Source organism: Capra hircus, chromosome 16, assembly GCF_001704415.2.
Source record: "Capra hircus breed San Clemente chromosome 16, ASM170441v1, whole genome shotgun sequence".
NCBI lineage: Eukaryota > Metazoa > Chordata > Mammalia > Artiodactyla > Bovidae > Capra > Capra hircus.
This window is the reverse complement of record NC_030823.1, coordinates 1,961,930-2,203,091: the sequence shown is the minus strand read 5'-3', so window position 1 is coordinate 2,203,091 and position 241,162 is coordinate 1,961,930. Positions and strand designations below refer to the sequence as shown.

At 50.8% G+C, this 241,162-nt stretch overlaps 1 protein-coding gene across 15 annotated transcripts; it reads right to left on the bottom strand.

Annotated features, from left to right (window-relative positions):
• On the bottom strand, positions 6,237 to 208,509 carry NFASC (neurofascin). 15 transcript variants are annotated; one of them, XM_018060022.1, is made up of 33 exons: positions 208,388 to 208,509; positions 107,448 to 107,556; positions 81,356 to 81,533; positions 75,549 to 75,566; positions 74,799 to 74,904; positions 72,749 to 72,945; positions 72,168 to 72,290; positions 70,018 to 70,188; positions 65,885 to 65,935; positions 58,655 to 58,766; positions 58,048 to 58,232; positions 56,428 to 56,559; positions 53,491 to 53,634; positions 52,608 to 52,719; positions 52,141 to 52,307; positions 51,540 to 51,687; positions 50,292 to 50,416; positions 49,447 to 49,491; positions 48,231 to 48,332; positions 47,755 to 47,952; positions 46,903 to 46,973; positions 45,157 to 45,379; positions 43,493 to 43,608; positions 41,613 to 41,817; positions 40,257 to 40,379; positions 38,953 to 39,126; positions 36,484 to 36,498; positions 30,632 to 30,862; positions 27,117 to 27,233; positions 25,912 to 26,064; positions 18,047 to 18,178; positions 15,672 to 15,741; positions 6,237 to 12,226 (listed from the first exon to the last, which is right to left on the bottom strand). In XM_018060022.1, the coding sequence occupies exons 1-33, from the start codon at positions 208,492 to 208,494 to the stop codon at positions 11,995 to 11,997; spliced, it is 4,392 nt and encodes a 1,463-aa protein (XP_017915511.1). In that variant the 5' UTR covers positions 208,495 to 208,509; the 3' UTR covers positions 6,237 to 11,994. The 15 variants fall into 15 exon arrangements, with proteins under 15 accessions (XP_017915511.1, XP_017915516.1, XP_017915513.1 ...); XM_018060027.1 differs by lacking the exon at positions 208,388 to 208,509 and adding an exon at positions 168,299 to 168,513; XM_018060024.1 differs by lacking the exon at positions 49,447 to 49,491.

Here is a 241,162-nt window from a genome sequence, read left to right as displayed (position 1 = left end):
CACAGCTGGGATCTTACTGTCCACCGAGCCCTGGCTCTTTCTTGGTACTCGAGGCTGACTTGTGGAAGGAGGCATGCCTAGGGCTTCGCTGCCCCTCATCATGTGGCCAGGGGCTGTAGGCACCCACAGCCCTTCCCTGGGTTGTCTGGGCTTTCTTGGAGTGAGTTCAGGGGCCCACATGTGCTACAGAGCAGAGCAGAAAGGGACCAACTGCTGCTGGATCCCGTGAAGAGCTAGCAGGGGCCACTCCGGCATGAAGCCTTGAAAGCAAGATGCCAGGGCTAACTCTTCACAGAGACGCGCATTCACACCCGAGTATAGCCGTGAGAGCTGAGGGGTCAGGGTCAGAAAGCCCTGACGGCTGGTTCTGGCTTCGTCACCCACCTTGGGCCAGAGATTCAGCCGCATGGAGCTGCAGCTTCCTCATGCATAACAGGACATAAAGCTACCTCCTCAGAGGACGGCTGTGAGGTTAAGAGACCATTTGCGTAAAGCACACAGCCTCTGCTCGCACGGTCGGCCAGCCTCAACGTTATTAGTTACTCTTCTCCTGAATCACTTAATGTAGATGTACTGTGACCCAAATGCCAGCTGGTGCCTCTTGCCTCTTTGACATCTATGTATAAACGGCTTGCTGCTGCTGCTGCTAAGTTGCTTCAGTCGTGTCCGACTCTGTGCGACCCCATGGACTGCAGCCTTCCAGGCTCCTCCGTCCCTGGGATTCTCCAGGCAAGAACACTGGAGTGGGTTGCCATTTTCTTCTCCAATGCATGAAAGTGAAAAGTGAAAGGGAAGTCGCTCAGTCGTGTCCGACCCTCAGCAACCCCATGGACTGCAGCCTTCCAGGCTCCTCTGTCCATGGGATTTTCCAGGCAGGAGTACTGGAGTGGGATGCCACTGCCTTCTCCCATAAATGGCTTAGTTGCCTGCCAATTCCATGGTCTGTAGAAGTCAAAGTCTCCCATAATTCTTGCTAATTCCTGAGGCCTTGTGCTCTGACCTCTACATTCTCCTGTGGCCTCTGCTTCTCTTTGCATCAGTTTGGATGTAGCAGTCACCAACTTTGCTAGTTTTTATGAAACATTGACTCACACAAAGCTAATCCATCAATTGGGTAGACTTGACTGACAATTTGGGGGCAGTGGGTAGGGCTGCATCCCAGAGTTCCCAGGCTTTTCCTTGTGGATCCTCTAATCTAGGGGTCCTCAAGCATCAGTCTGCCTCGAGGGTTTGTTAAAACACATATTCCAGAGTTTCTGAAGCAGTATATGGGAGCGGGGCAAGAAATCTGCATTTCTGCAGGTGATCCTACTGCTCCCAGGTGATCCTATCACTGCTGGTCTAAGAACCACACTCTGAGACCAATGCTGGTTCAGGGACCACACTCTGAAACCACTGCTGGTCTAAGAACCACACTCTGAGACCACTGCTGGTCCAGGGACCACAATCTGAGACCACTGCTGGTCCGAGGACCACACTCTGAGACCACTGCTGGTCCGGGGACCACACTCTGGGACCGCTGCTGGTCCGGGGACCACACTCTGGGACCGCTGCTGGTCCGGGGACCACACCCTGGGACCGCTGCTGGTCTATGACCACACCCTGAGACCGCTGCTGGTCCGGGGACCACACTCTGAGATCACTGCTGGTCGGGGACCACACTCTGAGACCACTGCTGGTCGGGGACCACACTCTGAGATCACTGCTGGTCTGGGAACCACACTCTGAGACCACTGCTGGTCTGGGGACCACACCCTGGGACCACTGCTGGTCTAAGGACCATACCCTGAGACCACTGCTGGTCCAGGGACCACACTCTGAGACCACTGCTGGTCCGGGGACCACACTCTGAGACCACTGCTGGTCCGGGGACCACACTCTGAGACCACTACTGGTCTAAGGACCATACCCTGAGACCACTGCTGGTCCGGGGACCACACTCTGAGACCACTGCTGGTCCGGGGACCACACTCTGAGACCACTACTGGTCTAAGGACCATACCCTGAGACCACTGCTGGTGGGGGACCACACCCTGAGCCCGCTGCTCGTCGGGGACCATGCCCTGAGCCCACTGCTGGTCCGGGGCCCACCCTCTGGGACCGCGCCCTCATCTTCCTCCTGCCGTCACCGCCCTGCAGCTGTCTCCTGCCCTGGATTGCTCCGGAGTCCTCAGACCTGCCCCTCTGTCATGCAGGCTTCCCTCACTGCTCTCTGGGAACGCTCCACCCAGGTCAGCCCCAGACCCTCCACTAGTAGGAATCAGCCCTGTTAGAGGGCAGTTGTGATTTTAAATATCTCCTCAGTAATTTTGTTTTGTTTTGTTTTGTTTCATAGTGATCTACTCTCACCTGCCAGCCACAGCTCACCCTTCCCTAGTTCTCTTGAAGCTGAGTTCCTGTTGAGGATAAGATGAGCTCCTATGGAACCCTGGCCAGGACCCTACCAGACCCATCCCTGTCTACACAAAGCCGAGCTTCTCTGCTAAGGGTCTGAGGCTTAACAGCGGCAAGCTCTGGGAGGGGGTGGGGGTGGGGGTGGGGGTGGGGGGGTGGGGAGAGGGGGCTGGGACCTGGGGCTGCTGGGCCGCAGCTGTGGCTCCAAATTGCTCAGAGGCCCACTGCCTGGTCCGCAATTCGGCAGGAACCACATCAAACAAATGGGCTCTGATGCATTAAGTGGGGAGAGGGAGGCTGAAATAGGCCCTCCCCCACCCGCCCCCCACCTAATGCAGTGTTGAGCAGTAGAGGCTGCCTTGATGAGAGGGACCATAACGAATTCCCAGATTCCATCCCTTCGGGGGCAGCTGGGCAAGAGGGGGTATAGCCTTCACTCTTAATAAAGATTGGAGGATGACTCGCTCCCTCCCACTGGGTCAGTTAATCCAGCTCCACACTGGGGATTAGCATTTCTAATGGGCTGGGAGGCACAGCCTTCAGAAGACGGGGATGAGGGATGACAGATATTCTGGGGGTCCCTGGGGGCTCTGAAGGGAGGCTGGCCTCTCTTTGTTTGGACTCAGTTGAATCGGGGTCCGTGTTCTTCAAGTAAGACAGTTGCTTCATCTCTCTACTTCTGTGCTCTTGAGTGGGGGCTCCTGCTCTAAAAATGGGCCAGTGGACCCCCCAAATGTATCCAAGTCCAAAATCCAAATATCCAAAAGGATGACACAAAAGTTTCGAATTCACCTGGCTATTTCTTTTCTTCAAAGGCACAGCCGTGTCATTCACTCATCCATAGTCATTCTGTCCTTACTGTGTGTCAGGCTGGCCTGCGGATCCAGAGGTGAAAAAATGATATTAATTCAGGCTGTTCATCATTTAGTGAAAGAAGCAGAAAATAAGTGTTGTATGCTAAGCCCCCGGGACAGACGTGAAATAGGTGTTCTGGGGGCTTAGAGAGGGAATCTTAACCAGACTGCTGTGTGTGTGTGTGTGTGTGTGTGTGTGTGTGTGTGCGTGTGTCTGTAGGGGAAATGTGGTTAGAGAGATTTGGGAAAGACGAAAGAGCCTGGAATTAGGTGTTTCAAGGCCTGGTTGTGAGCATCAGATTATGAATTATCCGGTTGGACAGGTGTCTGTAAAGTTGAGAGGAGAGTATTTCAAGCCTGCCAACTTTTGATGATAATTCATTTCTTGAATCCGCAGTTACTTAGCCCGTTGTCCTGGGCATTGTCACATTGCTTTTGCTTACCTGGCCATTTCCCTTGATAGTCTGAGTTTCCTGAGGACTGGAAATCTATCCTACTTATTTTATGTCATTAACTGGTCCAGAAAAAGTTATTAATAGGTGCTTTTTGAGGGGAATTAAATTGCCAAAATTGAGAAGTCTGAGAAATTGCATGTCAAAGGCATTAGAAATAGCTTGAACTGGCTAGAATTTAGGGTATATGTGAAGAATAGTTCAGTTCAGTTCAGTTCAGTTCAGTCCAGTCGCTCAGTCATGTCCGACTCTTTGCAACCCCATGAATCACAGCATGCCAGGCCTCCCTGTCCATCACCATCTCCCGGAGTTCACTCAGACTCATGTCCATCGAGTCCGTGATGCCATCCAGCCATCTCATCCTCGATTGTCCCCTTCTCCTCCTGCCCCCAATCCCTCCCAGCATCAGAGTCTTTTCCAATGAGTCAACTCTTCGCATGAGGTGGCCAAAGTACTGGAGTTTCAGCTTCAGCATCATTCCCTCCAAAGAAATCCCATGGTTGATCTCCTTCAGAATGGACTGGTTGGATCTCCTTGCAGTCCAAGGGACTCTCAAAGAATAGTAAAAGTAATAAATAAGACTGCAGAGGTACGGGTCAGATCATGAAAGATCTAACATGTCAAATCAAGGAGTTTAGACTTTATCTTATTGTAGCAAACTTGAAGTTTTCAAGTAAAGGAGTGACATGGTCAGATTTGTGTTTTAGATCTTTTGGCTACAGTTTCAAGAGGGAGTAGGCAACACTCTGGGCAAGGACACTGTCAGTTCAGCATGAGGCCGCGGACTAGTGCTGGGGACAGTGCAAATGAACACAAGGAGCAAATTTCTGAGATAGTTTGTGAACCTGAGAATGATAAGATCTTTCTTGCATTAGAACAAGTGCACAGGGAAGTTCAGAAGTGGTGTGTGATAAACCCAATGAGTTATTCAGAAGGAGCTAGACCTGGAAATACGTTCTTATTTTAATCTAGTGAAGCAGTAACTCCTCAAGTCAATGATCTTTTCTGAGGAAAGAATAAATACCAGTGGCTTGGAACTTGGTGGTTCTTTGTCCCAGAGATTTGGGTCTGCATTTGCAGGGGAACCTTTTTGCCTATATTTCCCATTACTGCCTATAAACCACTAGTTACCTTTCTGCACAAGCAGAACCGCTGTATGCCCACACTGTCCTGAGGAAAGGGAGGGGGCTGACAAAGTCTGGGTGCATCGCTCACCATCCACCCTGCCTGGTGATGGTCTGCAGCCACTCCGCGGGGAAAACGCGCGCTGCCGTGGGCCAAAGCAAAGGAAAGGAGGCGCGGTGGGGCTGGGGCCGTGTTCCTCGCCAACAGGGGCCCCTCTGGCTCCTTCCCTTCTCTCTTTGCTCATTGGTTGATATTCCTTTGAGTCTATTTGTTTCAAATTTAATTTTATTTTTAATTGGAGGATAACTGCTTTACAATATTGTGATGGCTTCTGCCATACGCCAACGTGAATCAGCCCTAAGTATGCTTATGCCGCTTCCTCTTCAATCTCCCTCCCTCCTCCCACCCCGTCCACCCCTCTAGGTTGTCGCAGAACACTAGCCCTGGGCTCCCTGTGCCACAGACAGCCTCTGAGTCTATTAGGAGGGGCTTTTGGTGCATCGCAAGCAGTTTTATTCATTCTTTCAACAATATTTAATATTAAGTATTAAAATTCAACAATATTACATTGCAGCAGATACCAGGCCAGGCATGCAATGGAGCTCTTCCGTCTCAGGGCAGGGCTGCGCGGGCGGAGCGGCCAGCAGGCACTCCTCGCGGCCCCCCGCGCCCCACCCCCCACCCCTGGGCCTGGCGCTCCTCTAGAGGCGGGGGTGCAGCAGCAGGTGCGCAGCTGCAGGGAGTCAGCAGTGTCTCCACAACCGAGCACGCTTCCGTGCCTCTTTGTCTACGCTGAAAACACAGACTGTGCCAGTGAGTTTTCCAGGATATGACCAACTTCAACACGGGGGCTGGTGGGCCTGCCCTGGTGGTCCAGTGGCTAAGACTTTACATTCTGCATGCAGGTGGCCCGGGATCAATCCCTGGTCAGAGAACTAGATCCTGCATGCTGCTATGAAGATCAGAGATCCCACGTTCCGCCACTGACTCAGTGCAGCCAAATGAAGAAAAGAGAGGGGCTGCTATCACAGAATTCTGTGTGTATGCTGCCTAACGCCCATGAAAAACCCTATGATTCATTTCTTTTTATATATAATTTCATTTTTATTCTTTTAAAATGTATTTTGGCTGCACCGGGTCTTCGTGGTTGCGGGTCTCACTGGGTGGGGGTGGGCCTTCTCGTCGCGGAGTGCAGGCTCTGGGGTTTGGCCGGCAGAAGTGGCACACAGGCCCTGCAGCATGTGGGGTCTTCCTGGACCAGGCGTCAGATCTGTGTCCCCTGCATTGGTAGGTGGATTCGTAACCACTGGACCACCAGGGACGTCCCCTGTGACTCATTTCTGTCATTAACCCCCAAACATCCCTCTTCTAGCCACCAACTAAGGAAATTGAACAAATTACATAGCCAGAGTCCATTGTGAACGACTTTTATTATACGTTTAGTGTTCTCTATACAAAAGAAATCAGTTTTTTTTTACAGTGATTCAAAAAAAAATTCTGAATAATTTGGCCTTTCCATTGCTCATGCAGTCAGTTTATAAGTCCACATATTAGATGGTCCTCTACGGCCCAGAAGCCTTCCCTGCTGAAGGTCGAGTATGACACCCTCAGATACGCATCTGTCACTGACGTTGGTTAATGCAAAATAACTCGAAAAAAGGAAAGAACATGATGTGAGAGGGGTTAAAACAAGGTGTGCCTTGGTGAGTTAAAATATTTAACCAATGGGAAAAAAAAGATCAGGCCAACTTGTGGGTGTGTGGGTATGTGGGAAGGGATGGAGACATTTGGAAAAGATTTCCCTGCTGAATGGAACAAACTGGAAAATGTGTGTGCTGGGGAGGCTGCAGGGCCAGAGGTCCCTGGGGCCCAGCGTGGGGGAGGGAGGGGCAGGACAGACAGGTGCTCAGAGCAGGAGGGCGCGAGGCTGGCACAGGCTGGGAGCCGGGCGGGGACAGCTGATGAGGACACTGAATCTGGGAGTCAGAAAGGAGAGCAGGGCAGTCATCCGACCTGCATCCTCTTTGAAAGAGAAACAAGAGACGTGCACAAAACTCTGGATTTCTTCTCCCAGAGTTTTGTGTTTATTGCTTCACTGAAGTCTTTGCACGTGCTGCACTCCAGCCCGGCGGATCCAGGGGCAGAACTTCCACGGCCCTGCTTCCCCTCAGCGCCCTGCAGCCAGGGTGGAGGGGACAGAGCCCCCCAGGCCCCTCTCGCAGGGACGCAGTATGCTGGGGGCCCGATGCATCATGAGGCAAGAGATGCCACCCTAGGGGAGAGCTTCGTGGTGACGAACACCAATCAGCTGGTCCCTCTTCTCCTGAACAGCACAACCGGTTCACCATGGGCTGGCAGACTGACTGACCTGGGACTCAGAAAAATCCTGTGATTTCATTTGTGGAGGTATAAGGGCATGTGGGAGAAGCAGAAAAGAATGTGGGCCAGCTCTTAAGTAACATCACTATGTCCAAGGCGGGAACACCACTGTTTCCAGCTGTGCTGAGATGAAGGAACACTGGACAAGGAGTCAGAGGGCCCGAGTTCAAGGCTGGACCTCACCTCGATTCGCCAGCTGTGTGACCGCAGACAGTCCCTTCCCCTCTCTGGATTTTACCGTACAATGAGTCATTTCAATCAGATCAGCTCTGTGGTTCCCATGCATGCTGAAATCTGATCCTGTTTAAGCTAGACACCTTTGTACCTATTTCACTGCCATCCTTATTATGATGAAACCACCATTTAATACTAATAGACCAGCATGGGGCCCTGGTTTTGGCTTGAGACGCCGTGTAGTGGGGTCTGGCGGCTTCCCTGGATGGCTGTCCTCCCTTCCCCGTCCCCTCTCAGAACCCGTTCTCAGTAGTGGAGGGAGGGTAAGCTGGGCAGGCTGCGCACAGCCATAGTTCAGCGTGAACTCCCACAGGTTGCCCCTGCTTGTCCTAAAGAGGGGCTGCCCAGGAGTTGGGCTCTGCAAAGGCCACTGAGGGTCCTCCTGTAATTTCAAGCTCTTTGCTTTATTTGTTGACGCCTCTGATTTATTTTAATCAAGGATCTCCCTCTATGCACCTCTTAAGCCCCCCACCTAGTGATCAAACAGGATCTGCAGGGAGCTTTCTTTCCCAGGGACTGAATCACGGCACGGGCCGGGGTGTATGTGCTGCTGGCGGAGTGATCAAGGCATCACAGACGGGGTGTGTGCTGCGTCCTCCCACGGAGATGCCCTCCCGCCCCAGGGCTCAGAGGCCAGGAAGGAGCTCTTCAGCCCTTAGCGGAGCAGCCGCGCAGAGACCGAGACGAGGGTGGGAAACCCCCACGGGGAGGGTGGGAAACCCCCACCGCTCTCGTCACACGGCTTTTGGGGATGCTCTGTGACTTGGCCCTGGCCCTGCAGAGGGCTCCAGGAGCCTTGGAGAGCTGCAGCCCATGCTGTTCCCAGGGAGAGCTCCCTTTCCTTTGGATCAGACTCTGTCCTGGGTTTGCCCACAGGAATTGCCCAGACGGTGTCCGGCGTGGGCAGCCTCCTACCACTGCCCCGACACTTCCAACACACATCCCCACAGCCCTTCACACTTCATCTCCGCGTCTGCGAGTGGACTCAGCCTCTTCCAGACAAGGTCACGCTCTGTACTGCTCCTCCTGAAAGCGCTACCCGGTGACGGAGCCTTGGCCTGCTGCATGTGCACCTCCGTGCGGGTGCTGAGTGTGAGCAGGGGAGGCCCTCCCTTGGCTGGAAAAGCCGCAGACATCCACGGATCTGTTTCCAGCCCTCTTCTAAGGCTAATTGTGTTCAGAGAAACCACGAGGGTACTCTCTGGGCCCAGGCCACAGATATCCTCCTGGGGAGAGCAGTCCTGACCCCGGCAGCCTCTCGGACAGGTGAACGTTTCTCTAGGCCTCGGGACTTGCTGGGAAGGGGCCAAGGCGATGGCCAGGGGACAAGCGTAAGCTCAACCATTTCCTCAAAAGCAAGGCAAGGGGCAAAGGGGCCTGTTCACCACGACCCTGGCCATGGAGCAGGCACTGCCCCCGGTCCTGCAGGCGTGTGCTCCCTAGAGACTGGCACCCGGTCCTTTAGCTGGGCACATGCCCTTCTGTGGGGACAGGTTTTCAGAGGAGGGACTGACTAGGGGAGACAGAGGCACCGAAATACAGACCAGTCAAGCAGCTTGTCCCAAGCGCGGCACAGAGCGGCCCAGGAGGACCGCTCCCGTCCGGCCCAGCCTGGGTAAGCGAGCTGTGCCCGCAAGGACCCTCCCTTCAACCTGCAGCCACGGGGGCTCGAGCATGCAGAGCGCTCCCGTCACCACTGCCTGTCACAAGGCCTCGCGCTGAGGACAGGGGCCGCGGCTGCCCATCACGGCGGTCTCCAGGGCTCAGGCCAGCTGCTCCTAAGCATCTGCGGCGCAGAGGGACGGACGGACAGCTGAGAGCAGGAGGCGCCATGGCTGAGCCCCGTGGGTGGACGAGGGCTCAGGCTGGGGATTTCCAGAGCTGGAAACGGCCTACACTTCCACCCCTTCCCCTGCCCCCGGCCAGGCAGGCCGAAGCACCAGTGGTGGAGCTCTCCTGGCATTGCGGTGGGTATGTTCGGGGTGGCTCTTGAGCACCCTGCTTGGCAGGGAGCGCTGGACAATGCTGCTCTCCAGCTGAGCTGGGTGGGCTCTGGTGCGGGCTCCACAGAAGATGCACTCTCCTCGGCCTAACCCTGGGGCCCACACAGCCCTCTGGGCCCCTGCCGTCTTCGATCGGGGTCAACCTGGGCCCCACCTGCCAGGAGGGCGGCAGTCACGTGGTTTGTGGCTCTCAGCACAACAGTGCACAAGGGGGCTGGTGGCACTGCCTTCACACCCAAGGGGGCAAGCCTGGCAGGACATGGAGACAGGCTGAGGGGTCATCACCCCCCAAGCCCCCGGGAGCAGAACCCCTTCCCATCATCGGCCGTGTGAAGGGCTTTCCTGAGGCAGGGGGATGGTGTGAGGACAGCTCACCATCCACCCTGCACTCAGAGCTTGCCTCCCGCGCAGTGAGTGCGGGCAGTGAGATGTGGAGTGAAGGCCTGAGTAACGACTGCTCTGCTCACATCCAGAGTGTTCCCCAGAAATCCAGCTCACAGGCACACCTCCCTGCCATTCCCTGCCCAGGCTCTGGGAATGCCCAGCGGCATCCAGGCATGTGGGGGGTGAACGCCCGGGAAGGCGCCCCTGAGCTAGCTCCTCAGCCCCTGCCGGTCACCCTGTCCCTCTAACGAGAGCCCGCCCAGGCCTCCTGCCCGCACACCTCCCGCAGCCTGGGCCAGTGGAGAGCTGCCTGCCCTTCGGTTCAAACAGTACAGCTGGCACAGCTCAGGGCTACCTTTTCTTATCTGCAGAATACACGTGTCTAGGGGCTTGACCTTCAACTGACCAGTAAGTGACTCAAGCATTGCTAATAACTTTGTGGCTTAAACATGTGGCAAACGAGGTTTAAATAAGGTCTCTGAAGAACACAGTGCTGCTCCTGCCCAGGTGCCCTGGCAAGCAGCTGGAGGCTCCCGGCGGAGGCTGTGTCTGTGGCAGGCGGTCCACTCTGGGGGTCAGCTCCACTCTCCTAAAAGCAACTCTAGCTGCAGCAACAGCCGAAGGGCTATCCTTAGGCTCAAGATCTCTCTCTCTGAGGCTAGGTACCTTTGGTTTCAAAATGGAATAGGTGGGGAGGATGAAGGCAGAGCCCTGGGTCTCTGAGAACCGCAGGTCTTCGAGTGTCTCCATCTGGGGCACGTTTTGAGTGGCTGCTTCGGGCTCTGCTGGGACGCCTGCATAGGCCACCCTGCTCTCGAGACAGGTGTCACTGGAGGCTTCAAGGCTTGCAGGGAGGGGCTGCGGAGCTGGGGACTGTAGGGACAGGTCAGAGCTGCGTAAGGCATACGGAGAGCCCTGCCAGGCCCAGCTCTGCAGCACCAGGTCCCGCGGTCCTGCGGGGGCTCCTGATCGTGAACACCCTAAGGAATGGACACGCAGGCTCAGTCCTGGGGGTAGCTGCTCCCCATGCACACACCATAAAACACCAGATTCACCGTCACACAGAGCCGACCGAGGAGAGGCTACCTGCCAGACAGGCAAGGGGAGTGCAGATCCACCCCCAGGCACACCAGCACAGTCTTTGCATCGTGGGGTCCGTCTCCTGGGGGCAGCCCCCACCCTGGATGCGGGGGGCATGGTCCTCTGCCCCACAGCCTGAGTCTCACTGATGAGGAGGAAGGCAGTCCAAACCCAGCCCTTCCCTTCTCTCTCGAGGTGGGCACAGCTCCCCAGGGACCAGACGCCTGGCTTCCTTCTGCTTGAGGTACATGGTCACCGGAGCCGAAGTCCTTCGCCTTGGTGCCCACTCCTGTTCCTCAGAGGCCTTCAGTCAGCACAGCTTTTGTCTCGGACGCTCCAGAGCAAGGGGCAGGGTGAGAGTGAGGAGCAAGAGGTAAGCCCACCCCCAGAGCTGAACCAGAGCCAGGCGAGGAGGCCTGACCCCCCTCTCCCTCCCTGCGAAAAATACTGTCATTTCCCAGAAAGGCGCCAAGCCCAGCTCAGCAGCTGACAAGGTTGAGGCGGAGGGGTTGGGGGCCGGGGGAGGCGTGTGAAGAGAAAGGCATCCTTGGGAAATACATGGGCCCAGCAGCGGTTTGAATACTACAGCTCTTCTGTACGTTCGCTTAAAGATCAATCCTTTTTGCTTATCTTTGCAGTTTCCTGGGGGAGAATCCGCCTATCCTTTCTTTTTTCAGGGACATTTTTTCAAAAGGAAAAGAAAATGGACATATTGGGTCTGGAGGGGTAAGACTCACAGCAAAAACAGAGACAACGAGGACGACTGTAACCAGCGGAAACCTGGTGAGTGTGTGTGGAGGTCGGGGCGGGCAGTGGGCGGAGGCCTGGGGTGACCGCGGGGCTGAGCGAGAGACCGGGGCTCCCTCCGGCAGAGCTGAGCTGCAGCAGCAGCTTGCCCACGGTGGGCACCGGGGGGTCACCGGGAGGGGGCTTGCGGCCGGCTGGGCAGTCACCGGCCCTCACAGCTCGGCAGCCTCTCATGCTGTCCTCCGTCCCTGAAGGTGGTGGCGGCTCTGGGGCAGGTCTGCAGCGGCTCTCTCCCCTCTCCCCTCCTGCTTGCAGAGTAGCGGTCGTGCCTGCAAGGCTCCGTTAGGCCAGAGAATAGATGGCGTTGACCGGAGACGTGGCCTCCGAGCTCTCGTTGCCTTCCGTCTCCTCCTTGTCCTTCTTGACAGTGTACTGGCCGATGAAGGAGCCGTCTTCGTTGAACTGGCCCTCGCCGCCCTCGCCATAGTCCACCAGGCTGTCGTCGCTTTCCTGCTGCTTGATGGTGCCGTCCAGGGACGTCTGGCTGCCCTGCAGGGGCTTGTTGTCCTCGTCACTGGACGGGGAGAGACAGAGGATCAGAGCCGGCCTACTCAGTGCCACCCAAACCCCAGCCGGAAGGGAGACGGCCTCCAGCCTCTTGCTGCTCAGAGGACCGGACCCCAGGATGACCCAGACAGCCCTCACTTGCTGGCCTGTCTGGCCAGGTCTGCAGGGGAAGCTGAGGCCAAGAGAGGACACTTCTCTAAGGCAGAGGGGCAGGGTGGTGCTGGGCCAGGATGCCAGCATGCGCCCACACTCCTAGATGCCTGGGCGGGGGTCTTTTCTGTGAGGCCGGGCTGCTGGCTCTCTGGGATGGAAGCAGACAGAAGCAGCTAGCCCCCCACCCCAGGAGGCAGAGGGAACTGCTTGTGGACCAGCGGGGACAGGAAGGGTCAAAGAAAGGGGTCAAGGACTCTGAGTTCTGGTCCCGTGTCCCTGCGGCTTTGGGAAAGCCCTTCCTTTTCACTGGGCCTTAGTCCTGCCATCAAGAAGGTCCATCTAGCTCTGACTCCGTGATCTGTGACTCTCTCTGGAAAGACTGCCCTTGGCAAGGCGTGAGAGTCCGAGCCTGAGAAAGACAAACCCCTCCCTGCCTCTCCTCTCCTCTTTCTTGGCGGTGTTACCCTCAGCTCTGGTTTATCCACAGAAAGGTGATGGTTTCAGGGCAAGTGGAGGGAGGCGGGAGGGTGTGCGTATGAGACAGGAGGGCTGGCAATCAGAGACAAAACTAGCCAGGCGTGGAGGACTGTGCCCAGCTCCCTCGGAGGCCCTGCAGGCCCTGCCCTTAAGCTCCTTGCATGCAGAGAGAGCTGGTCATTACAGTGGCATCTGCCTGCTGGGATGCCTGCTGTGCCCCCAGGGAGGGAGACACCCAGAGGGGGTGGGCATCTGCTCTGGCACCGCATCCCGTCCCCTGAGGCGGGGACCAGATGCTGCACTTCAGAGGATAGCGAGGTCCCGGCAGGCAGGAACACAGCAGGCCTGGCAGGCTCAGCAGACACCCTGCAGCCCACTCCTCTGCCCCAGGCCACACCTAGCCATCCCTGGGCCTGTGGCAAACACTGGACTGTCACTAGAGTGGGAAGGGAGTTCTTGCCTCAGCACCGGGCACAGGCAGCTGCCAGGGGCGGGGAGGACTGCGAACCAGAGCAGAGGAGCTGGGCTCCAGCAAGTGGGAAGCTAGCAGCCCACCCCTGCCGCGCCGAGCAAGATACCCCCGCCATGCGCTGAGGGACAGTGGCCCTGTCTCCTGGCCTAACTGACGGCAGGGCTGCGGGAAGGGCAGCTGAGAGGGAAGTGGGCCTCCAGCATTACGTTATCTTTGTTCAGGGGGTGAAATTTCATGTTTTGAAAACCAGCAGATTCTAATGACCAAGCTCCTTAGCCCACTTGCCACTCTATTTCACAGGCACCCTCCCCTGGGGCTCTCCACCCCTGCTGCAGGGCCGTGATGACTGTGTCTGTGTGATTCCTCTGAACTCCAGGCCCCCAAGCTACATGCAGGCACTCTGGACAGGCTGGCCCAGCGGGCGTGGAAGCGGTGGGAGAGGTCTTCACCGTGTCAGATTCTTGTGGGGAAAGACCTACATCCGGGAAAGGACTGTGACCTCGTGGTCTAGGCACCCGTTCGCCTCCCTTCCAGAAGACCTTTGAGGACCAGGCGGACAGACCAGGGAGAGAGAAGCAGAGAGAGCCCCACCAGAGAGGTGCTGGGCAGGCGGGTTCCAGACGAGCAGGGCGAGCCGGCACCCCAGGCTGTCCTGCCTGGGAACCTGGCTTCTCCTCTAACATACTGATTTTCGCCCTTTCCAACTTCTGACTCTTGGACTCATCCAAGTGGGGCTCCAGGATGGATGCTGCAGGGGCCCCAGAGCCACAGCGAAGGGGTGTGCATGTGTGCGCATGTGTGCGCTGCCTAAGCCCATGCGTGTATGCACCAGTATTTGTGTCTCCGGCCTCAGAGTCAGTGGGGCCGGGGGTGGGAGTGGGGAGGAAGCAGACGCTTTCACCCAGCAACTGTGGTGTCTGGGAGGAGAGGTGCCCGAGGAAGCGGCTTCTCTGAGCACAGGTCCCTGGGCCCTCCCCTCACGCTGCCTCGGGGTGCACTGAGGGCCTGGGGAGAGAAGGCCCAGGCTCTCTGGGACTCATGGCCAGAGAAGGACCCTCAGCCCACGGGGAAGCTGGGCCCCACAAGGGGTGCTGAGGCCGTCAGAGAAGGGCCTCTCACACTTGCCCTTTGGGAGGCTTATGAGGATGCAGAGAGTGGACGGATAGACAGTCTATAAGGCGCAGACACTCCCCAGCCTGGGCCTTGATCCTCTCGTTTGGGACACAGGCACCAGACCAAATGCTGTCCAAGGCCCATTCCAGGCTGCAGCCCAGAGGTGTCATTCTAGGTCCTGAGGGGAAGGCCCAGAACACCGCTCCCTTCATCCCTAACCCCGCTGAGTCTCAAACACAATACAACTTCCCCGTGTCGTCACCATTTTCAGGGCCGGGGTGGGGTACAGGCAGAGGGGAAGCTGAGGCAGATGGCTCCTGTGTGGGCAGCGGCTCTGCTGCCCGTTGATCTGATCCTGTCTGAGAGGTTGCTGACGGGCAGCGTGGCGGAGGCCCAAGACAGGCTAAGGAGAGGTCACAGGACGATGGGGTGGCCTGGCCCAGAGAGACCGGGTTGGCGTGGGCTCTGATCTGAGCGCTTCCTCCCATCGCACCTGGCCAGGGAGTGGGACCTCCAGGACTCATTCTGCACTAGTCCTTTGCTCAAAGCACACTTGCCATTAAAATGGACAGATGGCAATTCTGTTAAGCCAGATACAAAGGCCCGTCCAGACCTGAGCGGGAGCATGGGCGCAGGACAAGGGCAGTAGCCGGACGCTGGGCCCCAGCCTCCCCAGTTCTACACTAGCTCACAGTGGGGACTGCATGAGGCTGGGCCAGGCCACTTCCTAGTCCAGGCCTTGGTCCTCTCACTGGGGACACGGGCGCTGGACCAAATGCTGTCCAAGGCCCATTCCAGGCTGCAGCCCAGAGACGTCATTCTAGGTCCTGAGGGGGAGGCCCAGAACATCGCTCCCTTCACCCTCCCGTAGTTGAGTCTCAAATATAACACTACTTCCCTGTGTCATCATCATTTTCAGGGCTGGGGCAGGGTACAGGCAGATGGGAAGCTGAGAGCAGAGCTCATTTTACAGCAAGAAGGAGCCTGGGGCGTGCTTTCAGAGCAAAAAGGCGGAAACATACATACACACAGTAAACCTGAGTTGTGCAGCCGGATGAATAGAACGCTGTTCATCAAATGAGTGTGAGTGTGTTGGCGGTGCCCCCGCCACAGGCAGAGGTGATGGGAGGACATCCACCTGGCGGCCTCTGAGCCCAGCTGTCAGCCCTGAGGGCAGGAAGGAAAACCCACCAGACAGGGGTGCTGAGCGTGAGCAGGAGTGAAGGGGACCGCGCACCTGTAATCAAAGGAGCCATCCTCTTCTTTGGGGTCTTCAGGGCCAAGGGGCACATCCTTCTTTTCTCGCACTTGGTCAGGAAGAGAAACAAAGACACAGAGGTGATGACTGGCCCCAAAGGAACAGCCAAAGACGCGGCCTCTGGGCTCAATACCTCTCCTTCTCAATACTGCACCACCCACGGCCTCTGGTTCTTGCCTCCCGAATTTAAGCAGGTTCCAAGCTAATTCCGCCGCCTCCTCGCCATCATCTCCACTGACCACTGAAATCTTCCCCAACCTGGCTCACCTCAGCCTCTCCATGAGGTCCTCCCCAAACACCTGGACGCTGTCCTTTCCTTGGCAACTTTCTTTTTGCCACACTGTGCGGCAGGCGAGATCTTAGTTCCCTGAACAGGGATCCAACCCATGCCTCCTGCACTCCTTAGCACGGAGTCCTAACCCCTGGGTTGTCAGGGAATTCGTTGGCACCTTTCTTAATCCTGCTCTGTGTTACAATTACTTGTGCACATTTATGACGCCCATAATAGAATGCCAGTTCTTTCCTTGAGGGTGGGGCCTGCGTGTCTCTTCAAAGCTCCTAGGAGAGTGCCCTGGGCAGAGAGGACACGCTGCACACGCCTCTGGAATGGAAGGTGCTGCCCTAACTGGGACCCCACTTGTCCGTGTGACTCCCCTTTCCCACTCCGCCCCGTGAAGGGCCAGCACTCCTCCCAGGCCCTGTCTGGTGCTGTGACCCTCCTACGGCACCAGCTGCCCTGTCCTTGACGGAGCGGTCACTTCTTCTAGAATCCTCTGCACTAAGCACCAGGACTGGTACACCGCAGACACTTAGGTGAATGACTGTGCTTCTTTTTGAGGACAAGGCGGGATAACCACCCCTATTTTAGCGGAGGGAAGCTGAGGCCCGGAAGATGTCACACGACAATTAGCAACTAAACAAAGTGTGGAATGGACACTGGAGCCCCCGTCTCACGGCTCCCAGTTCATTCATCCTCTGATGAAAGGAAAGGAGCTTAACTGTAAGAAGAACTTTCTGAAATGTGCAGAGGAAGGTACAGAGTTATCTGATCAGTTCTCAGGTGTCCCAGTTCCACCTGGAACAAGGAGTGAGATCAGAAAGGCCGCCCTTCCTCAGTCTTTGTTACAGAAGAAAAACAATCCCAACACAGCGCAACAAAGTGAAGGACTCGTTCACCAATGTGCATGCTAAGCGCTAAGTAGCTCAGTCGTGTCCGACTCTTTGCGACCCCGTGGACTGTAGCCCGCCAGGCTCCTCTGTCCATGGGGATTCTCCAGGCAAGAATACTGGAGTGGACTGCCATTTCCCTCTCCATCATTCACCAATAATGAAGTATAATTTCCTGCCTTTCCTGACTTGAAGGAGTCCGTCAAGGAGTCCTTTAGAATCCTAGGGTCTGAGAGCACGTGGGCCAGAGGACGGAAATAAAATAGAATCTCCTCTCTCTGAGCTGAGTTTTAGATCATGGAGAAGGACTTGTTCACAGAGACGGGGAGGAGCCAGCACTTGGAGAGCTCAGGGTGTGTCTGGTGATGGCTCTGGGGGCAGGGAACAAGTTCACCCTGCAGTCCAGCCGGACGTCTGCTCTCAGGGTCATCCATTATCCTGTCTCCTGGCACCCTCCCCACCCCACCGCAGACAGATGGCTTTCTTGTCCCTGTTTGAAAAACAATCAATATTCCCAGAAACAAAAAAGCCAGAGGTCCTTGTCCTTGACCTTGGTTTGTCTGGCTGGAGGATCTTGAGGCCACAGAAGTACCTCTCTGGGAATCAAATAAAAGCCCAAAGCCCTTTAAGGACTAGCGAGGGGTGGGGGTCCTCTCAGTGCAGCCTACCCCCCAGCCTCTGCCTGCTCCTCATATAGGGCCATCTGCCCTCTTGTTGAGGTATTGTGATTGCAACCCCGCCGCCGTGCTGAGCGCCCAGCTCCACGGCCTCTCTCATGTGTGTGCTTCTTCCGTCCAGACCTCTCCTCCCTCCAGCTTCTTTCTCTCATGGTTACAGAAAAGCATCTCTCCTTTCTCCTTCACTGGGATACAGGATCCTAATGAGATTCAGGCTGAAAAAAGCCAATTACTGAGCAGATGGGTGGTGAGTCCAGGGGAGGGAAGGTCACTCTTAATGGGAGCCAGGGTTCCTTCCATCCCCTCTCTGGCTGCTTGAACCGCTCCATCCCCCCATCTCAGGGGAGCTTAATTAACTCAAGTGCTTTCTGGCAACTCTACGGTGCACAGAACAGGCAAAAGGACCATTTGTCCCAGCCTGGGGAAGGGCTGTGCTTGCTGAGAGAATGGTGACTCACAGGACAGCCTGCTGGCCCTGTCCCCGAAGCCGGCTCCTTGGACACATCTTACCAGGGTATTTGCCGCCGCGACTCCTCTTGATGAAACAGACGATGAGCAGGATCAGCACCAGCAGGGCGATGGCACACATGAGCCCGATGAACCAGCCCTGGGTGGCAATGTCCGCCTGGTTGTTGGTGTAGGCTGTGGGGGAGGGCCAGAGGCAAACACATGAATGAACGGTTCGCAAGGTGGCAGGCAAGGAGAAGGGAGAATTTCAGCTATTTCATGGCCAGCTTCCTCCTGCAGCCTACTGCTACCACCCGGCGGCCCTCTGGCTCAAACCACCCCGCTACAGGGACGAAAAGGCGAGGGCCAAAGGTCAGGAAAGAGGCACCACCAAGGAAGGAGCAGAGGGAACAGAATAAGCAGAAGGCTGAGCAGGCCCTCTGGGAAGAGGACTGTCCTAAGCTTGAGGCACTGGCATTCTTGCAAGCACAGTGGCTGGGCACAGCCTGGTGGGGAAGGAGGGAAGGCCAGCGATGGACTGTGACTCCCTGTGGATGAGCCGGGCTGAGCTGGCGCGCTGCCCACCCAGGAACGGGGGCCGCGGTCACACGCACAACCCTGGAGGAACACCTTTGCAGGCTGGCAGAGACACTGTGACAGAGACCTGTCCTAGCAGCCAGTCGGCCGTCCCCGAAGCGGGACCTGGGCGCGGTGCAGTCCAGGGTGCCCTGCGCTCCCTCGTGTCTTTCCAACGGCACTGCGGCTAGCAGCAAAGACGTCCCAGCATGGGCACCTCAGATGGGCCCGTGGCGGGGCCGTGCCTTCAGCACACCCCACGCCACTCCACCACACGCAGAGACCCCTGTGACAGACGGCCCCTTGCCATCCCTGCCTAGACACGTGGAGGCCTGTCTCAAGGTGGGAGACCCCTTCATGACTCTAGGGGCAGGCTGCATGGGCCTGGAGACCGGAGGCAAGTCTGACGGTGTCCTGGAGGACCCAGGACTGAAGGTGGAGATGGGAAGGGGTGGGATGCATAGGAGTCACCTGCCCTCTTCCTGTCTACGGACTGAAGAAGAAAAGACGCAGCCTTCCATGGAAACCACGACTTGGAGGACAGGATCAGGGACAGAGGAGACTGCAGGGAACCCGGGGCAGGCAGAGCCAGTGGAGGAGCCTCTGGGAGACCCAGACTATGGTGGGAGCACTGGGAGCCACGCGGCCCGAGCTGAGGCTCCAGGCCTCCTAGGGAAGAAGCACAGCGGCAGAGACACGACCACAGGCTCTGCGTCACACCATCGTGCGGGGCAGGTATCCAGGTGTGGCCTACTCTTGGCTCTTCGTGGGTGGAGAAACTGTCTCTACCGTGTTCTCAGCGTCCAGCCAAGGGCCTTGCACCAAGCTGGGTCTCAATAAACAATGAAGATTGATGAGCAAGACCTTCCCCTCTCTCTGCAGCCTGGCTGCCCAGGCAGTCCGGGCTGGAAAGTTCCATAAGAACACGGCCATTACTACACTGATCCGGGTGCTGTGGGGGAAGTCCCAGCCCTGCGTCCACAGGCTACGTCCCACACAAGATCTGAGAGGTCTTCCCAGGCCCCACACAGCATCAGATTACCTCATTTCAACCTCTGGTGTTTCTCACTCCCATTAAGAAAAACTCCATTCCCTGCCCTGACCCGCTGGGCTCCATCAGTCGCGTCTCCCACCACCCGGGCCGCTCCGGGCCCCCTGGCCGCTCCCACTCCTGCCTCAGGGGCCTCTGCATCTGCTGCCCTGAGATCTGATGAGACGGCGGCCTCATCCAATGTCGTCTCTTCAGAGAGGCTTTCCTGGACCTTCCCAGCTAAGACAAAACTCTCTTTCCCACCCGGCCACTCTATCTGCAGGACTGCACTTGCCCTTTTCATAGCACGTAAAGCAACTGGCTAGACTACTACTGCTCACAGCTTATACTTGTTTAAGCACTTCCTATGGGCTGACACAGCTCAAAGCACTTTCCCACAATTATCTAGTTTAAGCCTCACAACAGTCCCATAGGGTGGATTTGTTGTTCGGTCACGAAGTCGTGTCTGACTCTTTGCGACCCCATGGACTGCAGCATGCCAGGCTTGTTCAAACTTGTATCCATTGAGACAGTGATGCTATCCAACCATCTTGTCCTCTGTCATCCCTTGTCCTCCTTAAGCAGCAGCAAGAACTGCAATCCCATGGCCTCCAGAATGAAAAGTACAGTCACAGAAAACTAACCAAAATGACCACATGGATCACAGCCCTGTGTAACTCAATGAAGCCGTGAGCCATGCTGTGCAGAGCCACCAGAGACGGATGTTTCATGGTGGAGAGTTCTGACAAAACCTGGTCCACTGGAGAAGGGAATGGCAAACCTCTTCAACAGTAGGAAAAGGCAAAAAGGTGCATTTGTACTATTACCCTATTTCATAGGTGAGGCAACCGATGTGCTGAGGTCAGTGATGGGCTCAGGGCCCTGGAACGGGTAAGTGGTAGAGTTGAGCTGTGGCCCCAGGCTATCTGGTTTGAGTCTGTGCTCTTCACCACTCCACTCAGAAGGTGAGCTCCTTGAAGGAGGGACTATCGTCCCCGGGGCTGGGCCAGAGCCCGGAACACAGGGCACTCAGTTCTCATCTGCTCCTTGGCTTCGTCCCCTGGCCCACCCCCTCACCCTCTGGGCCTGATGGGGCTCTGCCTCCCGCAGGCTCCATGCTGCCCTCCCTTCCGTGCCACCTGTGCCACACCTGACTCAATCGCCCGCTGCGGCTCCCCTTGGCAGTTACTGCATTCTCCTGCTCTTACAGTGAGCTTCGCTGGCGGAAGATGCAGACCAGGCCCGTCACAGTCTCACGGAGTCATACTTCAGCGGGCCCTCCACGGCAGTGGCCCCCCTTCCGCTCCTCCCTGCTCCCCCTCTCCCTCCCGCTGATCCGACGTGACCCTCCCTCCCAGTCTGCGTCTTGGGGTCATGCTCACCTGCTCCACACTGGAGCTTCACAGCCTCTGCAGCCGTCTCCTTCCATACCCGAGAGGGCTCTCCTCTCTCCCCTCTGCAGGGACCCAACACCTCATCTCCTTGGTGGCTCCGTCCTGTAAGGATCTCTGAAAACTCCAGCATTTCTCAGTTTCTCCCCCGGTGCTGTCTCTCCCCTTTCTCTGTTAAATGCACTGCAGCTCCCTGTTTTAAGGCATTTCTGAGGAGCATGCCAGGCTTTTTGGCTCTCGTGCGCACACTGTCCTCTTACAGGGAAATGCTCCAACCTTCCGCCATCATCGCCGATTCCTGCCAGCTCTTCTGTGCCCCACGTGCTGGCCTCCACACCCGCTGTACTCCGTGCTCACCCACCACCACCAAGGGCGCCTTTCCCAGACTCACCACAGCACCCTGGACTCACTCTCACCTGTCCTCTGGCCGTGCCTTTCCAAACTCCTTTCATCTCCCCTTGTCCTTCCACCCAGTTCCACACTGCAAGCCCGGGGCTTGCTCCTGACATCTCCCTGGATCACCCATCTGCCCCTGCTGACAGCACCTCACATCTCACCTCTAAGGGCTATCATTTGCTCCTTCCAAAGTGTTTCCCATAGTCACGTCACTACCCAGTTCTAAAGGGTTCCATTCAGTCTGTTTGTCAGATTCCAAGGATACAATGATACATCATGCTGTTATGTTTCCAGAACACTTCAGTCAAGCCAGGTGCCCTGGTTGTCCCCTTCCGCACCCTCCCCACCCTGCCCCAGAGAGCCTGGACAGCCACCCTTCCCGTCCTTCCCCTTTCCACGTTCAACCCCCTCCTTCCTGAATCTCCGATTCCTTCAGCTCACACAAGTCTCTTAACTCCAGTTTCAACCCCCTTTACTCCACATGATGCAATATTTAATTGCTGTGTTTCCTGGGTTCTGATGTCCAATGATATTACAAAGGCTGGAGACCTGGGGATCCTTTGAGCCCCCTTGTCCTTAGCATGAGGCTGGTCACCCAACTAGTTGTCACTGACTACTTACTGACTAATGGCCAATTTAATCTAATTTAACTATGGAGGAGGAAATGGCAACCCACTCTAGCATCCTTGCCTGGGAAATCCCATAGACAGAGGAGCCTGGCAGGCTGTAGTCCATGGGGTTGCAAGAGTTGGACATGACTTAGCAAATAAACCACCACCACCACTAAGGTTAACACGGGCTATCTCTTTCATTTTTTCTTCATACCAGCCAAAGGGTCCCAAGGATATTGGCTTCACCACATGCCACCTGGGCACTGGGATGAAGGAGCCACTTCAACTTATGTTTGAACAGTGGTTCCCATCTTTTGCAAAGAAGTTGGTCTGAATGTCTGCAGTGACCTGTTTGCTCCACTATCTTGCTGACAGCTGTCTCCCATGAGACTCCTTTCTCTTGGGAAAGAAAGGCGCAATTCCATGGAAGGTGGCCATATGAGAAATTTACAAATTAAATATAGCTTTCCATTCCTGACACCATCATGCAAAGTTCAAATGTTACTTTCAGTCCTTACTGAAAAGATCAAAGAATTTTCTGTGAAGTTCAGACATACAAGGCTCTTCAAAACCAAGCAGATTTTGTAACTATGTTTGGTGATAGATGTTAACTAAATTTGTCGTGATAATCATTTTGCACAGGTCGAATGATTATGTTGTATGCCTAAAACTAATCAATGTCAATGATACACAATAACAAAGACACACAAAACCCAGTGGGATCTGGGGTAAGGTGGGCTCAATCAGACTCCACCAAAATGATTTAGTTTCTCAAGAACCAAAAGAAAGTTAGGACATAATCTCACTCACATGACTCCAAAGACCCTGAGAGGAGGCGGCATTTTTGCAGGGCTTCAGGGCAATTACATTTGTCTGCCAAGACCATTCTTAATCGATCCATTCAACATGTTTCCAGATCCCTAATGGTCACAGTAATAGCAACATCCCAAGATCAGTGAATATCTACATTTTCAACCTTTGTTGGAGCTAAAAGAACCCAGGACAGCACCTGTTCACTGGGAACACACAGGTTCTAGTATCTCCTACTCTGGCCTAGAGGTCACAATCATTCTCTACAACCCTGCTCGGAAATGTGTAGTTTACTTGCAAAGCACAGGTCCCTTAGGCTCTTCACTCTAATCAAGAGGAAATTGGTTTGATCATTGGAGAGAGGCCAGTCACTCAAAGCAGGCAGAAAAACTATTTCAGAAATAGGGTGGATGAACAAATATGACAGGGACGGGCTTTCTTCAAATGCAGTTTGGTGTGGCTGCTCTCACTTACGCATCATTTTACACCTCTCCATCTTCAACTCACTCCATCCTGGGTTTCTCCCAGCTCAGCAAAAAGAGGCCGACCACAGGTCCCCTAATGTCCCTCCTCCCACGTCCCTGAGGCCTAAGGCAGCTTGCTGTCTGTCTCGCTGGGCCCGTCAGCACCCCATCCAGCCTGCTCCAGGATGTGAGAGCTGAAAGGTCTCTTGGAATCCAGGGTTATGTGTTGGGGCCCCTCAGGCCTCTTTGGTTTCAAAAGCTTCAAGAAAGTGATTAACTTCTCATGTGGGATCTTTCTGGTGAGAATCAGGGAGCCTGTGAGCATTCCTTGTGGTTTTTTTTTCCATTTCCTTCATGAACCATTATAACATGTTTGAGTCTATGGACAGAAGTGATAGCCTGTGGTTGTCTAAAGACTGGTGGTTGGGCCCCAGGATGGTCATAAACTTGATGAGACCCAGGGACCTGGGAGATGATTGTGTGAACTTGGCTCTGGAGTCCACCCACTCCTTCGTGTATTTTCAGAGGATCTGGACACACTCACAGGCATACACGAAGTTTAGAAAGTAAAAACAGTTTTCTTCTCTATGTGGTTTGCACATAGTCATTTCCAGCCAGCCCGTGAGGAAAGGGAGCAGTAAGTGCCCAGAGCGAGGGTCACGAGCCTGCCCTCTCCAGCTTGCGTGGGGAGGAGGTGGGGACACATGCGGGCGCTGCAGGCCTCACACCCTGAAAGCAAGCTATGGGGTCAGCCTCTCCATAGCAACCACAGGAAAGGGGAAATGAACTTCTAAGTCAGTGTTCAGAAGGGCATCGCCAATCACTCTCACTGCTTTCCTTTGCACGGAATGCTGGGACTTCAGAGCAGACTGGGGCGTCCCTGAGGGCAGGGACTGGCCCTTTCCCCTCTGGCTCTTTCTCCCCAGCCCACACCCACAGCCCCTGGGCTCAGCACTGGGCAAAGTTAAGCTCTGCAAGCAGGCTGAGCCGGCTTTTGCTGCATTCCCTAGGATGGAACTCTTTCATCAGATCTCATCCTTGCTTTCTGCCTCTGGGCTGGACTCAAGTTTGTAACAAAGCAAAAGCAAACGCATGCACACATGTGAGCAACAGCTTGGAGCCCTGACTGGGTCAGACAGAGTCCAGCCGCCTGCTTCAGTCAGTCAACTGCCCAGTCTCCGGGCCTGGCTCCCAGGATGGCCTGGCTACTTGCAGGCTTCCTGTCCTAGCTGGCCTGGTGAGCCTCAAGCAGGCAGCAGGACTCAGACTCCCCGAGTCTTGATGGCACGGATAGGCATGGACATGCATGTGCGCAGAACAGGCAGAGACACAGGGAGGAGGCGGGGACACCCGGACCATGAGGGACCAGGCTGGAAGGGGTGGCGGGAGGCATTACACACACGGGCTGAGACTCTCGAGACGCAAGCCACCAGGATCAGCCTCAAGCCAGGCACAGGAGGACACACAAGTCCACATTTGGAACTCCACATAAACCATGGTGTGTTCTTTCCCTTAGCCTTGTGTCTAGTAACCTGCACCTGAGCAGGACGTGCCTGAGGGCAGGGACTGGTCCTTTCTTCTCTGTCTCTTTCCCCAAACTCATCCTTTCCCCAGGGCTTAACAACCGGCCCCTTGGCCAGCTTGCCCAGCTGATTTTAAAGAGAGACACAAACAGACAAGCAAGTGCCCTCCAGACTGCCAGCCACCCTGACGAACAGAGAGATTTCTGAACCTTGTTAACTGAGCCCCAGTTTCCCTGTTGGTTTGGTACAAATGAAGAAGCTTCTCCATCCACAGCTGAAGCCCTGAAAGGTCCAGAGCTCTTCTAGGACTGGAAAGTTTCTCCTCCTCAGTGCAACAAAAGGTCAGCTACTTTTAAGCCATGACAAATCTGGGGCAAAGTTAAACTGAAACAAAGTGAAGTGAAGTTGCTCAGTTGTGTCCGACTCTGCGACCCGTGGACTGTAGCCCACCAAGCTCCTCCATCCATGGGATTCTCCAGGCAGGAATACTGGAGTGGGTTGCCATTTCCTTCTCCAGGGGATCTTCCTGACCCAGGGATCGAACCCAGGTCTCCCACATTGCAGGCAGACGCTTTAACCTCTGTGCCACCAGGGAAGCCCAAAAACAAAGCTCCAAACAATTCGGGTCACACCCTTTGGAGTTTTTAAACAACAGTTGACAGCGGCAAGGCAATGCCATACACACTGATCCTTGGTTTGGTTCCTGGGAAGATTCCTGGGGTAAAGACCTGGTCCTATCCCCTAACCCCACATGCAGGAAGCGAGCCTGTGTGAGGCCAGGTAGCACTGCCCCAAGACCCCCACACAAAGACCATGTTTATGCTCACACTGAGTCCTCGTTTCCAGCACAGTGGAGGTTGGAGGGCTCCATTGTCCTCAGGCTGCGTGATGCCCCCTCATCCCCACAGGGTCGGGCGCGCACTTTCCTCTCTGGCGGCATGCACTTTTGGCTCATTCTGTCTTTCCGGTAGCTGCAGACTGACACGTAAGAAGGGCAGAGCCACGCCATGCAAGGTGAGGAACGGGAGGGTGAGTCTTCCTTCCCGGGAGGAGAGACAAGCAGGAAGCTGAGGATGAGCACGACATGCCCATGCTTGCCGGGGACGGCCAGGCCAGACCCCTCTCACCTGCACTGGTCATAAAGGTGATGACGGCACTGCTGATGCCCTCGTTGTCCCGGGAATAAACGCGCAACGTGTATGTCATCCCGGGATAGAGGTCTGTCAGCTGTACGGGCTGAGCCTGGGCCTTAACAGGGACAGTTTTTTTCGTATGATTGCCTGGGGAACAGAAACCTCAGTCAGCCTAAGGCTGGGCACGGGGAGCTGGAGAGGCAATGCCTAGACGCCTGGGCGCCTGCCAAAGGTGGAGGCACGGTGGGGGCGGCGGGGGCCAGGCCGTCCCGCAGGACACTGCCCCTCGCGAGGCTTCCTGTGCTCGCCGCAGGCTGAGGCGCGGAGCACACTAGGACCCGCTTCCTCAGGCTCTCAGGGTGTCAGCCAGCGCTCCGCTACCCTGGAGAGGGTAACTCGGCACCCCGCAGGGTGGCTCTACTCCTCAGGCCTCACTCCCGGCTTCCCCTTGCATTTCTTGCTGCGTGAGCTCGCACTTCAGGAGAAGCGACAGCCTGGTTGTCTGGGGGGTGGGGTGAATGCTGGTCATGGGAAGTGCTGGAAAACTATGACAAACTAGCAGTTCTGGGTTCTCCAACCACAGAGAACCGAGTTGGTTTTGTTCTCTCTCAGAGCTCCGGGGGCCTTCCGGCACAAGTCTAACAGGCCAGCACGGCGGGTCTGAGCCCTCCGGAACGGGGCCTTCACCCAGCTACCCTGATCTCACTCCAGTCTCACAAATATCCAGTAAAGGAGCACCAGCTCAGCTCAAGCTAAGACGTGTGACCCTGGATGGCGTCTCTGACCTGCGGGCAGCTGGCGTCCCTCTGTGAGCAAAGTACAGTTGGGGGTCCAACTGTCCAGGGGAGACCCTAAGAGTAAGGATCCTAAATGAAGGAACCCACACAGCAGCGAGAGTGAGCTCACTGGGGTGCTGTCGAAACCCTTGTCCTGGGCAGGAAATGGACAGAGGGCCCTCAGCCAGGCCATGCCCCCGCTGCCGAGCAAGGCACCCCTGGACCGCCACTGATGGCGCAGAAACCCCTCTTCACCTTGAGCTTGCTCTGCCCACCCCTGCCGCCTGAGCACGCATCGACTTCACGAAGCCACAGTGGGGCGGCGGAAAGGCCTCCCCGAGCCCGGGGGCGCGCCCTGCGCCTCTCGAAGGGCATCCGTGCTACCCGCGGCAGCTGCTGCCGCACCCACACAGCAATGCTTACTGTCGATGTACTCAACCACAAAGTCAGTTCCCGGCCCGAAACTGTGCTTCCAGGTGATGTTGGCCCATTTACTGTTGGGGACCACAGTGACGTTCCAGATGGACTGCTCGTCGGGGGCTGGCGGGGGTTAGAAGAGGAGTTAGTGGTGAGGAGGGAGGAGGCGCTGGAGACAGACAGACAGACACACACACGGGCAGCTAGGACAGGGTACGTAGGAAGGGGCTGCACACAGGGCCTGACGGAGCTCCAAGCTGCAGCCTTGGCGGCCAGGCCAGAGGTCGCCATCCAGGCACGAGCAGGACAGTCCGGGGCCCTGCGTGTGAGGCAGAGCTGGAAACTGTGTGTCCACATAGGCGGGGGTGCGAATGAAAGAGTGGGTGTGGCCCAGGCCACCGGAGGCCCTAGCCAGGGTTCCTTCCCTTTTTAGGTCCCTTCTCACAGATTTCCACGGTGTAGTGAAAAGCCCTGTTAGCTAGGATGCAGACCGGGTGGGGTGGGGGGCGAGGGGCGGGGGGGAAATGTGCCTCTTTCCCATCAGCTACAGACGTTCTACAGAAAGGAAAAAGGCATCTTGCAAAGCCGGTCGAGAGAGAGATGAGATCTCCCCAAAGGACAGGACCAAAGGAAAACCTTATTGCGCTCCTGAAACTGGAGACGGAGCGCGGCAGCTTACACAGAGCCCTTGGGGTCATCCTTGGTCACCAAGACGCTGAACTCTGTGAAAAAGGGCCTCAGACAGTCTAACGGGACTTGGGCCTAAAACCCCAGGGCTCCGAGAAGAGACAGTACGAATCCGTCCTCTCCCTTTCATGGCACATAGAAGGTAACTCCTTCTTGACACCCAACATTCAGAGGCCCAGACACCAGCAGAATCCTGTTCTGTTGGTATCTTTGAGACCTGATCTCCATGCAACACAGAAGGCATTAATTACGTAGTTCCTATGAGCTGGGAGCTGCTTTATTAAAGCCATCACACAATCTGAAGCCATAGCCTGTGGACAGGAGAGTGGCAGGAATCTTCAAACGCAATCATTTTTCCACATCCCAGCAGTCTAGTCTCTGTATCCCATTTCTCAGCAAAGATTTCACAGTGGAGTACTAGCACGAAGCCTTGTATCTCAAAGACTTTACCAGCGTGGCTCCTGAATCTTTTATTAGCACGCAAGGGGGCACTGTCACCAACTCACTTGTCAAAAATAAATGAATAGAGTACATTGGTGATGCGTGCATTATCTATCTGACACGTGACCGAGTCTGCAGGGCTCGGGAAGTGATAAACGATCTCCTGGTCTTCACTCCTAAGCAGCGCCTTTTCTACTCCAACCTTGTTAGTTGCCGGTCGTCCCAAGTGAATGTGATTCGTTTTAGGTGAGGAGCAAGAAAGAGATTCCATTGATGGCGCCAGGCCTTCTCTGCGGGCAGGGCAGAAGGCAGGCTTCCTTACCGATCTGTCTACGGTTTCCACTGTATCGGCTGCTTTAAGTCAGCCCGAATCCCAGCTCCTTAGGAGCTCATGGCTCTTTCTAGTGGGAGTGAATTGTGATTGGTTATGGTCTGGGGACTTGACATTTTCCCTCCTCAGCTCTGGGCCCTGGAAATAAGCCCAAGGATTTGGGTTTAAACAGTTTGACTACCAACACAACCCTGGCCCAAGGCTGACTGTCTTAAAGGTAATGGAAATGGGGGCACTATTAGATAAGGTCAAGCAGTGGGAAACCAAATGATTTTTAGTGGAAGGTGGAGGAAGGCTCTGCCGTCTAGAAATACCAAGATGATGATCATTAAAAGATGAAAAGCTCAGAGAGAGGCAGCAATAAGGAAAGCTATCCTGGACTATAACAACAACAAGAACTGAAGGGAAGCAGGGATTGTTCTGTCGACTCCTGAGATGTGAGATGTAAGGGCTATCCCTTGAGATCAAAAAAGGAGAACCAAAGGACAAAATCCCATTTCACCCTGAAAAAAAAAGTAACCTTAGGAACAACCCTATCCTCAGTTGTAAGACATGATAAAGATGCACATTCCTTTTGGAAACCCTGGGCAGCCGAGCCGCTGCGCTGCGTGCAGGGACCAGGGATGTCGAGGGGGCCCCGTAAGGACGAACTCGGAGGGCGGCGTGGCCCCTGCGGCATCTCAGGTGCAGCTACAACTCTGCATGCACGTCCACAGGCTCGTCCTCTGTGGCATCAGGGCCAACCCTTCCAAGAGCAAGACCCACTCCCTGTCTTCATTCTCGGTACATCTCTTCTGTGAATTTGGAGCATCCACGTGGGACACAGAGGCCCACCTGAAGCCTCCCATGGCCCCAAAGAACACCCATCACCAAACTGCCAGGGGCAGGTCCTGATAGCCTAGCAGGTTTCTCCTTAGCCAACTTTTTCTTGCAGAGCAGGCTGTTTACATTTTCAATACTGCAGCTTTAAGCTAAATCAGTTTTCAAGGTCTGAGGAGCATCATGTCAGCTACACGTTGCGTGTCTCACTTACGGCTCACACGACTCCATGTAACTGGATTAAAGCAAAGACTCACACGTGCATTAAGCCTCCATTCTCACTCGGGTGCTGAGAGAACAGGGGAGGGGTGAGCGCAGCCCTGGCAGCTGGAGGGACGTGCCCAGGAGAGAGGGGGGCCTACGGCCCTGCAGCTGCTGGAGGAGCGTTCTGGGAGCTTCCTGCCAGCAGCCCTGCTGCCACATCACGCTGGCTTGACAGTTGGTCTCTGGGCTCTACAAGCTGGAGGCCCTCCCCTCCACGGTAATAGGAGTGTTTGATGTCAGTTCTCAGAAGCACTGCTGGGTCCCCAAGGGGTCTCCGCGGGCTGGAAGTACAGAGCTTCCCGGCCTGGCTGCCTGATGCAGGAAGAGCACATTGTCTGGGCTCAGCAGGCCAGCCCTGGGATCGATCCTTCCCAGGGGCCCCTAGAAAGCCTGTGGTTTTCCCTCCGTGTGTATAATCTGGGGGTGTGGGGAATAAGAGGGGAGAGAGCAACAAAGCACTCGCCAGCATTTCAGAACTCCTCGGCAGTGCCATTTCCTGGAAGCTCTGACCTTATAAAAAAAAGCCTATAAACCTGCTTTTCCAGGAGAGGCTCAAGGGAGGCGCGGGATTCTGGGAACAGAGCCGCCTGGCTCGGCCAGCTACGCCCCCCTCCCCAGGCTCTGCCGCAAGGCTGGGGCAACACGGCAAGGGCAGGAGGCCTTCGCAGTTGGCCAATGTCCGGCCCCTCTCCTTCCCCCCTCGCCCCCTCTGCAGTGCTCAGCCCTCAGCCGATCCCTCAGTATGTAGCTGGAGGCAGCCCTACTGTCTGGGCCCTGGAGTGCCTGCTTGCATGGTGTAGCCCTCTGTTAAAGAACAAGGATCTGAGGTTAGGACAGGGTCTGAGCGGTGGAGACCCCCCAGAGCGTCGGGGCAGGGTGCTCTGTGCCTCGAGGCCACCAGCCTGAGAATCCAGTCTCCCCCGTCCTGCCTGGGGAGGCCTGCGGATGGAGGGGCAGGGGCATGGACGGTGGGCAGTACCGGATTCCCGGATCTCAGTCCTGGTGGTGGCGGGACTCTCCGTGGTGGTGGTGGTGGTGGTGGCGGCGGCGGTGGCGGCGGCAGTGGCTGTGGCTTCGGTGGCGGCGGTGGTGGTAGGAGAGACGGGTGGGACGGTGGGGACTGCTGTGGCTTCGGCGGTGGCGGCAGTGGCATCAGTACTGCTCACCGTGCCGGGCGCGCCCACCGTGGTCGGGGGCGACGTGGGAGGCGCTAAGGGGAAATGTAAAATAGTCGCGTCTGGTCGGTCTGGCTGTCCCAAGGCTGGACGCAGGGCCCCGCGTGCAAGGCAGGCAGCCCACGGGACAGATGGAGCTCAGTGACCGGAAGGCTCTCCAAGCAGGACAGATGGGTCAGGCAGGCACAGGGCCGCGGGAAGGGAAGAGAATGAAGCCTGAGTGTTTCATTTTCTTCTCATGGCCTATGTGTCTCAAAGCGCCCAGCATGCACCCAGCCAAGGGCAGTGACGACGAAGGCACATGGACTGAGTCGCTCAGACCCCAAGGGTGACATGGAGTCCCAGGCCAAGCGCCACCCAGCAGAGGCCAAGCAGCATCACTCGGGTCCAGGCCTGGGGCCTGGGCCTTGAGATGGGCAGCTGGCAGGGCCCTGTCTGCAGGAGCACCAGGAAGCCTACCATTCCCAACCGTTCACTCCGAAATGACACTTCCTCCCACCTGCCTGAGGCCTAACACCACCCAAACCCAACGACAGAGAGAGAACCATCCCCACTCTGCAGGCAAGCCTTGTCCCGTGCTTGCTCTTCTCTGCCTCCACCGTCACCCCTTCCCCAGGCTCTCAGCTCGTATTTATTTCCTGCCTCTCTTCCCTTCTTCTCTGCCCAGGGATGGTCCTTCCTGCAATTACCCCAATCCATCCTGGGGGCGACAGAGGATAAGATGGTTGAATGGCATCACTGACTCAATGGACGTAAGTTGGAGCAAACTCAGGGAGATAGTGAAGGACAGGGAAGCCTGGCGTGCTGCAGTCCAGGGGGTCACAGAGTTGGACATAACTTAGCGATTAAACAACCACCACCACCCTGGCTTGTAGTAACTGCCTTTCTCTCTAGGACATTTGGGTCCTGGGCCCCACCTCCCCAGTCCACAGTAAATGCAGAAATCCCAAGATACGAGTGAGGCACATGCGGGCTGCTTTTTTGCATAAATCTTCAGAGGGCTTCATATCTGCTGTAATTCTTACTTTCTCATCTCCCATCCAAAGCTGCCCTTTGACAGGGGTGAGCCGTAGGGGGTTAGGTCTATCATGACAATGTTTCCATAGACCCTCTTCCTTTCTATAGAAGAGCTGTGGACGCTAACAAAGGGCTGACCTATTACTCTTTAGTTCCAGTACTGCTAATGCTGAGAAGAATGATGGGAAATCAAGAGAGCCAGGGATACCGCTCCTCCTTACCTTCTATCTCCTGTGATCTGACCAGCCTACTTTCTGCTAACAGGGAAGAAGGTAGGGCATCTCTCAGCTGTGTCTGACTCTTTGTGACCCCATGGACTGTAGTCTGCCAGGCTCCTCTGTACATGGAATTCTCCAGGCCAGAATACTGGAGTGGGTAGCCTGTCCCTTCTCCAGGGGATCTTCCTGACCCAGGAATCAAACCAGCCTCTCCTGCATTGCAGGTGGATTCTTTACCAACTAAGCTATCAGGGAAGCCCTTAAGACACAAATAGGTAACGCTAACTTCCAACGAAGAGAGATATCCTATCTTATCTCAAATCTCCAGAAGTTCAGGTAAATACTATCCACACTCCCCAGAAGAGGGCTGAAGCAAGAAAGAGACCAGAGAGAAAACTGCCAGAAAGCTTCTCTCAAGAATTAAGAGATCCTAAGCCTTCTCAACAAGAGCCTGACCAACGAAAGCCCTTTTCATTCCCGTGGGCCTCCACGTTACAAGTCCCCCACAGAAAAGGAGTGACTGTTCCTGGGATCCCAGTTGCTTCCCTGTTTATAAGATCAGAGGCGTTACTGGGCCTGAGGTTGCTGATCACAGAGGTCACAGTGGGCAACTGACCATGCCCCATGCATTCCAGAGATTCCTGGACAAAGTCAGGACCAGATAGCGCTACGTTCCCCAAACCCAGTCAACATGGACATCAGGAAGGTGGGCGTGAGGGGAACATGTAGTGGGAAAAACTCTCCCTCTCACAGTGAGTACTCAAGGATGCATTTCAGGTGGCACAGGCCTGCAATGCAAGCCTGGTGTTTCAAGGATCAGCCAGCAGGAATTTTCTTATCCCACTCACCAAGACAGGCAACGAGACAGACGGGCACACACACGAATCTGAGACCCACAGGGCAAAGGCGAGCTCCCACCTAGGCCTGGTACTGGCAGCTCTATGGCCATGGACACACACGGGCTTTTCCTGCTGTTCTGAGTTGCTGGAAGGAACCCTGAGAAGCTATTTTGTCCATCTGGACAGAACTACTCCGATTTGGCTCCTTATCAAGTGTGTTTTCTAATAATTTCAGAAAGCTCACCTTTGCTATGACTACTTAAAAGACATCATCAAAAAACTGACACTCGCTTTTAAGTTAAGTCACCCCCCTCTGTATAGTATGGAGATGCGGGCTTCCCCCCATGTGCACAGTGGTTCTGCACTCCAGCCCCTGGAGACTACACACAATCTCCTGTGGGCGCTGGGCCTCCCACGGGCAGGGACACACGCTCAAGCGGACACAGGGCCGACTGGAGGCCCACATGCGTCCCCGGACACTGCAGCGAGCAGCCCTAGAAACAGATGCAGAGAGGGCCAGAACAAGTCCGTCCTGGGCTCCACTGGGCAGAGACAAGAACGAGAAATGAAGATGCTGCCACAGTCTCAACCCCTCCCTCTCCGGTCCCTCCACCCAGTGTGGCTGGAGCAAGGGTTTTCTCTGATGATGGCTACTAGATGCTCTTCCTTCAGCTTGGCAGCAATAATCAGGCATTAGTGAGAGGGGCCCAAGAGGAGCGGGAGGAAAGGAATCGCTTCCCAGGCGCCCTCCCAGAGGATGCCCAGCATTGCAGGTGCAGTAGCGGCGGCACCTTAGCTGGCCGCGGTCACAGCTGGTGAATCGGCACTCTCCCTGGCCCACTGCTAACAGTGTCGGTTGTCCCAGGGATGGGCAGGGCCAGAGAGACTGGGAGGGCAGAGGCAAGAAGGCAAGGTTCTGAGGGAAGGGCTGGAAGTCAGTGGGTGAGCTGTCAAGAGCCGTGTGCAGGCAGGAGGGAAGGGCGGGCTTTCCAGGGGAAACTACCCAGTGTTCGGGTCTAAGGGGATTCAGATGACTTCAACCCCCGGGGCGGGGTTAGGGTAGCAGATAGATACCCTTATTTCCAGGCTACCCAGGGTAGCCTGGAAATAAGGCTCAGCAGTGGGGCTTATAGGCAGAATGGCCCATGGGCTGGACAGACCCATCGCTGGGCTGGGATGCCATCTCCAACCACAGCAGAACCAATATGCTCACTGCTCAGCAGAGACCACCAGGCTGGAAACTAACTGAGTGACGGAGGGCCAGGGTGATAACCGAGAGTGACAGAGGGCCAGGGCGGCGGCCGAGAGTGACAGAGGGCCAGGGTGGCGGCCAAGAGTGATGGAGGGCCAGGGTGGTGGCCGAGAGTGACGGAGGGCCAGGGTGGACCTGGAGGCACAGGACCCCTCCCCGAAGTACTCAACCCAGTGTGCTAACACACTCTGGAAGACGCCCCAGCCAAGGCCAAGGGTTTTCCACCAGAGTTGTGGGTGATACCATGCAAGAAATGGAGAAAATTAAGTGACAACATGTCTCTTATTCATCTTTTGTTGCCCAGAACCTACCACAGAGCTGCCCAGCAAACGCTGGCAGATAAGAGCTGAGCCAAACACAAGGGCAGCAGTTCCCAGACATTCCAAGGTGGATGGCTCGGTCCAAAAGTGTCCACCTGGTGGACAGACTACCTTGGCCAAATACAGATGGCCAGAACAGATGGGCAGCAACCCTAAGAGACTGCAGACACGGGCGCAGGAGAGGGATCATCTTTCCTGGGTGAGAGGAACACATCAGTTTTGGGGAAAAACACCCACAATTGGCGAGAAAGAGAGAAGGGAGCAGTGGGCTAGGGTCCAGACCACGCCAACGATGGAGACCCTGGGCGCCGTCACTGGGGCCTTCAAGGCTGGGAACAGCTGGTGCTACTGGCACAGCTCATTTACCAAGAAACGCCCTGTGCCCTGTGGAAGCAGAGCCCAGGAAACACGTGACAGACAGACAGAAGTCCCGGCTCCCTCTGCACACCAGGGTGAGCTCGGATCCTTCTTAAATGAGGAGGAAGTGGGGGTTTGGAACTACACCCATCCCTCTCACACCTGCCACGTGAGATGGGTATCACAGCCCGGCATGGATCCCACCGAGCAAAACAGGCTCCCTGCCACCAGGCCCAGCTGCCTCGGGTCCCGGGTGCCAGCATGGGGAGGGAACTGTGAGCTGTTTGACCAGAGAGCTTCCAGGTGATCTGTGTGGCTCCCTCACTGCCTCTCTCCTTCTGCCTGCACTGAGTGGTTTCGGGACCCTGGGCACCTGCTGGGCCAGCCCCATGGGCGCCCATGCAAACTCGGATCAGGAAGTCAGGGCCACCCCCAGGCTGCACGGATGGCCCTCCCCTGGTCTCCAGGCCCAGGACCCCCCTCTGCCTCCCGTCCCAGCAGAGGCAGGGAGGCACTGGCCGTTGGGCTGGGTTATCTGAGGGTATGATGGAGGAGAGGGGAGCATGATGACCGCGCACCTCCCAGAGGTCTGGCTGACGGGACAAACGCGAACAGAGGAAGCAGGGTGCGCAACATAATCAGAACCAACCTAAAGTGCAAGGGGCTGTGAGTGAGGGTGGAGGGGAACCAACCCGGGAAGGTGGGGTCCTCCACGCAAGCCAACCCTCCAGCTCCTCACCCGGCTCTCAGCCTCCCTGCTGCCTGCAGCCTGAGGCGGCCCCGGTGCACCCACCTCACGGCCTCTACTCTGCCTCGAAGGAGGGCAGGGGCGGCAGCCTGGGTCCCTGCCCAGCCCCTCCAGCTTGAGGGCCAGCCTTGCTGATGCTCCTCAGACCACAGCGTGAGGGGGCTTGGGAGGAGGGCCTCGGAGGGCAGGTCACCTCCTGCTCCAGACCTGCCCACAGCTCCTCACGGTGTATCTGCCTTCCAGACCCCAGAAGTGGGCACTGTCCTTAACACCCAAGACTGAGAAGCTGGGTTTCTGCAGGCTGATGGGACTCTCAGCCCATGGCGTCCTCTGAGACTCCAGGTCGTGGGTACCTGGCCCATCCAGGACACAGACTCACTGAGCGGAACCCACGGGAGATGGCAGAGCTGGTGCCCGGCCCCATGCAGCATGCAAGGCCAGCATGCACGGCACGCTCACCCTCGGGTCACCCTTTCAGGGGGTAGCAGCCTGACCCGGAGACAGGAGCCAACTGTCCCCACCCCCAGGGCACAGCAAGTCACCCAAGGGCTCTGCGCCTGCTGTGCTCTGAGATGGCAAGCCGGGCAAGAGACCAGGTGCTCAGAGGAGGTAACCACTCAGCTCCAGAGAAAGCTGCAGCTCCAGGGAGCAGGTCTGGAGCCGCTGAATGGGCTCCCTTCCAAGCCAGCTGCCTTCGTTAGCGAAGGGAGGGGAAGGTGCTGGCTCTCCTCTGGCCCTGCCCCCCACACACAGCCTCCTGCAGAATCCGGCTTCCCACCCGCTGAAAGGGTACGCGCCGAGAGCATGCTTTCACCCCAGGCCTCTCCCTCTGTCTGCCCCGCCAGGCTGGCCTCTGCCTGCGCTGCCCCATGCCATGCCCATTACCTCTGTGGTTGGTACAGTACCTGCGGTTGGTGTGGCTTCAGAACACGGCACCCAAGATAGCCAGAGAGGGAGAGGTGGAAAGAATGAGAGGAAAGAGAAAACAGCACAGGTGAGACCACAGGACAAGCAATCACAGGAGAGACGGTTCTGGCTCAAACTGACCCAGATGGCGTGGCTGGGTGCTGGCCACAGCCCTGCGGATACCACCTGGCCTTTAGGGATCGTGTTCAACCCCACGGGGGTCTGCCACGTTGCTACAGAAAACCTTCCTGGGTCTTGGAGACCTTTCTAACATCTTTGCTTCTATCTCAACTCAAGGACATCTAGGAGGTGGCAGCAGAAACAGCCCACCTAGAATGCCACGTTTCCATGGCTGTTTTGAAGGGTGTGTCCTTCTCTAGCGGGGCTGATCTTTACGAAGGAGCTTGGTGACCCTTGATGGTGCCAGGAATTGAGGGCATAAGACAGAGGTGTACAGGAGGATACCAATCCCAGGCAAAAGGAAGCCTCCTTTATCCCCAGGGGCAGGCGGTGGGTAGCTGACCCACGCTGGGGTGGAGGGAGAAGGAGAATGGGTTTGGTGGTCCTCCCTGCACCATCTCAGCCTGGAAAGCTGGGGCCTGTAATGAATGGGAGCGCGGGGCCCTGTCCCATGTCCTGCCGCCCACTGGACTGCATGAAAGACGAAATGCAGCTGCGGACTGAGAGCCTAAAAGGAACTCCTGAATCTGCTGCAAAGCCCTTGGCTGAGTGGGGCTGAGCACCCCTCTTTGTTCTCTTGCCCCCTGGCACTGAGATCCTTCCCTGTGGTGGTCACCGGAGCTGGGCAGTGGGGCTTTGTTTATCTGATGTTCAGTATTGGTGGGGGTGGGAAAAGGGAGGGAGAAGAGGCTCTCTTTATGTATCTCCTTGCAGAGTGAAGTAGTCAAGAAAGCGCACCATCCCTGGCCTGACCTTTGGTAACACGCATGTATCAACCACTTACCCAAAGTCACCCAGGCCTAATACACTGTCCAAGTACCCAAGAAACTGGAAGGGAGACTGGGCGAGAGGGGTGTGTTGTGTGGCTCACTCCTGGTTTACAGGAGCAGACAGGAACACACACAGCACTGCCAGCCTTCCCCAGCTTCCGCCTGGCCCCTCGCCCCTCTGCTTCAGTGCTGGCCTGTTGGTCAGGCGAGCAGGGCCAGGGGAGGGACGCGGGACTGCTTGTGGAGCTCAGCTGGGAGCATGGGGGGAGACAGCAGAGGCAGCAGGCCTGGAAGTACAACTGCTCTCCTGGGCTGGGGGTGGGGATGCCCAGGAGGCCCCCCAGGCCAGCAGGCCTCAGCCTCCTTGGGAGAGTGCTGGACGCGGTATCTGTGGTCAGCGTCAGAGGTCCACATGGCCCCTTCTTTGCAGCCTTCCCTTGTGGACTAACCCTATCCCCTGGCCATCCACTGCTCTTCCGTCACCTAAACACAGCGCTGCTTGTGGTGAATCACAGCTGGACCCTCTTGTGGGCGTCCCTCCTTCTAGACTGGGGGAGCGCATTAGTTTTATACCCCTGGTTTTTAGCACAGCTGTCTGGCACCTCGGGCAGTGGCTGTTGAACAGCCCACGGTGCCTCTGGGGAGGCAGAGCCCCCACCCTCTCTCACAGGGGGTCTGCGGATGGATGGCAGGGCTTTCAGAGTCTCTCCCACCCGAGAGCTCCCGGACGCCACGAGCAGGGCTGCCGGGCGCCCTCTAGTGGACCTCGCGAGCACGCGCAGCTCCGGGCCGGACGCCCTCTAGTGGACCTCGCGAGCACGCGCAGCTCCGGGCCGGACGCCCTCTAGAGGACCTCGCGAGCACGCGCTGCTCCGGGCCAGGCGCTCACGGTGGGAAGACGCCAGAGCCCAGGAAGGAGCTCACGCGCGCTCTCTGTGAAGCTGGTTGGGCCGACGGCTGTTTCCCAGCTCCCTGTCCTCTTCTCGGCCTGACAGCTCACTCCCTTCAGGCCGCCAGGAGGGCTACATCTGTCTCCTGCTCGACCCAGGACGCCAGCAGTCACCGCAGTCACGGCTGGTCCCTGTTCCCCTCAGTGCCAGGCACCCTCAGAGAAGGGGCAGCCCCAGGGCCCTCAGGGGCCACCTCCATCACAGCGCTGCCTCCCTCACCTGGCAAACACCTTCCTGCTCTGGGGAGTCCATGAGCACACTTCCAACGTGCATTCTCTCTCGTCCCCTCAGCTCAGCCACGAGTCACTCTCTCTTCCCTGTACCCCCAACAGGTAAACAGCTGAGCAAGTCGAGGCCACGTGGGGACCCAGGTCTGACTGGGACAGCATGAAGACATGTCTTCCAGGTCCATCGCCGGCACCTACCTCTCAGCACGCAGGCTGGCTTCTCCCTCTGCGGGCCTGCGGGCCATGGCCCCGCTATCCCAGGAGGCCAGGCCAGCTCAGGGTTTCTCTAGGCATCTGCACTTCCCGGGACCATCGCCCCGCGGCCGCCACAGTGCACCTACCTTCATTCGGGGGTGCTGGCGACTCCTCGGTGACTGCTTCCCCCGAGCCCACCTGCGTCCTGGCACTGAGGGAAAAGCGGTAGCGCGACACGGGGTCTGCTCTCTGCACCGTGAACTTGGTCTGATTGGGAGAGAAGTTTTCCACTATCTGCTTTCCTACTTTGGTTCCATTAACTGGAGAGAGACAGGTAAGTGGAATTGAGCTTTAGCAATGTTGACCATGATGGCTTATATATAAACTGCTGCTGGAAGGAGGAAGCCTTCTCGACTCTGCTGGGAAGGGAACCCATGAAGCCTGCTCGTGATCTTAAGGACTCGGCCTGGGAGACATTTCAAAGGCTGAGTGTTGGGCCACAACTCCTCTCTGGCTCTTCGATGACGCACCAGGGTTAACACTTTCCCACTGATCTCATTATTGCTAGCTCAACACAAGGTTATGTGGCTGATTCTGAAAGATTCAACTTTTAATCCTCGAGCTTTTTCAACAAGGACAAACTTGAGTTCCTTTTTTCCTTTCATCAGAACTAGGGCAAAACCACTAGAGCTTTTTTCATTGTTAGTGCCTCCTTTGTAAAAGGCCTATTCACTATATACCTCAGAGGGGGAAGGTCAGGTCCAGAGATGGATTCAGAATCACATACAAGCACACAGTTGACTATTAAAATCCTTAATAACACAATGCCTGCCCTTTGAGCCTCACAGTAAGGTATAACATCACCTACTTTAGACGACATTTGAAGTCTTCCAAATGAATGACACTCCTGTCCCTGCCTGGTGATGCTGAATTCTTTAGGTGAGGTCATCCCAACCCAGGCTCCTGAGTGAGCCAATATCCAATACTGAATATTTAATATTCCATGGCAACTCCACAAACAGCTGCTTTACCCAAAATGGCAACGTGTTAAGGTGGCCGCGAGGGTCAGTGTCGTGTGGATCCCTATGCATGTACTGTCTGCCCTAGCGGATGGAAGCTCTGTCAAGTAAGAAATGTTCTGTCCTAGACTTTTAGGAATTAGAGACTCTAAGATTCCTGAGCCTGGGAGTTGAATCCCTCATCAGACCAGATGCCCCCTATGCCTCACCAGGTGAGTGGAAGCCCCCTGAAGGAGAAGCTGTGACAAGAGAGCAGGGATTGGGTCTCACTTGCCTCCCATAATCCTATAGGAAGCTTTTTCCCTTCCCCTTGCATCCCTCCACAATGCCCTGTGTACCCAGAGGCTTTCTACCTTGATTCCTTAGGAAAAGTGGTGAGAATGGGGTTTCTGATTCTCAGATTATCCAAGAGAAAGAAGGGCAGAACGTACAGGCCACGTATTTCAGAGTATATCCAATCAGGATCCCATTGGGGTGTTCTGGATGATCCCATTCCAGGTTGATTGTCTCCAGGTTGGGCTGCCGGACTCGGAAACGCCTGGGGGCACTGGGTACTTGGGGAAGGAGGAGAGAGCGGGGGACGGGGGGGAGAGAAAGGGGCGGGCAGGATGAGGAAAACACAAGAAACAAAGCACAAGTATGAAGGCATTGACCTCTGGACAACCCCTGTGCTGGACTGCTGCTAAGCCAGAACCTGGAGGGCTGTGAGGTGGCTAGCAGCTACTGCCTCATCCAGGATGGCATTTCCCCACATCTAGGACAAGCACGGCTCAGACTTGGTTTATCTGGGGAAGGAGTCAGTCAAGTTCTCCTTTAAAAACTACCCTGAATACAGCACACATTAGACTCTGATCCTGCAAAAAAAACCTAAAACCTCCAGGTTGGGCAGAATCATCCTCAGGTAGGAAACCGACTTTAGCCTCTGTTTGGTAACAGAAGCCGCAGTTCTCAGTCTTTAGACAAGGATTCTTACCACAGGGTCAAAGTATCAAACCCTGGCCTCTGGGCTGAGAACGCCAGGTTCAGGGGTGAGGAGAAAGAAACCCACATTGGAACATGTGGATGGTGCCAGAAGCAGGAGCAATGGGGAGAGGCTGGTGATGAAAACCAGACAAGGAGGAAGGGATACAGGAATAAAGAAACAAGGGAGGGGAAACACAGGAGAGGAAAAAGGAAGAGGGGCAGAAGAATGGGGGAAAGTAACAGGTAAGAAGGCAGGAAGGAGAAACAGAAGAGGGCCTGGTCTGGGGGGCCTGGCAGGAACAGGAGATGTGTGGGGACCTGCCCAGGTGTCCAGCTCCCAGGACTGGGCGCCCCTGAAGGACAGCCTCTAGGTCACAGTGGTGACAGGAGGGAAGGTCCTTGGGGCTGAGGCTGGCGAACCAAGCAGATGCCTCCTGGGAGTCCAGGTGCCTTCTGGGAGTCCAGATGCCTTCTGGGAGTCCAGGTGCCTCCTGGGAGTCCAGGTGCCTCCTGGGAGTCCAGGTACCTGGGCTCCCTTAAGACGCAGTGGGCGGCTCCCACAGTGCCCTTAGGAGTCCATGTGCACAGCCTGTCCAGAGTCCTGTCAGCCGCCTCACAGTCTTGTTCTACATAGAACCGCCCGTCAGGGCAGCCGCCTCGGGGACAGCGCTCCACGGGTGCCATCAGCATGCCGGTCATCCCTCCACGAGGTTGTGCAGAGGTCAACTTGTGTCATCCGGGGAGAGGCGTGCTGGAGGCGCTTGGGGCCACTCGGCCATGCCACCCCCGTCCTGCCCTCCCTGGGGAGCAGCAGCCGGACCTACCTCCTTCCGGGGTGGTGAACTCCTTGGTTTCACTGCGAGGCCCATCGCCTCGCCCATTGACCACAACCATCTCCAGCTTGTAGTTGCTGTAGGGGAAGAGGCGGGACACCACACCACGCAGGCGGTCGCCGGGGAAGCCGGCTTGCTGCCTCTTCTGAGACACCCACAGGTTCTTCAGCAAGCTGCTCTCCCTCCAGTAGTAGGCCTTGGGACAGAGGCGGGCTGGTGAGGGCTTGGCCGGGCAGGGCAGGGTTAGTTGTTAGTGGTGGTGCTGGTGGTGACTGGTCTTCCCTTTCCTGGCCACGGGCTCCGAATCGCAGAGGCCCTCAGCAGCCCCGCAGAGGGCTGGGGGAGGCGACCTGACAGTCCCCGATCATGAGCCACTAGCGCGTGGGGACCGATGTCAAACCAAATAGAGTTTTTGTTTTCGATCATTTTCTGAGCTGTGTCGTCTCTCTGGGGAACAGGCATGCTGGCCAAACGTACAGCCGAGATGCTCCATCTTGAGACTTATTTCCAAGCAGGGGATAGGCTGCTCAGGGAGTCTGTACCAAAAGCACAAATTCGAGCCAAGGGCCCAGGCATGGAGAGCTCTTTTCTGTGCTCAGAGACCACATCACCTTGAGTTAGATTTAGTATGGTTTAGATTGGCAGCAGACAGGAGCTGAAAAGTAGCAGGTTAGCCCCAGAAGTCTGAATACACGAAAGGGTTGATTTAGTCCTTTAAAATCAAAAGCTTCCTCTTGATACTATTTAAAAACCATTAGGATAGTGACATGTCCAAGCCAATGGGAGACCAGGCTGTGGATGGCAAGAGCTGGGGTGGGATGGGACAGCCTGTGAAAGGTGGTAGTGCCACAGTCAGAAGGCTGTGGCATGGGGTGTGATAAGCAGTGGGAGGGAAGCCCCAGGTCAGGCCGTCACACCAGCATCACCCGGGGCCTCCAAGGACAAGGTATGGAGGAAGTCCAGACTTAAGAAGGGGACCCAAAGAGAGCTTTAGCCAAAAACATCTCCAGGCAAGTAGGTTAAAGGTGCAAGTTGGGGAAGAGCTCATTCAAGCATATATATCATCTCCCTTTCCCTCCTCGGTCTGCCGAATCCATTTCCCTAGAAGAGACTGACTCCCTCTGCGCCACCAACTGTCTAGCCAACCCCCGATGACCCCTAAGGCACAGAACCCATGTTACCCCAGGGCCACAGCCTCTGCAGGAGTTTTAAATAGAGCAGCTCATCAGGGAGAGCCTTGAATACCCATTCAAGGCTCATTCAAAGAGAGAAACATCAGGGAGAGAAGAGGCGGCTGGGGGAAGTCAAGGGCCATAATAACTGCAGTTGGCCGTGGCAACAGGGAAGGGTTTGTACCCTTGTAGTAGCTCTTCCGGTTAGCTGGGGCTTCATGAAATCAGATTGGGTGAGGCAAGCAGCCCAGAAGGGCCTGTAGGAGAGGGGAGGGTGTAGCTCAGCGGTGCCTCAACACTGCCTCTGAAGATACACGCGTGTCCTCACACGGAGGGCAAGCATAATGTGTTCTGTGTGGCCAACGCACACCCACCACACCTGGCGCAGGAGACACCTGGTGTATCTGTTTTTGCTGAGGATATTTTGAACAGCTCGCTCTAGACATCCTCTTTTTTGTTTTGGCTGTGCTCCATGACTTGCAGGATCTTAGTTTCCCAACCAGGCCAAGGAGCTGAAAGTGTGGAGTCCTGACCGCTGGACCACCAGGGAATTCCTCAGACATCATCTTCTTAAACCAACTCTGGATCCAACAACTATCCCAAGGACCCCTTCCAAACATCTCATGTACCGCGTCTGCTACCCCCTCGCCCTGTTAGGGAGCTGCGTGGTTAGACGGGGCCTGCAGCTGGCTTCCTCACTCGATATTCTCTGAGCTGGCCCTGGACCGTGTCGGAGTAGACGCGGTTCCACTGAAGGCTGATGGCGGTGCTGTTCAGGACTCGGATTTTAACATCTGTGGGTGCAGCCCTGGGATCTGCAATGTGTCGGGACAGAGAGCTGGTTATGCAGGTGGGGCTGCCCCTCCCTGACTCGAGAGTGCCCTCCAACCTGCTTGCCCTCTGCTGGCTTGCACCTTCAGCCCACTCTGGACGACGGGCACTCCCTCCAGGCTAAGTGGCGTGATGGCACTCCACTGCGGCTGGCCTCCTGGTGGCTTGCCAACCTTGTTGTTTCCCCTCTAACCCTGTCCTCACACTGGAAATAGTCCCCCTTGAGTGGCATTTGTTTCTTGCCAGCGCCCCGCACAAAACCCTGCCCGCAGACTAAAGACGCCCTAGCCTAGTTCAGGAAAAGACTCTGATCCTGTGACTACCTGCAGAGGGAGGGCCACTGCGCCCATAATTGGCTCTCTCCCGTTTTTCCTACTCTGCCGCAACAGTGGTTCTGCCCTATCCCCTCTAACATATCGGCCGCGGGGTACACAGATGCGATGGAAATGGTGGGCTGGTCCGTGAGTCCATGGCTAGATGCTGCTTTTTCCATACTTACCCTCCAGAAGTCCCCACCGCCTTCTGTCTGGAAATGTCTGCCACCATGGAAATGAGGAGCGGGATGGACAGAGGGCCTTCTGATCCCCACTCCTTATCTCCTGAGGGGGTCCGATCCACAATCACCTCCAGGGAAGCGGGGCATGGGACCTGACCCTCACTTCCTCCTAGCTCACTGTCGTGAACCCCACTGGCCCTGCTCATGACCCCAGCACTGGCCCCCTGAACCCACTCTTTCCCAAGACTCTCCTCCCTCCTTCCTTTGGGTCACCCCACCCACCTCCATGGTTTCTTCTCGGATCAGACCCACATCCACCAGGGTATGGATTACCCTGACCAGGAGGGGCATCACTAACCCTCCGGCCTTGCTCAGCAGCCTGCGGGACTGATGTACTGATGTACTGCCTCCACTGTCTGGAGAGGCAGGTACACACTTCTACACATATCCCACAATCACGTTGATTTATCCAGTGACAGCCTCCAGAGAACTCCTCTTTTTATGTCCAGTGTTGCAGTGGGTGGCCTGGAGTGTTCGGTCTGGGGAGCTGTGGACTTTAGGCCCTCCAGGATTCCCCTGGGGAGCCCAGGGAGGACTCTGGCCTGGCCCTGCTTCCTGTGGAGGCATTTAGTTATGGCCTTTGGGTCAGATGGTCCTTGAGGCTAGCAAGGCCTGCCAGTAAGATAGACCACAAACCTGGGTTCTGTTCTTAAGCCTGGAATTTGCTATTGTGCAATATGGGCAGGGGTTTCCCTTGCAGGACCCCAGTTTTCATGTTCATAACGTGAGAGTATTGGACTGTGTGACGATGTTCATTAATTCTAACTAGCATTCAGATGATACCATCTCTGCTCCTGGCACCGCTTGGGGCCTGTCTGCTCTAGGTCACTGCTGGAAACCCCTCTTTCCTGGTAACTCGCTGTCCTCCAGGATGCTCTTAGAAGACCCAGGGCCCAGGCCAAGGTTCCTGGTCTGCGGGGATGGCCTGGGCAGCCCAGCCGTGCGGGCCCCGGGTGGAGGGAGGGCGGGTACTCACAATCTTCTCCAGAGTAACCGATGACGGTGTCTGGCTCAGGGCCCTTCCCAAAGTCATTTTCAGCCTGGACTCGGATCTCGTAGGGCACATAGACGGGGGTCTGCCCTACCACGTAGCGGGAGCCCCACACGGTGACGTTGTTCCAGGCCTCGCGGGCCTCTCTCCGCCGCCACTTGACAATGTAGCGCAGGTTGGGGCCGAAGGCGGAAGTGGCATTCATGGGCTGAGTGGGGAGAGACGGCAGGAGTGGTGGGGCACTGGCGAGGAGCCCGGGCCACCCCGGCTCGCCCTCTTCCCACGGCAGGCCCCTGTTCCCAGCCTGCCCAACCATGGCCAGCCCCTTACAGAGCTGGAGAGAGCCTGCCCCAACTCTGAGTCCCCCGGGAGCCCAGAGTCCTGCAAAGCCAGCAGCGCGCAGATCCCCCACCCAGGCCCCAGTCCCTGTGACCTCACAGCCCCCCCTCGGCAGGTACACAGGCAGTTAAAGCATCACTGTCAACAGGACTCTGCAGTGATGGAGCAACCGGAAGCAGAATGCGCACGGTGAGTGACAAGCCTCCAGAGTCAGAGGAGCGGGTTCTGGTTTAGTCACGGCACGCCTGCCACCAATGAGTCAAAATTCCCGACTTCAGTCCTAGCGAATCCACGCCTATCTGCCCTACCCTTCTTATAAGGCTGGAGCTGGGAGTGGGCGTAACTCTGTCTTTGTTCCCCAAGGGCTGGTCCAGGAAGCCGTTCCCTGGGCGCCTGCAATATGGAGCTGAACCACTTCTTGCCAGGTCCTAAAGATGAGCCCTGGAGTCTCAAGTCTGGGCTCAGCCCAACTGCCAAGGCTGCTGTGAGACCAGGCCCTCGGCAGACAGTGATGGTCGTGATTCTAAACTCTGCATCTGTCTATTTCCATTATGCACAGCAACAGCACAAAATCGCTAAAATTTCAGTGGCTGGGACTCCCTAATTTCAGCCCCTAAGACTGTGGAGCGACCAAGCCTGTGCACCACAATGACTGAAGCCCATGTGCCCTGGAGCCTGTGCTCCATAACAAAAGAAGCCCCCACACCACAGCTAGAGAGCAGCCCCTTCTCTCCACAGCTGGAGAAAGCCCTCGTGCAGCAACAGAGACCCAGAGCAGCCAAAAATAAAAAGTGTTCAGTGGCTGAATTTGCATCTCAGACTTAGAAGCAGTTTGGGGAAAAAAAAAAAATGTCATTTGGAGGCCACATATCCCAGTTTTGGTTTGGAAAATGTGGTCAGGTGAGCCAAGACGGAAGATGAGTTTTTCAATCCTGGTCTGGCAGTCATCTTCGGAGTCCCTCTGTCCATCCTGGACTTACAGACGGCTGCCACTGGAGGCCCACCACTAGGCTGGTCTCTCTCCACACTCAACAATCTCCAGCGAGAGGAGTTTAGAACTCACTGAAGTGAGGTACCGGTGTTTAGGCTATATCGTTTCTGGGGACTAATCTAAACCTCTCCTTCTTCTAAAGAAGTGCTTTGGTTTTGTGGGACTCTCTCAGCTTTTGCCAGAAGGATAGCGTCTGTTTCCTAAGTCACCTCTGCTCCTGTCTTACAGCTTGCTCTTAGATACTCTCCTGCTTGATTTCTTGATGCTCGATGCAAAGAGTGGCCCTCACACCAGGCAGGACGCCTGGGCCATCCTGCAGCCTGGGGGCCCCAGGGGTGTACAGGGCGAGGGCCCCTAAGACTGCCAGGCAAGCCTCGCGGGCGGGCTGGAGGGGCTCTCACCGTCCACGTGATCTCCATGTTGTTCTTCCTGGTCCCTTCTCCCTTCACATCAGAGGGGTTGGACTCAGGGGCTGGAACCCAAATGGAGACAAAGTTCAAACCCAGGGCATGCATCACAGGGCACAGTAAACAGCCTCCCCTCCCCAGCTGACTGGCCCCTTCCGTGCTCGTCTCTGCACTTGTCAACACACTCCGTCCCCTACGCGGCTGAGCTTGCTCTGCCACTCTCGTACATGCGATGTGCCTTCCTAGCCGAGACTTAAACCCCCAAAGGAGTGATAGCTTCTTCTGAGTTTTAATCCCTGACAAGACAGCATTTATTATAAGGCTTTCCACACTTCAGATGCTCAATAGAGCCAACTCAATGTGGATTATCCACTAAGGGTGTTTAATACCAACTTGGTTTATCCTGGCATTCAACATTTTGGGGGAGCGGCTTTCACCCTCAGTGAGCCAGTGTGATTTCAGAAATCTAAGCATTTCATTACCCAAGTACGTCAAGAGACCTTATGCGACATGAGAGTATATGTTTCTACCGCCAATCTTCACAGCTCTTCCCTTTAAAGCAGATCAAGAATTATTCATAATTATTACTAATAAGTAATAATAAAAATGTCAGTTAACATTTATTGCATGCTTACTCTATGCGCATTACATTAGGGACCTGAATTATATTTTCAAACAACTGTATTTTCACAATAGCCCCCTAACGGAGACGGCATAATTATCCTGTTTCATAGATGAGGAGGCCTGGAGTAGCTTGCCTAAATTCATGTGGCTGGGGACCCGGGGAACTTAGTCTGTACTCGGGTGCCCGGCGTCAGCACCTGCCGTTAGCCCTCAAGCACTCACGTGCTCCGCTGGTTCGGTAGCGCTCAGATGGGAGGCTGGGGTGGCTGCTGCCCACCTCATTGATGGCGATGACCCGGAACTGGTAGTTGACGTAGGGCGATAGCCGGAGCACAGCTGAGTTGACACTGCCTGGGAACCTGGAATGGTCATGCCAGACCCCTGGCTGGAACTGGTCTTCTTCAAACTGGACGACGTAGTCTGAGGAGGCAAGGAAATCGGGACTGTCTGGGGAGGTGAGTCAGTGAGCTCTTTCCCAGGGTGTCCCTCGGGTTCCCAGCAGTGTTGACAGCCTCCCGTAGGGAGATAGAGGCACATGAACCCTTCCCAAACACAGAACGGGAGACAGACCACGGCCTCCATCCTGTCGACAGCCCAGGGCACACGCCCAGTGAGGAGGTGGTGGGGCCTGAAGCCAGGGCTGGGCCGGCCACCGGGCTGCATCCCTCTCTCCTGGTCGGTGCGAGCCCGTGGCTGACCTGTGATGGGGCTGTTGTTGTCGTCCCCTGGGATCCAGGTCAGCCTCACGCTTCTCTCGGCCAGGTCAGTGAGCTCCAGGTCCCGGGGTCGGTCCGGTCGTCCTGGCGGCAGAGGGAGGGGCCTCCAGAGTCAGAGCCGGCCTGGCCTGCACGGGCCCCAGCCCCGGCCACCGTCCCGCAGACAGGACTCGAGTGGGCTGAGCTCACCCCCAGCAGGGACCAACCCCAGCCTGTGCTGGAGGGTCAGCCCAGGGGCCACCCCTGCCCTCAGGGTTCAAGGAAGGACAAAGAGCAAAGATCCCCAAATTCCACCCCCCCAAAGAATATCAAGGGGTGCAGGGAGCAGTGAGAATTGGGGCCAACCCACCCCAATCTGTGGGTGTTCTCGGAGTGGAAACATTTGGGAAAGAATCACACCTTTAGGAAAGAAGTATGGGACTTCCGTCTATAATTATCTTCTACTCTGCGTGCTGAGGCTCTGAGGGGGCAGGAGCCCAGGAGGGTGTTTGGAGAGCTTGCAGGGCAGAGCAGTTAGGGGGATGGGGGGGGTGGCGGACAAACACAGAGGACCAGGCCAGGGAGGAGAGAGCAGCTCCGTCTAGAAGCTTCCATGATGGACAGCAGGACAGTGTCCCCCCCGCAAGGGTGGGGCAGTGCCTTTGGGGGCTCCAGTCTCACTGGGTTTCTGAAGTGGGTGTGAGTGCCCTCCTGGCCACCGACTGGGGAGAGCAGGTGCGTTTCTTTTCTCCCATCCTGGCCCCTTGAACTAGTTATTTCCACATTTTGGCTGGTAACTGGAAGGATCTGAAAGGTGGGTCCCAGCAGCCACATTTATGTGTTGCACGCACGTGCACATGGACTGTAAATGGGTGCGTAACAGCAGATCTGGAGAGGCTGCCAAAGAGATGAGCCTACGGATGACTGGAAGCAAGTGTTCCGAGACCGCGTGGAGAACAGGCCGCCCAGGGGAGTGGTGGCCGTGGCCAGAGGTAAGGGGTGGGAGGGGACCGCAATTCAGTCTGCCAAAGGGGTGGGACTAGAAGGGCTCAGGGAGGGGATGGGCCTCCTGAGAGGGGTCAGACTTGGTGGGGGTGGGGCGAGCTGGCCCCTCCCCTATGCACAGCACTCCTCTCCTGCAGGGCCTTCCTCCTCCTACGTGCCCCGCTCTGAGGCACCCGGAGTGCTTGGTGTGAGTCCCGGGGTTAGTACGAATTACCTTTGGGAAGGGCAGCCAAACGGTTAGTTGGAGTGGCCTGATCAGCTGCAAAGGTAAGACGGGTTATCCAGGTTAGCAGGTCATCTGGGGATAAAGGTGCTCTAAGGGCGGGATCAGGAGGCCAGGCTTGAACAGCAGCCCCTGCTTGGCCTCACCCCCCATCCCGTGGAGGGTGCCCCGGCCCTCACAAAGGCCTTCCCGTGCTCCCTCCGCAGCCAGGGCCAGGCACGCGGTCTGCTTGCTATCCTGGTGCCGGCACCGCGTCTGGGCCCACTGCTCCCCGGGACGGTGCAGGGACACACCTAGACGGCAGAGGTGAAAAGAGGATACACTCTGCTGGGCGGGAGACCACACCCCCGGGTTTGGGATGGCTTCGTATTTACAGGCTGGCTTGGGGGCGAGCCTCCAAGAGGGAGTCATCGGGAGTGCCCGGCACCCTGTGAAATCCCTCCAGGAGAGGTGGGCAGAGAATAAAGCAGCAGCGGGTGTTGGAAGGCCAAACAGAGCTGTCTTGTTGGATAGGCAGTTTTAATTGACTTAGTGGTTTAGAGTCAGCTGTAAAGTTGGTAAAGACGACCACAATAAGAACCCCGTCCATCCCTCTCTCCTCCGGCACCTTTCAGTTGAGGACTGAGGCGAGTCAGCAATTCCATTCAGGAGGTAAGGCATCCAGTACAGCCTGCTCTGAGAGGAGCAGCTTCCTAACCCTCAGGCCTTCAGACAAGAGGACCCCCACGCCTGGCTGGCTGGCTGACTGCGGGCGCTGCCCTCCGAGCCACCCCCACCTCTCTGGACACGAGGAAGCGGGGCGGGGGCAGCGGCAGGGCGGGGGCAGCGGTGGTTACCTAGCACGGTCAGGTAGGCTTTCGCCAGGTCTTGGTCCAGCTCAGTGCTGGCTACGCACGTGTAGCTGCCCTGGTCCCGCTCGGCCACGCCGAAGATGGTCAGGGAGTCCTCCTCCTTCTTCATTCTGCAAAGGAACAGGGAGGGGTTGGAGGAAGGTGGAGGGGAGGCAGTGAGGTAGGGAGGCGGGGCTGGCGGGCACTGCCTGTCCACCTTTTCCCTGGGGTGGGGACAGTGGGTCCGAGCGGGCAGCTGCAGCCCTTCCTAGGGGACGGGGGCTCATCGCAGTGCTGTGGGAGGGGCAGGGTCTTCCTGTCACGCTGAGCACTCATGGAGCTTCACGGAGGGGACAGAACACAGGCGGCACTAGAGCGGCCCCCTCTGTATTCACCGTGCTCAGATTCCCCCCCAACCCCAGGTCCTCTGCGCTCCCCTCCTGAATTAGGGCATAGCTTGGCACACCGCTGAAGGCAGGTCTTCTCAAGCTCCCAGCTCTGTCTCCAACCCAGAGCGATGCCTGCGCTCAGCCAAGTGCCCTGGGCTCCCCTGAACTGTCTCCACAGAGGGAGGAGGGCACCCAGGAGCTGGGTGCCAGCAAAACCCGTGCCCACTGGAGGATTATGCCCCTCCAGGAAACCAGATGATCAGCAGACCCAGCTGGTACCCATGTGCACCCTGCCCCAAGACAGAAGCTGGCACAGAAGAGAGCCCGGGAGGAGGCTCAGAGCAACGTTCTCAGCCCCAGCTGCATATTCCCAACAGCTGGGGGACTTTACACACCATCTACGCCTGGGCCCGCCCTCAACTCCAGTCAGATCCGAATCTGGCTGAGGGAGAGGACAGGCGTGGGCCCAGGGCACAGTAAGGGCGAGCCGACTAACCACAGGGTCAGAGCCTGCTCAGGCAGCCCCGCCCTCTGTCGGGGGATGCGGAACTGCTGGCTGGGCTGCAAGGAGGCGGGGGCGCGAACAGTCTGGACACCAAAGAGGAGCAAGGAGGGGCCGAAGGACAGAGAAGAGAGTGCAGATGGAGAGAGGAGGGAAAGGAGGGAAGGAGGGGAGAGGAGCAGGGCGCTGAGTGGAGAGAGGGCAGGCACTGGAGGGGGTCTCCCCTGAGGGGTCCAGAACCCTCTTCGGCGGTTCTGCAGCGAAACACCGACATAGGAGCCGCAGGTGCGTCCACACGTCACCAGGAGCAAGGGAGAAGGCAGGGCCCCAGAGAGCAGCAGGCAGGGAGGCAGGAGCAGAGACCTGTTGCTGATGTAGAGCGGCTCATCATCCTTCAGCCAGGAGACTGTGAGCTTCAGGGAGGGGTCGTGCTTCACGCGGCACTCCAGCTGCGCCGTGCTGCCCCTCTTGGCGACCTGGTCCTCGGGCATCCGGTAGATCCTCGTGGGGTCTGCGGAGAAGCGCCTGAGCTCGAGCTCCTCTCTGCCACCCCCACCCGCGAGCGGCCACAGGGTGACACGCAAGACTAGCTTGCATGGACCGCGGAGGGTGGCAGAAATGGGATTCAGTTAGGTGAACTGGTCGGGGAGGCCCGGAATAGGAGATCCCCAGTGGAAATAATGCCCGGGCCCTTTCTTGCTGGCTCAGGAACACAGGACGTGGTTTCTGGGGCGGTGGTGGGGAGCTGGTGTGGGGAGCAGGCTTCCCTGCCTAGGGAAGTATGTGCAGCACCCAGACCAGCTGGGGGCCCTGAGGGAGGTCCCACTAGGGATTAAACATTAAGGGCGGTGCGCTTTCAAAGTGACACACACGGATAGCTTTGAGGAGATGGCGTTCTCAAAGTTAGAAATGCCCCCCACTCCCCAACTCACTGCGCCCTCTACCTAGTGACCCTCTCCTTTACCTTTGACCTCAAGGCGGACCTGGTTCTCTGCTTTGCCCAGGATGTTGGTGGCAACACAGGTGTAGATGCCCTGGTCCTCTTTTCGGATCATCTTGATCTCCAGACTGCCGTTCTCATAGACGTGGTAGTTGCCACCGTCCAGGTTGCTTCCTTGTCCATTCTTAAACCTCACAACGGAGCAGCGGGACACACAGCATGCTGAGAAAGGGCCAGCCCGGGGGGAAGGGGCCCCGAGCCGTGCGTCCGCCCCCACCCAGGGCTGGCCTTGGCAAGCCTCTGGCCTCAGTTTCCTTCCTTGCACAATAAGAGGCCTGACCCAGATGCTCTGCCAGCCTCGTCTTAGCCTCCACCCTTTGCGGCTCCCAGGACTTGCTGAACCCCTCTCATGGGCCGAATGTGATGAGAGAGGTGAGACAGATGCCCCTACAGATGCCCCCGTGGGGGAAGCCGGGTCTCCTGGAACTTACCATCGGAGCGTGGGGATGGGAGACCCAAAGAACGGGCAGTCCAGCCGGGTCCGGTTGTACAGGATCACCCTGATGAGCTGGTTCCGGGGCGACAGCATCCGAGGCGGCACGTCTGCAACCCCAGAGACCTAACCCTGACCTTGGGTGGGGGTCTGCCTTCCTCTGCGACCCCAGAGACCTAACCCTGACCTTGGGCGGGCGTCTGCCTTCCTCTGTGACCCCAGAGACCTAACCCTGACCTTGGGTGGGTGTCTGCCTTCCTCCCCCTCCTTGGGGACCAGTATTATCTCTGTGTGCCTTCTCCTCGGGGCAGCTTTCTAAATACCAGCGTGACCTCCCCCATCAACCTCCCTCCCAGATTAGGTGAGGAAGGAGGAAGCTTACCCATCTGCACCTAGCCTACATCCAGTCCCACTTTTGCAGAGGACGCCCCCAGCCTTCCAGCAGCTTCTGTATCTGCCCCTCCACAGCCCCAAGGCTTCTCCTAGTGGCACCTGCCCACTGCCCTCTGTCTGCTCCAGGAGGGCCACAAACACACTCAGGGTAGTTCCTACCCTAAGGCCACGGAGAACCCATGGGAGACTCAACATGGACACACCAAGAAGGTGAGATGGTCCCTTCTCTTATTGGGGGAGGGAGGGGACTGAGACTGGCGTTTCAGCTCTCCGTTCGTCCTCTGAGTGGAATGAACAGTCTGCACACCCAGCTCTGCAGATTTTAAGTCCTCCATCACCCCTCCTCATTTCACCCTGGGTCTCCACACTTCCCCACTCCGCTGCCCTTCTCCCTGCAGCCTGACCGATCTCTCAAGCAGAGAGGGAGCCCACGCTCCGAGCAGGGCCCGGGAGGCCCCCGGAAGGCGAGCGGAGAGGGGCGCACTCACCTAGCACGCTGACGAAGGCGTTGGCCAGCAGGTAGCCGTGCTCGTTGGAGCTGTTGCACTGATACACGGCCCGGCTGCTGATCTGCGTGTCACGGAAGATGATGGTGTCCCCGGCCACCTCACGGTTGGGGTTGGGCGGCGCCGCTACGGACAGGAAGGTGCTCCTCGTAAGGTGGGGAGGGCGGGCAGAGGGCGTGTGGGACTCTGGTAGGACTGAGCCAGAGTCTATTTCTCAATCCGTCCACTGGGAACAGGAATCCCAGTCAAAGCTACATGGCAGCTGGGCAGCTGTGGTTTGAATTCTAACCACATTATGCACTGGCCCTACTGGCTCTAAACGCTTCGGTCTCCTGTCTGGGGATAACACCACCCCGTGGCATTTCTATGAGGATGACTGAAGAGTCTATGCATGTCCTTAGAAGAGGGCTGAGCACATGTGGTGGGAGGGCTGGCTGGTTGCTGTTAGCATCTTAACTCAACGTGCATATACTCAAAAGGGTTTTGAAAAGCATATGAAAAGTGTTTTGAAAAGCAATACACAACTAGGTGGGACCTGCCCGCTTCCCATCCTCTGAGCAGAGCACTCTGCAGACGTCCACAAAGTTAAACCTGGAGGCGCACGCCTGCTGAAAGTTGATGCACCCTTGCATTTGCCAAAGGGACCTAACCTTCCCAAGACACGTGCGCACTGAGAGGACACCCCTGCCGCAGTTCTCCTGTCCGTGGATGCTGAGAATGGAGGCTGGGGAGTCGCTTTAGGCACATCCGACTCTTTGCAATCCTATGGACCTTAGCCTGCCAGGCTCCTCTGTCCACGGGATTCTCCAGGCAAGAATACTGGAGTGGGTGCCACGCCCTCCGCCAGGGGATCTTCCCGACCCAGAGATCGAACCCGCATCTCTTATGTCTCCTGAACTGGCAGGGGGGTTCTTTACCACCAGCTCCCAGGGAAGCCCAAATCACTCTAAGAGTTGGGGCAAATCAGTAGCTCCTCCGGGCCTCACTTCCTTCACCTGTCAAGTAGGGAAGCATTTCTTCCATCTTCCCCTCCTCTGAGGAAGGGTAGGGTAAGAGAGCAAGAATGAGATAACAAGTGATACAAATAAAAGTTTTCCAGGAATGTAAAGAATCCACCCTTTTCTCATCTTTCACACCACGAGGTGCCTTTCCTCTGTAAGGTTCTGGGCCTGGGCCAGATGACTTGGCTTGTGTGATCTATGACCTCACCCAGGGTCACTCAGACCTTCCCCAGGAGTCAACAGAGGGGGACCCAGGGCCCGGCCCCACAGGCGCCACCCCACAGACAGCAGGTCTGAGCCTGGAGATGTGGAATCAGCCAGTGAGCAAAGCCAAGGTCAGCATTCTTACCCTTCTTCCGGCATCTCAGCAAAAAGGCACAAAGGAAGCAACGCCAGCAACTTTACGTCTCCTCGCCTGGCGAGGCGACCAGCGTTTCTCCCAGTCACTCCTTTGAATGATGGGGGACCTTGCCAGGGCCAGGGCTCAGCTGCAAATCCCGGGCTCTGCATTTCTTTAATGGTGCTGTGGAGTTTAGAGCCTTTGTCTGCCTTATCCCCAAAGTGCCATCAGGACAGGGAGAAGGGCAGAGGGCAGGCCAAGTCAGTAAGTGGCTTGCATGCAGGGGGAGGCTATCTCCCAGGACAACCAGAGGCTCAGCACCAAACCGGGCAGGTTGGGCGTTGTCACAGCAGCCTCCAGCTCCCTCAGTCCCGGGTCGTGTGACCTTGGGCAGCTGCTGCAAAGGCAGCACTTCATTTCCTCATCTTCAATGTCTGAGGTTAATGAGGTAAGAGGGATGCTCAGCGCCCGGCACCCAGTAAAAGTCTAGAAAGGTGCATTCACGCCTTCTCCTCTGCCTGTCTCCCTACCTCTCCACCTTTTATCAGCTGTTGCTCACGAGTTAGGCTCTGAGTTCTTGCCATCTAGTTTCTGTCCCATCTGGTTGATAATCCAGTTTGTATTTGCTCTGACCCTTCAGAGAAAGTAAGGACAGGACATTTAAAACGTAAAGCAGGGCTTCCCTGGTAGCGGAAAGTGGCAAGGGATCCACCTGCCAATGCAGAAGACACAGGTTCGCTCCCTGGCCCGGGAAGATCCCACATGCCACGGGGCAACCAAGCCCAAGCGGCAAACTACTGCGCCCTGGAGCCCGAGCTCCACGAGCAGAGAGGCCACTGCAGTGAGAAGCCCGCACACCGCGACCGGAGACGAGCCCCGCCCCCGCAGCCGGGGAGGGGCCCCGCTCCCCACAGTTGGAGAAAAGCCTGCGCGGCAATGAAGGCGCAGTGCAGCCAAACCAAAGTTGTTTTTTAACGAGTAAATGCAACTAGAGTGAATTCAGATGTGAAACTTCGACTGAGACTCTGGCTGGAAGGAGCCTGGAGCCACGCACCCCTGCATCTGGAGGGGACTAAACCTCCCTGGACGCCAGTGTGCACTCAGTAACTGCTCTGGGCAGCTCTGCTCTCAGAGGGGCTTCCCCTCATTTCCGATCGTATGGCCCATGTTGTCGCACAACCCTGCCTCTTATTATACCCTCAGCAGAGGGAGGGGTTTGGTGGGGGGGCAATGAAGATGAGCTACCAAGGTCTCCTCTACCTGCTGAGCCCCATGACCCAGAGCCCATAATCTCAGGGACACAGCTGAGGTCCCCAGCTCTTGAACTGGGTTTGCAGTTATTAGGGGCAGAAAGCAGACATTTATGAAAAAACCCTAGGGAGCAGAAATCCCCTAAACACGGGCACGGGCCTCCTGTTCTCTCTCGCACAAAGGAGGCAGGTTTCCTCCCCCTTGAAGGGTCCAAAGGGATGGGCCGCTCCCTCACTTCTGATGGCACAGAGCTGGTCCACAGGGGTGGGGAGCTGGATGCTCCCAGGAGGGAGAGCAGAGACAGGCAGGACAGCAGCGGTTACTCACATTGCAGAGGTTCCCCGTTCACCATCCACTGGACCGTGGGCTTGGGGTTTCCATTGGCTCGACACACCAGTCTCCCGTCCTCGCCAGGAGCCAGGATGAGGTTCTTGGGTTCATCCAGCCAGTATGGAGCAGCTGGAAGACAAGGACAGGCACAGGCAGGGGTGTCAGATGACACAAGCAGGCGGAAGAAGCCAAGTGGGCTCCCTCTCGGAAGGCAGGAGCCCCCGAGTGCCAGCCCCCGCCGCCCGTACCGGCCCAGGGCTCATCCTGATGGGATGACGGTCCAGACCTCTGGTTGACTCGGCACTGCAGATGCGGACTGGTTTATTTCAAGTTCACAGAACAAGAGTTCTAAACTGAGGCCTCCTGAAGAGCTTTTTAGAAACACAAATGCCAGGGCCCATCTTCAACCTAGTAAGTCAGAATCCCCGGGGGAAGCCCAGGCAGCCAATGATTTGAGAGCTACTCAGAAAAGGCAATGGCACCCCACCCCAGTACTCTTGCCTGGGAAATCCCATGGATGGAGGAGCCTGGTGGGCTGCAGTCCATGGGGTCGCTAAGAGTCAGACATGACTGAGCAACTTCACTTTCACTTTTCACTTTCATGCACTGGAGAAGGCAATGGCACCCCACTCCAGTGTTCTTGCCTGGAGAATCCCAGGGACGGCGGAGCCTGGTGGGCTGCCGTCTATGGGGTCACACAGAGTCAGACACGGCTGAAGCGACTTAGCAGCAGCAGCAGCAGCAGGCCCTCCTGATGTGCACCCAAGGGTTCGAGCCGGGGAGGGCAGTAAAGTAGAAGGGGATTTCCACGCTATTGCTGCAAGATCAGACCACTTAGGAAAGGCATGCTGTTCATTCTTTTACTGTTGACCTTTGGTCAGCAAAAGCTCTTAGCTGGCCACTCCTTCCAACTGTTTGAAAATTTTGTGACTATGTGGATTTCTCTGAGAAGAGGGTCCTTCAGATCAGAATTCAAAGATCTTGAAACCCCAATAAATGTTAAGCACCCCTATTCTGAGTGTGGTGCTGAAACCAAGGTCACAGGTCAATGAGCTTGTGCTAAGAAAGTTCTTGTCCTGTAGTATTTAACCTCATCACCCGATCATCCATTCAGCCCCGCCATTCAGACTGAGAAGTGATTGGCGGACCTCCCAGCCCCATGGCTGGGACCCACAAAGACACGTGCTCCATTGCTGACAACAGCTCAGGTGTTCTTAGGGGAGGGAAGTGATCTCCTAAAAAAAAATTCAGGCCATGATCCCTCCCCGTTTTTAAAAAGAACCACGTTCAAGTACACAGACAGCACAGGGCTAAGACAACACACCATGAACAGGAATGAGAAACGAAAGACAGGTTCCGGGTCATCCAAACGGGCCACAGAAGAGAGTGCGCCTGCTGAGAGAGCCCGAGGCGCTCAGGGGAGGAGGGCAATGGTGGGGGGATCTCCGCCCGTGACACCCCCCTTCCCCCCTGCCCTTACACACTCCTGCAGGTCGCTATTGCCACTCATCAGTGTGCTGGTGTTTTCCCCACTCACGCAACCGCCCCGAGAGGGAGGGATGGCCGTGGAGTTGAGGGCTGGCGAGACTGTCGTAATGAGAAATGCGCACAACGTACCCTTCACTCTCACCGAGATCGTGTGCCGGATACTGCCCATCTTGTTGGAGGCCAGGCAGAAATACTCCCCGGAGTCTTCCTCGGACACGTTGGTGATGCGCAGGGCCTTGTTGAAGTTCTCAAACTTGGCCTTGTCGGATGGCAGATCCCCGCCTTTCTTGTACCATGCAATGTCTGGTGTGGGGCTAAGAGAGACCAAGTGAAAAACAGGGACTTACCACCAAATGTGGCTCTGCCACGCCTGTGGAGCCCAGGATACCACGGTGTGCTTATGGTGTCCTCGGGCTCAGGAGGATGCGTGTCCTTCGAGGGCTGATCCCTCTTGTGCAAAGGGGATGCTCGGCCACAGGGCACACAAAGGACTCAGCTAAGATCACAAGGGGGTCTAACGCATACAGGAAGCCTAGCTCCCGCCTCTCCTCAGTATATGAGAAAGAAAGGCGGCCGGAATGGGATGACGGTGATTGGCAGCGTCCTCACTAGGAGCTGTCTGCTTCTCTCTCCCACCCCACCCCCGGAAAAATGCTGCAACAAGAGCATGCACAACCCCCCAACCCATCCTCCTCAAAGGCGGGCAGAAGTCGGGGTGCAAACACCCCGTACATACACCCCGGAGGCGATGCACTCCAGCAGGAGGTCCATGCCACGCAGCACCATCTGACTGCTCGCGGTGCCCTGGGGATACATGAAGCTGGGTGTTCTCTCTGCAACTCCTCGGGCTGAAACAGGATGGAACAAGCTCTGTGAGCTTACTGCCCAGAGGGCTGTCCCAGCTGGGCCGAGCTATTGGACTAGAGAGAAAGGTCGTCATGCCCTCCTGATGATGCCCTTAGCCGCAGAGGCACCAGCCCCAGACCCCCACCCCCTTCCGTGCCGCTGAAACCACCCCAGGGGCTGGGGCATTATTAAGAGAGGTGTGTTAGGAAGCGCGGGGCTCCTCGGCCCCACCGGCACATGTGTGTGAGCAGCTCTAAGCTCTGAAAGGCTCTGCCAAGAGAAGCCCAGCGTCCCCCCAGTTCAGTAAGCCTCTCTGTCCCTGGAAGGGGCAAGGGCTGCCTGAGCAGGACAGTCCACTCCCTGCGCATCCCATGCTGGGATCCAGAGGCCAGCACGGTGGCCCCAGGGAGGCCCTCTCAGCTTGGGGCCACAGGACAGACAACCTGCTCTTTGGGAGCCCAGAGACAAGGAGCCGGGATGAAGCCACAAAGACTCAGATGAACAGTCAGAGGTGCCAGGAGTATTATTAACGGCTTAGCAAAGACAGGGGGAGAATTAATGAACAGGGATGACAGGAAATCACTGTGGGGCTAGAAACCAGTCTGCTGCTTCACTAATGACTTTGGCACGGCAGGGAGGAGGGTGTTAATTGGATGTGAGAGACCGAGGGAGGGGTGAGAAGCAAGTGCAGCCGAGACGGAGGAGCCGCTCCACCACTCGACCTGGCTGGAGCAGCCCTGGGGCCTGCAATCGGTGAGGCACACACAGCTTTACAAGGACAGGGGCTCACAGAGGCGACACGCTCAGGGTGGCTCTTTCCCTGTTGAGGGGGTCATGCAAGTCTGGGGACACCCCAGCGCAGTGGACCCCACCTTACCTGAGCCTCACCTCTCCCTTAGAGCTCTCTGCACAGTTCTACGGGAATGAATGAGATGGGATGAGGAAGAACAAGGATTCTGTAACCAGGAACCCCAAAGCAAGGGCAAACTGGAGGGGTCACCTTTGCTCAAAAGGTGTATGACTGTCAACAAGAAGAGTTAAAAATATAAATACAAGCTGGGCCTACCCACAGGTTTAACGGGTCTCTGACTCAGCTGGAGGGGAGGCGGGGCTGCCAGGGGCTGGGAGCCCTCAGACGTGCCTGCAGTGAGAGCCGGGCATGCTTCCAGATGGGGCAGGTAGTGTTACTGGGTGCCTGGAGTGAGAGCGGGCATGCTTCCAGGCGGGGCAGGTACTGTTACTGGGTGCCTGGAGTGAGAGCGGGCATGCTTCCAGGTGGGCAGGTACTGTTACTGGGTGCCTGAGGTGAGAGCGAGCATGCTTCCAGGCGGGGCAGGTACTGTTACTGGGTGCCTGGAGTGAGAGCGGGCATGCTTCCAGGTGGGGCAGGTACTGTTACTGGGTGCCTGGAGTGAGAACGAGCATGCTTCCAGGCGGGGCAGGTACTGTTACTGGGTGCCTGGAGTGAGAGCGAGCATGCTTCCAGGCGGGGCAGGTACTGTTACTGGGTGCCTGGAGTGAGAGCGGGCATGCTTCCAGGCGGGGCAGGTACTGTTACTGGGTGCCTGGAGTGAGAGCGGGCATGCTTCCAGGCGGGGCAGGTAGTTACTGGGTGCCTGGAGTGAGAGCGGGCATGCTTCCAGGCGGGGCAGGTACTGTTACTGGGTGCCTGGAGTGAGAGCGGGCATGCTTCCGGGCGGGGCAGGTACTGTTACTGGGTGCCTGGAGTGAGAGCGGGCATGCTTCCGGGCGGGGCAGGTACTGTTACTGGGTGCCTGGAGTGAGAGCGGGCATGCTTCCGGGCGGGGCAGGTAGTTACTGGGTGCATGGAGTGAGAGCGAGCATGCTTCCAGGCGGGGCAGGTACTGTTACTGGGTGCCTGGAGTGAGAGCGGGCATGCTTCCGGGCGGGGCAGGTACTGTTGCTGGGTGCCTGGAGTGAGAGCGGGCATGCTTCCGGGCGGGGCAGGTACTGTTACTGGGTGCCTGGAGTGAGAGCGGGCATGCTTCCGGGCGGGGCAGGTACTGTTACTGGGTGCCTGGAGTGAGAGCGGGCATGCTTCCAGGCGGGGCAGGTACTGTTGCTGGGTGCCTGGAGTGAGAGCGGGCATGCTTCCGGGCGGGGCAGGTACCGTTGCTGGGTGCTAGTGGAACGAGGACAGAGTGGCAGGGACCCTGTCTCAGTGCCCCTGCTGGGCTCAGGGGCTAGCTGGGGTCTGGCTGGTGCAGCGGGGCTCCTGTCCTACAGGTGCCCAGCTTCTCTCTATCAGCCATCAGAGGAGGGTGTATCGCAGAACTGGCATGAATTTTATCCTCTCATCAAGGGGAAGCAATGATGAAACATACGTGGAGGTAATTAGTCTGCTGGCACAATACATGCAGTGTAGCAAGTGTTCGGTAAATGTTTGTGGAATGAATAAATTCAAGAGGAGGAAAGAAGAAAAAAGAAGGCAACGGTTTACCCCGTGTCATCTCTCTATGCAGATGCCTCATCCGTCCCACCAGCATACACACATACAACATGGGCTACTCAAGGGGTTAATCCATTATGTGGTTAATTCGTTACCATCTGTAACTCTAAGCGCATCCAGCTCTCAGTACCAAAGCAGCCTGATGCCAAGGCAGCAGCTTCCTCCCACCCGTCAGCCTGGAGTCGCCCAAATGGTCAGAGAGCACAAGGCCAGGGGCACCAGGAGGAGAAGGAGGTCTGCAGGCAGGAGGCTCTGGTGCCAGTTTGGTGGATCTGTTGAGAGCTGGGAACTGGGGGGGTTACACGGAAGTTCAGTCAGCATATTCCTTCCACGTGGGACCAAACCTGCGGCAACCAATGTGTGTCCCTGTGGACACTTAATTCACACCTTAGCATGCAGCCCTGTAAGCACACGTGACCAGCACGGCCAGTATGGGAGAGGGGGAAGGGAGCACAGCGGCCCCCTGTGGCTGCCTGGACACACTGCAGCTGGGCCTATAAAAAGGCCACAGCATCCCTCATTTACAGGATGCGGGCTAGCAACCAGAGTGGTCCCAAAGGAGGGGAAGCCACTGCAGCCAGGCCAAAGATCAGAAACACAGGGAAGAGTGTCTTAAGGGCAGAGGTCATAGTCAGGGCTGCCACTTGGCTGCTCACTGCAGGCCAAGCACCAGGCTCGGCTCCGTCTCTACCACCATCGTCACGTTTGGAAATCACAGCAAACCTGGGGTATGCCTCTCATTTTCCAGAGAGGACGCAGAGGCTCAGCAGAGTCAACAGACTTGGCAAAGTCACGAGCCAGTCATGTTTGGATTCTGGACCATTGGTGCCAAAGCTTCAGTTGCAGCATCTATGCTATACTGCCCCTCTCTTTAAAGACAGATACCCTACTTGTTCCTACGACCGACAGTCAGTTTTGGGAAGATCTTTCTTAACTCAAACCAAAGAATACCAAAATTCAAGGGCAAAAGAGATAAAGGAGAAAGATATTTTTGTTTTAATGGGCTTCTCTGGTGAAACTATTCCACGATGTTTCCCTCAAATATTGTTCTTGCCATCTCAGCTGAGAGTCCTTCTCGCCTCGATGTCTAGTCAGTAAAGTTGGGGAGATCCTTCTCTCCTAAACTGGAAAAACAGAAGCTGGGCTGGAAATTAAGAGGCTCCAAAGACATCTCAACTGGATTGTTAAGGCCACGGAAAGCTTAAGGAGGAGTCAGGGTGACATATGGGATCGTTAAGGGATGAAAAGGCTGGACTCAAAGGGGAGGCTGTGAAGAAGTGTCCTCTTACATGAAACGGATTTACAGGAAAGTTTACGAAGGATAAACCAGCTGGTACCTTTGGGAGCCACTGCTCCCAAGGGAGGGTAGCTCATTTCTTTCCTGGGGGACCCAGGAAGAGTGCTTGAGACAATGGTGATTGCTCTATGAGCTGTGTGTGCTGGAAGATGACAGAGTGTTTCACAGGATCCGTCTCAGAGCTGGGGATCCAGCCTCTCCAGAGTGATGCTGCTTCTCTTATTCTCATAAATCATCAAGGCTGGAGTCAGACCTGATATCTGAACAAACTCAGAATCCAGCCGCTAACGCTCACATCTCTGAAGACTCACAGCTCCCCACATGGGCTCATCTGACCTCGAGGTCACGGGCAGTCCATCCTCTGCTGCTCTTGCTGTGGGGCAAGAGTGGGCTCATGGGTTTCCAGGGGATCGGGTCAGCAGGGGCTCATCAGGAGACGCCTCTGCCTCAACCACCTTGGCTTTACAGAGACAATGAAAACTGCCTCAGCACAAACTCGCCTCCTGCAAGAGGACACGGCAAGACTAAGGGAAATCCGAGTTGCTTGCCTCTGTCGAGTGCTGCGTGTTAGCAGAAGAGAGTTCACTGAATCAGACGTGTCTGAAAACCTCTGCCACACAGCTTTTAGGGGTGGCTGGATCCTACCTTTGCTGCTTCTGGTTCTCGGAACTGAGAACTCACGGGGCTGGATTCCTGGCATCTCACCACCTCTCTGGCTCTAGAAACGGCTGACCAAGCAACCCCAGAAGGTGAGCAAAACTCTTTGCTAGTGACATTTAATATCTTCTACTGCCAAGAAATCTCTTCCATAAATCTACCCCCAGCCCCTCAAGCAGTAGCTGGAGCTTTGTTCTTACTGTGCTCTCAGCGTAGCTGAGAATCGGAAAAGCTTTCGTTTTTCTAGTTTGCCCTACAATTTCTCCCTCCATAGTACCTTCTTCCTGTGATTGTGCCTGTCTCTCTCCCCTTCAATTCCTCCACATCCCTCAATTTCAGAAGCAAAGAACAACCGTGCTTGATCCAGTCAACACTAAACCATCCTCTTTAATACCAACAATGGTAACATTTATTAACCATGAATGTGTTTCACATCTCACTAGGGACATATGCACATTATGCTATTTAATCTTCACAGCAATCTTTTGGAGCAGGTAATATACCCATTCTGCAGATAGGGAGAGTAAAGTCCCAACAGACTGAATGACTTGCCCAAGGTCACTTGATGGGATGTCTTGGAGCCTGAGTTCAGTTCCAGGCAGACTGCCTCAGAGGGCACGCTCTGCCCGTCTCCTTGCCAGGATGAATTCTAAGTGGCAAGTTACCATCTCAGACCAGCTTCCCCCTGCTAATTAGCATGTCAGGGGACACCTGGCATACATTCACAGGATACGAAACCACTCTAGGAAAAGTGTGATTATGATCTGGCCCTGCTGTTACAAAAGGGGCATATTTCAAAGCTAAGCCCAGAGGGGTCAGTTCAGTTCAGTCGCTCAGTCGTGTCCGACTCTTTGCGACCCCATGAATTGCAGCACGCCAGGCCTCTCTCTCCATCACCAACTCCTGGAGTTCACTCAGACTCATGTCCATCGAGTCCGTGATGCCACCCAGCCATCTCATCCTGGGTCGCCCCCTTCTCCTCCGGCCCCCAGTCCCTCCCAGCGTCAGGGTCTTTTCCAGTGATGGGCATTATTCATCACACTATGCCTCTCTGTCCAGGAACTCAGGGAAGGACTGTATCTTCTCTCCTTCCATTTCACCTTCTGTTTTCTTCTAGAAGCATCTGAGCCAGTTGTCCTTGGTTTAGCACGTGCCTCACTTTGACTTCGTGCTCTTTCTAGCCCAGGTCATACTTGGTCAGCCCCATGCACCTTGGATTGATATGAGGCTAATCTTCCTGTGAGCTCCCGTGAGCTTTGTTTAGTTTCCCAGCCTTGGATGATTCTTCTAACTCCTGCTTACTCATAATACTATCCACCACCAGTCACATACTAGTTTTTTAAATGGCTAGAATCACTCAAACTTATCACTGACAGAATAACTCTACACATCTGCCTGGATGGCTTATCTTATATAAAGCAAGGAGCTTGGACCAGATGGCCTCTACGAGACTTACTGGCTTCTATTGGCTCCAACCTAAAGACTACTTCCATGACAGATTACCCAGAATCTAATTTAGAAGGCACATTTCACACCAGCACTCTGAGGCTCTTGACATAATGGTGGTTGGCCCCATTATTTTGAAAGCAATGCCCAGAATCCAACAGAGGTCCCCTGCATTCTTGGGCAGTAAATCTCTTTGGCAGGATCTCAGCGCGGCTCTGGCTGCTTGATGCCAAGTTAAAGCCTTTGCCTGTCTCCCTGGCTCTCACTCCCCCTTCCCTTCCTCCACTCCAGACACTGATCAGTTTATATTAGCACATCACCACACAGACACTTCCTATCTTTCTGAGCCCACAGTGACCCCCCTGGGAACCTGCAGCCTTAGCTCTGAGTCACAACTGATGCTGGGAGCAGCTGCGTCTCCAGAGCCAGCAAATGATGATGCCTCTGGCTGCTCAAGGAAAACGAGACATCCTTGAGCCACGCTTGGGGGGTAGCTCAGGTGTGGAAAGAGCCAATTACTCTCCTAATCAGCTTGAGCAACCAGTTGTGTGATGAGTTAGAAATATGCCTCATGGAAACTGTTCCATGACTTGCAAATGTGTGGCGGAGGGGGTGGGACTGGATCTGAGCGCACTTCCAGAGGAGGGAAGAGAATCGGGTGATAGGCCGCAACGGATGGTCCAACTTCATTCATACTTACCTAGAAAGAAAACTCAGAGCAAGACTCTTCTTCATATTTCCCAGGTGAATTTTAAAGAGATTTAGGACCTGTGAAATGTATCCCCAGTGACTAAGGCCAGAGCACGATGCAGGCAATTCACATGCAGACACTTAAACCCGGCCAAACAAACACTACAAAGTTTTCTGTGCTCCTCAAGCCACCGATGGAAACGAGACTTCCTGTTTCCTCCTGACTGTGCGAAGTCCCTTATTTTCAGATATTCTCTGTCTACCCACCACTGATTCCTAAGTTTCTACTGAACCTCTGAGAAGCTGTTTTGAAGTCCTACCCTGGCGGAATTCACAGCTGGAGGCTGGCATCTCCGAGGAGACCACACCATCGCACAAGCACCTCCGCCCTCCACACTGGCCACCTTCCTCCCAGTTCTGCAGGAGTCACCTTGGAACCCTGACCTGACCAACTGTAAGACTTGGCAGCCGGCACGAGTTAATGACACGGTGTCAGTCGAGTTAGGCCAACTGGGGTTAGGACAGGCAAGGTTACTCCCAAGGTTACCACGGCGACTCACCACTGTACATGTCAGGGTGGTTTCTTAAGGACGAGTCATTATAGGGGTGGTCTGCAATAAACAAAAGAGGGTGAGCAAACAGGGACCACGGAGAGGTCAAGGAGGCATAAACGGGAGAGAACAACAGAAATGCGAAGCCACAAAACAACCAGCGAGCACCAGTGGCCTTTTGCAAAGGAAACACACAGCATATTTGGAAAGGAAATACGCTTGGTGAAAAACAAGCAACACAAAACAGCTCCCAAAAGGGAAGAAAAGGTTAAATCCTGCAAAAGAAGGCAATAATAAGTTTCTTTTTTAATAAAGAAATTAGGCATGACCTCTAATTGCTTGGTCATACTATAATTTCAAACAAATGAGATATGAATTAGTGGTATCCTGTAGCAATTTGAACAACTCTTTTCCACCAAAATCCTCTGTTCCCAGGACTCTGGGTCAGGCCAGCTTCTGGGGTTGCTAAAGAAAAAGGAGTGTTAGTGAGCCCTGGGGCAAGAGCGAAGACCCACCCGAGCAGAAGCCAACTCGCAATGGGTGGGAGGTAATGAGGGGAGAAGGCAGAGACAGATCACCAACAGAATGGGACAGGAGGAGCGCTGGGAGGGCCCAGCAATCACGTGCTGAGCAGCAACAGGAGCTCCCCAGCCTGCCCAGATGGGCACTATCCTGGTCTCCAGACTGAGGCTGTTGGCAGAAACGCCTCCTTCTGCGGAGGCGAGGAGTGATTCCGGGAGAGGGGGACAGCTAGGCTGAGCTTCAGAGTTTAGGCTCAGAAAGGGAGCCTGGGACAGGAGAGGGTGCGTGAGCTGTGAGTTCTACACTTAGAACAGGGAAAGGCCTGCTAACAAGATAGAGGTTCAAAGCTCTCTAGACTAGCTTAGGATGAAGCCATCCCTTATAGAACAAGACCAGCAGGCTCTGATGTTGGGTAATGAAAACCTTTGGGCATTTAATCCTCAGTGAGAAAGACATTTTGGAATGGGGCTTATGATCATGCCAACATCCTTAAGGAGCTTTTCATTCTCCTACCAACATCCCTATCCAGCTACCGGTTCAAGTTTTGACAGCACCAACAGAGGGTAGGGATGGGAGAGCCGACTGGAAGCCAAGCAGACGCCCCGAGAAGCCTGGACCCAGCTCCGCAGCCTGAGGGAGGAGAGGCTGCCAGAGCATTTGCATCTTGGAAGGCGGAACAAATCCTCTTATAACTCATGGCGGGGAGGCAACAGGAGCGCCGGCATCGCTCTGCGTCCCAGAGTTGCTTAACGTCCGCTAGGAGTTTCGTTATTAGGACCATTCTTTAAACAGGGGTGTGAGGGTTGTAAAAACCTTGCCTGTGTGTGGGAAGGCAGCTTGGGTTTATCTGGAGGTAGAGGTGGAACCCGACCCTCACTGGCATGAAAAGGGAGGGCAGCGTGGGGCGGGAGGGGCAGTGGCTGGGCCTCGGAGGACGGGGGCGCCCCACGCTCCTGTGCCACCAGCTGCGACAGAAGGGCCCACGCTCAGAACTGACCTGCACATCTGAGAAACTCAGGGAGACTTCCTGACGCCTCTAAGAAGGTCACTTAGACCACAGATGTCAGAGGAAGGAGGGTTAGTTTTCCAGCCTGACTCAAGGACAGCCCTGCTCCTTCCCACGGCTGCCTCCTGTCCCCGGGAGGCACCCGGGACCAAAGTGGGACAGGCATCTCTTTGTTATTCCTACTTCACTGTCTTTGACTACCTCCCAAGGCAAGATTTTAAAATAATTTTATATTGCCCAGTGTTCTGTATCAGATCCTTTCTCTCCTTCCTTTAATGCAGGTAATAAAAAATTGGCTGTGATGAGATTTATTTCTTCCTCAGTGGGCAGACTGTGAAAGAAACCCCTGGTGAGAACAGTCTTTGAAGCTGTCCCAACTTGTCTGATTTGTCTCCCACTCCCAGACCTGGTTCTGAAGGTACAAGAAAACGCTTGTGTCCTTTCCAGGCAGGAAAGCAGAGAAAGCACAGCTGAGTTATTTTAAGCAACTGAGCCCAGTTCTGAGCTGGCACGGATGCCCAGAACTTGCTCCCAGCCAAAGCTGCCCCTGGGAGAACTCCAGGAAGCCGACAGGGTTCTGTCCCCAACGCTCAGCACATTTCTCAGCAACTGGAGGCGAGAGTTTCGGTGGAGAAGGGGACCCAGAAATGCAGCAGAAACAAATATCCCTTACCTAACTCTGGTAGAGAAAAGGATGTTTCTGGAAAGTCCAACTTCTAAAGGTTGTTGAAATCTTCAACTGCTTAATTCTACAAAGGAAGGCTCTTCACCACCTCTGTCTCCCTGCCTCTACCCCAAGTACCAGTGAGAGCTTCTGCCCAGGACTGCAGTGGCCACCTGACTCTGCAGTCCCCACCTGGCAGGCAGGCTCCAAGCCTGGGTCGGGAGAGAGGGACCCCGGTGAGGCAATGAAGGAGGTCCAGGGAGGTGCTGCCTTAACATCCTGCCCTTCCACCACTGCCCGAGGCTGCCTGCCCTGTCCTGGCTCCAGAGGCCCCTGGGCAGACCAGACTGTCCTCCTCAGCTCAGCCAGCTGGCAGGCAGTCCCTTCTGCACTGAGGCGACACCTCAGACAACCCAACTTTCTTCTCAGGGGTCCTCTCTGGGCCTGGATCCAGAATAAAAAACACCAGGGAAGAGGCAGCAAGTGGACTGAAGCTGGGCAACCCTGCTAGGAACAAGCGAGGCTTGTCCCTGGTTGCTGGCCATCCTGTTGGCTATCAGAGTACGGGCAGCTCTGAGCAGGGTGTGGGGAGCCGCAGAGGTCGGAGGGGGAGATTAGGGGAGGAGGAAGTGGGGTTCAGAGAGAGACGAACGGGGAAAAGAAGAAAGGGGAGGCGAAACAGAGAAGAAGGGAAAAAGAGGGAAGGATGTGAAGAGAACGGAGAAGAGAAAAGCCCACAACAGAAGGCGCACAGGAGGGAAGCTGCTTCGGGGCCCATCTCCACCCGTGGGACGGCTGGAGGGTGGGGCCGGGCCGCCCCGCAGCACCGCGGTTCCCATCACGCAGGGGCCAGCGAGGCGAGAAGGGCCCACGTGTCCTGAGAGAGGGGCGAGCTCACCGCTGCCTTCCTCTGCCTCCCGCGCCCACCCAGGAGGCAGCACCAATCACCCACAGTCCGCTCTGGGAAGCCGGGGCTCAGCCCCTTTCCTTTAACCTGTGGAAACGGCCAGCCCCACAGGGGGCCCTCTGCCCGACCGCCTCCCCTACTGCCTCTGTCCACGGTACTGAAACATTCACAACTGCCTGAGACAGATGAACATCTTTGGGGGCTTTTATACCGAAGGTCGGTGACAAAACCACAGTATAAACCAATACAGCCACTTCCAGTGTCCTGAGCAGGCTGAGGACTTTGTAGCCAAAGCTCCAGGCTGGCTGGTCTCTGGCAAAAAGTGACTCTCTAGACTGCGAGCTTCTCTCTTTCCTGGTGAAGGGTCATCAATGCTAAAATGATCAGGGTCAGGAAACGCTGATTCATTCTGGTACCAGCCAAACAATCAGGGAACAAAAATGAAAGCAGATAAAACGAAAAGATAAACCTGCAACTTGCAAACACAGCGATTCCATATGGTCCAGCATACACTTATTGACATTACAGAATCAAACACAATTTATTTTGCTGTATCACTAATTTCGATATTCCATGCGATTGCTTTATTTTAGAAATAAAGATAACCAAACGATGACGAAAAATAATCAAGCCGACTGCATGAGGGAGGTGCGGAATGACCGACAGCAGTGCCTCTCAAATTCCAGCGTGTCCCCAGGACACCTGGGGAACTAATGCGGACCAGAGAGGCCCAGGACTCCTGGGCAGGCGCGGGCCTGGGTGCAAGAGAGGGCGCCGAGCTTGCCAGGTGACTCTGACTCCTCCACCAAAGTTTGAGAAGCACTGATCTGGAACAGGACCGAATTTAACTCAAGCCTCCAGAATCAAGAGAGACGGCTAAAGAGCAGCTAGAGTCACTCAGGCACAGTGAGCTGGGAGAATTTCTAGGTCAGCCGTGGGGACAAGGCACTTCCCAGATCCAGGTGCCCAGGGCTGTCTGGGCTCAGTGGGCTGCTGTTCTCAGCCCCAGGCCCCCAGCCCCGGGCAGGGGCCCGCACACTCACTGGTCAGGACTTTGAGGGTGAACGGGTTCTTCTGCTGGATGGTGTGCGTGAAGTGGAAGCGGGCATTGCAGCTGTAGTCTGTCTGCATGTCCTGCAGAATCACATTGGAGAAATACAGGTCCCCATTATGGCCCTGGGAGACACGCTTGTCTTGGGTGATGGGCTCCATGGCTACAAGGAAGCAGGGGTACAGGGGGAGGTTAGCAGTGCTGAGAACAGTAATAAGCATCATCATAGTTCTGGAGACTGAACACCTACTGAGGGCCAGGAGCTCCACAGTATTTGACTGAATACTGTCAACCCTGAGGCGGGGGTCATTCCCATTTCAGAGATAAGAAAGCAGAGGATTTAACAAGATCCGGGTTGCAAAAGCAGTGAAGGGGAGTGGCATTTCCATTCAGACCTGTCTGCCCACCATGTTCATGGTCTGTGACCACACCTTTCTGTGACCACAAAAGATCTGACTGGCTCCGAGGCCAGAGGGAGGAAACACAGTCCTTCAGATCTTCCCCAAACCGGGAGGCACGTTCGCTTGTCTTATTTTTTAAACCTCCACTCATCCCCAAGAAAGAAAAAAGCACCACCAACTGTAAGGTATACACCAATCAGCGATGCATACCATCAACTTTAGGACACTCTCCAATTTTAGAGATGTTAAAATATGCAAATGTGTGCTTTTTTTTTAAGATTAATAACATCATAGGAGGGGCTGAGAATGCTGACCACATTGTCTGCATTTTTTCCCAAGCACTGTATCTGTAAACACAAATGACCAGGTTTCTAGGCTGTTAGGTTTGTAAAAACATAAGGCTGACAACTTACTCCCAGGTATCTCCTTCTTATCCCTGACAACTGCTTCTCAAGTCACCATTTCTGTTTCTCTCTCTTGAAAAGTAGTTCTATTTAATTAATTAATTTTACCATGCGGTGACAAGGGGATAAGCTGAGAGAAGGAGTACCCAGTCCATCCTGGGATTTGCGCTGAGGCTCGAAGGTCCCGTGACATTTACCAGGCAGCAGAGGAAGGAGCTAAGGGGTTTCTAAGCAGCAGGAACAGTGTGTGCTAAAGGTAAGAACCAACAGCCTGAACTGGGGAGTCGGGGGGTGGGGAGGGCATATGGATGAAAGGATCATTTTTAGAAAGACCAGGGAGGCCAGGTATGGATGATGAGTGTAACCCAAGGAAAAGCTGATGGTGGCTCACGCTAGGGAGGTGGCGGAGAGAGTGGAAGAGCAGGGTCATGGGATATGCTCAGGAGGCAGCGTGAACACCACCCGGCGCGCTGCGGGGCTGAGAGGGGCTCACAGACCAAGCCTCCGGCCTGTGGCCAGCTGCCTTCCCCACACATCCGCACTGTGATGAGGCAAGGCGGGGGCAACGACTGAGCACAAAGCCATCCATTCAGGACGGGAGGGGGGCAGGAAGCCAGGGAGATGCTCAGAGAGACGGCAGCCTTCTATCCATCTTCATAATGCCCCCTCCCTTCATTCTGACTGAAAACACAGGAAGAAACGCGGACAGTTCAGAGAGCCTCAGTCCAAAACTGAGTCAGGACAAGCTCTGAATGAGGTTCTCTGTCCTGCCTGCTCCAAATTCCCTGTCTCCCCATCACTCCTTTATCCAAAGTTTCATTCCCAAATCCCTTTTCTGTCCTACGAGAAGACTGAATCAGAGCAGATCCAGATGAACCAAAGATCGAAAGAGGCTTGGTTTCAACCTGCCTTCAACTGGCTGATTGACAGTTCGTCCTCTGACCCATTTCTTTTTCTCTTGCTCTTACCCATCATCACAAATATTACTGAACACTTACTGTATGTCTGGCCCTCTTATAAGCACTTTGGATATATTGTTATTTGAATTTTCATAATAATTCTATTAGATAAATACATTTATCAGCCCTAGTTTTTTTTAAAGAGGAAACTGCGGCCCAGAGACATCAAACAAGTTGCTTGAGATCACACAGCTAATAGCAGGCAGGCTCAACAGTGAACCCCAGCAACCTCTCTCTGCAAAGCCCGTGTTCTCAGTCACACGGCTACCTTATATCTGTTCTCACGAGTCAAGGTCGTCTAGCCTTGGGAAGACCCCTTCCCATTTAACACTCCCTAAGATTAAAACAGCAATAAAGCACCAGGCCCTCGAGACTTACAGCTGCTCATCCAGAAGATGACCGGGGACGGAAGCCCAGGTGGGGGGTTGCACTGGAGCGTCAAGGGGGCACCTTCTTGAACCACGACAGGGTCTAGGTTTTCCTTGGGCCACAGTGGGGATTCTGGGGAGAAACAAAGGAGGATTCGATGAGGGTGACGGCTGGGCTGGGCAAGGAGCTGGGTTAGAAGGTGGCGGCGAGGAGGGCAAAGAGAAGAGGAAACGGGAGGACAAAGAAGGGCCGCGAGAGGGACAGGGTCTGTGTGTCTGAGCCAGGGGTGGCCTGGAGAGGCAGGGGAGGCCTTTCGTCAGAGTGAATGAACACACATCTCCCAAGGCTCTTCTCCTTCCCTGCCCTGTGCCCCAGACAGGTCAGTGAGGTTGTTCCACAGTGGTTTGGAAACTTCCTTTCCAAGGAACCTTTTTGAGTTGAGGGAGGCACACCCCTGCTCAGTGGCCAGGCACGCAGATGCCCCAGGTAGCTGCAGGCCAAGGGCGGGCAGCCCTTCTGGTACGACCCTCTACACCCTGCCCTCCACCGACCCAGCAGCGGGGCATCCTGGGCCTGGCCCGAGCACTCACTGGACACCTGCAGGCGAATCCGATTGGACAGGGCAGTGCCAAACTTGTTGCGGGCAAAGCACTGGTACTCCCCCTCGTACTCCTCCGGCCGCCCGCCGCTGCGGAAGTCGATCACCAGCGTCCCGGACCGCCGCCTCATCGACACCCGGGGGTCCTTGGCGATGTTAAAGAACTTGCTGTTCCGCGTCCAGTGGAAGCTGTGGACGACGTGGGCTGGGGGTTAGGGTCAGGGACAACCAAGAGTAGAGGGCGGGCTCCGGGCTCCCGGCTCCAGGCCAGAACCTCAGGGCCCTAGAGTGGGACTCGGCCGTAACCATTCCTCCAGACCGGTGGGTCCCAGCCCTGGCTGAGCAGCAGGACCTGCTCGGATACCTGATCAAGTGCTGGGTCCTGGGTCCCACCCAGGGGAGTCTCTGAGGAGGCCCCCGACAGAAGTCGTGCCACCCAACAGAGGCTGGGGATCATGACTGAAGTGAGAGATACCAAGGGGCTGTGGGGACTGTGCTCTTTGAAAGAGTAGGCAGCAATTCTGGTTTTTTAAAATCCAGAGTGAGCAGCTACTCCCACCCCTAAGCATTCTCAACCCAAATCCAAATTCCTATTCCACCGGTCCCAACACATCAGGGAATGGGCCCTTCTCCGCCTGTGTCATTATTCGATAACTGACTCTAAGGTCGAAGTGAAATGGCCCCAGGTTATCTGTGCGCTGCTCAGAGGATGTAGATTATAAAATGGCAGCTGTACATTACAACCCCGGAGGAGCAGTTTTAAAATACAAAGTAGCCTGAATAAAACTGGGCCCTAGCATGAAGAGACTAGGACAGCCTCTGTTTCTCTGGGGGCGGACGTGTGTCTGCCCAGGACATAGCCTGGAAGAAGCAGGGACGACAGCAGCTTCTCGGAATCTCAGGCACTGCCTGGCAAAGGACTGCGGGAGAGAGACAACCCTGAGAAGCGAGGTCAAGACGCCCTGCTGGAGACTTCTGCTTCTTCACGGGCAAGCGAGGCCCTGCTTGCTTCTGGGCCAGCCGCCTCGGGCACACCCGTGGAGGGAGGCAGAAGCAGGGTGCCCACCCCGAGGCCCTGCCCACCTCACGACTCCTGCGACAGACACACACTACCTGAGGGCCTGTCACGTCTGGGTACAAGTCCGCCATGAGGCTGCCGGAGCTCCAGCCTGTTGCTGCTGCTTCGAAGAGGGTGGGCATTCCCATCCCCAGTGCTTATCACTTGGTAGAAGTTATCCCTGGTCTGGGGTGCCAGAGGCCTGGGGTTAGGTACCTGACATCTCTGTGCCTCCATGTCACTTCCTCTCCACAAGGACACGGGTCCTTCCCTGAAGGGCGGTGAGGTGGGCAAACAGACGGTGTGAGGAACATTTACACAGAGCCTGCCACAGCAGGCCTGCGGTTCGTGTCTGCTGACATCTCATATGGTCTTGTGTGTGTGTGTTAGACGTGCCGACTCTGCGACCCCATGGACTGCAGCGCACCAGGCTCCTCTGTCCATGAAATTCTCCAGGCAAGAATACTGGAGTGGGCTGCCATTTCCTTCTCCAGGGGAATCTCCCTGACCCAGGGAGCGAACCTGGGTCTCCTGCATTGCAGGCAGATGCTTTACCGTCTGAGCTACTAGGGAAGCCCACCGTATGATCTTGATATGCACATAAATCAGCAGATATGAACTCAGAATGGAAGACCAAAGTTAGCGCGAGGAGGGACTTCCTGTAAGCTAAGCATTGGGCGGATGCTGGAAACATAAGCAGTGGGAAGAATGTTACATTCAAAGTCAGAAAACTTCACATCTAGTCCTGGCTTTCTGGTGAGAACTGAAGCCAGTTAAGTTTTCCGGCCCCCAGATTCCTCATCAACTACATTTCCTAGTTATCCAAACTGCACCTTCTACCTAGTAGGTGCCTAGTGGACATTTTCTGAATGGATTTCTCAGCTGCTTCAACTATCATCAGGCTCCGGGGGAGGGGCGGCTTCGGTGACCTTTTTGCAGGTCCTGTTCCCTCCACCCAGCTTGGATTCACTTGCTGTGCACTCACCTGGGGGCAGGGTTCCCCTTGGCTTCACACTCAATCAAGATGTTGTCACGGGGGTCCACGATGTGGTCCTTCACTGACTGCTTGGTGATGGTCGGGGGCTGGGACACTGCAAGAGCACACACAGTGAGCAGTCAGGGGACCTGCCCTTGGGGAACGGCTGAAATTAAGAGCTTCAGGAGCCACCCAGACAAGCAGGCCAGCAGTGGGGAGCAGTGCCCCGTTCCAGAGACCCAACTGCTTAAACAGGGTCGCAAGAAAGGGCGTGGTGCGTCAAGGACTGAGCATAAGAAGAATCCCTTTACGTTCCCATCTTTATGAGAGGCTGAAGGCCAGGCTTTTGGAGTGCCTTTTCATATATCTAATGCTTAGTACAATGTCTAGCGTACAACAGCTCTTGATAAATGTTCATTGAATGAACAAAGGAACCAAAAGCAGCTCGATTTCCAGAACCTAGTTGCCATGATGGTTCTGAGCCCTGTAGGATCAATAGTTGGCAAACTGCTAGGGCTGAAAGCCGCTTTAGTCCCCAGAGGCCTTCCCAGGGGCTTGTCTGCAGCCAAAGAGCCAGCTCCAGCTCCCAGCCCCAAGATCCGAAGCCCTCGTTGCACTGCTGTGCCAGCCACTGAGGACGGGGGGCAGCGGTCCTTCCAGAAGCCGCTAGCACCCCAGTGTCCTCCACCTTCTCCCGCCCCTTCTTACCGCCCACCACCTCCCAGAGGCGCAGTGCAGACAGGCCCCCAGGGGACTTACGCTCATTCTGAATGCTTGCTGTTAGTTCCCGAGGGTTAGCATTGTGAGGGGAGAAAAGAAGACAATGGTTATCAGTTATTGGCATGACTGTCACCCAGGCGGCCTCAGGCCCCTGCCTGCAGGGGGAGGGGAGGCCAGCATGGCTGTCTCCTCCCAGCCTCGGAGCTCTGTGGGATAGCCACGCAGGGGTGGGGACAGACCCAGCGACGCTTCATGGAGAAGGGGACGCCTCCCCCAGGGGACCAGACCGCACAGCTGAGCAAATGACCAGCTTCTGGCCGAGTGATTTCCAGGGAAATCCGCAAGTCAGAACTGGCAATGCTGCTCAAAAGAGGCTGAGGTCTGAGGACGCCACTCGCCATCTCCAGATGCCCCCGAGGAAAGCGGGCTCCTCAGGCAGGGGTGCGAGGGTGAGGCTGGAGGGCCGCGGAAGGGGCCGAGCTGAACCACTGCTGCAGGGCGAAGCCCAAGGGCCAGCCAGGTCGGCAGCCTCATCGCTCCGCACCTTCTTCTCCTTCACACCTGAAAGCATCTTCCCACCGTCTCCTCCTCTGCCATCCTTCGGAAAACTCGAGGGAAGGACGAATGATCGTCATCTGCTCACGGCACAGGTGCCCTGTTCTATGGAAACCCTGCTTCTGAACAACTCTGGAGACGCAGCAGAACCCACCACTGCTTTCTGTGCTTTTTACAAGGAGGGCAAAGCGGCAGGGGGCACGGATTTCCCCCGGCCTCACCTGAGACGTGCGGTGCTCATGCACAGGGGTGTTCGGAGTGTGGGCCTTTCACATCTTAATCAGCGTGAGAATCCCCTGGGGGGAGGCTGTCTGGTAAACATGCAGGCTCTGACTCAGTAGGTCTGGGGGGTCTGAGCGCCTGCGGTTCTAACAAGCAGCCAGGTGACGCTGGTGCCTGCGGTTTGTGGGCCACACAGCGAACAGCAAGGTTTTAGAGGGTTTATTCCTCGTGGGGAGAAGGGTTTGGGGAAAATTTCTCTGCAGAGAAGAGAACACGTGTTGCTATAACTTTTTAAGATGTCTTTTCCTCACAGTTACATCACTGTATACATTACATGATCACATTACTGGAGACCACTCTTATTCCAGGCCAGTGGAGAGGTCAGACACTGCTGGTGTGGTGAGCTGACCTTTTCCAAGTGAGCACTCCCTGGGGGAAGGCTGTACCATGATGGCCTCAAAACTTTCTGACTTGATCAGTGAGATGTGCAAGAGGAGATTAGAGGCTCTGAGGGGGCAGCCTGGAGAAAGCAGAGTTAAGACACGACCAAGCGACACAGAGGAGCCACAGGACAGGGAAGATCGAGAGGGGAGGTGGGGGGCAGCAGGGGCGAGGGCCCTGCTACACACTGTCAGGAAGTGAAAGTCTTGACAATAAGGCTCATGGAAAGGTTCAAAGGGATTCTTTCAGTGGGCTGGGGTGGGGAGTGGGGGGTGTGGCCTGTTCACGGATTAAAGAGAAATTTTATCTGCTTTACCATGTGCCTGGGGTGACCTTGGCAAGAAATAGAAAAGGAAAGAAAAGGCGAGGGGAACAGCAGAAATCTTGGTTTCTGAACACAGGCTCTGGAAAGCTCCCCACCGCAGCATCTTCAACCATCTATGATTCTCCTGCCAGGACCCAAGAAAGGTGACTCTGGAAAGCCAGGGGTGTTGGGCAGGGAGGGGGAAGGAGAGGGAGGGGCCCACAGTTAGGAGCAGCAGAGCTGACCCCTGACCCACTCCCCGGACTACCAGCCTGGACCCCTGGTTACTTCATCTCAGGATACATCTGACGTCTTTTGGGTCCTCATATCCAGTTGCGGGCCCTGGCCCCGCCCCGGATGGGAAGCCTAACACAGAGTCTGCTTTGCCCACATGGGTTTCAAGTCTCTTTTACACACAGGCCAGTTCAATGGAGGCCGCCTGAGACATTGCCCAGGGAGTGTCCGGTTCTTGAAAGGGAAGTTGACTCACTTAAGGTCCCAGAGGAAGTTTGGGGCAATGTATTATTGCAAGGAAAATCAGCTCTCCCACTGTTGGTTGAGAGCTCCTTTCAAATATCCATTCTCGGCTGGAGAGGTGAGCCAGCCAGCCAGCGGGGGCCCTGGCACTCTGCTCTCCCAGACACGCTGGACAGAGCCTGGGAGAGCGCAGGGTCTCTGGATTCTGCCCCCAGCCCCACGCTGAGATCTGGTCGGGGGTCACGCCGACTGCTTGCCTGAAGAGGCAATGACACCTGCAGCCACCACTGTGCGGCCAAGGCATCATCATAGGGGCACGGTCAGCCCAGAGGACACGCCGCCACGGCGGGAGGACAGCGAGGACGGCCTGCCCGGGGACACGGTGCCCGTCTCCACCTAGCCCGTGCACACCTGGCCCTCCTCTCCCACGGAACCTGCTGGGGGGCGATGTCGAGTGAGGGCGGATTTGCTCTGTTACTTCCAACCGGAAGGAAAAGTCTTCCCATGGGCTCTGCTGGGAGCGAGACAGACGCCCGCTCAGTCTGCAGGCTTGCTGCACTCATGAGCCCTTTCCCTTCCCCGGCTCTGAGCCCCTGGCACCCCGGCCCCATGGAGGATGGAGTGACTGTGCGTGCGCACTGCCAGGCCACCCCAGCCTCCTCACGCCCTGGCCCGACAGTGAGGAGGGAGCGCTCTCCTACCCCGCTGCCCTCCTCTGTGGGTCCCTAGAGGGGAAAATGCCAAGTTCCTTGATGCGGGGTGGGCGATGGAGGGGCAAGCTGCCAGCAGACTCACTTTTTTGGCAAAATCACTCTGATGGATGGGGCAAAAGCAACCCTTTGGTTTTTCCAAAGGTCACGCTGTTCTGCTTGGGGGCGGGGTGGGGTGCATGTGACTGCTGGCGGAGCAGCTGCAGTGGGAGGCCGCGTGTTCAGTGAGGGATTGGGCTGTGGCCTGGGCTCTGTTCTAGGACACCTGCTGCGCCCAAGCCCCCTGAGGCCCAGATGATGCCCCCAAAGGGGAAGCAAGCAGCGGACACGCCGGGCAGTCCGTGGCCTGCGCCCCTCTGACCCCCGCCAGCTGGCACACAGAGAAAGCTGAGGGCGTTCCCACCGGCTACTGTGGGCAAAGCCGTGTGCACGCAGGAGCGCAGGCACCTTTCCTGCCTTTTGCACCGACACGGATGGACCCTGGGGTCAACGCTAAGTGAAATAAGTCAGATGCAGAAGGACAAACACTGTGTGTTATCACTTACATGCAGAATCGAAAAGTTCAAATCAAAGAAACAGAGTAGGATGGCAGTTGGCTGGGGGTGGGGAAGCAGGGAGACGCTGGTCAAGGGGTACAACTTTCAACGACAAGATGGGTGAATTCTGGGGCTCCTGTGTGCAGCGAGGCGACTACTATTAACTGTGCTGTATTCTATTCTTACAAGCCGGCACGGGAGATCTTAGAAGTTACCCCCCCACACCCACAAAGGTAACTTCTTTTCTGAGTTCTACACCATAAATAAACATATTTTTATGTCAGTAATATCTCAGTAAAGCTGGGGCTGGAGGGGAGAAAGCCTGACCTTTCCCCAGCCCGTTCCACTGGGTGAGATGGAAGGACCGGCTCAGATCGTCTGGGAGGCGTCCATCCTGCTGGGCCCAGGGGCAGGGAGACCCTGACTAATGAGTGCCTCTTCCCAGGGCACCTGGGTGCCCTCTGAAGAGCCTGCCTCACTCTCGCCTTGCGCTCATCTTCGCAGACTCAGGCTGGAGACGCGCCCACAGCCACTGTGCCTGCAGCGGCCAGGGGGGCACAGGACGCACGCGACAGGCGCCGGCGGCAGCGGGAGCTTCTTGACGTGGCCGGGGCACCGGGAGCGGCTCTGCAGAAGGCCTTCTTGTTAGGACGGAAGCCTCGGTCAAGTCCTGGCCCTGCCTGCGTGAGCTGGAGAAAGCAGCTCCATTTCTCTGCCCCTCGTGGTCGGCCGAGGATGACACCGACTCCGTGGACGGGCTGTGAGAGTGTGCCTGGAGAGCTCCGAGCTCTCTGTCTGAGGCAGCTGCTATTCCAGGGAGACCTGAGATGAGCTAAAGGGGGCAGGCCAACAGAGGCGGGGTGCGGCACGTGGTGCCAGCCTGGGGGCCGGGGGGGCGGGGCTCTTTCCACGAGTCCGTCGCCCACCTGCTGCGTGGCCCTGAGGAAGCAGGGGCCCGGGTCCCGGTGGACACTCAGGAAGACGCCCTGCAGGCCTTCCGCGGGGCTGGCAGCTCTGCCCCACGGCTGGTGCTCTGCAGAGACTGGCTGTGGGGTCCTGCCCAGGGCCCCTGAGCTTTAGGATCCAGATTCCTAACACGGACGTCGAAGCCCTCGGTTCACAGGTTCACCCCTGACCCACCTGCCCCAGGGACCAGTGGCAGGCGAGTAACCAAGGAGAGGTGGCAGAAGCAAAACGAGCCTTCACCGCATCCTGCGTAAGCCAGCTTCCTCCGCAGCCCCTCTCCTCTCCAGGGACGTGGCCTTACCATGCGCCTCATTAGACTGTCTGCCTGGAACCATTCGTGAGAAACTATCCTTGAGCCAGCAGTGCAGACGGTCTCCACGGGAATAGTCTCCTTCACAACTGCCCTCCCACTGCCTCCCTGTGTATGTGAGCATGCATACACACACACACACACACACACACACACACAGGCTGGGCCATCAGGAGGGCCGTGGGGGCCCTGTCCATCTTGCTCTGAGTCCAGTTACACGTTCTCCTGGCCCTCTCCACCCGGAAGTACCCCCTCTCTGGGCAGCTGGTCCTGCTGAAGTGCGGGCGGGCGGCGGCAGGGAGCTGAGACCTGCGGCTCTTTTCCAGGCTGTGCCAGCTCTGGGCCCCAGAGGCTGGCTTTGGAGAGCTCCGTGGGGCCTTCTTTGAGGCTGTATCGCTCTCCCACCCCTCCCCAGACACCTGTCGCCTGGAGAGAGTCCAAGTCAACGCTGACGTCACATAGGTCCCATCTATTCCTCGAAGCAGGAACGGGGGACAGAGGTGGTGTGTTCACATCATAGCTCTGGGACGCCCAGGATTCCTCGCAGAAGAGTCAGAATTGCAGCAGGGGTGGCACCCATCTAAACACAGGGCCAAGGAGTGCGGCTGCCAGTCAGCGGGCCGCTTACAGACGTAACGTCAGATACGGCTGGTGGAGACACGCTTGTCAGACCAGCGTTTTCATCTGACTTTGTGATCTGGAGGGCCCAATAACGTCCCACCATAGGAAGCAGACACCATGCATTTTACTTTTCAACTTTACCATGGGAAAGCTGAACACAAACAGAAGGGATTCGTGCCTGGTTCTCCCACAGTGACACTATAATGGGGTTCTTTATTTTAATGTCTCACTTAGTCACAGTCTTTTGCAAAAGTCACCTCCTTTACAACCCTCCCCAGGCCATCTGTCCTCATCACTTCAGCCAAAAGGACCTGGCTATATGAGAAAGGCAAATCAGAGCCGTCCACCATGCTCGGCCCCTGGAATCTCCGCTCTGATAGGTTAATCAAGACCACAGAGGGATGAGGGAGGGGTGTGAAGGGAAGGACTCCTGAGTGATGCGCGGGCTTCCCGACTCTCAGCAGGCTCCGGGCGGCGATTCAGCACAGCCGCAGCCCTGAGAGATGGCCCAGTGGCTCCAGGTCCCAGGTTCCCAAGCATGAGCTCGCCCAGGTTGATCCTCTGGAGGAAAACCCACTCTGAATCCAGAAGCCACTGCTTCTGTTGCCCCTGCCTTCTCTGAAGGGTCCTCACTCTCCCTGCCCCTCCCCGCCCCCCGACTCCGCTGCCCCAGTCAGCAGATTCCAAGCGGACAGGAGACTCACGGTCCATGGGAATCTCGATGGCCCTGCCGAGGCTGAGTGCGCAGAGGAGGATGGCTGTGTAGGCCCAGGGCGGCGGCTGCCCGGCCATCCTGAGCACCGGGCCTCGCGCCCCGCACCCTGGCCTGCGAGGTCTCTCTGCCTCCAGTCGCTGGAACTGAGCCTCCCGGACGGAGTTCAGCTGCGGAAAGAAATATGATGCCAAGTGAGTGTTCCCTGAACTCCTGGTCCGCTCTAGAAATCCTACAGAGCCTTGAGGATTCAGGGACCCCTTGATTACAGACCTACATTCTAAGACAGAGTTTTTTTAACCTTGCACTATCGACTTTTGGGACCTGACAATTCTTTGTGTGGGGACCGTCTTGGGTATTGTAGGGTGCTGAGCAGCACCCCTGGTCTCTGCCCACTAGATGCCAGGATGCCCTACTCCTGCCCTCAACTGAAGACGTCTCCAGAATCGCCAACTGTCCCCTGGAGGGAGGGCAAACCACCCCTAGTTGAGAACCAGTTTTCCAGAAGGAAGGACAACTCTACATAGAATAGTTGTAAAAACAAATACTGGCTCGCAGGCCCAGCACCTGGAAGGTGCCACGCACTGTCAGTTGCTCAGTCATGTCCGACTCTTTGCAACCCCATGGACTGTAGCCTGCCAGGGTCCTCCATCCGTGGAATTCCCCAGGCAAGAATACTGGAGTGGGTTGCCATGCCCTCCTCCAGGGGGTCTTCCCGACCCAGGACTGAACTCAGGTCTCCTGCATTACAGACAGATTCTTTACCGTCGGAGCCACCAGGGAAACCCCACGCACTGAACCTGTAGGAAACACACCTATCTCACAGCCTTTCTGACCCACATGTGATGAGGGGGCCTGAGGCTGAGTGTGTCTGGGTCAGCGGCATAGAGACAAGATCACAACGCTGTCCTTTGACCCGGAGTCGGGGAGAGCGAAGGAGGCAGCGGTGCGGGGCAGAAGTTGGGTAAGTGGAAACTTGGTTGCCCACAAGAGTTTGTAAATGAATGATTTCTGCAGATACTTTGTGCAGCTAACGATTTGGCAGTGGTCGCTGACGCTGTCCCTTTAGGGATAATGGCAGTGCGGACATGACAGCTCCGGACAGAAGGCTCCAGAGGGTTGGGAGAATAAGCAAGATTCATGACAGCGTGATGCTCACTCCCTCAAGCACAAGACATCATTCCAGGGCTGACAGGGGTAAGGGCTAAACATGCCTGTCCAAGGAGCCTGGGGTGGTCCTGGAGAGACAAATCCCCCCGCCTGGTCCTGAGACAGAGGAGCAAGAATGGCTTACAGCCGAGACTCAGATACCAACCTTTGAACTGCCTGAGGCTCTGAAACACGGAATGTTAAAAAGTGGTCCAGTTTGCTGCCCTGACTATCACGGGGCCAAACAAACCACAGAGGACAGCGGGAAGCAGTTTCCCCACGAATCCTTCCTCCGGCTTTTCTGGATGAGTAGCCACCTAGCAAATGGACACACTGCTTAAAACAATTTGGCAGCAATGTGAAGCCTTGCTATCACGCGTACACTCCTGCCAGCTCCCATATATCCTGACTGAGGGTATAGGGGATCCCTTGTGCCTGAATGTGGGCAAACCAACGGAAGCTGGGCCTGATGCCAGCCCCTCACCTCATGTGTATTTCTGGTCTCCTTTCCTTGTCTGCTGTCTCCCTTCCCACTGCTTCTTCCTTGGTGCTGCCATCATTGTTTACATCAGTTTCTGCAACAGCTTCCTGAGTGGTCTCTCCCCACTTCTGCCCTTTCCCCTCTGACTCATTCTCCATCCATAACCAGAGCACTTACTCCTCAGAGCAAATCAGTTCAGTTCAGTTCAGCTCAGTTATGTCTGACTCTTTGCGACCCCACGGACTGCAGCACGCCAGGCCTCTCTGTCTATCACCAACTCCTGGAGTTTAGTCAAACTCATGTCCATTGAGTTGGTGATGCCATCCAACTCTGTCGTCCCCTTCTCCCCCCGCCTTCAGTCTTTCCCAGCATCAGGGTCTTTTCCAGTGAGTCAGTTCTTCGCATCAGGTGGCCAAAGTATTGTAACTTCAGCTTCAGCATCAGTCCTTCCAATGAATATTGAGGACTGATCTCCCTTAGGATGGACTGGTTGGATCTCCTTGCAGTCCAAGGGACTCTCAGGAGTCTTCTCCAACACCACAGTTCAAAAGCATCAATGCTTCGGCACTCAGCTTTCTTCATAGTTCAACTCTCACATCCATACATGACTACTGGAAAAACCATAGCTTTGACTAGACGGACCTTTTGTTGGCAAAGTAATGTCTCTGCTTTTTAATATGCTGTCTAAGTTTGTCATAGCTTTTCTTCCAAGGAGCAAGCGTCTTTTAATTTCATGGCTGCAGTCACCATCTGCAGTGATTTTGGGGCCTAAGAAAATAAAGTCTGACACTGTTTCCACTGTTTCCCCATCTACTTGCTATGAAGTGACGGGACCGGATGCCACGATCTTAGTGCAAATGTAAATATAGATACAGTATCCCCTAGTCAAACTCACTGCCTCACTGCTGCCCCAAAATTGAAGCTGAAGTCCGTGACTTGCCTGGAAGCCCTGTGTGATGCAGCCCCAACTGCAAGACCATTTCTTACCCTCCCCGTGCATTCTGAATCCCAGCCCACATGGGTAGATTCTAAAGCTCTACTGTGCTGACTTCTGCACAGATTGACTTCCGTCTAGAACCCTTTCTGCATCTGCCCGCTCTCATTAGGGTGTGCCAAGTACGACTGACGTGCCCCCTTGTCTGTGCTCCTGAACACCACTCCCCTATTACAGCACTTGTCACTGTGAATTCATTCCCAAAGTCACCCCTCTGTACACCCTGTAAAAAGGAAGGCACTGTAGGGAAGGTGCCTCTTCTTGTTTATCCCTAGAGTATAGCATAATGCCTAAAACATAGCAGGCGCTCAGAACCATGTGAGAGATGGATGCAAAATGCGCAGAGGAATGCCTGAGCAAAACCACTCGGTTCTCCTGTTTTAGACCGCGTGTTTCCCCATGAAACCACCAGGCGGCGCCGGAGAGCACAGGCTTTGGACCCGGAACCGTGAGGGCGTTTAGTCCCTGGGGGAAAATCCCCTCCCTACACAGGCGCTGCTCTCCGGCTGAGAACTGTTCAGCTGGGAGTGAGTTAAGAAGGTAGAACAGCTCCAGACGGGAGACTGGCTGGAAGGCCTCGCAGGAGGTCTCTGCTTCTTCCTCTTCTCTAAGATGGCCCTTGCAGTGTCTCAGAAAGAGGCTGCGACTGCCCCTCCGTGGTTCCTCACCTCCAAAGAGGAGACTCAGGCTGTCCATCTGAAACCTTGGTGCTGAGGGGCCAGGCAGAGGCTCAGCACTCCTCCCAGGAGGACAGTGGGGATGACTCCAGTTTTGGCTCTGAGAGCACCACGTTTTGTTCAGGAGCCGCCAAGTGGGAGGAAGTGATGGGAAAGAGAAGGGTATCGTTTTCCTGGGAATCTTGATGGAAACCGGAAGCCAGAAGCTATCCATTAACTAGATACACACTGGCAGGAAGGGAGGCCAATTATTTGCGGTGTCTTCAACCCACAATTTAAACAACACAGTAGGAAAAGAACAGAGAAATAATCTCATTTAGCTATTTGACAATTCTCTCTCCCTCTTCCCTTGGAATCCAACTTTTCCGATAAAGTCTTTACAGAGGAAGATACTTTAAAGATTATTTGGCTTTATGGAATCGCCTTACTTCGCAGATGAGGACACAAGAGCCTAGAAAGGGGAGGTGATATCCTCAATGTCACCTCACACACGGCTTTGTGGCAAAACTAAGAAAAGAACCCAGGTCTCCTGACTGGTAGCCCAGGGTTTTTCCATCAGATTTCCTTGTCTCTCCATATATATGACAATTACCGAGCAAAGCTGCAATTTAAAAAAGAAATGTGTAGTTTGGCAGTATCTCAAAAATTAAACATAAAATTACCATCAGTTCAGTTCAGTTCAGTCGCTCAGTCATGTCCGACTCTTTCCGACTCCATGAATCGCAGCACCCCAGGCCTCCCTGTCCATCACCAACTCCCGGAGTTCACTCAAACTCAACATCCATCAGAGTCGGACACAACTGAAGCAACTTAGCAGCAGCAGCAACATCCATCAAGTCGGTGATGCCGTCCAGCCATCTCATCCTCTGTTGTCCCCTTCTCCTCCTGCCCTCAATCCCTCCCAGCATCAGAGTCTTTTCCAATGAGTCAACTCTTCACATGAGGTGGCTAAAGTACTGGAGCTTCAGCTTTAGCATCATTCCTTCCAAAGAACACCCAGGACCTATCTCCTTCAGAATGGACTGGTTGAATCTCCTTGCAGTCCAAGGGACTCTCAAGAGCCTTCTCCAACACCACAGTTCAAAAGCATCAATTCTTCGGTGCTCAGCCTTCTTCACAGTCCAACTCTCACATCCATACATGACCACATGAAAAACCATAGCCTTGACTAGACAGAACTTAGTCGGCAAAGCAATGTCTCTGCTTTTGAATATGCTATCTAGGTTGGTCATAACTTTCCTTCAAAGGAATAAGCGTCTTTTAATTTCATGGCTGCAGTCACCATCTGCAGTGATCTTGGAGCCCCCCAAAATAAAGTCTGATACTATTTCTACTGTTTCCCCATCTGTTTCCCATGAAGTGATGGGACCAGATGACATGATCTTTGTTTTATGAATGTTGAGCTTTAAGCCAGCTTTTTCACTCTCCTCTTTCACTTTCATCAAAAGGCTTTTTAGTTCCTGTCCACTTTCTGCCATAAGGGTGGTGTCATCTTCATATCTGAGGTTATTGATATTTCTCCCGGCAATCTTGATTCCAGCTTGTGTTTCATCCAGCCCAGCGTTTCTCATGATGTATTCTGCATATAAGTTACCATATGACCCCATATTTCTGCTCTTAAGTATATGCCCTAAAGAATTAAAATCAGGGACATGAACAAGTACACGCATGCTGCATGCTAAGTTGCTCAGTCGTGTCCGACTCTTTGTGACCCCACGGACTGGAGCCCTCCAGTCTCCTCTGTCCATGGGATTCTCCAGGCAAGAATACTGGAGTGGGATGCCATGACCTCCTCCAGAGGGTCTTCCTGAGCCAGGGATCAAATACCACATCTCCTGCAGCACTTGCATTGCAGGCAGATTCTTTACCACTGAGCCACCAGGGAAGCGCCAAGCAAGCACACGTGCACACATGTTCATAGCAGCATCATTCACAATAGCCAAGGGGTTGGAGCAGCCCAGTGTCCATCAGTAGACAAATGAATAAACAAATTGCTGGATTATAGGTGGGAGAAGCTGAGCAGCCAGGGGCGGGGTTCGGGGGCGGAATTGTCAGGGCCCTTCAAGGGGAATGCCACTAACTACGGAGCATCCCGTGGAGGAGTAAGGAAAGCCACATATCCTTGAAAGGGCAGATGGAGGCTGCAGGAGAGGGGGTGGTGATGACTGTCTTGGAAAGTTGGAGGAGGGTGTGGATTTTTTCTGTTTAGCTTCATGGGGGCAAAAAAAGGATCAAATGAGAAGAAATTCCAGAGAGGCAGCTGCTTCTCTGAGATGCAGAGAAGAATAATCTAATAAATATAGCCATCATACAAAGCCATCTATGAAAATGAAACACCACCCACACAAGCTACCACTATGATGCATTTGAACAATCCTTACATTGAATTAAACAGGTAAGAGGTGAACTATAAGGATATAAAATACATTAAAGGGAGGTCTACTGCAGGGGGAGAGAGTAAGGAAAAGAACAACAATAAAGAAAACCAAAAGAGAAATCTTGCGTGAATTGAGGTATACTATGAACTGCTGCTGCTGCTAAGTGGCTTCAGTCGTGTCCGACTCTGTGCGACCCCAGAGACAGCAGCCCACCAGGCTCCCCTGTCCCTGGGATTCTCCAGGCAAGAACACTGGAGTGGGTTGCCATTTCCTTCTCCAATGCATGAAAGTGAAAAGTGAAAGTGAAGTCGCTCAGTCGTGCCCGACTCTTAGCGACCCCATGGACTGCAGCCCACCAGGCTCCTCCGTCCCTGGGATTTTCCGGGCAAGAGTCCTGGAGTGGGCGCCGTTGCCTTCTCTGACACCATGAACTAGGGACTATGATTAGTTCAAGTCTTGTATATCTGCGAGCCCCACTCCCCAACCCTCTGTGTGAAAAGTAAATGAAAGAGAAGGAAAAAAGAGATTAGAGTCACCCAAACAGCCCAAGCTGGAATCAAGATTGCCAGGAGAAATATCAATAACCTCAGATATGCAGACGATACCACCCTTATGGCAGAAAGTGAGGAGGAGCTAAAAGGCCTCTTGATGAAAGTGAAAGAGGAGAGTAAAAAAGCTGGTTTAAAACTCAACATTCAGAAAACGAAGGTCATGGCATCTGGTCCCATCACTTCATGGCAAATAGATGGAGAAACAGTGGAAACAGTGTCAGACTTTATTTTTGGGGGCTCCAAAATCACTGCAGATGGTGACTGCAGCCATGAAATTAAAAGACGCTCACTCCTTGGAAGAAAAGTGATGACCAACGTAGATAGCATATTGAAAAGCAGAGACATCAGTTTGCCAACTAAGGTCCGTCTAGCCAAGGGTATGGTTTTTCCTGTGGTCATGTATGGACGTGAGAGCTGGACTGTGAAGAAAGCTGAGTGCCGAAGAATTGATGCTTTTGAACTGTGGTGTTGGAGAAGACTCTTGAGGGTCTGTTGGACTGCAAGGAGATCCAACCAGTCCATTCTGAAGGAGATCAGCCCTGGCTGTTCTTTGGAGGGAATGATGCTGAAGCTGAAGCTCCAGTACTTTGGCCACTTCATGGGAAGAGTTGACTCATTGGAAAAGATCCTGATGCTGGGAGGGATTGGGGGCAGGAGGAGAAGGGGACGACTGTTGGAGATTACGAGTGAAATGACACAGAACAAGACACACAAAAGACAGACGACACGCACACTCCGGCCGGAGGAACAGAACTGGGCAAAAAACTAATTGCCGCTTATTATAAAAGCCCCCTAGGCAGAATTCCAGACTGCATGAATAAGCCTTTTCAGCACAGCGCAGGTGCATACATGTTATCGTACAGCAAAGGGGAGTAAAATCCTAGCCTACTGCAGAGTGTGTACAAAGCCCTCTATTCCTTCTTTATCACAAGAAGGGAATGCTCCCTCGTTTGCAAGGGACCATTAAACTCAAGGCTGTGTCCAGACTCTTTGGCAGAACGCCTCGTTTGCAAGGACATCCAGCCCTAGCAGAGAGGCCCGTTTGCAGGCACATCTCTGCTACCTTATTAACCCTTCAGACGACAGAGGATGAGATGGCTCAATGGCATCACCGACTTGATGGACGTTGAGTCTGAGTGAACTCCGAGAGTTGGTGATGGACAGGGAGGCCTGGCGTGCTGCGATTCACGGGGTCGCAAAGAGTCGGACACGACTGAGCGACTGAACTGCACTGAACTGAACATGAAGTGTTCCTCAGGTGACACTGCTTTTCACAAAGAATGCAAATGGCATTTGGTCAGGTGTGTTCCTGCCCCCTCAGGAAGGCAACTGGATGCTTCTTAGGATCACCTTGGCACTACTGTAAGCACACAAATCTCTGGACCCTCAAACGTCTAGGCAGGGACCAAATCAAGCCTGCTGATTAGAAAAGCCTTTTTCATTTTGAAGGCCTTTAAAACTGTTGTCATCTTACACGAGGATGCTTCACGTACTTGGGCAACCTTCCTGAAGGCAAGGCCTTTATATCTGCAAGCCTTGTGGGAGATATGAATTGAAATTATCTTAAGACGGGGCCTAGGGAAGTACATGTGAGTTGAGTGATGATCAGCCACTGGTGGAGACGCCTGGAAATGACAGCCTGTCTTGACCAAGTTCAAGAGCAGCGGCTATGCAGAAAGACCACCTGGGTCTGAAGCTGCTCCCCGCTTACAAGGTGGGGAGTACTGAAGGTGGGGAAGTACTGAGCCTTCAGGTCTTGGCATTTCTCATCTGAAAACTGCAGATAAGAGGAGCACCTATTCTGCAGGGCTGCAATTGTGACTTGATACCCTAATCCTATACAAAGCACTTAAAGCTTAGGGCAAAAGCTCAAGAAATGTTAGCTGCTGCCACCCAGCAGGCTTCGACCTACCTCCAGGACACTACCAGCAACAGCCCCAAGGAGCAATACTACTTACTCAGCCACAGTCACTTTCTGCTTTTCTCTTTTTCCTTTCTTGTGGGTCCTGGTTTGCTTCCTCTCCCCAGACAGGGGGGCCCCCGGTGTTGATTCCTCAAGCTGTCCCCAGCAGATGGATGAGAGGACTGCAAGCTGTTGCAATGGGGAGCTCCCCACATTCTCACAGCCCCATTCTGAGCAGGCTGTACTGGTGGTCACAACACATTTGAAGTGACGGGGAGAAAAGACAGGCTGTGCCGAGACACAGCCCGGTTGGCAGCTCCACACCCCATGCTGCAGAGTCCGCCATAGACGCCTGGGCGGCAGTCGGCCAGCCATTCGATCACTTACCAGACCTGGTTTCAGAGAAAGAACAGGGACGAGAGACGGACACGGGGACAAGGGCCAAGCTCTACTGTCACAGGGCTTACAGCGTTCCAGTGGGGAAGACAGGAGATAAACCTCGAACAGCAGTAACAACAGAGTAAGGCACCAGGAAGTGCAAAGAAGAAAACCCAACCCGACCTGCACACAGTGTTTACAGCGGCCTTTCCCATAACTGCCAAAGCTTGCAAGCAACCAAACTGCCTTTCAGCAGGTGAGTGCATAAATCAATTGTGGTCCATCCAGACAAACGGGATATATTTTAGCACTAAAAAGAAACGAGCTATGAAGACATGAAAAGACATGGAGGAAACAAATGCACATTAGCAAATGAAAGAAGCCGGTCTGGAAAAGCTGTATACTGTATGAGCCCATAGTTAACTATGGGACATTCTGGAAAAGGCGGAGCTCTGCCTTAAGTCTCTGCCAGAGCAAGTGATGGTGGCCAACCCCCTTGCTGCAGTTCACTCTGAATAAACAGCCTCTGCTTGTGCTCACTTGGGTGGCATTTATCTTCACACCAACTTTACACAATCACTCTCTTTTCCTAGTCTGCCTTTTCTGTTCTTCAACCCAACTTTCTGTTATCTTTCAGGCGCAGGTCAGGTGACACCACCTCTGGGAAGCCTTCCTTGGTTTCCCCGGACCACCAAGACCGGATCCGGTCCTCACCCTCCGTGCCCTCAGAGAATTCTGGGATATACCTGCTGTAATGAGTGCTAGGTCTTGGTGTAGAATGTTGTCTCCCAACTACGCAATGAGTTCCCTGAGGATGGGGGACAGTGTCTTATCCAACCCACACAATGTCAAGGACACAGAGAACCTCGTGGGCATTTACTGAATGTTTATCCAGGACCCCTGCTCTCCTCCTCCCATCCACTGTACCTGTATCCATTAGCTAGCACTGCCGTCGCAAAGTGCCACAGACCGGAAACTCACTGTCTCAGAGTTCTGGAAGCTGGCAGCCCAGGGTCGGGGTGTCAGCAAGGCTGGTCTCTCGCGAGGCCTCTTGCCTTAGCTTGCACGTGCGTGCCTTCCTGCAGTGTGCTCACATGGCCTTTCCTCTGCGCAAACACACCCCTGGTGTTTCTCCCTCTCCTTATAGGGTCACCAGTCCTACTGGGTGAGAGCCCACCCTGCTGACATCATTCAATGTCAATTACTTCTGTACAGACCCAATCTCCAAATATAGTTACATGTGGGTAGACCTTCAACACATGAATTTTAAGGAGGGGCACAACTCAGTCCGTAATAGTACAGACATTTTCCTTCAGCGAATTTGTCTCTAGAGTGATCCTACCCAATTCTAGGGTTGGGCTGTGATTAGTATAAAAAAATTAGCGCTTTCTAACTCTCACCCGTATGGCCGGTTTAGGAATGGACACCTTATCCAGCCAGAAGCACTGTGCTTCATGGAGACTTCCGCTAAAAGCTCTGAGAAAGACAAGTTTCCCCGACTCCTGAACAAGATGCAGTGAGGGCGCCCCCAGCGGAAGAGGGTGGAGCTTCAGGGACGGGTGGGGGGGGTCTCGGAGCGTACTGTGGGGACACCCCAACAGTGCAGAAAGCAGACAGAAGACGCAGCGAGACCTGACCCTTCGCGTCACTGTTTCCGTCACTGAGGGAGGGTTTCCTGAAGAAAGCCCTACTTGGGGATTTTAAATTACATGTGTGTTTATATTAGAAATTCTTTTGAATTTTTAAGCCAGCTGGAGTTGTTTTCTATCACTCGCAACTGAGAGTGCTATCAGAATCAGCAATGCCCCTAGAATGTTCGTTGAAGCCACAAGCTTCCCATGATCTTCACTTTCTGTATTAAAGAAGCAGGTCTCCCTCCGCCTGCCTGCCTCTGCCTGGACCTGGCCCCATCCCTCTGCAGGGTCTCTGACCACCAACTCTCTGCCCTCCTGAAGGTTTCCAAACTCTTCTTAACTGGATCTCTGCCTTCGCAGAGAAACATCTTCAAGTTCTCTCATAATGAAACCAAAAGATCATTCTCTGTATTGCATAGCTCCCTATAGGTACCTAATTTTTTCTTCCATTTCTTCTCATGAAAGTTCCCCACCCCCCCAGTAGAGGTCAATGGCTTCTATGTTTGCTGATTTTGTTCCCATTCATTACTCCTCCAACCACACCCTGAACCTCTCCTGTCTGGACCCCGCACTGGCCTCTAGATGGGCAGATTCAGGGTTTGCAGCCTTTATCTTGCCAGGCCCCTTGGAGGCATTAACAACTGTTAATCACCCAACCCGTCCTTCGTCCTTCCTAACATCCTTTCCTGCCTGTTAGCCTCTGAAACCCCACTCTGGGGGCTCGTTCTCTTCCCGGCCCTCATAGCCTCCGTGGCAGCACCGATCACACTGCTGGACCCTCTTCCCCTGCCTGATGTCCTCAGCGTCTTCACTGGCGCCCTGGCCTTCCATCTCTCTTCTGTGTTTGCTGGTGCCCACCTAAGTCACCGAGCCAGGCTCTTGAATCACTCTTACCCCTCACTTCTTCTCACACCTCACATCCAGGCACCAAGGCCCCTGGACGCCTCCCTCTGGGTGTCTCTCATTCCCCCTCCTCTGCACATTCCCAGTTGCTTGCCTCTCGTAACATCACGTCTCATTGCAATAACCTCTCGCCTGGTCTCCTTCCAATCCATTCTCCATGTTGCTATTACAGTGATTTTTCTAAATCCCCACCTGATCATGTCACCGCTCTGCTGAAAACCTTCCCATTTCTCCCCATCGCTCTATGTAAGATCAAATCCAAACTACTGAACACAGCACATAAGGCCCTTTAAGACCAGGTCTCTGGAGTCCCCTCCAAGCCCAGCCAAACCCTAAATGCTCCCTTGTGTGTTAGTTGCTCAGGTGTGTCTGACTCTTTCGCAGCCCCATGGACTGTAGCCCACCAGGTTCCTCTGTCGATGGAATTCTCCAGGCAAGAATCCTGGAGTGGGTAGCCAGTCCCTTCTCCAGGCAATCTTCCCGACCCAGAGATCAAGCATGTCACACTATATTCAACCTCCATATTTATCCATGCCAGCCCCTGTGCCTGTAAAGGCCTTCCCTCCTTGTCATGTGATTAATTCCCACTCAGCCTTCAAGACTTCACTGCTCAGACATCTTCTGCACAGTAAAGAACGCCTTGCGCCCCTCCGTGCCCCCTACCCCCAGCAGAGCTGGGAGTCCCTCTCATCTCCACTATAGCTTAAACCACCTCTCTGGGCAAACCTGTATGATTAAACTAAGGCTTGGAGGCTTTTTCTGTAGAAGTCTAGATAGTATTTTAAGTAGGAAGTCAAGAAACACCTGGAGTAACAGGCAAATTTGGCCTCGGAATATGGAATGAAGCAGGGCACAGACTAATAGAGTTTTGCCAAGATAATGCACCGGTCATAGCAAACACCCTCTTCCAACAACACAAGAGAAGACTCTATACATGGACATCACCAGATGGTCAACACCGAAATCAGATTGATTATATTCTTTGCAGCCAAAGATGGAAAAGCTCTATACAGTTAACAAAAACAAGACCAGGAGCTGACTGTGGCTCAGATCATGAACTCCTTATTGCCAAATTCAGACTTAAATCGAAGAAAGTAGGGAAAACCACTAGACCATTTAGGTATGACCTAAATCAAATCCCTTATGATTATACAGTGGAAGTGAGAAATAGATTTAAGGGACTAGATCTGATGAGCACCTGATGAACTATGGATGGAGGTTCATGACATTGTACAGGAGACAGGGATCAAGACCATCCCCATGGAAAAGAAATGCAAAAAAGCAAAATGGCTGTCTGGGGAGGCCTTACAAATAGCTGTGAAAAGAAGAGAAGTGAAAACCAAAGGAGAAAAGGAAAGATATAAGAATCCAAATGCAGAGTTCCAAAGAATAGCAAGAAGACATAAGAAAGCCTTCCTCAGCGATCAATGCAAAGAAATAGAGGAAAACAACAGAATGGGAAAGACTAGAGATCTCTTCAAGAAAATTAGAGATACCAAGGGAACATTTCATGCAAAGATGGGCTCAAGAAAGGACAGAAATAGTATGGACCTAACAGAAGCAGAAGATATTAAGAAGAGGCGGCTAGAATACACAGAAGAACTATACAAAACACATCTTCATGACCAAGGTAATCATGATGGTGTGATTACCCATCTAGAGCCAGACATCCTGGAATGTGAAGTCAAGTGGGCCTTAGAAAGCATCACTACGAACAAAGCTAGTGGAGGTGATGGAATTCCAGTGGAGCTATTTCAAATCCTGAAAGATGATGCTGTGAAAGTGCTGCACTCAATATGTCAACAAATTTGGAAAACTCAGCAGCGGCCACAGGACTGGAAAAGGTCCGTTTTCATTCCAATCCCAAAGAAAGGCAATGCCAAAGAATGCTCAAACTACCGCACAAATGCACTCATCTCACATGCTAGTAAAGTAATGCTCAAAATTCTCCAAGCCAGGCTTCAGCAATATGTGAACCATGAATTCCAGATGTTCAAACTGGTTTTAGAAAAGGCAGAGGAACCAGAGATCAAATTGCCAACATCCGCTGGATCATGGAAAAAGCAAGAGAGTTCCAAAAAAACATCTATTTCTGCTTTACTGACTATGCCAAAGCCTTTGACTGTGTGGATCACAATAAACTGTGGAAAATTCTGAGAGAGATGGGAATACAGACCACCTGATCTGCCTCTTGAGAAACCTATATGCAGGTCAGGAAGCAACAGTTAGAACTGGACATGGAACAACAGACTGGTTCCAAATAGGAAAAGGAGTACGTCAAGGCTGTATATTGTCACCCTGCTTATTTAACTTCTATGCAGAGTACATCATGAGAAACACTGGATTGGAAGAAGCACAAGCTGGAATCAAGATTGCCGGGAGAAATATCAATAACCTCAGATATGCAGATGACACCACCCTTATGGTAGAAAGTGAAGAGGAACTAAAAAGCCTCTTGATGAAAGTGAAAGAGGAGGGTGAAAAAGTTGGCTTAAAGCTCAACATTCAGAAAATGAAGATCATGGCATCTGGTCCCATCACTTCATGGGAAACAGATGGGGAAACAGTGGAAACAGTGTCAGACTTTATTTTTTGGGGCTCCAAAATCACTGCAGATGGTGACTGCAGCCATGAAATTAAAAGACGCTTACTCCTTTGAAGGAAAGTTATGACCAACCTAGACAGCATATTGGAAAGCAGAGACGTTATTTTGCCGACTAAGGTCCGTCTAGTCAAGGCTATGGTTTTTCCCTGTGGTCATGTATGGATGTGAGAGTTGGACTGTGAAGAAAGCTGAGCGCCGAAGAATTGATGCTTTTGAACTGTGGTGTTGGAGAAGACTCTTGAGAGTCCCTTGGACTGCAAGGAGATCCAACCAGTCCATTCTGAAGGAGATCAACCCAGGGATTTCTTTGGAGGGAATGATGCTAAAGCTGAAACTCCAGTAGTTTGGCCACCTCATGCGAAGAGTTGACTCATTGGAAAAGACTCTGATGCTGGGAGGGATTGGGGGTAGGAGGAGAAGGGGACGACAGAGGATGAGATGGCTGGATGGCATCACTGACTCGATGGACATGAGTCTGAGTGAACTCCGGGAGTAGGTGATGGACAGGGAGGCCTGGCGTAGTGAAGTCGCTGTCTTGTCCAACTGTTTGCAACCCCATGGACTGTAGCCTACCAGGCTCCTCCGTCCATGGGATTTTCCAGGCAATAGTCCTATAGTAGATTGCCATTTCCTTCTCCAAGGGATCTTCCCAACCCAGGGCTCGAACCCAGGTCTCCCGCATTGTAGACAGACGCTTTACCCTCTGAGCCGGCGTGCTGCGATTCATGGGGTCACAAAGAGTCGGACACGACTGAGCGACTGAACTGAACTGAAGACAGTTTCTGTCACAAGTGCTGAACTTTACCATTAAGGAGTTAGTGGATGGGTGTGTCTATCCGCTAACAAAACTTTATTCACAAAACAGGCAGTGGACTGGGATTGGCCCAGGGGCTGCAGGTTGCTCACTACTGCCTTAAGCTTTCTCCCATCTTTGTGGAATTCTCGAGGCTCAGACCACGCCCTGCTCATTTTTGTGTCCCCAGTGCCTGGCAGGGTCCCTAGCAGGAAATATTTAGGGAAAGGAAGATCCAAGTAAATGTTTCAGACCTGCCACTTATCTTCTGTAAACTACGTGTTTTACAAACCTTTTTCAAAATCTCATAAATGGAAATAGATACTCCTGCTTTGTCTGCTGCAGATGGTGGTTGCGAGAACCCCATGAATAGTGCGTAGGAACGTGAAGCCCAGCACAAACGGAAGCGGTCTCACTGCTCACGTGATGCCACTACACACCTTTATCCTGTGAGTCTGAACCCGGGAGAGGGTCTATGATCTACCTGCCGTCGCTCCGCCCGTCTGATGGGTGGCGTGGGGCTTGGCCGCAGCCCACTCCCTGCCCTACCGCTTCGTCTAGCTCTGGGGACGACGCCCAGGGAGAGGCTCCTCAACCGTTTCTCCTCTCCCCATCACCCCACTCGCTTTGTCCTAGCTTCCAGATTCCATAGTTGTCCCCCCTCCCCACCCCGGGGCAGGTGTGAAACAGACTGTGTTTGAGACAGATGAATGGCTCGATGGCCTCTGAGGCCTCCCAGAGACTAGAGCAGGTTCTCTGGGTTAGAATCAACCGAGGTAGAAGCTGATGGCAGCCTGGTAGTGGATGGTGGGAAGGAGGACGGCATCACGGTTCCTAGGCTGGGAGACTGGATGGGATGACACTCATAACTGGCATCAAGAATTAAGGAAGGGGAAACGTCTGGAAGTGACTGGGGCTAGGGAGATCGTGAGCTTGGAACCAAATATGTCCGGTTTGAAATGCCCAGGGCTGTGAACAATACACCTCTGCAGGTAGCCAGACGCTGTGTTTCTGAATTACTGCCTGCAGATACGCACAGCGACAGATTAGTGCTACGGGCCACGTGCCAGCAGCTAGCTCTCAGAATAAATTAATGAAATGACTAGAATAGTACCACAAGAGCCAAGTAAGGAATACACTCACACATCACTGCCACAGGATATTGTAGGGGGAGCAGAGAGATAATAAAATCCCGACCGAGCCAACGCAAAACTCAGTCACCCTGCATCAGATTAAAAAAATAAGCACGCAGCAGGGTTATTACTGTGGCTGCCTGGAAGCAACCTGTTCAGAAATCAGAGAGAGGAGCTGAAACAAAAGAGCGAATAGAAGCCCATCAAAACAAGGAGTGGGGAAGGACTGTGTGCGTGGGGTCTCAAAAGGACTCAGGAGTATCCCAAGCCAGGCCCTGGGCTCCCTGCAGACAGGCAGGCAGGCCCTCTTAGGGGAACTCAGGACTAGGATGTAAGGAATTTCTCGTCATTTGTTCCCAGTACCAATGAGGAACAGTTGCAAATGATATATACATGAATATAAATCCAAGTGGCTCAGGTCATATAGATATATAATATATAAAACTTGTAATAATCACATTTTCACTCACTTTTCATTTTCTTTCTTCAAGAACAGAGAAAGAGCTGGTATGTGTCCTCTATTATGTTTGTCTTGGCAGAAAAAATAGCCGAGGAGCTGACCTACACTGTCTGTGCACCGTTCAAGCCCTGTGACCTGGCTCCCACCCCATGCGGCCTCTTCTCCTGCAGGGCCAGCCCGGGCCTTGCACCCCCTGCCCCCCAGACCAGCCAGGAATTTTCTGGAACTTCGGCCACCTCTGTGAAGGCTGGAAGTGCTAACCCCCTTACCTCTCTACAGTGCAAATGCCCCTCCTCACCAAGGCCCTCAGTGGCAACCCCTCTGCAGCGCAGACCCTACCTTCCCACTGAAAGTGGGCTGCGATTTCCCCTGTACTCCCAGCATGCTCTGTTCCAGGGGTTATACATATCCTCCTGCCAGTGAGACTAATTGTTCCTACAACCATCTCCTGCATCAGAATCTGAAGTTCCTGAGTCTATGTTTTGTCTCCCTCAGTAGCAAACCAGTACAATAAATATTCGTGGAGTGAGTGAACAGCCATCTTATCAGACACTTCCTCTTAATTGAGAGATATGCATCCATCAAGAATTAGTGTATTAGAAATTCTTGATTAAATCATATATAATAAAACTTGTTACAGCATACACTTGAGTAATAAAAATAACAGCAATAACCTAATAACATCTATGAAGCTTCCTACGAAGTAGACAGACCTTGTCCCTGCTCAGCAGACACACTCGCCCCCCTTTTCCCTGAAATCCACCCCTACTCCCTCTCAGGGCGTCTGTCTGATCTCAGTCAGGGCCTCCCCATTTCCTCCATCCTGCAGACAGACTCTCAGAACTTGGGATTCGGGGGCTCCAGGCACTAACCCCTGAATGGCCATCTATTCTGTTCCCAGCCTCCCTGCACCCTCATCCTGAGGGTTTCAGCTCAGCCGCTCTGATTCTGGGGTCACCTTCTGCAGAGGGGTGCCCCAGGCGCCGGGGAGGACCCTCCTCCCTGCTCCCCTCCTTCCGCAGGTCCACAGCTCCCTTCCATCTCTTATGCCAAGGGAGGAACCAGGCAACAGATGGTGACCCCAGCCCGCCTGCTCCCTCCACTCACAGGCATCTGAAGGCCGGACGGGTTTCCTAGGAAACTCAAGTGCCCCATACTGGTGATCCCCAGCCTCTCCCAAAGAGAGCACCAAGCAGAGAGGAGGAAGACAGAGGGGAAGACGAGACCGATGGGAAGGTGCAGGAGGAGCTCCATGCCTTCCTTCCAAGTTTCCCCAGTGAAGCTAGATGACTCACATCTCCCCTTCACCCCCACAAGCCGGCCACAGTCTCAGCATCTTCACAAAGCTTCGCTGCCCGTGCGACCCTCCCCCTCTCCCTTTCGGAGCCCTCCTGGGGCCTCAGGACTTGAGAGCCTAAGAAAGCACTCACCAGCCTGCTTCTTCATCTGCCTCTCCCCTGCCCAGGAGAGGAGACCCGCTTCCTCCCTGCGTGGGGTCCGACCAGTTGTCTTCTAGTATCTTCCAACAACTAAGGACACCTCGTATGTGGATTCAAGCCCCCTTCCCCCTCCTCCCTTCTCAGGGATGGAGGAGGGTGGTCTCCATCTGCTCGGTGGCTGTGCTGCCTGCCTGGCTCCCTGGCATTGTCAGAGGGAGCGATCTGGGGGGAGACAGGGGCTGTGTTTAACCTCTGAGAGGGCTCCCTTGGCGGCAGGGCCACTGGCAGATCTGGCCCCTCCTCGCCCTGCCTGAGGGCACGGGGTCTCAGCAGGAGTGGGGGATGGGGAGCAACAATATCAGGTGACCCCGATTCCCACCAGGGGAGGGGGCGGAGGGGGACACCTGGGTTTAGGATTAAGGATTTGGCTGAAAACAACTGTTTCCTGCCCAACACCCAGAACTAACCTATTGGTTGAAACCTAACCTCTTGGCTATTTATTAGGTTGGGAACAAGGGAAGGAGGGGCAGGAAAGGAGACAGGGGGAAGAGGCCTCTCCCTTGGGGTGCCCACCATGAGTATCAGGTGAGCTTCTCAGGCTCCCTCCAGGCTGCCAGGGGCCCAGAGCACGGGCAGGCGCCTTGGTGCTCACAAGCCCCCAGGCCGCTAGTGAAGGCTGCGCCCACCTGGCACGTGTCCCCCTTCTGGGCAGAAGGTGCAGGCCCCTCATTGCGGGGGCAGAGCTGGCTGGGACACTAAGTCAACAGAGGTTGGACAGGGAGACCAGCTGCGTGATTTTGGGTAGCTGATTTGCGTGGGTCTACCAAAAGCCTATTAACCTTCCGCTTACAATGGATCCTGGGTTATTTTTATTTATTTTTCCCCATCACCACAATCTTCAATGAATATCCCTCTACATATAATACAGAGGAAGTGGGGTGGCTGCCTTATCCTGTCTCTTTAACCCCACGCCAACTGGAACCTGAAATATATCTTCGCCTGGTATAGAGAGGCAGCCCGAAGGATAAGTGGCCAGTCCAACCCTGGACATCCCACCGCACAAGCCAGTAGTTGCTGGACACACTGGGAGGGATTGCATCGGTGCTACAATCCAACTGAGCCAGCTTTCTGACGTTCTCTGGGGCTGTGCATTTTCTCCACATTATTATTATTGCTTACTCGCTCATCCTCCAAGAGGCAGGACTAGGAAGCACATGTGGAATGGAAAAGGCTCTCAAATGTAGCCAGAGCCGCTGCCTGTTAGCTGGTCAGACTCTGCACAGGGGCTGCCTTCGACACAGTTGGTGGATGTCTGTGAATTTCCGTTATTCTGGCTCCGCTCACTGCCACTGCTCAGTGTTGACTGAGCTCTGTCTGACCAGGCTCCTTACAAAGACTAGCAGGTAAAACAGACTGTAGAGGAAACAGAAGTTAACAAGTAGGGTATGCAGATAGCCTCCAGCTTGGAGACACCAGCTAGAGGCACAGGCAACAGCCTTCCCTCAGTGGGGGGAGAAGTTCTGCCGCCTCCAGGGAGGACAAGGAGAGCCCCCACCTCTCCATAACTCAGGAGCCAGCTTCGCGTCTATCTCCCTGTTTTCCACCCTCAGGGAGAGAGTTTCACAGCAATTAGACACACATCTTTTTCACAGCTGGAGGGAGAGGAGAGAGGGCTTGTGAAGCTCCCCACCCCGCCAACGTGGGGGAGAAAACAGCAGGATAGCAGAGCTGGCCCCCTGCTGGCTGACGGCCTGTTAGCAGAGGCCAGAGAGAAGAGTAATCATAACCTACAGACACGATCCTGCGTGTGCAAGGGTGCAGCCCAAGGTCTAGGGAGGGTGAGGATGGACCCGGGTTCAGAGGAAAGATAGATACTGGAGACAGAAGGCCTGAAAGGGGGCTTGGATTTAGTATGAAAAGACCTAGGGTTCCTCAAAACATGAAACAGAGAATTACTGTATGCCCCAGCAAACCACTCCTGGGTATACACCAAAGAACTAAAAATATATGTCCACATGAGAACTTGTGCATAAATGCGTTCAGCAGCATAGCTGATCACAGACAAACAGTGGAAACAACCTGAACGTCTATCAGCTGAGGATGGATAAATAAAATGCAGTATATCTGTATATATAATGGAATATTATTTAACCACCAAAGAGGAATGATACAGAGAGACATGCTACAATGCGGATGAACCTTGAAAACACCACGCTAAGTAAAAGAAGCCAGACACAAACGACCACGTATTGTACCATTCCATTAATCTGAAATGTCTGAAATAGGCAAATCCACAGCAGTAGGAAACAGATTGATGATTGTCTAGGGGTAGAGGAAGACTGAGCTTCTCTGGTGGCTCAGATAGTAAACAATCTGCCTGCAATGCAGGAGACCCGGGTCAGGAAGATGCCCTGGAGAAGAGAATGGCTACCAAACCAGTATTCTTGTCTGGAGAACTCCATGGACAGAGGACCTAGTGGGCCATGGGATCGCAAAGAGTTGGACATAACTGAGTGACTAACCCTCACTCCCTGAGAGAAAGACCGTGGTCAGGGGGAAGAGGAGGGGCTGCTAATGGGTACAGGGCTTTTTGGTGAATGGAGAAGGTAATGAAAATGTTCTAAAATTAACTGTGGTAATTAGTGCCCAACTCTGTGAATATATTAAAAATCAGTGCATAATATTTTTTAAACTTATTTTTTATTGAAGCATAGTTGATATGCAAGCTGTGTATTTTATAATGGTGAATGGTATGGTATGTGAATTCTATCTCGATGAAACTATTGTTTAAAACATCAATGAGAAAAAAGGATTAATTATGTAAGAACTTGGAAGACCTTGTTAGAAAACTGTGATACTTCAATAAGGAAAATAAACGATTAAATTTATAAACGTAGCTTCAAATGTTCAAAGGAACTCAAGTTTATTAATGGACTCAAACAGATGATTATTAAAATTTATGAGATTTATAAAAAGAATTGTAAAATGTATCAGTTGAAAGATTTAAGAAAAAACTAGGTTTGGGGATCAGTATATTGAATATTGATTTTTTAAAAAAGACTTTGGGCTAACTCCTTGGATGCCACCCAGAACAAGTCAGAGTCTGCGTACCCCCTGCCTCCGCAGTAAGCTGCATAGCGCTGTGCAGACGGAGAGCCGCAAGAAGCGCGGCCGGAGGCCTCAGTCTCCATCTCGGCAGCTCCCTTGAAGGCTGGCGGCTGTGCCCCAGCCGGCTTGCTTCCAGACCCTCGCTTCCGCACTCCAGTCACCGGCCACTGCATTCCCAGGCTCCCTGAGCGGGCTGTCTGCTTGCAGCCAGGCCCCTGTCCATCTGAGGAGCTACCATCTGGACCCATCTGTTCACCATGTCACTCATGTTAAGCTGCTTACTCCACCCTCTCTTTGTGGGATTCCAGGCCCAGTTTCAACAGACCAGGGTTCTAAAGCCATTTGAAAACCACAGGATGAGCTCAAGCAGGAAAGAAAAGGATGGGGGCAGGGGAGCAGGAAGGCTGTTTGAAGAAGCTTGGGGTGGGGAAAGGAGGACGGACCTCCAGCCCCTTCACTGACTGTGAGCTTTTTGGGGCCGAGGGCGGTGTCTTCTCCTTCTTTCCTATACTCTTCATAGAAATGAGCACCAGATGAAAGCAGAACAGGACCAACTGGGAACATGCAGCCCGGGGGAAACATGCCAGACAGGGATTCCGAGCCACAGCCTCAGGAGGAAGGGATGTGCTGTGATCCGTCTGGCTCAGGAAGGGGGTGCAGGCTTGGGAGCCACATACCCGAGGTTCCCTCTCACCTCACAGTTCAGCAATCTGTTTACCCTCTCTCTCTGTCAGAGCCTTAGCTTGCTTGTCTTTGAATGGGATAATACACGTTTATTATAATATTATTGTGATTATTAATCAAGTGAGTTGATTTAATTCATTTTAAGTGAATTAATGGGCTAATGCATTTGTATGGCATCTAATGGGCTTCCCTTGTAGCTCAGTTGGTAAAGAACCGGCCTGTAATGCAGGAGACCCACGTTCAACCCCTGGGTTGGGAAGATCCCCTGGAGAAGGAAATGGCGACCCACTCCAGTATTCTTGCCTGGGAAATCCCATGGACAGAGGAGCCTGGGGTGGCAAGAGTCAGACACGACTTAGCAACTAAACCACCACCACGATAGCATCTAAGGCAAGGCCTGGCCCAAACTTGACTTTCAAAAGCTGTTGGTTATTTCTTCTTCCCCACATGTGACAGATGGTACAATGCTTTGCTACATGGCTTTGGACAAGCTGGACTTTCGACCCTAGCTGTGTCTTATAGACCTACAAAATACACAGTGCCTGTGCTAGTAACCATAACCTAGCTCTGGGGCGTGGAGAAGGCAATGGCGACCCACTCCAGTGTTCTTGCCTGGAGAATCCCGGAGACGGAGGAGCCTGGTGGGCTGCCGTCTATGGGGTCGCACAGAGTCGGACACGACTGAAGCCACTTAGCAGCAGCAGCAGCAGCTCTGCGGCCAAGGAATCATTACCCTCTGGTCGTACAGTCATCTGCGTAAGTGCTGTCTACTGTGGACCAGACAGAAGGGCAGCTCCTGTGAGATTCCAGAGCAGCCAAAGCAGCCCTTTGCTTCCCTCTCTCCTGCCTCAACCCTGCGCTGTGAACCAAAGCGCTAGGAGCTCCTGGAGACCACTCCCCCACCCCCATTCCGCCCCTGCTCCCCCAGCCTCTTCCACCAGTGGCCCCACGCCCCATGACATCAACCATGCCAGGCGGGAGTCGACCTGAAAGGAGCCGGGTCCGTTCTTCTGAGGCTTCCATCCTGCTGTCAATACTGGCCTAGCTGCTGATATTCCAAGGATAGCATGTCCCTGGCTGCATTTTTAAGGCTCCTGTCTGACATGACAGGGAGGCGCAGGGAGGAAAGGACCAAGACAGCAGGAGGGAGCGGCATCTGTTCCCTCCCCTCCCTCCAGCCCTCTGCATTTACATCCAACTCAGACACTGGTCTGGGTCCAACTTCCGTCCTGGCAGGCTTCTGCAGGCTGGAGATGTGAAAATACAGGAGCGTGGAGGAGGGGGTGTGGGACAGACAGGGGACGGCGGTTCCCTGTGTTATGAGATGTGCTGTTTGTCTAGGGGTCTGCGGCTGAGTGCTGGCTATGATGCTTACGCCAAAGACACTGCCCGCTCCAGTGGTGGAGGGGAAAGCCGCCTTAACGCTCCCAGTGAGTGCACACACCTGTGTGTGGCAGGGCCTCTCTTTGCTGTAGTCTCTAGTCCTCCCATTAGAATCAGAAACTCACGGAGTGACACGCTGTCTCAAACCCAGCAGCCCCACCTCCGCTATACAGGTGGGTTCAGCAGGGCGGCAGAAAGGCTGGGGGGTGGTGTAGACGTGAGTGCATCGTGTCCACAGAGATGAGGCAGACGGCACACGCCACTGAGGGGGCCAGCTCTCCCTGCGGTCACCGGTGGCTCCACACCCAGCCCTGCACACCTCAGCACCCAGGAGAGGGTGGTAAGCATGGGTGCTGTCTCAGGGGCCCGGAGTTGGTCCTGGGGAGGAGAGTTCCCAGTGAAGCCCCACGGCCCGCCCCCGATCATCTCCCAGCCTGGCCAGGGAGGCCTGCTGCAGTGTTTTTGGAGGGAGAAGGCCCAGCACCTGGCAGGGAGGCTGAGGGGTGTGAATGCAATTAACCAAATGACGCCATCTGAGACCCCGAAGGCCTGGGGAGGCTGATGGTTCCTCTGCCTGCGTCAGAGGGCAGGTGTCCGCTCTGAGCGCCCGGCAGGCCCGGGAGCTGAGGCACCGAGGGAGGGAGAGGTTAGTCTGAGGGGGCAGGTGCTCACGCTGGCCTGGCGGAGGGGGAGGGCGGAGGGGGCGTGTGCGGCCGCAGACCCGGGGCGGCCCCAGATGGCTGTGGCCCGGAACAAGAGGAAAGCAGAGAGGAGGAGGGCAGACAGACAGATGACTTCCTCATCTGAGGCCTCCCAAGCGGAGACACAAAATCAGATTTCTACCTAGAACCTGGCTAGAGTCCTGCTCAGAATCATCTGTGCAGCCCCGCCCACCCTGAGAACGCTCCGCAGCCCCGAAGTCAAACGGCCAGCTGCGTGGTCCCAGCGCTGCAGGATGGCTGGGGTTTCCATCCGGGCGCGGGCGCTTTCTCAGCCGTGAGCGCTGAGCACACTCCTTCACCTGTCGTCGTGACACCCGTAAAACGTGGTAACAATGTGCGCCGTTTCACAGAGTTGCCGTGCGGAGGATTACAGGGAACACGCCAAGCGCGGGCCGGGGAGCCCTCCGGGGCTGATTCAGGCAAGGCTGACTGTTACCATCCTCTAAAGAGCCTGCTCAGTCCTCCTCCTCTCAGAACTTCCTGGGCCCTCAGTAGCCACAGTGTGTACTCTTATTTTCTTCTTTTTTTAAGTTTCCCAGTCAATCTGAAATTCCTCTGATCCTTTGACCTTTCATGATGCCTCAGACTGGAGGAGGCGGTGTGGTGTCCCAGCAAGAAAAATAGCTCACAATCCAGGACATCTGAGTCCCAATATGAGCTCTGTTAGGAATTCATTTTGTGGGTGTTAGAGAAATAACTTCTTGAGCCTCAGTTTATCCATCAATCAAATGGGAATGCTGACACCAGCCTTGCCCTCATCCCAGAACTTTCATGAAAGTCAAATGACACAACTAATCTAAACAAATGCACTATAAAAATAAAAGCTCTGAACCAATATTAGGCTTGCAGATGAGACTGGAATTTGTCCAGACGTATGAACTAGAACAGGTTTGCCCTGCATCAGGCAGGCTGCGGCAGGGTGGGACTCCAGCTGCCAGTCAGATGGACTGCTGGACAAGAACCCTGCTATCATCAGAGAAGCGGGTTCCTCAGGGAGGGATCTGGCTGGGCAACCCTGAATGTGTGCGCCCAGCGAGGAGAGCGCACAGAGATAGAAAGTAGGGAGGGTGCAAGTACCAAGAGAGGGGGCACAGCAACCCAAAGCTGGACCAGCCCCTGATTCTGCACACACCTGGGGTCTGTTCCTATGCTGTGCCACAGATACTTATATGCCCGTTATAATAACCTGCGCATTATTTTTGCAACCAGAGTCCTCCAAATACAAAGCAAAAAACCCTGGTGTCCCCCTGCTACTGCCAGTATGTTTAAGTTCAGTCTTTAGTAACAACGATCAGGTGCCAAAGTCCTGTGGTCAGATGGGTGTCCCAGGTGGTCCCTGAAACCTGACACTGTTCTAGGGCAAGCTGCAGATCTAGAAGAACCCCCACAGAAACTAACTTCATAAAACAGGTATATCCGAGCCACTGCTGCTATGAAAAATAGTAACTTTCATATACTGAATACCTGCTGCTGCTGCTAAGCCGCTTCAGTCGTGTCCAACTCTGTGCGACCCCACAGAAGGCAGCCCACCAGGCTCCCCCATCCCTGGGATTCTCCAGGCAAGAACACTGGAGTAGGTTGCCATTTCCTTCTCCAATGCATGAAAGTGAAAAGTGAAAGTGAAGTTGCTCAGTCGTGTCTGACTCTTAGCGACCCCATGGGCTGCAGCCCACCAGGCTCCTCCATCCATGGGATTTTCCAGGCAAGAGTACTGGAGTGGGGTGCCATTGCCTTCTCCAGAATACCTACTCTAAGCCTACTATATGCCAGGCACAGTGTAGGGCTCCTTTATGTTTCATCTTGACCACAAGATATTCCTTGTTACCCCCATGTAGACAGCTAGAGTGGCTTGAAAGGAGAGCTGGATTTTGTCCAGAGCCCAAATCCATGTTATCAGCATGTCCCATTCCTAACTTTCAGCTCCCTCCCTGCCTGCATCCTCCCAGCCCAAATCCCCAACTCTTTCTGGGAGGAAGGCAGACGTCTGAAAATGGAACTGGAGCAATGAGGCAGAGATACCCCCACTCAAGAATGGGGAAACGCTTCTCTGTTCAGGACAGACTGCCTCAGCCCAGAAGCCTCCAGGCTGCTTGTTTGTGGTTCAGTGCCAATTACTCCTTGGTTAAAACTGTAGCCCTTAGCTCTTGCATGTCCTCCTCTGACATTCCTGCCTGGAGACTGAAACAGGAGCTGCCAGGAGCAGCAGCAAATTTTATCCCAGAATGGAACAATGCAGACCCTGGACACGGTGTGGCTTCAGGGACGTCAGCTTCAGCCACGAACCATGCCCTGGACAGCTGTCCATCCACCAGGGCACCCGCCCACCCAGAGAAGGGGTTCTCACAAGGGCCCCCATATGCTGGTGCTGTCATTCAGGAGGCTCCCCGGTTGCAGAGGCCAGGCTAAGGGGGGTGTGGGCCACAAACACAGCTGTTCCCCAGTTTTTCAAATGAGGTGAACAGCCAGGACAATATGCAGGGCTAACGCCGGCTCACTACATCTGCTGGAGAAAGAGAAACAAGAGCTTCCCCAAAGTCAGCCTCCCGGCCAAGGCCAGCCTTGCAGTCTGGCTCTGTAGCTCACTATGGGGAGGAGGATGGAGCTGTCCCTCAGAAGATTCCAGAGCCAGAAACCTCTCATCAAAGAGAAGGGGCAGGAGGCAAGAAATTCCCCCCACCCCGCCCCGGAGCCAGGGAGCCAGGCACTCACGGTCTCTGCCTCATTCAGCCTCCTTCCTGGAACGCCAGAGGGGGCTCCCTTCCCGGCTGCAGAGGCAAGGAAAACTCCAGCGTCCCAAACTGCACATAAGTCAATCAACCTGTCACAAAGCAAACACAAAGAAGAACCCCAGGGTCACTCAAGGAAAGAAAGAGAAAAGGCTTTGTGCTTTGTAGCTTGTTCATTCACTGGGAAATTACATCTTTGTCTACACTCGTTTGCACAGTTTCACATAGCATAAGAGCATCTTTGTTCACAGAAATTCAAAGCACTCTGCAAGAAATGGGAGAGATTCTGCAAGGTGCCTAAGCGTGCTGGACTCTGGGGAAGGAAGGTCGTCTCTCTCTCTCTCTCCATAAGATCATTATTGTGACCTGACACCATAATCAAATTGCAGAATCCTTAGTCACCTAAAGGAGGGAAACCATATCTCAGAAGAATTTCTCCTACACCCAAGGGAGAATTTACCCAATAATTATCTCATTAATTTTCTTACTTAAGTATTATGTTTTTCTTCCCCATCTACAGATAATCAAACTGAGTTCATCATAAATAAATTGTACATTAAAAGGAGGCCTGATTTTGGTGGTAGGAGACATGGGTTTTAGGTCCTAGCTTTTTGTATTATTTAGGGCGGGGTCACAGAGAGTAGGACACGACTGAGCGACGTGTAACTAATTTTCCTCATCTGTAAAATGGGGAGAAGGTACAGGACAGTGCAGCAGATCGCCAGACCATTAGCTGACGTTTCAAATGTTCAGGTCCCAGGTCTGATCCTTCGGGGCAATCATTTAGCCCTTCTCAGTACAGATAACATACCTCAGTCATTTGCTTTAACACTAAGATGTGTCGGTAGGAAACGGTAGCATCCGCCTGTGTGGAGGGGAATGTGGCAATATCTATCAAAATAAGTGTGCATTTCCTTTTTGGCCCAGCAGTCTCAGTTCTAGGAATCTTTTCAAAATACATCCTGTATGATGCCCATGTTGTGACCTTGAGGATTACTGTTAAGTGAAAAAAACCATGGTAGGAAAAAGTGTGTTTAATATGCTATCATTTAAGAAAGGGGAACAAATGCATATATATATATATTCTGAAAAGACAAGAAAAAGATAAAGCATAAAATAAAATTTAAAGGACCTATAGGGAAAGGGAAGAATAATGTGGAGGGAACAGGGGCACTGAATACATCTTGTTTTGCGGATTTGCTTTGAAACATGTCAGTATTTGACATAATAATAAGGCACTATATTTTTTAAAGACATTCCTAAAATGAAAGTGTAGCAAATGAGTCTATGTGTCCAGTTGGTTGGTATAGCTACACATAGAGAAACTCAAATATGGCAGTTTGGCTGTATATCATTAGAGGGATACACCTTAATAAAAAGAACCGCCCCATCCCTCATCCCCCCACCCAATACCCTAAATTGTTTTCCGTAATCATATTATTGATGAAGATATGGTGTTTTAATTGTTGTCATTCTGAGACTTTTGTATGTATATTGTGGGATAAACCAAATGAGTAATAATATTTATATTACTGAAAAATAAAGAGTTTCTTGTTGAAAGAAGAAATAAATGTGAGCTTGATGAGATCAAGTTAAAATTTTGTAGTCCTGAGTGTGAACTGGAGTATCAGGATGAGCTCCATGTTTTACCTACATCCATACACACACACACACACACACACACACACACACACACACACACACACACACACACACTTCCTAGCCAGGCCTAGAAACGAGGATTGTCCTAAAAGGAATGGGTATGCCCAGAATCAGATCATGAACTCTATGTACATCCCCTAAAGGAATCAGGCTATCTTGGAGGAAGGTCTGATACAGCAAATGTGTAAGTTGAGTCTAGAACACCTTGTCACATCAGAAAAGCAAACAAAGTGTTAATGATTTCTAGAACATTTCTAGAGTTACACCAAAAAGATTCAGAAGCTACCCAGCCTAGGATGTCCCTGGTTAAGTTGAGAATTAAAACAAATCATGGCTACAATAGGTTGAAACATAACAAACGTGTTTAAATCTTACAAATCCCCAATAAGATTCTTTAAAACCCCAGATAACCCATGAGTCACCTTTTAGGGATGCTAGGAACATAGTTCATCATTTTAAAATCTGGTCAATAAAGCAAAAGGGGGAGGAGTGGGTAGCATCATTGCTGAGACAAGGCTGGCCTTGTACTAATCGTTGTTGAAGAGAGTGATTGATACATCAGGTCCATTATAGTACTCTCTCCTGGTTGTAAAACATTTTCAAAATAAAGGTAAACTTTAAATGATAGAACAGGTTGAGAAATGAGAAATCTTAGAATGCTAATTCTTGAAACTTTAGAACCATAGTTATTTAATCCTAACAATAATGCTATATGGTAGCCAAGGATACAGACATTATTATCCCCACTTTGCACTGCAAGAAATAAGTGTAAACAATCCTTTGAGTCAGGATTCAAGTGCACACATTCTTATTCCAAAGTTCACTATTTAACAGTTGCTTCTTTAATATTCTCATCTTTTATATCTGCATTAATAAAATTTTCATTGCCTACATGAGGTTAACAGGAGCTACCATGAGAAAAGTCCTTGGAAAACAAATCTTTGTATATATATCTTTCTGTCACTTGAAAATTGAGGACCAGATTTGTCCTATGTAGTTGTTGTGAGGATCCAGTGGGAACTGTGATTTGAAGATGGACAGATATCAAGAGAGAGAAACAGAGAACCCTTAAAGACGACTGAGATTACAATTACCCCAACGCCTTTACCATCACTCACAGGACGTGAGGGTTAAATGAGAAATGAGGCTTTGAACTCAGGATATAGACTCTCCAGCTGACCCAGGAATAGGATGGTCCTCGATACCTGATGCTCTGGAGACGATCAGGGATCAAAAAGATACCTGACACCCTGCAGACTGCAAAAAAAGTGGCTTGGAGTCACAGGTGGGTGGGGTCCCTGGTCAGGCTGCTGGGCATCTTGGGCACTGCCTCCAGATTCCAGAAGGCCAGACACCTGCTGGGTTCCCTGAATGAGGCCCGGGCTGGAGGGAGTGCGGTGGGCAGTGGAACATGGCTTTCTAGGGACAAGAAGGCAGAGCATGTCAGACACGGGGAGAGTGCCTGGGGCTGCTCACCAGCTCCAAACTGCTCTCTCTTGGCATCTGTAATCCTAGTGTCTGCCTGGAGAGGACTCACAGGTCTCTTCTCAGCAAATGTTTATTCCCAGATTGTCCTTCCCTCTCCCACAGAAGAACAGTGTGTCTCTAGCACTTTTTACCTTGGAATTTCATGATACTATAAGTGCCTATTTCTGGAGAAGTACAAAGTCAGGCTCCTCCTGGATCCTGGTTCCCGTGTCCCAAAGAAGGCAGAGCGCCGATGTTTCTGAACTGTGGTGCTGGAGAAGACTCTTGAGAGTCCCTTGGACAGCAAGGAGATCAAACGAGTCCATCCTAAAGGAGATCAGTCCTTAATGTTCACTGGAAGGACTGATGCTGAAGCTGAAGCTCCAGTACTTTGGCCACCTGATGCAAAGAACTGACTCATTGGAAAAGACCCTGACACTGGGAAAGATTGAAGGCGGGAGGTGAAGGGGGCTACAGAGGATGAGACAGTTGGATGGCCTCATCGACTCAATGAACATGAGTTTGAACAAACTCCAGGAGATAGTGAGGGAGAGGGAACCCTGGTGTGCTGCAGTCTGTGGGGTTGCAAAGAATCAGACACAACTGAGCGACTGAACAATTCCCTGAGATATTTAGTCTGAGCTCAGAGAACAAGGACTTTCTCTGTCTCTTGCTTGAGGTTCTTTCTTAAACATTTAAAAAGCTACTTTGTACTCTGAACAGGTAATCTTTTCACATGATATAAAACCCCAAAGTTACAAGGGCTCACAGTAAAAGTAGAGCGTATATAAGGAAACTTCCTTCCCGAGACCGTCTGCAGGTTCCCAGTCCTACTGAGAACCTCTCCTCTGCCAGCTTCTTCTAACAGTGTTTTGTATATCCTCCCATAGACTTTCTACGTATACATAGATACACTTTAAAAATTATAGCATACTATACATATTTTCTTCAAACTTGTCTTTTTCAGTTAATATCTTAGGTATCTTTCAATATTCATTTGTATGAAACTGCCTTATTACAGCTGTATATAGCAGCTGTATAGTATTCTACTGTATGAAAAAAAATATATAATAATCCTCTACTGATAGACACTTAGAATGTTTGTAATCACTGAACGTGGAAAATTGCTGTGATACATTATCTTTGGATAAATATGATTTCTCTTATTTGTAAGATTATTTTTAGGATAAATTCTCAGATGCAGAATTCCTAGGCCAAAGGTAATGTGGCTAAATTGTTCTCCATGAAAGTGCACAACTTAAACTCCCATGAGCAATTTATAAAAGTTCCTGCTTCCCATTTCTTCTCCAACATGCTATGTTATTATTATTTTTAACCTTTGACCATCACATGCCCACAAATTGGCATCCCTTTGTGGTTCTTTTATTATAAGTGAGGTTCAGCAATTTTATTTTCTTTGAATTATTGTATTCTTTGCCCATTTCTCTACTGGGTAGTTGGTTTATTCTTGTCAGTTTGAAGGAACGCTTTATACTTTTTTTCTTAGAACACAGATTTTTAAAATTCAAAATTATATGGAGTTTACTTGTACAGAAAGATTTTTTAAAAATTAAAGATTCCTTTCTTATAATTTCCATATTAATGGTTATCTAATACCATATTAGTATGTTAAATTTACTATAACATTTTCAGCCAGTAGCCTGTTTATGTATATCTGTTTCTTTAACTTCTACAGTGTTGTGTTGATCTCTGTCATACAGCAACGTGAATCAGCCATAATTATACATCTCTCCCCTTCCTCCCTCTCCTCCCCAGCCCATTCCTGCAGGTCATCCCAGAGCGCCAGGCTCGGCTCTGTCTGCTACACAGCAACTTCTCACCAGCTGTCCGCCTTACACCTGATGGCGCATATATGCGGGTACTACTTTCTCCTTTCGTCCCCTTCCCTTCCTCCCTCACTGTGTCCACGAGCCCACTCTCTACACCCGCATCTCCATTCCTTCCCTGCAAATAGGTTGGTCAGTACAATTTTTCTAGATTCCATATATGTGTGTTAATACATTTGTTTTTCTCTTTCTGACTGACTTCACTCTGTCCACCTCACTAGAACTGACTCAGATTTGTTCTTTTCTATGGTTCATATTCCATTGTATAAATATACCACATCTTTATCCATTCGTCTGTCACTGGACATCTAGGTTGCTTCCCTGTCCTGGCCATTGTAAACAGAGCTGCTGTGAACACTGGGGTACATGTCTTTTTCAATTTATGCTTTTCTCAGGGTATATAGGCCCAGTAGTGGGGTTACTGGGTCATATGGTAGATTTCTACTTTTCTTTTTTTTTTTAAGAAATCTCCATACTGTTCTCTGTAATGGCTGTATCAGTTTACATTCCCACCAACAGTATGGGAGGATTCCCTTTTCTCCACATCCGCTCCAGCACTGACTGGTCACAGATTTTTTGATGATGGCCATTCTGAATGGTGGAGGTGATACCTCACTGTAGTTTTGATTTGCATTTCTCTAATGAGGAAAGCTATGACCAACTAGATAGCATATTAAAAAGCAGAGACATTACTTTGCCAACAAAGGTCCGTCTACTTCAAGGCTATGGTTTTTCCAGTGGTCATGTATGGATGTGAGAGTTGGACTATAAAGAAATCTGAGCCCTGAAGAATTGATGCTTTTGAACTGTGGTGTTGGAGAAGACTCTTGAGAGTCCCTTGGACTGCAGGGAGATCCAACCAGTCCATCCTAAAGGAGATCAGTCCTGGGTGTTCATTGGAAGGATTGATGTTGAAGCTGAAACTCCAATACTTTGGCCACCTGATGTGAAGAGTTGACTCACTGGAAAAGACCCTGATGCTGGGAGGGACTGGGGGCAGGAGGAGAAGGGGACGGCAGAGGATGAGATGGCTGGATGGCATCACCGCCTCGATGGACATGAGTATGGGTAAACTCCAGGAGTTGGTGATGGACAGGGAGGCCTGGCGTGCTGCGATTCATGGGGTCGCAAAGAGTTGGACACGACTGAGCGACTGAACTGAACTGAACTGAACTGAATTCATAATAACCCCCACAGATGGAAACAATCCCAGTATTTTTTTTTCTTCCCTTGGCTATCTATTTTACATATATTTTGGGGGGCTCCAAAATCACTGCAGATGGTGATTGCAGCCATGAAATTAAAAGACGCTTACCCCTTGGAAGAAAAGTTATGACCAACCTAGATAGCATATTCAAAAGCAGAGACATTACTTTGCCGACTAAGGTCCGTCTAGTCAAGGCTATGGTTTTTCCTGTGGTCATGTATGGATGTGAGAGTTGGACTGTGAAGAAGGCTGAGCGCCGAAGAATTGATGCTTTTGAACTGCGGTGTTGGAGAAGACTCTTGAGAGTCCCTTGGACTGCAAGGATATCCAACCAGTCCATTCTGAAGGAGTTCAGCCCTGGGATTTCTTTGGAAGGAATGATGCTAAAGCTGAAACTCCAGTACTTTGGCCACCTCGTGTGAAGAGTTATCTCATTGGAAAAGACTCTGATGCTGGGAGGGATTGGGGGCAGGAGGAGAAGGGACGACAGAGGATGAGATGGCTGGATGGCATCACTGACTCGATGGGCGTGAGTCTGAGTGAACTCCAGGAGCTGGTGATGGACAGGGAGGCCTGGCGTGCTGCAATTCATGCGGTCGCAAAGAGTCGGACACGACTGAGCGACTGAACTGAACTGAATATAATCCCAGTATCTTTTAAAGGATGAAAGGTTAAACAAACAGCAGTATGTCCACATCATAGAGCACTACCCAGCAATAAAAAAGAAATAATTATTGAAACATGCAATAACTTGGACAAATCTCCACTAAATTAAGCTGAGTGAAAAAAGTCAACCCAAATGGTTAAATATTGTGTAATTCCACTCATATAACATTTTGGAAATGACAAAAATTATAGAAACAGAACAGATTACTGGCTGCCATGGGTTAAGAAAGGGGGTTTGTGATAGGAAAAGATGGGTGTGTCTACAAAAGGTTAACAAGACAGATCTCTGTACTGAGAGAAATGTTTTTATCTTGACAGCACATTGTCAGTATCCTAGTGTGATATTATACTACAGTTTTGCAAGGTGTTACTACTGAGGGAAACTGGGAAAAGCACAGGGTTTCCCAGGAGGCCCAACGGTAAAGAATCCGCCTGCCAATACAGCAGACACAGGAGACATGGGTTCGATCCCTGGGCCAGGAAGATCCCCTGGAGAAGGAAATGGCAACCCATTCAAGGATTCTTGCCGAGAGAATTCCACGGACAGAAGAGCCTGGCAGGCTTCAGTTCAAAGGACTGTAAACAGTCGGACATAACTGAGCACCTACCGTCAAAGCATATAAAGGATCTCTCTGTATTATTTTCTTTGACTGCATATGAACCTATAATTGTCTCAAATAAAAAATATAATTAAAGTAGTTTTTAGTTGATTCTCTTCGTATTTCACATAATAATATCATCTGTAAATAATTGTAATGTTATTTTCTCCTTTCCAACTTTTATGCCTCATTTCCTTCTTTCGGCAGATTCAACTTAATGTTGGGCATTGGAAAAACAAATTGGGAAGAAAAATCTGCTACCACATAAAGTAATGCAAACTGGATAGAAATATCTTTTTAACATATTTTCATTATGTGCTAGCACAGATTACAGACTTTTGACATTATTTTTAAAAACTAAAACATTTTCCCAGATGTATTTAAAAGCTCATCTGCAGAGTAAGGGGAGGAATAACCAGGAAAGGCTAGAGGGGCCTGCACGGCCACTAAGAGAGACACTTCTAGGAGAAGCCGCAGACTTAGAGAAAATGTCTGAAAGACAAATCCGGTAAAGGGCTGGCTGCAGGATACGCAATGAATTCTCAGCTGAATAAGAAGCCAATAAACAACCCATAAAAAATAAGCAAAAGATCTCAACAGATCTTCAGCAAAGGAGATACTTTTGGCAAATAAGCACTCAAAAAGATATTCAGCACTACTTGTCATTAGGGAAGTGCAAATTAAAACCACAATGAGATACCACAAGACACTATTATATACCTGTTAGAAGAATAGCTCAAAAACCCCCAAACGAAAACCTCACAATACCATGTGCTGGTGAGGATATGAGGCCACTGGAACTTACATACATAGAAATAGTACATCTACGTTAGAAAACCACTTGGCAGATTCTTAAAGGTGAAACATATAGTTACTATATGACTCAGTAATTCCACTCCTGGGTATTTACCCAAGAGAAATGAATATATATTGCTACAGGAAAACCTCAGTTCAGTTCAGTCGCTCAGTCGTGTCTGACTCTTTGCGACCCCATGAATCGCAGCACGCCAGGCCTCCCTCTCCATCACCAACTCCCGGAGTTCACTCAGATTCACGTCCATCGAGTCCGTGATGCCATCCAGCCATCTCATCCTCTGTCGTCCCCTTCTCCTCCTGCCCCTAATCCCTCCCAGCATCAGAGTCTTTTCCAGTGAGTCAACTCTTTGCATGAGGTGGCCAAACTACTGGAGTTTCAGCTTCAGCATCATTCCTTCCAAAGAAATCCCAGGGCTGATCTCCTTCAGAATGGACTGGTTGGATCTCCTTGCAGTCCAAGGGACTCTCAAGAGTCTTCTCCAACACCACAGTTCAAAAGCATCAATTCTTCGGCGCTCAGCCTTCTTCACAGTCCAACTCTCACATCCATACATGACCACAGGAAAAACCATAGCCTTGACTAGACGGACCTTAGTTGGCAAAGTCTCTGCTTTTGAATATGCTATCTAGGTTGGTCATAACTTTTCTTCCAAGGGGTAAGTGTCTTTTAATTTCATGGCTGCAATCACCATCTGCAGTGATTTTGGAGCCCCCCCAAAAATAAAGTCTGACACTGTTTCCACTGTTTCCCCACCTATTTCCCATGGAGTGATGGGACCAGATGCCATGATCTTCGTTTTCTGAATGTTGAGCTTTAAGCCAACTTTTTCACTCTCCTCTTTCACTTTCATCAAGAGGCTTTTTAGCTCCTCTTCACTTTCTGCCATAAGGGTGGTGTCATCTGCATATCTGAGGTTATTGATATTTCTCCTGGCAATCTTGATTCCAGCTTGTGTTGCTTCCAGTCCAGCGTTTCTCATGATGTACTCTGCATAGAAGTTAAATAAGCAGGGTGACAATATACAGCCTTGAGGTAGTCCTTTTCCTATTTGGAACCAGTCTGTTGTTCCATGTCCAGTTCTAACTGCTGCTTCCTGACCTGCATACAGATTTCTCAAGAGGCAGGTCAGGTGGTCTGGTATTCCCATCTCTTGAAGAATTTTCCACAGTTTATTGCGATCCACAAAAACCTACACATGAATATTCATAGCAAGTTTGTTCCTAATTGCCAAAAGCTAGAAATAAGCCAAATATCTGTCAACAGGTGAGCAGATGAATGAACTGTGTATGTAATACAATGGAAAACTACTTATCAATAAAAAAAGAGATCTACTGATATAAGCATTTTGCCTTTTCATACTGTTCATGGGGTTCTCAAGGCAAGAATACTGAAGTGGTTTGCCATTCCCTTTTCCAGTGGACCACATTCTGTCAGACCTCTCCACCATGACCCGCCCATCTTGGGTTGCCCCCCAGGCATGGCTTAGTTTCATTAAGTTAGACAAGGCTGTGGTCCTAGTGTGATTAGATTGACTAGTTTTCTGATATAAGCATCTGAATGCAGAATTCCAAAGAATAGCAAGAAGAGATAAGAAAGCCTTCTTCAGGGATCAATGCAAAGAAATAGAGGAAAAGAAGAAAATGGGAAGGACTAGAGATCTCTTTAAGAAAATTAGAGATACCAAGGGAACATTTCATGCAAAGATGGGCTCGATAAAGGACAGAAATGGTCTGGACCTAACAGAAGCAGAAGATATTAAGAAGAGGTGGCAAGAATACACAGAAGATATGTACAAAAAAGATCTTTATGACCCGGATAATCACGATGGTGTGATCATTCAGCTAGAGCTAGATATCCTGGAATGTGAAGTCAAGTGGGCCTTAGAAAGCATCACTACGAACAAAGCTAGTGGAGGTGATGGAATTCCAGTTGAGCTATTTCAAATCCTGAAAGATGATGCTATGAAAGTGCTGCACTCAATATGCCAGCAAATTTGGAAAACTCAGCAGTGGCCACAGGACTGGAAAAGGTCAGTTTTCATTCCAATCCCAAAGAAAGGCAATGTCAAAGAATGTTCAAACTACCACACAATTGCACACATTTCGCATGCTAGTAAAGTAATGCTCAAAATTCTCCAAGCCAGGCTTCAGCAATACGTGAACCGTGAACTCCCTGATGTTCAAGCTGGTTTTAGAAAAGGCAGGGGAACCAGAGATCATATTGCCAACATCTGCTGGATCGTGGAAGAAGCAAGAGAGTTCCAGAAAAACATCTATTTCTGCTTTATTGACTATGCCAAAGCCTTTGATTGCATGGATCACAATAAACTGTGGAAAATTCTTCAAGAGATGGGAATACCAGACCACCTAACCTGCCTCTTGAGAAATCTGTATGTAGGTCAGGAAGCAGCAGTTAGAACTGGACATGGAACAACAGACTGGTTCCAAATAGGAAAAGGAGTACGTCAAGGCTGTATATTGTCACTCTGCTTATTTAACTTCCATTCAGAGTACATCATGAGAAACGCTGGGCTGGAAGAAGCACAAGCTGGAATCAAGATTGCCAGGAGAAATCTCAATAACCTCAGATATGCAGATGACACCACCCTTATGGCAGAAAGTGAAGAGGAGCTAAAAAGCCTCTTGATGAAAGTGAAAGGGGAGAGTGAAAAAGTTGGTTTAAAGCTCAACATTCAGAAAACGAAGATCATGGCATCTGGTCCCATCACTCCATGGGAAATAGATGGGGAAACAGTGGAAACAGTGTCAGACTTTATTTTTGGGGGGGCTCCAAAATCACTGCAGATGGTGACTGCAGCCATGAAATTAACAGACGCTTACCCCTTGGAAGAAAAGTTATGACCAACCTAGATAGCATATTCAAAAGCAGAGACATTACTTTGCCAACTAAGGTCCGTCTAGTCAAGGCTATGGTTTTTCCTGTGGTCATGTATGGATGTGAGAGTTGGACTGTGAAGAAGGCTGAGCACCTAAGAATTGATGCTTTTGAACTGTGGTGTTGGAGAAGACTCTTGAGAGTCCCTTGGACTGCAAGGAGATCCAACCAGTCCATTCTGAAGGAGATCAGCCGTGGGATTTCTTTGGAGGGACTGATGCTGAAGCTGAAACTCCAGTACTTTGGCCACCTCATGCAAAGAGTTGACTCATTGGAAAAGACTCTGATGCTGGGAGGGATTAAGGGTAGGAGGAGAAGGGGACGACCGAGGATGAGATGGCTGGATGGCATCACTGACCCGATGGACTTGAGTCTGAGTGAACTTCGGGAGCTGGTGTTGGACAGGGAAGCCTGGCGTGCTGCGATTCATGGGGTCGCAAAGAGTCGGACACAACTGAGCGACCTAACTGAACTGATATAAGCAGCAAATTAGAGGCATCTCCAATGCACTGTTAGGTAAAAGCAGCCTGTTTCATATGATTTCATTTATATGACATTTTAAGAAATGCGTACTCCAGGTACATAGTACAGATCAGTGGTTACCAGAAGCTGGGATTGCGGGGAGAAGATTAACCAAAAGTGGGTCTATCAGAACTTATATGGAATGATGGAAATGCTCTGTATTTTGATTATGGTGACTGTTACCTAACTGTATGTATCTGCAAAATTTATAGGACTGAACACCTAACAAAACTGGATTTTATTCTGAGGTATATCTCCATTGACTGAACTTGGAAAAAAAACCTTTAAGGTACATGAAAGGCAGATTAAAACCTGAGGGAAGATATTGGATATACAGATCTGACAAAGGATTGCTGCTAAGCCGCTTCAGTCGTGTCCGACTCCGTGACCCCATAGACGGAAGCCCACCAGGCTCCCCTGTCCCTGGGATTCTCCAGGCAAGAACACTGGAGTGGGTTGCCATTTCCTTCTCCAATGCAGGAAAGTGAAAACTGAAAGTGAAGTTGGTCAGTCGTGTACAACTCTTCGCGACCCCATGGACTGCAGCCTACCAGGCTCCTCCGCCCATGGGATTTTCCAGGCAAGAGTACTGGAATGGGCTGCCATTGCCGTCTCTGACAAAGGATTACTCTCAGGAATATATAAGAAGTTCCGTAAGTAAATAAGAGGATAACTAGTCCAACAGAAATACAGGAGGGAGACAAGAATGCATATGGTTAATAACCATAGTATTGGTAATTGGGAAATGCAAATCAGGACCAATTTACAAACTCATTCAATTGGCAAAAATTACTAAATCGGATGATATCAACTGCTGAAAGAGGCTGAAAATATAGAAAGTGTCTTATACATTGCTAAGGGTACAATCACTTCAGAAAAAGTTTAACATCACCCCCTGAAGTTGAACATTCACAATGATTTAGCAAATTTACTCCTTGATATAGATCCATAAGAAACTCTTGCATATGTAAAACTATGTCTCTGGCAGCACTGTTCACTACAGGAGGAACCTAGAAATGCCCCAAAAGTTCATCAACAAAGAATGGAAAATTAAATTGTGTTAGAGTCAAACAGTGAAATACACAAAGCAGAAAAAATAAGTGAATTAGAGTGCTATGCAATAAAGTGATATAATAAAGAGGAAATAAAAGAAAATTTTAGTCAAAATAATGGATTCAAAATAATGATTACTACAACTCAACAACAAAACACACACAATTAAAACATGGGCAAAGGACTTAAATAGATGTTTCTCCAAAGAAGATACATAAATGACCAACAAGCATATAAAAAGATGTTCAGTAGGGAAATGCAAATCAAAACCACAATGGGAAATCATCACATACCCACTAGGATGGCTGCTATCTAAAACAAACAAACAAAAAATAACAGGTGTTGCCGAGGATGTAGAGAAACTGGAACCCTCCTCCATTGCTGGGGGGAGTATAGTGTAGCCTTTATGCAAAGCAGCAGGATGGTTCCTCAAAAAATTAAAAATAGAATTACTATATAATCCAGCAATTCCATTCTCAGTTCAGTTCAGTCACTCAGTCGTGTCCAACTTTGCAACCTCATGAATCGCAGCACGCCAGGCCTCCCTGTCCATCATCAACTCCCGAAGTTCACTCAAACTCACGTCCATTGAGTCGGTGAAGCCATCCAGCCATCTCATCCTCTGTCGTCCCCTTCTCCTCCTGCCCCCAATCCCTCCCAGCATCAGAGTATTTTCCAATGAGTCAACTCTTCTCATGAGGTGGCCAAAGTACTGGAGTTTCAGCTTTAGCATCAGTTCTTCCAGTGAACACCCAGGACTGATTTCCTTTAGAATGGACTGGTTGGATCTCCTTGCAGTCCAAGGGACTCTCAAGAGTCTTCTCCAACACCACAGTTCAAAAGCATCAATTCTTCGGCGCTCAGCTTTCTTCACAGTCCGACTCTCACATCCATACATGACCTGGGTACATATAAAAAGGAATGGAGGGACTTCCCTGGTGGTCTAGTGGTTAAAACTCCATGCTTCCACTACACGAGGTGTGGGTTTGATCCCTGGTTGGGGAACTAAGATCCTGTGTGCTGTGTAGTGCAGTCAAAAAATTATTTAAATTTTTTAAATTAAGAAAACAGAAAGCAAGATTTCAAAGAAATATCTGCATACCCATGTTCATTGTAGCATTATTCAAGATAGCCAAAAGATGTAAGTAACTCAAGAATTCATCAACAGATGAAAGGATAATCCAAATGTGGTATAAACATACACTGGAATATTCTCCAGCCTTAAAAAGGAAGGAAATTCTATCACGTGCTACAACACGGATAAACTTTGAGGATACTATGTAAATTAAAATGTCAGTCACAAAAGGACAAATACTGTATGATTCCACTTATATGTGATACCTAGAGTAGTCAGATCTCATGAAGACAGAAAGTAGAATGATGGTTGCCAAGGGGAGGAGGAACAAGGAGCTGTTCTTTAATGGGTACAGAGTTTAAGTCTTGCAAGATGAAGACAGTTCTGAAGATGAGTTGCACAACTATACAAATGCACTAAACACTATAGAGGCACACACTTTAAAAATGGGTCAAATGGTCAATTTTATGTCACGCATATTTTACTACAATTAAAAAGAAAGAGAATGATTACTTCTGGTAGTGGGAGAGGTAGCAAGAACAGCTTAGTTGTGATGGACCATAAGACTAGATATTTGCTAGTTCTCAAAGTCTTATATTTTGTTGTATGTGGTGGATTTGCAGGTACTGACAATATTGTTATCACTGCAGATGGTGGCTGCAGCCATGAAATTAAAAGACGCTTACTCCTTGGAAGAAAAGTTATGACCAACCTAGATAGCATATTCAAAAGCAGAGACATTACTTTGCCGACTAAGGTCCGTCTAGTCTAGGCTATGGTTTTTCCAGTATGTACGGATGTGAGAGTTGGACTGTGAAGAAGGCTGAGCGCTGAAGAATTGATGCTTGTGAACTGTGGTGTTGGAGAAGACTCTTGAGAGTCCCTTGGAGTGCAAGGAGATGCAACCAGTCCATTCTGAAGGCGATCAGCCCTGGGATTTCTTTGGAAGGAATGATGCTGAAGCTGAAACTCCAGTACTTTGGCCACCTCATGTGAAGAGCTGACTCACTGGAAAAGACTTTGATGCTGGGAGGGATTGGGGGCAGGAGGAGAAGGGGACGACAGAGGATGAGATGGCTGGGTGGCATCACAGACTCGATGGACGTGAGTCTGAGTGAACTCCGGCAGTTGGTGATGGACAGGGAGGCCTGGTGTGCTGCGATTCATGGGGTCGCAACGAGTCGGACACGACTGAGCGACTGAACTGAACTGAACAATATTGTTATTAACAAAAAAGTAAACGGATGATTAGAAGGGAAAAACAGTAAGAAGGAAGGGGGGAAGGAGGGAGAGATAAGGAGGGAGGGAGAGCAGGAATAAAAGAGGAAACCAGCAGGGTATGCTGGGACCCGTGCTGAGAATGAGTCATAGGCCAAGGGTCATGATTGGTCCAATGCTGTGCTCCTGAGGTCCTCCCCTAAAAATATTCAGTGGGTCAAAGGAATCCTAGATCATCTAAAATGAAAGGGATCTCAGAAACCACTAACTGAATCCCATCATACAAGGTGATGAGAAAAGTGACGCAGAAATAGATGAGAGATGTGAATGATGCTCAGAGAAGTTCAGTGATTTCTCTAAAGTCACACAGACACCCACATTCTAATCCTTCCTCAGCCACGTTTGCTGAAACAGACAGTAGCAATGAAGAACAGCCGTTAAAGCAAATTAAGAACAGCAAATTAAACAGCAAATTAAGAACAGACGTCCATCCTTACAAACAACCAGCCCTTTCAATTCTTACAACATTCCTATAAGGAAGGAATTATTATTCAAGTTTTACACATGAGAAATTTGAAGCCTAATGATGTTAAAAAAAAAAAAAAACTTGCCTAAGGTTTCTCAGGTGGTGAGAGGCAGAGTCAACACTCAAATCCAGGTTGGTGGGTGTCTTCAGAACCCACACTCCTTTGATGCCACTCAGGAGCCTGGTTCACAGCAACAGGGAAACATTCCTACTGCTACTTTGTGAATGGCCCTCAACTTCACTTAAAAGTTCTCTTTGTAATTTTTAAAGTTTATTTATTAATTATTGAATTTTATTGCTTCACAGAATTTTGCTGTTTTCTGTCAAACCTCAATATGAATCAGCCTTAGGTATACATATGTCCCCTCCCTTTTGAACCTCCCTCCCATCTCCCGCCCCGTCCCACCCCTGTAGATTGATACAGAGCCCCTGTTTCAGTTTCCTGAGCCATACAGCAAATTCCCATTGGCTATCTATTTCACATATGGTAATGTAACTTTCCATGTTACTCTCTCCACACATCTCACCCTCTCTTCCCCTCTCCCCACGTCCATAAGTCTATTTCCTATGTCAGTTTCTCCATTGTTGCCCTGTAAATAAATTCTTCAGTACCATTTTTCTAAATTCCATATATATGTATTAGAATAAGGTATTTATCTTTCTCTTTCAGACTCACTTCACTCTGTATAATAGGCTCTAGATTCATCCACCCCAACTCAAATGCGTTCCTTTTCATGGCTGAGTAATATTCCAATGTGTATTTAACTTCTTTATCTATTCATCTGTCTATGGACTTCTAGGCTGCTTCCATGTTCTAGGTGTTGTAAATAGTGTTGCAATGAACCATGCAATGAACATCTGTCTCTTTCAATTTTGGTCTCCTCAGGGTATATGCCTAGGAGTGGGATTGCTGGGTCTTATGCAGTTTTATTTCTAGTTTTTTAAGGACTCTCTATACCATCTTCTATGGTGGCTCAGACCATAAAGCATCTGTCTACAATGCAGGTGACCTGGGTTTGATCCCTGGGTCTGGAAGTTCCCTGGAGAAGGAAAAGGCAACCCATTCCAGTACTCCTGCCGAGAAAATCCCATGGACGGAGGAGCCTGGTGTCCACGGGGTCGCAAAGAGTCTGACACGACTGAGCGACTTCACTTTCACAATTTACATTCCCACCAACAGTGCAAGAGCATTCCCTTTTCTCTACACCCTCCCCAGCATGTATTGTTTATAGATTTTTGACGATGGCCATTCTGACCGGTGTGAGGTGATATCTCATTGTATTTTTGATTTGCATTTCTCTAATAATGAGTGATGTTGAGAATCTTTCCATGTGTTTGTTAGCCGTCTGTATGTCTTCTTTGGAGAAATGTCTGTTTAGGTCTTTCCCCCACTTTTTGATTGGGTTGTTTGTTTTTCTGGTATTGAGTTGTATGCTGCTGCTAAGTCACTTCAGTCGTGTCCGACTCTGTGCGACCCCTTAGATAGCAGCCCACCAGGCTCCCGCGTCCCTGGGATTCTCCAGGCAAGAACACTGGAGTGGGTTGCCATTTCCTTCTCCAGAGCATGAAAGTGAAAAGTGAGAGTGAAGTCGCTCAGTCGTGTCCGACTCTCAGCGACCCCATGGCCTGCAGCCCACCCGGCTCCTCCGTCCATGGGATTTTCCAGGCAAGAGTGCTGGAGTGGGGTGCCACTGCCTTCCCCGTGAGTTGCATGAGCTGCTTGTATGTTCTGGAAATTAGCCCTTTGTCAGTTGTTTCATTTGCTATTATTTTCTCACATTCTGAGGGCTGTCTTTTCACCTTGCTTTCTCTTTGTAATTATATCAGAAAATTGTTACTGTGATTGTATCAGAAAATTGTTTCCCTAAGGGGGAAAAGGGTATAACTATAATTAGTTTATATATTCCATATGTCTTGGTTTTAAAATACACCATGAATGAGAGGCAAATTTGTAAAGGCAACATGAACTGGCCAGAGAACAGACATGACGTCACAGCAAGCCCTATTCCTGCGACTGGGACTTAGGAAGAAGGGCTCCAAGGAAAGACAGGCTCTCACTTCAGATGGAAGAGCCTGGGAAAGTTCACAAACTGACAGGAGCGGGTGAAGGCAGCACTCTACAAGACCCGAGCCATCATTAGGGGTGGGGAACGCCCTACATCTTTAGAGCATGCTTTGACTCCCAACTAGACCTCAGCGACATCCTCCACAGAACAAGCTAACAAGTGAAAATGAGGATCTGACACTGTTCACAAGAGGCAACAATATCACACCCATCCCAGCCACACGCACGTGGGGAAAGGACTTACAAACCGAGATTACGCCCTGGTGGTGGTGGTTTAGTCGCTAGGTCACGTCCTACTCTTGCAACCCCACGGACTGTAGCCCACCAGGCTCCTCTGTCCATGGGATTCCCCAGGGAAGAATACTGGAGTGGGGTGCCATTTCCTTCTAAAAAGATTACCCCTTAATTAGGACCAAAGAGGAGGAGTGTGGGACACAAGGCAATAGCAATCACTTCTATTTCCACTTTTTTCCCCTGTAGATGCAACCAAGTAAATATTAAAAAGAAAAAAAAAAACACACAGGCAAAATATAGATTCAAAACCCGAAAGGGTGATACTATCAAGGTGTTGCATTCAATATGTTAGTAAATCTGGGAGACCCAGCAGTGGCCACAAAACTGGAAAAGGTCAGTCCTCATCCCAGTTCCCAAGAAGGACAGAACTAAAGAATGTGCTAGCCATTGGACAGTTGCTCTCATCTCCCACGCTAGGAAGGTCACGCTTAAAATCCTGCATGCTAGGCTTCAGCATTATGCGAACCAAGACATTCCAGATGCCCAGGCTGGGTTTTGCAAAGGAAGAGGAACCAGAGATCAAATTGCCAACATTCGCTGGATCATAGAGAAAGCAAGGGAATCCCAGAGAAACGTCTACCTCTGTTTCATCGGTTACGCTATGTGTGTGTTAGTCGCTCAGTTGTGCCCGACTCTTTGCGACCCCATGGACTATAGCCCACCAGGCTCCTCTGTCCATTGGGATTTTCCAGACAAGAACACTGGAGTGGGCTGCCATTTCCTTTTCTATGTGTGGACCATAACAAACTGTGGAACAAACTCTTAGAGAGGTGGGAATACCAGACCATCTTACCTGTCTCCTGAGAAACCTATATGAGGGTCAAGAAGCAACAGTCAGAACCCTGTATGGAACAACTGATTAGTTCCAGACTGAGAAAGTAGTGTAACAGGGCTGTCTACTCTCACCCTGTTTGTTTAACCTATACGCTGAGCACATCATGAGAAATGCCAGGCTGGGTGAGTTACAAGCTGGGATCAAGATAAGAGGGAGAAACATCAACAACCTCAGATATGTGGATGATATGACTCTAATGGCAGAAAGCAAAGAGGAACTAAAAAGCTTCTTGGGGAGGGTAAAGGAGGAGAGTGAAAGAGCCAACTTAAAACTATTAAAAAAAACTAAGATCAGGGTGTCCGGGCCCATTACTGCACGGCAAACAGAAGGGAAAAGGTGGAAGCAGTGACAGATTTCCTCTTCCGGGGCTCTGAAGTCGTTGCGGACGGTGATCCCAGCCATGACAAGACGATTGCTCCTTGGCAGGAAAGCTATGACAAACCTAGAGGGTGTGTCGAAAAGCAGAGACATTACTCTGCCGACAAAGGTCTGCATAGTCGAAGCTATGGTCTTCCCAGTGGTCATGAACGGTTGTGAGAGCTGGATTGCCAAGAAGGCAGAATGCCAAAGAATCTATAACCGTGGTGCTGGAGAAGACTCTGGAAAATCCCTTGGACAGCAAGATCAAACCAGTCAATCTTAAGGGAAATCAGCCCTGAATACTCGTTGAAAGGGCTGATGCTGAAACTGAAGCTCCAATATTTTGGTCATCTGATACAAACAGCTGACTCACTGGAAAAGTCCCTGATGCTTTAAAAGATTGAGGGCAGAAGGAGAAGAGGGCATCAGAGGATGAGATGGCTGGATGGCATCACCGATGCAATGGACATGAACTTGGGGGCAAACTTCAGGAGATGGTGAGGGACAGGGAGGCCTGGTGTGCTGCAGTCCATGGGATTGAAAAGAGTTGGACACGACTGGGCAACTGAACAACCACAAAATACACACAACATAGAATTTACCCTTCTGATCATTTTAAGCGTATGGTTCCGTAGCATTACGTGCATTCACACGGTTGTGCAGGCATCATCATCATTCCTCCTAAGAACGTCTTCATCTCCCTAGACTGACACTCCACAGCCAGTACATAATAAATTCCCATATTCCCTCCTCTGTTTAGCACCTGCAAATAAACCATTTTAAGGTACTTGCGGTAGAGTATTGAGTTTAGTCAAAACGTGGGTGGGCTGGGGAATCAGTTAGTCAAATTATCTGTGAAGCAAAAACAGGACTCTGATCCTCCATGACTTTATCATTATGACGGGAAGATGATATTAATTCGTCCTAAGCCCACAAGGCCCCACCTGCGCTGATCCCTACATGTGCAGCTGGTCACGGCTAGGCAAACATATATGTCCATGCAGTCTGGTCTCATTTTAATTCACGCTCTTGAATCTCAAGTGGGTCCTTAAAGGCACACGCCAATCAAACACATCTCCTGCTCATCTGCTCTCCCAGATGGCAATTCCTACGTTCTCCTCTCTTCTTAACCCCCGACCTCTCCTTCCCCATTCTTTTTCCCTTGTTTTAATTTCATTATGAAGTAGGAAAAAACATAATGAATCTCCGTGAGCACACCTGCCAACATTGACAATTACTGACCCAAGGCCAATCGCACATCATCTCACACACACACACACACACACACGTTTCTCCACTCTTCTCCACTGGATTATTTTGAAGCAATCCCCTGTCACTGGACAACTTCATCTATAGATATTTTGGCATCTATCTCTAAAAGACGACACTTTCACAAAACATAACCTCAATAACATCATACCTCCAAAATTATCAATAACCTAAAAATTTTTATTGGAATATAACTGCCTTACAATGTTACGTTAGTTTCTACTGTACAACATCGTGAATCAGCCATGTGCATACATAGATGCCATCCCTCTTAAGCCTCCCTCCCACCTTCTCATTCCACCTCTCTTGCTCATCACAGAGCCCAGAGCTGAGGTCCCTGTGCTAAGTAGTAGCTTCCTGCCAGCATGCCCTGAGAAAATCACAACTCATAAAGACACGTGTATGCCAATGTTCATTGCAGCACTATTTAAAATAGAAATATAAAAGAAATAAAAGTAAAATAAAACTTTTATTATTATCAAATATTCACTCATTGTTTAAATTTCCAATGGGCTCGCAAATGGCGGTTTTATTCACTGTTTGAATCAGAGCCCAAATAAGATCCACAAACTAGTTGATAATTATTACATCTCTTTTAACTTCATCTCTTTTTTTCCCTTAGACATTAAAAAAAAAATAAACTGGAGTTCTCTCTCTCTTTTTTCCTTTACGCTTTATTAACTTTTATTTTGGGGTATGGCTGATTAAAAAACAATGTTGTGATAGTTTCAGGTGAACAGTGAAGGAACTCAACCATACATATATATGTATCCATTCTCCCCCAGTGGTTAGTTGGGGATGGTTAGATAGCATCATAGACTCAATGGACATGAATCTGAGCAAACTCCAGGGGATAGTGAAGGACAGGGAAGCCCGGTGTGCAGCAGTCCATGGGGCTGCAAAGAACTGGAAATGACTTAGCAACTGAACAACAAGATTCTCCCCCAAACTCCGCCCCCCATCCAGGCTGCCATGTAACACTGGGCAGAGTTCCATGTGCTACACAGCAGGTCCTTGTTGTTAATCCATTTTAAATACAGCATGTGTACATGTCCTTCCCAAACTCCCTAACTGTCCCTTCCCCTCTCGTAATTTCATTTTCGAAATCTGTGAGTCTATTTTGTAAGCAAGTACATTTGTATCATTTCTTTTTAGACTCCACATATAAGAGATGTCATATGACATTCCTCCTTCTCTGCCTGATGCACTCAGCATGACGCTCTCTGGGTCCACCCATGTCGCTACAGATGGCATTGCCTCATTCTTTTCATGGCTGAGTACTATTCCATTGTGTATATACATACCACATCTTCTTTATTCACCCCTTTGTAGACGCTCATTGAGGTTGCTTTGATGTCTTTCTTATTGTAAACACTGATACGATGAACACTGGGGTGCATATTTCTTTTTGGATTATGTTTTTCTCCAGATACATGTCTGAGAGCAGGATTGCAGGGTCATACGGCAGTTCTATTTTGAGTTTTTTAAGGAACCTCCATACTGTTCTCTGTAGTGACTGTACCAAGTTACATTCCCATCAACAGTGTATGGGAAGGTTTCCTTTCTCTCCACATCCTCTCCAGCAATTATTGTTTGTGGATTTTTTTGATGATAGCTATTCTGGTTGGTGTGATGTGATATCTCATTGTAGTTCTGATTTGCATTTCTCTAATAATTAAAGATGCTGAACATCTTTTCATGTGCCTATTAGCCATCTGTATGTGTTCTTTGAAGAAATGTCTATCTAAGTCTTTTGCCCAATTTTGAGTGGATTTTTTGTTTTGATGCTGTTAAGAGTCATTAGCTGTAAATTTTGAAGACTAATCCCTTATTGGTCACGTCATTTTCAAATATTTTCTCCCTATCTGTGGGTTGTCTTTTTGTTTTTTGTTTCTTCTGCTGTCCAAAAGCTTTTGAGTTTAAGTAGGTCCCATTTGTTTATTTTTGTTTTTATTTCCATTGTTCTAGGAGATAAGCTGAAAAAGATATTGCTGTGATTTATGTCAGGGAGTGTTCTATGTTTTCCTCTGGAAGCTTTATAGTGTCTGGTCTCACACTTGGGTATTTTGAGCTTATTTTTGTGTATGGAGTTAAAGAATGATTTAATTTCATTTTTCATATGTAGCTGTCCCAGCACCATTTGAGGAGACTGTCTTTCCAACATTGTGAAGACCTGCCCCCTTTGTCGTAGATCAAGTGTCCATAGGTACATGGGCTTAACTCTGAGTTTTCTATTCTGTTCCATTGATCTATGTTTCTATTTTTGTGCCAATATCATACTATTTTGATGACTATAGCTTTGTAGTATACACTGAAGTCAAGGAGCCTGATACCTCCAAATCCATCTTTCTTTTTCAAGACTGCTTTGGCTATTTGGGGTCTCCTGTTTCTCCATATAAGTTTTGAGATTTTTTTTGTTCTAGTTCTGTGAAAAAATGCCATTGTTAATTTCCACAGAGACTGCATTGAATCTGTAGGTTGCCTTGGGTAGCATAGTCATTTTGACAATATTGAGTCTTCCAATCAATGATCATGGTATATCTTTCCATCTGTTTATGTCTTCTTTGATTTCTTTCATTAACATCTTATAGTTTTCAGCGTACAAGTCTTTTGTCTCCTTAAGTAGGTTTATTCCTAAGTATTTTATCCTTTTTGATGTGTCGGTAAAAGGGAGTGTTTCTTGAATTTCTCTTTCTGATCTTTTGCTGTTAGTGAATAGAAATGCAACAGATTTCTGTGTATTAATTTTGTAACCTGCAACTTTACCAAATTCATTGATGAGGTCTAGTGGTTTTCCGGTAGTGTCTTCATGTCTTCTACGTATAATATCATGTCACCTGTAAACAGTGACAGTCTAGCTTCTGTGCCAATTTGGATTCCTTTTACTTTCCTTCTCTGATCGCTACAGCTAAGACTTCCAAAACTATGTTGAATGAAAGTGGGGCGAGTGGACATCCTTGTCTTGTTCCTGATCTTAGAGGGAACGCCTTTAGCTCTTCACCATCGAGCACGATGCTGATTGTAGGTTTGTCCTGTATAGGCTTTATTATGTCGGGGTCTGTTCCCTCTATGCCCACTTTCTGGACAGTTTTTATCATAAATGGGTGCTGACTTTTGTCAAAAGCTTTCTCTTCATCTACTGAGATGATCATATGATTTTTATTCTTCAATTTGTTGACATGGTGTATCACATTGATTGATTTGTGGATGGTGAAAAATCCTTGGGATGAATCCCACTTGATCTTTTTTGTATTGTTGGATACAGATTGGTAGAATTTTGTTGAGGAGTTATGCATGTATGTTCATCAGTGATACTGGCTTCTAATTTTCTCTTTTTTGTGGTATCTTTGTCTGGTGTTGGTATCAGGGTGATGGTGGCCTCATAAAAATGAGTTTGGACGTTTTCCTTCCCTTGCAATTTTTTGGAACAGCTTCATAAGGATAGGTGTTAATTCTCTCCTAAATGTTTGATAAAATTCACCTGTGAAGCCATCCGGTCCTGGACTTTTGTGTGTTGGGAGGGTTTTAATCACAGTTTCAATTTCAGTGCTTGTGATCGGTCTGTTCATAATTTCTACTTCTTTCTGGTTCATTCTTGGGCAACTGTACCTTTCTAAGAATGTGTCCATTTCTTCCACGTTGCCCATTTTATTGGCATACAGTTACTCATAGTCTCTTATAACCCTTGGTATTTCTGTGGAGTCGGTTTTAACATCTTTCTTATTTCCAGTTTTATTGATTTGAGTCTTTTCTCTTTTTCTCTTGAGGAGCCTGGCTACAGGTTTATAAATGTTATTTATCTTTTCAAAGCAGCAGCTCTTAGTTTCATTGATCTTTGTAATAGTTTTGTTTCCATTCATTTCTGCTCTGATCTTTATGATTTCTTTTCTTCTACCAACTTTAGCTTTTGTTTGTTCTTCTTTCTCCAGTTGTCTTAGGGGGGAGGCTAGATTGTTCATTTGAGATTTTCCTTGTTTTCTGAGGAAAGACTGTGGTGCTATGCACTTTCCTCTAAGCATTGCTTTTGCTGCATCGCACTGGTTTTGGACTGTGGTGCTCTCATTTTCACTTGTCTCTGGGTATTTTCTGACTTCCTCTTTGATTTCCTCAGTGGCCCATTGGTTGTTTAGTAGCATACTGTTTAGCTTCCACGTGTCTGTGTTTTTTAGAGTTTTTTTTCTTGTCATTTACTTCTAATCTCATAGCTTTGTGATCAGAAAAGATGCTTGACATGATTTCAATTTTCTTAAGTTTTACCAAGGCCCACCTTGTGACCCAGCATGTGGTCAATCCTGGAGATGTTCCATGTACACTTGAGAAGAATGCCTGACACTTTACAGCTTAAAGAAACTGGGACTCTCCCATCTTTTTTTGCTCTTGGCTGATGGCCATGTTTATTCCTCGACAGAAAACAGAGATAACAAGCAGGAACCTCCACAGAAGCCACTGCCCCGCACACCCGCCTGCCAGCTGATGTCCTGCACATCCCAGCTCCTCGTCCTCCCCACGGGTGACCTGTCCGGCTCTGGGCCCAGTCTCCTGATGCTGGCTCAGCAACGAGCTCCAGCAAGGCTTCTTGTCCTCCCGCCTCATCAAGTTTTCCTTGCTTACTGGATCGTGCCCACTAGTTTACAAATATGCTGCAGTTTATCCCAAGCCAAGGATTAGCCTTCTCTCGCCCAACTTTCACCCCTGGCTGTGGCCCTACTCCTCTTCCCTTCACAAGAAAAATCCTTACAGGCCTGCCAATGCTTATATCCTTTAATTTCCCTTCTCCAAACTCCTCGTAAACCCGTACCAACCAAGATTTTCCCATACAACTCAACCAAAACTGGTCTTATCAAGGTCACCTCAACAGTGTAAGTCCAGTGGTGAATTAATTCCTAGTCTCATCTTTCTTGCTCTAACACAAGCGATTGCTGTGTGTTCCTGAAAGCACTTCACTTGGCATCTGAAACAGCACCATCCTCCTCCTTCCTTACTGCTCTTCCCTCTCCATCTCCTCTGCCGGATCCTCCTCTTCGGCCCATCTTCTAGGGCTGGAGTGCCCCATGCCCTATCCTAGGAGGTCTTCTCTACTTAGGCTCTTTGCCTTGGGATCTCACCCAGTCTCACGGCACTAAACACCATGTATACGCTGAAAAGGGATAGTGCCTGGGGCTGCAGAATCAGACACAACTGAGAGACTAAGATTTAACACTACATGCTGAAAACTCCCAATTTTAAATCTCTAACTGGTAAAGAATCCACCTGCAATGCAGCTGACGCCGGTTCAATTCCTGGGGTCAGGAAGATCCCCTGGAGAAGGGATAGGCTACCCACTCCAGTATTGGGGGCTTCCCTGTCTTCCCTGGGGGCTCAGACAGTAAATAATTCCCCTGTAATGTGGGAGACCTGGGTTCCATTCCTGGGTTGGGAAGATTCCCTGGGGGAGGGCATGGCACCCCACTCTAGTACTCTGGCCTGGAGAGTCCCCATGGACAGAGGAGCCTGGTGGGCTGCAGTCCAGGGGGTCGCAAAGAGTCGGACACGACTGAGCGACTAAGCACAAGCACAGACTCTTGTATTTTAATAAACTTTTTGCTTTCACTAAGACCTTTTTCCCCCAATATTACCACCACCACAACCATGTGCAAAGGGAAGGGTATCACTCTTCCCTTCAACAAAGAACACTGGCTTTTAAATGCTTTAAACTTGTCAAAGTGTTTCAGCATTTTCACTGTAACTAATCCTCACAACCTCCTTGTATGGTAGACATTATTCCCATTATTTCCATTTGACAGATAAGAAAACTGAAGCTCAAATGATTTTTAAAAATCCTTTATCTGAGGGAAAGAGATTTGCCTTACCCAAGGTCATACAGTTAGAAGCAGGAGAGCCAGCAATTGAATCTGAGGCCCATGATTTCACATCACAGGGTCTTTCCTGTCCATAATGCTTCCTTAGTTTAATACTGATGGGAAAACCAGTGGCCCTGGTAACACAGCAATGGAATGAAGGAGAATTTGCTCAGTTCAGTTCAGTTCAGTCGCTCAGTCGTGTCCAACTCTTTGCGACCCCATGAACCACAGCACGCCAGGCCTCCCTGTCCATCACCAACTCCCAGAGTCCACCCAAACCCATGTCCATTGAGTCAGTGATGCCACCCAACCATCTCATCCTCTGTTGTCCCCTTCTCCTCCTGCCCTCAATCTTTCCCAGCATCAGGGTCTTTTCAAATGAGTCAGCTCTTCTCATCAGGTGGCCAAAATACTGGAGTTTCAGCTTCAACATCAGTCCTTCCAATGAACACCCAGGGCTGATTTCCTTTAGGATGGACTAGTAGAATCTCCTTGCAGTCCAAGGGACTCTCAAGAGTCTTCTCCAACACCACAGTTCAAAAGCATCAATTCTTCGGCGCTCAGCTTTCTTTATAGTCCAACTCTCAATTTGCTCAAGGTGACATTAAGTCATTTGTGGGACAAAAGCAAGAGCTTCCTGATTAATTCAACTTTGCCTGCAGTAGACCTCAAGTTTTCTTTCTCTCTTTCCTGACATCAGCAGTCAGAGGCTCCCAGGGAGGTGCTAGGGAGGAAGGGCAGGGAGACAGCAGGATTCCATTTCACCAAGGATGGCCAGACACACACACTGTATGCTGGACAGCACCCTAGAGCATCAGCTAGAGGCCCAGCTGTTCTGCAGAGGCAGGAGCTGGCTCACGATCCGCACCACGAGCCCAGCCCACACAGTGGAATGTGAGTTGTGAGCCAAAGCTGGGGTTTGGATGAGGGAAGTGGAAAGACAGCCTGAGTGTTGCCAGTTACCTGTCTCCCTACATCCTGCCAGGGCCTTAAGGAGGCACCTAAAACAAGCCACAGGCAGAGGAGACTGGCTCAACTAAGATGGGCCCAATCTTGGAAACGACTGACCTCACCAGCTTCCCATTTTGCAGGTATGATGAGCACTTGCTGCTTTTGCAGCAGCCAGGAGAAGGCAAGAAGCAGCGAACATTTCAAAGTCCTCTGGTGGCAGCGTGGAGACCTAAGTGATGTGACTTTTCTATCCGGCTTTGGTAACTCTGGCCACTGTGCTCTATTTACTCTCCTGTGTCTAGGCTTTCTCTCTCTCCCATCAGCCTGGGGACTCCCTGGGGTAGGTCTTCCCTCCCCTTCAGTGTGGATTTCATGAGCCGTGCCTCCCCCACCACACCGGCAGCTGTCTGAAGGCAGGGGATGTGTCTCTTCCATTAGACCGGAAGCTACCTCAGATTTAAGGTCATATTTCCCAACAGCTTTAGAGTGCCCTGAAACCCAGGACTCCCATCTCCTCTTTTGACCCCCCCAACACCAAGGAGAGGGGATTGTGTTCTCTTCTCCCCTGCAATTTGACCTCTCAGAAATCCATGAACCACGCGAGGGAACCTGGGAGAAGATCAGACTCTTGGGAGAGGATCAGGCACTCAGCTCATCCTCGATGCCCGAGCCTCACCTTTCTGGACGAGATGTGGAGCAACTGACCCTGCTTGGTCTCTCCGCTCCCTCCCTGTCTCTCCCTCTACATTCCGGCCCCATGAGTCCTGCTGCCCTCCTTGGGAGCAGACAGAAAGGAAGGGGCCCCTCAACCCAGCAGCACAGCCCTAGTTTAATCACAGAGCGCTTTGCCCTCACAATTAATAGTTTCATGCTTCCTCTTGTGGTCTAATGACAGGAAAAAGAAACAGGTGCTTCCTGAGGAAGAGGGCTACTTCAGGTTTTTCAGATGATAAGGGTTAGCTATACAACTTACAGGTGGCTCAGACGGTAAAGAATCCACCTACAATGCAGGAGATCCAGATTCGATCCCTGGGTCGGGAAGATCCCCTGGAGAAGGGCATGGCTACCCGCTCCAGTATTCTTGCCTGGAGAATCGCATGGGCAGAGGAGCCTAGTAGGCTACAGTCCATGGGGTTGCAAAGAGTCGGACACAACTGAGTGACTAAACTTACAGTGTCTCCTTTTATTCTGCATCTCCTAAGAAACTTAGGGGGAAAAAATCTGTGCTCAGATGGAACTTCTATCTCCCCTCAGCTCATGGATTTTATTATTTTATTCCAAATTTAATCATCTTGTTTTATTTAAGCCATCACAGTTCAGTTCAGTTCAGTTCAGTTGCTCAGTCGTGTCCAACTCTTTGCGACTTTAAATCCTAAATTATACAAAGATGCGTTAAAATTACATTGTGTATATATTTTTGTCTTATCAGTGATCTGAGAGGACAAAACTGTGCAGTGATTCATAAAATGGGCTTTGGAGTTAGAGACCTGGACACACACCACAGCTTCCATTAGTTCACCAGTGATACTGTGTCGCTGTGGGCCACTCATTCAACCCGTCTGTCCTCTGGTTGCCTCGCTGATACACTGGGGACAGCATCTCTGCAACCCATTCTCACTGATCTAAATCTCTTACCAGGCCTCCCCGGCCCGGCCCCCGCCTAGCCCTCTGCTCTGCGACCACACTGGACTTCACAGCCCCACGTGCTCACAGGCTGTTGCCGCCGCCTGGGGCTCGCTCCACCCTGGCCTCACCTGTTGCCTTTCCTGCTGGATCCTCGTGACATCTCAGTGTAAAAGTCTCTGCCTGGGAGAGGCCTTCCTTCATCTCTTACTTTAGACCAAGATAATCCCAGTCTGCTGGCCGGTGCTTCCCAAACTTCAGTGATCTTACTAAAATACAGCATGCCTGGGTGGGGCCCTGCATGTGTCATTTGTAACAAGCTGCATGCAGGTGGTCTGGATGCTGCTGGGAGGAGTGCCCTGGAGAGCGACAAGGCCCTCTCGCACACCTGTGGTCGTTTGTTTAATGGTATCTGTCTTCCTGCTAGACCGAGCTCCGTACCCCAGGCCCAGGCACAGTGCCGAGACCAGAAGCACTCCAGAGAGGCTGGCTGATCAAGCTGAGCAATATCTTTGATGTCGCTAGCCTGGTCTCTGGTCAGAGAAAAAGAGATTCAATAAATGGTGCCAATCATCATTGATAATATTATGACTGCACGCTCACCACAGCTTCCTGTCTTTCACTTCTCTCCCAACCCAAACAGTTCTTTGGGCGGTCCTGGACACAAAACCAAGGCCGGGAATGTGTGTACTGCATGGATGCCGAAAGGAACAAGCGAATGAGGGGCTCTGATCGCTGTGGGCTGTGGGCCACAGGGCCCTTTATGAGTGTCCAGCATGCACAGAATGTCACAATTAATACGTCCCCAGCCATTCATATAAGCCCAAACCCTCCCTTCTACCAATTTCTGCTTGTGGTTCAGTTCAGTTCAGTAGCTCGGTCGGGTCCGACTCTTTGCAACCCCGCTGCTTGTGGTTAGGAGCATACAATTTAAAAAGAACAGGGACCAAGGAGTTACTGAGAAATCCTCGGAACAAACAAACAAGTGACAGCCCAGGAAGGAGAGTATTGTTTTAAAAATTATTTCCTTAGTCCTCAAAGAACTGGAACAAAGCAGGATTGTGTTGGCTGCCTCCCCTGCAAGAATTCACATTCTAGGCCTGTCTAAATGCCAGCCTAAATGCTACTCGGAATACAATTACTAAACCCAGCAAGCATCAGCCACAGGCGGAGGCTGCAATGCTATCCTTCCCACCAATTTCACAGTGACTTCAGGCAGTGAGCCTCATTTCTCGGCATTCAGCTTTTCTGATTACCCTACTCTGGCTTCCCCGCCTCCATCTTGTTCCTTTTGGCCAATTCCATGCTGTCTCCTTCAGGCCAGAGAGTGGGCAGACCTGTGTGCAGTTTAGAAGCTTCTAAACAAAATAATCACAAGGAAACCAGTGGATCAGGCCATCTCCAGGCAACCTGACCCATCGGCAGAACCAATTCTTCGTTCTCAGCCGCCTGCAGATGAGGGAGGAAAGTAGAAGCCCGGAGAAGGTGGTGAAAGACTCTGTGCCTCCACGTAGATGAATGCAGGACTAGAGGAGCCACACAGAGAAAGGGGGTTGGGAACATCGGCCCCACATTCAAATGCGGGATCTTAAGTATTAAAAGAGGAGACAGTCTTGAGTGCTGATTCGCATTGTCCTCATAGGAACAAAATGTTGTAAGGAAATAAGACTGAAATCAAACCAACAAATATTTACTAGGAAAGATACTGTGGGGGGTAAATAGAAATAAATAAAACAGGACATTAACCATACTTACAGTCTTGTTAGGGGGATGAGATAAATAAGAATAGTAAGTAACAATGTGGCATTTAAGTAATGCATGAAGTCTACAACACCAGAGACGTTACCATGAGGTACATCTCTAGAAGCTGAAGGAACATTGCAGGGGTTCCACGCCACTGGCAAGGCATTTCTGGGAACACATCTGAAACTTCACTTTTGTCGCGTGAAATCCTGTTTCAGTCACTCCCGCCACATTCAGTGTTATCAGCTAAAATCAGAATGTGAATAAACAAAGGCAGCGAGAATGGATGACCTGGGCGTGGGTCCCCAAAGTACCCCTTCATGGATCACAGCCTTGTCATGGTGAAGGGGCTTGGGTAACTCAACAAAGCTATGAGTCTTGCCGTGTAGGGCCACCCAAGATGGACAGGTCATAGTACAGAGTTCTGACAAAACGTGGTCACTGGAGGAGGGAATGGCAAATCACTCCAGCATTCTCACCATGAGGATCCCATGAGCAGCATGAAAAAGCAAAAAGACATGACACCAGAAGATGAGCCCCCAAGTCAAAAGGTGTCCAGTATGCTACTGGGGAAAAGCAGGGGGCAATTACTAACAGCTACAGTAAGAATGAAGCGGCGGGGCCAAAGCAGAAGTGGCACTGGGGTGCGGGAGTATCTAGCGGTGAAAGCAAAGTCCCATGCTGTGAAGAACAACGCTGCAGAGGAACCTGGAATGTTAGGTCCATGGACACGGTCAAGTAGGAGATGGTAAGAGTGAACACTGACGTCTTAGGAATCAGTGAACTAAAATGGATGGGAACGGGGGAATTTAACTCAGATGACCATTACATCTACTACTGTGGGCAGGAATCCCTTAGAAGAAGTGGAGTAGACTTCACAGTCAACAACAGAGTCCAAAATGCAGTACGTGGGTGCAATCTCAAAAATGTCAAAATAATCTGTTTGTTTTCAAGGCAAACCATTCAGCACCACAGTAATCCAAGTCTATGCCCTAACCACTGATGCCAAAGAAGCTAAAGTTGACCGGTGCTATGAAGACCTACAAGACCTTCCTAACACCAAAAGAAGACATCCTTTTCATCATAGGGGACTGGAATGCAAAAGCAGAAAGTCAAGAGATACTTGGAATAACAGGCAAGTTCAGCCTTGGAGTACAAACTGAAGCAGGGCTAACAGAGTTTCGTCAAAGGAACACACGGGTCATAGGAAACACCCTTTTCAACAACACAAGTGACAACTCTACGCATGGGCATCACCAAAGGGTCAATATGAAAATCATACTGATTATATTCTTTGCAGCTGAAGATAGAGAAGCTCTACACAGTCAGCAAAAACACGACCTGGAGCTGACTGTGGCTTAGATCATCAGCTCCTTATGGCAAAATTCAGGCTTACATTGAAGAAAATAGGGAAAACCACTAGGCTATTCAGATATGACCTAAATCAAATCCCTTATACAGTTGTTATTGTTCAATCACTCAGTTGCGTCTGACTCCTTGTGACCCCATGGACTGCAGCATGCCAGGCTTCCCTGTCCTTCACCATCTTCCAGAGCTTGCTTAACTTCATGTTCATTGAGTCGGTGATGCCAACCAACCATCTGTCCTCTGTTGTCCCCTTCTCCTTCTGCCTTCAATCTTTCCCAGCATCAGGGTCTTTTCTAATGAGTTGGCTCTTCGCATCAGGTGGCCAAAGTTCATCTTCAATAACAATCCTTCTAATAAATATTCAGGATTGATTTCCTTTAGGATGGACTGGTTGGATCTCTTTGCAGTCTAAGGGGCCCTCAAGAGTCTTCTCCAACACCACAGCTCAAAAGCACCACTTCTTCAGCATTCAGCCTTCTTTATGGTTCAACTCTCACCTCCATACACGACTACTAGAAAAACCACAGCTTTGACTACATGGACCTTTGTCGGCAAAGTAATGTCTCTACTTTTTAATTTTGCTGTCTAGGTGTGTCATAGCTTTTCTTCCAAGGAGTGAGCATCTTTCAATTCCACGGCTGCAGTCACTGTCTGCAGTGATTTTGGAGCTCAAGAAAACAAAATCTGTCGCTTCTTCTACTTCTATTCCCCTTCTATTTGCCACGAAGTGATGGCACCGGATGTCATGATCTCAGTTTTTTTTTTAATTGAAGGATTACAGATTACAGCTTTACAGAATGTTGCTGTTTTCTGTCAAACCTCAACATGAATCAGTCATAGGTATACATCCCCTCCCTTTTGAACCTCCCTTCCCATCTCCCTCCCAATGCCACCCTTCTAGGTTGATACAGAGTCCCTGTTTGAGTTTCCTGAGCCATACAGCAAATTCCCATTGGCTATCTATTTTACACATGGTAATGTAAGTTTCCATGTTACTCTTTCCGTACATCTCACCCTCTCCTCCCCTCTCCCCATGTCCCTAAGTCTATTCTCTATGTCTGCTTCTCCACTGCTGCCCTGTAAAATTCTTCAGTACCATTTTTCTAGACTGCAAATATATGTGTTAGAATATGATATTTATCTTTCCCTTTCTGACTCACTTCACTCTGTATAACAGGTTCTAGATTCATCCACCTCATCAGAACTGACTCAAATGCATTTCTTTTTATGGCTGAGTAACATTGATCTTAGTATTTTGAATGTTGAATTTTAAGCCAGCTTTTTCACTCTCCTCTTTCACCCTCATCAAGATGCTCTTCAGTTCCTCTTTGCTTTTTGCCATAAGGGTGGTGTCATCTGCATATCTAAGGTTATTGATATTTCTCCCAGCAATCTTGATTCTAGCTTGTGATTCATCTAGCCTGGCATTTCGCATGATGTACTCTGCATTGAAGTTAAATAAGCAGGGTGACAACATACAGCCTTGATGTATTCCTTTCCTGATTTTGAACCAGTCCATTGTTTCATGTTCAATTCTATCTGTTGCTTCTTGACCTGCATACATGTTTCTCAGAAGATAGGTAAGATGATCTGGTACGCCCATCTCTTTATGAGCTTTCCAGTCTGTTGTGCTCCACATAGTCAAAGGCTTTAGTGTAGTCAATGAAGCAGAAGTAGATGTCTTTCTGGAATTCTCTTGCTTTTTCTATGATTGAACAGATGTTCACAATTTGATCTCTGGTAGAGCAGAGATGATGAAGAGATTCAAGAGATTAGAACTTTGGTAGACAGAGTGTCTGGAAAACTATGGACAGAGGGTCACAACATTATACAGGAGGCACTGACCAGAACTATCCCCAAGAAAAAGAAACGTCAGAAGGCAAAGTGGCTGTCTGAGCAGGCTTTGCAAACAGCTGAGGAAAGAAGAGAAGCAAAAAGCAACAGAGAAAGGGAAAGACATACCCAAACGAACACAGAGTTTCAGAGAACAGCAAGGAGGGATAAGAAGGGCTTTTTCAATGAACAATGCAAAGTAGTAGAGGAAAACAATAGAATGGGAAAGACTAGAGGTCTCTTTAAGAACACTGGCGCTATCAAGGGAATACTTCATGCAAGGATGGACATGATACAGGACAGAAATGGTAAGGACTTAACAGAAGCAGAAGAGATTAGGAAGAGATGGCAAGAATACACAGAAGAACCCTACAAAAAAGGTCTTAATGACTGGGATAACCGCGATGGTGCGATCACTCACCTAGAGCCAGACATCCCGAAGTGTGAAGTCAAGTGGGCCTTAGGAAGAAGCATCACTATGAACGTTAATGGAGGTGATGGGATCCCAGCTGAGATATTTTAAACACCCAAGGATGGCCCTATTATAGTGCTGCAGTTCGTGTGTCAGCAAATTTGGAAACCTCAGCAGTGGCCACAGGACTGGAAAAGGTCAGCCGTCTTTCCAATCCCAAGGAAGGACAGTGCCAAAGAACATTCAAACTACTGGATGACTGCGCTCATTCTGCATGCTAGTAAGGTTATGCTCACAATCCTTCAGGCTAGGTTTCAGCAGTATGTGAACTGAGAACTTCCTGATGTACAAACTGGGTTTAGAAAAGGCAGAAGAGCCAGAGATCAAATTGCTAACATTCACTGGATCACAGAGAAAACAAGGAAATTCCAGAAAAACATCTACTTCTGCTTCATTGACCACATTAAAGTCTCTGTGTAGATCACAACAAACTGGAAAATTCATGAAGAGATGGGAATACCAGACTACCTTATCTATGTCCTAAGAAACCTATATGCAGGTCAAGAAGCAAGTTTGAACCGAACATGGAACAATGAACTGGTTCAAAGCTGGGAAGGGAGTACATCAAGGCTATATATTGTCACCCTATTTATTTAACTTATATGCAGAGTACATCATGTGAGATGTGGGGCTGGATGAATCACAGCTGGAATCAAGGTTGCTGGGAGAAATACCAACAACCTCAGATATGCAGATGATAATGATACCTCCTGATGACGGTGAAAGAGGGAAGTGAAAAACCTGGCTTAAAACTCAACATTCAATGGATAGAGTTCCTTCGCTCTTCACCTGAAACTACCACACAGCAGTCAGTTACACCGTAATACAAAAGAAAAAGTTTAAAATTACCGAAAAACCTTCAACATTCGAAAAACTAAGACCATGGCATCTGGTGCCATCAGCTCATGGCAAATAGAAGGCGAAAAGGTAGAAGCAGTGATAGATTTTATTTTCTCGAGCTCCAAAATCACTGCAGACAGTGACTGCTGCCACGAAATTGAAAGATGCTCACTCCGTGGAAGAAAAGGTATGACAAACCTAGACAGCATATTCAAAAGCAGAGACACCACTTTGCTAACAAAAGTCTGTGTAGTCAACGCTATGGTTTTTCCAGTAGTCATGTACAGATGTGGAGTTGGACTGTAAAGTAGGCTGAGAGCTGAAAAATTGATGCTTTCAAACTGCGGTGCTAGAGAAGACTTTTGAGAGTCCCTTGGACAGCAAGGAGATCAAGCCAGTCAATCATAAAGAAAATCAACCCTGAAAACTCACTGGAAGGACTGATGCTGAAACTGAAGCTCCCATACCCTGGCCACCTGACATGAAGAGCTGACTCTTTGGGAAAAATCCTGATGCTGGGAAAGACTGAGGGCAAGAGGAGAAGGGGGCAACAGAGGATGAGATGGTTAGATGGCATCACTGACTCAATGGACACGAATTTAGCAAACTCTGGGAGACACTGAAGGACAGGGAAGCCTCGTGTAGCGCAGTCCACGGGGTCGCAGAGTCAGACAGGACTTAGCAACTGAAGAACAAGAACAAAGAGCTGAGACCAATGACACCAAGGGGCAGATGTGTTTGGAACACTGATGTATATACCACAGCAAAAGTGCATCAGAGTTCAGAGAAGGAAGGGGTTGTGGGAGACTCACAGGGAGGAGCTGCAGCTGCTTAAGAGATGGCATGGGGGCTGCTGAGCAGACAGCCTAGTTCTTGGAAGCTTACAGACGGGGTAGGAAGTAAGCAAGTCAGGCAGGGAACGCGTGCATCTTTCGATCCTGGGCTGTGTTTGTGGAATGAAAGACTCAAGGCTGATCTTGAGGGCAGGAAGGATGCCATTTCGAATGGAGAGGGAAGTTCATGCAGAAGCACAATGCGAGAGGGGCTGGACAGAATGTGGGAAGCTTTGAAAGCTAGGCTGGAGGGTTTTTCTTTTTAAATTCTTCAAGTAACACAATACATTCTTGCAGTAAGAGACGTAATACAGATGAAGTTAACAAACCCCTTAACACCTCTCCAGTCTCTCCTACATAGATAACTACTGTTATTGGCTCAGTGGCGACCCTTCTGTCGGGTGAGACTTCATAACTCACTGGAACATTCTACGTCAGATACTGTGTTCGAATCAGAACAGAAGCAGAGGTGAGCAGGTGACTCCTCAAGAATGGAGTAATGCAAGGCAGGAGGTGGAAGAGAGTGACTGTGATATGAACACAGGATTTGCAAAGTCAGGGCTGGCTGCATCAACCAAGATGGTGAGGAATGTGGCTGCAATACTGATTTAGAACTGAGCAGAACCAGTCAGCCAATTCAGTATCCCAAGCACTAAAGACCTCCCAGGAACGGCAGAGGCCAACGAAAGGTAGCAGGCAGAAGGGTCTACTCAGTATTTTGAAGTCTAACCTGTTACCTGCCTCTGTGGTGAAAGAGGTGAAATAACTGTTTTGCTACATGGCTGCCAACTAGGGTCCGTCTAGTCAAGGCTCTGGTTTTTCCTGTGGTCATGCATGGATGTGAGAGTTGGACTGTGAAGAAGGCTGAGCACCGAAGAATTGATGCTTTTGAACTGTGGTGTTGGAGAAGACTCTTGAGAGTCCCTTGGACTGCAAGGAGATCCAACCAGTCCATTCTGAAGATCAGCCCTGGGATTTCTTTGGAAGGAATGATGCTAAAGCTGAAACTCCAGTACTTTGGCCACCTCATGCGAAGAGTTGACTCATTGGAAAAGACTCTGATGCTGGGAGGGATTGGGAGCAGGAGGAGAAGGGGACGACAGAGGATGAGATGGCTGGATGGCATCACTGACTCGATGGACGTGAGTCTGAGTGAACTCCGGGAGTTGGTGATGGACAGGGAGGCCTGGCGTGCTGCAATTCATGGGGTCGCAAAGAGTCAGACATGACTGAGCGACTGAACTGAACTGAACCGAGCCCCTTAATAAATGCTGGGTTGAATGTTTTCAAGCCTAAATTGCAAGGGCCAAAAATATGGGTATGGAAGACACCATTGGTTTCCCATCCAAAAGTCATCCCTCCTTCTTCCCTGGTTTTTAGGATCCGGTTTTTTTTTTTTTTTTTTTTTTTTCCTGTTAGTGCCAGGCTCAGAGAAGGTGGATCATCCTCTTGCTCCAGGGTACGAGCCATGATTTGGTTAAGTCAGCACAGTAATACCATCTCCATTTGCTCGTGCTTGGTTTAGAAATGGCCAAGTTGGCCAATGAGACATAAGAGGAAACTGGCTAGGGAAACGTCTGACAAAGATTTTTTATCTCTGACAAAGATAAAGCACAGGCGTGACATTTTATTCCTTCCAAGAACTTGACTATTTTAGGATATGATGCTTGGAAGTATGGCAACCATCCCATAATCATGAGGCGCTAAACCTGGAGACTTAAGGATCAACAAACTTAAGACACCAAAGAGGAGAGAAACAAAAGCTGAGTTCTATAAGTCCTACCTCAAACCTGAGGCTACATATCTTCAGACTGCTCAGAGAGGTAATTAAGTGTCCTTTTACTTAAGCCTCTGCCGTCTGGTTATTCTGTTCACAGTCATCTGAAGGCTGGCAAATGGTAACGGGTGAGGTAATGTGTTAACAGCTTTTACTAAGACCCTGAAATGTTTAATTGGGAAGCAAAGTTCTTGCTGTATACTGGACTTAGTGAACAAGAGGAGGGAAAGGCGAGAAGCTGAACAGAGCAGAGAAAAAGCCTAAAATAGCTAGAGTAGCCCAGGAAGTAGTAAACCCAATTCAGTTCAAACAAGTGCAGTATGATACAATGTGACTTAATCGAATTCAACAAATATTATGTGTCTTCTGTGTACAAGGGCTTGCCTGGTGGCTCAGACGGTAAAGCATCTGCCTGCAATGCATCTGCCTGCAATGCACGAGACCCGGGTTCGATCCCTGGGTCAGGAAGATCCCCTGGAGAAGGAAATGGCAAGCCACTCCAGTACTCTTGCCTGGAAAATTCCATGGACGGAGGAGCCTGGTAAATTCCATGGATGGAGGAGCCTGGTAGGCTACAGTCCATGGTGTCACAAAGAGTCGGGCACGACTGAGCGACTTCATTTTCACTTTCACTTTCTGTATACAAAGCTTTGGGGGGAATAAAATGCTGAATACATGGCCCGCTGTGTTCCAGGAATCTTTTCCCTTTTCTTCAGCAATTATAGATTAAGCACAAGATCCTGTTACTAGATCACTTTTTGGTCTACTTTGAAGGTTCTGTTTACCTTCCTTGTACTTCAAACAAGGCTATTTCCCAGGGTCTCACTCCCAAGCAATATCTTCTTACTTTACCAAGCACCGCTCTGGAGAATCCTATCTCCGCAATGGTTTTAATCATGTCCTACTTGATAAGATTCCCAATCAATTTCTCCTGTCCCTCCTTCTCTCCCACAGTTAAATTCATATTTACAGTTGTGAGCAGCAGCAGCAGCAGCAACTGACCATCTCCACTTGGGTCTCCTGTAGGTTCCTTAAAAACGACATAATTAAACAAGACATATGATCTTCTCTATCAAGCCTATTCCTCTTCCTTGTAGTCACATTATCCATGAATAACACAATTATCCACCTACCTAGACTTGAGAACCAGACTCTTCTCTTTCTCTAAAGTGAAAAGTGAAAGTCGTTCAGTTGGGTCTGACTCCTTGCGACCCCATGTGCTATACAGTCTGTGGAATTCTCCAGGCCAGAATACTGGAGTGGGTAGCCTTTTCCCTTCTCTGGGGATCGAACCCAGGTCTCCCACACTGCAGGTGGATTCTTTACCAGCTGAGCCACAAGGGAAGCCTTCTGTTTCACTAAGCCTTCCACAATCAATTCCTATCAATTTTGGCTCCAAAGTATCTAATTACTCTGTCCCTTACTAGTCATGCTTCCTGCTGCGCTTTAGTGCAAGTCTCAACAAGATCACTATAAATCCTGATAACTGTTTCCCTGCTAATAGTATTGATCTCTGAGTTTCAGCAAGGTAAAGGGTACGGTTGCGTTATGGTGGTCCCAGAAGCTGCAGACTCCCTCAGGACCTGGAGCCTGTGGGTCAAAAGACTAGGTGGGTGTCCTTCAGTCAAGCCCGACGACCGTCACTAAGAGCAGTGTCTACTTTCCGTCCTTTGGTTGGCTTGATGACTGTTCCCCATGTTGTCCCAGGAACACGAGTGGACATCAGCTGACTACAGCAGAATGCCAAACTACAGGCCTGAGCTACCGTGTCTGCTTCTGGGGCTTGGGATCGACTTGGGCTGTCTGTGGCATGAAGGCACAGGGTGCAATGGGGGGGGGGGTGGGGAAGGCTATGCAGGTGTCCAGCAGGAGGAAAGCACCGAAGCTGGAGAAGCAGGTGGTCCACGGAGAAGCCTGGCATTCACCAACATGTCAGTGAGGGGCCTGAGCAGCACAGCCCAGGCCCGGACTGGAGCAGTCCTAGGCTCTAGGTCTCAGCAAGTCACTTAGCCCTCTGGACCTTCACTTTCTTCCTTCAAACAGAGGTGTTACAAAGCAAGACTCTGCACACTAGCCCAAGCTCCTCAACCTTAAATAATTCTGGATCCTTCTACCAGAAGTGAAATGTATGGGACAGAGGTGAAAGGTAGGACCATTTATCTATTTCATCATTTATGTGTATAAACTGTGAAATCATAGTTTCATTTGTAACACAACTACATATTTCATTCATATAGTATAATGCTGTCTAATGAAATATAAGCCACATATATAGTTTAAAATTTTCTAATACTTATATTAAAATACTAAAAAGAAACTGATAAATAGAAACAAGTAGAATTAGCATTTTATTTAATCCAATATTACAAATTATCATTTCAACACATAATTGTTGTTGTTCAGTCACCCAGTCGTGTCTAACTCTTTGCAACCCCATGGACTGAAGCACACCAGGCGTCCCTGTTCTTCACCATCTCCCAGAGCTTGTTCAAACTCATATCCATTGAGTCAGTGATGCCATCCAACCATCTCGTCCTCTGTCATCCCCTTCTCCTCCTGCCCTCAACCTTTCCCAGCATCAGGGTCTTTTCTAATGAGTCAGTGCTTTGCATCAGGTGGCCAACGTACTTGAGCTTCAGCTTCAGCATCAGTCTTTCCAATGAATATTCAGGGTTGACTTCCTTTAGGATTGACTGGTTTGATCTCCTTGTTGTCCAAGGGACTCTCAAGATTCTTCACCGACACCACAGTTCAAAAGCATCCATTGTTTAGTGCTCAGCCTTCTTTACACGCTTCTTTAACATGCTGCCTAGGCTTGTGACAGCTTTTCCTCCAAGGAGCAAGCGCCTTTTAATTCCATGGCTGCAGTCACCAGCTGCAGTGATTTTGGACCCCAAGAAAATAAAGTCTCTCACTGTTTCCATTGTTGCCCAATCTATTTGCTATGAAATGATGGGACTGGGTGCCAAGATCTTCATTTTCTGAATGTGGAGTTTGAAGATGGAGAAGCTCTACACAGGCAGCAAAAGCAAGACCAGGAGCCGACTGTGGCTCAGGTCATGAGCTCCTTATTGCCAAATTCAGACTGAAATTGAAGAGAGTAGGGAAGACCACTAGGCTATTCAGGTATGACCTAAATCGAATCCCTTACTATTATACAGTGAAACTGACAAATAGATTCAAGGGACTAGATCTGATAGAGTGCCTGAAGAACTATGGACAGAGGTTTATAACATTTTACAGGAGGCAGTGATCAAGACCATCCCCAAGAAAAAGAAATGCAAAAAGGCAAAATGGTTATCTGAGGAGGCCTTGCAAATAGCTGAGAAAAGAAGAGAAGTGAAGGCAAAGGAAAAAAAGAAAGACACACCCATCACAGCAAGGAAAGATAAGAAAGCCTTCCTAACTGAACAATCCAAAGAAATAGAGAAAAACAACAGAATGGGAAAGACTAGAGATCTCTTCAAGAAAATTGGAGATACCAAGGGGACATTTCATGCAAAGATGGGCAAAAGAAAGGACAGAAATGGTATGGACCTAACAGAAGCAGAAGATATTAAGAAGAGGTGGCAAGAATACACAGAAGAATTATACAAAAAAGATCTGAATGAACCAGATAACCACGATGGTGTGGTCATTTACCTAGAGCCAGACATCCTGGAGTGAGAAGTCAAGTGGGCCTTAGGAAGCATCACCACGAATAAAGCTAGTGGAGGTGATGGAATTTCAGCTGAGCTGTTTCAAACTCTAAAAGATGGTGCTGTGAAAGTGTTGCACTCAATATGCCAGCAAATTTGGAAAACTCAGCAGTGGCCACAGGACTGGAAAAGGTCAGTTTTCATTCCAGTCCCAAAGAAGGGCAATGCCAAAGAATGCTCAAACTACCACACAATTGCACTCATCTCACACACTAGCAAAGTAATGCTCAAAATTCTCTAAGCCAGGCTTCAGCAATACGTGAACTGTTAACTTCCAGATGTTCAAGCTGGATTTAGAAAACGCAGAGGAACCAGAGATCAAATTCCCAACATCCTCTGGATCATAGAGAAAGCAAGACAATTCCAGAAAAACATCTACTTCTGCTTCATTGACTACACTAAAGCTTTTGACTGTGTGGATCACAACAAAGTGTGGAAAATTCTTAAAGAGATGAGAGTATCAGACTACCTTATCTATGTCCTAGGAAACCTGCATGCAGGTCAAGAAGCAACAGTTAGAACCAGACATGCAACAATGGACTAGTTCAAAATTGGGAAAGGAGTACATCAAGGCTGTATATTGTCAGTCTGCTTATTTAACTTCTATGCAGAGTATATCATGAGAAATGCCAGGTTGGATGAAGCTACAAGCTGGAGTCAAGATTGCAGGGAGAAATATCAATAGCTTCAGATATGCAGATGACACCACCCTTATGGCAGAAAGCAAAGAGGAACTAAAGAGCCTCTTGATGAAAGTGAAAGAGGAGAGTGAAAAAGCTGGCTTAAAACTCAACATTTAAAAAACACAAAATTAATATATCACAATTATTAATGAGATATATTACATTAGATATAGTTGCTAAGTCTTCAAACTCTGGTGTATTCTATATTTACAGCACATCTTAAATTGAGCCAGCCACATTGCAACAGCCATACATGGCTAGTTGCTACCATACGGGGCAGCACAGCCCTCAGCCAGGCAGCTGGTAACAGCTCATGCCAGATGAGCAAGGCTGTCTGACACTGTCCCTTTGGGCTGCCTGGTGGGTTCAACCACGTGAGTGACTCCAGGCAGAAGAATGTCTGAACCACCCTGTTCTTAAACTACTGACCAGAGAATTGTGAATAAATGATATGGTGGTTGTTTTAAGCCCTTAAGTTTTGGGGGTGGCCTGTTATGAAGCAGTAAAAATCAGATACAACATAGATAATGTTGCTGCCTTTACTAAAGAAATGAAGGTTTTAAGAGTTCAAGGGAGGAAGGGGTTAACTATTGAAGTGTGAATGGAAGCTAGTAAAAGAAAAGTGCAAAGGGATAGTCCGTGTCAGAGATTCAGTTTATTCAAAACGTTTCAATTTTGCCAACACTGAGCCCCCTTTCATGCTTGTATATTGCTTGCTAAAGTATCACTTGCCTACACAGGTGCCAGGCACATCCTTGGCACTCAGTACTAACTGAGGAGTCCACAGAACTCTTTTATCTGGGCTGGGTTAGGTGCAGGCTCCATGGAGGAGGACTGGAGAGGTCAATGGTTTCCTTGCAGACTAGGTTTGTTTGACCAGAGGTTGGTCCACAGTGGACTGAATGGAAGCTGTTGCTGCTTACCTGGCTATCTTTCCTCTTTATCTTCATGCAAAGGAAAACCAATCCTTCCTGGCACCGCCCCCAGCCCCATCCTATGCCCTACATTCTTGCCAATATTGAAAGCAAATTGATCTTGCCTCTTGTCCACTACGGTGTGCGAGTGTGTGGTCTGGCCCCGCCTCAGCCACATCTGCCGCCTGGGCCTTCAGCCTTTCCCTCCAGCCCGACACTGCTTCAGTGACCAGCTGTACAGAACTGCCCACATCACGTGGGCACCACCCAGCTGTGCCTAGACTTCTGCCCACTCCCAGCACCTCCTGCATCCAGCCCGAGGGCTCCCTATTGACCCTGTGGGCTGAGACACGGCAGGGCCTTCTAGGGGAGGCCAGGCAAGTGCGACCCAGAAATGCCAGGGAATGAGGTCCAGTGGGACGAGCTACTGACCCATGGAAGAAGGGATACCCTCTGCTCCCGACTGAGGAGCGTCAGCTCTTACAAGCCTGAGAGACGGAACCCCCGGCTGGGCTTGATGCCAAGTAGCGGCAGAGCAGGAGCGTGTCCGCGTGCTGGCGCGCCCTCTCTCCCTGCGTCACCTGCTGCCGCACTGCTGTCTGGGGTTGCTCTCGCCTGCAAAGGTGGGGCACACAAGTCTTTGCCTGAGGCTGTGTTCTCCAGACTCTGGGTCAGAGGCCGAGTCATCTAGGATTCTTCCAGGGGGTAGATTCCACTCAAATATGACGCTAAACACCTTGTGTCTAGGGGCTTCAAGGGAGATCGACATTTCTTCGGCTCCCAACTGAGGACCCCTCCCATCCCACTCTGCTTGCCCGAGAGGGCCCAGCCCACAACCAGTGCAAACACGTCCTTCCCCTCTACCACCCCTCCTGGAAAAGAGCCCCTCACTTTCCAAAGACACAGACACTGTTTTTCTTAAGTACGTCTACTCAGGATGCTTCAAACACTCCACTTCTCCCCTTCTTTTGATACTATTTTATGCCGAGTTTAGGAACAAGAGCTTGAGTTTCACCTGCTCCCTTGATTCACCTGTGGGATGCCAGGGTTGGGTGCTCTACGTTCTGCCAATAGTCTCAGACAGAGCAGTCTGATTTTCCCAAGCATCCTGGAAGCCCTGTGAAGGCACACGCCAGGTCTCACTCAGCTCTGGTCCCCGGGCCACTCCTAGCACAAGCAAACACTATCTGAATGAATGGACGGAGGAAGAGACAGATGTTACCAAGGAGGCACCTCAGAGGACTCAAAGCACCAACTCTCCCACAGGTCTAACGCCCAGAGAGCCAGCCACATCTGCCTCTGTGCTACATAGCACCCTAAGCAGATGCACAAGAGAGCTCCCAGAGACAGAGGAGGCCTGCTTGCTGGTCTCCTGTGATCACTGTTATAGCGGGAAAGGGGAAGGTAGTCAGTTACTGGAGGGGAATTACCTTTTAAGCTGCAGCACGATGCTGAGATGAGGTAGGGTCTGGTTACAATTAGGAGCAAGCCATTGATGTCAATGGATTCTACAGATTTGTACTCTGAAGACCCGAACAGCCAGAGAGATCACCAATTACCACCCAGGACATTTACCTTCCACAACTGCTCCTGGGATCTGAGAACTCTTACAAGCCTCCATTCTAACGTGAGTGAAAGGAAACACAGATGACAGACATTTAGAGGTGGATGTCTGGACTACTGCCCCTGGGAAAATGCCCTGGGACCTGCCAAGACATTTACCACTGCGGAGAGATGGAGCAAAGTGGGGAAAGGGGACTGTAACCAGGGAACTCTATACAGAAAGGCAGCATCGTCTGCGGAAACAAAGTAAGTAAAAGCGATGCTGTTCTGGGCCCACAGGGATTCTGTGGATTAACGGCCCCATCTGCTTCACTGTTCCCCTCAGTTAACCTGGATAATGGAGCTCTAGAGCTAGACCAACAGTCATTTCTGATGGCCTCAATAATGGGCATCCTGCTGCTTTAAAATTCAAAACTGGAGAAGAGTAAGCAACCTGGCCGCTTGCTTCCCTGATTCTGGGTAGGTGGGAAAGTGAAGGCGATACACACCTTTCAGGAGTCCTGCACCTGATGCTTTTGGTTTAACCTTATTGACAGAAGAATTTTATCAGTCAACCAGAAAGGGAACGCTATTTAGTCTCAACTTTCCTTACACTTAAAAATAATATGATTTTCGTTAAGTTTCACAACATCCTCCTGAGTCAGCGAAAGAGACATCTGGGTTCCGCACGCTGGGTTGGGACTGTGAGCTGGCAAGCCTAGGGCCTGTTGTTTCTTCCCCTTCAGCCCCCCAAAAAGCTGCTGAAAGCAGCTGCTCTAGGTCCCTCCAGACAGGAGTGGATCCCAAGGAAGACACCTTCTTCGACCCTCAAGCTGACACCTGTTTGTAAGCAGCAAGCGCCAGACTTCCCAACTGGCCTCACCAATTGCAGAGTAACACAAGAGGCAGCCGGGTGGTGGCAGAACACCAATCCAAGTAACTGGTTCTTTCCTGCCAAATGCCCAGCTGTGGAACCCTGTCTGCTAGCTTCTCGCTCTCTCGTCACACTCACTCATTAATTCTACAAGTATTTTTTCTAATCTCTACTACATGTAAGGTCTTCCCATGTCGCCACCTGGCACGCTGCCTCCCTGATCACGGTCATGTTCCATTTAGAAAACGGAAGGTGCAGTGTAACGGGGTTGGATCTATCAGTTCCAGACTGCATTCTGCAATGCAGTGGGAGTGCTTGGGGCTGGCAAGATTTGATGGACAGGAATACAAACTATCAGGTACATGCTCAAAGACAAAGAAGGAGGCAAACCTGAATGAAGACTGGCGGTAGTGAAGTCAGAGCAGAGTCAGGAGCAGAAGAGCGAAAACGCAGGGGAGCATTTGCAATCTCTGGCAGCAGACTGAAAATAACAGGGTCTCTGTCGCAAGGTCTCAGGGCAGTGAATTCACCTTCCAACGTGAGCACCTGATGAGTAAGAGCCAGGGACCGTTCCCGCTCTGTTTACCCACTAATTGTTAATAGCAGATCCATATTTCTAGCCGCAAGCTCACAGAATCAAAAGAAAATCAAGTACCTCGAAGTGTGATCCAGCAATTCCACTTCTGGGTACATTCCCCGAAGAACTGAAAGCAGGGGCTTGAAGGGATATTCGCACATCAGTGTTCAAAACAGCAATATTCATAGTAATCAAGAGGCAGAAGCAACCCGAGTGTCCATCAACGGAGGAATGGACGAATAGAACATGGTGTATACATACAATGGAATATTATGCAGCCTGAAAAAGGAACTACATTCTGACACATGCTTCAACACGGAAGAACCCTGAAGACACTGAGCTAAGTGAAATAAGCCAGACACACAAGGACAAATACTAAGATGGTTACACTTACGTGAGATACCCGACACAGTTAAATTCACAGAGGTAGAAAGTAGAAGGGTGGTTATCAGGGGTGGAGGGACAAAGAAATGGGGAGCTGTTTACTGGGCACATGGAGAAGGCAACGGCACCCCACTCCAGTACTACTGCCTGGAAAATCCCATGGACAGAGGAGCCTGGCAGGCTGCAGTCCACGGGGTCGCTAAGAGTGGTTCACGACTGAGCGACTTCACTTTCACTTTCACTTTACTGGGTAGAGTTTCCCTTGCGGAGGATAAGAAACGTCCTGGTGGTGGTGACGCAGCGTAACAACGTGTACCAAGTACACTTAAAAATGGTCAGCATCTTAAATTTTGTGTTGTGTGCATTTTATCACAAATTTTTAAAAAGCAGATCAAACACAAGTTATTCCTGTGGTGAAATAAAAATCAAGGCCCAGGTGTACTAAAGGGGATAACAGGCCAGATTATTTGGAAGCAGGAAGGTCTTACAAAATCTTAAAAACTTACACTCATGTTAACTAGCCTCCAACCAAGAAATAATAATTCGCAAAGCATTAGACTGGGCCTATTGCATGCCTGGGTTTCAGATCCAGCTTTCTTACTAATCTAATTACACAACACTTGGTAAAGGGGCCACTTCTTCCTATACTTCAGTTAACCAACATGTAAAATAATGAGGTTGGATTTGCTGACCAAAAGCCCCTTTCAGTTAGCTCAGGAGGTGTCTCAAGATATGGACCAGGAGCAACAGCATCCCCTGGGAGTATATTAAAATGCAAATTACTGAGCCTCACCCCCAAACTTACTGAATTAGAAGCTCTGTGCGTGAGCCCAGCCACTTGGGTTTGAACACGCTAAAAGGTTTGAGAACCACTGACATAAAACATTTTATGTTGTTATAATTGATAATGAACTCCGTAAGCCACATTTTTAATAAAATAAAAAGCACAAGTATCCACCCACATAAGACAAATGCGTTAGGAAATGAACAGGAATGAAGAGGATCACTGTTTAAAAACATGAGATATAAACGTAAACAGCAAACTCCATTAAAAATATCAGAATTAATATACCCACATGAGTCCTGTCTTTAAAATAATAAGAACCTACCACCTGCTTTCTAAGGATGAGTCTTTGCACAAAACAGTTTTGACATTTCATTTGGAATCCATTTCTGGGTCAGTCAGAAGTTGGATAAAATCAGCTTCATTTGTTTGCAACTAAAAGAATCTCCATTCAGCTTGATCTTATACTTATTTTCCTGATTAAGCTACTCCCCCAAATTAGATTCCCTCTAAGAGAAAGAAGAGAACCCATCCCTGAGGAAGCGTGAATGTGCCTGAGCTGGAGGCTCAAAGGCAGATCCAAAGCACAGCTCTCACGTGTTCCAAACAATGACAGCTGTGTGTCTGGTATCTCAGAGTGCCCATCTGGAAAGGGGCAAGACTCACTGCATCAGAGCTGGAGGGGAGTGAAAGATCATCCCACCCTCCCAAACCCCCTTCAAAGCGAGCGGAATTGCCGCCACCATCTCACATGTGAAGCCACTAAGGCCAGAGGGGCTGACGGATTTGCTGAAGGCGATGGAACTAACAGGTAGAACCCTGCACAGGCTAAGACCCTGGAGCCTGGGAGTGGGGGCTGGGCCAGAACAGGAGGCCCAACCCCCCAGGCTGTGATGTCAGATCAGAAGAGGAGGCTCCAGCCCAGGCGCTTTCTTCAGCAAACAAAAGACTCTTTCGAATTTACTGAATATTTTGGCACCCGCCCTGGTCGATTCTTTCTCCTTCGGTGGGTTGGAAAATATTTCTAGCATCCCACAGAGTCCAGTGAGAGCGAACAGCGTGGAAGATTCCTCCTCTATCTAGCCGCAAAGACCTTCTGCTCTTTGGGAAGGAGGCGCCCATGGCTGAGCCCCTCAGAGATCATGACAAGGGTGGGGCTAGAAGGCTCTGGCCACTTGGACCTTCTACCTGGCCCCTCAGCCAGAGGGCTTCCTCCTTGCTCCACGTGTGGGGCAGGGAGATACTAAAAGTAGAGTATTACTTTGAATATCTATCAAGTTTTTTCCTAACCCCACCCTTAGCTCCTCAAAAGGCTTCTTCCCTCCATGGGCCTCTCCCCAACACCCTTACGGTCTAAACCTCATCTTAGATTTCTGTGTATGCTGCGCCCTGTCCTCTGTCTTATGTGTCTCTTTCCAGCCAACTTATGTCCTCGGTGGCTGACATGTGATTCTCTGTATTTTTCAGCGTCCAGCATGGCACTGGGCACGACACAGGCGCAGCACCGTCAAGCGGTGCTCACGGCGATGCTAAGTCACCTTATCACCTGTGCCCACGAGGTGCTGGGTTCCTGGATAAATGCTCTGCTGATAGGCATCATCTCAGGGTAATGCAGGGTAATGTGGTATCTCACCACACAGTGCAAGGTGCCAGGGGCCATTAGATTCACTTTTCAGGTAAGAAAACCAAGACTCAAGAAACTTAAGTAGCCTATTCAAGGTCAAGGAGGTTAAGTAGCCTATTCAAGGTCAAGAGGAGAGGCTGGGGTACAAATCTATGTCTCCTGGACTCCAAAAGCAGAGCTCTCAGCACTTTGATATGGCTCATTTCTCAAGATCCCAAATTAAGGGGTCAGAACACTCCTGACTTTACCTTCTGCTTCAGGCATTTCAGCCCCAAAGGTTCTACCTGACCCTTCCTAATCTCCACACTCTCCCCCTCCAGGCTAAGGGGTTAGGAAGAAGGGACTGCACAGCCCACGTGGTGGTTTTAGGAACCACTTTCAAGATGACTGGACTTCCCTGATGGCTCAGCGGGTAAAGAATCTGCCTGCAATGCAGGAGACACAGGAGACTCGGGTTTGATCCCTGGGTGGGGAAGATCCCCGGGAGGAAGATATGGCAACCCACTCCACTATTCTTGCCTGAAAAATCCCATGGACAGAGGAGCCTGGTGGGCTACGGTCCAAAAAGTCGCAAAAGGTCAGACAGGACTGAGCAACTAAGCACGCACCCACCAAGACGATTGACCCCAGAAGCAGCAGCAGGAGGCAGACAGGAAACTGGACAGAGAAGGGGAGGGCACTGCAAGGCAAAGATACCTCCCGCAGGCCAACGGCCTTTCCATCCAGAGGCCACTCCATCCACAGGGCTGACACCCCCTGACACGCCCTGCCTGGAGCCCGACAGGGTAGGAAGCCGCATCGCAGCCCGGTGTCCGAGGAGAATAACCATCACTCCAGCAGAGAACAGGACCCACTTATTCTAACTTCCCAGAGCAAACCTCAGTGCTTCGGGTGGGACACAGGGCTGAAAACCGAGGTGCCGATGCACCGTTGCCCACGGTTCACCCGCCTGGGCTCTTGCCCTAAACAGGAGACAGTGCAAAGAGCTCCGAGCTGGGAGCGGGGACAGCGTCCCGGCTCTTCTGTAACTCTCGGGGCCCCAGGCACCTCGTCCCTACGGCAAGGGCACCGCCGCAAGGCTTGCAGACGGCCTTCCAGCCCCTCAGGTCTGTAGCCTGTGACCAGGCTTGCCAACCACATGCCACAGGCAGCCAGGCTGCAGACAGTGGAGGGCGGATGCAGGAGGTAGGGTCACACCCTGGCCCGCTCCCCCTCAACCTCAGGCCAGCTCTGACGGTCTCCCAAGGAAAAGGCTGACCTCTGGCCTGGCTGACTCCGAGTTAAACAAAGGACTGCAAGTTGGTGAGCTGGGGGCCGCCTGCCCTAGGGCGGGCCATCTTCCACCTGCCAGCTGACTCTCGCACACTCTCCATGCCCCAGCTGCACAGGCCATGGGGGGCGTCATGCCAACAGGACTCCAGTGAGATGTGAGTGATGAGGAAGGGGCCAGAAAGCAGAGTTCATGGGTCACTGCTCACTGCACAGCTGTCACTCCCACCCAGGCCTTCAGAGCAGGAAAGACCCTCAGCGTCACCGCTTCGCCTTGCTCTACCCAAGTTCAGACTCCGTTTCGGCCAGGCACACTTGCTCCCCGTGGCCCGTGAGAGCGTGCCCACTGTGGCTTCTCAGCATTACAAACCAGGCCCTCAAAGTGAGTCACCCAAAGCTCTTCTGTCCTGTATGAAGACCTGCCTTTTTCCTATAACTACTGATTAAGATCTGTTTTCCAGAAAGTCCTCCAGAGTCCACCTCCAACGTACTCTACCTCATGAGCCATTTTGTGCGTGATTCACATGGATTTCCCAAAACTGACTAACGTACAGCATCTCCCAAAGAAAAAACAATCCCCAAATTCTCACGGGCATATCTAAGAACCGCACCCCCTCAACGGGTCTGTATATCCCAGCGTAAGAGGTACTGTCTTAAAAAAACCAAAATCTAATTTTATAAACACTGTCTCTTAATTGCAACTTAGAATTGTACAAGAGAATTTTTCTCTTTTTAAATGTTAAAAAAATTTATTTTATTGAAGTATAGTTGATTTATAGTGTTGTGTTAATTTCTGCTGTCACAGCAAGTGATTCAGTTATGCAAACACACACACACACACACTCTTTTTCACGTTGCTTTCCATCATGGTTTATCACAGGATAGTGAATACAGTTCTCTGTGTCACACAGTAGGGCCCTGTTTCCTGCTCATCCTCTATATAATAGTTCGGATCTGCTAACCTCAAACGCCAATGCATCGCTCCCCCACCCACCCCCGTGGCAACCACAAATCTGTTCCCTCTATCTATAAGTCTGCTTTGTAGATAAATTCATTTGTATCATAGTTGAGAGTCCATACATAAGCAATATCATATGGTATTTGTCTTTCTCCTTGACTTAGAGAAGTTTTCTCTTGACAACTGTTAGAGCAATACAAAAGCATATTGTAAACATTCTCAGAGAATCTCACACGATCAAATGCAATTCTCTGAGCTACACAGTCTGTCACTTAGTCATCCAATATTTATCGAGTGCGTCCCATGTGCCAGGCGATGCTTTTAGCAATGGGATTCCGGGATGAATAAGACATTGTCCCAGCACTGGAGGAGGGGACCTTCCAGAAGGTGGGGGGGGGGGAGGGCAGGCAATCACACATTGAACAAGCAAGTATGCAAGTGCTGTGAGGAAAAGCAAGGCAGGGAAAGCGGGTAAGTGAAGCGGGTAGGAAGGAAGGGAGTCCTGATTTGACACGGGGTGGTCAGGAAAGGATACCAAAGCAGAGGCCCGAATGAAGTGAAGGCAGAGGAGGTGACGGGCGAACAGCTCTAGGCCAGGGCACAGCAGGGAAGGGCCCCAAGGCAGGAGCCAGCTGGACTCCTGAAGCCCAGAGCCCAGGGCGGCGGAAGCCTGGGGGAGGAGCGTGTGCCCCACGCAGGGGAGTCCGACTTCATGGCGAGCCAAAACGGAGGCCACTGGAGGGCTCGAAACGGGGGTGACAGCTGTTTCCTCGTCTCTGCCCCCACCGTGGCTCTTCCTGTGCCTCTGGTTGGCCCCATCAGACTGGGAGCCCACTGAGCCTCTCATACCAGAGCTCCCTGATGGTACAGGCCATGCTTCCCCTTCCTTCCGATGTCTCCCCTTGGGGCCCAATCCTGAACCCCCACCTGCCACCTACGGCGCAGCGGCTCCACACAGTGTGGCCGACGCCAGCTGCCCCACCCACCCTGCAGGCTTGGCCACCAGAGCCCCTCAGAGGAGCCCAGGTGGAGGCGCAGGCAAGGCTGGCCCTTGCCCCGCGCTGAGGCACCGTTGCAGGAACACACCACCCCAAGCCCTGCATCGCTGCAACAGCCTTGAGGCCTCCACCGCCACCGCTGCCCCAGGGGAGCCTGTATCCATAGCAACCGGCATTTGTGAGCTGCCATCCCTGGAGGGAGGGCAGGCAGCATCACTCTTGCTGTTTACTCTGAGTGGAGACAGGCTTTTCTCCTGCTGGTTTGGGAAGCGCTCCATTCCTGACAGAGGTATCCTCACACACTTTGGTCTGTTTCCCCTCTCTGTCAGCAAGGTATACATGGAGATGATATACTGATTGAAAGGCAGGATGTTCTCCCGGATTCTACTTGAAGCTGATCCTGCATAAAATCTTGCTTCTATGTTACCTGGGAGCTCGGAGTAGGGACAACTAGAAAAACACAAATCATACAGGTGGTAGGAACCTGAGATGTCCTGCCCCCCTGCCTCTGAGCCAGATGGCACCTCACCCGATCTCATGGCAAAATCAAAAACACATCTTCTTTTTAAATGAATTAAAAATTAAAGTGGAAAAAATTAAAACACTCATAATAAGTGCTTCCCTTAAAAGGGATCCCAGCCCGGGACTCTCATTTCAATGTCTCATATTCCTTTTCGGTCAGGGAGCCAGAGGGTCTACGTTTATCTCACACCATAGGTTACAGGTTAAACGTGAGCAGGGGTGAGGGGCTTCCTGGGATGAACGCGAAAGATAGTCACAGGTTTTCTTTTAAAATATTTAAATAATTTGGTGCCCCGTTCTATGGAGATACTAACCGATCTGACCCTAGAAAATATATTCAAACTCAGAAAGCAGGCTTCCATGCGAAAGAAACTGGGCACAGCAAGCCACCTTCACCCCAGAAAGAGAGTGACGTCACCACCAGCTCCCGTGACCAGGGAGCCACACCCCACCACCAGAGTCCCAGCAATCTGATAGCTGGGCTACGTCAACCAGAGCAGAAACTGCCCCTCCCTCACACGAGAAACCACTTCTCTCATTCCCCAACTCTTCTCCCTTGAAAGACGGCAAATCTTTTTTTCTTTTAAAACAAAAACAGAACAAACCTAGCCCGTTGTCTTTTCTCTATCACTTTCTGCAGCCTCCAAAAAGCACTCTTAAATTCCAGTCTTCACTCTTCCCTTTCTCCCAAAGAGCTGCCCTGGCTTTGAAATACAAGGAATCCCACATCGTCTGCAAAGTTGACAGAAAAAAATGTACCGTTTGGCTGCCCCAATCCTTTGCGAAAGCACATCTGGTGGCGCTTATGTGAGCCCATTCCTGCAGCCCCAGAGATGGCCCCTGGTGCCCTCCACCCTCCATCACCTGCGGTCTCCCCCCCGCCCCACCCCCCGACATTCATTCTGCTCAGACAGGACGGCAAGAACACACACAGCGCCACCCCTCTGCCAGAGGTGGGACGCGGTGGCCCCAAGTGTCCCTGTCTACAAAATAGACACAAACTGTACCCATCTTACAGATTGCTTTGGGGGGTATAATCAGACAATGTATGTCAAGCGTCTAGCACATACATATGTGAGTTGTTATTATCAGCTGTTACATTAGTTGCTAATAATAGCTGCTATTTTTGTGGACCACAAATTTTTCCAGAGCAGATATCAACATTACATAGTTGGATTCCCAGGATGAAGCTCAGTGTCTGGCGCATGGTGGATATTAAAAAAAAAAATTAAAATGTCTGTTAAATAAATCTAGTTGAAGAGGCCATAAGCTTATTTCCTATTGGTTCCCACTTCATATTAGATTGCCTTGGCTGTTCCCCTAAAGGGATGGCTATCCTCACATAACCTCTCCTCCTACTCAGAGAAATTCCAGTAAAATCAAACGGAAAGAGGGAAATGCTTTAAGAGCGGGAAGTCTCTCTGCACATCACCTCGCCAGGACTCACCAGGCCTCTCAAAAGATTGGTCCCCTCCCCCTGCCTCCTGGATGCTGTTCAGTAACCAGCTGAATAATGAACCATCAGAGGGGATTCCAACTGATGGCAATTAACACTCTTCCAGCTGGGAAGAGATTTAACTTCATGGTGCCCAGATCTGCCGACTCCCCTTCCCTCTTCCAGAAAACGCCAACTGCTACCAATCCACATGGGAGGATCCCACAGACCAAAAAGAAGAGCCTGGTCAATGAAACAAGGCTGGTGGCATGGAAGACGTGGGGATCCATGAGACTATTCTCTCTACTCTTGTATATTTTGAAAAATAAACAAAACCTTGATTAATAATTCCTTCTTTTACAGAACTAGGGAGAAGGAAATGGCAACTCACTCTAGTATTCTTGCCTGGAGAATCTCATGGACAGAGGAGCCTGGTGGGCTGCTGTCCATAGGGTCGCAGAGAGTCAGACAAGACTGAAGCAACTTAGCATGCATGCATTGGAGAAGAGAACGGCAACCCCTCCAGTGTTCTTGCCTGGAGAATCCCAGGGACGGGGGAGCCTGGTAGGCTGCAGTCTATGGGGCTGCACAGAGTCGGACACGACTGAAGCGACTTAGCAGCCGCAGGGCAAAGAAGCCCAAAGGCTTACTCTTTCCAAATCACAGGTGGAACGCCAGGCCTGGATTTATATTGTAAAAGAAAAGACCTGGAAAATATCTCTGGCATTTGAAAGATCAGTATGGTATTTAGGTGGTATATAGAAAGAGTGTTGGCCTCTGAGCTTGGGCAAGTAACCCAAGCCCTCTAAGCCTCTCCTCTGCTTCCTTACCCTTAAAACTTAGGCTCTGTTCCTACGTCACAGGGCTACCCAGTGAGGCAAAGGAAGTGAAGCTTCCAGTACTGTGAAAGCACCTCAAAAGGTACCTAGCACATAGTAGATGCTGGATAGGACTTATTTTCTTCCCTTAATGAAACAAAGCTGTTCTATTGTATTCTTAAGAAGCTTATGGAATCAAACTTCAGAAGTTAGCTGGTGGCCAAGAATAACTAAGACACATTAGTAACTAAGACACAAAAGAATGCTTCTAAAGAAAGGAACTCAACTCTACTGCCTGGGAAGCCTGAGCTCCCAATACCCATCCAAGACTGAAGTGTGTGAATAGCATCACTTGTCACAGGCACTAAGCCAGAAGGGATAGGGCGGCGGGCTAAGAAGGAGAAGGGCATTCCTCTCCCAGGCCTCGGGCAGCAGCAGGTTTAAGCAAGGGGAGATGCTAGAAGGGTTTGCTGAGCATTTAAATACCACGAAGACCAGACCGATATTTGTACACAAATGTTCATAACATCAGCATTATCCACAATAGCCAAAATGCAGAAACAACCCAGATCGCCACTGACAGATAAACAAAACGTACTCTATTTATACAATGAAATAACGTTCAGTTAAGGAACGGAATTCTGATACTCGCTGCAACATGGATGACCCTGGAAGACATTATGCTAAATGAAATAAACCAGATACACAAACACTGATTCCCTAACACGAGGTTACTAGAGTAGCCAGATTCACAGAGACAGGAAGTAGGATGGTGGTCACCAGAGTAGGAGGGGCCCATGGGCAGTTAGTATCTAATGGGCACAAAATTCCGGTCGGGCAGGACGGAAGGTTCTGGAGATGGTGACTGCACACGAAGTGAACGGACTTCACGCCCCTGAACCGAACATTTAAAAATGCTTAAAACGGAAAGTTTTATGTTGTATATGTTTAACCACAATTAAACAATAATGGTGATGATGATAAAGAGGGGAAAAAGTGCCATATTGATAGCATCTTGGTTTTAGCTTGTATCCCTTTTTCCCAAAGGCTGAAAGCAACCTCAATATATCCCCAAATAAGCCACTTGAAGCACAGGTGAACTGGATCCCAGAAAGGTCACGTAAGCTGCAGCAAATCATTAGCGGTGTGTCTTCCAGCAGGGGCCACCTGGGGCGGCTCTGCCACAGGAGCGCCAGGGTGAGCACAGCGGTCCCCCTGCCTGCCTGAGGACATGGTGAGCTACAGATGGGAGCACGGCGGGAGGGCGGCAAGGGCGCAAAGACCCGGGGAGTCGAGCCACTCCCTCTCCCCCGCGTCTCATCAGACCCCAGAAGCGGCACAAAGAGGCCATCTCCAGCGCCAGAGACGGTCTCAGCGACAGAGCGCCCTGGGAGGCTGCCTGGGCCGGCGCCTGAGCGGAAACTCACTGCAGAGGGATGAGGGCAGTTTTAGGGGAGATGAAACAACCTTTATCCTGATTGCAGTGGTGGTTACATGGGCGTACACATCTATCAACACTCATCTGACGATACCTTTAAAACGAGTACACTTTATTGAATGAAAATTATACCTCAATACAGTTTATTTTTGAAGTTTAAAAAAAAGAGCACGGGTAACAAAGTCACACGCTTTGGTAGTAATTTAGGAGGTAAACCTAAAGGGCTCAAGAAGGAAGACGATACATCCCAAATGACTGTGTGTAGGCCAGACTGTTCTGTGTTGAGTCTAAGAGACCCACAGACCTGCCTCTGCCTCCTCCCACTAACCCTAGGATTTCAGAGTCAGGCAGACAAAGACCCAATCAGACCGCGCAGGCCGAACTTCAAATGCTCCCTCAGAACTAGTAATATCCTGTCTTGGGTGGGGACTTGAGGAGGGGGAACCGGGTGGCTGGCCCCTGTCACTGGCTCTTGGAGTGTGCTCAGGACCATTACCTGCCACTTATATCTTTCCCTATAAAAGCCTCCAGGGGAGCTGAGGGCTTGGGGACCGAGACAGCTCTGAGGAGAGCCCCGAGACGGCAACAGGAGCAGTGATTCCCCACAGGCTGAGCAGGTGCCCAGCACTCAAGCCTCCTGGACAGTCTGCAAGAACTTTGCGGGATATGCCTTCCCAGCCTGTTCTTAGGGAGGAAAGCACTTCAACCTAATGCTGTATCACCCAGGCACTTCCAGATCTGCTTTCCTTTCCCTTCTCTGCCAAAATATCATCTACTCTCAGGCACGTGTGACTTCTGAGAAGCTGAACATCAGCGGTGCCCCCCACACCTGGTCTAACCAGAGGCTGACAGAGCAACGGGACGCTGGGGTCTCCCATCTTGCCTTCAGGGAGGTCCATGGCGGAGAGATGAGAGTTGCAAGGAAGGGATGTGAACAGGACGCTTGGATTTGCTCAGGGTCAAAAATCCAGCTCCCAGGTAATCAAAATTCTGATGTATCTGTTGTTCAGTCGCTCAGTCGTGTCTGATTCTTTGCGACCTCTTAGACTGCAGCAAGCCAGGCTTCCCTGTCCTTCACTGTCTCCCGGAGCTTGCTCAAACTCGTGTCCGTTGAACTGATGACGCCGTCCTAGCACCTCATCCTCTGTCACCCCCTCGTCCCCTATTTGACCCACCTCCTTCTAGAAGCTGCATGATTTCAGTAGAAACAAACAGACCCACACTCAAATTCTGACTCTCTCGCTTAATCGCTGTGTGACCTTAGGTAAGACACTTAACCTTTCTGTTTCCCAGTCAGTGAAATGGGGATTGTAGTACCTGCCTCCTCAGATTACTGACGGAAATGAATTAGGACATGTGCCAGAAGCCTGGGCAGTGCCTGGGGGCAGCCAGAGGGCATCCACCGCCTTCCTCCCCCCAGCTCCTTCATCCTGACCCTGCTCAGTCTGGAGCGAAGTGGACAGTTACCTCTCATTTTCAGAAGCGATGATAAATGCAGGCTGACACATCAGAGGGGCCGCCTTTAAGTCTCCCACCCCAGAAAGAGAGTACGCTGTGTGGGCCTTGAAGTACTTTTAAATGTCCACAGATGTGTGCAGTAGGCATGACACAGTATGCCAGAATCACTGAGAAGGATGACCCAGGTGAGGTTCAGAGCAGGGATGAGACAGAGGCGGGAGGGGAGAAGGGCGCTGGCGGAGAAAGGGCAGGATCTCGGCAGATGCAACCAGGGCCAGGGGTCAGAAAGGCGAGGGAGGAGGCGGCAGCAGGAGAGCAGGCTAGAGCTGGAGGCGGGGCCCTGGAGAGCCTGTCACAGGGCAGAAAGGGGATGGAATGGAGCCGCGGTTTGGTTCCCAGGACCCCAGAGTGCTGTTAACAGGTGAGCCGTGCAGCAGACCCGTGGAGTCAGAAACCTGGCATAAACTACAAGAGGACGCTCACCTCCAGAAACCTGAAGCGAACGGGGCCAAAGGCAGCCCGGAGAGCAGGAGCCCTGGACCTTGAGTGTCCAGCCTGGTGCTGGCTCCCAGAGATCAAGGGGGCAGGAGGCAGCCAGGGTCCACTGGGCCCCTTCACTGAGCCCAGGTGAGCGGCGGGGAAACCAGCACGTGGAAGGACAGCCCCACGCAGGACAGAGACCCATGTAGCCCTCGACAGAGGGGCCCCGGCTCCTTCCTCCTATGCTAAACGGTTTCCTGGGTCATTCACTCACCTTCAAAAAACCAAGAGGCACCTGCTATCAATATCAAGAGCTGAGGAAGCCAGGGGGTCACCCAGCAGAGGTGGAACTGGAACCAGACTCCAGTTTGGCCCCATCACCCACGTGTCTGACCGCCCCGCCACACTGCCTCCAGGACGCTGCATCTGCTGCTCACAGAGCCCATCGGGGGAGGACAGACTCCCCATCCTTCTGAGGCTGCTCCATGGTACCGGCAGCGTGGCGGGGGCAGAAACTGCTTGAGCAGTTGACACACAGAGCCCCCAGCCCTTCCCCGACAGCTCACGGATCTCACCGAGGGGCCCTTTGCTCTGGCGCCTACACGGTGTCTGCTTGGAGAGCTTCCAGCCGCTCTCGCTGAGCATGCATCCACCACAGATGCCTGTGTGCGGAGGCCCAGGGCCACAGGCCCCGGCAACGCCGAGCGCTGCTTGCTGGGGGAGCAAGGCACATCTGCCTGGAAGGCCACTAACCCTCGGGCGCTCCAGAGTTCCCAGGAGTAGTTCCCCTCTCTCAGCCTTCCTCCTGGGGCCTCGTGAATGGTCCAGTCTCCCAGCTCTCCACATCCCAGATCCTGGGTGAGTCCTTGGTGCGCCCAGAAGCCACTGGCGGTGGGCACCCTGTGTTACTGACACACGGTCCGGCATCTTTCAGGGATGGTCAGGGGTCCAGGAAACAAAGCTGCCAAGACCCCAAGAAAGAAAATCCCTCGAGTGGTCATGAACCCGGAGTCCGGCCTGCAGGAAGGCCCCCTCCCCCTTCTGCAGAGTAGGGTGCTTCTCAAAGATCTCGAAGGAGGAACATCCCACCCAGCCCCATCACCGTCAGGAAGTACCCTTGCATCTGACCTCGGTCCTCGTGGCTGCCGAGGCCATAAGCACTGTTTCCATCTACTGGCCCTCGGGTTGGAGGGCGGGGGCTCTGGAGCGGGGCAGACAGTGTGATACTGGGCATGCTTCCCCCCTCGAGCCCGGCGCAGAGCGGCACAGTTACTGGGACAGTTCCAGGAGACGACAGAGCTCAAGGCTCCAGCAGCGTGGGCCCCAGGGCAAGCTCTCCACGAATGTTCGCCACTGTTACGGCTGTTGATGGTGTCTGCATCACTGGGGAGGCCACCTGGCCGGTTCCTCCTGGAGCCCCATGTGCAAGGAAGCCTCGGAAGGTGGTGTGCCCACAGTGACTCAGCACGCCCCCTCCTGGGGAAGGCCCTTGTCTCTGCTCCTGAACCTTTCAGGAACCTCCCAGAGCAACTGCCAGTCACAGACAGAGCCAGAAGGAAACCCCAAAAGCTTGGTGGAGGACGCTGGGTCATCCCTCCGGGCGGCTGACTCCCATGGGGCTTTCCACGTGCACACACTCCCCCACCCCACGTCCAGCTGGTTCTCCAGGGCTCACATACTAAGCAGACGAGCATCCAGCCCAGCAGATAAACCACAGAAACAGTGCTCCCAAGACCATGCAGATGCTTCTAAAAATAGTCACTGCTGCTTCACACTGTAGAGGAGGGAGGGAGGCAAATGCCCGGCCGGGCAGCTGTGGAGAGCCCGGGAGGGCAGCGTTCTCTGCAGAGCCTGCTCATCACCCGTCGCGCTGAGGCTGGGGCCCGGGCAGGCAACACCAGGGGTGCGCCAGGCTCAGAGCCTGCCTTGTCTGCTCTGCACCGGGAGGAGCCCCTTCCTTTTCCCTCCCAACTCACAACCAGATCAGCATGCATCTCTCAGAGCTGTCTTATGATGGAAGGGTTTCCTAATTCAAGGTAGCTCCTGGCCAGACTCACTTCCAAAGCTGAAAGGGAGGCACCATCAGTTCCTGGGAAAGCCAGCTGACCCAGGCATCTGACTCCCCGCTTGTTCTGGTTTAGCACTGAATGACAGGGAACCAGGACTCCCCTGAACTAGGAGCTGCTCTCATCCCTGAAAGCCAGCTGAGGGGGAAACGGCCTATTCTCACTTCTCTGCAAGCAGCAGCTTCTGCCTTCTGACCTGAGACCCGGAGATGCCAACACTGAGCCTTCCTGGCAGGCCTGGAAGGCAAGGGGCTCACCTAGGCTGGTGGAACCCAGACAAAGGAGCCGGAGGAGAGAAAGGGAGAGGCCAGGAAAGACAGGAAACAGAGGGGAAGGCCAGGTCACAGCGTTAACGCAGAGAGCCGTGCAGTGAGGTCACAGCACCGAGTCCTCCCTGGGCTGAAATGAGCTTCCCCGACACCCCTGTTCATCAGCCCAAAGCGCCCCTGCCACCTCGCCCCTGCCTGCCTCCTTCCTACGTTTCAGTTCAGTCATCACAATCACAACTCTCCCTTCTAGCCCACCTGCTTCATGTTCCTGATTCTAACACCAAACTCTCTGGCATGGAAGCTTTTTGCAGACCTTGCACGCAAGCAGAGCTTTAGCAGTGTCAGGGAATTATGCAGAATCCCACACAGGCCGAAGCGGGACTCACCAGGAAGGAGGCATCGGGCGGGGGCAGGAGGCCAAGGGACAGGCCACAGGCAAGCATCCCAGCTCCGTCCGGGGGGAGGCGGCCAGTCCGCCCAGAGCCTGCTCAGTCTCCCTCCGTGGGGACAGGTAGGATGGACAGCGAGGCGTGCTTTAGGCCACCCCGGGGGGCAGACGCAGGCCTGAGCGAATTCCTAGCTAGGTCTTCCCTTTGGCCACCTCCCGCAGAGCAAACATAGCTCGTGGCTTCCCTGCTCCTCGCCACCTCCCACGTGCCACCTCCCCGGCCCTCCTGGCACAAACAGGGCTCTGTTATCGCAAGCCCACCATGTCCCCTGAGAAGGCTGTGAATGAGACGCCACACAATGCTCTTGTTTATTAATAAGCACTCGGGTCCCCACCCCCAGCCGGCCTGCTCGCTCTCTCCCCGCCGGGTCCCCTCCTGCATAATGGAGGGGTTGTGCGGCCCGTGATACAGGCCAGGCTGTGCCGCTCAGGCTTCGAGGGGGACAGACGCAGACAAGTGCCAGGCCGAGCCAGGCTCCCCAAGGCAGGGGCGGATGGGGCGCAGACCCCCCAGCTAAGACCTGGAGACGTCATGGTCGTGGAGGAGCACAGAGTGCTGTGGATGGTACCGGCCCCCCCGCAAGTCAGGGCGGCAGCGGGTCACGGAGCATTTACTCAACCCCTACCCTGCCCATCGCAGCCAGGTGCTGCCCACACGAGGGGGCCGCTCTCAGCACCCCTCAGCTCAGCCCGCTGCCCACCTCTGCTTCAGGGCTCCAGGACAAACCGTCTCTCTTCCTCTCGACAGCCCATCGCACATTTGATGGCAGCCACGCGTGTAGCCTCTGCCAAAACTTCCAGTCTCCTCTGGGCTAAATGTCTCCAGTCTCTCCAACCACCCCACAGGAAGCCACCTCCAGGCTACTGCTCCAGCCTGCTCCCCCTAAGAGGGCCAGACTTCAGAAGGTCAGGCTTCCCCTCAAGCTCTCCTAGCCTGCTGGTGAGCGAGTCCCTTGTAACATTCTTCCGGGGGAAAGCTTAGAGATACGTTCAAATGTCTCTAAGACGTTTATGCCCTTTGTTCTGTAAATTCCATTTTAGGAGTAGATCTTAAGCAAATAATCAAGTTTAATTAGATACGTCACACAAATGTTTATCAGGGTATTGCTTATAAAGGTAAAAAATTAGAAGACCCCTAGACAGCCATCACTAGGGGAAATGTTAACCACACTATGGCAGCTCCATGGTTTGACAGGCTGCGGGCTACGGAAACAAGGGTTCTGACTCTGCCATTTACTGGCTGTGTTACTTCAGGCGAATTCCTGAGCCTCTCTATGCCTCACTATTTGTATAATTGGCATAATAAAACAATCAATCAATTCAACAACGACAGTACCTGATAAATAAGGTAAATGCTTAAAATAAAAAAGCTTCGATTCTTATTATTACCGCAGGCCACAGAATATTACAAATTGTTAAAATGATGAGATAATGCAGGACATCTTAATAATATGAAAAAGTGAAAAAAAGGCAGATTAAAAAAATAGGGTAATAATGGCTATCTTTGAATAGTGCAATTATAGATAATTTGCATTTTTGCTTTGTGCTTATTACATTTTCTAAATTTTCTGCAAAGAACATAAATTACTCTGGTGGACAAGAAGTATGTGTAACAGGATGGTCCTACCCCCAGCCCAGAGACAGGGCAGCCCTGGTCCCTGCCTCGACCTCCCTCGGGGAAGCCCCTCCGGACCCTGGACCTTCTCTTCCCACGGCCGCCCCACACTGAGCGGCAAGGTGGTAACCCAGCCCCGGCCCGGCGCCCTCAGCCCCACAACTTGCCTCCCGCTTGGCCATTCCCCAGGGGCTGCTTAGGGCCCTTTCTCTTGCCAATGAGGAACGTGGGGCTAGTGGAGTGTGGGAAAGTCTGGGAAGGACCGTTGAGAAGGGCCAGGCCAGAGTGGAAGGTATGGCCTAAGGTTCAGAGCTGGGAAAGGGCACCTCTCAGATGAGGGGCAGAAGCAAATCCCCCTGCGCATCAGTAGGGTAGGCAGGGGTGACTGGAGAGGCCAGATTCACCCCACGCTGAAGAGGATTAGAGAGAGAGACTGAGAAAGCCAGACAAGCATCCAGACGGGGTGCCCCCGGAGGGCAGCGCTCCCTGCCCCACCTCTCCTGCTCTTGGTGTCTGTGGCTCTTCTCACGGGCGCAGCCACACTAGCCGGTCCCTCGGAGCCCCCGCTGACGGCAGCCCCTTTCTGGATTCGGGGTGACGGCCCAGGGCAGAGCAGGGGTGGGGTGGGTGGGCAGCCAGAGGGGGGCAGGCAGGAGAGGGCAGAGAGCTGCGGGGCGGCCAGCCGGATTGTGGGTCTCGTCCGCAGAGGCTGGAACAACAGCTGGGATGCTGTGCCTGGGGGAGAAGCCCCTCCCGTTCTGGGAGGGCAGCCCCTCGCCCCCAGCCATCAGGAGCACCCCTCTGCCATCTGCAGCCCCTGCTGGCAGGACTGGAATGCCACGCTTCCACCCCAGGACAGTCAGCAATGAAACCGTCTGGGGACTGGCAACTCGGCCAGAGCGTGACCCACGGTGCATAGGAACTGCAGGCTTGGGGCGGGTCTGAGTCCCCGCCTGAGGTCCTCACATCACATTTGTTAACTGCTGTGGCGAAGGGTTCAGCCTCACCTCCAGGCACAGAATCCTCACTTCCTAGAAAGAAAAGCAAATTCTACTAAAGCCAGAAACTTGCTGTCAAGAAATACTTCCCTTAAAGTGGTTAAGCAATAGCTGGGAGACCCACAACGACAGTTGAAAAATGCCCACAGGGAGTGGGAGACGGGCTGGGGGAGCCTCTGAGGGCTCATCCAGGGCCGAGATGCCAGGAGTGCACGCGGCTGCAGGTGGCCGGCGGAAGCCAGTCGCTCCGATGTGAGGCTGGGGTGAGGACGGGTGTTCCCAGAGCAGCCGGCCCAGGATTGTGCCACCCGGATCTGTCTGTGGCTGTGCCTATGTGTGAGCGTGCATTTGTGAGTCTGTGTGAAGGCACACACCTGGGGGAGGGCTTTGACTCCCAAGTGTGCGCCCCCACGAATGTGAGCACCCTTCGCTGCGTGAAGATGTCTCAATGTATGTACATCTTAGTGCATACCTACATGCCTGGCTTGGTGAGCTTATGTGTGTGACTGTCCCAGAATGTCTGTCTAGTGGTCTGTGCGTGCAACTCTAGTGTGACTCAATATGTGTGGGTATTTGGGCATGTGCACTGGTGTTTCAACACACATGCATGGTATGGGATGTGTGCTCCTTGGGTTTATGGGTTGGCATCATCATGTAGGTATGTGAGTACAAATATGTGTGTGTAAGTTCCAATGGAAGGTATGTGTTTTGATGTGTGGGTCTGTTAATCTCACACATGTGTTGGTCCTGGCTCCTCTGTGCATGTTTATGGGTATGTGTGTCTATCTTTCTATGTGTGTCTGCACATGGGTGTGGAGGAGAAGGGTCAGGAGAGGGTGGGACAGGCCCAGGGTCTCCCTGCGGCTCTCTAGTCAGGAACAGCACTGCATGAATCGGCCACCTGCAAACCCTGCTTCTGAAGAACAAAACCCACCTCTCCCAGGCTAACACCCAGGGAACGCATCAACACCCAGTAATCTGCTACGCTTGCTTTCCTCCAAATGTCTGAGGTGGACCATCTCTATCTCTGCTTTTTCTGCTTCTTTGCCTGGAGTTCCTTTACCCTGTCTGCCCCGCCCAGCAAAATCCTACCCATCCTCTAAGGCCTAGAGCCAATGCCACCTCCTCCAGGAAGCCACCAGACCTATCCTCTAGCAAGATGTGACCATTCCTGCCTCCGGCTTCCAAGCAAATTACTTATATCCCTCACTAAGCACAGATCCCGTCCTCCCTTTCATTGCAATGATGGGCACAGGCATCTCTTCCACTATTGGATGATGAAGAACTTAGAGTCAGGAACCTCACCCAGGTCTTTGCAGCTCCCTAAGTGCCTGGTTCAATATCTGGAGCACAGAGCCTGCAGCTAACGTTCACTGGGTTTAGCTACCCAGCAAGCTGAAAATGGAAATGACATGTACTGTCTTGGAGTCTTTAGAACCAGGCAAGTACAAGATAAAGGCCTGCAAGTCTCTAGCGCTGGTGAGCTGCAGGGCTAGGAAAACCGATTATTAGCCTCTGTGGTCTCAGGTTCTGTGCCTAAAGGAGCCGCCTCTGGGAGCAAGTGCCCAAGGTCAGATGGGACAGTTCTGCCAGCTTCTTCATTCTTGTGAAGCACGGTTACCTAACAACTGACCTCTCTCAGCAGCTGGGCACAGCTCCAAAGCCCTGTCCACACTGGAATACACACCATCTGCTGCTGCAGCCAGGGTAGAGTCCAGTTACAAATTTCCTTCAGCAACCCTACACACACACTCCCCATCCCAAGGTTTCCCCAGGGAGGGTGAAACTCTGCAGCCCATTCTGCCTGCCCACCAGCCAGATCTCCAGCATCCAGAGGAAGACCCTGGCTCACGGTGATGGGGAAGGGAGCAAGGAGTACTCTTCAAGGCCTGGTGCCAGGAGAAGGAGCCCCTGAGCAAAGAATTCAAGAATAAGAGTGGTGTTTGACTCATACTTTGGGCCAATATACCGGAGTGGCTAAAATTCGACTAAAAAATTGACAATACTAAACGCTGGAAAAGATGAGGTGTAACTGGAACGTGTACACTGCTGGCGGAAGCAGGAACTGGGACAGTCACTTCGGAAGACTGCTGGGCAGTGCGCACTAAAGCCAGGCACGCTAACACCTGCAGTCCGGCAGTCCCACCTCTGGGCGCTCACCCAGCGGAAGTCAGCACTCACATCCACACAAAGGTTTGTTCAGCAGTGACTGACTGTGCTCAGATTCATACAGACTTGTGAGAGGACCTGAAGGGCCAAAACAATTCTGAAGAACAACAACAAACCAGAGACTCACATTTCTGAACTGCAAAACTTACGGCAAAACTCCTGGAGAAGGAAATGGCAAGCCACTCCAGTATTCTTGCCTGGAGAATCCCATGGATTCCCATGGATGAGCCTGGTAGGCTACAGTCCATGGGGTCGCAAGAGTCGGACACGACTTAGTGACTAAACAAGCACCACCACCACGATAAAACCACAGCAATCAAATCAGTGCCGTATTGGCACAAGGCTAGACCGACCAACAAAACAGAATTTAGAGTTCAGAAATGAACTCATACGTCTCTGGCCAACTGATCTTTTTTTCAAACTTTATAAACTTTTTATTTTGTATTGGGATATAGCTGATTGGGCTTCCCTCATAGCTCAGCTGGTGAAGAATCCGCCTGCAACGCAGGAGACTCCAGTTCAATTCCTGGGTCGGGAAGATCCACTGGAGAAGGGACAGGCTACCCACTCCAGTGTTCTTGGGCTTCCCTGGTGGCTCAGCTGGTAAAGAATCCGCCTGCTCATTAACAATGTTGTGGTAGTTTCAGGTGAACAGTGAAGGGACTCAGCCGTACATATACATGTGTCCATTCTTCCCCAAACCCCGCTCCCATCCAGGCTGGCACATAGCATTGAGCAGAGTTGTACAAGAGGTCCATTGGTTACCCATTTTGAATATAGCAGTGTGTACAGGACCTTCCCAAACTCCCTAACTATCCTTTACCCCTGGCAACCATAAGTTCGTTTCCTAAGTCTGTGAGTCTCTGTTTTGTAAGTATATTTGTATCATTCCTTTTTAGGCGTAGAAGGGATGTCAGAAGTATTTCTCCTTTTCTGTCTGACCTCACTCAGTATGACACTCTCTAGGTCCATCCACGTTGCCGCAAACGGCTTTATTTCATTCTGTTTATGGCTGAGTAATATTCCCTTGGGTATATGCACCACAACTTCTTCACCCATCCCTCTGTCGATGGACACTCAGGTTGCTTCCACATCTTGGCTGCTGCAAACGGTGCTGCAATGGACACGGGTGCATGCATCCTTTCGGATCGTGTTCTTCTCCGGATGGATGCCCAGGAGTGGGACTGCAGGGAAGCATGGTAGCTCTGTTTTTAGTGTTTTAAGGAACCTCCATATGGTTCTCCGAGTGGCTATTCCAATTCACACTGCTACCAGTAGCGTAGGAGGGTTCTTCCTCCCCACAGCCTCTCCAGCATTTGTTGTTTGTGGATTTTTTGATGATCATATGACTAATTGATTCTAGACCAGAGTACCAAAACTACTTAATGGAGAAAGAACAGTTTCTTCGACAAATGGTGCTAGGACAACTGGATTTACACATGAAAACCAATGATTTTAGATCCCTATTCCACATGATACACAAAAATTAACTCAAAATGGACCGATGACGTAAGTATGAGTTAGAACCATTAAATTCTTAGAAGAAAACTAGAAATATGTCTTCATGGCCCTGGGTTTTGTAACAGCTTCTTAGATGTGAAAGCACAAAAAAACAAAAGAAGAAATAAATCGGAATTCATGAAACTTTAAAATTTATATGCATCAAAGGACATCATCAATAAAGTGAAAAGATCCGCAGATTAGAAAATATTTGCAAATCACATATCTGATAAAATCTTAACATCCGTAACATATAAAGAACTCCTAAAACTCAACAACAAAAAAGCCAAACAACAAATAAAGGATTAGAAAAGACATTTCTCCAAATAAGATATATGAAAACACACTTGATACCACTAACCATTAGGAAAATGCGAATCAAAACCATAAAGAGATACTGCTTCATACCTACTACCATAGCCATAATCAGTAAAATGAAAGATAACACGTGCTGGTGAGGTGGAGAAAGTGGAACCCTTCCACACTGCTGGCGGGAAGGCAATATGGTGCAGACGCCGTGGAAAACCGTTTGGCAGTTCCTCAAAAAGTTAGACACAGAATCACCATGCAATCCAGCAATTCTAGTCCCACAGACACACCCAAAGCACTGAAAACAGGAACTCAAACAGATAGCTACACACCAGTGTTCATCACAGCATTATTCAAAATAGCCAAATGGTGGGGAAAACACCGGAGTTCATCAATGAATGAAAGGATTAAAAAGAATGTGGTCTATCCCAACTACAGAATATTACCCAGCGATAAAAAGGAATGAAGCTCTGAGTCATGCGGAGACACGGATGAGTTCTGAAAACACGCCAGGTGAAGCAAGCGAGACACAAAGTGATAAACGCTGTGTCTAGAACGCTACGATTCTGCCTATACGAGGGACCTATGTGGTCAAATTCACAGGAACAGAAAGTAGGTTAAGGTCGCCAGGGGCTGGGGCAGCAGAGAATGGGGAGCTGCTGCTGAATGTTTACAGAATTGCCACTGGAGTAATGAAAACGTTTTGGAAACAGAGAGCAGTGACAGCTGTATCACATAATATCCTAAATGCCAGGAACAGTACACTTAAAATGGTTAAAACGGCAAATCTCGTGCCACACACACACACACATAGTTACAGCAATAAAAAAGATTTTTTCAAAAATCACTGCAGCACCCTCCCCTGCTTTGCTGCCAAACCCATCAACATCCGACTACAAACAAATGCCTGTCAGGGATAAACGCGACAAAGACAGAAGATTTCAGAAGCGCTATTTCCCCAGAGGGCGATACTCTGCAAACCTTTGAGTGAGTTACTGTGATGATGCAGTGGTGGAGGGATCTGTTCGTGAAATTCCACCGACCTTGTCACTCACTTCCTGGGCCTGGCCGTAGAACTGGGACATGTCACCAGCCTCCAACATGCGTCTGAAATCTCCTGAGAACCAGCCTGCTTGTCTCTGACCCAGCACCTTCCCTCCAGGCCCCTCTCTAGATGCCTTTAGTTCCACCCTCTTCACTGCTGACTTCAGCTTCTGTCACCCAGTAGGTAAAATATGTCCAGCACACTGGCCTAGGGCCTTTGCCCTGAGTTCTTTGCCAGACTTCCAAAGCTGGCTGAAATATTTAGCCTTTAAAGAGAAGCCCTGGATTGTGCAGGCTATGGCAAGTGAAAGTGAAAAGTGAAGTCGCTCAGTCGTGTCCGATTCTTTGCGACCTCATGGACTGTAGCCTAGCAGGCTCCTCCATCCATGGGATTTTCCAGGCAAGAATACTGGAGTGGGGTGCCATTGCCTTCCCCAGGAGATCTTCCCGACCCAGGGACTGGACCCGGCTCTCCTGCATTGTAGGCAGATGCTTTACCGTCTGAGCCACCAGGGAAGATAGACGGCAAGAGACGTGCTATTTTAAAATTTTTAAAATTCCACTTGCCAAGGTACCAGTTCACCTGCACCATCACCAGTCTCCCTTCCCACACTGCCCCTTAAGAGGGAGAATGATCTGTGCGTAGTTCACTTCCCAGCCAGACCAATGACTGCAAACACCTAACTGCCCCACCGATCCTCATGAAGACGGGGCTCCCCACTGACCCCTCCTCCCCAGCAGTTAGGCAATGCTATTTTGTGTTTAGCAGCCCACCACATTCCCAAGTTAGACTTTGGACTTGGTCTCTCTAAAACTCCTAAAATGCATATTTTTCTTGGTATCTTGGAGGTGTACATAATTCAGTAACTATTCACATCATCTTTTTTAGTGTATGCCTATAAGGCTTTCTGACTGATCTTTTAAATGAACACACCAGAATTTTTACATTCGGATGACTGCTGACTCCTTCCAAGAAGTCCCCTTGGGAGGCTATATACATATTCCAACAATGCACTTGCCTGTCCTTAGAACATTCCTGAAGCTTCTCTTTGGAACTGCTTTCAAAGCCGATAGCATAACTTTTGATGGGCCCCCAAGGTGGCAAATGTTTATCCTATGTGGGTAGATTCGATTTTTTTCTTAGCTTGAAAGATAGGGCTAAGAATGGGAAAGACAGCTGGTGATGCAGTTGGGAATACTATTTGATGTTAAAAGCGGAGAATTACTATTATCGAGGATAGATCTCTGAAGACTATTCCTAGCAGGATGAAACAAGATTCTGAGCACTGGCCCCCTTATAGGGATAAATACACAGCCCTCAAATGGTGCAGTTTTGGAGGACAAAACATGTGTGAATGAATAAGATCTGGTTATACAATTAAGAGCAATCTAAAATCACGCTACTGTCCCCACAGATCCCTTGCTGTATCCACTCATGTCACTGTGTCTGGCTGGGTGCTGCTGCTGCTGCTGCTGCGTCGCTTCAGTTGTGTCCAATTCTGTGCGGCCCCCAGAGAAGGCAGCCCACCAGGCTCCCCGACCCCCGGGATTCTCCAGGCAAGATCACTGGAGTGGGTTGCCATTTCCTCCTCCAATGCATGAAAGTGAAAAGTGAAAGTGAAGTTGCTCAGTCGTGTCCGACTTGTAGTGATCCCATGGACTGCAGCCCACCAGGCTCCTCCGTCCATGGAATTAGAAACTTTCCAGAAGTGGCTGCCAAAGCCAACGGCCTAGAGTGGGCACAGGGAGCAGGCTGCCTGCTCTCTAAAGAAGACAGAGACTGGGACATGCAGAGACGCGGGCAAAGTCTGGCGGGTCCTCGTTAAGTTAAACACACGGACTAGAAACTCCACTCCTAGGTATGCATGCCAAAATCCTGAAAACAGGTGCTCAGACAAAAACGTGAACACAAATGTTCGCGACAGCACTATTCACAAGAAACGAAATGCCTACCCGCAGATCAACGGATAAACAAAACGTGGTGTATACAGATGAAATATTATAGAGCCACACACAGGACCTGCCACAGCATGAACGTACCTTAAAAACATCGTGCTAGGTGAAAGAAGCCAGTCACAACAGGCCGCAGAGCACACGATTCCATTGCTATGAAATGTCCAGAAGAGGCGTGTGCGGAGAAGAGATGGCCAGGGGCGATGGGAGTGATGGAAGGGGTCTGGAACTAGACAGCGGTGATACTACCCAGCAGTGTGAATAAACGAAATGCCCCGGAACTGTGTATTTTAAAACGGTCAATTTTATGTTGTGGGTATTCTACGAAAAGGAGAAAAAGACAAAAGAAGTAAGTGGGCAGGGTTTCTACGCTCACCTCTGGCAAGAAAGCAGTCTGCAGAGGGCAGCGGTGCTGGCGAGGGCTGGCGGAGCGCACAGGCAGCAGGGCCGAGAGCCTCACAGGAGAAGGGGTGTGGGGATCGACCACCACCAACACCAGCCAGCCGCAGCAAACGCAACTCGAGCCACGTGTGACAAAAGATCCCCTGCGGTGAGAAGCAGGGACATTTCCCAAGACAAAGCCAGAGGAGGGCGTTTCTAATTCAGCTGGTTTCCCTGCCGACTCTCACCTCTGCCTGCGGCATCCTGACTGGCTGCCTAGGACAGCACTCCTGTCTCTTCTGGGTCATCAGCGCAGGGAGCCTGGGGGCTGGGCCGGGGGCAGGGAAGGAGCTGTCCTTCCCTGCAGATGAGATTCTTCCCTCCACCAGCAGCTGCTTGTCAGGAGGGCAACCCAGGCCACACTGCTCTGCAAGGCACCCCCCCTTCCTCCCCCAGCTCCCCGAGGGGCTCACAGACGCTCCCGGCGCCTCTCTGCATGGCCAGCTCAAGGCTCGAGCAGGAAACACACACCAGTCAGGCAGCTGAGGCTGCTCTCCAACCACCGGCCCCCGGCAGCCTCCAGCTTAGGAGTATGTTTTCCTAATCTTCATGCGTGAGGATTTACAAATCCAGAGAACAGACAAGACCCTTAGCAGCAATTACAAGACTAATAACATTAAGTCTTAAATGGTTATTACCAACCCGGATCCCTTATTAGTTGTGACAGTCAGTGAACTGAGGAAGCAGTGAATTGTAGCACATATGAAAAGTAACTTTAAAATTCAATTGTCTCTCTGGCTAAAGCTCAGTGCAGCTGCTGGACCTGAGACCCAGGCTCTGGGAAAGACGGGAGAGCGACCCAGGCATGCGAGGCCTCCTCCTGACTCAGGGATTACCGGAGGCCGCCTTCACACCTTGCACACTCAGCACCAGGGGGGCTACAGACCTCCTGCGTGCTTCTGGCGTCTTCCAGTCCCCTGAGGTCGGGAGAAAGGAATGAAGGACCAACTTCTGTCGCTGCTGACTGCCGCGCAAGGATGCCTCAGGTAGGGGAGGCACTGCCCAGCAGCCAGGCTCGAAGGGACCTCCCCACGGACGGCAGCTCCAAGCACAGCGAGCATGACAAGGAGCTGATTCATTCCACTCGCTGGGAGACGGTGAGGTGTAGCGCGAAACAGGCGGCAGAAAAAGCAGCACCCAGGGCACCTGCACTAAGGCGAGGGGCCCGGCAGCTGAAAAGGCAGCGGGATGACCTCTGAGGAAGGAGTCAGGCCCTGATCATTCCCCCTAACCGCGGCCACGCGGGGATGGAGACGGGGCTGCTACAGTTCCTGTGAGGACAACATCCCACAAGAAAAACGAGGGGAAGGCGAGGGAGGGCGGGAGGAGCTGAGAGGGGAGGGGCAGCTCAGAGAGGCGACTGTCAGGCCAGCGTTGCCATGACGACGCCCTCCTGCATGGCACCCAGGAATAAATTATTGATCGCGGACACTGCTTTCCTGCCTGCCCACAGCCCCCAGTGCCCCTGGCTGCCGTCATTCATCTCCCCTCCTCCACCTGTTCTGCGTTTGGCTGAAAGAGGAACCAAACAGGAACCCAGAGACATCACAGGCCCCCAAGGCCCTCCCCGCACCGCTCTGCCCCCCTGTCCTTCTCACCCTGGCTGCCCTCTCCACCCGTCACAGGCTGAACCACGGCCCCCAACACTTATGCTGAAGTCCGAACCTCCAGAACCTCAGAATGCGACAGAATTCAGACCTCCTGAAGAGATAATTACGGTAAAATGAGGTCCTTAGTGCGGGCTCGAACCCAGCATGACTGGTGTTCTTATGAGAACAGAAGGCGGGACGCAGGCAGGAGCAGAGGGAAACGCAAGCAAGGACACAGGGCGAAGGGGGCCGTCCCAAGCCGAGGGGGAGGCGCGCGAGAAGCCGGCCCTGCTGCTGCTCTGACCTTGGACTTCCAGGCTTCAGAACTGGGAGGAAACAAGCTTCTGCTGTTCAAGTCACCCAGTCTGTGGTACTTCGTTATGGCTGTCCCAGCAATATGCCACCCAAATAGGACCCCCTCAAAGCCAGCTGCCATTCTGGGGTGCCAACCAAAATGGAAACATCATCTCAGCAGCAGAGTCAGAGAAATCAGAGGTGCCACGTGTCCATGCAGTGGGCTTCCAGGGGCATGAGGCTGGGAGACGGGACGGCCCAGCCCGGAAAGCGGCCGGCAGACTCAGTTCCAGGGAGGCAGGCTGCTGCAGGCATCCCGGGCTCCTCTGCTTGGGCTGAGCACAGCAGAGGCACCCCACCTCCTGGGCCCCGTGCCCTAACCTGAAGAACACAAGGCTGCCCTGTGGGCAGGACCAGTGCACAGCAAGGGATGACAAGAACCAGAAGCGGCCAGGGCCTCCAGCCTGAGGTGAGCAGGCTTAAGTCCTACTGGGAGAAAGAAGCACCTGCTCCTCGGAGTCCAGGGTGTAAAACTGTGCAGGGCGATCTTCAGGTCAAAGGACAAGCACCAGGAGGGAGACGTGAGTCACTGGACTCCCGGGGCATCACTGCAGGAGCGCAAAATGGTGCGACCAGTGGAAAAAACCGTTTGGTGGTTCCTCCGCCACTTAACCATAAATTACATGAGCCACAATTCTACTGCTAGGCAGACACCTCCAGAACTGAAAACAGGCACCCAAACAAGTGCGTGTGCACAGTTTCACAGTGGCCTTTCACAAGGGCCGAAAGGTGAAACAGTGCTAAAGTCCACCAGCGGCTGAAAGGATAAACAGGTTATGATATATGCATGTGATGGAATATTACTTAGCCATGAAGAGGGACGATACACGCTACAACGTGGATTAGTGAAAGCCAAGTAGAAGAAGCCAGACCCAAAAGGCTACACATTGCATGGTTTCTCTGATATGAAATGTCCAGGACAGGCCAATCCATACAGACAGAAAGCAGATGAAAGGTTGCCAGGGACGGGGGAGGGGGAAATGGAGAGGAAGCGCTCAGTGGTATGGGCTGCTCTTCTGGGGTGATGGGAAAGTTCTGAAGCTAGAAAGAGGTGGTGGGGCAACACGGTGAATCTACTAAACACCACTTTAAAACCGTTATGTCACACAAACTGCCTCTCAATAGATTACTTTTTTAAGTTAAGCCCTAGGTATAGGGGTAGTTAGTCTAGTCTCTCTACCTCGGCGGGTGCTTCCCAGACATTTCCACTCCTGCGTGCACACACAGAGACACGAGCAGGGACTGCTCGGCCTCCCTGCTCCACACACGTATCCTGCCCTGCTGCTACAGGTCTCCTCACTCGTCCCTCTCGCTCTGCCTATTAGTCATCCTCTCTCCTTTTCTCCACGCATCAAAATGCTGCTGATCTTTGCACATCGAGCTCACAACCTGACTCTTCCACAAAGCTTTCCTCAACGACCCCAGTCAACGGTGGACTTCCTCCCTCCTAACCCCACTGCGGTTTATCAGTTGCCAATTGAGTCAGTTATGTTCGCGCATGGAATGGCCTTCTTGAGTCTTTTTCTGCGTGTGTAAATCTTGTTCCCACATTAAGATTATAACCTTGAGGAAGACACTGAGCTGCACACATGTGCTCTATCTGCCGAGCCCTAACACAGCCTCTGCCGTGCTGCAGAAGCCCATTCCCGGAATCAGGCCGGCTGAAAGCTGATCCCGGCTCCATGCCTCCCTCACTGACTAAGCCTGAGTCCCAGGGGTCCTCTTCTAGGCTCCCAGTCAGAGTTCTCCAAGCACTGTACGGAAGGTCAAATGCAGCAGCCTTACAGGTAAAGTATCCTGCACCCTGGGAAGCATGAGGCCACAGAGGGCACTCGTCATAAAGCACACGCTCCATAACTGCTTGATGAGCACGGAGAGCTGCCCACACAGCAAACCCCCAGGTTCCAGCATCCCTAAAGGCGGTGGGTCTGGAGAAGCAGGCGTCAGCACAGCCAGGCCTGGCGAGGGTCCATCAGAAACCTGTGTCTCTCCAGGGACTTTCCAGGGGACTGAACGGCTCTGCCTGGACCGGGGTAGAAGGGGACCCTGCAGGAGGACAGACTGGGGCTTCTGGCTAAACACACCATCACCTGAGGGTCCCCGCTGAGAAAGAGGAGCGGAGATGTGCCCAGGTAAGTATGCAGAGTACATCATGAGAAACGCTGGACTGGAAGAAACACAAGCTGGAATCAAGATTGCCGGGAGAAATATCGATAACTTCAGATATGCAGATGACACCACCCTTATGGCAGAAAGTGAAGAGGAACTAAAAAGCCTCTTGGTGAAAGTGAAAGAGGAGAGTGAAAAAGTTGGCCTAAAGCTCAACATTCAGAAAACGAAGATCATGGCATCTGGTCCCATCACTTCATGGCAAATAGATGGGGAAACAGTGGAAACAGTGTCAGACTTTATTTTTGGGGGCTCCAAAATCACTGCAGATGGTGACTGCAGCCATGAAATGAAAAGACACTTACTCCTTGGAAGAAAAGTTATGACCAACCTAGACAGCATATTCAAAAGCAGAGACATTACTTTGCCGACTAAGGTCCATCTAGTCAAGGCTATGGTTTTTCCTGTGGTCACGTATGGATGTGAGAGTTGGACTGTGAAGAAGGCTGAGCACCGAAGAATTGATGCTTTCGAACTGTGGTGTTGGAGAAGACTCTTGAGGGTCCCTTGGCCTGCAAAGAGATCCAACCAGACCATTCTGAAGGAGATCAGCCCTGGGATTTCTTTGGAAGGAATGATGCTAAAGCTGAAACTCCAGTACTTTGGCCACCTCATGTGAAGGGCTGACTCATTGGAAAAGACTCTGATGCTGGGAGGGATTGGGGGCAGGAGGAGAAGGGGACGACCGAGGATGAGATGGCTGGATGGCATCACTGACTCGATGGACGTGAGTCTGAGTGAACTCCGGGAGTTGGTGATAGACAGGGAGGCCTGGCGTGCTGTGATTCATGGGGTCGCAAAGAGTCGGACATGACTGAGCTACTGAACTGAACTGAACTGAAGGGCTCCCCTGGTGGCTTAGACAGTAAAGAATCTGCCTGCAATGCAGGAGACCTGAGTTCGCTCCCTGGGTTGGGAAGATCCCCTAGAGAAGAGAATGGCTTCTTCACTCCAGTATTCTTGCCTGGAGATAACCATGGACAGAGGAGCCTGGTGGGCTGCAGTCCATGGGCTTGCAAAGAATCAGACATAACTGAGTGACTAACACTTTACCACTTTCAAAGCAGATCTATGCCAAGCTGGGACTGTGGTTCCTGCATCCCTGAGACGAATGAATGACCAGGGGAGGACTGTCCAGGCTGGAAGGACTCCAAAGGGGTTTACCTCCACAAGGATTGCAAACAGAAAGAAGATACTTGTCCTCAGGCGGCAGCAACCAAAAGGTTAATTCCAGAGTGGTGCACACCCCCAGTCCAAGGGTCCCCGCCCTCCTCAAACTGTTCCTCGATGTAGGTAATTAGGTCAGCTTAGAGGATTTCCCGGTCTGGAGGGTAGAGGAGGCAATGCAACGGAGCCCCATAGTCCCAGGCCAAGCTCCCTGCTGAGCCAGCCCTTCCCACAAGACAGGGGCTCATCTCTGCAGTGGAGGGTCTGGCACCTCCCAGGTGGAGGGTCTGCCGCAGAATGAAGGGGCCTGGCTTGAAAAGTGGAAGCAGTTGGGGCCACTTACACGCAACCCCCAGTCACAGTGGGATGGTCCTCGCCCAAGGGTCAGAATGAACGAGAGAAAGAGAAGTGGCAGGATCTGGGCTCCTGCTGAGAGGCTATGATCAGGTCAGACATAAAGCTGGAGGGCGGAGAGGAGCCAGCAGCCTCATGGCAGTCGGGGAACGGTCCAGCAGCAAGATCACGCTAATGGTCAAGTCTAGGTGTGAGAGACTGTCAGGAAGCTTGCTAACCCCACCCAGAAGGGCAGGAAAGAAGCTGATCAGCTCTCCTGTGGTCCCTATGTCTCCAATCTCCCCACCCCGCACCCCCCCATTTCCTATGGCGGCAGACATCCGGCAGACATCCAGCAGAGTCGCAGGCAGAAAGGGTGTGTCCTGAGAACCCCACTGAGAAACTCATTCACACCTTCACCATGGGGAGTCCTTCTCACTCTCCAAGTGGGCAGGTCAAGAACATCAGAGACTTCTCTCAATATGTCAGTGAGCCGTGGAGGGGCTGGCTGGGCTTGACATCATACCAGGAGGTGCGCACTGTGTGAACAGCTGCATTCAGCACACACACACACAGCAAATGCCTCCCATGGACAGGGACAGAACACAGAGGACTGGCTCAGGGTTACAGCCCCTGTGCTTCAGCTGGCTGCATCTTAAAACTGCACTCCCCAGAGTAGGGGAGCCGGCTACAGAGTCTTGACTATAGAAAGATGCACAAAGATGCTCCAGACTGGGCTCGGAGAGGAAGGTCAAGTCTAAATGGGGTATATGAGGAGACACACACACACACAGGAAATGGCCAAAGCTGAAGAGGATTAACATATAAAAACATAAGCTAATGTGACTGTGGGAAACTAAAAGCAATCAATTATCTGCAGCAAACAGCTTACTTCAGAGCCTGAATGAATTCAGTGGGTACCCCACTTCCAATATGGGTTCCAAGTATATGTAAAAGCATTCATTTTCAGCCTCAATGCAAGAGAAGTTAAGGAAGATAATCTGTGCAAAAATGACACGCAATTAGTCATTCATAAACCTAATGTGGACCGTAGATTATCTAGGGTTTGCACTTTCTGTGACATTGCTTCCCATCTGTTAATGTGGTCAGAAAAGCAGCAAGCCAGGCTGGGAGGAAGCGGCGGGGAGACAATGTCTACTGACCCAGCAGAGGATGCTGTAGGCGACGTGAGGCCTCAGATGCGTCCCAAGGCCAAGGGCCATTACACCAGGCTCCACACCTAATGGCCACCAGACCACGTCATTAGTGCCTCCTGCAAACATGCAGCTAAAATTCTGATGGCACCGAAGGCACGCAACCAGCTCACCCAGCAGAGGCATGCCGAGGAGACTGGCGAGAGGGAGCACTGCAGCAGTGTTCCCAGGAGTTCCAAGACCAGGTCCCACACCCATCCATCCCTGGACTGACCTTTGCCAAAGACAGCTTTTAGCTGGTGCGAGAGGGGAGAGCAGCGACCATTTGGCCAAGCTCATTTCTGAGCCCCACTGGCAGGCTCCAGCCGTGCAGGCCAGAAGGGCAGGCCATCATCCCAGGCCTGGGGTCAACTGGCCTCTACTTAAACACTTCCTAAGACACAGTTCACTTCTTGCAAGGCTTCTCACTCCACTTCCTATTTGGGGGCAGCTCTTAAAGGGTTAGATGATATCTAAGATGCCCTCCAATTCTCTGATCCAATCCGAAGTTCTTAAGTAAGTTGGACAGAACGTTGCTTGTTGTAGTTCTGACACCTGGACCCTCAAAGACCGCGTCCAATCCTATCTCCATAAACAACCTAGGAGGAATGGGGGACACTGTGTTCACCAACCCCGATGTATCATTAGAAGAACTGTCACAGTCTTCATCATGGTTTTCAGACCCCACACCATCCTAGAATCCTAGTGGAACCAGAAGGTACCTTACAGGTTGTTCTTGTTAATGGTTCTCATCTTTCTAGCATGGAATCATGCCAAGGAAATGCTAATATAATTTGATTATTTTTGCATACTTTTAAGTTTAAAAGTATGCTGTTTTAGATCAGATTCAGTCAGTCAGTCCATTCAGTCGCTCAGTCATGTCCGACTCTGCAACCTCATGGACTGCAGCACGCCAGGCCTCCCTGTCCATCACCAACTCCCAGAATTTACTCAAACACATGTCCATTGCGTCAGTGATGCCAGCCAGCCATCTCATCCTCTGTCATCCCCTTCTCCTCCCGCCTTCAATCTTTCCCAGCATCAGGGTCTTTTCCAATGAGTCAGCTCTTCACATGAGGTGGCCAAAATACTGGAGTTACCGCTTCAACATCAGTCCTTCCAATGAACACCCAAGAATGATCTCTTTTAGGATGAACTGGTTGGATCTCCTTGCAATCCAAGGGACTCTCAGGAGTTTTCTCCAACACCACAGTTACAAAAGCATCAATTCTTCTGCACTCAGCTTTCTTTATAGTCCAACTCTAACATCCATACATGACCACAGGAAAAACCATAGCCTTGACTAGACAGACCTTTGTCGGCAAAGTAATGTCTCTGCTTTTTAATATGCTTTCTAGGTTGGTCATAACTTTTCTTCCAAGGAATAAGGCATCTTTTAATTTCATGGCTGCAGTCACCATCTGCAGTGATTTTGGAGCCCAGAAAAAAATAAAGTCTGACACTGTTTCCACTGTTTCCCCATCTATTTCCCATGAAGTGATGGAACCAGATGCCATGATCTTCGTTTTCTGAATATTGAGCTTTAAGCCAACTTTTTCACCCTCCTCTTTCAACTTTCATCAAGAGACTCTTTAGTTCTTTACTTTCTGCCATAAGGGTGCTGTCATCTGCATATCTGAGGTTATTGATATTTCTCCCGGCAGTCTTGAATCCAGCTTGTGCTTCATCCAGCCCAGCATTTCACATGATGTACTCTGCACATAAGTTAAATAAGCAGGGTGACAATATACAGCCTTGACGTACTCCTTTTCCTATTTGGAACCAGTCTGTTGTTCCATGTCCAGTTTTAACTGTTGCTTCCTGACCTGTATATAGGTTTCTCAAGAGGCAGGTCAGGTGGTCTGGTATTCCCATCTCTTTCAGGATTTTCCACAGTTTATTGTGATCCACACAGTCAAGGCTTTGGCATAGTCAATAAAGCAGAAATAGATGTTTATCTGGAACTCTCTTGCTTTTTCAATGATCCAGCAGATGTTGGTAATTTGGTCTCTGATTCCTCTGCCTTTTCTTAGATTAGATTACTATCAAAAATTTTATAAACTGCAGTTGTAACACAATCCTTAATAATGGTTATTGTAGGGATAAATTGAACTCTCCACCTTCCCAACTTAACAAGTTGCCCAATTAGTTCAGGTTAACTAGACTTAAAAAAGCACACATTTTTTAAAATTCATTTTTCGGCCGTGCCAGGCACAGGATATTAGTTTCCTGAGAAGAGTCTGAACCTGGGCCCTTGGCAGTGAGAGTTCACATCGCTAATCACTGGACCATCAGGGAATTGCCTGCTGACACATTTTTAGATGGCATATTATATCAAGTTGGGCTTGGGGATCAAATTATAGTAACTTAATCAAATGTTAAGATATAAAAATAATCAAAACCTGCTCTCACATCCTGAAGTTGGAACTTCTTATTCTTGGTTGCTCTGTTAAGTCTGAAATTTTGTTTCTGTAAGAGAAAAGTGTTCAGACTATTTACATGCATTTCTCTTTTATAGGTGTAAATAGTGTTTATTCCCAGCGAATGAAAAGCCACTTTAGGTATAATTATCACTTTCTCTGAGTACTAGAAACATCTTGACGTGCTATATAAAAATTCTGGTCAAATGATTACAATATGGTAACCACCATCTTCAGGGAAATTTGTAGAATTATTACTGTGTTCCCCATTAGCTCTCTAACGTTCCATATGTTTCCTGTCTCCACTCATGGTTCATTATGGATAAAAGAAACCATAGATGACTATGAAGAAAAGCAAATTAAAACTCTGAGAGCAAAAGCACCCTGCAGCCAGCAGGGTTCAGCAGGTAATACATTACAGCACTAACCTCCAAATCCTCACCCCTCACATACCAGCAGAGCCCAATCTGTCTCCTATTAAGGAGGAAGAAACAGAATAGAGCTATTAACTGATTAAAAGCAGAAATGAAGTCAGACGACACTTTAACTACTTGAGAGTCCCCAGAGTTTCAGAATCACAAGGCAGGAAAAGGTCTTGTTCAACCACAACCTCATCTATCGCTACAGTGAATTTTTTAGTGAAGAAACGGACCTCTCCAGGCAAGGATTTAGCTGAGGTCACCTGAGAGTCGGGGCAGAGGAGGCTCGGGACCCAGCTCCTGACTCTGGGTCCTCTGCTCTCCCTGTGAGCCTGGCAGTGCCAGGGTGGCTGCAAAGCCATCTGAGGGTGAGGCCCTGTCAGGGGACCAGAGAGGGGAGCGGGAAAGAGCTGCACAGCACGCAGACCCTCCCGTCTGCGGGCCACCCCACAGCCAGGCGCAGCTCCCCGCCCAGTACTCGATCAAAGTAATGAATGAAGCCGCAGCGGGTCAGGGTGTGTACTCCTGCTTCTGCCTCTCCCCGAGTCAAGGGGTGCCCGTTCTCGTCCCCTTTCCAGAGTCGGGACAGCTTCTATCTCATCAAGAAAGCAGCTTCTGAAGACCCAGCTGCCGGCACTTCCTGGAGCATAAGCGGCCCAGGACACAGTGCGGTCCACCATGCTGTCTCAGCCCCTTCGACTGCTGCAACAAAATCCCACAGGCTGGCCGGTTTACAAACAACAGATACTTCCTTCTCACGGTGCTGGAGGCTGGGAGTTTTAGGTCAGGGTACTGGCATGGTCAGGTTCTGGTGAGTAGCCTCTCTTGGGACAGACGTTTGCCTTCTCACTGCATCCTCACGTAGTGGAAGGGAAGAGCTAGCTCAGGGATCTTTTATAAGTAAGGGCACTAATCCCATTCACGAGGGTGCCACCCTCCTGAACTCCCAAAGGCCCTACCTCGTAATACAATCACCTTAAGCATTAGGTTTTCAACCCAGATACTTCGGCAGGGGTAGGGGGCGGGGACACACACACTTTCAGACCACAGCAGGCCCACACTTCCGAAAATGAAAGAACTGGATTAGCCATCCTCCGAGTTCGGTCCCTGAACCAGCAGTAGCGGATCAGCTGCTAGCTTGCTAGAAATGCGCACTTCAGGGCCCCGCCCCAGAACGCCTGACTCAGAAACTGTGGGGGCGGGGCCCAGTAGCCAGTGTTCTCAGAGGCCATCCAGGGTACAGCGGCGCAGGCTGGTCTGAGAATCACACACTAGCCTGTGTTCACGGTCCCTTGCAGCTCTGACAGTTTCTATCCCAGCCTGAATAATGAGATGGTGATTTGGATGACGACGGCATCCACAAACACTGGCAGAGTTGTCGCAGCCCCAAGCACTTTCTGAACACCCCACGTAAAATGACTCAGTGCCCCAGTGGAAGGCGATCTCTGGAGGGAGGCGCAGCTGCAAGCGGCTGCAGCTGACATGCCCAAGAGTGGGGCCACATCCTCCCACTCAGGGGCTGCTGCCCTCGAAGCCTTGTCCACAGGCCCCAGCGGGAGACCCAAGCAGCAGGCTTTACCCAGGCCAACTGGCCTCCCTGAGCCGCACCTGCCCTCAGGACTCTGGGACTCTTTCCAACTCATCACATCTGACTTCTATACTTTGAACAATGCAGGGAAATTCAAATAATGGCTTGCATGGTGTTACTACTAATTATTTGATTTATTAACAGCTGGGGCAGGGATGATCGTGTCTTTAAGTTGCAGGTGAAGAATAGAAGCTAGGCTGCAGCTGCGACCAGCAGTGAGACATCCTGAGAAGGGGCAAAGGATCCTCCAGGACCCTGTCTGTGTCCTCTGTTCCCAGCAGCCGACTTCCGGTAATACCTCTCAAACCAGGAGAAGAGCAACTGAAAACACACACATCACCTCCTAATGGTTGTGATTTCTAAGTGCTTGGGGTTTTTGGTTTGTTAATGCTTTTCAAATTTTATAATTTTACCTTTACAACCAGAAAACTTACATTTAAGAAACATAAAATGTGGATTTCTATACTTTTACTGTATATACGTTTTATTTTAATACAAGTTATTAAACAAATAATAACAAAGGGGAGTGCATCCAACCCACTGAGTCCTGCTGATCCCTGCGACAAGGTAGCATCGGTTTTCAGGTAGGACGGGTGAAATGGACAGGATGAGTTCTCCAGATTTCCCTGGTTGGGCTCTGGGTCCCTGAGTCTCCGTGTGTCCCTCCAGGAAACGGGGAAATAACTGTTTCCAGTGGGTTGACAGGAAGACAGACGCAGAGTCAGAAACGAATCCCCAAAGCCCATATTGCCCCACCTGTCTGTATATTCATCGTCTCATTGACATCACAGCTGAGACTAACGCAACTGTGCCCCTCTGGCTCTGGAGGGATCCTGCGAGCTTTTCACCTCAGGAGGCAAACCTGACAACTCTCACCAAGACGCCAGCCGCCCCGCCCCCCGCCACCAGGCCTACTGCTCCAGGGGAAGGTGCAAAATCCAAAGTGGCCTGCCTCCAGATGGAGGTGGAGGCGCATCCGTCACCCGGCCAGGGAGGGGTCTCTCAGAACCTACTCGGGTTGTGAAATTTTCTGGAAAGAAAAAATAGGAGGGTTGGGGAGGAAAGAGTCAAGTCCTCTACAGCCCCCCAGCTTCCCAAGTGCACCAGTGGGTAACAAACACAAAGGAAAAGAAGCTGGCGGAATCTCCGCTGCCCATTCAAGCCGACAGCCCAGCAGGGAAAAGAGAGCTGGCCTGGCCCTCCTCCTCCCCACCGTCTCACACTGGCATCTGGGGGTGGACGTGGGCTAGAAAGGTGCTCGACAAACAGGCGGTGGGGGGACCAGGTTCTACCCCTCTCTTTGCCACTAGGTTGCTGCCAGCTCTGAGCGAGTCCCTTCCCCAGGTTTCGTCCTCCTCCCACCCAGAGCGAGGGCCTCCCCAGCTCAGACGGCCATGTCTCTCGTGAGACACAGAACCAAGGAGCCCATGAGCTGCCGGATGGGTGCCTCTTCCCACTCCACCAGGAGGCAGCGGGGGGTGGTCCAGCCAACAGTGGGCTCTCCAGGGGGAAAGGACCTCCTCGGCCTTCAGGAGGGCACCGGAGGGTGCGAGCTCAGTTAGACGGAATCTGACTGGGATCAAAAGGATCTGAATCGAAGCCCCCGGTGCACAGCTTCCTAGCCGAGGAACCTCAGAAAAAGCCATCCAGCTCCCCGGACTTCCCTTCACTCACTCGTAAAGCAGGGCCACTGAGAGTAATGCTTCCTGAGTGGGGAGACACTGATTAAAAGCCCTTAGCCTAGGGTAAGCTCTGACTATCCGGAAACTGCCATTATTCTAAGCTCACTCTTGCTACTGTTACTGCTGCTGCTGCTATGACAACAGCCAGGGCGGGGGTGGGGGGAGTCGGTGTGGGGAGGGTCACAGGCCACTAATGGCCAGGACTCATGACCACGCCACACTTCCTGTCCTCCCACTGGGGGTCAGGCAGCTAACCAAGGGCAGCTTCCCACATCTGCAAGAAGAAAACCACACGGGTTCCTGACAATCACATATCAGCTCCGAGTTACCTCCACCCAGAGGAACCCCCAATAAAGAAGGAGGTCTGCTTTTCAGGAGGCTTAATACCTTCCTTACCCATCCTCTCCCTCCCTCTCCCACTCATGCACACACACACACACACACCCATCCTCTCCCTCTGTCTCTACTCACGTGCGCGCACACACACCCCTATCCTCTCCATCTCCACTCACGCGTGCTCACACACACACACGCACGCATGCATGCACACACACCCATCCTCTCCCTCCGTCTCCACTCACGTGCGCTCACACACACACACGCACGCACGTACGCACGCATGCATGCACACACACCCATCCTCTCCCTCCGTCTCCACTCACGCACACACACACGCACACACACACCCATCCTCTCCCTCCGTCTCCACTCACGTGCGCACACACACACATATACACGCACATGCACGCACACGCACTCACAGAGCCAGCAGTTTACCATCGGTACCACGGAGGATTCTAGGACACACTGGGGCCAAGGTTGAGCAGGTGCCAGCTGCCAGCTGCAGCTGAATACAGGGCTCAGAGCAATCTACACAAAACAAGTTAAAGCCAAACAAGCCAGCCAGCCAGCAGCCACACAGCCAGTGGTGATGCAAGAAGACAGTGGGCCCTTCCCAGGCCTGGCCACCAAGTCCCAGGGCTGGTGAGACCAGGACTTGAAGCCCTGCCAGAGCTGGGAGGGGGTATCAACGGTCAATGACGTTCTGGGCCAGAGCTGCTTGAGCTGGTCGCCATCGCCCACTGAGGGATCCAGGGCCTGCCTTACACTGGACACCAGCCGAGCCCCATGTCCCAGGACACACCCAGAAGAGAGCAGACTGGGAATCCATAGGTAGAAAACGCGGCTTGCCTCTGCTCTGATGCACACTGCTTCCTCAACTGGTCACCAGCTCCCTATGCTTTGGTTTCCCCACCTCTACAGCGGAAATGATCATGAGCTTAGGGTATTAACTCAGTGTAGCAAGCAGATGATTAAGATACAAGTAGATTATAGGAAGCAAGACAAGGGAAATGAAATGGTTTATAATTGGAAATGAACTCTCATACTCTGGCCTGATAGGTGGTCTCACTTCTGCCTCTGTTTCACTGATTAACCTTGTGTTGATTACCTTGCTGTGTCTGTGCCTCAGAGAAGCCATCCCTTTCTCCCCGCCACCCTTTCTCCTTGTAGGTGTGGCCAAAATGAAATTAGGAAATTAGAGCTCAAGGATCACCAGACTATCCATTTCTTCTGAATTTCTATCCGCCCTTGTTTACAGGAGACAATCTAATGAGCTTGCTAGGCACACAGAAAAAGTAACAGCTCCATCCTTCAAAGCTCCACTCTGAATCGCCTCCTTGAATCTTCCAAGCTACCGTAGACTGAAATGAACTCTCAAACTCCAAGAGCTCTGTGCTCCAAACCATGCATTGGCATCCCCCTTTATCACTTTGTGTAGTTAGCCATCTTCACCACGCACGGACGCCTGGAACGCTTGCTCAACTAGAGCGCAAGGTTTCTGAGCAAAGATGGCCTCTTCCCTCTCCACTGGAATTCTCACAGTACCCAGCACGCAAATGAGCACCTGTTTGAGGCTCAAAAATATTTTTTGGTTGCTCCTCAAAGTCGTTAGGAAGGCTGGGCATGAAGCTACAGACGGGAAGGTGGGGAAGTAACAGCAGCAGCTCACTTTCATCAGGTGCTTCTTATCTGCCAAAGATCACACCACTAATGAGCAGAGAGGCAGACTGGAATCCAGGCAGCCTGACTCCAGACCCTTGTTCTTGCACCATCTTCTACTTCCAAGACCAGATGCATGCCCTTGAGCATTCCACATTGGGAGCTGAGAAAAACAAACCTGGGAGGGCAGAAAGAAAAGAACGCAGGCAAATAATCGGGAGCAAAAATAGTCCAAGGCACTAGAATATCTTTAGCCACTACTGAGTAGTCCTTGGCCTGTTTTAGTCTGTCCCCGACATAACACATCTGGGTAGACCCAAGATGATGTCACCAGCCTGGTGAGAAACAAAAGCATTCTTGCTCTCAGAAGCCCCACTGTAATTTTTTACGTTGCCATCCAAAAGCTTTTTCTTTATTTTTCAAGGCTTAATAATGCAGAGGAACCACGGGATGTGTTCAGAGACTTTCTCAGTCTGACTTGGAATGGGGCCCTGACCCCGCTCCTGCACCAGAACCTTCCAGAAGGGTCCAGCCACACAGCACTCATAGTCTTTTGCTACATCTCATTTTATCTTGCATGCATGCTAAGTTGCTTCAGTAGTACGGGACTCTTTTCAGCCCTATGGATTTAGCCCACCAGGTTCTTCTGTCCATGGCGTTCTCCAAGCAAGAAAAGTGGAGTGGGTTGCCATACCTTCCTCCAGGGGATCTTCCCAACCCAGGGATTGACCCCACGTGTCCTCTGGCTCCTGAACTGCAGGCAGATTCTTTTCTGCTGAACAACCAGGGGAAGCCCCCTTTTATCTTGGCAGATGGTGACTACAGCCATGAAATTAAAAGACGCTTGCTCCTTGGGAAAAAAAAGCTATGACCAACCTAGACAGCATATTAAAAAGCAGAGACATTACTTTGCCAACAAAGATCCATCTAGCCAAAGCTATGGTTTTTCCAGTAGTCATATATGGATGTGAGAGTTAGACTATAAAGAAAGCCGAGCACCACAGAATTGATGCTTTTGAACTGTGGTGTTGGGGAAGACTCTTGAGAGTCCCTTGGAAGGAGACCCAACCAATCTATCCTAAAGAAAATCAGTCCTGAATATTCTTTGGAAGGACTGATGCTGAAGCTGAAGCTCCAATACTTTGGCCACCTGATGTGAAGAACTGACTCCTTGGAAAAGACCCTGATGCTGGGAAAGACTGAAGGCAGGAGGAGAAGGGGACGACAGAGGATGAGACGGTTGGATGGCATCACCAACTCAATGGACATGAGTGTGAGTGGACTCCGGGAGTTGGTGATGGACAGGGAGGCCTGGCGTGCTGCAGTCCATGGGGTCACAAGGAGTCGGACACGACTGAGCGACTGAACTGAGCTCCCCTAACCTGCACACTCCACATCTGTCAGCGCAGCATGAAGGCCCCCACTGCGTGAAGGCAGCCAGATGAAGAAGGAAGAGCCAGAGACCCAGGGCCACCGGCCAAACCCACCCAAGTCCCAGAGCCCAGGAGGCTCGAGCTGATTCCTACACAACCCAGGATGGGTTGTGCTGGAACTCCCCAGTCCGGGAGAGTGAAAAAGATTAAAGTACTAAGACCCCAGACCTCTAAGTTAGACAGGGTATTTAACAGTGTTACACAGACAGATTGTGGGTGGCCAAGCTTCTGGGTTATCAGTCAGTTCAGCTCAGTCGCTCAGTCGTGTCCGACTCTTTGTGACCCCATGGACTGCAGCATGCCAGGCTTCCCTGTCCATCACCAACTCCTGGAGCTTACTGAAACTCATGTCCATTGAGTCAGTGATGCCAACCAACCATCTCATCCTCTGTCATCCCCTTCTCCTCCTGCCCCCAATCCCTCCCAGCACCAGGGTCTTTTCCAGTGAGTCAGTTCTTCACATCAGGTGGCCAAAGTATTGGAGTTTTAGCTTCAGCATCAGTCCTTCCAATGAATTTTCAGGACTTATTTCCTTTGGATGGACTGGTTGGATCTCCTTGCAGTCCAAGGGACTCTCAAGAGTCTTCTCCAACACCACAGTTCAAAAGCATCAGTTCTTCCAGGTGACAGAGGATTCATTTTTCAGCCCAGGCCTAACTGGACGTCCTTATTCTTATCAGAAGGGCAGCACATGCTGATCATGCACAACCAGAGACAGGAAACAGAGCTCTCAGAAACAGAAAACCCTAGGGACACTCAGAGAGGAAGGAAAGCCAAAATACGAAATGGAGATTTAGCAGAGAAAACACTGAAGCAACACAATGCATAAACACTCTGTACTTAAAAGTGAACACTGAACAACTCATCAACAAAGTTTAAGAGAGGTCTGGATGTTGTCACACTGGCTTTGAAACAGGAAAGCAGTATCTCAGCCCAGAATTTCATGGCATGTACAAGAGGAAAAAACCAGTCAAACTGGAACAGAGCAAGAGGGTACATGTGGACCAGATATAAGAAGAGAGAGTCAGTCATTTCTCAGTGAGGAGCATTAGAAATTCACAGCAAAGCCACAACCTGGGATATCTGCAGCGCGTGTACAGTCATGCCTGAGTTTCCTACCCAGATATACAGGAGAGGAAATTCCCATCCTACAGTCTTTTTTTTTTTTTGGTCCTCTAAGTACGGATTCCATTAGTCTCAGCTAACACCTGATAAGGTCTTTAATTAAAGAACTCTTCCAACTCCAAGTAAAGACAGATAAGCACCTGGACGAGGTAGGTCCCTCCACTAACTGGTCAGACCATGAAGACAGCCCTCCTCTCTCTTTCACTCAACAGCTTAGCCAGGATAGCTTCTGCCAGGGTGTGTCTTTGTAATAATGGCAGCATTACTGAGCTTAGAGAGGCAGACAGGAGGACAGCAGACGTTGGGTCCCCTCTCCACGCTGGGTCTACTGGAGAAGACCCCCCAACACACCGCAGGGTGGGAGCTCGGGCGCCAGGAGATGAAAATCATCTGCCGATGTCACACTTGTGCATAAAGGAGGCTCCTGGGAGTGTCCCCTTTCAGGGCCCCATTTTCTTACAGAGCACCAGCATGAAAGGCAAGCCTAGACAGGCAAAGCAGACGAGAGCTGGGCTCAGAGGCTCCGTCCAGCAGAGAGGTGACCGCGGGGGCAGATGGTGATTCTTGCATGGGGAAGGGGCCGTAGCTTCCACCCCGGGTCCTGATGAAGCCTCCGAGCCGTGGTGTTACAGTATCATGTTGGTCAAGACTCAGAAGGCTCCAGGGCCATCAGACCCTAACATTTCCTAACAGAAGACCGGAGCTTCTGTGTTCCCAGACTTTTATCTCACTCTTCAATACAAGTGACTCTCAGACACGTAAACTTCTCAAACAAGGGACCATCAGCACATATTGGAATTCAGAGCTGTCCACTGGGTAATGAGCCAGGAATGACTTTGGAATCAGATTCAATCCCAGCTTTGCCACTCAGAGATATCTTACTTCAGGCCCATTCTGAGCCTCTACCCTTCCAAGTGATGGGGATAATGCTCCAGTCCAAGGCTGTGATGGGTCAGTGAATCGGCAGAAGGCACGCATCTAGCACAGTCCTTGACACAGGGCCGATGTCCAGTCAGCCGTGCCTCCCTCAGCCCCTGGCTGTCCTGTGGACAGAGGCACACACGGTGGGACCAGGGAGGCTCTCCCGACAAGGGCTGGAACAGCACCTACTGCTCAGCCAGCCACTGTGTAAACGGACCCTTACACAAACACAAGCGCTTAAATGCACGCCAGCGTTTGTAGAGCACCTTCTGCTATATAGCTCTTAAACAGTCCTGTTAGGTAGGCATTATTATCCCCACTTCACCGCTGAGAAAATTAAAGCTAAAGAAAGGCAAATAACTGGTGCTAGTCCCTTCAGATCCCTGACCCAGTGCCCTTCCTGCCACCCGACACTAGAATAATCATCCATTTACTATTTGCTCCTTCTAAGTCTACTCTGTCCTGGGCCTGAATGCAGGGCTGGAGGCCCACGTGACCGGCTCCAGGAGCAGCACCAGCCTACCCTATGGCAGCCACCAGCTTCTGTGCCTCACGGCTGGTGGTGCGCCTCTGGGAGCAGAGGTCAGCGTGATACGGCCAGCCAAGCTGACCACCTGTGTGCTGACTGAGGACTGCTGGTGAGCAAGGCTAGTGGATAAGACATTCCGCGCCCTCAAGGCACTTCTTATCTCTTGGGCTAAGAGAGGAATAGATAGCCAGGTGAAAAGCAGGTCCGAGGAGGAGAAAACCCATCCAGAGAGCCAGTGGTTCTCAGCCTGGGTTGTACATTAGAATCAACGAGGGGCTTCCCTGGTGGTTCCGCATAAAGAATCCGCCTGCCAGGGCAGGGGACGTGGATGGGATGTCTGGTCTGCGAAGACCCCTCATGCCTCACAGCAGCGGAGCCCACGTGCCGTGCTCTAGAGCCGGGGAACAGCAACTGTGCCCGTGCACCACAACCGCCGAAGCCCGTGTGCCTAGGGCCTGTGCCCTGCACGAGAGGCCACTGCATGAGAGGCCCACGCACTGCAACAAGGGCAGACCCCCGCCGGCCCCACCTAGAGAAACGCCCGTGCACAGCGAAGACCCAGCACAGCCAAAGATAAATCAGTAAATAACGTTACAGATCACTGAGAGGAAACTGAAACGCTCCTATGCTGAGGTTCGACTCTTAGCGACTGTGATTTAATGGGCAGCAAGTGGGTCCCAGCATCAGCACATCTGAACATCTCTCCAGGTAAAGCTAACTCATTGCCAGGTTGAGAACACACGTGCAGGGCGCTGCCAATCGGTGTGGTTTACTGATGAGTGGTACCAGCCCCAGTTCGGAGCTTGTCAGAAATGCAGATGCTCAGGCCCAGTCCAAAGCCACTGATTCTGCCCCGCACTTTAACAAGATCCCCGGGGACTCACGGGCACGTGGAGGATGGGCAAGGGCGGGCTCCGTTCTGGGAGTCAATCAGAGAAGGCCCTCCCAGCCCCGCTGAGAGATACAGCCCACCTGATCCCCACCACGCAGGGCACACCCGAGAGGAGAGCTGGGCTGACCGCGGGGAGCCGCCTCACTCAGCTCTGCACCTCCTGTCCCCGCAGAGTCACACCTGAGCCTGCACGATGCTGCTCCATGGACCAGAGCCGCCGGAGCCCCAGCAAGCCCCTCTGCGAGCAGGAGGGAATCTGAGAGCAGGACCCTGACACGGTTTCAGTGACAAGAAGAAAAAGGAGTTTCTTCCCCTTGCATCTCCCTCCCCCCATCGGAGCGTCTCCACCACAGAAGAGGCAAGCTCAGGACAGCGGCGCCTCAGCCCAGCCTCAGAGAGACAGTGGGCAGCCCGACCCACCATAAAGGCAGCTCTGTCTCTGCAGGCACGGGGTGGCTGGTACCGGCTAAGCCTCGCGAAGGAGGGAATCCTCAAGAGAAGGCCAGAGACACACACACAGGGCGGCCCTGCCAGCGGCCCGTGCCCCTCCCCCAGCTCCGCACCCCCGCTCCCCTCAGTCTTTGTTTCCATCAGTGTGTGTGTGTGTGTAATTTTTCTCACGTGCTGGCCTTTGCTCTCCTGTTAGACTGAGATCGACCCTCCCTGGCTCCTCCTTTGTCGCTGCCTGTAATACCAAGTACAGAGGCTTAGGCCCAGCAGGGGTTTGAGAAATATTATCTGTATTCATGCGCATGCATTTTCTAGGAGTCAAACCCAGAGCTCCAGGGTAACAAAGAGCTACTCACAAGCAGGCATTTATTAAGGATTATTATCAGAAAACTGAGATTCTATGTAAGAAAACTAGAAAGCATGGCTTCAAAAAGCACACACTCTAGTTAAGAAAACTAGACTTATACACAGAAAGCCCAAGACTGAGATGCAAAGAAATCAAACATATCTAGAATACGCTTACACAGACCTCTGTGCGCAGACTCATAACAACACAATGGTAATTTTCTATTCCAGTTTTCTGACAGTTTGTTATTACTTGCCTATTGATTGGCATTTTAAAGCGTTTTCCCCTCTGGTATTTCTACCACTGACCACATCCAGGTAAACAAGATGAAATGACGCCTACAGTCAGAAAGGAAGATGAATCAAGACCAGGAACTTCTCTCTGTTGGATGCCCACAAACATCTGACATCTACTGTTACAGTACAAAATCTGTACCCCATCTCACCACAGAGTCAAGTGTCCAGAGCCATACACACTGAGTTCCTGGCCCATTCAAGGCTCCAAAAAGTCTCGGATCAGGTCCCTGGGACTAGAGCCAGAATCCAAGGAGCCTTCTCCCTGCCCTTGAAAGGAAAACCGCAGTGCATCACGTATGGTTGTTCTCACTGTGACAAAAAAGGGCAAAACTCATAGCCACGTACAGACCTTCAGTTCAGATTCAGCATGACGCCTTCTCCAGCAGTGCGTCAAACTCCTCCCCGTTCAAAAGTCCACTTTTGTTCTAAGTCAAACAGATTTGAGTATGAGAGACAAATATGCAAATGTAAGTGGCAAATTGCAAAGATTCTGACACTAGAGCTGTGCAGGATATTTAAATTAAATTAAAATTTCAGTTCTCAATCCCATTAGCCACGTTTCAAGTGCTCAACAGCTAAGTGTGGCCAGTGGTTACCGTGCTGGACAATGCTGATACAGAATAGTCCCACCATCACAGAAGGCTCTATTGGACAGCACGAATATCAAACATCTAGATTTTCATTTAAAGAAATGAGTAGGGTCTTCTGGGGACTTCTGTTGTTCTATCCAGGTGTGCTGGAGAGGTTTTAGGCACATTTCAGAATGCTGGGTAGAAAGAGTACCTTTTCACAATGAAAGAGGCAATGTGCTGGGAGTCTCATGTAAACACAAACACTCTAAGGCAAAATTTACAAGGCTACAAACTGGGTCATTTTAACGTGCATATGTGCACACACACGGTCTCTCCTTCTTAAAAGGGCTATTACTAGTGTCTCCTAACCCAAACTCTTGCTTTCATCACAAAGATTGTGAAGTCAAATGCTGCAAACCAATTTGGTGCCAAAAAGCCCACATGCTACCTAGTCCTAGCCAGAACTGTTTTCCAGATCCCTCTTGGATGGTTCTAAGCATTCCCTGGCTTTACCTTTTAACATGGCATCACTGGGGAGAAAAATCTTTCAGATGGCAGGTCAGCACCCTGGACAGCGACAAGCTCCCTGCCTGCCAAGGAAGAGTTCCAGTCCTCCCCATCCCCCGAGACACCCTTCAGAAACAACACTCCTCAGACAGCACTGCCTGTGCAGGGATGTCACTCATGTCCCCTAATGCCACAATCTTGTCTTCAGAACAAGAGCAAGCTCAGCTAAGAAGCCTAAATGCTCCTCACCAACTTCAAGACAAAGTCCAATTTCTAGTCAGATTAAGGACTCTCTGGAGTCTGGCCCCAGCTGGCCCCTCCAGCTGTACCTTCCACTGTTCCAGCCTGGCCAAGTCAATGCCAGAGGACCACTTCCCTCCTCTAAACCTTTGATTATGCTCCTTTAGCCCATTTCCTTACCTTTATCTCCTACCCATCTCTGGGGACCCAGATCAGCCCCTGCGTCTTCAAAATCTTCCCACAGGACTTTAGTCTACACTGGTATCCTCTCTTTTCTGACATACCAAGGCATTTCTAGTTTAGATCATGCTTTAAGGAACTTAATTACATACCCTCTTGTACAATTACTAGGTTCATATACAGAGTTTAAAGTTCCCAGTGTCCTGGTACATGGAAGACCTACCTTTGCCAGCAACTAGACATTTTGATCATAAAATAATGATCTTAGATGAAACCATCTCTAACATTCTCTGAGTTGAAGATTCTCTTAAAACAAATTGCCACCCAGAAGTGTGCTGTGCTCATAATAGAGGCTTCAAAGACTAACTGCAGATGCAATGAACACCATGTAAAAAAAAAAAAAACACCAAAAAAAACCAAAACAAAACCAAGGCACAGCTCAGAGCTGGGAACAGCTAGAGAACACTGGTTTAGCTTCCAACATGAGTCACAAAGGCTTCATTTCCACTCAGTGTGTGATGACGATCAGAAAGAGATCCTGTTTCTGTCCTTTCCTACGTCACAGCACAGGAAAACTGCCTGTGGCCTCAGAGAACACGTCACCTTTAACATGGGGAAAAATATCGCACAGTGTATTATAATACTGGCATTATAACAATGTTTCTCATACAGACATCCATGGACAGACCAACCAGTACCTGACCGCAGGGCACTCACCCCACTACTAATTAGGCATAAGCCCAGACCGACTGGAAAATAACAAAAAACATAATTTTGTTGGTGCCCCCAAATAAAATTCTGACTGGTCTTACAAGTCTAGAGGTTCCAAAGGGGAGCGAGAACTGGCTTAAAATTTCAGCTCAACATTTTACTTCTTGTCAAAATGATTGTTATATGACCCCCTTGTGTTTAAAATCCTGTTCTCAAAGCACCAGCTTCCAGATCCACATACAATAGGATACTGGGATGGTTCTTTCCCTCACGCACATGGAGAAATTAAGACCCAGAAGAGTTTAATAACTTTCGTATTGCAAATAAAGATCACGTTAGAATGAGAATCCAGTTGAAACAATTTCAATAGCAAAAGCAACACGCACACATAAACATACATATACTTGTATACACATACATTCAAAGAACTCTTAGTAATAGAAAGAGATGAGTTATGAAATTCACTGAGCCTGGAACTGGAAGATTCCACTGAATTCTTGCAAAAAAGTGTTACTGCCAAAGCAAATTGGCCAGGAACTATCATCACTGGGAAAAGTCCTTGGAATTGCTCTGCCAGCCATTCACTCTCATCCCAGAAAGTCACAAGATCTGAGAACAAAATTTAGCATCTGGTCAACCGACCCCAGCTGGTCTAAACTGGATGCAGGCAAGTGAGCCCAGCATGAAGGCCACAATCATCCTGTCCCAAGCCCTTCCCCAAGCCGACCATTCTAAGTGCTCAGAGAGGGAAAGCAGTGAGACTCCAGTGTGATCAGGTTAGAAAAGTAGACTCCGGCACTCAGGGACCCCTATGACTGTGTCTCAGTACCGTGCTCCAAAAACGTCCCTCACTACTGAATTGCATGCATCCACCACACAAGCCATGCCATTTACTCATTGTGACTCAAACACCCCTGCACATTCCTGCCACCGAATCTGCAGTCCTCCAGCAGCTCTGGTTACCAAGTCTTCAAATCTCGAGGTCTCAAGATCCCCCTCAATTATCTCCTCCTGCAAGAGGCTTTTCCAGATCGTCCAGGCCCAATATAATCTCCTGTCAACCTTTCAGCATTTACTGTCCGGAATTAGCAACTGTTTCTTATATTTGAATATATATATATCTTATCTCCATTAGAGTAGAGACAAGGTCTTGTGAGCCTCCATTTTGCTCCAGAAGATGGTGTGGTACCCATTACCCACATAGCACATGCTCAATAAATGTTTGGTGATGATGATAAGAATAGTAAGACCTCCCCAAAGGTTCCTGTTACGCAAGGACAGACCTAGATATACAACTACGTCCATGGGACTGCGTGGGGCAGGCAGAAGGAACCCAAAAGGGAACCCACATGGTGGGCAACAGCTCACAGAGCCTTCCTCCAACTCCAGTGCCAAGAGCTTCCTCATTCTAGGACTGAGTCAGAAATCCTCCCTTCCTACCCTTGAGCCGCTGCTCCCAAGCTGTTTATCTCGTTAACCCTGTTTACTGTGATCCTGGTAAGAGGTTCTGAAGCCCTCCAAGCCCCTCTCTAATTAAATTCATTAGAACAGATTGGGGCTTTCTTTCCGCATCTCAGAAAAATTAACAACACGATTAGCATCATAATGCTGGGGAGATGGGCTGCCAGGGAGGCCTTTCAGGAGGGCCTGGCCCAGTCTGGGAGGGGAAGAGTGAGCGGGAGCAGGTGAAGGAGAAGGCAGATGCTCAGACAGCTGCTTCCCAGAGGAGGGGAGCTACGGGGTCAGAGGGGCTGGTGGAGTCAGTGGAGATGGTGACAGCCGGAGGGGATGATCCGACAGGCCCCAGGCACTCCAACTTTTCCAAGGCATGGCTTTTGGGAGAGGGAAGGCAAGACAAGAAATTAATCCATAACATAAATTCCAGAGACACGAGCTTCTGGGACTAGAGACTTTCAGCAATCTTCTAGTGTTAGAGAGAGAAACATATTGAAGCTCTCTTAATGATGGCATCACTGACTCGATGGACAGAAGTTTGGACAAGCTCTGGAGTTCATGAGGGACAGGGCGGCCTGGTGTGCTGCAGTCCATGGGGTCACAAAGAGTCGGACACGACTGAGCGACTGAGCTGAACTGCACTGAATGATGGGGCTGGAAGTAAAACAAGCCCCTCCTGCTGTTCGTGACGATGTCCCTTCAGTAAGGCTCTACTGCAGGAAAATGGGGCGAGCAGGCACGTCACTTCTTTCCAGAGAATCTGATTCCACAGAGTTCTTGCTTATACCCCTGGTGGGTTCCCTCATCTAGAAAATTCTCACCTTCCCTTCCTTACCAAAACTCTACCGACCTTTCAACGTTCAGCTCCATTTTCACCCCCCTGTGAAGAACAGTTAGCATTTGGTATTTACTGCTGGCCAGGGAGGGTGCTGGAGTCTCCTCTGTCTTATCACATGTAATCCCTAACACAGCTCTGCAGACTTCATATTAACAGTCCCATTTTACAGACGGGGAGACTGAAGCTCCTCAGCCAGTAAGTAGAAGAACCAAGCTTTGACAGAAGGTCTGTCTGAAGCCAAAGCTGAGCAGTTTTCACAATGCTGTCACCTCCCTGACTCCATAAGCCATACTGAGGCATAACTGCTTCCTTGGAAATCTCACTGCCCAGGGTCCGAAGACTTAATTATACGATACCACTTTGGTGCCACTTTTGAATTACACCACTTTTATTTTTCCTCGCTTGTCTCAAAACCTAAGCAGAGAGGGTGGATCAAGAGATCTCAAGCTGGCTGGCAAAGTCTGACCAGTGCCCCGGGTCAGCAAAGCTGTGAGAAGCGCCTCCTCAAGCACCCAGCACAGTCATTAGCTCCCAGAGCCCTCCCTGAAGCCCCAGGGACCAGGCCGCACACGTTTACCGTCTGCCCTTGCCGCCAGGCCTGAGCCCTAGCTGGGCACTGGGAGTAAATGCTCAAAAGTCTGACATGAGGCTTTTCTAGCCAAAGCGGCCGTCGGTCCAAACAGGGCGGTGCAGTCATCCCAGGCCCTCCTGCCCGCCAGGACCCCTCAGCCACGCTCCTACAAGGCCAGGAAGCCATCTGCCTCTGGCGGAGCTTTTTTTGTAGTGAACCTACATGTGTTTTCATTTCTGTAACTCCAACTCAACATATATGCCCAACATGTAGCTTAGTTGGGCAGACAACAATATGCCCGAGGATATATTCAAAGGCTTGGGACATGCTAATGAAATGAGGCAAAGCAAATGTGTAGGGAGGAGGGGGCTTCCTCAGGAAGGTGAGGATGGCTGTCTTTATCCTGGGCTGCCGTGGATGTTCACGGCAACCTGTGCTCAAGAGTGTAGCTTCTACGGATCCCTCTGTCACCATCGGCCTCCTCCCTCCTATCTGAATTTCTCCGATGACCCCCACCTGAACTCCAAGATCCTTCTGCTCATGTCGAGCTCACAATAATTTTACTCACCTTGCTCCTGAGCAAGTATCTGTACTCGCTGTCTCTCCATCAGTTAGGAGCTCCCTGAGGGCAGATCCTGGGCCTCTTTCCTCTGGCTCACTCTGACATTCTAAGCATATTTTGACCATCCTTTGCCCCTAAAATACAAGTGCTTAAGAAATGAGAATGGGAGAGTTGAGGAGCCTCAGTCTCGTCCCAGGGTTCCCCCATCAGGCTGAGGCAGCAGCCAGCAGGGTTCAGCTGCATGCAGAACACCACCTCTTCCCCCTCGAGTCAGGGATCTGGTAATATCTTGCACCACCTTCTTCCTCACATTCAACCTCCAAGTCAGCCCTGGGCCCCATTCTGACAACACCAACCGAGCCCTCTTCCCAGCTGCGGTGGAGGGGGCCGATGCTGCTGGAGGGAAAGACGTCCCTCATCCCTGGCCCCATGTCCTCACTCAAGCTTATCTGTGCTATTTGTCTGATCGCTTGTCTCTCTTTCCCATCACACTGGCAGCTCTGAGAGACCCTGTTTTACTTTCCATCTCTATGATCCCAGCACCTAGCACATTGTAGGATTTAACTAGCATTTGTTGAATGAGAAAGTATGTAACCAGCCTTAAATTCCCCTTACTTCCTTCCCCTCCTCTTCTCCCAAGCCAAACAGACTGAAGACTGAACTCCTCTGCCCCTCTCTTTCTAGTTTCCTAGGAATCTCTTTTTCTAAAGACTAAGTGATGATCCTCACACCCCAGCTCTTGGATGATCTTAGGGAAGAGGGGCACCAGGGAAAGGGAACACACTGCAACAGCTAAGTAACAGGACGCTTGGAATCCTGTCTCTCCGTCACTGCAGAAACAGGACCATCTTCTGTGCCTCTGCCACCAGATATGCAAAGCGAGGACCCAACCCCCAAACACCGGCCACCTCCTCAATGCACCCCTGACCGATACAGCCTGACCCCACAAGCCCAGCCTGTCTCAGCCCACAGGGAGCTGGCTTTCCATTCTGTGTGCCTCAATTTCTCCCTGCCATAGCCTCTGTGATATCAAACAAGGGATGAGAGATGAGATGCGCTGCACAGAACTAGGAGATATATACACAATTATCAGAATCCCCCACTTAACCTGAGCCCCAAGCAAGCATTTCAACATCAGTAACTTAATCCAATCAGCGCTCAAAGATGGCTCCAGGTGATACCTCCTCCCTGGAGCAGGAAAAGCTGTGAGCCCTGGGAATGCTGATGCCAGGGGAAGCCACCACCCCACCCCACTCATGCGGGGAGGAACGCGGAAGACTGACAAAGCAGAGGACAGCCAGTCCCCCAGCAGCACACTCGAACCCCCAGCCCCTTGCTGGGCCCTGCCTGTGCCTGCCCATTCAGAGACGCTGCTCATGAGCTGAAGGAGTCCACTCTCTGTTCTAAAGTGAGGGAGCCTTGTGGAGAAGGGGCAGGATCCACCAGCAATTTGCTTTCAATCTCCAATTTAAGACTTGGGATTTTTAGCTGAGGTCCCCAGGGCAGGAATTGGGCTGCCATTGCCTGGTTCGCGGTGCCAAACACAATTTCTGGGCTAAGTGTAACAGTCTCTTTCCTCATTTGTGTTATTCATTCTCATTCTCTTTGCTCTCCCTTTCTATACACACGCATGTGCGTGTGCGCGCGCACACACAGACACACACACACACACACACACACACACCTTCAGCTGAATCTAAACAGGAGAGGAAGAAATTACTCCCTCCGAAGTGCCAGTTCTATCAGGACAAAAAGAAGAATTATTAGAGGCAGAGCAGATCCCACCCCCATCTTCTTTAAATCTTCCTGCAATGCAAAGCCACCAAATCCAATTGCCCCTAAACGGGGCGGTGGGGGGGGGGGGAAGGCTCCTGTCCTCCTCCTCCCTGTTCCACCAGCTGGTATGACCAGTCTCCAGGGTCTCTACACGTTTTCCCTGGGCCTCTCTTACTTATGGTTCAAGTTCAACGGGTTGTGAATCTGCCGGTCTCCAGCTCTAGACGAAAAATCTGCTTCCTGCCCACCCGGGTCTCCAAGCCCTGTGGTCTGCCCTTGCGGGAGACATGATTAAGGCCCAGCAAGGGCTCATCTGAGTTCCAAGGGTAGATAATACACACCGGGCCCTCAGGCCAGGGAGACAGACAGACAGAAAAGGGACATCGTCATCCACTCGGTTGGACTGAGGAAGGAGGGATCTCTGCCCAACACACACACAGACACACACACACACCACTGCCAAATGCCAGGTAAGGAATGGGGAACAGAACCCGGCTCAGGGCAAGAGGGACTGCCATGGGGACCAGAGCCTAGGTGATTCAGCACTCTGCCCACTCAGCCCAGCCCATGGGCCACACTCATGACAGCTCTCGATGCCAAAGTGCTGACTTGGAGGCTGTGAAAGAATCCTTTCTAAAATCTGAAATTTTCCTGCCCTCCAGAGAGGCTCCTCATCCAGGCCTTTGCATCCCAGGGCTCAGATCAAGACCAGGAAGAGGCTGTGAAGCCATTCTTTGGATTCTGCCTCTCCTCCTTCCTAGTTTTCCTAAGCTTAACACCTCCTCCCCCCCACCCCCATGCCTCTAGGAAACAAACCTGAACAGCTACAGGAAGACAGTGGCTCAAGAGGAACATAAGAGAGGCCTAATAACACGCAGCATCCTTTGCCCTTCCCCACCGCGGAGCCATGAATAGGATCAAACACGCAGAAAGGGGTATAAGTGGATTCTGCCACAGTGAGCACACAGGGCCTTCAGAGTCCTAGGCCTCCCGAGGCAGAGGAGGAGGGCCCAGGGGCAGGTGAGGGGGCTTGGGACAAGTCTGTGTGGCTACAAACAGCACCAGGAAGGGCAGGTGGGGAAAGTGATGGGGGGCTCGCCAGGTAACAGCCAAGGGGGAGAAGACGGCCTTCTGGAGAAGGTGGAGGCGGACACCAGGAGGCAGCTGGGAAGGGGCTGGGCCCCGGTGTGCAGAAGGGACGCGGTGGGGACAGAAACTGCGAGGGAGCTGATAGAGAGACGCACACGGAGGGACGGGGGCATGAATCGGGGGCCGGAGCAGTAAGGGCAGGAGAGAGGCGGGGGTGCGGGGAAGGGAAAACAGAAGGGTCGCACAAAGTGGGGTGCGGTGGTAAACAGGTCAGGGGAGAGCTCGGGGTGCGGCGGGGACGGAAGGACAGGCGAAGAGACGGAGGGGAGGGAGGGGGAGGGGAGGCGGCCAAGGAGCAAAGGCGTGCGGGCGGCTGGGGCGGGGAGCCGGGTCGGGCAGGGTCCCGGTGCAGAATCGGGGCTCGGGCAGGTGACGACGTGGAGGGAGAGGTCGGGGCGTGGAAGGAGGGGATGGGCTTGGGTGAGAGATGGAGACAGGCAGAGAAGGGCGGGAGCAAGGGGACGGCGCTGGACGGGCCTCCACGACCCCGTTCCACCCGCAGCTCGTCTCCGGCTTCCGCGCGTGCCTACCTGCAAGGGCTGGGGCTCCGGCCCCGGGTGCAGTCGGCGCTGTCCGCCGCCCGCGCCGCCGCTTGCCTGTCGTCCCCCGCAGCGCCGCTCGCCGCCCGCCGCCGCATTAGGGCAGAGCGCGGCCCGTGCGCGCCCCGGCGGCCGCGCGCCCCCGACCGCCTGCGTGCGCGCGCCCGCGCCTCCCCGCGCGCGCCGGGACGGGAGGGGGAAGGGAGAGGAGGAGAGCGGCGGGGGGGGGGAGGGGGGAGGGGGAGGAGGGAGGGGGAGGGGAGGGGAGGGGGAGGGGGGAGAAGGGAGGGGGAGGGGGAGGGGGGAGGAGGGAGGGGGGAGGGGGGGGAGGGCCGGACGCGGGAGCGCGCGGGCCGGGACCCGGCTGGGCCTGGCGGGGCGCGGGCTAGAGGCTTGCGGGCCCAGCCCGCGCCGCCTTTCTCTTCGCACGGACCCCCGGCCTCTTTGCGCACCGGGGTTGGGGACGGTAGTGATCCGCTCCGGTTTCCGTTCGCTGAGCCAGACCTGCAGGAGGGAACACGCTGGCGGGCTATCCGGGACTATCGCGTTTGTCCTGTGCACGCCCCTCCACCATCAGACTGGGACTCCTTGGGGGGCTTGTTCCCAGGGAGACTTCTGGTAGACTCTCGGGAGCTTTTCTTTCCTGGAGAGCTGTTGAATCCCGAACTGGAGACGTGAGCAATGCTGTGACACCTGCTGATGGTGGAGTGGTCTTTTAAAAGCGGGAAATTTCATTTAAATGGGCTCAGGCCCTGCCCAGACTTGAGTTAAGGGGGAGGAAGCCCAGGACTGGGAGGCCAGACGTCCGACGTCTCCTTCTGACTCTGACTCTCTGACGTGGTGAGATGCTTTTCTGTGGGCCTGTTTTCTCAACTGGACGACGAAGAGTTGATTAGATGACCCCTTCAGAACTAGGAGTCGAGGCTATGGTTTTTCCTGTGGTCATGTATGGATGTGAGAGTTGGGCTGTGAAGAAAGCTGAGCGCCGAAGAATTGATGCTTTTGAACTGTGGTGTTGGAGAAGACTCTTGAGAGTCCCTTGGACTGCAAGGAGATCCAACCAGTCCATTCTGAAGGAGATCAGCCCTGGGATTTCTTTGGAAGGAATGATGCTAAAGCTGACTTTGGCCACCTCATGAGAAGAGTTGACTCATTGGAAAAGACTTTGATGCTGGGAGGGATTGGGGGCAGGAGAAGAAGGGGACGACAGAGGATGAGATGGCTGGATGGCATCACTGACTCGATGGACATGAGTTTGAGTGAACTCCCGGAGTTGGTGATGGACATGGAGGCCTGGCATGCTGCAATTCATGGTGTCGCAAAGAGTCAGACACGACTGAGCGACTGAACTGGACTGAACTCAGAACTAGGAACTGTGAGGCCCAGTGCAGGCTGAGTGAGACACGAGCTCATTGTCACCTGAAACCATGGAGAGATCTGGATTGGGGCATCACATAACCTTAGGCGGGAAGAGCACTTGGAAGAAGTTTCTAGTCTATCGGTCGTCCCAAACCACAGTTCCCTTGGCAGTCCCCTCTGAGGTCCCATTCAGAGTCATGTTCAGGGAATTTCCCTGGTGGTCCAGTGGTTAAGACTCCCCACTTCCAATGCAGGAGTCTGTGATTTGGAAACTAAGACCCCATGTACCATGTGGCACAGTCAAAGAAGCCAAGGGGAAAAAAAAAGCGCACTCAGCCCCCTTCCCCGTGCTCACACAGCCCCGCCCTAGCACCACGATTGCTGAGCTGCACCCCAGCCTCTCTGTCCCCTCTCCAGCCTGTTCAGCCCCTGCTCAGCCTCCGGGAGAGCAGGAATGCGTCTTGTTCCGCAAGCTGTTCCCAGCCGTAGCACACAGTAGGTGCTCAGTCAATACTTGATCAAGGAATGAATGACGGCCAGTAATAGAGGAATCACCCAAATACCCAACAAAGTTAGGTGCTTTGAGACTTACAATTACAGCTATTAGGCAAAGTCTATACGATGGGAAAGGAAAGTGTTGATATGACAGGACCTGAAAGCATGGCTGCCTCTAGGTGTAAGGAACCCTGGGGAAAAGTTTTTGCAGGGTCCCTTATCTATACAAACAATTTGGCTTCATTCAACATCTAGTCTCAGCATCATTCTGGCAGCCCACTCTCACACAATCCTGTGAACAGAACAGTGCATGCTCCTGGAGTGGGGCCTAGCCACAAGGCCCTGGGATGACCCTGCCGCATCCAGGAGCCTCTTGGGGGGTCTGGTCAGCCCCACTGGCAGGTGAGGTAGAATGCTATAAATTTCTCTGAAGGGGAGAATCTGGACACTGGGGAGCCCCATCCAGATGCATTACTCGCCCCAGTTGGTCCCAAGCACTAAGGAGAAACTTAGAAAAATTAGAGAAAGTTGCTTCAAAGCACCAGGGCCCTTAGGCCTGGACTCAGGGCAGGACCCCCTTACTCTCTCACTGGATGTGTCCAGCTGTGGCTGTCTCCATAGAATAAAGAAAATAATTTCCCTTTTCTAAGCATCTGTTGTATGTCAGCTGCTGGGTTTCCTGTTTAGATCATTTGCTGGCTCTTTACAGTGATGAGATGGAGATACTTTTTAGGTGGTATTGCCTGTGGTAATGACACCAGCCAGAGACACCTGCTGGGATTCAGATCCCACCTCCACCGCATCAGATGTGGATGAATGTGGGCAATTTCCTTTATTTCTTTTGAAAAATATTATTAAATCTATACAAGTATAGAATTACAAGTATGAATTAGAGCCAAATCATTCTATAAGATTTCTTACAAAATATGTTTCTCTCATGCTTTCCCCTCTCTAGAAGCCATCACTGTCAACCCTTTTGATCTTTGATTATTGCCTATTTACTTCCGTGTATCTGATAAAATGCTATGTTGCAACTTCTTGCTTCTGTTTAGGCATTATCTCTTGATTCCACCCTATGAAAGACACTCTTCGTATATACCCGTCCTGTTCTCTTCTCCAACCTCCCAATCTAGTCAGATATCAACGTTGGTTAAATCAGAACTAGTGTTTATTATGATTGCTGCTAAGTCACTTCAGTCGTGTTCAACTCTGTGCGACCCCATAGACGACAGCCCACCAGGCTCCCCTGTCCCTGGGATTCTCCAGGCAAGAACACTGGAGTGGGTTGCCATTTCCCTCTCCAATGCATGAAAGTGAAAAGTGAAAATTAAGTCGCTCAGTTGTGTCCAACTCCTAGTGACCCCATGGACTGCAGCCCACCAGGCTCCTCTGTCCATGGGATTTTCCAGGCAAGAGTACTGGAGTGGGGTGCCATTGCCTTCTCCATTTATTATGATTACTTAAATCCTATTTACAACTGACCTTTTCCGTTCCTGCAAACTTTTTGTTTTTTTCTGGTCGTAATATGTTTCATTTTGGGTTTGTTTGTTGCCACCAGGGAAGCCCTCACATACAGTAATTATCCATAATTCAACTCTAAACTCTCCATCAGTTGTCTCTGTCTATTTGTTCAGAGCTTTCAAGTATTATATTAATTTTTATCTTCTTGAAGATTCTCTCCTAGAGCCTTCTGATGTTGAAGGAGCATGGGATTTGCCAAGAAAGTCCTAGCTGACCAGCAGAGTGAACTTGGGCAGATCATTTAACCGAAGACTTACTTTTCTCATCTGTAAAATAGGGATAAAGTGAACACCAATCAGGTAAGGTCCTTCGTAAACTAAAACGCTTTGCGTGTTAGCTGTTGCCCAGCTTTCTCTTCCTTTCCTTCATCTTTTTCAAAACAGCTAAGAAAACTGAGGCTTTGATTTGCTGGTGGAAACTGAACTGGAACTCGCGTCTCACAGCTGTAGTGTGAAGAAATGAACTCTGGGCCAGAGGGGAGTGGGCGCCGCGCGCGCAGCAGGTGCTGTCTCCTCCGAGGCGTCCCCCTGACTAGGGGAGGGCGCCACCTGCTGGCGACAGGCTCTGGGGACAGGGACCGGCTTGGGCTCACGCTTGTGTGTCGGGAACAGGCTGACTCGGTGCCAAGGGCAGAAAGCGGTTGCTTTCTCTCTCCAGACCTTTCTCTGGCGTTCCTGTACCCTTTTCTTCCCTGAGTGTGTGTCTCTAGTTCTGTCTGAAACTCCAGCAGGCATCACTCTGCTGACCCTAGACTTGAAGCCCCACTTCCTGTGTCCTTTGTAATGCTGAGTGTTGAGTCACGAATGATTCTTACAAATGATTCTTACATCCCCTAGCATCTCATGGCTCCCAACCCAATTGCACAAGCCCTGCCTTACCCTGTGCTCAGGCCAAAAGAAAGACTCCGCGCTGTCTCAAGTGCTTGCGGGACACTGGCCTGGGAGTGCTGAGGGACACGGCTGGGTCCCACCAGCATCCGTTATACCCTCAGCCACCCTTTTCTGCATGGCCCCTAGAAGGTGTGGGGAAACAGACAGTTCCTGCATTATTGCTGGAGGATTAACTTGATACAGGGCAATTTGCCAGTGCCACCAAAAACTTCAATGTAGCCTTTAACTCATCAGTGCTACCTCTAAGACTCTAGCCTACAGAAACACTGGCACAAATCACAAAAATGTATATGCACAAGGACGTTCAGTGTAGCCCATCCAGACGTCAGTGGTCAAATAGGTTGTATAATCTATGGGGTAGAGAGGTATGCGTGCCTGCTAAGTTGCTTTAGTCGTGTCTGACTCTTTTTGACCCCATGGACTGTAGCCCGCCAGGCTCCTCTGTCCATGGGATTTTCCAGGCAAGAATACCGGAGTGGGTTGCCATGCCCTCCTGCAGGGCATCTTCCCGACCCAGGGATCTTGTGTCTCCTGCATTGGCAGGCAGGTTCTTTACCATGAGTGCCACCTAGGAAGCCCTGTGGAGAGGTCTGGAGCCACTTAAGAAATAAGAATACACACACGTATCTTTCTAAAAGAAGAGCAGCAGCATAGCATGTAGCGTATAATTCTTTTCTGGGAGAAAAATAAAAGCCAGCTGGTATAAAAGGTTGGGAGAAGAGAGAGGGAATGAATCCCTGGGCAAGTTTAGAAGCTTGAGGACAGAGCACTTGGAGGAAATCAGGAGGCACCCAGTTTTTGTTGAAGCCTTTCTTGTACCAGGCCCTTCCCATTGACCTTTATTGACGATGCCAATGCCAAAGCCTTTGACTGTCTGGATCACAATAAACTGTGGAAAATCCTGAAGGAGATGGGACTATCAGACCACCTGACCTGCCTCTTGAGAAACCTATATGCAGCTCAGGAAGCAACAGTTAGAACTGGACATGGAACAACAGACTGGTTCCAAATACAAAAAGGAGTACGTCAAGGCTGTATATCGTCACCCTGCTTATTTAACTTATATGCAGAGTACATCATGAGAAACTGTGAGCTGGAGGAAGCACCAGCTGGAATCAAGATTGCTGGGAGAAATATCAATAATCTCAGATATGCAGATGACACCACCCTTATGGCAGAAAGTGAAGAACTAAAGAGCCTCTTGATGAAAGTGAAAGAGGAGAGTGAAATAGTTGGCTTAAAGCTCAACATTCAGAAAACGAAGATTATGGCATCCGGTCACATCACTTCATGGGAAATGGATGGGGAAACAGTGGAAACAGTGTCAGACTTTATTTTTCTGGGCTCCAAAATCACTGCAGATGGTGATTGCAGCCATGAATTTAAAAGACGCTTACTCCTTGGAAGGAAAGTTATGACCAACCTAGACAGCATTAAAAAGCATTAAAAAGCAGAGACATCACTTTGTAAACACACTTAGTCTAGTCAAGGCTACAGTTTTCCAGTGGTCATGTATGGCTGAGAGAGTTGGACTATAAAGAAAGCTGAGGGCAGAAGAATTGATGTTTTGAACTGTGGTGTTGGAGAAGATTCTTGAGAGTCCCTTGGAGGACTGCAAGGAGATCCAACCAGTCCATCCTAAAGGAGATCAGTCCTGGGTGTTCACTGGAAGGACTGATGTTGAAGCTGAAACTCCAATACTTTGGCCACCTGATGCGAAGAGCTGACTCATTTGTAAAAACCCTGATGCTGGGAAAGATTGAGGGCAGGAGGAGATGGGGATGACAGAGGATGAGATGGTTGGATGGCATCACTGACTCAATGGACATGGGTTTGGAGGGATTCCAAGAGTTGGTGATGGACAGAGAGGCCTGGTGTGCTGCGGTTCATGGGATCACAAAGAGTTGGACACGACTGAGTGACTGAACTGAACTGAACTTCCCATATGTTAGATCATTTAGTCCTCACAAAAACCCAGTGAGATTGGCCTCACTGTCTCCAGTTTACTGATGAGGAAGCAGAAGCCCAGTGAGATTAGTAAACTGCAGCATCTGCAGGTGGGATGTGGTAAAGGGTTGTGTGTGTGTGTGTGTGTGTGTGTGTGTGTGTGTGTGTTCAGTTGTGTCCGACGCTGAGACCCCTTAGTCCACCAGGCCCCTCTCTCCATGGGAGAATACTGGAGTGGGTTGCCATTTCCTAGCCAGAGGATCTTCCCAACCCAGGGATTGAACCTGCGTCTCTTGTATCTCCTGCATTGGCAGGAGAATTCTTTACCACTGCACCACCTGGGTAACCAGGTAAAGGATTAACCTTGCCCAAAGACAGGCTTAGCCTTTGCCCTTGGCCCCTGGGAGGTCATCGCTGAACCCCTGGGATGCCCAGCGATGTCCTGCATGACAAGAGGGTCTTTGTCTGTTTGCAGGGGCTCAGCCTCACTGGGTAGTCTATGCCGACAATGTGGTTTATGGTGGGGGTTTGGGGCATGACCGCCAGAGGGCTGGAAACTTAGGTCAACCACAAGGGGGTCAGCCAGGTCTAAGTGCTGCTGCTGCTTAGCCGCTCACTCGTGTCTGACTCTGCAACCCCATGAACTCTAGCCTGCCAGGCTCTGCTGTCCATGGGGACTCTGTAGGCAAGAGTACTGGAGTGGGTGAGAAAGTTGGCTTAAAGCTCAACATTCAGAAAACGAAGATCATGGCATCTGGTCCCATCACTTCATGGGAAATAGATGGGGAAACAGTGGAAACAGTGTCAGACTTTATTTTGGGGGGCTCCAAAATCACTGCAGATGGTGACTGCAGCCATGAAATTAAAAGACACTTACTCCTTGGAAGAAAAGTTATGACCAACCTAGATAGCATATTCAAAAGCAGAGACATTACTTTGGCGACTAAGGTCCGCCTAGTCAAGGCTATGGTTTTTCCAGTGGTCATGTATGGATGTGAGAGTTGGACTGTGAAGAAAGCTGCTGCTAAGTCACTTCAGTCGTGTTCGACTGTGTGCGATCCCATAGACAGCAGCCCACCAGGCTCGGCGGTCCCTGGGATTCTCCAGGCAAGAATACTGGAGTAGGTTGCCATTTCCTTCTCCGATGCATGAAAGTGGAAAGAGAAAGTGAAGTGGCTTAGTCGCATCCGACTCTTCGCGACCCCATGGACTGCAGCCTACCACCCTCCTCCATCCATGGGATTTTTCAGGCAAGAGTACTGGAGTGGGAGAAGAAAGCTGAGAGCCGAAGAATTGATGCTTTTGAACTGTGGTGTTGGAGAAGACCCTTGAGAGTCCCTTGGACTGCAAGGAGATCCAACCAGTCCATTCTGAAGATCAGCCCTGGGTGTTCTTTGGAAGGAATGATGCTAAAGCTGAAACTCCAGTACTTTGGCCACCTCATGCGAAGAGTTGACTCGTTGGAAAAGACTCTGATGCTGGGAGGGATTGGGGGCAGGAAGAAAAGGGGACAACAGAGGATGAGATGGCTGGATGGCATCACTGACTCAATGGACGTGAGTCTGAGTGAACTCCGGGAGTTGGTGATGGACAGGGAGGCCTGGCGTGCTGCAATTCATGGGGTTGCAGAGTCGGACACGACTGAGCGACTGAATTGAACTGAACTGGAGTGGGTTGCCATGCCCTCCTCCAGGGGATCTTTCCAACCCAGGGATCGAACCCAGGTCTCCTGCATTGCAAGCAGATTCTTTACCATCTGAGCACCAGGGGAGCCCGAGAATACTGGAGTGGGTTGCCATGCCCTTCTCCAGAGATCTTCCCGACCCTGGGATCGAACCCAGGTCTCCTGCACGGCGGGCGCGTTCTTTCCCAGCTGAGCCCCTGGGGAAGTGACGGAGCCTCAATAAAGACGCTCACACTGAGGCTCAGGTGAGCCTCTCTGGCTGGCTGTCCTCTGTGCGCACCATCACACATCCCTGCTGGGGTTTGGTCCTGTCCCTGCGTCTCCTCTGGGGAGGACGTCCAGAGGCCCTGAATGTGGAGCTCTCCTGGGCTCCGCCTTTTCCTGTGTCTACTTTACTCTGAGTCCTTTCGCTGTGATAGAGCATAACCAGCCGTATACTAGCTTCCAGTGAGTTCTGTGAGTCCTCCCAGTAAATTGTTGGACCTGAGGTGGTCTTGGTGGATGCCCAAGCTTGCAACTGGTGACAAAGTGCAGGTGCTTCTGGGGACTGCTCCCCAACTCTGAAGACTGTAAGTGGTGGAATCTGGAGTCCTGCAAAGGTCTCAGAGACGCCAGTGTGCCCCCTCTCCATGTCCCCCGCACTCCCTACACTGCCCCGTTGTGTGACCAGTGCTGAAAGATAGACATTCTAGCTTCCTGTGGATGGGCAAGGGGAACAGAGTGATGGCCACACTAAGGGGCAGGGAGGTGGTGAGGATGTGGCCAAGCAAGCTGAGACGTGTGCTCAGACGGAGTACTGAAGATTTTAGAAGGATCCAGGAGCTTGTGCCCCTCGCAGTGTGGGGCGTGGAGGGGGGCAGGCCCAGAGAAAGTCAATGGAAGATGTCACTAGGGAGCCCCATTTTTCATAGGTCTCCTAAGAAGCTAGAAACCTTCACCCCCTCTTTCTTTTCCCTCAGCATTTCCTCCCCTCCCTAAGGCAGAAGTGAAGTGAAGTCGCTCAGTCGTGTCCGACTCTTTCCGACCCCGTGAACTGTAGTCCCCCAGGCTCCTCCATCCATGGGATTTTCCAGGCAAGAATACTGGAGTGGGTTGCCATTTCCTTCTCCAGGAGATCTTCCCGACCCAGGGATTGAGCCCGGGTCTTCTGCATTGGAGGCAGAAACTCATTACCATCTGAGCCACCAGGGAAGTCCCCTAAGCCAGAAAGGGAGTTTAAACCTCGATTTGTATGTAGATTTAAGGGAAGGCATCTGCCTGCAATGCAGGAAACCTGGGTTCAATCCCTGGGTGGGGAAGATCCCCTGGAGAAGGAAATGGCAACCCACTCCAGTATTCTTGCCTGGAGAATCCCATGGATGGAGGAGCCTGGTGGTCTACAGTCCACAGGGTCGCAAAAAGTCGAACACGACTGAGAGACTTCACTCACTCACTCACTGTTAAGAGAAGGAGGGAGAAAACTGAGACTGGGGCCTGATCCTTCCCCTACTTGGGGACACACATGGTCCTTTCCACGAGACCCATAATGCCCTCCCATCTGGCACATTCTTGACTACCTCCTCTCAGCACCCAAAGGAAAGGTCCAGTCTAGTTCCAGGCTGGAGAGCATTTTCTACCTGATTTCTCACTTCCTGCTTTGGAATTTTAAAAAAAAATCATCTACTACTGACGGCAGGAGGGCTGAGGCCCTGAGGTCACTTGAAAAGCACACACAATGTCCGTGGTGTTAGCTCCCAGATGTGGAACCCTCTGCAAGGTGTGGAATCAGTCTTGCACCCTTGGCAGGGAACAAGGAGGCAGGCAGAGGGGAGGCGAGGCCCTGGAACAGCCTTTGTTGCAGCCCTGTCCCTCATCTGTGAGCGAGAGTTGCAACCACTCCAGTTCATGCTTGTACATGAAGCATATTTCCCCCTTTAAAGGCTGCCCACTATGATCATTTGGGGCAAATTTCACCCGCATAAATGTGCTGGAGAACACACACATTCTATTCTCCACCGCAGTGAAAAGCGCGCACCTGTTTACATTTTCCTCTCTCCTCCAGCCAGCCAGCCAGCCAGAAGACAGCCCAGCTTCAAACTCTTTTTCTCTAAATATATGAAAGCTTGGTTTTCCAGAGGCCTATAAGGACTCATTTTGTAGGCATAATCCTGTCCCCAAACAGGAATGAATAAGATCCCTCCCCAGCAGAGAGTCCTGGCATTTAGAAAATCCTTGCCGAAAGAGCTTTTTCTTCTGCAGCTGTCTTGCAAATTCACTTGTACAAATAGTCCTGAGAGGGATCAGGCTCTGCTAACCACAAGAGCATCCGTATCACCACAATCAAATGGTTAAAACATGTTAAACAATTCCTCTTCCCGAAACCTCTCTCTCACTTTATTTTGGCAGTAGACTCCTATTTTAAGACCCTGCTTAAACATCTCTCTGGTGGGGAAAAACCACCCTCCCTTTGCCAGCCCCGCCCCCTCCCTTTGCCAGGCCCCGCCCCTCTCCCTTTGCTAGGCCCCGCCCCTCTCCCTTTGCCAGGCCCCGCCCCTCTCCCTTTGCCAGCCCCGCCCCTCTCCCTTTGCCAGGCCCCGTCCCCTCCCTTTGCCAGGCCCCGCCCCTCTCCCTTTGCCAGGCCCCGCCCCTCTCCCTTTGCCAGCCCCGCCCCTGTCCCTTTGCCAGGCCCCGCCCCTCTCCCTTTGCCAGCCCCGCCCCTCTCCCTTTGCCAGGCCCCGCCCCTCTCCCTTTGCCAGCCCCGCCCTCTCCCTTTGCCAGCCCCGCCCCTCTCCCTTTGCCAGGCCCCGCCCCTCTCCCTTTGCCTAGGCCCCGCCCCTCTCCCTTTGCCAGCCCCGCCCCTCTCCCTTTGCCAGGCCCCGTCCCCTCCCTTTGCCAGGCCCCGCCCCTCTCCCTTTGCCAGGCCCCGCCCCTCTCCCTTTGCCAGCCCCGCCCCTCTCCCTTTGCCAGGCCCCGTCCCCTCCCTTTGCCAGGCCCCGCCCCCTCCCTTTGCCAGGCCCCGTCCCCTCCCTTTGCCAGGCCCCGCCCCTCTCCCTTTGCCAGGCCCCGCCCCTCTCCCTTTGCCAGGCCCCGCCCCTCTCCCTTTGCCAGCCCCCGCCCCTCTCCCTTTGCCAGCCCCCGCCCCTCTCCCTTTGCCAGCCCCCGCCCCTCTCCCTTTGCTAGGCCCCGCCCCCTCCCTTTGCCTTCACCTGGGCGGCAGTGTGCGTGTCACACGCCCTCTTCATAGCTTGTGATATCACGCTTCTTTACAGACGTGTCTCCCTAACTAGACTGGAGGTTTCCTGACAGTAGGGAGGTTTTATTCTCTGCCTCCACGTAGCTGAAGCTCCATAAACATTTATTCAACCGTTGAACGAATGTACGAATGAACACAGAACTTCTGTGAGTATAGACCACACTGCCCAGTGGTGCCAGCCACAAGCCACAGGCGGCTACTTAAGTTTAATCTAACTAATTGGAATTCCCTGGCGGTCCAGTGGTTAAGAATCCGCCTGCCAAAGCAGGGGACCTGGGCTCCGTCCCTGGTCTGGGGAGATCCCACCCACCACAGGGCAAAGCGTCCCGAGGGCCACGACTGCTGAAGCCTGCGTGCCCGAGAGCCTGCGCTCCACAACAGGAGCCGCCACGGTGAGCAGCCCACACGCCTCGACCAGAGCGTGGCCCCCGGCCCTGCTCCCTGCAACTACAGAAGGCCCACACGCAGCAACGAAGACCCAGCACAGACAAAATAAATTAATTCTTAAAAAATTAAAGTAATTAAAATAAAAAATTCAATTCAGTCACAGTAGCCACATTTCAGCCAAGACTGAAGAACATTTCTGTCGTTAAAGAAAGTTCTGTTGAAGACCATTGGCGGCCCCTGGAGCTGGGCGGCGGACGACTTGCGCAGTTGTTCGGAGCAGGCGTCTACGAATGAAGCACCTCCCGGCAGGTGGCGCTGTGCAGGCTGCTGGTCAAGGAATCACACAGACATTTACCGTCTAAGGCAGGCATGAGAACATTTAAATAATGCCCTGTTAGTAAATAAATACAGGCTAACTGAAGTAAACACATTAGGGTTAGGTATTGCCAAACACATAAATAGTGAGCAGACCAAAGGAACGAAATGTAAATAGATGTGGCTGTCTTCATAGCCTGAAAACCGTCTGCTTCCCTTCTTCTGTATGAAATGAATGTTACTTTATTAGAATTATTTCTTGGAGAAGTAAACATATTTGACAGAAATAAACACGCTGGCTATGGAAATATAGCCATATATATATATATATCATATATATATATATATCAACCACATGTAGCAACCACAAAAGATTTGTAACATAGTAGCCACTGATATTCTAGGTAAGATTTTAAGATTTCCAATGGTCTTTCCTGTTGTTTTCCATAAACCATGGAAATGCCTTACCCTTTGCAACCCTTCAACCTCCAAATTACCTTTCTGATGCTGCCTCTTGCACACAGCAAACATGCAAAAATTTCTTGTCTGTCCGTGTTTCTTGGTTGTCCATCCCTGTACCTTGCAGGTCCTTCCCATCTTCTACAGACTGTGGTCGCACTCTGCTAAAGGGACCAGAAGTCTACATGGTTCGGGATGCCTCCTTCTGCCCTGGACCAGACCCTCCGGGCTGCACCTGCACTCTGCAGCCCCAGAACCCAGGCTTCTCTGCTCTGCCCTCCCCTACCCACTGGCCCTCAGCACAATCCCTGCTGACTGCCAGGACCAGCATGAGCTGGGAGCCAGGAGGGGGCAGCTGAGAGCCTGGCCTATAGGCTGGCCACCCTGTTCGTTTATCTTATTCAGTTCAGTTCAGTTCAGTCGCTCAGTCGTGCCCGACTCTGCAACCCCATGAATTGCAGCACGCCAGGCCTCCCTGTCCATCACCAACCCCTGGAGTTCACTCAGATTCACATTCATCGAGTCAGTGATGCCATCCAGCCATCTCATCCTCTGTCGTCCCCTTCTCCTCCTGCCCCCAGTCCCTCCCAGCACCAAAGTCTTTTCCAATGAGTCAACTCTTTGCATGAGGTGGCCAAAGTACTGGAGTTTCAGCTTTAGCATCATTCCTTCCAAAGAAATCCCAGGGCTGATCTCCTTCAGAATGGACTGGTTGGATCTCCTTGCAGTCCAAGGGACTCTCAAAGAGTCTTCTCCAACACCACAGTTCAAAAGCATCGATTCTTCGGCACTCAGCTTTCTTCACAGTCCAACTCTCACATCCATACATGACCACAGGAAAAACCATAGCCTTGACTAGACGGACCTTAGTCGGCAAAGTAATGTCTCTGCTGTTGAATATGCTATCTGGGTTGGTCATATTAGTGCCGGTTTATTAGCACAGAACCCCCGGGAGACAGTAGGAGGAGGTTTCTGTTCTAAACAAGCATCAGTACGTTGTGTCTGTAGACTCAGGCCTGGTTGGGTAGCCCTCCTGCCTCCCACCTCCTCTGGGTGGGTGGACCCAGGAGAGTACTGATCTGTCTGGGCAGATGGGCTGGTGTGTGCTTCTAAACCTTAAACCCAAGGTCCGTCACAGTTTTGGAGTTTTGTGTGCAGAATTCCTGTTAAGGGTCCTCTAAGAGTCTATTTACAAAAATAATTTCTCTAATAAATAATAATTCTTTTGTAAATAAAGCTGCCTTAATGATTACATCTTGCTCTCTCTTGGGGCTTCAGATGGACTAAGTCTTTCGACTCTGAATGTCAGGAGCTGGGGAAATGCCGTCTTCCTGCTGAGGAGTGCCTGCGTCAGCCTGAGTCCCCATCACTCATTTCCTTGTTGAAGCTGAGGCTGGAGTAAGGGGGACCTACCCTCTCAGACACAGGAGAGAATTTGAAATGAATGGATGACTAGCCATAATTGGATTCAAAGCACATGAGAAATTTTCAGGGGCCACGGACTCCTTTTGCTTCATAGAGATCAGGTACCATGACCAAGGAGATCCTAGAAGGAGACCCAACCAGTCCATCCTAAAGGAGATCAGTCCTGGGTGTTCACTGGAAGGACTGGTGCTGAAGCTGAAGCGCCAATACTTTGGCACCTGATGCGAAGAACTGACTCATTGGAAAAGACCGTGATGCTGGGAAAGGTTGAAGGCAGGAGGAGAAAGGGATGACAGAGGATGAGATGGTTGGATGGCATCAGCAACTCAACAAACAAGAGTTTAAGCAAGCTCTAGGAGTTGGTGATGGACAGGGAGGCCTGGCGTGCTGCAGTCCATGGGGTCACAAAGAGTCGGACACGACTGAGCGACTGAACTGAACTGAGGGGGCCAGGATGGGGAGAAGAACCCCACATACTGTTTCTTCCCTCACTAACACCCAGCTGTAAAAAATACAGGAGCAAACAAAAGCTTCTCACCTGCCCATCCTCTTGCCCAGAGAGAACCTTCTTTGGGCAGTCACTTGGCCATTGTGTACATATTTTTGTGTGTTAGGGCGAGAATGAGTCTGTCTGAAGCACAGATGTCCTGGTAAATATATAACAATAGGTTCACCGGGGGAAAAGGGGAAGCCCTGATGTGTAGCATTTTCTGATTCCTGTGGTGCAAATTCTTCCACCACAGTTACTTCCGGTCACTGAATGTGAAGATGGGAAGAAGCACGCGCTGAGTGGCTCAGGATTATATTATGTCCCGCACCCCAGAACAGTCGACGTGAACAGCCTCATGATCAGAGATGACATAAAGGGTAATAGACTAATTAGAAATGAAGTCTTGCAGTAGTTATTACTTTTGTCTTCAATATAATCATTTAACTGTGAGCTTCTGTAACTTAACTTTAAGCAATGACGGTGTTGGGGCTACCCTGGTGGCTCAGCGGTAAAGAATCTGCCTGCCAAAGCAGAAGATGCAAGTTTGGTCCCTGGGTAGGAAAGATCCCCTGGAGAAGGCTATGGTAACCCACTTCAGTATTCTTGTTTGGGAAATCCTGTGGACAGAGCAGCCTGGCAAGCTACAGTCCACGGGGTCGCCAAGACTTGAACATGATTTAATGACTAAAGGGCAACAGCAGCAACGACTGTGTTTTACAACTAGGTTGCAAGGTCCCTGAAAATGTAGCCGGGAGCTCTTGTAGGCTGACACAGCCTGGCTCAGGCACACTACCGCCCTGAAGCCATGCAGTCACACGGTTCTGTCCCTGCCTTTGCGACTTCCTAGCCCAGAATGTCTGTTTTGTGGCTCCCACGAAAACTTCAGCAGCGTCAGTATATTAGGCCTGTGTGAAAAAAGTAGAACCCGGCTGCGGGAGACACCGCGCAGCCGCCTGAACGCCCAGTGCCCTGCCCCCGCTGCAGTGTCCATCCCCTGTACCCTTTGGGGGCTGCTCTGGCTGAGCGGGGTGCCCCCCTGGGTGGCCTGCAGGCCGATGATAACTCACGCGGAGTGCAACGCCTGACCCCTGGCCCAGGGAGGACTGTGCCACAGAGTTATACCCTGAGCCCCTGTGGATCAGGCCAAGGTCTTTTCCTGAGACACAGTCTGGCTTGGCAACTTCCTCTTCACCCAGCTTCCTGCCTCCCCCCAGAAGTCATGGGCACAGCCTGTCTGAGGCTCTGCTTCTGGGAAACCTGACCAAAGGCACAAAACCTCAGAAGGACTTCCTTGAAGTTACACGGTGATCGAAGCACAGTTTGCACCCAGGTCCTCGGATTTCCAGGAAGTGTTCTTGGCATCATCCCACAGCTGCTGCTTCTGCTGAAGACTCTTCAGCCACTGTTGAGTAAAGCTGAAGCCCAACCACCTTAGCATGGCAGTCAAGCCCTGGTACTCACACTCCAACCTTCCTTTCCAGCCTCGTTTCCTAGGAGTCTCTTTACTTACATCCCTAACTGCAGCCAGAGCAGGCTGTCTTCTGTTCCTCAAGCTTGCTTGTCTCCATGCTTTTAGCTCTGTTGTTTCTTCTCCGGAACAAATAAGTTTAAATGTAGCAAGTGCCAACCACTTCAAGGCATCGTAGTCTGTAACGTCAGTCTTCAAGATGGGGTAGACCTGTCTCTGTGGGCAGCCAGAGACTTTTCAGGAAGTATGCGCACAAGAGTAGTTTTAAGTATATTGGTTTCTAGGTCCTCAACTCTTGGTGTTTCCTAAAACTGTCTGAGAAGGGGCCTGCATACGAAATAACCCCTTTATAGAATCCTCCTACCCTGTTGGTGGGATTGTAAATTGGTACAGCCACTATGGAGAACAGTATTGAGGTTTCTTAAAAAATTAAAAATAGAGTTACCAGGTGGTCCAGCAATCCCACTCCTGGGCATGTAATTGGAGAAAGCCATGGTTTGAGACGATACATGACCTGCAATGTCCGTTGCAGCACTATTTACAACAGCCAAGACGTGGAAGCAATTTGAATGTCCACTGGCAGATGAATGGATAAAGAAGGCGTGGTACCTATCTACAATGGAATATTATCCAGCCATTAAAAATGATGGACTGATGCCATTTGTGACAACATGGATGGCCTTGGAGATTATCAGTCTACGGGAAGTAAACCAGGCAGAGAAAGACAAATATCGTATCATACTGCTTATATGTGGAATCTAAAAAAAGTGATACAAATGAGCGTATTTACAAAACAGAAACTGGCTCACAGAAATAGAAAACAATCCTATGGATACCAAAGGGGAAAGGTTGGTAAATTGGGAGTTTGGGATTGACACACACATACTGTTATATTTAAAAATAGATAATCAGGAGACTTCCCTGGTGGTCCAGCAGTTAAGAATCTGCCTTTCATTCCAAGGGATGCGGATTCGATCCCTGGTCCAGAAGCTAAGATCCCACATGCCACAGGGTGGCTAAGCCCATAGGCCGCAGCTACAGAACCCCCGCTCTCGAGCCCACAGACCACAGCTGGAGAAGCCGGCACACTGTGGCAAAGAGACCGCGCACCACAGCGAAGATCCACTAAGTTTAAAGATGAAATTAATTAAGAAAGCAAAATAGATAACCAACAAGGACTTATTGTATAGCACAGGGAACTCCACTCACTGGTTTTCAGTTACCTAAATGGGAAGCAATTAGAAAGAGAATAGCTACACGTGTACGCAGAGTGGGATCCCTTGTTGTACACCTGAAACTAACACAGTACTGGGAAGCAACTAGCGTCCAATATAAAATAAAAATTAGAACAAAAAGTAGCGCCTTTTCCACCTGAGCAATAGTTTTACTGTCTTAAAGTATAAAAATGTTTCAACATACTGGTTTGGGGGAAGGTTCCTTTAGTAGTCAGACAAGTCACATTTACCCGGAGGGTGCTCAGGAGTAAGATACTGCAAGGGAGACCCACGGTTCAGTAAGGTTGACCTGGGCTCTGATGCCAAGCACAGTGGTTTTAGTCTCCCTGCGGGAAGCAATGGGTCCATTTGGCACTAGCCAGCTACAGGGGTTTTGGCTGGAGTTGGTCTGGAGTCAACTTTTCCCTACTTGGATCCTTTAGCAAGGGTTCTAGAACATAGCATATCAGAGATCATCAGTTTTGCTCAGACTTGATGAGGACAGAGATGGAGTGGTGGAAGTTTAGGATTCTAGCTAGTAATTGAACACATTTTTTATATTAAAGTAATAATAGTGAACGGTGACTGAAGCCATGAAATTAAAAGATGCTTGTTCCTTGGAAGGAAAGCTATGACAAACTTAGACTGTGTTAAAAGGCAGAGACATCGCTTTGCTGACAAAGATTCGTGTAGTCAAAGCCATAATTTTTCCCGTAGTCGTGTACAGATGTGAGAGTTAGTCTGTAAAGAAACCAAAAATTTTATGCTTTCAAATTGTGGTGCTAGAGAAGACTTGAGAGTCCCCTGGACAGCAAGGAGATCAAACCAGTCAATCCTAAAGGAAACCAACCCTGAATATTCATTGGAAGGACTGATGCTGAAGCTGAAGCTCCAATACTTTGGCCACCTGATGCAAAGAGCTGACTCATTGGAAAAGACCCTGATGTTGGGAAAGATTGAAGGCAAAAGAAGAGGGTGGCAGAGGATGAAATGGTTCGATAGCATCACCAACTCAATGGACATGAGTTGAGCAAACTCTGGGAGACAGTGGAGGACAGAGGAGCCTGGTGTATATCCTATGGAGTCGCAAAGAGCTGGACATAGTGATGGAAAAACAGCAGCAACAGTAATAGCTGACCTAGATCATGCTTACCGTGTGACTGTCCCTCATGAAAGAACTTGATATCTGTTAAACACATCGATTCGTTACACTAAAGCCGTGAGGAAATCAAGCTGAAAAGGGAGGTGAAGCTCCTTGCCTGAGGTCTCCCATCTGGTAAACTGAAGAGCAAGATTCAACCCCCTGTGCTAAGGCTCCAGGGTCTGTGTCTTTAACCAAAACCAGATGCCTTCAAGTAGATGTGTTTTAAAGTAGAAAGCCATATTTCATGACTGTTTAAGCCAAAGCTTTAGGTTTCCAGCTCTTGTGAGCTTCTTCTTTTTCTTGGGGTGGATGTTGGGGCTGCAGGCACTCATTGTACTATGACCTTGGGGTAGTTGGTGGAGAAGCCTTTCCACCCTCTGGTCTCTATTCTGCTTGATGGGGAATAAAATGGGGGACACATGGAGGAGAGGTGAGGATGTCTTGAGGAGAAGGGATGAGGACAGACCCTAATCCTGGGGAACGCTGTGTGGGTATTCATAAAGTTGATTTTCCGTTTTCCAGAGCATTAGAGATGTTGGGAGGGAGCAGGTGGGGGGCCCCTGCTGGCGTCTCCATCTGGGCTGTGTCTGCCCTGGAGAACCTGCCCCACTGAGGCAGCTCTGTCTGCGTCATTTGGGGACCTGCGGGGGCAACCGCAGGAGAGGGAGACGGAGCGCAGGACCCCTGGAATGATCACAGCAAAAGGAGAACCTGTGGCCATGCTGACTCGCCTTGGTGAAAAGGAGAGGAGAAGATTATGTCAAAATGAGAAGGGAGGAGAGCACTCCTGTGTGTTTTATCTGTATACAAAGATGCCAACAGAAGAAGGTAAGGAAATCAGAAAAGCATGAGTGAGTATGTCCCCTGCTCCCAATTCCAGTTTTTAAAAACGGACTTTATTTTTTAATCAGATTTATTTGTCTACTTTGGTTCCTGGGTCTTGTCGCTGCGTGCGGGCTTTCTCGAGGCGCAGAGCGCAGGCTCTGGGCGCATGGGCTTCGGGAGTTGCGGCACAGGGCTTTATTGCTCCATGCTGTGTGGGACCTTCCCAGATCTGCTGTTGAACTGGCGTCCCCTGCATTGGCAGGCAGACTCCTATCCACTGTGCCGCTAGGGAAGTATAACGCTGTTCCTTTTAAGAGAAGTTTTAGGTTGGAAATAAGAGTGCAGAGATTTCTTAGCATCCTGGCTCACCAGTGTGGTGTATTTGGTACAAATGATGAAACTATGCTGATACATTGTTATCACTCAAAGTCCATAGTTTACCCTAGTGTTCACTCTTGGTGTGCGTTCTACTGGGTTTGAACAAATGTATGAATGACACGTGTTCATCATTATAATATCCTACAGAGTGTTTCCACTTCCCTAAAGATTCCTCTGTGCTCTGATTATTCATTCCGTTCCTTACCTAACTCCTGGTAACCATCCGTTTACTGTCTCCATAATTTTGCCTTTTCCAGAATGTCATATAATAAGTGGCTTTTGTAGGTTGACTTATTTCACATGGTGATGTGCAGCTGAGTTGCCACCATGTCTCATCATGGCTTGATAGCTCATTTCTTTTTAACGCTGGATGAAATTGCCCTGTCTGGGTGGACCACGGCTTATGTGTTCACCTACTGAAAGACATCTTGGTTGCTTTTGGCAACTGTGTAAGAGACTGCTGTAACATCCCCGTGCAAGTTTTTATGTGGACATACATTTTTCAACTTCTTTGGGTAAATACCAAAAAAGCCCAGTTACTGGATCATATGATAAGAGCATGCTTGATCTTGTATGAAACCACCAAATTGTCTTCCAAAGCCGTTCTTCTATTAGAGTTATCATAAGCCGCATTTTACACAGAGTAGTTAACTGGCCCACCGAAGCCCCAAAGCTAGCAAGCAAGTCATGCAATCAGAAAGCAAACCCAGTTGGCTCCCTGGCTCATAGACTTCATCCCACCCTTGGAAAGTGGCTGGGATGAGATGATAAGAAGTGAGCTGATATCTCACAAATGAGAATGTGCACAGCCCTGCCCCCACCAAGGCCTTGAGCTTCTACTTCTTTAAATAGACTGTTGTACACAACTAAGCAAAGCCCCTCAGTGGGTCAAAATGCAGCCCACTGGGCCCAAGGTGGGCCTTGCCTTAGAGGGATTTAAGGGAGCTGCCAATAGCCCTTGCGGTGGGCAACTTTCATCTGAATGTGAGCAATCCTTTGAATTACACTAGTTTTTTTTTATTTTTTTACTGTTGCTGTTGTTTACTTTTGTATTATGGAATGTATGTGAATATAATTTTAAAAACAGAGCAAAGTGGCTCTACTTTTTTTTTTTTTTTTTTTTTTGCATTCTCACCAGCAGTGAATGAGAGTGCCCATTGCTCCACATCCTCACTGGCATTTGATGATCAGTGATTTGGTGCTGTGCTCCAGAGTCTGGCCCTTCCAGTAGGTATACAGTGGTAGCTCACTGTTGTTTTAATTTGCATTTCTCTCATTGTGCGCTTGTGTCTCTTTAAGTCCTTCTGGTCTAGGAGGAATTCCAGAGGTTTGAAGTTCATGGCCCTTGTGAAGCCAGAAATCCCCATAAAGAGTCTCTGAGTGAAACCACTGAGACACAACTATGGGAGCTCCAGCTTCTGTGTGGGTCAGACAGACTGTGGCTCCTTGAACTTCTGTTGCAGAGCAATGAAACACACTTGGCTGGGAAAATTTCAGAGCGTCATGACGTCATCTGTGATACGGTGTGACCAGGCTTGACAATGGGGCCGAAGTAAGATAGTGGCTTACTAGGTATGCCCCCAGTCATGTAGGCAGTCAGCCAGACCTCTGTGTCTGACCCCCAGTAAGCTCAGGTGAGTGTCTCTGGCTGGCAACAGTCTGTACATGTTGCTACCGCTGATGGAAACATTTTAAACATTTTTATTAAAAATAAAAGCATTTTTTAAAACATTTAAAAAATCTGCAATAGGGATAGGAAGGAGTTTTATTTGAACCATACTCAGGAGAAGGCAATGGCACCCCACTCCAGTACTCTTGCCTGGAAAATCCCATGGGCGGAGGAGCCTGGTAGGCTGCAGTCCATGAGGTCGATAAGAGTCAGACACGACTGAGCGACTTCACTTTCACTTTTCACTTTCATGCATTAGAGAAGGAAATGACAGCCCACTCCAGTGTTCTTGCCTGGAGAATCCCAGGGACGGGGGAGCCTGGTGGCTGCCAGAGTCGGACACGACTGAAGCGACTTAGCAGCAGCAGCAGGACTATAGTCTAGGAGACACAGATTCAAAAGGTACTTGTGTTCTGCCAGACTAAAAAATGGGAGAGGCTTATAAAGACAAAACCCACAAAAACTGCATAAATTGTTTGTCAAGATTTAGGACTGGAGCTGGGAAGAAGTAAGGGTATTTGTTAAGCAAGGGTTGGTTGGGGTCCAAAATGGTTGCTTAGTAACAAGTGGGGACCTCGAGACCATAAGGTTGCAACTGGCAGATAATTACTTTAAGAATGGTTGGTGGTGTCCTTGAGACTAACACAGTTCAGGAGATTCAAACTGTGAGCAATGCAAAAACCACATGTCTGAAACCACATCCACAGTGGCCACCCAGCTCCATTTTGGATGCCTGAACCACAGTTACTCCATTTTAATTTTAAAATGCAAAATCTTTAAAGCAGATGGACAGTGCATGTTTGACAGGTCATAAGCAGGCTATTTTGGTTAGCCTAAGCTCAAGTTAAATCATGTCTAAGCTTGAATGACTCCACTGTACTCACTATGTGAAAATTTCTTCCATCACCAAATATTGCTGGGAAAAGTAAGTGCTGTCCACATGTCTCCACTGGGAGAGGACAACTGGAAGTTTGCTCCAGGTCTCTCCTGGGCCCTGCCCTAAGCGTCTGCTTTCTCTGCTGTTTCCTTTCACAGTAACCAAGTGTAAACATGGGTAGGACCGCCTTTCTGAGTTCTGTGAATCCATCTGGCAAATCGTCGACCCTGCAGATGGTCCTGGGGATCTCTAAAACCACAGTCCCAGTTTATTCCCTAATTCACACTCCAAACGGACCCTGAGTGCCCAGCCTTTCTGTCCCACTCTCCCTGTTCCACGTGCCCCCAACAACAGATTCTTTCCCTCACGAGGTTGAGGCCCACAGAAGCTGCCAGCACTGACCCTAGGCGCCCCGTCAGAGGGCTCCATTTCCACTTGTCATGCTCTCTTTCTAGCTTCTGAGCCCCTTCCCCACCACAAGTTCAGTTTTGGAACTAAACACGTGATTCGCACATAACAGTTTATGAGCAATGACTTCCTGAGCGCCTATGAACAACTTGCCCTGAACTTGCCCAGTGGAGATGCCACGTGGTCTCAGCCTCCAGCAAGTCACTTCCCCTCTCTAGGCTTCCTTTCCACGGTCACTGATCTCTGTAGATGCTTTACAAACCGCAGTGGGGCCTGCACACTTCAGGAAAGGACACTTTTCAGAGAGAGTACAGAGGCTAGCTAAAAATAGAAGTCAAAAATCTGTCTCTGTTTCCCTTGTTCCCAGTTTCCTGAGGAAAGGAGTATTTTCTTTTATCACTAGCAAAGAAAAAGAAAATTTCAAGAAGGCTTGAAAAATAGAATATGATGCTCTCCCAGGTGCCTTTGGGAAAATAGGCCAGATGTATTTTAGAATTCAAAATTGTTCAGATTTTAGAAAGATAATTTGGTGCAAAACCATACCTTATGTAACAACCCCAGTGACATCTGGGGCAACAGTGTGTAAATCAAACACATTGATACTTCTGCCGTGAGATGTTTGAATATTCACACTGAGTCAGATGAATAAAGCTATAATTCATTGCCTTGCAATGGTTCATGTCAGGTTTGCCTACCAAGTGATTTCAGGTTAAATTAGTGTCGCTACCATATATGTTATGAAAAAGTTCTATTCAGAGAACTTTTTGAATAGGTTAAATTTTTCACATTTTTTTTTGAATTTTTCTTCCAGTTGTACAGAGCTATGATTGACATGAAGCACTGTATAAGTTTAAGGTGTGTAGTAGTAATGTGAGTTGCTCAATCATGTCCAACTCTTCGCAACCCCATGAACTGTAGCCCGCCAGGTTCCTCTGTCCATGGGATTCTCCAGGCAAGAATACTGGAGTGGGTTGCTATTCCCTTCTCCAAGGGATCTTCCTGACCCAGGGATCGAACCTGGGTCTCCCACATTACAGGCAGATTCTTTACCATCTGAACTACAAGGAAACCCTCTTTAGATATATAGCATAATGCATACATCATGAAATGACTATCAAACAAGTTTTGTGAATATTCATCAACTCCTATAAATATAAAATTAAAGAAATAGAAAAAAATGTGTTTCCTTGTGATGAGAACTCTTAGGATTTATTCTCAACAATTTTAATATACAACATACAACAGTATTAATTATATTTATCATGCTATATGTTACATCTCTAGTACTTATTTATCTTATAACCGAGAATTGATACCTTTTGACTGCCTTCATCCAATATCCCCTCCCCTCCCCTTCTACTTCTGGTTAACCACAAATTTGGTCTGTTTTTCTACAAGTTCTCTTATTTATTTGTTTTTGAAGTATAATTAACCTACAACACTATGCTAGTTCCTGTTATACAGCATAGTGACTGGATATTTCTATGTATTTCAAAAAGCATTCCCCTTTCCCCACATCCTAGCCAACACTTGTTATTTGCTGTCTTTTTGGTAACAGCCATTCTAACAGATATGGTTTTGACTTGCTTTTCCCTGATGACTAGGGATGTTGAGCACCTTTTCATGAATCTGTTGGCCTCTATATGCTTTTTGGAAACATATCTTCAGATCCCCCACTCATTTTAAATGGATTTTTTTTTCCTGTTGAGCCATGAGTTCTTTACATATTTTGTGTACTAGCCCCTCATCAGATATATCATTCACAAGTGTTTTCTCCCATTCTATAGGTTGCCTTTTCATTTTTGTTCATGGCTTTCTTTGCTGTACAGAAACTCTTTCATTTGACATAGAAATCTGTGCTTTAAAAAATGGGGGGGTGTCAGGAAATAGATATAGGCATATCATTTCTATATATCACTGGAGTTAAGCTAGTATAACTCTGAAGCTGAATATAATGAGTTAAGATGTATTTGGGAGGACTTCCCTGGTGGTCCAGCAGCTAAGACTCTGCACTCTCAGTGCAGGGGGCCCAGGTTCATTCCCTGGTCCAGGAACTAGATCCCACATGCTGCAACGAAGATCCAGTGCAGCCAAATAAACAAATATGTGTGTGTGTGTATATATATATATATGATGTATTTGGTAAAAGGCCTTAGGGCAACCGTTAAAATAATTTTTTAAAGTTTAAAAAAATATTAAAGAAATTTAAATGCTGCATTTAAAAGATTCACTTAGTGCAAAAGAAAATAGTGAAAGACGAAAAGAGAAACAAAAAAGACCTGAGATGCATAGAAAATTAAAAGCGAGGTAACAAGTGTAAACCCAGTTGCACCAATAACACAGTAAGCAATCCAAATAAAGACAGAGATTGTCCGAACGCATTAAAGAAAGAAAAACATCCACCTGTGTTTTGTCTACAAGACTCACACTTTGTTTTGAAAGCTACAAATTAACTGAGAGATGATATATCTTGCAAACAGCAACCACAGCAAAGCTAGAGTGGCTATACTGACTGATGTGAGATAGAATAGGCTTTAACACATACAGAAAAATGTTACCAGATATAGAGAAGAGTATTTCACAATGACAAAAGGGTCAGTCCATCAGGCAGATATAAAAATTATAACCGTATATGTATCTAATGGACAGGGAGGCCTGGCATGCTGCGATTCATGGGGTCGCAGAGTCGGATACGACCGAGCAACTGAACTGAACTGAACTGATGTACCTAATGACAGACCACTAAAATACATGAAGCAAAAACTGACAGAAACGGAGAAATACATAATTCAACAATAATAAATAGCTGGAGACTCCAATATCCCTTTTTCAAAAAGAGAACATCTAGATAGAAGTTCAACTAGGAAATAGAACACTCTAAGAACACTATAAACCAACCCGGCCTAACAGACATCTATGAAACACAACCAGCAGCAGACTATATATCCTTCCCAAGTGCACATGGAGCATTCTCCAGGGTGGACCATACACCAGCCCATAAAGCACATCTCAGTTGCGCTCCTGGGAATTCAGGGCAGAGCCATGAAAACATGTTCACTAAACAACTTCTTTGGGAACATTCATAGAAACTTTATTTGTGATAGCCCAAAACTTGAAACAAGCCAGATGTCCTTGAACAGGCAAATGGTTAAAAAAATAAACAGTATTTTCTCATAATTATTAAAGGTGTTATTACTGAAAACCACATGAAAGTCTTACCACCCAAAGCCAATTCCTGCTACCACCCTGGTCAACAGCCCGTCAACACCCTACCAACACACACACTTCACACATGTCTGGCGGCTTTCTATCCCCTCCACCCTGCACAGTGATTCTCAAAGGGAAGCCATAGGTCCCAGAAGAGCACATCACAGTTTCCTGGGGTGAGGGGCTGAGGAAGGCTGTATGGTTTGAAAACTCCCATAGTGACTCACCTTCACCCCACTACCTAGAGAATCCTTGGACGCTTTACGCAAATGGGGTCATAGCACACATACTATTTTGAAAGCTGCTGTTTAAACTCTATATTATTATACCTAATGGCTACACAGTATACATTTCTTGTTGTGTGCCGGGAGCCAGCATGGGGAATCCTGCCCATGGCAAAGGTCATGAGGAAGGGGGCCTGACAAAATGCAAAGGTGGGATCCGGCCTCAGGGGTACCCCCTGGATTTTCTCGAGCATCTACCCCCAAAACCAGAGTCTGCCTGCTTTACTGTGTTATGCTTTCCACCTATTCTTCTAACATTAACAGGGGCTCTCCCCCCTCCCCCACCACCTTTTTCTGGGAAAAGTTAATTTAGAGCTTTTAGATAATAAATCTCCTCAGCATAATAAGAGTGTTTCAATCCAAAAACCCCTCTGATGGCTTTCTAACCTGCCTGCCAGACTCTTATAGCTGCGCATGTGATTGTTTGTGGCCTCCCGACCGCGAGAGGCACAGGATGCTTAAAACATCTTAGGAATGTAGGGGCTTCCAAGAAGTCAAAATCATTAGAATAGGACTGATTAAGGGGTTCATTTGTTGAGCCAATACTTGCTGCCTAATTTTCTTATCTTTTCTTTGTAGATATAGTTTGTATGTAGAAAAAACAGGTAGTAGCCCTGGTATTAGCAACATTAGATCTTTGAGTTAAGTACTTTCTTTGTTATAACCCACTGCACCTTTGTTCTACAGGAATGTAACTTTATTTAGTACTTTGAGGGTGATGCAGATTAAAGAAAAAACACTTCAAGGGAAAAAGAGTTTTCTGGTTGATAGACATTTATCTGGGAAAAGAGCCATAAAAATGTTAACAGGCCCCCTGGCCAGAAGATAATGTAAACCACCTGAGACCTTTTGTATACGGGAAGGTATGCAAAAAGAAAGCCTAGTCTCAATGAGGGTCTGGACTGCTGCCCCTGCATAACTCTGCATATTCCATTATTTCTTTATGTACAACTTCAGGTATTTAAGCTGCTTTTGAAAATAAAGTTGTGGGTCTGACACCGATGCCTGGCTCCCCCATGTCGTTCTTTTCTCCCTTTTGTGGCTGAATTCCCATCTGGAGTGTGGAGGCTCACCGTGTCTACTTATTTGCCCTGGCTTCTAAGACCCACGTGAGAGGGAGCCCAAGACAGGGCACCCTCCACTGTTCAAGTGGGCACCGGTGGCCTACGTAGACGGTGCAAACTCCTTGTCTCGGAGTTTTATTGGTTCTCCGCGTAAACCAAATTATTCAGCCTCTTTTCTCCACTAATTTTCCTACCACACCATTCTTTCCTAATCTCTCTTGACATTTCTAAATAAATAAGTCTCTCCTCGCCGACTCTGTCCTCACTTTGAATTCCCTGGATCCACCGGGGCTGGACCCTGGCAGTTGTGATGGTGGCGGTGACAGAATTTTAAAACTGATTCCATGCTGGTGTTATTCAGATTTTTTTCCTTTTGATAATATAAAACTTTGAAGTGAACATCTTTGTATATATAACTGCTGCTGCTGCTGCTAAGTCACTTCAGTCGTGTCCGACTCTGTGCAACCACATAGATGGCAGCCCACCAGGCTCCTCCATCCCTGGGATTCTCCAGGCATCTATATTAAATTATATTAGTGGAATTTCTGGTTCAGTGCATTTGAACATTAAAAAAAAATTTAAAGGTAATGATAAAATACTTTCTAGGAAGATAGTGCAGATTTGTATTCCCGTCAGTGCTTATTGCCCACTCCAGTACTCTTGCCTGGAAAATCCCATGGATGGAGGAGCCTGGTAGGCTGCAGTCCACAGGGTCATGAAGAGTCAGACACGACTGAGCGAATTCACTTTCACTTTTCACTTTCATGCATTGCAGAAGGAAATGGCAGCCCACTCCAGTGTTCTTGCCTGGAGAATCCCAGGGACGGCGGAGCCTGGTGGGCTGCCATCTATGGGGTCGCACAGAGTTGGACACGACTGAAGCGACTTAGCAGCAGCAGCAATGCTTATTGTTGATAGTTTAGTTTTAACAGAACCCCTCACAGCCTTAAAGTATTGTTTCTAGGCTCCTGACCTCAAATAAAGATGCTAAAACTGCTCTTTGACCTCTTGGCCACATCCAGGAGCCCGCCACACCCTTTTTCCTTTCCCACAGGCCATGCTCTTCACCTCTCTCTCCTGCCACCCGGTGCTGAAATGGGAGAAGTTCATAAGGGCGCACCCAAGACAAGCGGCTGCAACCCCCGGTCTTCCTGGGCATGGAGGAACCTGTCCTCAGATCCTCCCAGTCTGTCCTACGTGGACCAGGGCCACAGAAAGTGAGGCCTCTGGACATCAGTGCAAAAGGAGGCCTGGGTCAGAGCCCAGAGGAGACCCTAGTGCAGGGGCAGAAGGGCTCAGAGGCCTGAGCTCTAGATCTGGTCTGTCTCTGATCTGCTGTTGGGCATGCGTGCTCCTCTTGGCCTTCAATCTGTCCTCAGTAAAACAAGACGTCAGCCTAGGCCCGTGTTCTGCAGGCTTCAGATGATGACCCCGTAATGAGCTGTGAATTCTATTTATTAAGTTGTAAAAAGACTAAAGTTATGACCAATCTGGAGAGCATATTGAAAAGCAGAGACGTTACTTTGCCGACTAAGGTCCATCTAAAGGCTATGGTTTTTTCTGTGGTCATGAGAGTTGGACTGTGAAGAAGGCTGAGCGCTGAAGAATTGATGCTTTTGACTGTGGTGTTGGAAAAGACTCTTGAGAGTCCCTTGGACTGCAAGGATCCAACCAGTCCATTTTGAAGAAGATCAGCCCTGGGATTTCTTTGGAAGGAATGATGCCAAAGCTGAAACTCCAGTACTTTGGCCATCTCATGCGAAGAGTTGACTCATTGGAAAAGACTCTGATGCTGGGAGGGATTGGGGGCAGGAGGAGAACGGGACGACAGAGGATGAGATGGCTGGATGGCATCACGGACTCGATGGACGTGAGTTTGAGTGAACTCCGGGAGTTGGTGATAGACAGGGAGGCCTGGCGTGCTGTGATTCATGGGGTCGCAGAGTCAGACACGACTGAGCGACTGAAATGAACTGAACTGAAAAAGACTAGAAAAATTATTTATTTTTTAATTGAAGGATAATCATTTTACAGAATTTTGCTGTTTTCTGTCAAACCTCAACATGAATCAGCCATGGGTATACATATGTCTCCTCCCTTTTGAACCTCCCTCCCATCGCCCTCCCCACCCCTCCCCTCTAGGTTGATACAGAGCCCCTGTTTTAGTTTCCTGAGCCATACAGCAAATTCCCGTTGGCTATCTATTTTACATATGGTAATGCAAGTTTCCATGTTACTCTCTCCGTACATCTCACCCTCTCCTCCCCTTTCCCCACGTCCATAAGCCTATTCTCTATGTCAGTTTCTCCACTGTTGCCCTGTAAATAAATTCTTCAGTACCATTTTTTCTAGATTCCCTATATATGTGTTAGTATACGATATTTATCTTTCTTTTTCTTACTTACTTTACTCTGTATAATAGGCTTTAGGTTCATCCACCTCATTAGAACTGACTCAAATGTGTTCATTTTATGGCTGAGTATTCCACTGTATTTCAATGGAATATACACAATGTTCCATTGTGCATATGTACCACAACTTCTTTATCCATTCATCTCTCGATGCACTTCTAGGTTGCTTCCATGTTCTGGCTATTGTAAATGGTGCTGCAATGAACAATGGGATACATGTGTCTTTTTCAATTTTGGTTTCCTCAGGGTATATGCCCAGGAGTGGGATTCCTGGGTCATATGGTGGTTTTATTCCTAGTTTTTTAAGGAGTCTCCATACCATCTTCCATAGTGGCTGTATCAGTTTACACCCCACCAACAGTGCAAGAGTGTTCCCTTTTCTCCACACCCTCTCCAGCATTTATTGTTTGTAGACTTTGTGATGAGGGCCATTCTGACCAGTGTGAGGTGATATCTCACTGTAGTTTTGATTTGCATTTCTCTAATAATGAGCCATGTTGAGCATCTTTTCCTGTGTTTGTTAGCCATCTGTATGTCTTCTTTGGAGAAATGTCTGTTTAGGTATTTTGCCCACTTTTTGATTGGGTTGTTTGTTTTTCTGGTATTGAGTTTTATGAGCTGCTTGTATATTTTGGAAATTAATCCTTTGTCAGTTGTTTCATTTGCTTTTATTTTCTCCCATTCTGAGGGTTGTATTTTCACCTTACTTACAGTTTCCTTTCCTGTGTGAAAGCTTTTAAATTTAATCAGGTCCCACTTGTTTACTTATGTTTTTATTTCCCTTACTCTAGGAGGTGCATCATAGAGGATCTTGCTTTGATTTATGTCATCGAGTGTTCTGCCTATGTTTTCCTCTAAGAGTTTTATAGTTTCTGGTCTTACATTTAGGTCTTTAATCCATTTACCTTTGTGTATGATGTTAGGAAGTGTTTCATTTCATTCATTTCATTTCATTCTTTTACAGGTAGCTGTCCAGTTTTCCCAGCACCATTTATTGAACAGGCTCTTTGTCCCATTGCATATTCTTGCCTCTTTGTCAAAGATAAGGTACCCATAGGTGCATGGGTTTATTTCTGGGCTTTCTATCTTGTTCCATTGGTCTATATTTCTGTTTTTGTGCCAGTACCATGCTGTCTTAATGACTGTAGCTTTGTAGCATAATCTGAAGTCAGGAAGCTTGATTCCTCCCGCTCCATTCTTCTTTCTCAAGACTGCTTTGGCTAATTGGGGCCTTTTCTGTTTCCATGTGAATTGTGAAATTTTTTGTTCTAGTTCTGCGAAAAGTGCCATCGGTAATTTGATAGGGATCACATTGAATCTGTAGATTGCATTTGGTAGTATAGGCATTTTCACAATATAGATTCTTCCTACCCAGGAACATGGACTATCCCTCCATCTGTTTATGTCTTCTTTGATTTCTTTCACCAGTGTCTTATAATTTTCCATGTATAATCCTTTTGTTTCCTTAGGTGAGTTTATTCCTAGATATTTAATTCTTTTTATTGAAATGATGAATGGGATTGATTCCTTAATTTCTCTTTCTGATTTTTCATTGTTAGTATATAGAAATGCCAGTGATTTCTGTGTATTGATTTTGTATCCTGTGCCTGCTAAATTCCCTGATTAGTTCTAGTCATTTTCTGATACTATCTTTAGGGTTTTCTGTGTACAGTATCATGTCATCTGCAAACAGTGAGAGTTTTACTTCTTTTCTGATCTGGATTCCTTTTATTTCTTTTTCTTCTCTGATTGCTATAGCTAGGACTTCCAGAACTATGTTGAATAATAGTGGTGATAGTGGACACCCTTGTCTTGTTCCTAATCTTAGGGGGAATGCTTTCAGTTTTTCACCATTGAGAATAATGTTTGCTGTATGCTTATTATATATTGCCTTTACTATGTAGAGGTATGTTCCTTCTAGGCCCGTTTTTGGAGTAGTTTTAACAATAAATGGGTGCTGAATTTTGTCAAGGCTTTTTCTGCATCTATTGAGATTATCATATGGCTTTTATCTTTCAATTTGTTGATATGGTGTATTACATTGACTGATTTGCATATATTGAAGAATCCTTGCATCCCTGGAATAAACCCAACTTGATCATGGTGTATGAGCTTTTTAATGTGTTGTTGAATTCTGTTTGCTAAAATTTTGTTGAGGAGTTTTGCATCTGTGTTCACCAGTGATATTGGCCTGTAGTTTTCTTTTTTTTGTGTTGTCTTTGTCTGGTTTTGGTATCAGGGTGATAGTGGTCTCATAGAATGAGTTTGGAAGTGTTCCTTCCTCTGCAATTTTTTGAAAAAGTTTTAGAAGGATAGGCATTAGCTCTTCTCTAAATGTTGGATAGAATTCTCCTGTGAAGCCATCTGGTCCTGCTTTTGTTTTGGAGATTTTTGATCACAGCTTCAATTTCAGTGCTTGTAATTGGGTTGTTCATAATTTCTATTTCTTCCTATTTTTTCTATTTCAGTCTTGGAAAATTGAACTTTTCTAAGAATTTCTCCAAGGTTATCCATTTTATTGCCATATAGTGGTTCATAACAGTCTCTTATAATCCTTTGTATTTCTCCCTTATCTGTTGTAACCTCTCCTTTTTCACTTCTAATTTTGTTGATTTGATTCTTCTCTCTTTTTTTCTTGATGAGTCAGGCTAAAAAGGTTTGTCAACTTTGTTTATCTTCTCAGAGAACCAGCTTTTAGTTTTATTAATCTTTACTATTGTTTCTTTCATTTCTTTTTATTTCTGCTCTGGTCCTTATGATTTCTTTCCTTCTGCTAATCTGAAGTTTTCTTTTTCCAATTGCTTCAGGTGTAAAGTTAGGCTGTCTATTCAATGTTCTTCTTGTTTCTTGAGGTAGGATTGTATTGCTATAAACTTCCCTCTTAGAACTGCTTTTGCTGAATCCCATAGATTTTAAGTTGTGTTTTCATTGTCATTTGTTTCTAGAAATTTTTTTATTTCCTTTTAGATTTCTTCAGTAACCTGTGGTTATTTAGAAACATAATGTTTAATTTCCATGTGTTTGTGTTTTTTACAGTTTTTTTTTTCTTGTAATTGATATCGAGTCTCATAGCGTTGTGGTCAGAAAAGATGCTTGATATGATGTCCATTTTCCTAAATTTACTAAGGTTTGATTTGTGACCCAAGATGCGGTCTATCCTGGAGAATGTTCCATGTGCACTTGAGAAGGTATAATCTTCTGCATTTGGATGGAATGTCCTGAAATTATCAATGAGATCCATCTCATCTAATGTATCATTTAAGACTTGTGTTTCCTTATTAATTTTCTGTTTTGAAAATCTGTCCATTGGTGTGAGTGGGGCGTTAGAGTCTCTTACTACTATTGTGTGACTGTCAGTTTCTCCTTTGATGTCTGTTAGTGTTTGTATTATATGTACAATTATTAAGTCTTCCTCTTGGATTGATCCCTTGATCATTATGTAGTGTCCTCCCTTACCTCTTGTAATCGTCTTTATTTTAAGGTCTATTTTGTCTGATATGAGGATTGCTACTCCAGCTTTCTTTTGCTTCCCATTTGCATGGAATGTAGTTTTCCATCCTCTCACTTTCAGTCTATCTGTGTCTTGAGGTCTGAAGTGGGTTTCTTGTGGACA

Bases quoted from the DNA above. Each gene is read 5' to 3' on its own strand.
- NFASC (XM_018060022.1), bottom strand. From the start codon at position 208,494: ATGCGGCGGCGGGCGGCGAGCGGCGCTGCGGGGGACGACAGGCAAGCG. The intron at 56,560-58,047 runs GTACGTTGTGCG...CTTGTCTTCCAG, and splicing joins GATCTCGGTGAGAGTGAAGG to CTGCTCCATACTGGCTGGAT. The intron at 40,380-41,612 runs GTAGGTCCGGCT...TCCTTCCCCAAG, and splicing joins GTTCACCACCCCGGAAGGAG to TACCCAGTGCCCCCAGGCGT.